General features: G+C 43.7%; 13 protein-coding genes and 1 long non-coding RNA gene across 21 annotated transcripts; 7 read left to right on the top strand and 7 right to left on the bottom strand.

Moving 5' to 3' along the window:
* Positions 1-21,379: 21,379 nt before the first annotated feature.
* LOC139534892 (purine nucleoside phosphorylase-like) lies at positions 21,380-33,615 on the top strand. Its single transcript, XM_071334424.1, has 6 exons — positions 21,380-21,668; positions 22,936-23,105; positions 23,470-23,573; positions 30,521-30,696; positions 32,398-32,588; positions 32,773-33,615. Exons 1-6 carry the CDS (start codon positions 21,646-21,648, stop codon positions 32,988-32,990), a joined length of 882 nt encoding a protein of 293 aa, XP_071190525.1. The 5' UTR covers positions 21,380-21,645; the 3' UTR covers positions 32,991-33,615.
* A 558-nt stretch (positions 33,616-34,173) lies between these two features.
* LOC139534893 (calpain-1 catalytic subunit-like) lies at positions 34,174-57,440 on the bottom strand. The gene is made up of 21 exons (XM_071334425.1): positions 56,774-57,440; positions 55,866-55,935; positions 54,394-54,512; positions 49,144-49,277; positions 48,686-48,854; positions 48,312-48,395; positions 48,003-48,088; positions 47,754-47,828; positions 47,429-47,589; positions 47,181-47,341; positions 44,900-44,911; positions 43,233-43,444; positions 43,070-43,109; positions 42,777-42,842; positions 42,624-42,681; positions 40,665-40,729; positions 40,452-40,520; positions 40,041-40,119; positions 38,295-38,411; positions 35,885-35,943; positions 34,174-35,366 (listed from the first exon to the last, which is right to left on the bottom strand). Exons 1-21 carry the CDS (start codon positions 57,023-57,025, stop codon positions 35,340-35,342), a joined length of 2,115 nt encoding a protein of 704 aa, XP_071190526.1. The 5' UTR covers positions 57,026-57,440; the 3' UTR covers positions 34,174-35,339.
* Positions 57,441-73,164: 15,724 nt separating this feature from the next.
* LOC139534891 (splicing factor 3B subunit 2-like) lies at positions 73,165-91,131 on the top strand. Its single transcript, XM_071334423.1, has 22 exons — positions 73,165-73,323; positions 74,587-74,633; positions 74,727-74,804; positions 75,062-75,289; positions 75,487-75,549; positions 75,825-75,948; positions 81,427-81,548; positions 81,826-81,934; positions 82,218-82,324; positions 82,611-82,811; positions 83,050-83,166; positions 83,449-83,529; positions 85,364-85,591; positions 86,605-86,754; positions 87,967-88,056; positions 88,270-88,377; positions 88,516-88,623; positions 88,814-88,956; positions 89,159-89,260; positions 89,385-89,484; positions 89,783-89,974; positions 90,600-91,131. The coding sequence occupies exons 1-22, from the start codon at positions 73,194-73,196 to the stop codon at positions 90,669-90,671; spliced, it is 2,700 nt and encodes an 899-aa protein (XP_071190524.1). The 5' UTR covers positions 73,165-73,193; the 3' UTR covers positions 90,672-91,131.
* Positions 91,132-95,116: 3,985 nt separating this feature from the next.
* LOC139534360 (uncharacterized) lies at positions 95,117-96,617 on the bottom strand. The gene is made up of 2 exons (XR_011666936.1): positions 96,506-96,617; positions 95,117-96,286 (listed from the first exon to the last, which is right to left on the bottom strand). It is a non-coding gene; the product is annotated as an uncharacterized lncRNA (long non-coding RNA).
* LOC139534359 (phosphofurin acidic cluster sorting protein 1-like) lies at positions 96,280-154,069 on the top strand. 2 transcript variants are annotated; one of them, XM_071333449.1, is made up of 24 exons: positions 96,280-96,667; positions 128,931-129,018; positions 129,392-129,481; positions 131,414-131,539; positions 132,270-132,414; positions 133,295-133,386; positions 133,844-133,921; positions 134,620-134,679; positions 138,875-139,035; positions 140,329-140,428; positions 141,176-141,259; positions 141,351-141,472; positions 141,805-141,952; positions 143,372-143,476; positions 145,008-145,114; positions 145,592-145,746; positions 145,944-146,054; positions 146,183-146,285; positions 146,433-146,475; positions 146,639-146,681; positions 146,815-146,956; positions 147,653-147,891; positions 148,296-148,415; positions 149,332-154,069. In XM_071333449.1, exons 1-24 carry the CDS (start codon positions 96,513-96,515, stop codon positions 149,448-149,450), a joined length of 2,736 nt encoding a protein of 911 aa, XP_071189550.1. In that variant the 5' UTR covers positions 96,280-96,512; the 3' UTR covers positions 149,451-154,069. The 2 variants fall into 2 exon arrangements, with proteins under 2 accessions (XP_071189550.1, XP_071189551.1); XM_071333450.1 differs by having other exon boundaries at positions 141,179-141,259.
* A 623-nt stretch (positions 154,070-154,692) lies between these two features.
* On the top strand, positions 154,693-168,546 carry LOC139534361 (kinesin light chain 2-like). 4 transcript variants are annotated; one of them, XM_071333451.1, is made up of 15 exons: positions 154,693-154,831; positions 159,508-159,756; positions 160,539-160,661; positions 160,973-161,156; positions 161,542-161,758; positions 161,981-162,170; positions 162,304-162,477; positions 162,766-162,865; positions 163,525-163,574; positions 165,461-165,528; positions 166,868-166,976; positions 167,217-167,363; positions 167,697-167,821; positions 168,019-168,076; positions 168,315-168,546. In XM_071333451.1, exons 2-15 carry the CDS (start codon positions 159,535-159,537, stop codon positions 168,396-168,398), a joined length of 1,851 nt encoding a protein of 616 aa, XP_071189552.1. In that variant the 5' UTR covers positions 154,693-154,831; positions 159,508-159,534; the 3' UTR covers positions 168,399-168,546. The 4 variants fall into 4 exon arrangements, with proteins under 4 accessions (XP_071189552.1, XP_071189557.1, XP_071189554.1 ...); XM_071333452.1 differs by lacking the exon at positions 154,693-154,831 and adding an exon at positions 155,012-155,162; XM_071333456.1 differs by lacking the exon at positions 167,217-167,363 and having other exon boundaries at positions 168,315-168,529.
* A 3,383-nt stretch (positions 168,547-171,929) lies between these two features.
* On the top strand, positions 171,930-186,320 carry LOC139534362 (serine/threonine-protein kinase D3-like). Its single transcript, XM_071333457.1, has 19 exons — positions 171,930-172,078; positions 172,401-172,612; positions 173,971-174,109; positions 174,587-174,718; positions 174,874-175,031; positions 175,987-176,191; positions 176,469-176,558; positions 177,031-177,184; positions 177,485-177,608; positions 177,707-177,784; positions 178,025-178,238; positions 178,602-178,630; positions 178,796-178,868; positions 179,009-179,115; positions 179,235-179,396; positions 179,749-179,847; positions 179,940-180,207; positions 181,598-181,683; positions 184,433-186,320. Exons 1-19 carry the CDS (start codon positions 172,021-172,023, stop codon positions 184,595-184,597), a joined length of 2,553 nt encoding a protein of 850 aa, XP_071189558.1. The 5' UTR covers positions 171,930-172,020; the 3' UTR covers positions 184,598-186,320.
* Positions 186,321-200,238: 13,918 nt separating this feature from the next.
* LOC139534363 (leukotriene B4 receptor 2-like) lies at positions 200,239-224,154 on the top strand. The gene is made up of 7 exons (XM_071333458.1): positions 200,239-200,534; positions 208,637-209,083; positions 212,268-212,537; positions 213,648-213,751; positions 213,954-214,050; positions 214,186-214,229; positions 221,093-224,154. The coding sequence occupies exons 2-7, from the start codon at positions 208,646-208,648 to the stop codon at positions 221,430-221,432; spliced, it is 1,293 nt and encodes a 430-aa protein (XP_071189559.1). The 5' UTR covers positions 200,239-200,534; positions 208,637-208,645; the 3' UTR covers positions 221,433-224,154.
* Positions 224,056-230,732, bottom strand: LOC139534364 (leukotriene B4 receptor 1-like). Of its 3 annotated transcripts, none has more exons than XM_071333459.1 (4): positions 230,674-230,732; positions 226,596-227,139; positions 226,027-226,236; positions 224,056-224,736 (listed from the first exon to the last, which is right to left on the bottom strand). In XM_071333459.1, the coding sequence occupies exons 2-4, from the start codon at positions 227,136-227,138 to the stop codon at positions 224,305-224,307; spliced, it is 1,185 nt and encodes a 394-aa protein (XP_071189560.1). In that variant the 5' UTR covers position 227,139; positions 230,674-230,732; the 3' UTR covers positions 224,056-224,304. The 3 variants fall into 3 exon arrangements, with proteins under 3 accessions (XP_071189560.1, XP_071189561.1, XP_071189562.1); XM_071333460.1 differs by lacking the exon at positions 230,674-230,732 and adding an exon at positions 228,058-228,146; XM_071333461.1 differs by lacking the exons at positions 226,027-226,236; positions 230,674-230,732 and adding an exon at positions 228,058-228,086.
* Positions 230,733-230,953: 221 nt separating this feature from the next.
* Positions 230,954-239,655, top strand: LOC139534365 (leukotriene B4 receptor 1-like). 2 transcript variants are annotated; one of them, XM_071333462.1, is made up of 5 exons: positions 230,954-231,166; positions 232,963-233,027; positions 236,867-237,432; positions 237,975-238,245; positions 238,438-239,655. In XM_071333462.1, the coding sequence occupies exons 3-5, from the start codon at positions 236,927-236,929 to the stop codon at positions 238,819-238,821; spliced, it is 1,161 nt and encodes a 386-aa protein (XP_071189563.1). In that variant the 5' UTR covers positions 230,954-231,166; positions 232,963-233,027; positions 236,867-236,926; the 3' UTR covers positions 238,822-239,655. The 2 variants fall into 2 exon arrangements, with proteins under 2 accessions (XP_071189563.1, XP_071189564.1); XM_071333463.1 differs by lacking the exon at positions 232,963-233,027.
* Positions 239,656-243,447: 3,792 nt separating this feature from the next.
* cbln11 (cerebellin 11) lies at positions 243,448-245,806 on the bottom strand. The gene is made up of 3 exons (XM_071333465.1): positions 245,423-245,806; positions 244,298-244,432; positions 243,448-244,005 (listed from the first exon to the last, which is right to left on the bottom strand). The coding sequence occupies exons 1-3, from the start codon at positions 245,643-245,645 to the stop codon at positions 243,719-243,721; spliced, it is 645 nt and encodes a 214-aa protein (XP_071189566.1). The 5' UTR covers positions 245,646-245,806; the 3' UTR covers positions 243,448-243,718.
* Positions 245,807-248,202: 2,396 nt separating this feature from the next.
* LOC139534367 (kelch-like protein 33) lies at positions 248,203-254,902 on the bottom strand. Its single transcript, XM_071333466.1, has 4 exons — positions 254,070-254,902; positions 252,659-253,598; positions 252,364-252,534; positions 248,203-252,228 (listed from the first exon to the last, which is right to left on the bottom strand). Exons 1-4 carry the CDS (start codon positions 254,782-254,784, stop codon positions 251,706-251,708), a joined length of 2,349 nt encoding a protein of 782 aa, XP_071189567.1. The 5' UTR covers positions 254,785-254,902; the 3' UTR covers positions 248,203-251,705.
* Positions 254,903-266,488: 11,586 nt separating this feature from the next.
* Positions 266,489-278,025, bottom strand: LOC139534368 (zinc finger protein 782-like). The gene is made up of 2 exons (XM_071333467.1): positions 277,762-278,025; positions 266,489-270,089 (listed from the first exon to the last, which is right to left on the bottom strand). The coding sequence occupies exons 1-2, from the start codon at positions 277,925-277,927 to the stop codon at positions 269,053-269,055; spliced, it is 1,203 nt and encodes a 400-aa protein (XP_071189568.1). The 5' UTR covers positions 277,928-278,025; the 3' UTR covers positions 266,489-269,052.
* Positions 278,026-282,459: 4,434 nt separating this feature from the next.
* LOC139534369 (zinc finger protein OZF-like) lies at positions 282,460-285,737 on the bottom strand. Its single transcript, XM_071333468.1, has one exon. It carries the CDS (start codon positions 285,013-285,015, stop codon positions 283,984-283,986), a length of 1,032 nt encoding a protein of 343 aa, XP_071189569.1. The 5' UTR covers positions 285,016-285,737; the 3' UTR covers positions 282,460-283,983.
* Between the last annotated feature and the right edge of the window lie 2,621 nt (positions 285,738-288,358).

The raw sequence follows: 288,358 nt of genomic DNA on the forward strand, positions 1-288,358 counted from the left end.
GGTTTCCCAAACTCGGTCCTGGCCCCCACTTACCCTAGCACTACACAGCTGACTCAAATAATCTAAGCTTGATGATGAGTTGGTTATTTGAACCCGCTGTGTAGTGCTACGGCAAAAACCCGAGCACTGCAGGAGCGAGTTTGGGAAACCCTGCTCAACTCTTACCCTACGAGGTCCGGAGCCTGCTGCTATTCTGTTCTACCTGATAATTATTTGCACACACCTGGTGTCCCAGGTCTAAATCAGTCTTTGATTAGAGGAGAACAATGAAAAAAAGCAGTGGGACTGGCTTCGAGGTCCAGAGTGGAATTTGAGGGCTCTAGACATCTAAGTTAAGGTAAGTATTTTTTTCCCCTGATGGTTAAGGCTGGCAATGGAAAGAAAACTGATCCTAGACACATTATGTGCTTAAGAACAGCTACCCAAAGCTGTCAATACTATCTAACATAGTTAATGGAACCCTTGAAGCTAAGGGATCATTTTAAGGGGTCAATCCTGAAAGTATGTCTCCCCTCCCTCTATGTGTGGTTGATCCTGTGTATGCCACAAAGTAGCTCTATTCTGCACTCCTTAATTGTCAATGAGAGGCAGCATGTCTTTAGAGCCTTCTGGGAATAGATCGTTTAATTTTCCTTTTCACGAGGTCTGCACATAACCTCAAACAATGGGTCCAATGACCGCGATCTTCACATCTACACATTGCCGCGTGATTCGTCTCTGACTCAAAGGCCTCTTATGCCCTCTGGTCTAGGAGAATACAGAGCCATTTGGGACGCAGACCTGGTCTCGTACGCTGTTAGAGAAAATGGTTCCCTCTAGAAAAACCACAATATGGTTCCAGGTAGAACCTTTCCACCCAACAAAGAACCATTTCAGAACTCTGTCTTCCATAGCCTGGTTTTCACGGCCGTTTAAAGGAGTGGACCAAGGCGCAGCGTTTTGAGCGTACATACTTATTTATTTACCGATGTCGCCAACAAAAACAATAAATATCACAACGCCACGTGACGCCAACGTAGCGCATCCAGGCAACTAACAAGGACAACTACCCACAAAACCAACTTGGGAAAATGGCAACCTAAATAGGCTCCCCAATCAGAGACAACGATAAACAGCTGTCTCTGATTGGGAACCCATCCAGGCCACCATCAACCTAATTACCCCTAGACAATACAAAATCCCCATAGATAACAAAAACCCTAGACAAGACAAAAACCCATAGACAATACAAAAACTTAACAAACCACCCTTGTCACACCCTGACCTAACCAAATAATAAAGAAACCAAATATAACTAAAGTCAGGGCGTGACACAGGTTGCCTGACAACATCACGAAAATGATGCATGTGCATCACAGGGAAGAAGGGCGTGTGTTGTTATGATTCTGAACTGTCAGATAGCTATCAACAATGACAAGCTGCCATATGGGGAATCGTAGGCAGCTTGTTATCGCTAGTTGTGTCTTGTCCTTGATACCATGTCTTGTTTTGACTTATACCACATCTATAATAATATGGCAAAAAATTCTAACTAACATCTGTAACAATGTTTTTGAGAGACAACAAGTGCTTATTGTGAAAATGTATTTGATTTCAATAAACATTTGGAGACTGAATATAGTTTACATGTTGTCAACAATTCCATGATTCTAAGCCAAGCCCGTCTGTTTTGCCCTGAAGATGTGCACTCATCTGTTTTGTTGCTAGATAACACACCCGTCTATGGAGAAGGATCTATATGAAAAAGGTACTGTGTAGAACCCTTGTACTTGTAGAATAACACTTTTAGAACCCTTTTTTTCGGAGTGTAGACTGTATAGTCGTTGTTGACTTTGTGCGCCCTGGTCTCCTAGACTTGAGGGGTAGCTATTCACCAATACAAAAGCCTATATGCATTAGGTACACAGCACTGTTTGTTACAATAGATTTCACAGAATCCAAAGGGTAGTTATTATGTAATTACTGCATAACCATGTTATTTTAAAGTAACAATACCTGGTAAATAGTAGACTTTGTGTGTGTGTGTGTGTGTGTGTGTGTGTGTGTGTGTGTGTGTGTGTGTGTGTGTGTGTGTGTGTGTGTGTGTGTGTGTGTGTGTGTGTGTGTGTGTGTGTGTGTGTGTGTGTGTGTGTGTGTGTGTGTGTGTGTGTGTGTGTGTGTGTGTGTGTGTGTGTGTGTACATGATTGTGCCTGTGCATGTTTGTATATGCACATTCAGTGCCTTCTGAAAGTATTCAAACCCCTTGACTTATTCCACATTGTGTTGTGTTACAGCCTGAATTCAGAAATTATTAAATAAATAAAAAATCTCACCCATCTACACGCTATACCCCATAATGACAAAGTAAAAACATGCGTTTTTTAACACCCCTGAGTCAATACATGTTAGAAGTATATTTGGCAGCAATTACAGCTGTGAGCCTTTCTGGGCACACCTGGATTGTACAATATTTGCACATTATTGATAAAAATAAAATAAAATTCTGCCAAGTTGGTTGTTGATCATTGCTTAGACAGCCATTTTCAAGTCTTTTCAAAGATTTTCAAGCCTTTTTTAAGTCAAAACTGTAACTAAGCCACTCAGGAACATTAAATGTCGTCTTCGTAAGCAACTCCATTGTATATTTGGCCTTGTGTTTTAGGTTATTGTCCTGCTGAAAGGTTAATTTGTCCCGCAGTGTCTGTTGGAAAGCAGACTGGGTAAGGTTTTCCTCTAGGATTCTGCCTGTGCTTAGCTTAATTCCGTTTCTTTTTATCCTAAAAAAACTCCCCAGTCCTTGCCGATGACAAGCATACCCATAGCATGATGCAGCCACCACCATGGTTGAAAATATGAAGAGTGGTACTCAGTGATGTGTTGTGTTGGATTTGCCCCAAACATGACACTTTGTATTCATTCTTTGCCACAATTTTTGCCGTTTTACTTGTCTTATTCCTTCTTTTCACTCTGTCATTTAGGTTTGTATTGTTCTTTATCCATCCTTAGTTTTCTGCTATCAAGCCATTAAACTCTAACTTTTGTAAAGTCACCATTGGCCTCATGGTGAAATCCCTGAGCGGTTTCCTTCCTCTCTGGCAACTGAGTAAGGAAGGACGCCTGTAACTTTGTAGTGCCTGGGTGTTTTGATTCACCATCCAAAGTGTAATTAATAACTTTACCCTGCTCAAAGGGATATTCAATGTCTGTGTCACACCCTGATCTGGTTCACCTGTCCTTGTGATTGTCTCCACCCCCTCCAGGTGTTGCTTACTATATCCCTGTGTTTCCTGTCTCTGTGCCATTTCGTCTTGTTTGCCAAGTCAACCAGCGTTTTTCCTTGCTCCTATTTTTCCCAGTCTCTGTTTGTTTCTAGTCCTGGTTTCGAAACTTGCCTGTCCTGACTCCGAACCCGCCTGCCTGACCACTCTGCCTGTTCTGACTACCAGCCTGCCTATCCCCTTGTACTGTTTTTGGACTCGGATCTGGTTTCTGACCCCTGCCTGGCCTGACCTCGAGACTGCCTATCGTCTGGTACTGTTTGGACTCTGACCTGGTTTATGAACTCTCGCCTGATCCCGACCTGCCTTTGCCTACTCCCTTTGTTATAATAAATATCGGAGCTCTACCATCTGCCTCCTGTGTCTGCATTTGGGTCTCACCTTGTGCCCTTCTAGTATGCTGCTTTTTTTACCCATCTACCAATAGGTGTACTTCTTTACGAGGTATGGATACCTCCCTGGTCTTTGTGGTTGAATCTGTGTTTGAAAGTCACTGCTCGACTGAGGTACCTTACAGATATTTGTATGTGTGGGGTACAGAGATGAGGCAGTCATTCAAAAATTCATGTTAAACACTATTAATGCACAAAGCGTGAGTCCATTTAACTTATTATGTGACTTGTTGAGTACATTTTTACTCTTGAACTAATTTAGGCTTGCCATAACAAAGGGGTTGAATACTTATTGACTCAGGACACTTCAGCTTTAAATTGTTTATTCATTTGTAAGCAATTTGAAAAATATAATTCAACTTTGACATTATGGGGTATTTCGTAGGCAAGTGACACGAAATCTCAATAAAATGTTAAATTCAGGCTGTAACACAAAAATGTCAAGGGGCGTGAATACTTTCTGAAGGCACTGTACATACTGTGCTTAGCCTATGTCTGTACAGGCCTGTGTGAGCTCCAGACAGAGCTCCAACAGCAGGTCAGTGCCAGATGACTTGCAGAAAGAAAGAACAGGATGCTGTGCTGTTATATAATGTAACAGGGGAATGAGCTGGAGTTTGATAACCGGGCTGGCTGGCAGGCTCACGGAGGGAGAAGGGGTGTCCTCCAGTCATAGTCCACTAAACACACACATGCACGCAAGATGCACGCAAGGACAAACATTCACGCACGAACATGCACACTTGCACACACACACACATGTAACGAAGTAAAACTGTTGATATTGTGAGCGTACCCTTGCTGGTCTGCCAGTACCAGTTGTGTCTCATTTGAAAGCCAAGAGCTCCAGTTTGAAGGAGCTATAGTTCCGGTCTTTCTTCCTTGTTGGATGCATGTTGTAGCTGGCGTAAGTAATTACTCGTTCTTGGCGATCTTGAACTTGTGCGTCTTGAACCAGCCCAACATCTTGAACCAGCCCCCAGTCCTTCAAGGTTGGCGTCCGTGTGCAGTCGGAATGGGAGCGAGAAGTCTGCTTAGGCCAGGAAAGGGGCACTCAACAAGGCTTTCTTCAAACGGTCAAAGGCCTGTTGGCATACTGGTGTCCAGGTGACTGGGACTTATTTAAATAGGCAAGTCAGTTAAGAACAAATTCTTATTTAAAATGACGGTCTACCCCTGCCAGACACTAACCCGGACGACGCTGGGCCAATTGTGCGCCACCCTATGGGACTCCCAATCACGGCCGGTTGTGATATAGCCTGGAATTGAACCAGGGTCTGTAATGACGCCTCTACCACTGAGATGCAGTGCCTTAGACCCCTGCGCCTCCCGGGAGGTTGCTATTGTTCTTTTCATGACAGACTGACCAGGTGAATCCAGCTGAATGCTATGATCCCTTATTGATTTCACCTGTTAAATCCACTCCAATCAGTGTAGATGAAGGGGAGGAGACAGGTTAAAGAAGTATTTTTAAACCTTGAGACAATTGAGACATGGAATGTGTATGTGTGCCATTCAGAGGGTGAATGGGCAAGACAACAGATTTAAGTGCCTTTGAACGTGGTATTGTAGTATGTGCCAGGAGCAGCGGTTTGTGTCAAGAACTGCAAAAGTTGTGTGTGTATCAAGAATGGTCCACCACCCAAAGGACTAGTAGCTGGCACAGCCACAAAGTCTGATTTTAAACCTAACCTTAACCACACTGCTAACCCGAATGCCTAACCCTAACCTTCATTTTTGTTTTCATTAACTCTTACAATATAGCACATTTTGACTTTGCAGCTGGCCTATCTAGCGGAAATCACTCAGTATTGCCTCAAGGACCAGACTCATCCTAAGAAAGCTCAACCTGCTTAAGAGGCATTAGAAGAAGAAAAATGTATATTACAAATTGAACATCTATTGCAGAATAAATCAATGTTAGAGTTTACATAGCTTGCCATGGTTATGTAGGCTTCATTGCTTTCTACTACAGATAATAATATGATTAGGCTATATCTTTACTTTTGTCATAACAAATAATTGAACTTGATTTTTTTTTTAAAATAGGACTTGGAAATATGGAAATATAGATTAGTCAAATTGTTTTACCTAAGAATAACCCCAAAATTAAGGACTAATTAGCCTACTCTGTTGTTCATGATTTGTTGTCATGGAGGACTGATCGGGCTCATTGCTTCGAGTTGAAAAATAAATGCAACTCTCGGAATTACATGAAAAATGAATTCCATATGCTGCATTTGCTATAGGCCCGTTGTTTACGTTTTTGTTGGTGACACTTTGATATCTCGATCATTTGCAGCTGTTAAGTCTTTCAAACGTGCGCGAGTTTGAGCATGTGTCCGTTAGGCCTATGGATTTTTTTTTTTTTTTTAATCAGCACGACTTTGACTGAACAATTAAAGCCCCGCTCGTTGTCTTATTAAATTAAACTCGGGGGAGTTTAGAAGGGAGGAACTCAAACTTTAGATGGGAGGAACGAAAGTGTGCATTTTTCACAAGCTGTCCAATGGGGCATATTCTGTTGCAAACCGTTTCTTAAACGGAAGCAAACGGAAAGAAACGGGAAGGGATCTACCTGAATTTGTTAAATAGAAACTCTGCTCTGTTTGCTTCTGGTTGGTTCTTAAACGGTTTTCGTAAGGAATACACCGTTGGTCACAAAAAACAATGATCGATGGGCTTCTAAACCCCTAGTTAGGTATTTATTTAATGGTTACGATAAAGCCTGACCTTTGACTCTTCAGCCTAGAAAACATGAAAGTGTTTCCGTTCTTATCTTCTCATTTCTCACATCTCTTTCCCTCTGTACGGCTGTATGTCTGTCTTATCTTGTCCAGTAGATCTTCAGGTTACATAAACCCCTCTCCCTCCCCTCTCTCTCTCTCTCTCTCTCTCTCTCTCTCTCTCAATTACATTCAATTCAAAGGGTTTATTGACATGGGAAACATATGTTTACATTGGCAAAGCAAGCGAAAAAGAAAATATACTAAAGTAAAATATACAATCAGAAGTTGACTGAACTCTCTCTCTCTCTCTCTCTCTCTCTCTCTCTCTCTCTCTCTCTCTCTCTCTCTCTCTCTCTCTCTCTCTCTCTCTCTCTCTCTCTCTCTCTCTCTCTCCCTCTAGAATGTTCACAATCCTATGCTATGTGCTGCTGTTTTACGGCAAGGTTCTGGTCCGTGTGACATAGTAACGGCTTGTCAATGTTCTGTGACGCCATCCTGTTGGATCAGCCAGACACACACAGGAAGGCCTCTGTTCGTATAAAGACCCATCTCACGTCCACACTGTACTTAACACTGTTCAGCCATGGCTATACAAGGCCCGGAAATAATTGTCCAAAGCACAGCACATACTTCATATGCAGACAGTGTGTTATGTATAACTACTTTCTTATAGGCCTGGCACAGGAATGCACAATTTATAGTCCAATATTTAGTGAGTGTCAGCAGCCCACACTATTTATTTGATCCATACTGTACGTAACACACAATATTGTTTCCTAGCAGCTTCCAAACTCATGTTTGAGACCCATGTCCCTAAGCTAAGATAATTCTGGACATTCTGCTCCATTTTGAGTAGACTGAAATGTGGTGGTGGCGGTAACCCAGAAGGATAGGAGAAAGGAGCCCATACCCCTGGCCTGGTTGGCTGGCTAAATACCAAGCACAACGGCTGTGTCTGAAATGCACCCTTTTTACAATATAGTGCACTACTTTTGACAGGCCCCATAAGACTCTGGTCAAAAGTAGTGCACTATAGTGAAAAGGGTTCCATTTCGGATACACCTAACCTCTCTTTCGATTGGCTCTCAGCCTCAGCCTTGTCTGAGTCAACATGGCCACAGCACAGCACACACTGATGGGTCAGCAGCTATTCCCACAGCCACTGGTAACATAACGTTACACCACCCTGTCTGTCCACCACACCGCTGCATGGCTGACTATCTGTTTCACACATCGACAACACATAAAATGACAAAACACTGACCACCGGTATCTCTGTCTAATCTATGGCCTACCTCTCTCCCTGACACACACATGCCTACATGGATGCTCACAATCCTGTCTTGGAGCAAAGGGCCTGAATACTTATGTAAATAAAACAATTCTAAAAACCTGTTTTCGCTTTGTCATTATAGGGTATTTAGTGTAAATTGATGAGGGGGGGGGGCAATTTAATCCATTTAAGAATAAGGCTGAACTTTAACAAAATGTGGAAAGACGGGGTCTGAATACAGACGGGGTCTGAATACTTTCCAAATGCACTGTACATCCAGGGGCAAAAACAAACACACCCCAACCTTGACCAATTTCCAGAAGGATGTGTATGGCCACCCTGATAAGAGCCATATACAGTACACTGCACGAGTAGAGCTCTGGCTCTGAACAGACAGAACAGATATTGTTACACCAGGTTAGCTACCAGGCCTATCATTAGTGTACTGTGGTAAGATTGAATTAGTACATCTAGTGGAACCATGGAACTTGGGATGTGGCATGTGACTTCATCAGATGATAGACCTGCTTGAGGAAATCTGGTACCATGTGAGATATAACAGTGTGGTGTATTCCAGGTCTAATACTGTTTCAGACACAGAAAACATAGTTTTTATATTCACATGGTGGGCATGCAATCAGGTTACAACCAGCATGTACAGAGACATACAGACAGACAGACAAACAGACAAGCAGTCTGACAGACAGACAGACGGAGAGACAGACAGATAGATAGACAGAGAGACAGAGACACAGACACACACACAACCACACGCACACAATGACAGTTGACCTGGGATGACATTGGTCGCTAACCCCATTAAACTAGATCACCCGTTCATCATACAATTCCTGTGACAGACAGACAGACAAGCAATTAGACAGACAGACATAAAGACAAGCAGACAGACAGACAGACGTCGACAGTTGACCCGGGATGACATTGGTCCCCATCATGAAGTGTGTGTCCTCAGCAGGCACATTTCTCCGCTGGATAACAGTATTATGTGGTCTTTAACCCTGTTAGACTACATCCCCCTTTCATAATTCATGCTGTGTGTCTGTCTACTAGTACTTTACCAGGCATTAGGCCTACATCTAAGGATGTACTTTGAGTAGCAAGGTAGGAAAAATATTAAGCAAAAAACACAATAACACACATGCAAACTGGATAATATCACATTACTATCATATTATTCACAAGGATCTGTCTCGTCTATGATGATTCACCTCCACCCGCCAATCCCCGCAACACACACACACTCCACCATCATTCCTGTTCTCAAGAACTCTAAGGCTTCATGCCACAATGACTACCGCCCTCTAGTACTCCCATCTGTAATCGTGAAGTGCACTGAGAAGCTGGTTATGGCACACATTAACTTCATCATCCCAGACGTCCTAGACCAAGACCCACTCCAATTAGCATACCGCCCCAACATATCCATAGACCACGCAATCTAAATTGCATTGCACACTGCCCTCGCCCACCTAGACAAGAGGAAAACCTACGGTACTCAGACCCCTTGACTTTTTGCAAATGTATAAAAAAACAAAAACAGAAATACCTTATTTACTTAAGTATTCAGACCCTACGGTGAAGCATGGTGGTGGCAACATCAGGCTGTGGGGATGTTTTTCAGTGGCAGGGACTGGGAGACTAGTCAGGATCGAGGGAAAGATGAACGGAGCAAAGTACACAGAGATCCTTTACGAAAAACTGCTCCAGAGCGCTCTGGACCTCAGACTGGGGCGAAGGTTCACCTTCCAACAGGACAACGACGCTAAGCACACAGCCAAGACAACGCAGGAGTGGCTTCGGGACAAGTCCCTGAATGTCCTTGAGTGGCCCAGCCAGAGCTTGGACTTGAGCCCGATCGAACATCTCGGAGAGACTTGAAAATAGCTGTGCTATCCAACCTGACAGAGCTTGAGTGGATCTGCAGAGAAGAATGGTAGAAACTCCCCAAATACAGGTGTGCCAAGCTTGTAGCGTCATATCCAAGGAGACTTGAGTCTGTAATCGCTGTCAAAGGTGCTTCAATAAAGTAATGAGTAAAGGTACTGAATACTTTTGTAAATGTGATATTTCAGTTTATATTTTTAATAAATTTGCAAACATTTCAAAAAAACTGTTTTTGCTTTGTCATTATGGGGTATTGTGTGTAGATTGATGAGGGGGGAAAAAACTATTTAATTAATTTTAGAATAAGGCTGTAACAAAATGTGGAAAAAGTCAAGGGGTCTGAATACTTTCCGAATGCACTGCATGTGAGAATGTTGTTCATTGACTACAGCTCTGCGTTCAACACCATTGTCACCTCAAAACTCGTCACCAAGCTTAGGACCTTGGGACTGAACACTTCTCTCTGCAACTGGATCCTGGACTTCCTGACAGACCGATCCCAGGTGGTGAGGGTAGGCAACATCACCTCCGCCACGCTGACCCTCAACATGTGGGCCCCACAGGGGTGTGTGCTTGGTCCCCTCCTTAACTCCCTGTTCACCCATGACTGCGTGACCACGCACGACTCCAACACCATCATCAAGTTTGCTGATGACACGATGGTGGTAGGCCTGATCACCAGCAAGGATGAGACAGCCTACAGGGAGGAGGTCAGTCACCCGGCAATGTGGGGCTGGAACAACAACCTCTCCCTCAACATCAGTAAGACCAAGGAGATGATTGTGGACTACAGGAAATGGGGGGGGGGGGGGGGGGGTCGAGCACGCCCCCATCCACATCGACGGGGTTGTAGTGGAGTGGGTCGAGAGCTTCAAGTTCCTCGGTGTCCAAATCATTAAGAACTTTAAATGGACCACACACACGCACAGTCGTGAAGAAGCCGTGACAGAGCCTTTCCCCTTCAGGAGGTTGAAAAGGATTGGCATGGGCCCTCAAATCCTTAGAATGTTCTAGAGCTGTACCATTGAGAGCATGTTGACAGGCTCCATCACTGATTGGTATGGCAATAGCACCGCCCTCGATCGCATGGCGCTACAGAGGGTGGTGGGGACAGCCCAGTACATCACTGCGGCCGTGCTTCCTGCAATCCAGGACCTCGATATCAGGCGTTGTGAAAGGAAGGCCCGGAAAACCGTTAAAGACTCCAACCACCCAAACCATAGACTGTTCTCTCTGCTTCTGCACGACAAGCAGTACTGAAACGTCAAGTCTGACACCAACAGGCTCCTGAACAGCTTCTATCCCCATGCCATAAGACTGCTAAATAGCTAACTAAATAGCTAACAAAATGGCTACAAGGACTATCTGAGTTTACCTTATTTTTTGTACCGTCTCTATGCACACTCACAGGGCCCTACACACTACACACACTGATACTCCAACACACATACAAACACTCACTCCATCACACACACATAATACCCACATACATTTATACTGAATCTACACAGACACACCCACTCACATACAAGCTGCCGCTACTCTGTTTATTGTATATCCTGATGCCTAGTCACCTTAACCCTATACATATCTACCTCTATCAATCCAGTATACCTGCACATTGTAAATATGGTTCTGGAACTGACATAATATGCTTGCTTACTTTATCATGTTCTTCTGATTTTTATATCTTGTGTGTTTTTGTTTTACCTTGCTATTTTTAGTATGACATTGTTATTGATTACTGCAAGAAAGGCATTTCACTGTACTTGTGCATGTGACATTAAAATTTGAAACACACACAACCGTCGTCAGCCGGTCAGATAGTCATAAATATATTGCTGACCTTTTATCCCGTCTGAGATCTGATGCAACAAGGGAACAGAAGAGGGGCAAGGTGACAGGTGCTTTAGAAGGCTCTAGAACATTTATATTGATCTTTATTTGGCTGTAAACACCGGCAAACGGGGAAAAGAACAAACAGGTCGGAATGTGACATCACTGAGCTCTCTTATTGGTCAAGTGAAAGGCGTACCAGCGGGTCCCGTGGAAAAGGGCCCTGTGTAGTTAGAATCTGTCTGTATGTATTTTAGGCCGGGTGACTCTTCCTCCCCTCAAAAAGCAATAACAGATATGGAAAAGCACCCAAACAGATCAGGGTAATCTCTGTCTGAGCAACATAATACAGTACTTCATGATGGGTGTCAAAGGCAAACAACCCCACAAGGCCAATGTACGTTAGAGCTTTACCTCACCACTCTGTTGTGTAGTGGCGTTTACTGTGTTCCAGACTAGTTGTGTCATGCCCTGACCTTAAGAGAGCCTTTTTATTTCTCTATTTGGTTAGGTCAGGGTGTGATTTCGGTGGGCATTCTAGTTTTCTATTTCTTTGTTGGCCGGGTATGGTTCCCAATCAGAGGCAGCTGTCCATCGTTCTCTGATTGGGAATCATACTTAGGCAGCCTGCTTTCCACCCTAGTTTGTGGGGTCTTGTTTTTGTCAGTGCCGGTGTAGCCTGCAGAACGTTACGTTCGTTTATCTTTTTGTTGTTTTTTGGTGTTCATCTAAAATAAAGAAAGATGTACACTTACCACCCTGCGCCTTGGTCTCCTTCTGTCAACGAGCGTAACAAGTTGCTTTAACTGGAACTGTACAACACTTCTCCCTGAGATTCTTGACACTAAGTTTTTAATGCTAAATCATAAAAAAGAGACCATATACATTTTGGGATTATGATCATGTTCTATAATGTTCTATAATGTCAAAGGCTATTTAGGCCTAGGTAAGCCTTGTTTAGCCTTGTTTAGTCAATCAATCAATCAATCAATCAAATGCATCAGCAGATGTCACAAAGAGCTATACAGAAACACAGCCTAAAACTCCAAACAGCAAGCAATGCAGATATAGAAGCACGGTGGCTAGGAAAAACTCCCTAGAAAGGCAGGAACCTAGGAAGAAACCTAGAGAACAACCAGGCTATGAGGGGTGGCCAGCCCTCCTCCGGCTGTGCCGGGTGGAGATTATAAGAGTCCATTAAGGTCAGATTGGTCTTCAAGATGTTCAAACATTCATAGATGACCAGCACGGTCAAACAATAATCACAATGGTTGTAAAGGGTGCAACAGGTCAGCACCTCGGGAGTAAATGTCAGTTGGCTTTTCATAGCCGAGCATTCAGAGGTCGAGACAGCAGGTGCGGTAGAGCGAGAGAAAAAGAGAGTTGGTCGAAGACAGCAGGTCCTAGACAAGGTAGCACGTCCGGTGAAACAGTTCAGGGTTCCATAGCCGCCAGGCAGAACAGTTGAAACAGGGAGCAGCAGCACAACCAGGTGGAATGGGGGCAGCCAGGAGTCATCAGGCCAGGTAGTCCTGAGGCATGATCCTAGGGCTCAGGTCCTCTGGGAGGGGAGGGAGAGAGAATTTACTTAAAGAAGCATACTTAAATTCACACAGGACACCAGATAAGACAGGAGAATTATACCAGATATAACAGACTCACCCTAGCCCCCGGCACATAGACTATTGCAGCATAGATACTGGAGGCTGAGACAGGGGTGGGTCGGGGGACACTGTGGCCCCGTCCGACGATACCCCCGGACAGGGCCAACCAAGCAGGATATAACCCCACCCACTTTGCCAAAGCACAGCCCCCACACCACTAGAGGGATATCAACAGACCACCAACTTACTACCCTGGGACAAGGCTGAGTATAGCCCATGAAGATCTCCTCCATTGCACAAGCCCGAGGGGGCGCAAAACCAGACAGGAAGAGCACGTCTGTGACTCAACCCACTCAAGTGGGGGCCACAGTGTCCCACCCACCCCTCCTAGTGACGGTATGGAAGAGCACCAGTAAGCCAGTGACTAAGCCTCCGTAATAGGGTCAGAGGCAGAGAATCCAAGTGGAGATAGGGGAGCCGGCATGGCAGAGACAGCAAGGGCGGTTTGTTGCTCCAGTGCCTTGCCGTTCACCTTCGCACCCCTGGGCCAGACTACACTCAATCATAGGACCTACTGAAGAGATGAGTCTTCAGTAAAGATTTAATGGTCGAGACCGAGTCTGCGTCTCTCACATGGATAGGCAGACCATTCCATAAAAATGGGGCTCTATAGGAGAAAGCCCTGCATCCAGCTGTTTGCTTACAAATTCTATGGAAAATAAGGAGGCCTGCATCTTGTGACCGTAGGTGTGTAGGTATGTACGGCAGGACCAAATCGGAGAGATAGGTAGGAGCAAGCCCATGAAATGATTTGTAGGTTAGCAGTAAAACCTTGTAATCAGCCCGAGCCTTAACAGGAAGCCAGTGTAGAGAGGCTAACATTGCAGTAATGTAATCACATTTTTGGGTTCTAGTCAAGATTCTAGCAGCCATCTTTAGCACTAACTGAATTTTTTTATTTTTTATTTTTTTTATTTTTTTTATTTACCTTTATTTAACTAGACAAGTCAGTTAAGAACAAATTCTTATTTACAATGACGGCCTACCAAAAGGCAAAAGGTCTCCTGCGGGGACGGGGTACTAGGATAAAAACTTTAATAAAAATACTACGTATATAAACAAAACACACATCATAACAAGAGAGACAACACAACACTACATAAAGAGAAACCTAAGACAACAACATAGCAAGGAAGCAACACATGACAACACAGCATGGAAGCAACACAACATAGCAACAACATGGTAGCAGCATAAAACATGGTACAAACATTATTGGGCACAGATAACAGCACAAAGGGCAAGAAGGTAGAGACAACAATACATCATGCAAAGCAGCCACAACTGTCAGTAATAGTGTCTATGATTGAGTCTTTGAATGAAGAGAAAAACTGTCCAGTTTGAGTGTTTGTTGCAGCTCATTCCAGTTTATTTAGTGCTTTATCTGGGTAGCTGGAGAGGAAAGCATAGCAGTTGTTTAATCTAGAAGTGACAAAAGCATGGATTAGCTTTTCTGCATCATTTTTGGACAAAAAGTTTCTGATTTGTGCAATGTTTCAAAGATGGAAAAAAACTTTCCTTTAAATATTCTTGATATGTTCGTCAGGGTCCAGAGTAACACCGAGGTCCCTCACAGTTTTATTTGAGACGACTGTATAACCATCAAGATTAATTGTCAGATCCAACAGCAGATATCTTTGTTTCTTGGGACCTAGAACTAGCATCTGTTGAAGTTGAAAAGTTAAAAAAATCTGGTATCTACTTCCTTCTGTCTGAAACACAGGCTTCCACAGAAGGCAATTTTGGGGCTTCACTATATTTCATCAAAATGTACAGCTGTGTGTTGTCTGCATATCAGCGAAAGTTGACATTGTGTTTCCCAATGACATCACCAAGAGGTAGAATATAGTGAAAACAATAGTGGTCCTAAAACGGAACCTTGAGGAATGCCGAAACGTACAATTGATTTGTCAGAGGACAAACCATCCACAGAGAAAAACTGATATCTTTCCGACAGATAAGATCTAAACCAGGCGAGAACTTGTCCGTGTAGATTTGGGTTTCTAATCTCTCCAAAAGAATGTGGTGATCGATGAAGTCAAAAGCACTAAGGTCTAGGAGCACGACGCATGCAAAGCCTTGGTCTGACGCCATTAAAAGGTAATTTACCACATTCACGAGTGCAGACTCAGTGCTATGATGGGGTCTAAAACCAGACTGAAGCATTTAGTATATGCGCAACAGGTATTTTTCTTTTTTAGGAATGGGATATTTGACATAGGCCAACAGTTTTTTACATTTTCAGGGTCAATGTTTGGTTTTCTCAAGAGAGGCTTTATTACTGCCACTTTTAGTGAGTTTGGTACACATCCGGTGGATAGGGAGCCATTTATTATGTTCAACATAGGAGGGCCAAGCAAAAGACATAGCTTTTTCGATAGTTTAGCTGGAATACGGTCCAGTATGCAGCTTGAGGGTTTAGAGGCCATTACTATTTTCATGAATGTGTCAAGAGATACAGGATTAAAAAACTTGAGTGTCTCCGTTGATCCTAGGTCCTGGCAGTTCTGTGCAGACTCAGGACAACTGAGCTTTGGAGAAATACGCAGGTTCAAGCAGGAGTCCGTAATTTGCTTCCTAATGATCATGATCTTTCATCAAAGAAGTTCATGAATTCATCACCTCTGAAGTGAAAGCCATCCTCTCTTGTTGAATGCTGCTTATTAGTTAGCTTTGCAACAGTATCAAAATACATTTTGGATTGTTCTTCTCCCATTTCCATTCCAATTTTCTGGAAGCTAGCTTCAGGGCTCGGTTATTTTCTGTATACCAGGGAGCACATTTCTTGTGACAAAGGTTTTTTGTTTTAGGGGTGCGACTGCATCTAGGGTATTATGAAAGGTTCGATTTAGATCCTCAGTTAATGGCTAACCAATTTTTGTACAACAACATCCTTGGGTAGATGGAGGGAGTCTGAAAGGGCATCTCGGAATCTTTGGGTTGTCCCGAGAATTTATAGCACAGCTATTGATGATCCTTGGTTGGGGTCTATGCAGATTATTTGTTGCGATTACAAACGTAACAAGATGGTGGTCCCGATAGTCCAGGATTATGAGGAAAAACATTTCGATCCATAATATTTATTCCACAGAACAAAACTAGATCCAGGGTATGACTGTGGTAATCAGTACAGTATGTCTGGAGACATAGGTCCGGACATCCACGAGACATCTTACTACATTTACACACACTGTACATAGATTTTTCTATTGTGTTATTGACTGTACGAAGAAAGGCGGGGGTGTATGTTTCATGATTAACTACTCATGGTGTGATTGTGATAACATACAGAAACTCAAGTCCTTTTGTTCACCCAATCTATAATGCCTCACAATCAAATGCCGACCGCACAAGAGAATTCTCTTCGATTATAGTCACACGATGGCCCTCAAAGAACAACACTGGACTTTATGCATACTGTAAACCACATATCCTGAGGCCGCATTTATTGATGCTGGGATTTTAACGAAGCAAATTTGAGGAAAACGCTACCAAAGTTCTACCAACACATTGACTGTAGTACTCGCGCTGAAAATACATTTGAACCAGTGCTACTCAACTTTTTCTAAATACCCACAAGGCCCTTCCCCACCCTTCCTTTGGCAAATTTGATCACGACTCCATTTTGCTACTCCCTTCCTATAGGCAGAAACTCAAATAGGAAGTACCCTTGCTAAGGTCTAATCAATGCTGGTCTAACCAATCGGAATCCATGCTTCAAGATTGTTTTGATCACGCAGACTGGGATATGTTCTGGGTAGCCTCTGAGAATAACATTGACGAATACAGTGACAGAGTTCATCAGGAAGTATATAGAAGATGTTGTACCCACTGTGACTATTAAAACCTACCCAAACCAGATACCATGGATAGATGGCAGCATTTGCGCAAAACTGAAAGCGCAAACCACTGCATTTAACCATGGCAAGGTGACTAGGAATATGGCCAAATACAAACAATGTAGTTATTCCCTCCGTAAGGCAATCAAACAGGCAAAATGTTAGTACAGAGACAAAGTGGAGTCACAATTCAACGGCTCAGACATGAGACGTATGTGGCATGGCCTACAGACAATCACGGACAACAAAGGGAAAACTAGCCATGTCGCGGACACCAATGTCTTGCTCCCAGACGAGTTAAACACCTTCTTCGCCCCCGACTCGCTACCAAGGACTGTGGGCTCTCCTTCTCCGTGGCTGACGTGAGTAAGACATTGAAGCGTGTTAACCCTCGCAAGGGGGGCATCCCTAGCCGCATCCTCAGAGCATGCGCAGACCAGCTGGCTGGAGTGTTTTCGGACATATTCAATCTCTCCCTATCCCAGGATGCTGTCCCCACTTGCTTCAAGATGTCCACCATTGTTCCTGTATCCAAGAAAGCAAAGGTAACTGAACTAAGTAACTATCGCCCCATAGCACTCACTTCTGTCATCATGAAGTGCTTTGAGAGGCTAAAAAAGTATCATATCCCTTCTACATTACCTGACATCCTAGAGCCACTTCAATTTGCTTACCGCCCCAATAGATCCACAGACGATGCCATCGCCATCACACTGCCCTATCCCATCTGGACAAGAGGAGTAACTTTGTAAGAAAACTGTTCATTGACTATAGCTCGGCACTCAACACCATAGTACCCTCCAAGCTCATCATTAAGCTTGGGGCCCTAGGTCTGAACCCTGCCCTGTGCAACTAGGTCCTGGACTTCCTGACGCACCGCCCCCAGGTGGTGAATGTAGGAAACAAGACCTCCACTTTGCTGATCCTCAACACAGGGGCCCCACAAGGGTATGTGCACAGCCCCCTCCTGTACTCCCTGTTCACCCATGACTGCTTGTCCACACACGCCTCCAACTCAATCATCAAGTTTACAGACTACACAACAGTAGTAGGCCTGATTACCAACAATGACAAGACAGCCTACATGGAGGAGGTGAGGACACTGGGAGAGTGGTGCCAGGAAAATATCCTCTCACTCAACATCAACAAAACAAAGAAGCTGATCGTGGACAGGAAACAGTAGAGGGAGCACGCCCCTTTCCACATTGACGCAACAGCGCCTCTTCATCCTAAGGAGGCTGAAGAAATGTGGCTTGCTCCTAAAACCCTCACAAACTTTTACAGATGCACAATTGAGAGCATCCTGTCGGGCTGTATCACCGCCTTGTACGGCAACTGCACCACCCGCAACCGCAGGCCTCTCCAGAGGGTGGTGCAGTCTGCCCAACGCATCACCGGGGGCAAACAACCTGCCCTCCAGGACACCTACAGCACCCGATGTCACAGGAAGGCCAAAAACAATCATTAAGGACATCAACCACCCGAAGCCACGGCCTGTTCACCCGGCAATCATCCAGAAGGCGCGGTCAGTAAAGGTGCATCAAAGCTGGGACCGAGAGACTGAAAAACAGCTTCTATCTCAAGGCCATCAGACTGTTAAATAGCCATCACTAGCCGGCTTCCACCCTGTTACACAACCCTGCACCTTAGAGGCTTCTGCCCTATATACATAGAGTTGGAATCACTGGACACTTTAATAATTGAACACTAGTCACTTTAATAAATGTTTAAATAATGTTTACATAATGCTTTACTCATCTCATATGTATATAATGTATTCTATTCTACTGTATTTTAGTCAATGCCACTCTGACATTATTCAAACGAATATTTATATATTTCCTAATTCCATTATTTTACTTTAGACTTAGTAGGTCATTGTCATCCTTCATGTTGACTATAGTGGAGCCAGGAACATGTAACAGTGTGTCATAAGTAAATAAAAAACAATAAGAATGTGTTATTTATAACTCACTAAATCACCTTCCCATCTATTGATAACGTGCAGCTTCTTATCAAAGGGGGTAAAGGGGTTATACAGTGCCTTCAGAAAGTATTCCGAAATTTTTGCAAATGTATAAAATAAGAAAAAACGGAAATATCACATTTACATAAATGTTCAGACCCTTAACTAAGTACTTTGTTGAAAGACCTTTGGCAGCGATTACAGCCTCGAGTCTTCTTGGGTATGGCGCTACAAGCTTGGCACACCTGTATTTGGGGAGTTACTCCCATTCTTCTCTGCAGATCCTCTCATGCTCTGTCAGGTTGGATGGGAGTGTCGCTGAACAGCTATTTTCAGGTCTCTCCAGAGATGTTTAATTCGGGTTCAAGTCCGGGCTCTGGCTGGACCACTCAAGGACATTCAGAGACTTGTCCCGAAGCCACTCCTGCATTGTCTTGGCTGTGTGCTTAGGGTTGTTGTCCCGTTGTCCTGTCGCCCCAGTCTGAGGTCCTGGATGCTCTGGAGCAGGTTTTCATCAAGGATCTCTCAACATCTCCACAGCATGATGCTGCCACTGCCATGCTTCATCGTAGGGATGGTGCCAGGTTTCCTCCAGACGTGACGCTTGGCATTCAAGAGTTCAATCTTGGTTTCATCAGACCAGAGAATCTTGTTTCTCATGGTCTGAGAGTCTTTAGGTGCCTTTTGGCAAACTCCAAGCAGGCTGTCATGTGCCTTTTACTGAGGAGTGGCTTCCGTCTGGTCACTCTACCATAAAGGCCTGATTGGTGGAGTGCTGCAGAGATTGTTGTCCTTCTGGCAGGTTCTCCCATATCCACAGAGGAACTCTAGATTTCTGTCAGTGTGACTATCGGGTTCTTGGTCACCTCCCTGACCAAGACCCTTCTCCTTCCGATTGCTCAGTGTGGCCAGTCGGACAGCTCTAGGAACAGTCTTGGTAGTTCCAAACTTCTTCCATTGAAGAATGATGGGGGCCACTGTGTTCTTGGGGACCTTTCAATGCTGCAGAAATGTTTTGGTACTCTTCCCCAGATCTGTGCCTCGATACAATCCTGTCTCGGAGCTCTACGAACAATTCCTTCGACCTCATGGCTTGGTTTTTGCTCTGACATGCACTATCAACTGTGTGACCTTTTATAGACAGGTGTGTGCCTTTCCAATTCATATAAAATCAATTGAATTTAACACAGGTGGACTCTAATCAAGTCGTAGAAACGTCTCAATGATGACCAATGGAAACAAGATGCATCTGAGCTCAATTTCGAGTCTCATAGCAAAGAGTCTGAATACTTATGTAAATAAGGTATTTCTGTTTTTTATTTTGTAAACATGTGCAAACATTTCTAAAAACCTGTTTTCGCTTTGTCATTGTGTGTAGATTGCTGAGGATTGCTGAGCATTTTTAAGAACGTAAACCATTTTAGAATAACAAAACGTAGAAAAAGTCAAGGCGCTGAGACAATTTTTTTTGTTAACCATTATTTAACTACGCCAGTCAGGTAAGAAGAAATTCTCATTAACAATGACAGCCTACCGGGGAACAGTGGGTTAACTGCCTTATTCAGGGGCAGAACGACATATTTTTACTTTGTCAGCTCAGGGGTTCGATCCAGCAACCTTTCGGTTACGGGCCCAACGCTCTAACCACTAGGCTACCTGCCACCTATAAGGAAGTTATATAATCTTACTATCAGGCACACTATCTCAAGTGTCAAGTGTCAAATAACTATGTTTATTGCTCTTACACTATGTTCAAGGTGGTAGCCTACACAAAAAATGGAGGAAAGAGGGATGTGATGTCCATCACACATGGACCATTTCACTCGTTTTAGAGCTTCTTTCTTATATTTGGAAGAACTGGTAGATCCAAAGATTTTAAAAGTACTGAGCTACTTTTCTCTGTCTTTGCTAATTTCTGCCAAAGTTCAGGTTGCAACATATAATATTTACATGGGTTTTGCACACGCCTCCATGTGTTTTCTTTGAGTCTGTCGGTGCCTATAACCCAAATAATGCAATAATCATTGGTGGGTTGTGATGAGAGAAGTATATCGAGTCACGCGTGATATTCAAAACAATAGCATCATTCATGTCCAGGCTGTTGAGTCACTTCCTTATGTGAATCCCCATCATCATATTATATCTTGTTAAAACATCAAATGCTGAAAAATAAGCAAGATACGTTTTTTTAACTTTTGCTTTTTCAAATGATCAACAGCAGACAATCAGTAGCCTAGGCCCTAGGCTACACCCTATTATTGTTAAATATTTATTTGAAGCTTCTTATGTGTTGACCATTCTGAAGAGGCGTCTCGGGATTTGCCCTAGAATAAACTCAAACTGATGTATGACTAATTTCCACCAGTCACAGCGCATTATTTCTGTCCAAAATCGCGTTGTTTAAGGAGGTGTGCTGTGCAGACCAATCCAAACCTGTGGATCTATTTGCGTCACTCAGGGGGAGGGATAACAGAGAGGGGCTCGGTCTATAATTACGCCGCTGACTGATCAATGATCAGCGACACGAGCGCCTAGGCATTTTAACAGTTAACTGAAAGACTACTAAACAGCTCAACGGTTTTCAACTGAAGATTTTGACCGTTTAAACGGTATAACATTATTATAAATAGGCCTATCACTTTAAGGTATTTATTTTAAGTCTACATTTTTAAGGTTTTCCTTGACGTTTTGCCGCCAGTCAAGTCTATCTGCCGCAGTTACATTAAGCCAATTGATAAATCGTTGCTTTTGAGAGGATTCAAGGCACATTACATTACTTCAGCATGTTTCCAGACTCAAGTACCGGGTGAGTAGCATAGACTATTAGCTAAATTTCATTAATTCCTTTCATGTTCTGGACGCGCTTCTCACATTGTTATGCAGGCAAGTGCGTAGCCTAATAGGGAATTGCATCTATCTATCATTGTATTTACTAACAGTACTCATCCGCAACTTGTATTCAATGTGGTGCTACTGTAGGCCTATCACACATGGTCAACTGTGCAAGTGGGGGACATAGTAGTGTGTGTAATTTTAGATAACACCAGAAATGGATTTGTGTGGATCGGACGATTCACATGCGATTGGGGCAGCAGATAAGAGTGTGATATTTTCATTGAGATTAAATGATAGTTTAAATCATATTATCGAATAAGAAAAAAAAAATCCTCCCGTTCAAAAAAACTCTATACGCTGAATAGCAGGACCTTGGCTGCCGAACAGGATTTTTTATTATACAAGACAGATGTGGGAATCTCAATAGTAAAGGGTTGCGCGCCTATTGGCTAACATCGTTTCTGAAAATAAATAAATAAATAAAAAGAAAACCTACTGTAGGCTCTAATAAATTGTTCAGAAAAGCATAATAGTCAATTCACTCAATTTACTCTTATATATTGTAGCATAATATTTGATTAAATAATGTGTGTATCTTAAACTTTTATTCACAGTTATTCTGTGAGCAGGTGTTTGACAATTTAGTAATGCAACTTCACTTGAGAGAGGCTACGTAGGCAATAGCCTCATATATGAGGTGGGCTCAGATTCATGGTTATGGTCAGGCTATATGATGTAGCCCAGAGTGTACAATAACACCATATGGACTTGTTTTCATAATACGATGGTTCTTAGAAATGGGTGTGTGTTTTAAGGTCAAAGTTGATACTCAGATACGATAACATAACAAACTGATATAGGCTTGAACAGTAGGGTGTTATAATAGGCTAAAACTATGGGCCGTGTGTGTGTGTTGACCTTTGTGAAAGGCAGAGGAGAAGAATGACTCCAGTGTGACTCTGATGGAATGTGTGTGTCTGTGTTTGTGTCCTTGGGAGATTCGACACTATGGAGGCTCACACTCATTAACACACAGACTTAAGATTATTGCTCAGAAACCGCTGTTTAATAAGGACACACACACTTCAACTTCCCATAGACACTCTGAAACACCCCGTGGCACATCAGCTATGTGTCGTGATCGCATTGACCATGACATCCATTTTGTTTTATTATAAAGTATTAGTATAAGTCAATTATATTCTAACGTGTGTCTCTCTTATTTCTGTGTGTTTCAGGTACAGCTACGAGGACTGCAAGGCCACAGCAGACTGGCTGTTGGCCCAGACCTCCGTTCGCCCCGTGGTTGGCATCGTGTGTGGTTCAGGAATGGGAGGACTGGCTGACATGCTGAAAGACCAAGTGGCCTTCAACTACAAGGACATCCCCAACTTCCCCCAGAGCACAGGTATGTAGTAGTAGTGTATATCTATCTGTCTACTTGTTTTCTTATTTGGTGAATCTGCATTGCAGATGTATAGGGCAAGGTATATAGGGTCTACATTGGCCATGTTACCTAACCAGGGAGAATTCTGGGCTCAGATTATAGCCTATGAAAAACAGCTGCACTCTTAGAAAAAAAAGGGTTCCAAAAGAGTTCTTTGGCTGTCTCCATAAGAGAACCCTTTTTGGTTCCAAATAGAACCCTTTTTGGTTCCAAAAGGGTTCTACATGGAAATCACTTTTTCTTCTAAGTGTGGTTCTATAAGATGTTTTCTGATTGGTTGCTGTGCGTCGTCAAGTGCATTCTAATTGGTTGTTGTGTGTTACAGTGCACGGCCATGCTGGACGCTTGGTGTTTGGGACGCTGAAGGGAAGGCCATGCGTGTGCATGCAGGGACGCTTCCACCTGTACGAGGGATACGCCATCCAGAAGGTATGTCTGTCTACCAACATACCATGTGGCTACTGTAGGATTCAGACATATGGTGCTCTTCTGCATTACTTTAAATGATAGGTAGAGAAGATGGATTCATTATTATGCCTTAATTACAGGGCAGTTTTCTTGTTAAGATGAGTCAGTCAAATACACTGGTAAAATATTAAATATACAGTACATAGAAGTAAAGAGAATAAAAACACATAGTATTAAATCAACTAGCCCAGGTATTCCCAAACTGGGGTACGCACAATGCTGTCGGGGGTACGTCAAATATATATATATACAGTATATATATTTTTTTCTTCACATTTTTAAACAGTACATTTATATTTTCCAACGGGGCTATAGATTTGGGTGAGTTTTTTTTCTTGCCTGAGTAGCCTCATTTCACTGCCAAAAATAAAATGAAACCATCTAGTGTTCAGCGAAATAACAACCCAATGTCAAATACAGGTTGCCTAGTCAAATAATTAACATCCAATCACACTAACCGTTACTCTCTCGCGGGAAACCTTCACTTTTGCGCAGACATTTAGAAATGAAACATGACCATTTGAAAAATAAGCCACAGGAGTTTTTGGAGTGAAAATAAAGATGACTTTTGAGTAATAGGACATGTATAAAAGCAACAGATACCATTAATAAGAAGGGGCTAGAAGCGTCTTATATGGTGAGCTACAGAGTGGCTAGGACAGGCAAGCCCCATACTATTGTGGAGGACTTAATTCTTCCTGCTGCCGTGGATATGGCTGGGACAATGCTGGGGGAAAAGGCCCAAAAAACTATACAGACAATGCCTTCATCAAACAACACTGTTTCACGACGCATCAGTGACATGGCAGGAGATGTTTTGAAACAATTACTGCTTCGCATACAAGCCAGTGAATTATATTCTTTACAGCTGGATGAGTCAACAGACGTGGCGGGCCTGGCACAGCTCCAGAAGCCGCGCTCCTAGTGGCCGGGGACTTTAATACAGGCAAACTTAAATCAGTTTTACCAAATTTTTACCAGCATGTCACTTGTGCAACCAGAGGGAAAAAAACTCTAGACCACCTTTACTCCACAAACAGAGATGCATACAAAGCTCTCCTCCGCCCTCCATTTGGCAAATCTGACCATAACTCTATTCTCCAGATTCCTGCTTACAAGCAAAAACTAAAGCAGGAAGTACCAGCAGTGACTCACTCAATACGGAAGTGGTCAGATGATGCGGATGCTACTCTACAGGACTGTTTTGCTAGCACAGACTGGAATATGTTCCGGGATTCATCCAATGGCATTGAGGAGTCATCGGCTTCATCAATTAGTGCATTGACGACATCGTCCCCACAGTGACCGTACGTACATATCCCAACCAGAAGCCATGGATTACAGGCAACATCCTCATCGAGCTAAAGGTTAGAGCTGATGCTTTCAAGGAGCAGGACACTAATCCGGACTCCTATAAGAAATCCCGCTATGCCCTCAGACGAACCATCAAACAAGCAAAGCATCAATACAGGTTTAAGATTGAATCCTACAACAGCGGCTCTGACACTCGTCGGATGTGGCAGGGCTTGAAAACTATTACGGACTAGAAAGGAAAACCCAGACGCGAGCTGTCCAGTGACGCGAGCCTACCAGACAAGCTAAATGCCTTTTATGCTCGCTTCGAGGCAAGCAACACTGAATCATGCACGAGAACACCAGCTGTTCTGGATGACTGTGTAATAACACTCTCGGTAGCCGATGTGAGCAAGAGCTTTAAACAGGTCAACATTCACAAAGCCACGGGGCCAGATGGATTACCAGTATGTGTACTCAAAGGCATGCGCGGACCAACTGGCAAGTGTCTTCACTGACATTTTCAACCTCTCCCTGACTGAGTCTGTAATACCTACAGGTTTCAAGCAGACCACCATAGTCCCTGTGCCAAATGAAGGGAAGGTAACCTGCCTAAATGATTACCGCCCCGTAGCACTCACGCCGGTAGCCATGAAGTACTTTGAAAGGCTGGTCATGGCTCACATCAACAGCATCCTCCCGGATACCCTAGACCCACTCCAATTTGCATACCGCCCCAACAGATCCACAGATGATGCAATCTCTATTGCACTCCACACTGCCCTTTCCCACCTGGACAAAAGGAACACCTACGTGAGAATTCTGTTAATTGACTACAGCTCAGCGTTCAACACCATAGTGCCCACGAAGCTCATCACTAAGCTTAGGACCCTGGGTTTTAACACCTCCCTCTGCAACTGGATCCTGGACTTCCTGACGGGCCGCCCCCAGGTGGTAAGGGTAGGCAACAATACGCCTGCCACGCTGATCCTCAACACTGGGGACCCTCAGGGGTGTGTACTTAGTCAAATCAAATCAAATTTTATTTGTCACATGCACCAAATACAACAGGTGTAGTAGACCTTACAGTGAAATGCTTACTTACAAGCACTTAACCAACAATGCAGTTTTAAGAAAATACCAACAAAAAAAGTTATATATAAGAATAACAAATAATTAAAGAGCAGCATTAAATAACAATAGCGGGGCTATATACCGGGGGGTACCGGTACAGTGTCAATGTGCTGGGGCACCGGTGTCGAGGTAATTGAGGTAATATGTACATGTAGGTAGAGTTATTAAAGTGACTATGCATAGAGAATAACAGAGAGTAGCAGCAGTGTTCCGGGGGGGGGGGGGCAATGCAAGTAGTCTGGGTAGCCATTTGATTAGCTGTTCAGGAGTCTTATGGCTTGGGGTTAGAAGCTATTTAGGAGCCTCTTGGACCTAGACTTGGCGCTCCAGTACCGCTTGCCGTGCGGTATCAGAAAGAACAGTCTATGACTAGGGTGGCTGGAGTCTTTGACAATTTTAGGACATTCCTATGACACCGCCTGGTGTCGTGAGTGAACTCCCTGTTCACCCACAACTGCGTGACCAAACACGACTCCAACATCATCATGAAGTTTTCTGACGACACAACAGTGGTAGGCCTGATCACCGACAACGATGAGACAGTCTATAGGGAGGAGGTCAGAGAACTGGCAGTGTGGTGCCAGGACAACAACCTCTCCCTCAACGTGCGCAAGACAAAGGAGCTGATTGTGGACTACAGGAAAAGGCGGGCTGAACAGGCCCCTATTAACGTCAACAGGGCTGTAGTGGAGTGGGTCGAGAGTTTCAAGTTCCTTAGTGTCCACATCACCAACGATCTATCATGGTCCAAACATACCAAGACATTCATGAAGAGGGCACGACAAAACCTTTTCCCCCTCAGGAGACTGAAAAGATTTGGCATGGGTCCCCAGATCCTCAAAAAGTTCTACAGCTGCACCATCGAGAGCATCCTGACCGGTTGCATCACCGCCTGGTATGGCAACTGCTCGGCATCTGACCGTAAGGCGCTACAGAGGGTAGTGGGTACGGCCCAGTACATCACTGGGGCCAAGCTTCCTGCAATCCAGGATCTATATAATAGGCGGTGTCAGAGGAAAGCCCATAAAATTGTCAGAGACTCCAGTCACCCAAGTCATAGACTGTTTTCTCTGCTACCGCACAGGAAGCGGTAAGTCTAGGACCAAAAAGGCTCCTTAACAGCTTCTACCCTCAAGCCATAAGACTGTAGAACAATTAATCAAATGGCCACCGGACTATTACATTTTGTACACTGCTGCTACTCGCTGTTTATTATCTATGCATTGTCACTTCACCCCTACCTACATGTACAAATTACCTCTAACCTGTACCCCCGCAAACTGACTCGGTACATGTACCTCCTGTATATAGCCTCATTATTGTGTTACTTTTTATCTTAATTTGGTAAATATTTTCTTAACTCTTCTTGAACTGCACTGGGCTTGTAAGTAAGCATTTCATGGTAAGGTCTACACTTGTTGTATTCGGCGCATGTGACAAATAAAGTTTGATTTGATATCCGTTATGTTTATGGGGGGTGAAACCGGGACAACATGGGTGGATATTTTTTAAGTACTGGACAGCTTTGTGACATCAAATGGACATTGGTAGTCAAAATGTGTTGGTATCTGTACTGATGGCGCAAAAGCCAATACAGGAAGACATAGTGGAGTGGTAACGCGCATGCAAGTAGTTGCTCCCGACGCTACTTGGGTACACTGCAGCATCGAGAGGCTCTTGCTGCCAAGGGAATGCCGGGACAGCTTGAAAGACGTTTTTGACACTACAGTGAAAATGGTTAACTTTGTTAAAGCAAGGCCCCTGAACTCTTGTGTATTTTCTGCATTATGCAAAGATATGGGCAGAGACCATGTAAAGCTTTTACAACATACTGACGTGCGCTGGTTATCAAGGGCCAAAGTATTGAAACGTTTTTTTTTTAATTGAGAGACGAGCTTAAAGTTTTCTTTACTGGCCATAATTTTCACTTGTGTGACCGCTTGCATGATGATGAGTTTCTCACACGACTGGCCTATCTGGGTGATGTTTTTTCTCGCCTGAATGATCAGAGTCTAGGATTACAGGGACTCTCCGCAACTATATTCAATGTGCGGGACAAAATTTAGGCTATGATTAAGAAGTTGGAGCTCTTTTCTGTCTGCATTGACAAGGACACCACATAGGTTTTTCCTTCATTGTATGATTTTTTGTGTGCAAATGAACTCAAGCTTACGGACAATGTCAAATGTGATATAGCAAAGCACCAGAGTGAGTTGGGTGTGCAATTATGCAGGTACTTTCCCGAAACGGATGACACAAACAACCCTGCCTCCAGTCCACTTACCGATATCTGAACAAGAGAGCCTCATCGAAATTGCAACAAGCGGTTCTGTGAAAATTGAATTGAATCAGAAGGCACTGCCAGATTTCTGGATAGGGCTGCACTCAGAGTTTCTTGCCTTGGCAAATCGCGCTGTTAAGACACTCATGCCCTTTGCAACCACGTACCTATGTGAGAGTCGATTCTCGCCCCTCACTAGCATGTAAAAACTAAATAAAGGCACAGACTGTGAGTGGAAAATGATTAAAGACTGAGACTCTCTCCAATCAACCCAACATTGCAGAGTTATCTGCATCCTTTCATGCACACCCTTCTCATTAACCTGTGGTAAATTATTCAACATTTTTGATTAACAAATGAGGTTTTATATGTAAGATTGCTAAATAAAGAGCAAAATTATTGTAGGTTATTATTTGTGCCCTGGTCCTATAAGAGCTCGTTGTCACAACCCGGCTCGTGGGAAGTGTCAAACTCATTCTTATATTTAATAAATGTATCTTATAGTGTGTGTGGCAGGCTTACAATGATGGCAAAAAACAACATTTGAGAGTGCGCTGACCCTGGTGCTAGAGGAGGTACACAGCTGAAGGTTGAATGTTTGAAGGGGTACGGGACTATAAAAACTTTGGGAACCACTGAACTAGCATATATTAGAATATCCACATTTTAGCTGTATATTGTAATGTGTAATACCAGTATATTTGTGATATGTTGACCATGTACAGAACCAGTCAAAAGTTTAGACACACCTACTCATTCATCGGTTTTTCTTTATTTTTAATATTTTCTACATTGTAGAATAATAGTGAAGACATCAAAACTATGAAATAACACATATGGAATCATGTAGTAACCAAAAAAGTGTTAAACAAATCAAAATATGTTATATTTGAGATTCTTCATAGTAGCCACCCTTTGCCTTGATGACAGCTTTGCACACTCTTGGCATTCTGTCAATCAGCTTCATGAGGTAGTCACCTGGAATGCATTTCAATTAAGAGGTGTGCCTTGTTAAAAGTACATTTGTGGAATTTCTTTATCTTATTACGTTTGAGCCAATCAGTTGTGTTGTGACAAAGTAGGGGTGGTGTACAGAAGATAGCCCTATTTGGTATAAGACCAAGTCTATTTTATGGCAAGAACAGCTCAAATAAACAAAGAGAAACGATAGTCCATCATTACTTTAAGACATGAAGGTCAGTCAATGTGAAAAATTTCAAGAATTTTGAAAGTTTCTTCAAGTGCAATCGTAAAAACCATCAAGCGCTATGATGAAACTGGCTCTCATGAGGGCTGCCACAGGAAAGGAAGACCCAGAGTTACCTCTGCTGCAGAGGATAAGTGCATTAGAGTTACCAGCCTCAGAAATTGCAGCCCAAATAAATGCTTCAGAGTTCAAGTAACAGACACATCTCAACATCAACTGTTCAGAGGAGACTGCGTGAATCAGGCCTTCATGGTCGAACTGGTACAAAGAAACCACTACTAAAGGACACCAATAGGAAGTAGAGACTTGCTTGGGCCAAGAAACACGAGCAATGGACATTAGACCGGTGGAAATCTGTCTTTGTGAGACGCAGAGTAGGTGAACGGATTATCTCCGCATGCGTAGTTCCCACCGTGAAGCATGGAGGAGGAGATGTGATGGTGTTGGGATGCTTTGCTGGTGACACTGTCAATGAGTTATTTAGAATTCATGGCACACTTAACCAGCATTGCTACAACAGCATTCTGCAGTGATACGCCATCCCATCTGGTATGCGCTTAGTGGGACTATCATTTGTTTTTCAACAGGACAATCACAGCCCTTACACATCCTGGAGGTGTGTTGTATTTGACCAAGAAGGAGAGTGATGGAGTGCTGCATCAGATGACCTGGCCTCCACAATCACCCGACCTCAACCCAATTGAGATGATTTGGGATGAGTTGAACCGCAGAGTGAAGAAAAAGCATCCAACAAGTGCTCAGCATATGTGGGAACTCCTTCAAGACTGTTGGAAAAAGCATTCCAGGTGAAGCTAGTTGAGAGAATGCCAAGAGTGTGCAAGGGTGGCTACTTTGAAGAGTCTAAAATATAAAATATATTTTGATTTGTTTAACACTTTTTTTTTTGGGTTACTACATGATTCCAAATAATGAAAAACCCTTGAATGAGTAGGTGTGTCCAAACTTTTGACTGGGAATGTATGCGTGTTCCAGATCACCCTGCCTATGCGTATCTTCAGCTTGCTGGGTGTAGAGACGGTCATCCTGACCAACGCTGCTGGCGGTCTCAACCAGGACTTCAAAGTGGGAGACATCATGATCATGAAAGACCACATCAACATGCCCGGCTTTGCTGGCAACAACCCACTTGCTGGAACAAACGACGACAGGTAGGCTTGGCAAGTGTGTCTGTGTGTGTGTGCGTGACAGAGAGAATTTTGTTGAACTTCTTTACACTGACAATAGTTATGTGTAGGGATGCACTGATATGACATTTTTGGCCGATACTGATATCCGATATTTTCCTTGCCAAAACACCCGATACCGATAACCGATATTTAACATTTTTAGTGGCCTTTTAAGCATTCTAGTACAGTTAAATAGTTGAAACACACACACATACACTAACCAAAAAGTTATTTTGTTGGCATTTACGTATGTCCCCATTACCAGTAAAACATAATCAAAACCTATTTCTTTCACTTACTTGCTGTGCTGTTTCGTTGTTCATTTGTTCTGTCGTTTCATTCTCAACCAGGATTTCATTGTACATGTCAAGCAGTGAAGTTTCAGCTCTGTCTGTCTGTGGCCTCTCTTCCTCGGTGCGCACTGTCGCTGTGTCCATTTCCATCTTGTCCAGCTGTGTCTGTAACATTTCACGTAAACCCTGTTTCTTGTCTACATCGAAGTAGCGGTCCTTGTACCTAGCATCGAGCAAGGTGGCGACACAGTAAAGAGGCTCAGAGAAAATGCCACCTAATCGCTTCATCACAGCCTCTAGTAGAGTACTTTTTCAAGTTTTAACCCCACGGTCTGTCTGCAGTTTTGTTGAGCAGGCGTTTCAATGCCATGACATCACGTCTGCTGCAGACGCAGTTGATGAGCTTATTTCTCGAGTCAGTTGTTCGAATGGAGCTAGGAGTGTGTTCATGTTTCAAACATGTTCTCAAATGCCATTGAAATGACAACAGAGGTATGAGAACCAGGACATTCTTGAGTATGCAATACTGCTTTGCTCAGTACGAAATCCTCGTTGACCCACTGTGCTGTCAGACTCAGCATGCTCATGGGTCTGACATCGCTCGTCCAAATGTCAGTCGTGAAGCTAATAGCAGTGACGCCCATAGCAAGTAGCTCATGGAGGTGCGTTTCAACAATACTGTGTAACTCCGGTAGGGCAACATCTGAAAAATAGTGGCTACTTGGTAGTGTGTACCGGGGCTCGAGGTGCTTGACCAGTCGGCGAAAGCCAACATCATCCACGACAGAGAACGGTTGACTGTCAAGGGCAATGAATTCCATTATCTTGGCGTTAATGGATTTAATCTTTGAGTTGTCTTGCTGAAATGTTCTTACTCTTTCAAATGACTGCTCGACTTGAACTTGTTTAGTTGTTGGTAGTGTGCACTTTGTTTTAATTCTGCTTTTTTTCTAAGTAGTTGCTGAACGTCTGGGGGATGATGCACTTTCAAATGAGTAATTAGGTTTGTGGTATTGAAAGATTTCACTTTCTCCCCTCCTCGGGAAATAATAGCAGCACAAACGTTGCATATGGCCTTTTTGTTATCTTCCTTTGAAACACCAAAAAAGATCCACACAGCAGACATTGTGGGCTAGGTTAGGAATGCTGTGTTGCACGTGTAGCGCTGTATTTTTCGTGGCGTCATTACGTCATCTACCTACGTTATATAGGTATGCACGTCAGCTTTGACATCGGTTTTGCACATCGGCGTTAAACTAGACATTCCAATGTTGGCATTTTTAGCTAATTTCGGCCCATTCCAATATGCTTACCGATATATTGTGCATGTCTAGTTTTGTGGCATTGAGGTGTAACCATCTCTCCCTTCCTCCCTCTCTCGCTTTCCTAGGTTCGGTGTGCGGTTCCCCTGTATGTCTGATGCGTACGACAGAGAGCTGCAGCAGCTGGCTGTGGATGTGGGACAGGAACTAGGCTACGGTGACTTCCTGCGTGAGGGCGTATACTGCGTCCTGGGCGGGCCCTCGTTCGAGACCATCGCGGAGTGTCGCATGCTGCACAAACTGGGAGCTGACGCTGTTGGTAAGTCTCATCTCCACCGTGCCTTCCCCTAGTTTTAACCACAAGACCGTCACAATCCTCCGTTCATTGCAGTTGACATATTGAACTCAAAATCTTCTCTTATATTGAGGAAACATAACTGATGCGGTTATAAAACGTATTTTCCCTATGTCTGAACTGGTCTAACATTCTTTCTCTCTCTCAGGCATGAGCACGGCTCACGAGGTGATCGCGGCGCGTCACTGTGGCATGCGTGTGTTCGCCCTATCCCTGATTACCAACAAGGCTGTGATGGACTACGACAGTGAGGAGAAGGCCAACCATGAGGAAGTCCTGGAGACCGGCCAGCACCGCGCCATCCAGCTGGAGAAACTGGTCTCTACCATGGTCACCCGCATGGAATACAACAACACCAACGCCTAAGTGAACGAATGGAACCAACCACCAAACTCATCGAAATAGAATTCCTACAATGGGAATCCCATTTAAGACAATGGGTGGACTGGCGGCCATTTTGAGTGTACCAATGAAGTGTAAGTGAAATTGCCTTGGTCTGAGGTGCAAAACAAATTCTAGGAATTCAATTTCTATGGTAAAACTGGCTCTGGATCAGTAGAAACCGACCGCCTTGAAGTTATGAAACCCAATGACCTGCTTTTGACACAACATTGCCTGATCTGAGAGCTGTGTGGAACAGTCACTTACTGGCTGACCTCTCACCCTCACAGTCCCTCTTTTTAAAACATTCTTCCCATTTTCAAGATGATGGTGTACATTCCTGTCATGAGCGACTACAGGCTGTCTCAATTTTTTTTATCATTATTATTATTGTCTATTATAAGTTGATAATGTTTACTTAATATTGAGCTACATGTGTAAATGTCTTGATTTAACTTAACAATGAGAAAGCTATGAATCTGCTGTACATGTCTTTTAACGTATGTATCCCGTCTATAATGTACATTAGCTGTTGACGTAAAGTATTATTTCTGCTCTTGTTTTTTTTTAATATGAATGTGCTTACTAAAGTTTATATTTATTCCTGTGATTGGAGGATTTATTGGTTAATGATACCAAAGATTGTCTGTTATAGTGACAAGATAGTCAAATGACCGCTCTAACAATGGAAATAAATGTCCTCAAAGATGGAAGGCAGGCGGGAGGAGGTGAGATCAGGTGGGACCATTCTAGCCAATAAGAGGGCATATACGCATGTGAACAACAGTAGTTTTTCTCAAAGTTGCCTTTTTCTCAAATGTACATCAGTACATTTGTAACAGCCGAAACATTATGAAACTTCTATTCGATCAAATACGCTTAATGTAAATCGACACACTCTCATGGACCTCCATACAAAAATCCCTACTTGGGTCTATTTATCTCACACAGACAAATTTTGGGAGGAGTAAATCCTCTCGCGTCGCCTTTTTCCCCTCTAATACTCACTTGTGTGAATTATAAGTTCCCGAAAAGTTTGAGGAAGAAACTTGAGTATTCTTCATGGGTTTATATATTTACAATGGGACACATTCCATGAGTCTGATATTGATCTTTAGAAAAGATGTTAGCTTTGCTCAAAACCCAAATGATGACATATCCACATGAATATAATTGTGTTCCCGGAAAAGTTTATTGAAGTTTTGTATAGATAGAAATGGAGAAGGTACATAATTCCATAATAAGAAAGAGCATAAGACAATTACAGAGTGTGCACTGTAAACAACAGTCGTGATTGCATAATGCATATAAGACATTTTATTATCGATCTACACAGAAAAAAATGGCAACTATAGAATTGAATGTCATGGCAATAAGAGTGTCATACTGTTTCTGGTTCCCTCAGTCTATTTGGCAAAATGTCTCCAACTGTACTTTACCTTCCTCCATCCATGAATACATCTGACATTACATGCGATCAGGTTGATGCCTGCTATTCCAATCAAAAATCAGTCATCGCTTATAACCTACATCACAAATACTAAAATAAAAAATAAAATAGCCACTGGGCACACACTGGTTGAATCAATGTTGTTTCAATGAAATTACGTTGAACCAACGTGGAATAGACGTTGAATTGACGTCTGTGCCCAGTGGGTAGTTTCATGTTCCCCTTGGAACAATAAAAAAAATAAAAAGCTGGGATATCCTCGAAGTGTCTTTGGCATCCATTAAAAATGAGGATATCAAGTTTTGAGTATGCGGCATTACAAGGATATTGTGGGGGGTTTCCCCACTGAAAAGTACTGACATATACGACTTCTAAAAAAAAATGTCATGCCGGTGATTCGATCCTCTAAGGATGATGAAGTACTTCCAAGTTACAACAACACTTTGCCTTCTTTCTCAGCAGAGAAAATCCTTTTGACCCAAACTCCATACCAACACCCCCATTGCCTATTCCTGAAACACAGGCCCCAAAATGGCTTCCAAAAGGAACGTTGAAAATATGACAAGGCAATTGTGAAAATTGGCACAAGATGTAAAACAAAAACTTTAGGAAGTTTCCTTCCTATCCAATAGGAGGCCGTATCAAAATTCCCTGCCGTCTTCCTCTATGTTGTGGCGCCATGTGAGTAGAGTTGTCTCCCTCTGTTTCTAAGGTAACAGGCAATGCTTTGGCACATGATCCCCATATTAAATGTTGTAAACATTACTCAAGTTTTTTTTTTAATCCATGGATCTCTGCAGTGCAGAGAGGAAGAGCCAGAGAAAGGCACTTCTGAAATTACATTAGTGTAGTCTGGTGCAATAACATCAGTGAGTCCATCATCTTTAGGCAAACATGGTCAGGGTGATCCACTGTAGACAGAGAGGAGGGGGAGAGGTAGAGAGAGATGCAGCGAGAGAGTACAGAGGGGGAGAGAGCACATAGTCACTTTAATAACTCTACCTACATGTACATATTACCTCAACTAACCGGTGCCCCCGCACATTGACTCTGTACCGGTACCCCCCTGTATATAGTCTCGCTATTGTTATTTTACTGCTGCTCTTTAATTATTTGTTACTTTTATTTCTTATTCTTATCTGTATATTTTTTTTTAAACTGCATTGTTGGTTAGGGGCTCGTAAGTAAGCATTTCACTGTAAGGTGCTACACCTGTTGTATTCGGCACATGTGACAAATAAAATTTGATATGATTTGATTTGACTTTTACGTCATCAGAACTTTGCTCATAATGAATAGTGACATAAGAATCACATAACAAGCAACCCCGTTCAACTGTGTAGGCTAGCTTTGACTGAGACAACACTCTTATACTCCGATCAACTGAACAACAACAACAAAACGTAACAGCTGAGAGACAGAAATGGACCTGGAAGAAGTTGAGTTCTATGACTCCATCAGAATCTGTGTCCATCGTCTTGAAGGTTTCTGTAGGTACAGAAGTGTTACGAAAGTCAGTTAAAAATGTAAAGCACCCATATGAATATGACATTCACTATTCTGAACATTTGGACTCAAGATCATACATCATTGGCCAATCTGAAACATCAGTGTAAAATATACCTTATACAGGACATCGTATGGATGATGGATAACGTCGATCTATACGCTGACTCGGTGAGTGAGTTTATAAGGAAGTGCATTGGAGATGTTGTACCCACTGTGACTATTACAACCTACCCTAACCAGAAACTGTGGATGGATGGAGGCATTCGCGCAAAATTGAAAGACCGAACCACCGCATTTAACCATGGAAAGAGGTCTGGGAATATGGCCGTATATAAACAGTGAAGTTATTCCCTCCGCAAGGCAATCAAACAAGTGAAATGCCGGTACAGGGACAAAGTGGAGTCGCAATTCAACGGCTCAGACACAAGACGTAGTCTCACGGACTACAAAAAGAAAACCAGCCACGTCACGGACACTGACGTCACGCTTCCAGACAAACTAAACACCTTCTTTGCCCGCTTTGAGGATAATACAGTGCCACCGTCGTGGCCTGATAACAAGGACTGCACCCCCCCCCCCCTCTCCTTCTCCGTGGCCGACATGATTAAAACATTTAAACGTGTTTACCCTCTCAAGACTACTGGCCCAGACGGCATCCCTAGCCGCGTCCTCAGAGCTTGCGCAGATCAGCTGGCTGGTGTATTTACGGACATATTCAATCGCTCCCTATCCCAGTCTGCTGTCCCCACATGCTTCAAGATGGCCACCATTGTTCCTGTACCCAAGAAGGGTACAGGAAGAACTAAATGACTAGTAGCACCCCGTAGCACTCACTTCTGTCATCATGAAGTGCTTTGAGAGACTGGTCAAGAATCATATCATCTCCACCATACCAGCCACCCTAGACTCACTTCAGTTTGCATACCGCCCTAATAGGTCCACAGACGATGAAATCGCCATCACACTGCACACTGCCCTATCCCATCTGGAGAAGAGGAATACCTATGTAAGAATGCTGTTCATTGACTACAGCTCACCATTCAACATCATAGTACCCTCCAAGCTCATCATCAAGCTGGAGGCCCTGGGTCTCAACCCCGCCCTGTGCAATTGGGTCCTGGACTTTCTGACGGGCTGCTCCCAGGTGGTGAAGGTAGGAAACAACATCTCTACTTCATTGACCCTCAACACTGGGGCCCCACCAGGGTGGGTGCCCAGCCCCGTCCTGTACTTCATGTTCACCCACGACTGCGTGGCCGGCCATACATGCCTCCAACTCAATCATCAAGTTTGCAGATGACACAACAGTAGTGGGCTTGATTACCAACAATGATGAGACAGCCTACAGGGAGGAAGTGTGGGCACTCGGAGTGTGGTGTAAGGAAAACAACCTCTCACTCAACGTCAACAAAACAAAGGAGATGATCGTGGACTTCAGGAAACAGCAGAGGGAGCACCCCCCTATCCATATCGACGGGACAGTAGTGGAATGGAGAAGGTGGAAAGTTTTAAGTTCCTCAGCGTACACATCACAGACAAACTGAAATGGTCCACCCACACAGACAGTGTGGTGAACCTCAGGAGGCTGAAGAAATTTGGCTTGGCACTCAAAACCCTGACAAACTTTAACAGATGCATAATCGAGAGCATCCTGTCGGGCTGTATCACAGCCTGGTTTGGCAACTGCACCGCCCTCAACCGCAAGGCTCTCCAGAGGGTGGTACGGTCTGCACAACGCATCTCCAGGGGCAAACTACCTGCCCTCCATGACACCTACAGCACCCGATGTCACAGGAAGGCCAAAAAGATCATCAAGGACAACAACCACCTGAGCCACTGCCTGTTCACCCCGCTTCCATCCAGAAGGCGAGGTCAGTACAGGTGTATCAGCTGGGACCGAGTGACTGAAAAACAGCTTCTATCTCAAGGCCATCAGACTGCTAAACAGCAATCACTATCACTGGCCACTTCAATAAATGGATAACTAGTCACTTTGAACAATGCCACTTTAAATAATGCCACTTTAATAATGTCTACATATCTTACATTACTCATATCATATGTATATACTGTATTTTATACCATCTATTGCACCTTGCCTATGCCGCTCGGCCATCGCTCATCCATATATTTATATGTAAATATTCTCATTCACCCCTTTAGATTTGTGTGTATTAGGTCGTTTTTGGGGAATTGTTAGATTACTTGTTAGATATTACTGCATTGCACTGTCAGAACTAGAAGCACAAGCATTTCGCTACACTCGCATTAACATCTGCTATCCATGTGTATGTGACCAATACAATGTGATCTGATTTGACTGCACTCACTGAACATGGTCTCCAGCCGAACCAGGCAGGTAACAAAGTTGTCAAAGTCAACTGTCAGGTCAGCCTCAGTGTAGCGCAGAATGATCAGCTGGAACAGGTGGTTCGTCAGCTTGAAACCTGATGACACAGACAGAAAAATGACAAAGGCAGGAACCATTTAAAATGGGTTTAAACCAGCCAGATATGCTTTCATAGAGAACAATGGGTCAACGTATGAATTTCTATTTTCAGTTATTGTCGGTGTCCTTACTGTGGCTAAATAAAAGTAGTGATGATGCACTACAAAAAAAACTGATTGAGGTTTAACTTCTCTAGGATAGGGGGCAGCATTTTCACGTTTGGATGAAAAGCATACCCAAATTCAACTGCCAGCTACTCATCCCCAGAAGATAAGAGATGCATATTATTAGTAGATTTGGATAGAAAACAGGGTTTGAATCATGTCTGTGAGTATAACAGAACTTATTTAGCAGGCGAAACCCCGACGACAAACCATTCAGAATTTTTTTTTTTTGAGGTCACTCTTTTCAATGGATTTTCATTGGGAATCCAGATTTCTAATTGACCTTCTTGCAGTTCCTACCGCTTCCACTGGACGTCAACAGTCTTGAGAAATTGGTTGAGGGTTTTTCCTTTGTGTAATGAAGAAGTAGCCCTGTTCAGAACGAGAGTCGAGTGAAGTGTACTTTTTATTTGAGGCGTGTAACCAGAAAGCATGCTACAGTTTGTTTTAATCCTGTATTGAACACAGATCATCCCGTCTTCAATTTTATCGATTATTTACGTAAAAAATACCTAAAGTTGTATTACAAAAGTAGTTTGAAATGTTTTGGCAAAGTTTACAGGTAACCTTTGAAATATTTTGTAGCCACGTTTGAGCAAGTTGGAACCGGTGTTTTTCTGGATCAAATGCGCCAAACAAATGGACATTTTGGATATATATCGACGGAATTAATCGAACAAAAGGACCATTTGTGATGTTTATGGGACATATTGGAGTGCCAACAACAGAAGCTCATCAAAGGTAAGGCATGAATTATATTTTTATTTCTGCGTTTTGTGTCGCGCCTGCAGGGTTGAAATATGCTTCTCTCTCTTTGTTTACAATGTTGCTATCCTCAGATAATAGCATTGTTTGCTTTCACCGAAAAGCCTATTTGAATTCTGACATGTTGGCTGGATTCACAACCAGTGTAGCTTTAATTTGGTATCTTTCATGTGTGATTTAATGAAAGTTTGATTTTTATAGTATTTTATTAGATTTTGGCGCGCTGCATTTTCTCTGGCTTTTGGCCAAGTGAGACAGTAGCGTCCCACCTAAACTCAGATTTTGGGATATAAATATGAACTTTAACGAACAAAACATACACGTATTGTGTAACATGAAGTCCTATGAGTGTCATCTGATGAAGATCATCAAAAGTTAGTGATTAATTTTAACTCTATTTCTGCTTTTTGTTACTCCTCTCTTTGGCTGGAAAAATGGCTGTGTTTTTCTGTGGCTATGTACTGACCTAACATAATCGCAAGGTGTGCTTTCGCCGTAAATCCTTTTTGAAATCAGACACCTTGGCTGGATTAACGAGAAGTTTATCTTTAAAATGGTGTATAATAATTGTATGTTTGAGGAATTTTAATTATGAGATTTCTGTTGTTTTGGATTTGGCGCCCTGCAATTTCACTGGCTGTTGGTTAGGTGGGATATCCCACATATCCCAGAGAAGTTAAGGGAAAGAGGTACTGTACCTGCCGCCTCCAGGGCCATCCTCATCTCATAGGAACTCATGGTGCCTGACTTGTCCAGGTCATACTGACGGAATACAGTCTGGTGGAGGGATGGAGACAGAGAGAGAGAGAGACAAGGAGAGAAAGAGAGACAGAGCGAGAGAGAGAGGGAGATGAGGCAGAGAGAGAGAGACGAGGAGAGAGAGACCGAGACGAGGAGAGAGAGACCGAGACAAGGAGAGACAGAGAGAGAGAGAGAGAGAGAGAGAGAGAGAGAGAGAGAGAGGCAAAGGCAGAGAGGGACAGAGATTGCGAGAGAAACGAGTGAAATGCTCTACCGAGACTGAACATGGAACTAATGACGAGAGCGAAGGCTCAGTTCAAGTGAATGAAGTAAGTGAATAGGAGAACAGGATTTTCAGCTCGGCTCACCAGGTATCGTTTAATCTTCTCCCACAGCACGTGGAACTCGGCCAGTCCCAGTTTACCACTACCATCAGTCTGAAGGACACGGTCAAGGAACCCTGTTCATACAGACAGTCACAGAGAAAGACAGACCAGACAGAGAGACCAGACAGACATCGAAAGACCAGAAAGATGGGACTAGTACTGTATAAAGAATTGATTGAAGTACACCAAGGATACATCCATCAGGTTGATCATAGTGCGACAAGCTTCTGGTCCAAATCCATCTGTCTTCAGATCTTTGTCTGTATGTGTATGTGTGTGTGTGTGTGTGTGTGTGTGAGAGTGTGAGACAGAGAGACAGAGAACAAGAGATTTATACGCATCTGTAAAATCCAAATCTGCCTGGAAGGACTGACAGTGTGGGTCTCAGGTCGAAGGATTGTGAAAGATCTCGAGTAGACTCACATATAGAGAGATACAGTGCATTCAGAACGTATTCAGACATTTTTATAAATGATTTGCAAATTAAAGAAATACCTTTCCTAGTTAAATAAAGGTTCAATAAAAAACCTAAGTATTCAGACCTTTTGCTATTAGACTCGAAATTGACATCAGGCGCATCCTGTTTCCATTGATCATCCTTGAGATGTTTCTACAACTTGATTGTTGTGCGCCTGTGGTAAATGTAATTGGTTGGGCATTATTTGGAAAGGCACACACCTGTCTATGTAAGGTCCCACAGTTGGGAGTGCATGTCAGAGCGAAAACCAAACCACGAGGTCGAAGGAATTGTCCATAGAGCTCCGAGACAGGATTGTGTCAAGGCACTGATCTGTGGAAGAGTACCAAAAAATGTGTGCAGCATTGAAGGTCCCCAAGAACACAGTGGCCTCCATCATTCTTAAATGGAAGAAGTTTGGAACCACCAAGACTGTTCCTAGAGCTTCCCTAGAGCTGGCCACCAGGCCAAACTGAGCAATCGGGGAAGAAGGACCTTGGTCAGGGAGGTGACCAAGAACCAAATGGTCACTCTGACAGAGCTCCAGAGTGCCTCTATGGAGATGTGTCACGTCCTGACCATAGTGCTTATGTGTTTTGCTTGTTTTAGTGTTGGTCAGGACGTGAGCTGGGTGGGCATTCTATGTTGTGTGTCTAGTTTGTCTGTTTCTGTGTTCGGCCTAATATGGTTCTCAATCAGAGGCAGCTGTCAATCGTTGTCCCTGATTGAGAATCATATATAGGTGGCTTGTTTTGTGTTGGGATTTTGTGGGTGGTTGTTTTATGTCTCTGTGTCTTGTCTGCACCAAAAAGGACTGTATCGGTAAACCACGTTTGTTATTTTGTAAGTGTTCACGTTTTCGTCTATCATTAAATATGTTGAACACGGAATACGCTGCGTCTTGGTCCGATCCCTGCTACACCTCCTCTTCAGACGAAGAGGAGGAAGGCTGCCGTTACAAGATGGGAGAACCTTGCAGGACAACCATCTCTTCAGCACTCCACCAATCAGGCCTTTATGGTAGAGTGGCCAGACAAAAACCACTCCTCAGTAAAAGGCACATGACAACCTACTTGCAGCTTGCCAAAAGGCACCTAAATACTGTCAGACCATGAAAAACACGATTCTCTGGTCTAATGAAACCAAGATTGAACTCTTTGGCATGAATGCCAAGCATCACATCTAGAGGAAACCTGGCACCATACCTACAGTAAAGCATGGTGGTGGCAGCATCATTCTGTGGGGATGTTTTTTAGCGGCAGGGACTGGGAGACTAGTCAGGATCGAGGGAAAGATGAACGGAGCAAAGTACAGAGAGATCCTTGATGAAAACCTGCTCCAGAGTGCTCAGGACCTTAGACTGGAGCGAAGGTTCACCTTCCAACAGGACAACAACCCTAAGCACACAGCCAAGACAACGCAGGAGTGGCTTCAGGACAAGTCTCTGAATGTCTGTAAATGTGATATTTCCGTTTTTTATTTATAATGAAAGGTGCAAAAATAAAAAATGTACTGTTTTGCTTTGTCATTATGGGGTATTTTGTGTAGATTCGTGAGGAGAAAAAAACGATTTAATCAATTTTAGAGTAAGGCTGTAACGTAACAAAATATGGGAAAAGTCAAGAAGTCTGAATACTTTTCCGAATGCGCTGTATAAAGCACAATACTATGTTCTAATTCTATTCCTAGGGACTCACGCTTGCTGATGATCCTGTTGAGTATGGTCTGCAGCTCTGTGGCACTGATCTCCATGTCCTGTGCACACAGAAACAGAACATGAGGAAATACTACATTTCCCATCAGCCCATTCGCCCTGCTGTCCTCTCACTTCCCCTCCCTAGTCTCCTCACCTCCCCAGCCAGCTGTCTGAACAGACTCTTGAAGCCAGCGTCAATCTGGCTCTCGTCCAGCTGAGACTGAAACAGAGATACAGAGGAACGTCAACTCTTCTTTCTTGTTGGTAGTACTGGTGTTGGCATGTTACAGTATGGGCTTGTTTATCAAACAGGGTTCTCCATGGTCTGCATCTGAAATGGAACACGACTCCCCACATAGTGCACTACTTTTGACCAGAGCCCTAGTCAAACGTAACACACTATATGGAGAATAGGATGCCATTTCAGCCCTTGTCTCTTCCCCTCACCTCTGCAGGAAGTTCAGCTGTGACGTCATCATCCAGCTCCCTAACACAGACAGAAAAGAACACTAGTATCAATGTCATTACATTAAATTCATTGCCTTTCTACCGTCCATAATCTCCATCCCCTCATATGTCCTGTTCACCACTCTGTTTCCCTATTACTCACTCTGAGTTAGCTGGTTTCTCAGAGAAGACCCTGAGGACAAAGTCTCCCTCCTTCTGGGGTTCGAAGGTGGAAGGGACGATGATGTACTCCCCGGCGGGCAGCTGGAAGCGAGAGCTCACCTCTCTCAGGTTGATGAAGAGCTCAGAGCGGGCGCTGGAACCGTGCGTCAGGAAGAAATCTCTCTTCAGGTGGATGCCTGATCTACCCACGTACTGAGAGGACAGAGAGAGCAAGGGGGAAAATGCTGTGAGGTGAACTCACTAACCCCTGATCTCTAACCTCTAACCCCTGATCTGCCCACATACTAAGGACAGAGGGCACGGGAAAGCAGTATGAGTGAGTTAGTTAAACTAGGTGAACCTAACCCATGTACTGATGGATGGCGAGAAGGGAAAGCTCTGTGTGTGAATTTGTTTAATGACCTCTAACCCTTGACCTCTAACCCCTGTCCCGCCCACATACTGAGAGGACAGAGACAAACGGAAAGCACCCCTGACCTCTAATCCCTGACTTTATGTCTATGCTACCATAGAAATTAGGAGAATGCTACCATGCATCTCCATATGAGACAATTGGCTGTGAGCCTAAGCACAAGCTACATTGACCTTTGAGACATGCAGGTCAATATAGGCCTTTTGGCTACATTACACTTCAGCTATGACACACTGTCCAACAGGTTCTTAATGCACTGTCCAACAGGTTTTAATGCACTGTCCAACAGGTTTTTAATGCACTGTCCAACAGGTTTTAATGCACTGTCCAACAGGTTTTTAATGCACTGTCCAACAGGTTTTTAATGCACTGTCCAACAGGTTTTTAATGCACTGTCCAACAGGTTCTTAATGCACTGTCTAACAAGTTCTTAATGCACTGTCCAACAGGTTTTTAATGCACTGTCCAACAGGTTTTTAATGCACTGTTCAACAGGTTCTTAATGCACTGTCTAACAGGTTCTTAATGCACTGTCCAACAGGTTTTTAATGCACTGTCCAACAGGTTCTTAATGCACTGTCCAACAGGTTTTTAATGCACTGTCTAACAGGTTCTTAATGCACTGTCCAACAGGTTTTTAATGCACTGTCTAACAGGTTCTTAATGCACTGTCCAACAGGTTCTTAATGCACTGTCCAACAGGTTTTTAATGCACTGTCTAACAGGTTCTTAATGCACTGTCCAACAGGTTTTTAATGCACTGTCTAACAGGTTCTTAATGCACTGTCCAACAGGTTCTTAATGCACTGTCCAACAGGTTTTTAATGCACTGTCCAACAGGTTCTTAATGCACTGTCCAACAGGTTTTTAATGCACTGTGCAACAGGTTTTTAATGCACTGTCCAACAGGTTTTTAATGCACTGTCCAACAGGTTCTTAATGCACTGTCCAACAGGTTTTTAATGCACTGTCCAACAGGTTTTTAATGCACTGTCCAACAGGTTCTTAATGCACTGTCCAACAGGTTCTTAATGCACTGTCCAACAGGTTTTTAATGCACTGTCCAACAGGTTCTTAATGCACTGTCCAACAGGTTCTTAATGCACTGTCCAACAGATTTTTAATGCACTAAATATCTCTCAAATACAGTTATGCTGTCCAACAAGTGTTTCAATTATTACACAGTTACCTCACAACACAATGTAAAATAATACTGGCCAGCAGAAAATACGTACCTCATTAGGAACCTGTAGAAAGACACAGAAAGACAAGAGTTAGATAGAAACATACAGTCAATTACTAGTTACTCAAAACACTGTCTTTGATGAACAATCGTACCGCCTTGCAAAATATGGGAAAAGAAGAAAACGTCTCTTGCCATAATCATAAAAGGGGCTGCATCAAATGTTTGATGTATTATAATAATTGATTACGCTTATGTTGTATTAATAGAATGGGAAGGGCTATAAGACCCCTCCCCCTCCACATTTAAAGGGTCCTAGACTACAGATTAACAATATATATATATTCATTATAAGGTTTTAATATTGTTCCACAGCCTTTTCTAGTCTCTGCCTCTTATAAAGAAACGGTCTGAGAGATGTGCGAATTATCGAAGTCATAGCAGGGGGTCTGTGAGAAAAGCGCCTGAAAGATAAACACAGAACCCTGCAGGGGAGTGAAAGAGATAAGAGACTAGTCAGACATGCCACTATAAATCAACTTGGGGGAGTGGACATTTACTGCTTAGCCTTTAGATAACACTGAAACTCTTGTTTGTATAGCTGTGGATGCATGGGCTTGGTCTCATGAGTAGAAGGTAATGACGTAGGCAGTGACATCACAGGGGGTTGACTACAAGCATGATAAAAGCAACTTGGACTTTTCCTATTTTGCAGAACTTAGGAGAGACATCAGTTGTATGTGTGATGTTTGATCTTTGACTTCTGTCTACAGCTGTATTTTGATTAAAATTGTTATGATTTATAAGTGCACATTTTGAGCGTTCCTGGTTTGTTAAGTAAAAAATGGAGCACAGAAAAACGGAACCAAACATTTGGCGAGCTTGCCAGGAGGGAGTGAGTACAACACTACTGGACGGAACCTGAACCCCCCTTCTCTGATCACCAAATTGCAAGGTAAGCAGACACCTGTTATATCGAAGTCCGTCATTTAAAAGAAGTGGGTGTTCAGCGTTTCGCTGGTATGTAAAAGCGCCGCCTCCCTCTTGTAATTATAAAGACAAAGGAACCTAAAATGTGCATGTATAAGTCAATGAATGTGTGGTAATTGCCTTATGTCAATGTGTGTTACATGTTATATGCATTAAGAACAGTAGCTCGCCTTCTTGCGTGTTGGGGGTGCTGGGGTAACTTCCGGAAGGGAACTCAAGAGTAGTAAGGGAGCAGAACCTGTATCTAGCGTGAAAGTTCTGAAACAGGCGATAACCTATGGGGCACCTAGAAGATAGAAATAAACTGTTGTCTGTCCTTATGCGTTTGTTTGGTGTGAGTGAAATGTGCAGTGGGTGGGGAGATAAACGAATCGAGAATTGGTTATTTGGTCTGAGAGCTGTTATAAGTGGATTTTTGATAAAGAGGAGGATGAGGAACAGTATATAGATAAAAGGCATTAAATTGGAATAGTATAAGAAAGGGATTTTTGGAAGTGAGGACGGCAGGAAGGAGTTCTGTCATTGTATAAGAAAAGGCGGGTATGATAAAGATAATACCTATAAGACGTATATTACCCTACACCCCGAGGAACTAGTTTTACCCTCAACATATTTTGTATTAGTTGAAATAGAACCTATAATTACTTGTAGAAGGATAGTTAAGGAGCTTTTTAAGTGGAATTGGTGGAGAGGAGGTTGTGTTTTATGGGCATATGAGAAGACAGTGGAGGAAATGGAGTTAAAACTGATACAACACCCACTGACATTATTACAAGTTAGATAATGGTAGGAAAGGCTAACATAGTACACCATTATCATTACATGGCTGACTGTCAAATAAAACCAAACTGATGCTCGCCATGTCTGCAAAGGCCTGTAAAGGGTTTTTTATTAGGTAATGGCCCAATGGTGGAATAAAAAGTTAGGAGTAGGACAGAAGTTACTTGAATAAAAGATTGAACGTATTTGTTAGTGACACTTTCCTACCATAGGACAGTATAGGAAATGTGCAACCCTTAGTATACCAATAAAAGTATTACAAGGAAGTTGAGTTCTGTAGAGATTTCCATAGAAAATTACTTTGTGACGCTACCGTCCAATAATATATTACTGTTACTCTACACCCTTAAGATATAATATTAGGAATTGAAGTCGAGCATGCGGTTGTCTATGTGAGGCCCGTGTGTGAAATATATTTGAGTTTAGTAGAACCATTTACTATAGCCTGGAGTATGTGAGAGTAGAATTAGGATTTCAGTATCACCCACTGTTGTTTAACACACACTGAAAGGAGATAGAGAAGAATTTATATAGGCATATTCATACATATTACACCGCAACACCTCGTAAATGGCGAATCCGATGGTCTCCATGTCCTTTCCCTCCTTGCGTTTCTTTCTCCGGTCCTTCTGCATCAGCGCCACCAGGAAGCTGCAATCTGATTGGCCGGCTGTGTCGGGGTGCTGCAAGGCGATCTTGAATTGTGGGTTGATCCAGAATGTGGCTAAGGATTGTGGGGGGGGGAAAGTTATCAGAAGACATTTTCTAATCAACTGTGTACCACTTCTTTATATCCTCCCTCCCTCCTTACCGGGGAAGTTCCTGCAGCCCCCGGCCGTGCTGCCCCTCCTCCACTCCCCCTGGTAGACGGCTGAGCTCCACTTCTTCTGCTGGTTGGCCTCCAGGGCGTCTGCTGTGAGGTTACAGATCTCCAGACGCGTAAACTCACGCAGGAAGTCGCTGAATGACATCCTGAGAGGAGGGATGGAGAGAGCGAGAGGTGGAAAGGGAGGGAGAAGGGGAGAGGAAGGGACAGTCTGTTGTGTATATGATGCAATAACTCAGACATACTCTCGAGTATCATACCCAGAGGCCATCAGGCTTGGTGACACAAATACACACTCCCGCACACTCACCAGAACTCTCCGTCCTCGCTGCGGTTCTGGAGTCGCCCTCTGACTGACCGGTCCACGCTCTCCCACTCTCTGGAGCTAAAATATTTGCAAATGAAAATACATTACCGACTGTATTCCATATCAAAAGGGATAGAAAACCACTCTCACTAGTTACACAGTATGATATGTAATATGACACCTGCAGTATCATTCTCACTAGTTATATGATAGGCAATATGAGAGGTGTATAACAGTGTTTCCTTCTCTTACTTGTCACTCCAGGCACCAGTCCACTCTATCTCTCCCCAGGGGTTGCGTATGCGGACCAGTTTGGTCATATTCCCCCTGTACACCACCTGATGGAAAGGGATACTGCATTACACACATGTATAGTAGCTGGGAAAATGGCCACCCTTCTGTCAATCCAAATTTGATTGCTGTACAGGTAAAGTTAGACACATTTGTATTCGTTTTAATGCTGTCTTTTGTGTCCGACTGTTCAGAACTCCACCAACACATGATGCAATTGGGGGAAGTGACCCCTTAGTGCCACTCAGACCAGAGCAGTCATTGGCTCACCTCGTCGACCCCGGTCACTGAGTAGGCGTGACCTTTCACCAGCTTCTTAAAGGTCACAGCCTCCATGTCCTGACTACCGGTGATCTGGGGACAGAAGACAAAGTCAGAGTAAGCGTTTCACTGTACTGTTTACACCTGCTGTATCCGGGTGCACGTGACAACCTTTGACTTGATTTGATTTGAGAGGCTACACACACAGGGACTCTTGACACACTGTTACGTGTTCCAGTCAGGGACATGATATGACAAAGTCTGTGAAAATGATGACGTCTGTGAAACATCCTGGTTCTTAGCACCGTGTTAAGCTTATTGAAATAGGCAGTGTTTCCTATGACAGAATCGAACAAATGACTGTAACAAATCTGAGTACTGACGTCTATGGAGCAGCCCAGCAGCGATCCTCTCTCCACGGCCCGGCTGATGATACTGTAGAGGTCAGAGGGCGCTTTCCTCAGCTCATACATCTCCGTTACCCCTCCTGTGAAGTCCTCAAAACCCTCGGACGTGCTGCCTCCCGACAGGGCCTCGTAACAGCCATGCAGCCTGCAACGAGGGTGGACAATTCTGTGTCAAAAGACTATTTAAAAACCTACATTTCTGTACAATGTACACACACAGGACATATGTATATAGACATAGAATTTTACGTAATTTGTATTTACATTTTGGTCATTTAGCAGACGCTCTTATTCAGAGCGACTTACAGATATCTTAACCCATACCGACATGTACAGAGTGAAATAAATGCAAAGCCCATGTATACATTTGAATCCTTCTAACCACCCTCTTCTCTCCTTTTTCTAAACTCCTTCCATCCCTCATCCCTCCTTACTTGGCGTAGGCTTTCTCCAGCAGGGCGCTCCAGAATTCTCCTCCCTCGGCAGAGTGGACAAAGAGTAGCTTCCCATCCTTCACCGGCAGCCTGTCATCAATCACCACCTGCACCCACTCCCCGTACTGCCAGAACTACAAAACACAGACAGTAGGGAGACTATCAGAACTACAAGGCACAGACAGTTGAACTACAAAACAGACAGCAGACCTACAACACACAGACAGTAGAAATACAACACACACATATTAGGGAGACTACCAGAACTACAACACACAGACAGTAGAACTACAACACACACAGTAGAACTACAACACACAGACAGTAGAAATACAACACACAGATAGTAGGGAGCTCAATATCACTACCGTTACCCACTCTCCACTGCAATCTGAATAGGGGTAGGATGAAGTGAGATGCAGCTAAGCACTGATTTAATGTCAGTTTTACACGTAGTGCCTTATTTTGCACAAGCACCAAGAACGAATACATTCAACATTGAAGACAAGCTCTGATTTCCCCTCTAGTGGTGAGGGTGAGCTGATCGCAGAACTGTGCCCAGGGGTAACTTCTAACCAGAGCGGACCGTTTAGTCACTTACATCCAATGACCACCAGGTGGCAGAAGTGGCATTAGAACAAGATCATCATAGGGCTCAACAGGGAAGAGGGAGGACCTAAGACTGAGGTAACAACCACAGGAATTTATGGCAAGATCTTGAGCAATCACGCTATCTTCCTTCCAATACACATGGGTTCCATGTAGCCGGCCTACACCACTGTGACGTTAGTATGCTTTTAGAGGGACAAATACAGGCTGTCCAATAATGTATGTACCATTCTCCTCAGCCGCACCTAGTTAACTGATGCAGACCTACGGCAAGGCAATATAGATCCACCACCACAAAATCACATCAGGGACACCAGAACATTACATAGAGTTTGAGGTATGTGGCTCTGGGATACATGAATGTAACAATACTGAAGTGTCAAAACCAGCAAACAGTGGCAGGGGGAGGGGATGTAGAGCAGAGAGCCACAGCTGAGCTGTTATTGTGTGTGTGTGTGTGTGTGGGGGGGGGGGTGAGAGAGACAGAGAGAGTTAAATGGTTAATTTTGCATGCTCCGCAGGGCTAAAGTGACTGCTGGGACTGTGCGGTCGACCGCAGAACAGGATCACATGATCGTCTGGGTTGACACAGAAGTGTCGCAACACCCCCTAACCCCACCAACACACACAGAGGGGGAACCAAACTATGAGCCGCTGTCTACCCTGTTAGCCTTTATGGGGCGAATCCTAACTTCCACTTTAAGTAGAATTTTCCCCTAGCGTTGGGGTCAATTTTGGTTCAATTCAATTCTCCTGTCCGTTGAACTAGTATGCAATTCAGTTCCCAAATTGGGAGAAATGGGAGAAAATGGGAGAAAAAGTGAACATTTGATGTAGGTGGAAGTTAAAATTCAACCCTATCATAACTATCTCTTACACTATCTATTTAGCAGAGGTCTCTTCCGTATAAATACCAATCAATTTGGGAACTGAATTGCATACTAGTTCAACGGACAGGAGAATTGAACCAAAATTGACCCCAACGCTATCACAACGATATCTGAGATAAACACACCCGTGCTGGCTACAAGGAAAGTAAACCAAATATCCACATCTGCGTAGCAAGCTCGGGGGAGTGTCGTCTGTCCTAGAGCCGCAGTACTTCAACTGTGCAGTTCCTTTCACCTTCTGATAGTAATATCCTATCAGCAACCTAAAGATTTCCAAACTGAAAATTACAGGCATACTGAAGTCTGTTTTACAATACAGGATATGCTGAGTCTCACAGCTCATCTCTGCGCCTAGCTAAGCTACATACCGCATTCCCCGAATCTGCGGCACAGCTCCCCCTTTGTCTGGCTAAACCAATTAGAACATCCAACGACATTTGCGGAGGATGAGTAACCCAGGCGTACGGGATCTGGCACAGGATCAGGAGATCTCAACAGAACACTCGCTGTATTATTGGGTTTAGACGGTGTGTGTGTGTTCTTAGTATCTTTGTGGGGACCAGAAGTCCTCACAAGGATAGTGGAACAAGGAACATTCGGACAAGTGAGGACATTTTGGGTCCCCACAGAGTAAAAGGCTATTCTAGGCTAAAGGGTTAGGTTTACGGTTAAATTTACAATCAGGGTTAGGGTTAGAATTAGCGTTAGGGGTTAGGTTTAGGAGGTGGTGTTAGGTTTAGGGAGGTTAGGGTTAGGGGTAGGTTAAGGGAAAATAGGATGTTGAATGGTCCCCACAAGGATAGTAAAACAAAGTGTGTGTGTGTGTGTGTGTGTGTGTGTGTGTGTGTGTGTGTGTGTGTGTGTGTGTGTGTGTGTGTGTGTGTGTGTGTGTGTGTGTGTGTGTGTGTGTGTGTGTGTATAGAGGGAGATCTCAACAGAACAATGTATTATTGGGTTTAGACCTTCAACTGTTAACTGTTAACACACAGGCCACACAATGGAGGAAGGGATATATGGTGAATTAGATCACATACACAAACAGTTGAAGTCGGAAGTTTACATACACCTTAGCCAAATATATTTAAACTCAGTTTTTCACAATTCCTGACATTTAATCCAAGTAAAGATTCCCTGTCTTAGGTCAGTTAGGATCACCACTTTATTTTAAGAATGTGAAATGTCAGAAAAATAGTAGAGAGAATGATTTATTTCAGCTATTATTTATTTTATCACATTCCCAGTGGGTCTACATAAACTCAATTAGTATTTGGTAGCATTGCCTTTAAATTGTTTAACTTGGGTCAAACATTTCGGGTAGCCTTCCACAATAAGTTGGGTGAATTTTGGCCCATTCCTCCTGACAGAGTTGGTGTAACTAAGTCAGGTTTGTAGGCCTCCTTGCTCGCACACGCCTTTTCAGTTCTGCAATTTTCACTAGGGTTGAAGTCAGGGCTATGTGATGGCCACTCCAATACCTTGACTTTGTTGTCCTTAAGCCATTTTGCCACAACTTTGGAAGTATGCTTGGGGTCATTGTCCATTTGGAAGACCCATTTGCAACCAAGCTTTAACTTCCTGACTGATGTCTTGAGATGTTGCTTCAATATATCCATGTAATTTTCCATCTTCATGATGCCAACATAATGCTGCCACCCCTGTGCTTCACGGTTGGGATGGTGTTCTTTAGCTTGCAAGCCTCCCCCTTTCTCCTCCAAACATAACGATGGTCATTATGGCCAAACAGTTCTATTTTTGTTTCATCAGACCAGAGGACATTTCTCCAAAAAGTACGATCTTTGTCCCCATGTGCAGTTGCAAACCGTAGTCTGGCTTTTTTTATGGCGGTTTTGAAGCAGTGGCTTCTTCCTTGCTGAGCGGCCTTTCAGATTATGTCGATATAGGACTCGTTTACCTGTGGATATAGATACTTTTGTACCCGTTTCCTCCAGCATCTTCACAAGGTCCTTTGCTGTTGTTCTGGGATTGATTTGCACTTTTCGCACCAAAGTACGTTCATCTCTAGGAGACAGAATGCGTCTCCTTCCTGAGCGGTATGACGGCTGCGTGGTCCTATGGTGTTTATACTTGCGTATTATTGTTTGTACAGATGAACAAGGTACCTTCAGGCATTTGGAAATTGCTCCCAAGGATGAACCAGACATGTAGAGGTCTACAATTATTTTTCTGAGGTCTTGGATGATTTATTTTGATTTTACCATGATGTCAAGCAAAGAGGCACTGAGTTTGAAGGTAGGCCTTGAAATACATCCACAGGTACACATCCAATTGACTCAAATTATGTCAATTAGCCTATCAGAAGCTTCTAAAGCCATGACATAATTTTCTGTCATTTTCCAAGCTGTTTAAAGACAGTCAACTTAGTGTATGTAAACATCTGACCCACTGGAATTGTGATACAGTGAATTATAAGTGAAATAATCTGTCTGTAAACAATTGTTGGAAAAATGACTTGTGTCATGCACAAAGTAGATGTCCTAACCGACTTGCCAAAACTGTAGTTTGTTAACAAGAAATGTGTGGAGTGGTTGAAAAACGAGTTTTAATGACACCAACCTGAGTGTATGTAAACTTCCAATTTCAACTGTATTTAAGGCATGAATGAGTTTATATGCCAGTAGGTTCATAGACACATAGCTATGTTATTTCCTCTCATGCCAGCAGGGAAACTGTTTAGGACATAAATAAGTAGGCTACGGCTGTAGAAATAAATGTGTCAATGAAAACATGTTGCAATACTTCTGCAATCAGTCAATCATCATTTTTAAATAGGGGTTTCCTGTAGTCACTTCCTTTTGGCAGAGGGCTGGGGTGTAAATTCCAGTTAGTGTGTTAGTAGTGTTACTTCTGTGTGGAATGCAAATGTAATAGTACTGTGTTTGCATTAATGAACGTGTTCATGATGGATGTGCTGTATTTAGCTTGGCTGCCTGCTGCTCAGTGTAGCAGCAGTAATGGTTACTCTGAATGACTGGGCAGTGGTCAGCACTAGGCTAGCAGGCTCCGTATTGGCCCCTGTCTCTGTGTGTGTCTCTCCGTCTCTGTCCTGGCACCCTGGCCCCCAGCTGAGTCGGACTCTATCAATGTGGGCGGCTGGCTGCCATCAAAGGGTTCAGTGAGAGGAAAGCTGAGTGAAAGTGAGTGCCGCTACAGTGGGCACTGGACACGGACACGCAAGCACCACCTGGTCGCCCATGCATGGAGACGTCCATTTAGAGGGCAACTGTGGTGTCGCTTTAAGGTCCTATACAGAGAATGATAGGTGTGTCTGTGTGTCAGAGGATTGGTTTTGTGTACAAAGCAAAGGTCATCGTGATAAGGCCTGGCAAGAAGCAGGAAGCGTGCCTTGGGAGTGAATTAAGATACATTTTCTGTTTTTATTAGCTCACATGAGATGGAAATGTGTCTTCTGCTTTCATCCACCCCCCCATCCATCCACCCCTCCCTCCCGATATACATACACACTAACACATATTAGGTTGGAGATGCTGGAGCAGAGGGCAGCCACAAATACTGCACCCAATGAGCAGTTTAGGGGGTGAAGTTCCTTGCTCGAGGGAACATCGGCAGTAAGTGGCACCTGAGATTGCCTCCGGTTGCCAGCTCACTCCCCGCCACAACTTTGAGTTCACTTCCAGAGTAGCTGAATATCTGTATTACTGTATATTAGTATATATTATCGTATAGATGGATAAACGGTCAAATCAGAAACAGGAAGTGAGTGTGTGATGACCTGGAAGTGGAAGATGCCAGCGTACTGGCCTCCGAAGTCCTGTCCATGAGGCACCACTCTGTGGAGGAGGTTGTCGTTCAGAGTCAACGAGGCTATGGCTGCCAGCAACCAGCAGTCACCTGAAACACACACACACACGCACACACAAGTACACAGACAGGCACACACACAACATATTACATCCGTCATAGGTAGACTATGTTAATGATAGCAATGCATTGTATCAGTCCCTTAAAAAAAGTCACCAAACATTCATTAGTCGGTAGTGTTTGTTTTGACCACCTGGAAATACTCTGGCCGTTAGTCATAGCATACAAGTAACGCCCAGAGTTTTTCCTGATCTAGTAACACGGTAAGAAAAAACTCCTGGCCCTGTTCATCATTCATCTCTTCAAAAGTTCCCAACTGTTCTTCCTTTGAATAATTTCTAGCCTCAAGGCTAGGTGAAGCTAACTGACTAAACTCTCCGCTCTGGTTAGACTTATTAATTACAGACAGATACTGCTGTCTGTTTCTCACTGCTGTGGGAACGGACCACTTCAGGCTTAAGTGGTGAAACCGTGTAATACTGGAATGCGCCTTATAAGGAAACCGTAACGAGAGAGAGGTGTCCGAGAATCTGTTAACACACACTTCATCCTGACCCTATGTAACCTCCAAGCAGTGTGTTCGAATTTGAACTGTCCGGACCTACAGTATGCTGATTAAATAGCTCGATCTACTGTAACTCTAACAGAAGAGGCCCTATAACACAATGCGCATGCAGGGTAGAGGCATAGGCTGAAAAGCCCACAGAAGACACCACGGTTGGGTTCGGGATGCTGGGGGAAAAAAAGAGAAGGAAGCAGTACCACAAATGTGACATCATCTATAAATAGGGGTGAATGCCTATTGTTATGCAAACGCAGACGAAGGCTGTATGCTACTGCTAAAAATACATTCAAACTTTAAAGACTACTCCAGTGAGTGCAGGATTTATGTACGCCTTTTAAGCCCGGCACCCAAATACTTTTTGCTACTACACACTTAAGAGTTGAGCACGCCACTTCCTCTTTCTGGGCTCGACGTGCCCCGTATTTAAGAGAGGGGTAGGCCGCTCTCTCCCAGCTCACGCAGCATTTGATTCACTACCAAGAGATGAGAAGACTTTCAAATCGACCATTCAGCTCAGAGTTAGTTTGCGATACAGTACCAGGCAACGTGTATACCTTTCCTATGTTTACTGTAGTGGTGGTATAGTACCAGTGCATCTCAGCCAGAGGGAGGTTGTTACTTTGCTTAAAGATGTGAGATAGCGGAGCAGAGTATAAATGATGCATCCCACACAGTGTTTTTAGAGGAAAACACAAGAGTACCAAGATTGCAATCAAATCAAATCTCTGCGCTCTCTCTCTCTCTCTCTCCTGACTAAGTGGTTGTTCCATTGGGCTCTCAGGCTCTCCACCAAACCTCCTTCTGAGACCTGGACTCACCTAAAGCTCCCTGGCAGATATCCGTGCGAGTGGCTCCATCCACTATGAACTGAGGTCGGGTACAGACCTCCTGTAGACAGAGAGAGAGAGGGGGAGAGAGAAAGAAAGAGAGAGATAGCGAGAGAAAGGGGGAGAGAGGAAGAAAGAGAGAGGTGAGATATGCCAGATTGGTGTTGTTGTTGCTCACAAACATGCACACACACCCACACACACACAGCAGTGACAGGAAGGCTGACCTTTCACTTTTCCTTTCACCACAGTGTTGACACTGCACTGCAGCACTGGTAAAGCCTGTCGTCCTTGTTGTCATGGCGAACGGCATCCCCGTCAATCACACAAGTGCCTCGTAGAATACATTCGAAAATGGCTGAGACATTCATGCAAAACTACCGAATACTGCATCTCCTCTCTCTGACTCCCAACCATCGCTCATCCACAGATAACTCAAGACACGAGCAGCGTGAGAGCTAGTTAGCTAAGCTATAAAAAGCTCTTTCCGCATTTTGAGCTGAGGAGCGGAGCAGCATGGTGTGTGTTCCCTCCAGGGATGTCGATATTACAGTTGTGAGGGGCGAGTTGCTGGAGGAGATGCATTATGAAAGGGAATGAGGAGAGACGGAGTGTGAAGAGCATTAGGATAGACAGGCACGCCAGCTAGGACACACACACACGGGATAAGACACACACACACAAACTATTGCCAAAGACAAATAATTATGTCAGAGTCATCTGAGAATAGTCTTATATAATACTTATAGGGGGCCTTTAAGGATCGGGTCTAAGATTCATCTCAGTAAGGCTCAGATATGGTCTAGGTTCAGTAGGTGAGTTTTTCCTGGTCAGGTAATATGGTCGGGAAAAACTACAAGAGGCTCAGTAAGTATAAGGAACAGGCAGTCCCATCTCACCGTAGGTCTCATCCAGCGTACTCCTTTGGTCTTGGAGGAGCGTGGTCCCAACTCATTGAACCCCAGAGAGGAGGAGGCGCAGGGGAACAGGCTGTCCTCAAACAGGCTGCGGCTCTGGAGGCACCGGGCCCTCAGCGACTCAAAGTCCTGGCCTAAGAACTTGACTGCGTTGTGGTTCTGGCCCAGACCCTCGTCCCGGTCCCACTGGCTGCGCAACTTGGCGGCCATCCCCGACGCATACACCTGCTCCATTCTCACCTGGCCGTAGTCGTATTTGGCTGTGGCAGAGGTCAAAGGTCAAAGCTAATCCAGGGAGCCAGTCAGGGAGGAGGTCAATGGCTGACGTTCAATTAGGAATCAGACATAGAACAGCAACAGCCAATGATGAGGTTAAAATTGTAGATGAGGTGGTGATAATAGGCTGTGACAGGCAGACGGCTTAATGGAGAGCAAGTGACAGTCCTAGTCATGTAAAAAGTGGCAGAGTGGGGATTGGAGGATGGGCTCAGAAGGAAAACGTCTTCTTCACAGCACCAGGCAGATCTCAGAGTCACGGCAACAATTCACTGATTGGCTGGCTGTACCTTTATCAGACAAGGCTCAGAAGCCAATAGAATGAGGTGAGACTCAGCGAGTTGGCTGTACCTTGTTGTCCCACCAAAAGCCCCTGGAGAAGAAAGAGAGAGAGAGAAGGAAATTAGTGAAATTCAAAACACAATTTTGTGTTTTGTAAATATCTGCTTAACTCCTGCAAGAATGTATACTTCATTCAAATACAGCCTGTACAGCTCTGTGCAGCACAGACAAAATAAACAAGATATGCATAGCATGAGAGAGTTAGCAAATAGCACTTTGCCCCCCTCCCCCCGACTCCTATAAATTGTCAACCCGCCATGCACGCTAGCTAGCAGAGGATTGCACTGGGATTACTCACAATAATAGTCGAACTGACTTCAGTTCAGTTCTCTAGTGAATAACATAGTTACTCACTGTGAACAAAGTTGAGTCATAAGTGCTTGTCTTGGGGAGTCCCAGCTAGCATATAACGTTCTGAGAACCATAGGTTTCTTAGGTGGGAATTACAGTACTTCAACATAACGTTTCCTACAGGTTTCCTTTAGGTTCTATTTGAAGTACTGTTCTCAAATTGTTCAGAAACTGTTTAGAAACAACGTTCCTCTGTGGGAATTTCAATACTTCAGCATAACGTTTCCTACAGGGTTCCTCATGGTTCTATTTAAAGTAATGTTCTCCAATTGTTCAGAGAACATTAAGAAACAACGTTTTTCTGTACGAATTTCACTACCTCATGATAACGTTTTGTACTTGTTTCCTCACAGTTCTATTCAAGTCATGTTCTCAGAACGTTCAAAAACAATGTTCTCCTGTGAGAATTTCAGGACTTCAGCATATTTTTTTCTGCAGGTTTCATCATGGTTCTATTTCAAGTCATGTTCTCAAAACATTCAGAGAACGTTCAGAAACAACGTTCTTCTTCTCGATCCTGTTAAGTGCGTTCAGGTGTGTTGTCTGCGCCCACTAACTGGCCACACCTGATCTTAATGAGTGCTTGTTAACTTTGAAATGGGGTTTGAATAGACTAATTAAATAGCTTTGTACGAGTAAAAAGAAACATCCCATGCTAGCTCCTCCTGGTGGCGCAGTGGACTAATTCCATGGATAAGGAACATTACAGGTTTCAATCTCTGCCAGAATAAAAAAAAAGCATGTGTTTGTATAATTAATGCCTAAGCAAATTCATTTCCGTGTGTCCTATCTGTGCTTGGAGTTCAAAACAGTTAACCCAAACTAAGCTACCAGTGTTATTAAAAGTCTTATTAAAACGTTCTCAGAACGGTATTTAATTACCTTCAAATAACCTAGAATTTCTGTTTTCAGAACGTTTATAAAACCTCCCAGGAAAGATTTCAAGGAACCATTGTAAAATGTTCTCATAACCTCCCTACAACCTAAAAAATGAACGCTCCCAGAACAGGCAAAATGTTCACTTCTGCTCTCTAAATGTTTAAAAAAAACATATGGCTTCATTCCCAGAACCAAATGTTCCAAGAAACTAAATGTGCTATCTGGGTTCTATTCTGCAAATGTAACACTCTCTGAATGTTTTGCATGGACTTTGTACGACAGAAGGTTGGTGGCACCTTAATTGGGGAGAACGGGCTCGTGGTAATGACCGGAGCGGAATCAGTGGAATGGTATCAAATAAATCAAACAAGGCCATTCCATATACCCTGTTCCAGCCATTATTATGCGCTGTCCTCCCCACAGCAGCCTCCACTGATTTGTACTGAAGAGACAGCTACTAATCATGAGCAGAGACTAAGGTAAAGTTGTAGCTGGTATGTGTGTGTGTGTGTGTGTGTGTGTGTGTGTGTGTGTGTGTGTGTGTGTGTGTGTGTGTGTGTGTGTGTGTATGTGTGACACAGTGTAAACAGCGCAGAATGGGAGGGAACACAGCCAAGAACATGCAAAAGACTCTCAGGCTCTCTGGTAACTACTGCACAGTCGGGGGAAAGGGAGATGTTGCCTGTTTGAGTTTGCTTTCATTGTTCCACAGTTCCATAGTTCTTTCTTTCCCGTTTCCTCACATCACAATCACTCTATTTTTTCTCTCTAACGCTTTCCCACCACAAACAAAAAATTGAGAGAGAGAAAGTTTGAGGCACACAATTGCTTCTAATCTATTTTAAACCTTTACATTCTGAAGTTAAGTTTACCTCACCTCTTTCGCTCTCTTTTTCAGCCTCTCACTTTCACTCACTCACACATGCTGACGCTTATTCACACTGAGCTCTCTTCTTGTTCTACCCCTCAACTCTCAGTAAAAACAAACCCTAAGCCTTGTCTGTTTCTCATTGGAGCAGAAAGAGAACCCGGTCAGGCACAGCTGCCACCCACTCCTCTTGCCACACCCATCGCTATTGCCTGTTGTTCCCTGACTCAAAGATTTTTCCCACTGGTCAGAGTTGACTTTCTAACTGACTCTCACCACTCCTTTAGAGTCTCAAGGATAATACCATGGGGAAAGATAATGGAATGAAGTTCTACCGTCTTAGATGGAAGAGAATAAAGTGGAAATTTAACAGATCTCTTTTAGTAGAAAAATACCATATTTTGGGACAGTTTCAGCACGTACCGAATACCTACTCTACCCCTATACATGCATGTCAGTTACCTACACATCGTCTGGGTAGAAACGTTCACATTTCTGTGACTGTGGTGGGTTGACAGACAGGGGAGAGTGCGTGTAGTCAGTAGTCTTCTCGTCAAGTAGGGTTTTCAACTCAAATGAATATTTGATGTTCCTCACGTGGAATATTTCTCTGTTTGCGAATAGCACTGCAAATAGTTTCACTGACGTGAAATGACAGATTAGAAGTCCAGACACATCATGATCAGCCCCACTGGTGTGCCCAATTCAAGACATATTGTTTCTTACTGATCTGTAGCCTATCACTATTGTATGATTACTGCTAATCAAATAGCCTAAAACTTAAAACAATTAAGTGACAATTTGTCACTATTGACATCTGTATCGCATGGGAGATAACCTTATCCCCAGGCTAACTGCTACTGCATATAGAGAGCAATAGTAGTGGCATCTTTTTGTAGACACTAATGTAGGCCAACTGACATGGCTCGTTGGCCAAAGCCTATGGGGAAATGAATGGCGTTTTTGGATAAACCCAGAGAATAAGGTCTGTGGTAAACACAGGTTATGAGATTTTATACATTTTATTCTATCAGATAATCTTCATCATAACCACATAAAGCACACAAAGGCTTCACAATTCATAAAGACTGGCTGAGTAGGTGGGGCGGGGTCGACTGCGGGTGGAGTTTTACAAATTCAACAGACATGTATTGCATTAACTTGCCTGATAATAGCTAATTTCCAATTCGATTAATTTCTCTAAATAGGAATTAATAGAATAGGAATTGAGTTCCATGCCTATTCAGGCTGGTTTTAGGCAGACAATCACATTCAACATATACCGTAGCCCATCTATCCTATTTTAACAGGACTGAAGACATGGACAGTGGGGTACATCGCAAATTCAGAACCGCTGTTGGGTACATCGCAAATTCAGAAATTCAGGACAGCAACATAATAAACTAAAGCACTGATCATTGGGAACAAGATCAGAAAGACTGCTAAGCCTTGATCCATGAATGAAATAAGGAAATAGGTAGCCTAGCCTACAAAACTAAAACAATCCATGTTCAAATCAAAAGGTCTGATTAACATGATATAAATAACGCAGCCACATCCCGAGACCCCGGTGCAGACACATTCAGTAATCAAAAGATGGTTTAAGTATTTCGTTTTAAAGCTCTGACGAAGGCCAAGCGACCAAGAAACACTTTTCAGAATCATTCAAAATACTTCACCAGAGAGCGTGACTTAGCCACAGATAATCGTGTGCTTCTTTTATCTGTGGATTGTTTGAAATCACAAGCTTGGAGGCTAATATGCCAAGCTACGAAGCCCGCAATTTGGTCTGCGCACGTGGCAATAGGCCTGGTTTGTTATTGAGATGCGGCTGGCAGTGAAAAGCAATGCATCTAAAAATATGTGTGAAGATAAAATGTCTAATCACACTCAAGACACATTGAGACAAGAAGAAGGGGAGGGGGGTGTGGCGAAGATGTTGGCACTTCTCTCTCCCGAATGTGCTCAGCTCTCCAGAATGCAACCAATTCTTGCGCATTCGTTGCTTTATTGTGTTAATAGTTTGCCTTTTTTATATATAGTACCTGTCAAAAGTTTGGACACACCTACTCATTCCAGGGTTTTTCTTTATTTTGACAATTTTCTACATTGTAGAATAATAGTGAAAACATCAAAACTATGTAGTAACACATATGGAATCATGTAGTAACCAAAAAAGTGGTAAACAAATAAAAATATATTTTATATTTGTGATTCTTCAAAGTAGCCACCCTTTGCCTTGATGACAGCTTTGCACACTCTTGGCATTCTCTCAACCAGCTTCATGGGGTAGTCACCTGGAATGCATTTCAATTAACAGGTGTGCCTTCTTAAAAGTTAATTTGTGGAATTTCTTTCCTTCTTACTGCATTTGAGCCAATCAGTTGTGTTGTGACAAGGTAGGGGTGGTATACAGAAGATATCCCTATTTCATACTGTGGCAAGAACATCTCAAATAAGCAAAGAGAAACAACAGTCCATCATTACTTTAAGACATGAAGGTCAGTCAATGTGGAAAACTTTGAAAGTTTCTTCAAGTGCAGTCGCAAAAACCATCAAGCACTATGATGAAACTGGCTCTCATGAGGACCGCCACAGGAATGGAAGACCCAGAGTTACCTCTAATGCAGAGGATAAGTTCATTAGAGTTGGGTGGCCTCACGAGTGGCGCAGTGGTCTAAGGCACTGCATCGCAGTGCTAGCTGTGCCACTAGAAATTCTGGGTTAGAGTCCAGGTTCTGTCGCACTGGCTGCGACCGGGAGACCCATGAAGTGGCACACAATTGACCCAGCATCGTCTGGGTTAGGGGAGGGTTTGGCCCCATCGCGCACTAGCGACTCCTGTGGCGGGTCAGGCGCAGTGCACACTGACACTGACACGGTCGCAAGGTGTACGGTGTTTCCTCCGACACATTGGTGCGGCTTGCTCCGTGTTAAGTGGGCATTGTGTCAAGAAGTAGTGCGGCTTAGTTGGGTCGACCTTCGCCTCTCCCGAGTCCGTACGGGAGTTGCAGCGATGAGACAAGACTGTAACTACTAGAGGTTGACCGATTATGATTATTCAACGCCGATACCGATTATTGGAGGACCAAAAAAAGCCGATACCGATTAATCTTACGATTTTTTTAATTTATTTGTAATAATGACAATTACAACAATACTGAATGAACACTTATTTTAACTTAATATAATACATCAATAAAATCAATTTAGCCTCAAATAAATAATGAAACATGTTCAATTTGGTTTAAATAATGCAAAACAAAGTGTTGGAGAAGAAAGTAAAAGTGCAATATGTGCAATGTAAGAAAGCTAACGTTTAAGTTCCTTGCTCAGAACATGAGAACATATGAAAGCTGGTGGTTCCTTTTAACATGAGTCTTCAATATTCCCAGGTAAGAAGTTTTAGGTTGTAGTTATTATAGGAATTATAGGACTATTTCTCTCTATACGATTTGTATTTCATATACCTTTGACTATTGGATGCTCTAATAGGCACTTTAGTACTGCCAGTGTAACAGTATAGCTTCCGTCCCTCTCCTCGCTCCTACCTGGGCTCGAACCAGGAACACATCGACAACAGCTACCCTCGAAGCAGTGTTACCCATGCAGAGCAAGGGGAACAACTACTCCAAGTCTCAGAGCGAGTGACGTTTGAAACGCTATTAGCGCGCACCCCACTAACTAGCTAGCTATTTCACATCGGTTACACCAGCCTAATCTCGGGAGTTGATAGGCTTGAAGTCATAAACAGCGCAATGCTAGAAGCATTGCGAAGAGCTGCTGGCAAACGCACGAAAGTGCTGTTTGAATGAATGCTTACAAGCCTGCTGCTGCCTACCATCGCTCAGTCAGACTGCTCTATCTAATCATAGACTTAATTATAACATAATAACACACAGAAATACGAGCCTTAGGTCATTAATATGGTCGAATCCGGAAACTATCATCTCAAAAACAAAACGTTCATTATTTCAGTGAAATACGGAACCGTTCCGTATTTTATCTAACGGGTGGCATCCATAAGTCTAAATATTCCTGTTACATTGCACAACCTTCAATGTTATGTCATAATTAGGTAAGATTCTGGCAAATTAGTTCGCAACGAGCCAGGCGGCCCAAACTGTTGCATATACCCTGACTCTGCGTGCAATGAACGCAAGAGAAGTGACACAATTTCACCTGGTTAATATTGCCTGCTAACCTGGATTTCTTTTAGCTAAATATACAGGTTTAAAAATATATACTTCTGTGTATTGATTTTAAGAAAGGCATTGATTTTTATGGTTAGGTACAGTCGTGCAACGATTGTGCTTTTTTCGCAAATGCGCTTTTGTTAAATCATCCCCTGTTTGGCGAAGTTGGCTGTCTTTGTTTGGAAGAAATAGTCTTCACACAGTTTGCAACGAGCCAGGCATCCCAAACTGCTGCATATACCCTGACTGTTGCAAGAGAAGTGACCGAATTTCCCTAGTTAAAAGAAATTCATATTAGCACTCAATATTAACTAAATATGCAGGTTTAAAAATATATACTTGTGTACTGATTTTAAGAAAGGCATTGATGTTTATGGTTAGGTACATGTTGGAGCAAAGACAGTCCTTTTTCGCGAATGCGCACCGCATTGATTATATGCAACGCAGGACACGCTAGATAAACTAGTAATATCATCAACCATGTGTAGTTAACTAGTGATTATGATTGATTGATTGATTGATTGTTTTTTATAAGATAAGTTTAATGCTAGCTATTAAATGCTATTCGCGTAACAGGCAGGCTCCTCGTGGAGTGCAATGTAAGACAGGTGGTTAGAGCGTTGGACTAGTTAACCGTAAGGTTGCAAGATTGAATCCCTGAGCTGACAAGGTAAAAATCTGTCGTTCTGCCCCTGAACAAGGCAGTTAACCCACCGTTCCTAGGCCATCATTGAAAATAAGAATGTGTTCTCAACTGACTTGCCTAGTAAAATAAAGGGGTAAAAACGACAGCTATGCACATTCTTGGCATTCTCTGAACTAGCTTCATGAGGAATGCTTTTCCAACAGTCTTGAGGTCCCACATATGCTGAGCCCTTGTTGGCTGCTTTTCCTTCACTCTGCTGTCCAACTCATCCCAAACTATCTCAATTGGGTTGAGGTCGGATGATTGTGGAGGCCAGGTCATCTGATGCAGCAAATTAACTTTTAACAAGGCACACCTATTAATTGAAATGCATTCCAGGTGACTACCTCATGAAGCTGGTTGAGAGAATGCCAAGAGTGTGCAAAGCTGTCATCAAGGCAAAGGGTGGCTACCTTGAATAATCTCAAATCTCAAATATATTTTGATTTGTTAAACACTTTTTTGGTTAATACATGATTCCATGTGTGTTATTTCATAGTTTTGATGTCTTCACTATTATTCTACAATGTAGAAAATAGTACAAATAAAGAAAAACCTTGGAATGAGTAGGTGTCCAAACTTTTGACTGGTACTGTATAAATATTTCTACACGTATTGTTTTTCTTATAATATTACATTTCAGGGAGCTGTCTTCTAAAGACAACCTACAATTCTGCTTAGTACTGTAAAATAATTGTATTTTACTGTAGGTTTTCCCTATAAATGTACAGCATTATACTGGCACCACAGTCACCAGCTTAATACTGTAATTTTGCTTTACAGCAGAGATGCTGTAATATAGTTTACAGTACTATTATCCTCACTGTAAAACATATTACAGCATCCTTGCTGTGGTGCCAGTATAAGGCTGTAAATGTACAGGGAAAGGTTTTACAGTGTAGGCTATAAACAGACATAAACAGGAAAAACTACATTCTGAAGGTCAGGAAAGTTTCCCCCAAAAAAACAGCTGTCAAAGGCATGCTCTCATCGAGGTGACACCGTGAACAGCTGGACAAGCAGAATTGAAGAACATATCCTCTCATCTCGCCGCCCATGGAAACATGGTTTCAAAACTACGTCCGCTTATGTTCTCAAACTCATTGCGAGCCAGATGCAGAACATTTAATTACAGTATTAAGCTGGTGACTGTGGTGCCAGTATAATGCTGTACATTTACAGGGAAATACCTACAGTGAAATACAATTATTTTACAGTACTAAGCAGCATTGTGGGTTGTCTTTAGAAGAAAGCTCCAATGTAATGACGTCGCCCTTCTTCATAGTAAACTAATAATTGCCCTAATCAGTAAAAAGAAGTTACACGTGTGACTTATTTTAAGAAAAGTTAAAGAAATGTCCTACCTTTTGGTGGTTGTTTATCGGTTCAATATGTTTTTCTCTCTGTTCTCTAGTCCGTTATGTTTAGCCCAGTTCCATCCACAGCCCAGCGTGAAGCGCATGGGTTTAACCAGTGGTTGGATTCGATTATGCTTAGCCGCTGGCCACCGGGAAAAGACCCGTCACGTCATCGGGCGAAAGCGGGGAGGGAGGAGCGCAATTCTGAAATCGAACAGTAATCTGTGGCGCTCGGCCATTTTGTCAACAAGGTAGCATGGTGCAGTCCAGACAGAACAATTTTCCATTAAAGAAATGTTTGAATTTTCTAACTAGTTTTCATTCATCACATTTTTATTGTGATTATACACTAATGGTTCTTCTGTTATTTTAATGTAATAGATGTATCATGGGATGACACAGAGACCTCTGGCTGTGAGCAAGACAGTGAGCCAGACCTGCCAGGAGATGTCATCGAGCCCCTCCCAACTGCATCAAGCACCAGATATGCTGTTCCAAAAGGACCCAATGGTAGGCCAGGCCTATACTTTAAACTACACATTTTAGTCAGCAGCTGTTAGTATCTAATCTTGTGGATACCTTAATTATACCTTTCCTATTAACTGCCACTCAAAATAATGCGTAGAGAGTTCATCGAGAATCTGATGACTCTCACAACAAGGGTAATCACAACAAGGGTAAGAAGAAATAGCAAATCATGACCCTCTCAAAGAGAAAAAGATGAATGCATGTGGCAATGCTAAGTACACAAGCCACCAAATCTAGAACAACGTTTTTGAGGGCGTAGCTGAGATGGTGCAACGTGAAATAATAAGAGAAGTAAAAGAAAATGACGTTTTTAGTGTAATTGTAGATGAAACCAAAGATTTTAAGAAAAAATAACAAATGTCTTTAGTTGTGAGGTACTGTTACAACAGGGCCATCCACAAAAGCTTTTTACACTTTCAGTCAGCTGAAAGCTTAGATGCAGCAGGTCTCACAAAAATGATAATTGATTGCCTTGAAAAACATGGTCTGGACTACAAATAATATTGTGGGGCAAGGCTATGATGGTGCATCCGTCCGTCATGAGCGGAAAGCATTTTGGTGTGTCTGCATGGATTAAAAACAGTGCAATATTAGCATTTTATGTGCACTGTAATGCACATTGTTTGAATTTGGTTCTTGTCGATGCTGTAAAATCAGTGCCTGAGGTAGTTAACTTTTTTGCTCTCCTGCAGAAGCTTTATAACTTTGTATCTGGCTCGTACGTTCATCTCAAGTGGCTTGCGGTTCAGAAAGAGCTGTATCCACAGCAGCAGCCCAGGGAACTACAGAGACTTACGGATGTAAGGTGGGCATGCAGATACATGGCATGCTGTAATCTGAGGGACAGGCTTCCAGCAGTTCTGAGAGTGCTACAGGATATCACACTTGAAAATAGTGGTGATAGATCAGTGGAGGCAAGGGGCCTTCTTTCTCAGATAGATTTACATTTCATAGGGCTTTTGGTTACCTTTTTGTAAAGTGCTTAGTGATGCCAAATGTCTTTCTGACATGCTCCAATCAAGCTCTCTTGACCTAGCAAGTGCTGTGGATCTAGTAGGTGCCTTGACAGACACATTACAGGACTACAGAAGTGAGGGTTACTTTGGAGAACTTTGGAACGAGGTTGAAGAGATTGCAGAGCACTGCAAAATAAGTGTACAAACAGTGTGTAAAAGACAGCCTAAAACAAGTTTAGGATTTCACGACTCATTGATGATGAGCACTGTAGGACAGAAAAATAGTGACCAAAGTGATGTTGAGAGCTTCCAAAGAGCTATCTTTTTTCAGGTGCTTGACAGTCTCACAGCTGAGATGCAAAGGCATTTTTCAAAGAAGAATTGTGAGATAATGCAAGGGGTCCAGTCTCTCAACCCTAAGAGTACAACATTCTTGAATTAGGAGCCTCTATTTGCCTTTGCTCAGACCTTTGAGTCAGATTTAGAGGACCTCAAACATGAGGTTCATCAAACCAAGCGGCCTCTTGATAGGAGAGAGAAAAGTGGAAGGGACAGACCGTCTACTCTCCCTGACTTTGTTGTGTATCTAGAACCTTATAAAGAGGTCTTCCATGACCTATTTTGACTTTGTAAGATTTTTGTTGTTACACCAGTCAGCAGGGCTTCTTGCGAGAGAAGCTTCTCAGATTTAAAACTGATTAAAACCCACCTTAGGACAACAATGGTTGATGACAGGTTAAGTCACCTCGGAGTTCTCAGTGTTGAGTCAAGACGGGCACGCTCCCTCAACATGGATGAGGTTGTGAAACATTTTGCCAGTTCTCACCAGAACCGCAGAATTGTGCTGTTTTAAATCTACCTAGGATAATTTGGCACTTAGGTGGTCCCTCTGGTCATGATTAAAACCTGCACTGGCTAGTACACTGACATTCTAAAATGATAAATCCAAAGGGTATCTGTCATGGCCGTTAAAGGAAGAAGAGGACCAAGGTGCAGCGTGGTAAGCGTACGTACTTTTAATAGTAGATGTCGCCGACAAAACAATACACAATACAGAAACAAACTGTGAAGCTTAAGGCTATGTGCCATCAAACAAAGTTAACTCCCCACAAAGACAGGTGGAAAAAAGGGCTACCTAAGTATGGTTCTCAATCAGAGACAACAATAGACAGCTGCCTCTGATTAAGAACCACACCCGGCCAAACACAAAGAAATAGAAAACATAGAAATAAAGAAACTAGAATGCCCACCCTAGTCACACCCTGGCCTAACCAAAATAGAGAATAAAAGCCTCTCTATGGCATGACACAACGCCCCCCCAAAGGTGCGTACTCCGGCCGCAAAACCTGACTCTAAAGGGGAAGGTCCGGGTGGCTTCCTTTACGGCGGCGGCTCTGGTGCGGGACGTAGACCCCCCTCCACCTCTGGCTCCCCCCACTTTGGTGGCGCCTCTGGTGCAGGGACCCTCGCCACCGAACCCGGACTGGGCACCCTCGTTGCGGGCCCCGGACTGGGCACCCTCGTTGCGGGCCCCGGACTGGAGGCCGTCACTGGTGGCTCCGGACTGGGGATCGTCGCTGGAAGCTCCGGACTGGAGGCCGTCGCTGGAGGCTCCGGACTCACACGTGTTTTGTTTGCTTGGGCCCAAAACACACCAGGGACAGCATCCAGGAACCCTGCAGTGTGTCAGCTGCGCCCTGCTGTCTTCCACGGGGACGCTTGCAGGAATGCTTGCCGTTTTTCCGGTGTGGAGGTCCCCCTCGAAATCGTTATCTCCACAATCTCTGGTTCTGGGGGTTCTTCCAGAGATGATGACATTGAAGGGGACGACAATGGGGATATGGAGGACTCTCTTTTCGAAAAGCCAACTTCACTGACACAAATTCAGGGCCCCCCTTCCCCCTCTGGGGAGGGTGAGTGTGGCGGTGACAATGAGGAGATGGAAGAGTTTTTCGACCTCTCCTTGGGACAATCATCCACTCTTCCAGCTTCCCTTTGCTCTGACTTTCCGGGGCTTGTTGAGGGAGCTGCCAGACGCCTCGGAACCCCCCTCCTCTCCTGACCCCCGGCCAGAGATCATGACATGATGGTGGGTGGGCCTTGGGCTCAACGGCGGAAAGTGGCGGAACCTATGGCTCCCGCCATACCTCGCTGGACAAGTATGCAAGGTGTATGGGTGTTTTCTGTTAAGAGAATGTTTTTGTTAAAAGCATGAATAGCACTAAGTAAGCAAAAGCACTATGTGTAATCCTGGGATTGAGTGTACTTATTGGTATAATTCTATAATGTCCTATAGTTATCTGTACTTAATCCTATAATGACCCGTAGTAATATTAAAGTCCAATAATAGCATGTAGCAATCTTAAAATTGCCTGTAGTAATCTACTTATTCTTTTTGGGAAATAATGAACTAGAGGGGGGGAGAAACCTTGCCTAGAGGAAAGAACTTAGATTTGGAAACAATGGTGGAGTAAAGCCGAGGGGATATGGTTATTAGCATAAAGTGGAGGGACTATAAAACTTGTATAAGCATGAAACTGTATAAAAGGAGTGGGCTGAGACTGAATCCGGCAGTTGCTCCATGGACCAACTCTGCTTGTTACTTTGTAATAAAGTCTATTTGAATTCCGAGGCTCCGGTATCTGAGAGATATTATTGAACCAATATTTACACAACAGGTGCTCATGGGACGAAGGGCAAGGGCACCGGCAAAATCATATTTGCCCTTTACCACAGTGGATGGATGGCAAGAACCCATCACTAGTGGTATCCCTCGGCTGGAGAAGACGCTGGCTGCCCACTTCGTTCCAGGTTGCAGCCAATGGAATGCAAAGGTGCCTTCTCTGCCCCCCTTCAAAGACCGCTTCACTGCGCAACTGGCAGACACGAGCTATACCCTCGGCTGGCAAGCTGTGGCAGCAGCTAACAACGTCACGTTGCTTACTGTGGCCCTGTCCCGAAAGTCAACCTGTCAGACATCCTTCTCCAAGGCCGAAGTCGAGGAGGTGTCACATCTGTCTGGCGACGTGCTCCACCTTAACCAGACATTGGCTGTGTGCTCGGTACGAGTTATGGCCATCTCTGTAGTTACACAGAGGCACCTTAGACTTTCTTAGACAGCCATCAAAGAAGCTGACATAACGCTCCTACTGAATGCTCCCATCTCTGATGACAGCGTTTTGGGAGTCACCGTCGTTGGAGGCTACGGAGAGCTTTTAGAAGATGGAGGAAGATATGTGACAGCTGTCTTAGCACCTTCCTCTAGCCAGAGCTGTAGCTGCCCACCGAGACTCGGCTCCCCACGCCTCCACCTCATCGCGGGCCCAACCTGGAGCGGTGGCACGTCGTCGTCATACCTGTGAAAACCTCTACTCCTACTCCGGCGCCACCAGCCGCCTCTACGGCCAAGCCCACAGTCAACTCATAGCTGGTTGCGGGCCCTACATGGCAGAATGCGCCTCAAAGTTCCTACAACAGGAGACGCCGAGACGCGGGAGAGTGTGTCAGGGACTCAGTGACCAACTGTTCTGTCGTTATGCCTCCTCTCTACACGCTCTCCCCCTCTGTTGAAGGGAGGAGAGACGTGTTTGTTTATTGGTTGTCAAATAAAGATTTTCGTATTCTTGACAAAGTCACAAAATAAGCTATCTTCCATAATCGTCAGACAACCTCCAAAGTAGCTCCCTCCTCTCTCTATTACGGTGGGTCCTTCGCGTCCTCGACCCCTCCCTTCCTGTACTATAAGTGCTGGAGCTGGTCGTACCACCTCTTTAAGGAATACCTAGGATAGGATAAAGTAATCCTTCTAACCCCCCCCCCCCCCTTAGAGTTAGATGCACTATTGTAAAGTGGTTGTTCCACTGGACATCATAAGGTGAATGCACCAACTTGTAAGTCGCTCTGGATAAGAGCGTCTGCTAAATGACTTAAATGTAAATGTAAATGTCGTCTTATGCGCACATACGTGCGGTCAGCAATGATTACCCTTTCAGGTATAGTAAAACAGCGTTCGCATTAAATTTCAGTAATTTAGCAGACGCTCTTATCCAGAGCAATTAGGGTTCAGTGCCTTGCTCAAGGGCACGTCGGGCTGAGTTTTCATCCAGTCGGCTCGGGGATTTGAACCAGTGATCTTTCTGTTACTGGCACAACGCTCTTAACCAGTATGCTACCTGCCTATACCACATACTTGCATATGCTCTCTTGTGTCATATGCTCTATGGCCCCTGCACTACAGGTTCGAACCATGCCAAGTAAGGGCATGGGGCCTACACACATTGTGTTTGCGGCAGGCTCAAACGCTGGGGTTACAAATGTAACCATCGCGGCAATGCCTCCGGTTCACACAGAGTGTAACATACTTTCCTCTCCCTTTCAAGGGGGGCCCCCTTGGGCGGACAGGGCCATAGAGGACTAAAGACGTTTTGGACTGAATGCTCTTCGACTTTGCACTCAGAGCATTATTGGGGATGGCATCGAAGCTGTTCTCTGCCCACCTGGTTAGACTGGAAGTTGAGGCGGGGTGGAAGTTGAGATCTCCTGCTCTTCTCTCGTTGACGGCACGCCACATTCCAGGCCACCTCAATGTGGGGGCAGACCTCATATCCCGTGGACGCCCTCTAGATGACGAGTGGCGCCTACACCCTGACATTGTCCTCCAGCTATGGGAACTTTTCGCACATTGCCCCTTCTGGTTCTCTCTTTGGGCCCAGGATAAACCGCCACTGGGATTGGATGCGTTTGCTCATCACTCATGACCGAGGGTTCTCCTGTACGCTTTCCCCCAATAATGGGGGGGCCTTGCGGTCGGAGGCCGAGCAGTTGCCATACCAGGAATTGATGCAACCCGTCAGGATGCTCTCGATGGTGCAGCTGTAAAACCTTTTGAGGATCTGAGGACCCAAATACTTGGGATTGCGAGGTTTTATTGCAGAACAGTTGCAGGGGGTGTTGAATGGTAGTGTTATGTCTTCTCAGACCGTTTGTCTGGAGTAGGATTAGATAGGGTAAATAGTGGAATGGGGTGATGTTGTTTTTGATTTTTTTTAGGGCTAATAGTTGGCAGGGTATTTTTCCTTTTCCCCAATTTTATAGTACCGTATCACAAATAATTTAATGTATGTAGGTAGGCTGTGAATGGCCTCACAATCCAGTAGAGTAGGTGGTGGTGTATGCACCTTAAAATTGGACGCGATCCGTCAACAATCCCAAAGAAGCCAAATTGAGCTCAGTACCGCATCGCCTTGCGCCTCTCAAATTTTGTACAAATGCGGAGGGCTCCATATAGCTCCGCATTGACATGATTGGTTGACGGTAGGTGAGGGCGGGAGGTCCTGTATAAACGCAAACTGACTTCTTTAACAACTTGCTTCACAACAGCTCTGCGCTGCTCAGCGAAGCACAAGAAGTATGAATGTCCTGACATCTGCAGAGGCAGTATCACCATAACACTTACAAAAAAAGATTGCAGTTTTGAAACTGCAGTAAAAGTCCAGTAACTGCAGTCGACTGTGGTATTTTGGACGCAGTAATTGCAGTTATACTCCATTGACTGAAATCTTTTTTTCGTAAGGGAAATGCTGCAAGGCCCATGCAGGTGACAGATTGACCATACAGCGCCTTGTATGGAGCTCAATTTGGCCTCTGCAGGCCTCTGGAGGCTCCACAATTGTGTCACACCATCCATACAGCGCCTCTGACCACATTTCTCGGATCAAGCATAAATTGCCTCTTACTTCACATTGGCATGTCAATTTGGCAATGAATCAGGATTGTGTTTTTCTTATTTAAATACTGCGACCTAGTGGTTGTAATTTGGAAACTCATGGATAATATTATTCCTCCTACAACAAACTACATTACCCAGAATTCTCCAACTGCTTTTTCCTGTTTCCCCATCGTTCTTTGCGAGATTTGTCAGGTTTTCGTGTCTGTTGGGTCCCATTGCTCAGTAGAATTTCAACATGGCTTCCGACGGACCGCCGGGGACTGAACCCATGCCTTCCGACTTGGGGAGCTCTGTAGCGGCCCTGAATACATGGAGCAATCCGGAGCTTCAAGCCAAGCTAGGCGAGCTAGGCGCACCCAACATGGGTATGATTAGAAGCCGATGAGAATTGAATTGAATGAATTGTGTAGCAGTAGCTAGCCGCTAACATGCTATCCATACATATGTACTTCCGCGGCAAAGTTAGCTAGCAGGCCCTCATGGAAGTAATGGAGAGTGCAAACTAACGTTATCATAACTCGCTCGCTATCTACACAAACAATACATATTAGCTACAAGTTCATGTTTAACACCTCTACGCATAGTATTTTGCTTAACGTTAGTGAGTCATCATGGTTGATAGCTAACAGCTAATCTTAACTTGCTGTTTTGGTTGGGTGTTTGTTTGATAAAAGGCGCTGCATGGTCAATCTGTTTGCATTGGCTGTACAGCATTTAAAGCCAATTTATGCTTGATCCAAGGCGCCTTAAGGATAGTGTGACGCAATAGCGAAGCCTCCAGAGGCATGCAGAGCTCAGTATTGCATTGCCCCTCTCAAAATTTGTAATGATGTGGATGGCTCAATATAGGTCCGGCATTGACATGATTTGTTGAGGGTAGGTGAGGGCGGGAGGTCCTGTATAAACATAAACTCACTTCCCTGACAACTTTCTTCACAACAGCTCTGCACTGCTCAGCGAAGTGCCTAGACGTATGAGTTCCCTGACTTCTGTAAAGGCTGTATCACTGTAAATGCTGCACGGCCAATGCAAATATCGGATTGACCATGCAGCAGCGCAGAGCTGTTGTGAAGGAAGTTGTCAATGTTTGTGTTTATACAATACCTACGGTCAACCAATCAGGTCAATTCAGAGCTATATTGAGCCCGCCGCATATTTACAAAATTTGGTCTCCTGAGGCTACGCATTTGCGTCTCATCATCCATTCGGCACCCCCGACCACAGCCGCGGGAAGAAGGGCTGCTAAGGTACAGCACCCCCTGAAAAAACGGAATAAAAAAAAATATAAAACGGGTAGAAATATATTCTTCCACAAAAGTATTACACTGGGCCTTTAATAGTCCTATATTATAGGACCGATATAGCCATCTGCAGCACTGGTGGAAATGTCCTCCCTCTAAGAATTTTTTTTGCAGCACCCCCAAACCTTCCAACCACATTTTCGGATCAAGGATAAATGATCTAATAGCAAGTCATGCATGCTCCGATGCTTTCCACAAAGTGGCTGATTTAACTACATAGCAATATAAATGAACCTTTCACTCCATCCATTTGTAATGAAATCGTTGTTGTTGTCCCAGCTGTATTGTTCATTGTTGGTTTACAGTTGTCTTTTCCTCCTTCCTTAGGCCCCAGAGAGGAGATGCTGGACAGGCTCAAGGGATACATGATGCAGGTCAGTGTGTGCGATTGAGGGGGAGAGTGTATTGCGTCTGATGCGTTTATCTGATCCATTTATCTTTGTGTGCATCTGTGTTTTTCCACTCAGACTGGAATGATGCTCAACAAGCCCAACCAAGGGGGTGATGACAAACCTATGACCCCGCAGGCCAACCGACCCTATAAGGTTTTTAGACAGTCCAATCTAATTCCTCTCATTCTTACATTTCATCACTGTGATTATTTAGCCATACACTCTGCAGCGTGTCATCAATCTGTCATGAACAGGACCAGGAGTTCTACCTTTACCATGTGACCTGACCAGTAAAAACTAAGGGGAGTTTTCCTGGTTAGGTCACATTGTGCCGGAAGAACTACTTACCCAAATCAAAAACAACCTTAGCAACAACCACCCTTCCCTCCTCCTCTACCTTTGTCCCCCAGATGCCAGGCATCCCCCCCATGCCCCCGATGCCCATGCCGCCCATGCCACCTGGTATGGGTATGCTCCAGGCGATGAGCATGATGGCGGGTGGACCCCCTCCACCAGGGATGCATATGGGAATGGAGCCTCCAGGCATGCCCCCCGGCCTCTCCCAGGAGGACCAGCTGAAGATGGTGCAGCAGAGGGCCGCCATGATGATGCAGCATGAGGAGAGGGCCAAGCAGCAGGTAAGACCAAACCACCGGAGAGGGTTTTCTCTAGGCCCCTGAGTTTTACCTGGCTAGGAAATACACTAGGCCCTAGTTGTAAGGTAGTCTGTCTTCTCTTGCGATGGGAAGGAAGCAGTGGCTGTAGAGGGGTTCTGGTATGATGTTCAGTTGGTGATGAATAGTTTTAAAAGTTGACATTTTGTGTGTGTGTTCAGGGGGATTCCCGTGCTATGGAAGAGCACATGAAGGAGCAGGAGCTTCTGGAGCAGCAGAAGAGGGTGAGGACTGGAGGCTGTTCATGTCTTTCTCCCATCTAAATGATTTTGTTGTAATTTATTAATAGTTTTGTTTCACAACCAATCACATAGTAATGGTACAGTCCCTTTACTTGCTTGAAATATGTCACATCTTCTAATTCTTGCTCTTCCCTACCGCTTTTCCCTTCATCCATCTCTCTTCTCCCTTCTCGCTCTTCTTTCCTTCCTTCCCTCCCTCCTCTCTTCCTTCCCTGTTCTCTTACTTCCCTCCTCCTCATATCTCCTCTCTCTGTCAGGCGGCAGTGATGATGGAGCATGAGAGGCAGCAAGAGCTCGCTAAGATGCAGCATGGAGGACCAGGGCCCAGGATGTCTGACCCGGGGCCACGGCCCCCTGGCATGATGCCCCCCATGATGAGAGGTCAGTAGTGCACACCGCTAGAGAACGACTGGTAATTGGTCGGGACGATATTAGCCCTTAGTTATCGGCTATCGGTCCTTGAGTATCGGCATAGCCGATTTTCCCCTTTATAGCACGTTAACACACTTGCCTCTCGTGTGAAACTCCTGCAATCCGGCTCCACTGCTAATTAGTTAGCCTGTCCTTGAGGAACCTCTGGGCTGCTTGCTAGCTACCCACTCTAGGCCTTTCATGCTGCATATACATTTTGCACACTTTAATAATGCCACACGGAATGTAGACATTTCTAAGGTGATAATTGATTAACTGTTAGGCAAGACAATGTCCATACAGGCTGCAGCACTTACAAAGCAACCAGGGGTTTCCTGTAGAAGAAAATAAATTGATTGCGATATAATGCTTTTTATTCATTGATGGTGTGCTCCAACTTCAAAGTCAAATATACTTCATAGGTTAATAAATCCTCAAGCTGCTTGGAAATTAAGTGTTTCTGTTTTTACCCACGCAAAAGACTCAAGGTCCTTCAGATAAGTGTACCCCGGCTGGGCAAAATTGGCGACGGTCGTGTTGATTATCTCTGTGTTCAGTGTGCCCACCGAGGGTATTCTCTCTCCAAAACAGTAAAGACTGCCTCAAGATCTCGCTTTTTTGAGGAGAAAGTAACGAGGCTGATGCACATCGCAAGCTGCTCCGAGGAGTTGGACAGTTTTGACTTCCCAACAGCAGCGGCTCACTTTGAGCACGTCAAGGTCCACCGCAAACACAAATAAATTAGAGGCAAATTGTGTTCGTCAGGCCCAGTCCTAACAGTTCTGCTGCCGCCCTAGGCAAGATCAACATATCCTGCCCTTGTGTCATGTATAGTATACAGATTTGGAATGGATTGAGAGAGGAGAGTAATTATGTGTAGGCTTATCATATGAAATTGGTGCATTTCATTTGAGCTTATTCAGTAGCTCTTGGAAACGAAACATCGTTGCCAAATATTCACATCGGAGAGTTGCAATCATTAGTCGGCCGACGGCATATAGTAGGAAACAGAGTTGTTTATCAATAAGCCACGTATATCACACATGACGAGTCACGACCCCACGATAGTTCAAATTATAACATAACATTTCTTAACATCCGGTAGAAGTGTAAAAAGAGATATCATTTTAGTTATGGTAACCGGTGCTTTCATAAATGCATGGCGCGGGCCTTGTTTTACAGGACCATTGTAAAATAAGCTTTCTCTCCATGAGCCAGCCTTAACGAATGTTGTTTATTTACATATCGGATTTGATTGTCCAATATCAGTTTGTTAATTTCTTCATTTTGTGGCCTCCTAGAGTGGCCTCTTTGGCATCGGGAGTGGGGCGGGCTAGCCCTGGTGTTCATAGACTGCCATGTTGTGTTATTTATTAGGCCTAATTAAAATGCTCAGGCCTGGATTGTATTTTAAAACAGCTGTGTTTTGTTATTTATTAATAACAAATATTCATACAAATAGTCTGTAGGACAGGTCGTTCGCAAGTTATATTATACACATTATTATATTTAGAAATTTTATTACAGTGTAGGCGGCTTGTTCTTCTAGGCGTAATGTTTTAAAAAAATGTATATATATTCATTTATGATTTACAGCAGGGAGGAAGACGCAATGGGCAATGTTTTGCTGTTCAATAAAACCTGTCATGTTGGTATAAGAACATCGTTCTACTTTGTTATATTACCTTTACAGGCACATTTATATTCTGTTAAGATGAATTACAATCATCTAAGTGTGATTTTGATCGCCGTGGGAGGACACCCTAATGCGTTACTGTTCAAAAAATTACAATCTTTCCGGTCACACTGTCCGGCGGCGAATTTTTACGAAAACCCTGAAAGCAACATACCAGTAGCTAGCTAGGTAAACAACATTCAGCACAGAGCTAACTTTTGCTAGCTAATCAAATCAAATTTTATTAGTCACATGCGCCGAATACAACAGGTGTAGTAGACCTTAGTGAAATGCTTACTTACAAGCCCCTAACCAACAGTGCAGTTTCAACAACAAAAATATGGCTAAGAATAAGAGATAAAAGTAACAAGTAATTAAAGAGCAGCATTAAAAAATAACAATATATAAAGGGGGGTGCCGGTGCAGAGTCAATGTGAGGGGGCACCGGTCAGTTGAGGTAGTATGTACATGTAGGTAGAGTTATTAAAGTGACTATGCATAGATGACAACAGAGAGTGGCAGTGGGGGGGGGATATTTTGGGTAGCCATTTGACTAGATGTTCGGGAATCTTATGGCTTGGGGGTAGAAGCCTCTTGGGCCTAGACTTGGTGCTCTGGTACCGCTTGCCGTGCGTTAGCAGAGAGAACAGTCTATGACTTGGATGGCTGGAGTCTTTGACCATTTCTAGGGCCTTCCTCTGACACCGCCTGGTATAGAGGTCCTGGATGGCAGGAAGCTTGGCCCCAGTGATGTACTGGGCCGTTCGCACTACCCTCTGTAGTGCCATGTGGTCGGAGGCCGAGCAGTTGCCATACCAGGCAGTGATGCAACCAGTCAGGATGCTCTCGATGGTGCAGCTGTAGAACCTTTTGAGGATCTGAGGACCCATGCCAAATCTTTTCAGTCTCCTGAGGGGGAATAGGTTTTGTCGTGCCCGCTTCACGACTGTCTTGGTGTGCTTGGACCATGTTAGTTTGTTGATGATGTGGACACCAAGGAACTTGAAGCTCTCCACCTGCTCCACTGCAGCCCCGTCGATGAGAGTGGGATGCTAGCTAACGTCAATTCACTACACTAACTTTATTTGTGATTGATAATATGCAAACCCTAACGCAAGGTATGCTAACTTTAAAGCTGTGTTTGTGCTGAGCGATTAACAAAAATGAAAGTTATTTTTCAGTTTAAAAAAACGAATTGCGTCGTCGGTTCAATTATTTGAATTCCATTTAGTTCGTTTTTTCTTCTTCTGTGAGCTCAATGTGCGCATTGCACAGTTTCTCTAGAGATAAATCATATCCAGCCTGAACTGTGTGATGTAGTTGAGAGTTGTAGTTTCCAATAGGACAATATTCTACATAGCCTATGCCATAAAATGTGGTAATTAACTACAATGATCATAATCCATTGCACATCTCTATTGAACAAAAATATAAACGCATCATTCAACAAGTTCAGTGATTTTACAGTTACAGTTCATATGAGAAAATCAGTCAATTGAAATAAATTAATTTGGCCCTAATCTATGGATTTCACCTGCCTGGGAATACAGATATGCATCACAGTGGGCCTCAGGATCTCGTCACGATATTTTTGTGCATTCAAATTGCCATCAATAAAATGCAATTGTGTTCGTTGTCCATAGTTTATGCCTGCCCATACCATAACCCCACCACCACCATAGGGCACTCTGTTCACAACATTAACATCAGAAAACCGCTCGCCCACACGACGCCATACAAGTGGTCTGCGGTTGTGAGGCCAGTTGCACGTACTGCGAAATTCTCTAAAACAACGTTGGTGGCGGCTTATGGTAGAGAAATTAACATTCAATTCTCTGGCAACATCTCTGGTAGACATTCCTGCAGTCAGCATGCCAATTGTACGCTCCCGCAACTTGAGACATCTGTGGCATTGTGTTTGTGTAACAAAACTGCACATTTTAGAGTGGCATTTAATGTCCCCAGCACAAGGTTATCATGCTGTTTAGTCATCTTCTTGATATATCTCACCTGTCAGATGGATGAATTATCTTGCCAAAGAAGAAATGCTCACTGACAGGGATTATTAATTGTTCAGCACTACCAAAAATGTTAATTCAGTCAGTTAGCTAAATGACTTGTCTTTCCCTTGCTGAGCCGACCTGCCCGAGCCGAACTGCCTGACTACATGCAGAATGTGACCGGAGTTGAGCATCGGAAATCCCGTTCACATCCTTTCCAAGGAGCCAGACAAGTAGCCTAAGAAGGAAAATGTATTATTTAGGCTATATTATTAGCCTATTTCAAGGCTATGGCCTACAAATTAATAAATTGTGAAGCATTTACGAGTGCGACACATTACGCTGGCAGGAACATTACGCGTTCAGCATTTAAACATTTAATTGTTTAATACAAGTTTGGCCTGAGTCTGTGGCTTCAGGACCTGTGATGGTGCCTGGAGAGTAGGCCAGTAGCGGAGAATACCCTCTCCGCGATTGCAGAGCCACGGGATGCTAAACACCCTTCGGTCCACTCTTGCCAGGCTGGGCAGGGATGATGCGTTTTTCTTTATGTAGGCGTAAAGGTTTTTAGGAAAAATAATCCTATCAAAAGAGAAAGCCTCTTGAAAGATGTATTATGTTAGGCCTATTGAGCCAAAATCAATGATAGCCTATTGTATAGATAATAGAACAAACATGAAGGAAACTTTTAAGAGATCAGATTTTTTGTTTATGAATACTTAAATACAATGGCACACTTAGCTAGCTACCCATCTCGTTCCTTTCTGTTAGCATGTGCATGTAATACATCATCATGCTTTCGGGGTCTTTTCAGATTCCACAATGATTCTTTCGTTTTGGACACTACATCACCGTACTCCCTCTTGCTCTTGGTCCTCATCTTTGTGAGTCACCTTGATTTTGCACCTGTGTTTTTTCAGTTTCTTTATGAAAATATTTAGCAAACTCCATGACCGTAGCTGAAAGCAAGGGGCTATAGCAGGACACAAGTAGACTACAAATGCATGTCCTGATCTCGTGAAATAAGTTGTACTGGAGCGGGCAAGAAGGCCGTTGCTCCAGCCTTTGGGAAACTCGCTCTCCGCTCCAGTCAAATTCGGCAAGCTCCTCTCTAGGTTCTGCTCACATACTTTGGTTACATGACAAAGGAGTGGTGTCATGTCTCTTTAAGAGACAACACATTTATTTTTTATTAAAAAGACAAAGGGCTACTTCTATAAAAAAAAAATGTGTTGATCAGTAGGCCTAACGTGGTCTCAAATGAAAGGGCAACAGATTGTCTTCTGTTGCCCCATAGACTATTGAAACAGGCCCAAAAGAGTCAATAAATCAATCCATGAAGACAGTCCTCTTAAATATGAATTCACCTGTATTGTGAGTAGGCCTATGCAATCTTGCTTCACCCAGTTTATCAAGAAATGTACCATTATGTTAAGTAGTTATATTGTTAAAAACAAAGTCAAATTGATTGTATGCTTGTATTACTGATTTGTTGAAGCCATATATGGCTTTCTATGGGAACATTTATTATTAAAATGTTCAAATGTAATTATATGTATGATCCCCATAAAATATTGGCAATTTTTCTCCATAGCGGCCCTTCAAAACCCATATCGGTCGTTTCCTACAGAAGATTATAACAAGCGTTTCTTATTGGACAGATAGTCCCTCCCTGTTTCTGTCCATTTTCTTCTGTTTCGTGCTTACATAACACGACGGCGGTACATCAACATTGTTGGTGTAAATCAAAATGTGGGTCTTGTTGTGTTGTAGGTATGAACCCACCCCCTCCTGGAATAAATACTGGTGGAATGAACCCACCCCCTCCTGGTATGTCCATGATGCATACCCAGAGACACAGAGTTCCCCCACCGCCAGGAGAGGACGCCAGAGAGGTACGACTCAACGTCAAACTAATAGACATTTTCCTTGTAAATATTGTTTGTCGTAGTCTACTTTGTGCTCTTAAACGTAAGGGACGAATACTTAACACCCATGTAAATTGAACGGGATGCTTGCAACTTAAGTTTTCATTTAGCGAGTTATCTCGGGTAAGAATTCAGCTGCTGTAGAAGTCTGCTCGGTGTAAGATTTAGAAGAAATTGATTTGCGATATGTTTAGGATCTGGAGACACCCGACCTAAGAAAATCTAGTGTGCGTGTGTTTAACAGGTGTGGCAGGGAGAGGAGGTGGGCATTGGCCCTAAGATCCCCCAGGCCCTGGAGAAGATTCTACAGCTAAAGGAGATCAGACAGGAGCAGCTAAGCACCGCCCCCGCAGGTCAGAACAGGGAACTACACACTGGAGTTGGATTATGCATAAATCCTTAAACAAATGGCAAAATCATGACTTAAACAAATAAAGTAAGCTAACTCTATTTAGAAAATATATTTCTCGAATGCTTCTTCATATCTTTCAGTAAGTTAGCATCAACCAAACCTCTAACTCTGATGGTATCTTTCTATTCTAAGTACTGCAGTCCTAGTTCTTGTTATCTGGCTTCAGAGCCTTGTAGGAGCTTGAACTGGTCAGTGAATGTTCTGTGTTTTCTATCCTGTTCCAGAAGAAGAAGAAGAGGAGGAGGAGAGCCAGGAGATGGAGATGCACAACTCCTCCGCCCCCGTCCTGTCTGAGACGGAAGAGGATGACGGTTCTCTCTCCAAGAAAGACGTGAGTATTGTTCTCATTCACAACTTCTCGCCTGCGGTCTGTGGGTGAATCTCAATTGTATTTTCTTGATTCCTCGCGTCCTCTCCTTGCCTCCTTTTCAGAAGGCAACAGAGGGGAAGAACCTTGGAGCTTCTCCAATGCGAATTCAGAAGGATGCGACTCGGCAGGGAATTTAACTCACAACCGTAGAATTTTAGGGCGGACACTCTAACCACAAGGCCACTGAGTTGGTGTGCGGATTAAGAAATGGTGCCATTTCCTGACATTTTCTCTCTTCCCTTCTCAGAAAAACCGCAAGCGCAGGAACCGCAAGAAGAAGAACAAGAAGAGGCGTGTGCAGGAAAAGAGGGAGCAGGCGGTGGAGAAGAAAGAGGAGGATGGAGGGAAGGAGACAGAGCAAGAGGTGGAGATCGAGTACGTCACTGAGGAACCGGAGATCTACGATCCTAACTTCATCTTCTTCAAGAGGATCTTTGAGGCCTTCAAGGTGAGAGCCTGCTCCTTTTTGATCATTTGTTTAATTAACAAATGATCAGTCAAAACATCCTACAGATTTGTCCACAATCTTCTTGACCTTATTATTTACCGTTTTGATGACCACTTATGAAATAAAATATATTGGTGTTCAATTTGGATATTGGTTTTCTGTTTGAGTGTTTAGTAAATTTCTTCACTTAACTGGCTTTGTCTCCGTCCCTCTCACTGTTTTTTTTCCCATCCCTCAGCTGACTGACGATGTGAAGAAAGAGAAAGAGAAGGAGCCGGAGAAAAAGGAGGCTCCTACCATGTTTAAGAAGAAGGGGTTCGAGGAGGAGACAAAAGACAGCGATGACAGTGATGATGTTAGTATTCATCTATCCTATGTTTTCTTCATTCCTTTGCTTGGATGAAGAAGACAAATTCTCGAGCAGGACTGTTCAGTGTCTCAATTATCTAGCCTACTGCCCTAAGTAGTGCACTTTCAGGGAGAAAGTTAGAGGATTGGGACATGGGGATAGTGTCTTCCTGTGCATTGTTGTCCATGTTGTCAATTACTCCTTCTTTGGGACTGTTGACCATGGAAGTCCTCTTTACTCCTCTTTCTCCATCTCTTGATCTCTCTCCATCTCTCTCTCTGTGTACAGGAGATCAGAACAGATGTTCCCAAGCTGTCTAAGAAGAAGCTGAGAAGGATGAACAGACTGACTGTGGCTGAACTCAAACAGGTAAACCACTTTCTTATTACATAGTCGTTATATAAGATCTAGCTGGTGTCATTAATGCTGTGTATCATTAATGTTATAAGTGCTGACTATATATATATATATATATATACACACACACACACACACACACACACACACACACACACACACACACACACACACACACACACACACACACACACACAGTCAAAAGTTTGGACACACCTACTCATTCAAGGGTTTTTCTTTATTTTTTACAGTTTTCTACATTGTAGAATAATAGTGAAGATATCAAAAACTATGAAATAACACATGGAATCATATAGTAACCAAAAAAGTGTTAAACAAATCAAAATATATTTTATATTTGAGATTCTTCAAAGTAGCCAGCCTTTGCCTTGATGACAGCTTTGCATACTCTTGGCATTCTCTCAACCAGCTTCATGAGGTAGTCACCTGGAATGCATTTTAATTAGCAGGTGTGCCTTGTTAAAAGTTAATTTGTGGATTTTCTTTCCTTCCATCTTAATGCATTTGTTCCAATCAGTTGTTGTGACAAGGTAGGGTTGGTATACAGAAGATAGCCCTATTTGGTAAAATACCAAGTCCATATTATGGCAAGAACAGTTCAAATAAGCAAAGAGAAACGACAGTCCATCATTACTTTAAGACATGAAGGTAATTCAATCCGGAAAATTTCAAGAACTTCCGTAGTCGCCTCTTCACTGTTAACGTTTGACTATTTAATGAAGCTGCCAGTTGAGGACTTGTGAGGCGTCTGTTTCTTAAACTGTTTCTTAAACTAGACACTCTAATGTACCTGTCCTGACAGGTGTGGCATATCAAGAAGCTGATTAAACAGCATGGTCATTACAAAGGTGCACCTTGTGCTGGGACAATAACAGCACTCTAAAATGTGCAGTTTTGTCACACAACACAATGCCACAGATATCACAAGATTTGAGGGAGCATTCAATTGGCATGCTGACTGCAGGAATGTCCACCAAAGCTGTTGTCAGATCATTTATTGTTCATTTCTCTTCCATAAGCCGCCTCCAACGTCGTTTTAGATCATATTGAAGTACGTCCAACCGGCCTCACAACCGCAGACCATTTCTTTGGCGGTCGGCAACCAGATTTTATTAAAATAATTTTTTTTAACCTTTATTTAACTAGGCTTGGGGATTCGAACTTGCAACCTTTCGGTTACTAGTCCAACGCCTAGTGGTTAGAGCGTTGGACTAGTAACCGAAAGGTTGCAAGATCGAATCCTCGAGCTGACAAGGTAAAAATCTATCGTTCTGCCCCTGAACAAGGCAGTTAACCCACTGTTCCTAGCCGTCATTGAAAATAAGAATTTGTTCTTAACTGACTTGCCTAGTTAAATAAAGGTTAAATAAAAAATGTAAAATAAAAGTTGGTTGCCGACCACCATATAAAGTCCGAAGAAGACTGAAGGATGAGAGATTACTAGAATCTTACTAGGTTTACCCTTTTCTCTGTGGATTGTTGGAGTAGAGGACCTTGTGCATTTCAGGTGAAATAACAACCCAATGTTTATATCCCAGGACAAATTAGCTACAACTGCAAGCAAGCTACTGCAAGCTAGCTAAATGGACATGAATGTTTAATGCGTTTCGACCTGTCCCCAAATGTATATAGTTGGTTCAGAGTTAGTTTTGATATTTCAACCTGCGTGTCCTGATCGTGTCTGGTGTGGATGGACAAAATCAACATGCGAGCGATGGCGCATGCACGTCCCAGGTCTAGTCAGCATGTGACCTCCCAACTTTATTACCTTTCTTTTCCGCTCCCTTCTCTCCTGTCATCCCCCTCCCTCTCTCCTCCTCTCCAGTTGGTGGCGCGTCCTGACGTGGTGGAGATGCACGATGTGACGGCCCAGGAGCCCAAGCTGCTGGTACACCTGAAGGCAACCAGGAACACGGTCCCCGTCCCCCGACACTGGTGCTTCAAGAGGAAGTACCTCCAGGGCAAGAGGGGTATAGAGAAGCCCCCGTTTGAGCTGCCAGAGTTCATCAAGAGGACGGGCATCCAGGAGATGAGAGAGGCTCTGCAGGAGAAGGTGGGTGACTGGTTGGGGTTGAGTGGGTACAGGGGGCCACAAGCTGGTGGCAATATAAGTGGATCCATTTTGGGATGTACTCATGTTTGAATGCTTTCCTCTGAGGTAAACATGGATCCATCATGACTAGATAGGTGTAAGAATGTGGTTGGGGCATTGCTTTTATCTGTGATTACTTAGTACGGAAGGACCATGTATTTCGGGGATCATCAACTAGATTTTTATTGAGCGGATGGTCGGGGCCGGAACATAATTACAAATTTGTTGACTGCAAGAAGCACAGATATATAAAATTTGATTAAAACATAATAATTTCAAACCTTGCTTGCATTTGTATATGATCACGTAAAAAAAAAAACTTTTTCTGCACATCTAGGCATACCTCTTGAGCTGTCTGTATCCTCCTGACTGGTGGTTATTTATTTTTTAAGAAACTAAATCTGAATCTCTGCCAAAATCGGGGTAAAAGATTGAAAGGAATGTGAGTCTTATTCAGTACATTTAGTAATTGCTTGCTTTTCTAAAGTCTACCAACCTTGCCAGCAGGCATGCCAGCTAAGATAATTAGACAAGCTAGCTACTATAACTTGATTGATAGCCTGAAATGGCTTCTTGGTAACTAATTGAGGTTGAGAGATTGGGAACCTGTCTGGGCTAGCTAATACCTACTTCATAAAATTGCTAGGTGGCTAGTAGTATTACAGAAAAACAACAACAGGACAAATCTGATGGGGCACGTGCCGCGTTTGATCACATACAGTATATCTCTCTACTATACTTTGGAACAGATTTCCAAAATGAAAATCACTTGGAGCTGATTTGCTAGTGTTTTTACAGTCCCCCCTAAAAAGTAAAATAAACTCGAGGGGCCAAATAAAATCACCTGCGTGCCAAATTCGGCCCGCGGGCCTCCATTTGGGGAACCCTGATGTATTTCTATTGTAGTAGGACACAATCTAATGTGCATCTGTTTTATCCTGTGTAAACTCTTTAACACTGTTCCCTGTTCACAGGAGGATGCCAAGACCATGAAGACCAAGATGAGGGAGAAGGTTCGTCCCAAGATGGGCAAGATCGACATTGACTACCAGAAGCTCCACGACGCCTTCTTCAAGTGGCAGATGAAGCCTAAACTCTCCATCCATGGAGACCTCTACTACGAGGTAGATATACTACACCAAAAGTATGTGGACACCTGCTTGTCGAACATCTCATTCCAAAATCATGGGCATTAATATGGAGTTGGTCCCCCTTTGCTGCTATAACAGCCTCCACTCTTTTGGGAAGGCTTTCTACTAGATGTTGGAACACTGCTGCGGGGACTTGCTTCCATTCGGCCACAAGCATTAGTGAGGTCGGGCACTGATGTTGGGCGATTAGGCCTGGCTCGCAGTCTGCGTACCAATTCATCCCAATGGTGTTTGTCTAGAATGTCATTGTATGCTCTCACGTAAAGATTTCACTTCACTGGAACTAAGGAGCCGAGCCCAAACAATGGAAAACAGCCTCAGACCATTATTCCTCCTCCACCAAACTTTACAGTGGGCACAGGTAGCATTCCCAAGTTTTATTCGTTTTACATGTATAGACAGGTTGGTTGTTTAGCAACAAAACCGATGCGTGCACAACTATGGGGCAAAACACACAGGGTTGGCCTAGATTGTTGACAACATGTAAACTATGTTCTATGTTTATTGAAAACATAAATACATTTGCACAAAGAGCACTTCTTGTCTCAAATACATCATTACAGTTGTTGGTTAGCTAGCTAGCACATTTTTCCCATATTAGCATTGGCATGAAATCAGTCAAAACACCTCAAAACAAGACATGGTATCAAGAACAAGATGAAATGAGCTTTTATTTATTTATTATTTATTTAACCTTTATTTAACTAGGTAAGTCAGTTATGAACAAATTCTTATTTACAATGACGGCCTAGCTGAAACGAGTCACTTACGATTCCCCCGCATGGCAGTTTCTTATCATTGTTGGTAGCCATCTGGCCTTCCAGAATCATAACAACTCACGGACTTCTGCACCATTGAAGCATGCGCACCGGGTTTTTTTTTGTGACGTTGTCAGCTAACCCATCTCTTTCGACTATCCGGATATCCCCCAAAAATGTCATGATATTATTTCAAATTCACTTCCCTGGCACATGAATGTTATAAGCTTACCACTCGATTTATCATTATCACATACATTTAGGGAATTTATCGCGATATGGCATATTGTCCATATGGCCCAGCTCTCCTATGTGGTTGATTTTGGGTTTCCTTCAACAGTTCCTTGTTCTTGAACGAAATCCTGGTCGCCAGTGGACTGCTCTGGTAGGTTTCCGTTTCTCCCACTGACCTCTCTCTCTCTTTCAGGGTAAAGAGTTTGAGACGAGGCTGAAGGAGAAGAAACCAGGGGATCTGTCAGATGAACTGCGTATCGCTCTGGGCATGCCAGTTGGACCGGTGAGTAGATCTTCATCCTCGTCACCACCGCTACTTCGTGTTATTGTTATCGCGCCACTAACTTTATTGTTGCTGGACAGCTTTATAGTGATGCTTTGTTTGATTTTAACTAAAATAATTGTATTGATGATCATCGTCTTTTTGAGAGCAGAATGACACTGATACACAATAGTCTTGTCACTAAAATTGCTTCACCATCCCCTCTCTGTGTAGAACTCACACAAGGTGCCCCCGCCCTGGCTGATCGCCATGCAGAGATACGGCCCCCCTCCCTCCTATCCCAACCTCAAGATCCCCGGACTCAACTCGCCCATTCCGGAGGTAAAGCCCGACTTTAACACAGACACACTCTTTAACAATTTACCGACTTGTTACAAAAGTATTAACACTGTATTGAAATGTTGCAGTATCGTGAAGCTCATTACAGACGATTGACTCCCGCTCTCTCCCTCCTCTCAGAGCTGTTCGTTTGGTTACCATGCTGGTGGTTGGGGGAAGCCTCCTGTAGATGAGACAGGCAAGCCTCTGTACGGTGATGTGTTCGGGACTAACGCGGGAGACTTCCAGGTAAGATGCTCCTCATACACGGATGGATACCCTACAATCCTGCCTCATACCCCTAATATCTACCATACACCAAACTTCCCTACACTCACTACCACATATGCCTATATCATACAACCAGTCTGCTTTTAATCTATTGGTGTATTGACTGGTGTGTGTGTGTGTGTGTGTGTCTCTCTCTCTCTCTGTGTAGGCTAAGGCTGAGGAGGAGGAGGTGGATCGTACGCCGTGGGGAGAGCTGGAGCCTTCAGATGAGGAGTCTTCAGAGGAAGAGGAGGAAGATGAGAGCGACGAGGAGAAACCAGACGAAACCGGCTTCTTCACACCGGCAGACAGGTAGACATTCACATGTTGTTTCCCGGATGTTTTCAACACAACGTGTTGACATTGACTTGAAATGAACCAGTCTCTTTTTATACTGTTGGATCAATTGGATCTTTGATCGCACGGAATGACATGTGCATTTGGTTGACTTGAATACCTTGATCAGTGTTCCAACTCCAACCCTGTGTGTGTTTTGTATATGCCTCTCCCCCAGTGGTCTGATCACACCAGGAGGCTTCTCGTCAGTGCCTGCTGGTATGGAGACTCCAGAGCTCATCGAGCTGAGGAAGAAGAAGATTGAGGAGGCCATGGACGGGTGAGTGTGTGGCGGCCATACTTAAGCTGTGTGTGTATTCTCTATTGTGTGCGTTGTGCTACCTAGGCTGTGAGTGTGTGGGTTTGTATCTTCTCGCAATTTATTTCTGCGGAATTATGTGTAGGAATGAGACTCCTCAGCTGTTCACGGTGCTCCCAGAGAGGAGAACGGGCTCTGGAGGGGCAGCCATGATGGCGTCCACACACATCTACGACGTATCGGGGGTAAGAACCACGTCTGCGTTCATGCAAGTTTTGATACATATACTGTACACTAATGCTTTGCGTAGTCAACACATCTACATCCATCCTCAGGATCATACACACACACACACACACTACGACTGCGCCCGAATCAGCACCCGATCTATAGTGAACTACTTTCGGCCAGGTCTCCAAACCATTTGGACGCAGTCGTACCACACACACACACACACACACACTAGGGAATTAGGGTGCCACTGCCATTTCAGATTGTCTTTTGTTTGAACCCCCCTCTCGCTCTCTCTTTATCCCCCTCCAGGCGATGGCTGGTCGTAAGGCGGGTGGAGGCCAGGAGTCCCAGGGGGTGGAGGTAGCCCTGGCCCCAGAGGAGTTGGAGCTGGACCCAATGGCCATGACACAGAAGTACGAAGAGCACGTCAGGAACCAGGAGGCCCAGGTGGAGAAGGAGGACTTCAGCGACATGGTGGCCGAGCACGCCGCCAAACAGAAGGTGAGAGGTGGCAGCCAACTGCAGGCTAGCGTACTGGAAATCTTATTCTCGGTTTTCGAAATGTATTAGACCACTAGAGCCTTGCTGAGGTTAAGAGTGTTTGTATTACCAGTTTTCAGTTCAAAGGGAAGCAAAAACAAACACTAGATGGGAAGACTAGAGGGCCATTTTTATGATCTTTACTAGTATGAGTGATTTCAACACCTAAATCCCTATTACAACTTTAGCTCCAGGAATCCAATGTTTTTCAAATCTACTTTCATAATAACTAATATCGCAAGGTCTCGCTTTTTAAAAATGTTATCTCTATGCTTGTGAATATGGCCATCCTCCTGTAATATCAGTGTTTGAAAGGGGCCGTGCACATGCACAGCTATCTCCCTCCCTCCTTCCGCTCTCCCTCTTATCAGCCCTGTAGAGATAATATGTGTGCGTGCGGGTCGGAACCCCTCCTGCCTCATAACGGCTGTTCTGTACTCATTAGCACAGAGACCTATGTCAACATGTTGTGCCGGGATAGGTGGTTAGCAGAAGGGGGGAAAGTAGTGTTTTCACTGTTGTATGACAATATTGACGACCTATTTTTTTTCTCGCACTCTCATTTCTCTTTCTCTCTCTCCCACAGCAAAAGAAGAGGAAGGCCCAGCCCCAAGACACACGAAGTGGTGCCAAGAAATACAAAGAGTTCAAGTTTTAGACCAACAAAATCACACAGGGAGGAAATGGTAAGGGAAGAGAGGACAGGAAGAATGAGACTAACAGGGCTCAGATTTTAAACCATGAGGAACCAGACTGTTTCACTACCACAAAACCATCAATTATCACTGTTTTATTTTCCTTTAAATTATGATGTAAATAATTGTCTGGCGGTGTTGGGGTCAATTCCATTTCAATTCCAGTCAATTCATAAAGTAAACCAAATTCCATTTCCCAATGTTCCTTATTGAGCTTTGGAGATAATTGGAATTAGATGTTCAGTGTAATTCCTGAATTGAAATGAAATTGACCCCAAGACTGGTGTCCGGTAGAACCAATGCCAGGTCTCCTCCTCCGTATGCAGCATTTGTAAGACCCATCAATTCTATCCTGTGTGACTGTTATTTGTTCATGTAACTGCTTTTCTGTTTTTGTAAATAAACGACTCAATGCCAATCCAATCTATGGGTCCATATGGTTAATATTTTCAGGGTTTACTGTTTTTTCCTGGCCATGTGACCTGTCACCTGATCAGGAAAAGTCCTGTCTCTAGTTAGTGATCGCCAATAACAAGTCAAGACACGGTGCGGAAAAACTCTGGGCCCTACAATGCTATAGTCCTTACTTTAGTGATCTACACCTTTCTGTCAACGTACCTATGGCTATATGAAGTCAAACCTTGCATGTAAAACCATGAGCTGGTCTCATGCTTCGCCGATATACCCCCTGACCAAGTCATAAGGCTCTCTAGAGCCATGGCGCTGACTGACGTACTAACAAGGTGTAGTTCTAAACTCGTCCACCAAGGGCTGACAGAGGACCCAGTGTGACAAAGACACCTGACGTCTGAGAAACTTACCCTCATACGAACCATCCTGATCTCGCGAGCTTGCATTCCGTTTCGCCTAACAGAATGTAAGCTCGCGAGATCAGGACGATGCTAGGAAACACTCACTGTGACCTAAATAACTGCAGTAACCGCATGCTGACTCGATCACTAGTACACACACAGTAACACAATGCCTGTGAGGCCCCTCTGCACCACACTGTCTGGCAGGCTTTCTGCAATACCATTCCAGGATTTGTCAGCCTAGCGTATCGCAGCCTAATACAACCTCTCAGCCACTTTGTATACTAGAATAACTATTCCATGTATTAGGCTTATTAGCCTGTTTAAAAAAAGAGGTGTCAGCTACATAACCATATGATATACACTAATTATCTCTCAAATATGGTTAAACTATTGTGTTAAACCCAGATGAGACAGACCAAATAAGTATTTTACTGTGTGTGATGAGGCTAACATCTTCATGAAAGGCAAAGTGGACTCGAGACATTGCCTATTGTTGTGGAGATGGCATGACATCATTTAACAGCATATGAATGATTTCCCGCCCACACTGGAGAAACCCTGCCATGAATCATCGTGTCGAAGACACCACGTAGTTGGATCACACACAGTGTGAGAGAGATTCAGAAACCGGTAAAGCCACTCACATTAATGAATGAATGTCATCCTAACTGCAAGTACTAGGCTTGGCCATTATACCATCATCAGGGATTCGCAAGGGCCCCTTCAATAGACATGTCCTTGTCTTCCATACTCAGTTCTCGTTGATAAGATCTATTCAGCCACTGATTCCTTGCCACTTGTTTCCTTACCACTAATTGGCAGGCGAGCCAAAAGTTGCATCGTCACTGGTAACAAGGTCATAAATTACATTGGATTTTTTTTTACCATAGCTGGTCTGAATAATATATCTTTGTCATCCTAATCTCTTCATGGATGTCATCACAAGCAGCAGTGGCGGGAAGGAGGAAGCAAGCAACACCTTATGCGGCTTGAGTCAAATAAAATGGCCTACCTGCACGCATATTATTCACGGGTGCAGGCATAGCCACGGGAAGTAGGGGTGCTGCAGCACCCACTGAAAAATCTGAATAAAAAAATATGTTTTGAACAAATATATTTTTTACACAAAAGTAGTGCACTGGGCCTTTACTTGTATTAGCGAAAATGTTCAGCGTCTCCACTTTGGCAAAAGAAAGGTAGTTGTATAATTAAGAACAGTGTCTAGCAGGATTCAATGGTTGGAATTGTAAGAGTTGTTGCCCTGTCCCTTTCTCTGAGATTCATTCTAATGGAATCCAAAAGAACAAAACCCTGTCCTCAAACATTTACATCAAAGGGTGCCAAGTTATGGGCAAAAACACAAAACATCCACATCAAATGTAATATTGTTCTTGATCAACTAACATGGAAAACAACCAATTTTTGTGCAGTATTAAATTGCCATCCTTACAAACCACTTAATGTAAATGTACATTACTGTATATAGGCTGGACATCTAGGTTTGTACCTGTAGACTTTCCATCACCATGAAGAAAAACAATGCACAATACAGTAAATGTGTACATTGAGACGGGGGACAAGTATAAAAATGTATGCACTCACTACTGTAAGTTGTTCTGGAAAAGAGTGTTTACTAAAATGGAAAATGAATTAATAGACCATTTCAGCTTCCACATAGAAATAGGTTGCATTTGCAATTTATTTCCCCCAGTCAGCAATAAAATCGCAGCACTCCCAAACTATTTCCCGCGGCTATGGGCGCAGGGTGTTTGTTTCAATAAACGGTTGCCTTCAGGAAGATGAAACATGCTATGTGAATACCGGTTATGACTAATGTATGACAAGTATGCATTGATTATCACTAGCCAAGTAACTCAACTCCTCCACGGAATTGAATGTAGACTACTTTTTTTTTAAATGAACCTCTGACTCCTTCGAGTCGCTATGCGTCGATAGGCCTACTTCAAACATGTACATTGTTAAACCAAACCGTGTACCTATGTTTGTCATCTGTTGTTTCATGCCTTTCTTTATTTGCTGAAATCCATACTTTTTAATAAAATAAAACCACTGACTGTTTCCACATTGTTGTTGCTCTAAAATGGCAACAAAGCACGAACGCGTAGGCTATGTGCCAATTTAATCTCAACAAGGAAACAGTCGGTGGTTGTATTTTATTCAGGCCATGTGACGTGTTGTGATTATCAAATGACAACATCTGAGTGATTCATATTCTAGCCAGACGGTAGCCAGACTATAAAATGCGCACCACTTCTCCTTTTGGCATAGGGCCTACATCTAACCGCAGTAGCCTATTCACGTGCCCATATCACATTGTTACCGCCCACGATAAGCCTAATTATCACTATCACCATGAAGAATCAGTAACTCGGTTATAGGCTGTGACTACCGAAAGTAGTAGACCAATTGTAAATGAAAGGGAAAGCAACCCGTAGTCAACATGTGCACAGTCAAACATTTCCCCAAGGTCGTGTGACGCAACGAAGGTGAGCTCATATGCTAAATCAAACGACTGACTGCAACCAGCTCTGCATCCTAATAAGCTATCTTTACTCAGGGTGAGAGATAAATGGTGGAAGACGGTGAGTCACACCGAACACAGACCGCCTACTGTCAGAGTCAAGTAGGCTAGTAACCGGACCTGGGCCGATTAATTCCCTGTAGTGTTACAGCAACAATAACACGGATGGAATTCCAAAACACCTGAGCCAGACGCCAGACGCCCCCATGTCCTGACTGATGGACTTAAACATCTCAAAATTAAATAATCACCTCTAATCATGTCCTGGAATGCATCACCAGTCACACCAAAGAACGTTTCTTTCTGAGGTGCAATTGAGGTGTAACGGATGTGAAATGGCTAGCTAGTTAGCGGGTACGCGCTAGTAGCGTTTCAATCAGTTACGTCACTTGCTCTGAAACGTATTAGTAGTGTTACCCCTTGCTCTGCAAGGGCCGCGGCTTTTGTGGAGCGATGGGTAACGACGCTTCGTGGGTGTCAGTTGTTGATGTGTGCAGAGGGTCCCTGGTTCGCGCCCGTGTCGGGGCGAGGGGACGTACTAAAGTTATACTGTTACATTGGTGCCGTGACCCGGATCACTGGTTGCTGCGGAAAAGGAGGAGGTTGAAAGGGGGGTGAGTGTAACGGATGTGAAATGGCTAGCTAGTTAGCGGGTACGCGCTAGTAGCGTTTCAATCAGTTACGTCACTTGCTCTGAAACGTATTAGTAGTGTTACCCCTTGCTCTGCAAGGGCCGCGGCTTTTGTGGAGCGATGGGTAACGACGCTTCGTGGGTGTCAGTTGTTGATGTGTGCAGAGGGTCCCTGGTTCGAGCCCGGGTATGGGCGAGGGGACGTACTAAAGTTATACTGTTACAGAGGCATGTGCTCGGATTGAGGTGCATTATGAGTAAAAATCGATTCACATTGATTGACTCATTGATTAATCAATTGAGTTTGTTTATCTCTAACAGCATAGCCTACCATTTATTTATATAGCTTTACCTGAAATAGTTTCTTAATTAACCAACTTTTAACCTTTAAAAAACCCAGAATGTTATTAAGGGGGCACATGTTGTCACACTGTTTTTATGATTTTCTCATCTCTCACTCTCTCTCTCCTCATGTAAAATAATTGAAGCATACATCTTCTTTAACCCTTCAACCATATTCTCAACAGGCTTGTAGAGCATGTTTTGACAATGTATTTAGAAGTGAATATGAAAAAAATCTTCACTTGAACTTGATTGGTCAACTAATACAAATAATGCCTATAATAGTAATAAAGAATGTCACTTTGTCATATATTTTAAAAATTTGACTATTTTTTGGGGGACTGCACTATACCCCACCTGAAAACACATGAATTTCAATGTAACTGGATATTAATGTTTGGACATACTAAATGACCATTTAGGTTAACATGTAACAGTCTTCAACAATGCTTACCTACCAATAAAGGCAATTGAAGCAGACCTAAAGTATTTTTAAAATAATATTGAAATGAGTCAAAATGCTATGCAAATTGCCATTCTAATATGGCATTGCTGGTATGAGCTTATTTTAATATCTCAACTACCTGGTAGAGCTCTGTTATTTCCAAATAAACATCAAGTTGAAAATAAACTATTGTAATTTCTTATTTGAGTTGTTAGTAATAGGTGCAAACATTTTTTCATATTTTTTTTAGAGACAGTTAAAGGGTTAACAAGAGGCACGTTGATCATGCATTGTGACCAAGATTTTCATTATATTGACAAGATAGTCGAGTGACTGCTGTAACAATGAAAATACATGTCCTCAAGGATGGAAGACAGGCGCCAGGAGGCGAGATCAGGTGTGACCATTTTAGCCAATGAGAGGGCAGATACGAGTGTGACCACAGGGCACAACGCTGATATAAAGTCGTTTTTTTCAAAGTTGCCGAAATGCCACGTGGCCCACTTATATCAGAGCATTTGTAACAACCCAACCAATACAAAACGTATATTCGGTCAAAGAAGCCTCACGTAGAACATTTGCAATTAATTTTGTTGTTGACCAAATTCGAGCCTCATTGACCTCCATACAAAATTTCCTCATTTCGTGGTCTTGTTTTCGTGGGCAGACTTTGGGGGGAGTAGAACCTCTCGCTTCGCCTCTTCTCTGATTGTGCGACTTGCCTTGGTGGAGAAATGTTCTGTTTCCTGCACCAGGCTAGAGACAAGTTGAGAGCGAGAAAGAAGGTTTGCTCGCTGTGCTCTCTGAAAGAAAGGAAATTGACGGTAAAGTTACAATTTAGTACGACCAAAATAATAGTTATTCATTTGTATAGAAGATACGGATTCACTTTTAATTGCACAGACGAACATTTTTACGTGTAGCCTAGACAGGCACACCGTAGGTTTTTGCAACGAAGAGGCAGAAGGGAAAGCAGAAAGGCTATTCTACCCCTTCGTTTGAAACCCTTTAAGCTAACCTACCTCCAGGATGTCGGAGCGAGGAGGGCTCCCGCGGACTGGAGGTGCCCCCTCCCCGCACTTGCAACCCTCCAAACCGGTCACGATCACCTCGAATCGCCCTGTCCATATGAACCTATACGCTACCTGGGAAGTGGACCGCTCTTCGCCAAGCTGTGTTCCGAGGTAAGCCTTCGAGTAAGGGAAGTAACGTTAGTTCTATCCGTTGGTTCTTGTCTGGTTTTTGTTCGTTTAAGACAAATAAGTACTGTTTGCAGACCATTTAAAGACGTCCACAATGGGTTTTACAGGTCATACTTTGGTTTTTACTACCAACACGATCTTAAATTCTGTAACATAACTGTGGCAGACATAAAATGTAGTGTTTGCATTGTTTTTAGGTGACTGGGTAAATGGCATAATAAGACATTCTCAACTTGCAGTAACCTTTTATTGTTGTCTATCTGGTCAACCCAGACACGTAGCCTATTGGCTAGTCTACCACATTCTAATACAGAATCAACTTCTGTATCGTTCTTGTACACGTACCCCTCACGATAGTATCCTGTGCCTATGTTTCCCGATAGAGCATTTGATCTCTCGGTCGGTCGTGGTATTTTGGGGGGAGACCCATCATAGCAAATGCACCACTGGCCATTCAGATTGTGGCATACAGAAACCAGTTGTTCGTTCCACGACCGAACAGACTGTCTGGGTGGATTTCCCCATAGCTCAAGGCTCCACCATTTGATTTTGATTTCCAATGTTGCCAGTTTTTTTTTTAGCAATGTTCTACGGTCATTAGCATATCAATTGATAGGTTAGATTTGCTGTAATAGAAGTTAACTGGAAGGGAGTGTATTAATCCAATGTAATGGAGCAGTAGGAAGAGTAGCCAGGAAATCTCACACCTGACACCCATCCATGGTCATTCTGAACAAAGGCTCTCAAGATCCCTCTTAGTGTGTGTGTGTGTGTGTGTGTGTCAGTGCCAGTGGTATTTATTGTTCTATTCCACTTTACCCCCCATTCTCTGTTGTATTATAATATACTGTGTGTTCATATGCTATATGATACTGTATGTGTTTATGCTATGTTTATTTACGGTGCATTCGGAAAGTATTCAGACCCCTTGACTTTTTCCACATTTTGTTTTACGTTACAGCCTTATTCTAAAATGGATTACATTTTTCCTCATCAATCTACACACAATACCCTGTGATGGCAAAGAGAAAACAGGCTTTGAGAAATTTTAGCAAATGTATTGAATATAAAAAAAAAACAGATACCTTCGAAATTGAGCTCAGGTGCATCCTTTTTCCATTGATCATCCTTGAGATGTTTCTAAAACTTGATTGGAGTCCACCTGTGGTAAATTCAATTGATTGGACATGATTTGGAAAGGCACACACCTGTCTACATAAGGTCCCACAGTTGACAGCGCATGTCAGAGCAAAAACCAAGCCATGAGGTCAAAGGAATTGTCCGTAGATCTCCGAGACAGGATTGTGTCGAGGCACAGATCTGGAAAGGGTACCAAAACATGTCTGCAGCGTTGAAGTTCCCCAGGAACACAGTGGCAACCATCATTCTTAAATGGAAGAAGTTTGGAACCACCAATACTCTTCCTAAAGCTGGCCGCCTGGCCAAACTGAGCAATCGGAGGAGAGGGGCCTTTGTCAGGGAGGTGACCAAGACCCCATGGTCACTCTGACAGCTCCAGAGTTCCTCTGTGGAGGTGGGAGAACCTTCCAGAAGCACAACCGTCTCTGCAGCAGTCTGGAAAATCAGGCTTTTATGATAGATTGGCCAGACTGAAGCCACTTCTCAGTAAAAGGCACATGACAGCTTGCTTGTAGTTTGCCAAAAGGCACCTAAAGGACTCAGATCACGAGAACCAAGATTGTACTCTTTGGCCTGAATGCCAAGTGTCAGGTCTGGAGGAAACCTGGCACCATCCCTACGGGGACGCATGGTGGTGGCAGCATCATGCTGTGGGGATGTTTTTCAGGGACTGGGAGACTAGTCAGGATCGGGCAAAGATGAACAGAGCAAAGTACAGAGAGCTCTTTGATGAAAACCTGCTCAGGACCTCAGACTGGGGTGACGGTTCACCTTCCAACAGCACAATGACCCTAAGCACACAGCCAAGTCAATGCGGAGGAGTGGCTTCGGGACAAATCTCAATGTCCTTGAGTGGCCCGAACTTGAACCCGATCGAACATCTCTGGAGAGACCTGAAAATAGCTGTTCAGCAATGCTCCCCATCCAACCTGACAGAGCTTGAGAGGATATGCAGAGAAGAATGAGAGAAACTCCCCAAATACAGGTGTGCCAAGCTTGTAGCGTAATACCCAAGAAGACTCGAGGCTGTAATCGCTGCCCAAGGTGCTTCAACAAAGTACTGAGTAGAGGGTCTGAATACTTATGTAAATGTGATATTTCCGGGGGAGTTTTTTTTGCCATTTTTTCTCCCCAATTTCGTGGTATCCAATTGCCTCATCACTGCAACTCCCGTACAGACTCGAGAGGCGAAGGTCGAAAGCCGTGCATCCTCCGAAACGCAACCCAAACAAGCCGCACTGCTTCTTGACACAATGCCCACTTAACCCGGAAACCAGCTGCACCAATGTGTCAGAGGAAACACTGTACACCTGGCCACTGTCAGCGTGCACTGCGCCCGGCCGGTCACAGGAGTCGCTAGTGCGCAATGGGACAAACCCTCCCCGAACCCGGACGACGCTGGGCCAATTGTGCGCCGCCCCATGGGTCTCCCGGTCACAGCAGGCTGCGACAGAGCCCGGACTCGAACCCAGAATCTCTAGTAGCACAGCCTTAGACCACTGCGCCACTCGGGAGGCCATTTTCTAAAATGTATACTAACCTGTATTTGCTTTGTCATTATGGGTTGTTGTGTGTAGATTGAGGGGGGGGGAAATATTGAATACATTTTTTAATAAGGCTGTAATGTAACAAAATGTGGAAAAAGTCAAGGCGTCAGAATACTTTCCAAATGAACTGTATACCTTCCCCCCCCATCCAAATGGTGATAGATACCTCAGCAGTATTTCAGTACTATATTAATGCAACATTCACCTGTAGAAGTATCATAGTAAACGGGTGTAGGGAAGCCGGAGGAGTGGTGCTCCCTAACTTTTTTCCAATTTGACTCGAGAATACACTGAGCTGTGATACTATTTCTGTCAAATGGGTTCTGATAACTGATATTTAATTACAACAATAATTCAATGACGAACCAAATAAATATTTATAGCAACCTAGAGGTAAATGGTGGTTTCTTCTCTCTGGCTGTCGCAAGACTGATGAAGCACTATTAGGCTACCTGTGTGCACTGCGGAGGCCTGTCCGAGTCCTGACCACTTTGGCCAATCAGAACGTTGAATTTGTCCTTGAGGATGTTCACGAAACTCCACGGAGCCCTCGTGCACAATGGAACCCAGAACGACATGTGACCACTTGGTTACGGCGACGCCGTTTTGCCCAGGACACCTAAACCATTCGTGGCCACCGTGATGGTTTATGTTAACTACAATTGATTTGATATTTTTTTTTAAATCTATGCACATAAATTCTATGAATTGATAGTTCACTTCTGTTTTCTTTTATCCTGTAATAGGGTATATCGTCACCGTGTGTTCAAGCTAATCACGAACAGTTCAATGATATTAAGCTATATGTATGTATATTCGGCTATAGCCTACAAAAACAGCTATACCACGTAGTGGTAACCTATTAGGTTACAGTCCTACTGCAAATGATTCTTGTTTGTTCCTGAATTGGCCGAATGGCAGAGCTATCCTTCAACTGTCCTTTATCACCACAAGTTGGTTCAACTTCTTTAATTAACATCATTGCGCGATCCCGGCGCTGTCATTTCGGCACTGTTCTCTTAAAATGTCCTGTCGCTTAAAATAACATTTCATCAAGATCTGTCGCCTATCATAGTAGTCATACTCATCACTTATTATTGTTCTTATTACAAATAGAAGATTATCCTTCTCACAATGGTGCTTGTTTAGAAAAAGTTATCAATGTCTTTTCCAGATCATATAATGATTAATTTGCATGTTACGTAACAGAACCGAATATAATAGCATAGTGGGGCTTTAACGTTACTGCTACACCAAAAACACCTCATTTCTAATGAGATTTTAGGATGGTTAGCTGAAGCCGAATTGTCAAAGATGGAAGCTTTGATTGAAACAAAACACAAGAAAGGCTAATAGTTTACCCCGATCTTCTCTAATACGCTCACAGAACAGTTCAAGAAGACCTAAACGCATATTCCCGCCAAAACTGATTGTGATCAATCAAATGATCGGCGTGGAGATGCAGCTGGGACTTTTCACCGGTAAAACATGAAGAATTTATCATTCACCATTAACGGTGGCCATGGCCTATTTTTGAAATGAGGTAGTCTATCCCTAACTTGGAGTTTGAGGGTATTAAAAATAGGTTCATGTCAAAATAAAAATTACTGTGTGAGCATAGGCAGATGTGGCATGTGGAGGATGCATTTTCTTATGCATAGTCTATAAGGATTGGCTTAATCTGTTGGCACACACTTTGCGGAAATTCGGACGTCATTTACAATTTTCTTTGTGCTCCTGTAACGGATGTGAAATGGCTAGCTAGTTAGCGGTGGTGCGCGCTAATAGCCTTTCAATCGGTGACGTCACTTGCTCTGAGACCTTGAAGTAGTGGTTCCCCTTGCTCTGCAAGGGCCGCGGCTTTTGTGGAGCGATGGGTAACGATGCTTCGTGGGTGACTGTTGTTGATGTGTGCAGAGGGTCCCTGGTTCGCGCCCGGGTCAGGGTGAGGGGACGGACTAAAGTTAAACAGTTACACTCCCTTACCGAAAGAAATAGTGCTACTACCACGCTTAGTAAATGAATGACATTATTATTATAATAATCATATCATAACCATACTATAGAATCACTGAATATAGATGCCACTGTATGAGATGGTGGGTAAAAGCATCATATGGGCTTTAGTCCTGTACTTCTGCTCCTTTTCAAAAAGCTTTAGAGCTTGACCTGTTTGGTACTAAAGCCTTTGAGTGTGTTTTGACACATGCTTTTTAGTATTTTTGTCAAGTGCTTTGTTTGGGGTAAGTAAGTAGATGATTTGTGCTCTAAAAATATCTCGTCTGTGTCCTGGACTCAGATCTCCGTTACTTTGACGTCCTGTCTCTGATTACTAAGAATAGAAATGTCTCAATTGTTTTTTTTGGGAGGGGGGTGTCACCTTGCTGGATCTGCACAGTTTCAGGGCTTTAGCAGAAGCCACGGTCCATCACCCCTTCTTCCATTTCACAGCAGAGAAACGGAGAACCAACCAGAATGCTGAGAAATCCAGCCTTCCTTCCTGGAGGCAATCACTGATCTGACACCACGTAGATTGTTAGACTGTGTTATAGAACCCAGAGTTTCACCTGTCCAATCGGGTCAGATGTGATCACTTGAAGGAAGGGAGGAGGTGAGGAGGGATTTATTTTCAAAGTATCCTGCCCAGCCCTCACCTGTGTCTCAAGACATTGTGATGGCTGCTGGGTATGATTCCAACAACCCCAGGGTGTCTTATTATTGTTATTGTTGCAGGAAGTCGACATGTGAACACCCACCCTGTAGAGGTTTGTAGCTGTAACCTCTTCTACTTCCCGTCTACCCAGAATGCTGTTGGTGTGTTGTTTACATAGTGAGAGTGCCTCTGTAAGGTCAGGTCTTATGGATACTTGACCTTCACTAACTATTCTGTGGGCGGGAAACTATCAGTATGCAGTAACCTACTTTCTCCAATTTACCATGTTTCTGCAGCGTCATCACCAACCATCTCGTTCTCACAGCTTATTTGCTTCATTGACTTATGTTTTAACAAAATATATTTTTTTAAATCCCAAGCTAAATAATCCCAGTGACACCAGCAGGCTTACCTGTCTTTGGGTCTGTTTATAAAGTGTCTTCAAAAGCTCTATAAAGTGCATTCGGGAAACTATTCAGACGCCTTGACTTTTTCGACATTTTGTTATGTTACAGCCTTATTCTAAAATTTATTAAATACGTTTTTTTAACTCATCAATCTACACATAATACCCCATAATGACAAACGCAAAAAAAATGTTTTCCCCTACATTTTTGAAAATGTAAATAAATTCCCCTGGAAATATCACATTTACATAAGTATTCAGACCCTTTACTTAGTATTTTTTTGAAGCACCTTTGGCAGCGATTACAGCCTCGAGTCTTCTTGGGTATGACGCTACAAAGCTTGGCACACCTGTATTTGGGGAGTTTCTCCCATTCTTCTCCGCAGATCCTCTTAAGCTCTGTCAGGGTGGATGGGGAGCGTCGCTGAACAGCTATTTTCAGGTCTCTCCAAAGATGTTTAACAGGGTTCTCGCCCGGGCTCTGGCTGGGCCGCTCAAGGACATTCAAATCAAATTTTATTTGTCACATGCCCTGTATACAACAGGTGTAGACCTTAAAGTGAAATGCTTACTTACAAGCCCTTAACCAACAATGCAGTTTTAAGAACATTCCTAAAAAGTAAGAGATAAGAATAACAAATAATTAAAGAGCAGCAGTAAATAACAATAGCGGGGCTATATACAGGGGGTACCGGTACAATGTGTCAATGTGCACGGGGCATTGGTGTCGAGGTAATTGAGGTAATCATTTACATGTAGGTAGAGTTATTAAAGTGGCTATGCATCGATAACAGAGTAGCAGCAGTGGTGGGGGGGGGGGGCAATGCAAATAGTCTGGGTAGCCATTTGATTTAGCTGTTCAGGGGTAGAAGCTGTTTAGAAGCCTCATGGACCTAGACTTTGCGCTCCGGTACTGCTTGCAGTGCGGTAGCAGAGAGAACAGTCTATGACTAGGGTGTCGGGAGTGTTTGACAATTTTAGGGCCTTCCTCTGACACCGCCTGGTATAGAGGTGCTGTACTGGGCCGTACACACTACCTCTGTAGTGCCTTGCGGTCGGAGGCCGAGCAGTTGCCATACCAGGCAGTGATGCAACCCGTCAGGATGCTCTCGATGGTGCAGCTGTAAAACCTTTTGAGGATCTGAGGACCCATGCCAAATCTTCTCAGTCTCCTGAGGTGGAATAGGTTTTGTCGTGCCCTTTTCACGACTGTCTTGGTGTGCTTAGACCATGTTAGTTTGTTGGTGATGTGGACACCAAGGAACTTGAAGCTCTCAACCTGCTCCACTACAGCCCCGTCAATGAGAATGGGGGCGTGCTCTGTCCTCCTTTTTCTATAGTCCACAATCATCTGCTTTGTCTTGATCACGTTGGGGGAGAGGTTGTTGTCCTTGCACCACACGGTCAGGTCTCTGACCTACTTGCTATAGGCTGTCTCCTCGTTGTTGGTGATCAGGCCTACCACTGTGTCGTCAGCAAACTTAATGATGGTTTTGGAGTCGTGCCTGGCCGTGCAGTCATGCATGAACAGGGAGTACAGGAGGGGACTGAGCACGCACCCCTGAGGGGCCCCCGTGTTGAGGATCAGCGTGGCAGATGTGTTGTTACCTACCCTTACCACCAGGGGGCGGCCCGTCAGGAAGTCCAGAATCCAGTTGCAGAGGCAGGTGTTTAGTCCCAGGGTCCTTAGCTTAGTGATGAGCTTTGAGGGCACTAGGGTGTTGAACGGTGAGCTGTCGTCAATGAATAGCATTCTCACATAGGTGTTCCTTTTGTCCAGGTGGGAAAGGGCAGCCTGGAGTGCAATAGAGATTGCGTCATCTTATGAGCTGTTGGTGCGGTATGCAAATTGGAGTGGGTCTAGGGTTTCTGGGGTAATGGTGTTGTGAGCCATGACCAGACTTTCAAAGCACTTCATGATTACATGCGTGAGTACTACGGGTCGGTAGTTATTTAGGCAGGTTACCTTAGTCCCTGTGCCAAAGAACACTATGGTGGTCTGCTTGAAACATGTTGGTATTACAGACTCAGACAGGGAGAGGTTGAAAATGTCAGTGAAGACACTTGCCAGTTGGTCAGCCCATGCTCGGAGTACTGAGAGTCCTTTCGGTGGCTTTTGGCAAACTTCAAGTGGGCTGTCGTGCCTTTTTTACTAAGGAGTGGCTTTACTGAATAGTGGAGTGCTGCAGAGATAGTTGTCCTTCTTGAAGGTTCTCCCATCTCCACAGAGGAACTCTGGAGCTCTTTCAGAGTGACCATCGGGTTCTTGGTCACCTCCCTGAAAATGCTGCAGACATTTTTTTGTACCATTACCCAGGTCTGTGCCTCAACACAATACTGTCTTGGAGCTCTACAACCAATTCCTTCGACCTCATGGTTTGGTTTTTGCTCTGACATGCACTGTCAACTGAGGGACCTTATATAGACAGGTGTGTGCCTTTCCAAATCCTGTCCAATCAATTGAATTTACCACAGGTGGACTGATCAATGGAAACAGGATGCTCTTGAGCTCAATTTCAAGTCTCTTAGCAAAGGGTCTGAATACTTATGTAAATCAGGTATTTCTGTTTTTTTAATATTTAATAATTCCGCAAACATTTCTAAACTGTTTTCACTTCGTAATTATGGGTTATTGTGTGTAGATTGAAGATGATAAAATAAATAAAAATAAATTGTAGAATACAGGAAGGGTCCTGAATACTTTCTGAATGCGATGTATAAGACTCATTATTATTATTATTTCCAATCTGCAATGCATATCACCTGATCACTACCTCCCATTAAATATAGCTGCTAATATAATTCTGCTGTATGTGGCATTTAAATAATTAAACATTCCCATTACTAAGCTCTTTAGTCAGTTGGAGTCAGTCTTGGGAGTCATGTGGAACATTGGTGTGTTAAATGGTTGACAGTATGGGCCCTGGACAAAAGTAGTGCACTATATAGGTCATAGAGGTCCATTTGGGAGACACCCTGAGAGTTGACAGAAGGGGAGGGTTGGAATTCCTGCTCCTGCTGACTGCGTTGTTGGAGCTTGAGGCTCTGGCAGGAACCAAACTCAAGTCCTGTGACTCTAGCCTAGAGGAATGGGATGGAACGTACGGTTGAATAAGTTCTAATGCTGAGCTATACTGAACTCTGTCCCTGGTTGTGGCTTGGGCCTTGGCCGGGGCCTTGAGTAGGTCTGGGTTGTCACTGTGTATGACAAGTGATACAGTAACCTCGTCCGAGCCAGAACGGCCCATGGGGCTGGAGCCTGAGTCAGCTTGATGTACACGTACTCCCACTGGACAGGACGTTAGTCTATCGCAGTGATATACACCTCCTTAATGTGAAATACTAGCTATGACTGAAGGAAGCCCACAGATTGTATGCTGTATGCTGCTCTCTTGTGCTTTTAATCAATCCGCACCACAATAGGGTGTCACACTGCTACACTCTACCACATAGTCAGTCCTTGCCTAACCTGCCCTCTATATACACACACACACACACACACACACAATCTCACGCTCATACTCACGCTCATACTCACACCCGATTTAAGAAGGACTGGCACGTGGATCGGGCCACTGCGCACTCTTCCTCTCAGTTGAATGGCTGAGAGGTCTGAAGTTTCCCTTCGCGCCCCACTGCCAGGAGAAGTGCTGGCAGACAGAGCGAGGCAGAGCAGGAGGGAGGGATGGAGGGACCCCATTCTCGACCCTTCTCGCGTGCCCACACTCTCTACGCTTCTTCTCGACGTGTGCACTTGTTCACTCCCCCCTCGTGGATGTAAAATGAACGGACTCCCTATCCCTGGCTGACACCAATTCAATGCGTTTCAGTACATCTATGAGGGGTAGTGAACAAGTGTACACACCTAGGATAGAGAATAGGACCGTATCTCTACTCTCTGTCTTCTGCCTCCTAGAGAACAGTAGTATTGCGATAGGAGACTGTCTGGGTGACTTTGTTGAACGTGGATCGTAATGCTGCTGAATCCTGAGATGTTGGGTTGTCAATATAGGGTGTTTTGTGGCAGATCACTTCTGTTCTTGTCCTCACCAGAGTCTTGTGTGTGTGTGTGTTCACACAGTTAATTGCCCCTGACATCAATCTCATAGCTGTGGAATCCTATCCTCGCATCTGGCAGAGGACCAACACTGGGATGTGTGTATTACAGTGTGTACGTGGAAAAGAGGATAGACATCCTTCTCTGGCTATGGCCACGGACACTGTGAAACACACTGAGTGTACAAAACATTAGGAACCATCCGCAAAACCCGGGACGACACTGGGCCAATTTGTGCGCCGCCTCACGGGGCTCCCGGTCGGCTGCGACACGGCCCGGGATCGAACCCGGATCTGTGGTGACGCCTCTAGCACTGCGACACAGTGCCTTAGACCGCTGCGCCGCTCGGGAGGCCCCTCCATTTGTATTGTTTTTGTTATGTTATGATGCTGATAGGGGTTGACCTCGACACAGTGGGATACTGACACACTAAGTAGTAGTGACACTCTGATGAAGAAGCACTGTGACACAGTCTGAGGGGACTGAGTTGTTACACTAACTCTCCGGCATGATATACAGCACACACACACACACACACACACACACACACACACACACACCACAGACACACCACAGACACACCACAGACACAGTGCAGCCCTAAACAGGATTAGATGTGTGCTTTGGACATTAATCTCTAATCGCTTTAATGAAGGGCCAGAATCTTTCTCTTTCTGTCTCGCTCTCCTCCCCTTATCTCTGCACCACACATGAAGTAACATGGTGTCTCCAGAACAAGGGGTTAGGTGTGAGGGAGCAAGGTGCTGGGTTGGATAACCGGGCGCTAACGCACGAGAGCGCCACTTAGCAAAGTTGTGATGTCCGATAAGTTTTATGACGTACAGTACTAGTCAAAAATTTGGACACGCCTACTCATTCAAGGGTTTTTCTTTTTTTTTTTATACAAATTTCTACATTGTAGAATAATAGTGAAGACATCAACTATGAAGTAACACATGGAATCATGTAGAAACCAATTTTCTTTCAACAAATCAAAATATATTTCATATTTGAGATTCTTCAAAGTAGCCACCCTTTGCCTTGATGACCGCTTTGCACACTCTTGGCATTCTCTCAACCAGCTTCACCTGGAAGGCTTTTCCAACAGTCCCACATATGCTGAGCACTTGTTGGCTGCTTTTTCTTCACTCTGCCAGTCCAACTCATCCCAAACCATCTCAATTGAGTTGTGGTTAGGTGATTGTGGAGGCCAGGTCATCTGATGCAGCACTCAATCACTCTCCTTCTTGGTCAAATAGCCCTTACACAGCCTGGAGGTGTGTTGGGTAATTTCCTGTTGAAAAACAAATGATAGTCCCACTAAGCGCAAACCAGATGGGATAGTAGATCACCCATTCACCTACTATGTGTCTCACAAAGACATGGCGATTGGAAGCAAAAATCTCAAATTTGGACTCCTCAGACCAAAGGACAGATTTCCACCGGTCTAATGTCCATTGCTCGTGTCATGTAAGTCTCTTCTTCTTATTAGTGTCCTTTAGTAGTGGTTTCTTTGCAGCAATTCGAGCATGAAGGCCTGATTCACGCAGTCTCCTCTGAACAGTTGATGTTGAGATGTGTCTGTTACTTGAACTCTGAAGCATTTATTTGGCCTGAAATTTCTGAGTCTGGTAACTCTAATGAACTTATCCTCTGCAGCAGAGGTAACTCTGGGTCTTCCTTTCCTGTGGCGGTACTCATGAGAGCCAGTTTCATCATAGCGCTTGATGGTTATTGCGACTGTTCTTGACTAAACTTTCAAGAAGACACACCTGTTAATTGAAATGCATTCCAGGTGACTACCTCATGAAGCTGGTTGCGAGAATGCCAAGCGTGTGCAAAGCTGTCAAAGGCAAAGGGTGGCTACTTTGAAGAATCTCAAATAGAAAATATATTTTGATTTGTTTTCACTTTTTTTGGTTACTACGTGATTTCCATGTGTTATTTCATAGTTTTTGATGTCCTGACTATTATTCTACAATGCAGAAAACAGTACAAATAAATAATCAACCTGGAATGACTGCTCAAACTTTTGACTGGTCCTGTGGTTAGCTTTTATGCTGCTGCTGAAAAATGTTGTAACTTTAATTTAGTGAGAGACATGCCCAACACTTACAGAGGGGCGTGCGTGCGTTTTAGAGGGGGAGAGACAATATTCTTCAATCGGCTATTTTATTTCACCTATCCGTGCGCGTGTCTGCATCTGTTCATGTCTACAGAGAGAGACTGCTCCTATTGACCTTGCTAGCGTCTGGCCATTCACGGAGTTGACATCTACGAGTGAAGGACCTGCAATGCAATACATATTTCGAAGGCACGTCATCCTGCCTTTTTAATATCAGTGGTTGGAGAGAGCTCGTGTGTTGCCGTTGTGTGTTCTTACTGCAGGCGTCGGCGCATGTCGCCAGGCGTCTGACTGCGCCCAACAGATTGAGCATATGCGAGGCAACAGAGGGCAGAGGAAAATATTGGGGGGGGGGGGGGGGTTGTAGAGAGTGTGGGAGGCCGATTATTGCTTTTTCTATGTCCCTGCAGAGAAAGTGGGAGGGAGGGAAGGTTCTTTCTCTCTGTCGACTAGTAGCTCAGAATGCAGCACCTATTTATTTTTTTGCCTGCTCTCTGTCGCACACCTGCTGCTGCCACCACAGCCCTCGTTGTTATTGCCACGGGCAGCATAACACCTCTCACCGCCACTACTGCACAAGGCAAAGTAGGCTATTCTGAAGCTGCTTTGTCTCGCTACGTGTTAAACCAGGTGACTACTGCACAAGGCAAAGTAGGCTATTCTGAAGCTGCTTTGTCTCGCTACGTGTTAAACCAGGTGACGTGTTAAACCAGGAGTGAAGCAGTGCAAGGCTACAGAGTATAGTCAAACAGTCGTGGAGAGAAATGGAATTCAATAACAAAGTATGTAAAAGGTGTTCAGGTTAAACAAGGCAACAGTAAACATGCACCCCCCCGCCTCCCACCTTTGGGCCAATTAGTGTCATCAATTCAAGCTCAGTTTGGAATTTCAGTTGATTGCGATAGCATCCCCCTTCAGCCAATCAGTGTCATTTTGTATAAGCCAGATCTCTACGGCATGACGCATCATTCACCCAAGTTTAGTCAGAATCGGGCCAGTTGTCTCTGAGATATCTCGTGTGACGTACGCACGTACTAACATGCGTACGTATGAACGGACAGATCCATAGTCCACTGTCCGATTTTCGTCGTGGGGGACAAAAAACGAACCCATTTCAGCTTGGCTAAGAAGTTTGAAGCGGCCATTTTTAAAGCGTTTCTCTGCCTCTTGTCAGAGGTGCCGTTTGGACAGAGCACCGCTTGACTATGGACACCGCCTTTTCACTTGATGTTTTCTCTTTGGAAGGATAAAAACGGAACCGGTCTGTATTAAATGTATTTGCATCGTTCTCACACTGTTGCTATGTAATTGATATTTTGAAAAGGGCAAGGAATAATCCACTCAAACCTATCTTTTGGTATTTCTTTTCAGTATTCCACTCTTCACTGTTGATCCAGTCCGACAGTGTTTTTAAGGTCTAGGAAGTTTCGGTTGTGTTGAGGTCGGGACATTTTAAAATGAGAATTTCCCACCGAGATTAGAATTGGATAAGAGCTCTGTCTTTCTCCAGAAGTGGAGCGTACAGCCACATGTACTGTACAGACTGTAACTTCCTCCCCCAGGAACCCCTCTCTCTCTCTCTCTCTCTCGACTACCGCAGTTTCTCTACTGACTGTCTGTGACGAGCACAGGAAGAGAAACGGAGGTTTGTCATGACCTTTGTTAGACTTGCTGTAGCGGAGGGAGAAACCCATAGAAACGAGCACCGTGGAGGACGTGCTTCTGCACTGCCTTCAGATGAACTATGAGCCAGAACACACACACACACTCAGTCATGCATTCATATTGTGGAAAGTGCACACGAATACATATTACTTATAACCCACATTGACCAATCTCCCCCCCCCCCCCCCCCCCCCCACACACACACGCACACACACTGATAGAAGCATCCAGGGACTTTAAAAGGAATGCGCTGGCAGTTTGATGTGATTGAGAGCTAGTTCATACACCCAGTCACAGACAGAGAGGAGGGAGAGTGGAGGGGTTGGAGAGATCAGCGGATCGGGAGAGGGTGGAGAGAGCAGGGGAAGTGGTGGAGAGAGCGGGGGAGCAGGGGAAGGGGTGGAGAGAGCAGGGCGGAGCGAGAGTGGAGCGAGCAGGGGGGAGGATGGAGAAAGCAGGGGGGGGGGGGGAGAGCAGGGGAGAAGGAGCGGGGGAGAGCAGGATGGAGATGCGGGGGAGATGGGTGTGAGGGAGATGGGGGGGGGGTAGGGGAGAGCATGGGGTAGAGAGAGCGGTGGAGATGGGGGGGATAGAGGGTGAGGGAGGGGGAGCGGGGAAAATGGGGGGAGAGAGAGACCTGGGGAGAGGGAGGGAATGAGAGAGCGGGGAGAGGAGTGAGACAGCATGGGAGAGAGTGAAGTTGAGAGGGGGGAGAGGAGAGTAAGCATGAGAGAGGGGAGGGGGAGAGAGCAGGGAAAATGGTGGGAGAGAGAGGGCGGGCGGGAGGGGGTAGAGAGCGGGCAAAATGGGGGAGAGAGATACCTGGGGAGAGGGAGAGAGTTGGGGGGGGGAGAGAGCAGGGAGAGGAGTGAGACAGCAGGGGAGAGAGAGAAGTTGAGAGGGGGGAGAGAGCATGGGAGAGGAGAGGGCATGAGAGAGGGGAGGGGGAGAGAGCGAGTGGGGGAGATGGGGGAGGAGAGCGGGGGAGATGGGGGGAGGGAGAGAGCGGGGGAAGGAGAGAGCAGGGGGAGATGGGGGGGAGGGAGAGAGCGTGGGAGATGGGTGCGAGAGAGAGTGGGGAAAATGGGGGGGATAGAGACCTGGGGGGAGAGAGTTGGGGAGATGGGGGGGGGAGAGAGAGACCTGGGGGGAGAGAGTTGGGGAGATATGGGGGAGATGGGGGGGGTAGAGGGTGGGGGAGGGAGAGAGCGTGGGAAGGAGAGAGCGGGGGAGATGGGGAGGAGGGAGAGAGCATGGGAGATGGGTGCGAGATAGAGAGCGGGAAAAATGGGGAGGAGAGCCTTGGAGGGAGAAAGTTGGGGAGATGGGGGGGGGGGAGATGAGAGAGTGGGGAGAGGAGAGAGAAGTTGGGAGAGGAGAGGTGGGAGGAGGGAGGGAGAGGGAGAGAGAACGCACAGGGGAACAGGGGAGAGGCTGGGGAGGAGGATTGATTGTGGGGAGGAGGATAGATTGACACGCGGAGGCAGTGATCCCCGGCTCATGTTGCGTTGGCGATAAGAATTAGGGAAATGGAGAAACATGAGCAGACAATGACACCCGACGAGACAATAGGAGGAGACATGAAGCCAGCCACACACAGTATGGACACTGCTGCTGGGCCTCGAGCTGCTGGGCCGTTACACAGAGACACACAAAATGGAGAAGCGAAATGCCACGGAGGAAGAGAGACTGGCAGATCGGACGTCTTCATTTGGCGCCTAACCTCCCTAGGCCGAGCGTACTATGATGTCTCTTTTTTGTAGAATAGGACAGAATAGATTGAAATATCCACGGCGAGAATACACCAAGCCCGTACACCAGCTGATTTAATGGGAGCAATAACCCATAATGCACTTGTCGTGCATAGCGCTCCAAGCACCCTGTAAAAAAAAAAAAAAAAATCTGAATAATGGTTCGAACGTCAGACAAGACGATTTAGGATGACACAGAGGAAGATACTTTCCCCAGAATGACATCGGAGACTTCATCATATTATATATTGAAGTGATGTCATTCTGCGTTTTGGGGATTACTCAATTTTTATTCAGGCTGTGGGTTAACCTTGTCAGGATCTGTGAACGGCGGTAGGCTCGTACAGACAGAGGGGGGGGCAAACAGAAAGCCAGGCCGACAGAACAGGAACATGCACTCACTCGGCATTAAGTTTTCAGAAGCTTCGGGATCATTTTAGGGGAACTGGGTGCGTTAGAGCAGATTAAAAAAGGACCTCAAAATCAGTCACTGCAGGCAGGCAGGCTCAGTAGAGGCTGACAGGTCAACAGACTTGAGCGACTATAGACCAGCAGAAGGACGCTCAGACGAGCAGTATAATGAGTGGACTCAGCAGTGTCTCTGTTAAAACTAATGAGAATCAGCTCTGATCGGATCAATACTGACTGACTGTGTTTAAAAGCTGCTGTTCTCTCTCCAGCTCTCACTCTTCATCTCGTTGTCTGTTTCCCATCTCTCTCTTTCTCCTCTTTGTGTCTGCCTCTCTCTCATCTCTCTTTCTTTCCATATCTTTGTCTGTCTTTCTGTGGTTATCTTTCTCTCTCCCTGTCTCCCTGTTTCTCTCTCACTGTATTTCTGCATCTCCCTCTCTGTCTCTCCTCCATCTCCCTCTGTCTCATTCTCCTTTCTCTCTATCCTTTCTCTCTCTCAAGCGCTCTATCTTTCTCTCCGCTTTCTCTCCCATCTCGTTCTCCCCTCTCCGTCTTTCCCACCTGTCTCTCCCACCTGTCTCTCTCGCGCTCCATCTATTCCTCCGTCTCTCACTGGCGAACAGGGGCTAACAGCAGAGTCGCAACCCAGTCTGGGTGCAGCCAAGCGTACTTGCATACTGATCAGCACCGCTGTCATTATCTGGTTTGCGTGTGTGGGGTGTCTCTGTGTTCATTTATCGGCTTGCAGCGATCCATACGAAGCAGAGAGGAAGCAGACACTATCTTTCCATACAGTACCAGTCAAAGGTTTGGGACACACCTACTCACTCCAGTGTTTTTCTTTCTTTTTGACAATTTTCTACATTGTAGAATTAGAGTGACGACATCACAACTATGAAAGAACACGCGTGGAATCATGTAGTAACCAAAAAAGTGTTAAACGAATCAAAATATAATGGATATTTGAGGTTCTTCCAAGTAGTAACCCTTTGCCATGATGACAGCTTTGCACACTCTTGGCATTCTCTCAACCAGCTTCATGAGCTAGTCACGTGGAATGAATTTCAATTAACAGGTGTACTTTGTTAACTGTATTTATGGATTTTCTTTCCTTATTGCATTTGAGCCAATCAGTTTGATGTGACAAGGTAGGGGTGGTATACAGAAGATAGCCCTATTTGGTCAAATACCATATTCCATATTATTGCAAGAACAGCTCAAATAAGCAAAGAGAAACGACAATCCATCATTACTTTAAGACATGGAGGTCAAGTGCAGTCGCAAAAACCATCAAGCGCTATGATGAAACTGGCTCTCATGAGGGCTGCCACAGGAAAGGAAGACCCAGAGTTACCTCTGCTGCAGAGGATAAGTGCATTAGAGTTACCAGCCTCAGAAATTGCAGCCCAAATAAATGCTTCAGAGTTCAAGTAACAGACACATCTCAACATCAACTGTTCAGAGGAGACTGCGTGAATCAGGCCTTCATGGTCGAATTGCTGCAAAGAAACCACTACTAAAGGACACCAATAAGAAGAAGAGACTTACATGACACGAGCAATGGACATTAGACCGGTGGAAATCTGTCCTTTGGTCTGGAGTTTAAACTTGAAATTTTTGCTTCCAAATTCTGTTTCTTTGTGAGACGCAGAGTAGGTGAATGGATGATGTCCCCGCATGTGTGGTTCCCACCGTGAAGCATGGGGGAGGAAGTGTGTTGGTGGGGGGGGTGCTTTGCTGGTGACACTATGTGAGTTATTTAGAATTCAAGGCACACTTAACCAGCATGGCTACCACAGCATTCTGCAGCGATACGCCATCCCATCTGGTTTGCGCTTAATTGGACTATCATTTGTTCATCAAAAGGAAAATTACCCAACACACCTCCAGGCTGTGTAAGGGCTATTTGACCAAGAAGGAGAGTGATGGAGTGCTACATCAGATGACCTGGCCTCCACAATCATTCAACCTCAACCCAATGAAATGGTTTGGGATGAGTTTTACCGCAAAGTGAAGGAAAAGCAGCCAACAAGTGCTCAGCATATGTGGGAAGTCCTTCAAGACTGTTGGAGAAGCATTCCAGGTGAAGCTGGTTGAGAGAATGCCAAGAGTGTGCAAAGCTGTCAAGGCAAAGTGTAGCTACTTACTTTGAAGAATATATCATTTGTTTAACACTTTTTTGGGTTACTACATGATTCCATGTGTGTTATTTCATAGTTTTGATGTCTTAACTATTATTTTACAAAGTAGAAAATAGTAAAAATAAAGAAAAACCCTTGAATGAGTAGTTGTGTCAAAACTTTCGACTGGTACTGTAAATCCTTCCATAGTTAAGTCTGTTGTGTCTGACACTGCAGGTGTTAGACAAACATGGATAAGATCCCAATCGCCAGGGCCTGCCCATCTCCACAGCCCACCTGCTGCTAGGCTAACCGCTAACGCTGCTAATGCTACATCAGCAACATTTACTATGAGACATTTTATAATACATTTTAGAGCATGTGTGTGTTATTGGTTGGTAAAGTCTGCTATGAAGTGTTGTGAATGCTTATAGTAGTAGTTGAGTAGAATCTATGCATGCTCATAGGTGTGTTACGAATGCTTACAAGCGCGTGTTATAATGTACGGATAGATCCCTAGTCCCTCTGTAGTCTGGCTGTTTGTGTGTCTGACTGCTGCTGTGAGACGCATGCTAATCTCTAAAACCCTGCCAGCAGGACGCTACACACACACACACACACACACACACACACACACACACACACACACACACACACACACACACACACACACACACACACACACTCCAGAGCTGGATGATAAATTGCCTGAATTGATACGATAAATAGAGCGATAAATTTAACATTAATGTGCTCCACCATAACTCATTTTTTTTAAATTATCCTTTAAACTACTCCTACTACTAGTTTGATGGTTGTTGCCATCATTTATCCCATTAACAAACGTATTTCCTTTCAAAGGTCAAATTATTCTAGTATAGGCTACTTGTCGTAATGAATGATATCAGAAAAAAGCCTGCGGTAGGTGATCAGTATGGTGGGTATCAATCATTTTTGGTTAATCTTTCCAGCTCTAACACACATACATACACACATTATGTTTTTCTATCCTTGTTGGGACCTACAATTAATTTCCATTCAAAATCCTATTTTCCCCTAAACCTAACCATAACCCTAAACCTAACTTCTAAACCTAACCAATTGCCACCCTAAACCTAACCACTAAGCTTAAAATATCCTTTGTCCTCATGGGGATGTGGGAAAAGTCCCCACGAGGGAGAATTTTTCTTATTTTACTGTCCTTTAAAATCAATTTGGGGATTTTAGGTCCCCACAAGGATAGCAGAACCAACCCCCCCCACACAGTGTGCACGTAACAAATACACACACACACATAATCCCAATTCCAGTCAGACCCACACACACACACACACACACACACACACACACACACACACACACACACACACACACACACACACACACACACACACACACACACACACACACAGCTTCTCTGTCCTAGTTACAACAGACAGTGTGAAGCGCTATTACTAATCCCCGATACCTACTCAGTCGAAAATAACAATCCATTGACGAGTGACTGCTGGATTCCCTCAACCCAGCGTTTCTGTTAGGAAAATTTGGCACGGGACATTTGACCGGCAGCAGCACTTCAATTTACCGGACATTTGAGAAATTCACCGAACCCAAATGCATTGGGTGCGTAACCTGATAAGGGCGCCCAACCACGGTGCTCAGAATGACAGAACTCAGATTATTAGATTATGGTAATTCATATGAACAGAACATGGAAGTCCAGGATGCAACGATGTGCGGTGTCCTAATTTTGATGCGCACTCTGAAGATGTTAGAGTAACTGTCCACATTTACTATTCCACCTCCAAAAAAGATGAGTAACGAACAGCAAAATCACTAACCTATCCCCTATAGTAGACCTATTCTATTGGTCAGCATGTCGAGAAAGAAATGGCCTCTTCCAAACAGATTCAGGACAGTTGTGGGATGATCGATCCCAAATTCATACAACCAGTAAACCTAAGCCACATGAAGCATGTAAAAACGTTGACCCAATGAGTCTGATGCAACACTATAGAACGTTTAGCTTAAAATGTTGATAAACTGTTATTTCTTCACATTATAAGCCCAACAATGCGCACAAAGTTCGTTCCACAATGCAACTAGTAGGAAAACACCATTGTCAAAAGTGCAACGCACATGCAAGCGACAGAGATGAAAATATCAGTTTTAATTTTTAAAGAGGAGAGGTCTGATATGCAACAATTACCATGGGTTGCTACTGGACAATGAAATAAAGTTTATATAAAATAATTGCCTCCACGGATATGGTCTGATTTTGGCTAGGCTACTGTCATGACGTTGGCCTGGGAGTAGGTTTATGACAGTCATAAATACCTCTTCCCCCCTTTTTCCTCTCTCTACCCTACTGATGTGAAATTTGGAAACCCCTTGGTTAACATAGAGATTCTGGTAACATCAGAAGGTGGGGGGAAATTAATTATATTCTGGTAATCCGACCAATTGAACATATGCGGTGGTACTTAATGAATATGATGTCAGTTCGTTTGTCATCTGAGACATTCTCATCAATGATAGATTGACATAAACTCTACAGTGGAAAGTCTAAAGTGGAAAGTCTACACATCAGAGTTATTGTTGTTCAATTTAAATGTTTGAATATGAAATTATTCGTGATGGGATGAAATGTGATTTTAGCTTCTAAAATGTGAGAATTGGGTTTTCATGTGTGAATTAGGCATGCCTCAGTGGGCCGCCCACGTGAAGAGACATAGGTTGTAAATTATGAAACACACCCCTTTTCTCCCTCCACTATTTAAGCCCTTGACGAAAAATGTAACCTTGTGTTCCAAGTACGTGAGGTCTGCAGCCTCTGCGTTAAAAAGGACTAACATGTCAACTACAGAACTAAGCCAACATTGGTTGCGAATGGTATGAACTTTGAACTCTTATTCACTACAGAAGTGATACCTCCTACACGTTGAGTTAGCAACAGCAGCTGCAAACGTAAATTATGAAAGAACAGACAGAGTATCCCGTGTACTACACAACGACGTTACTACAACATATCCAATTTACCACCAGAGACATTCTTCAAAGGACAAAGGACTCCATCTACCACCAACCTACCGAAGCGCAGCTCAGAGTAAATATTTATTGCATTTTCCTTTTCCAAATGGGCGGTAATTTAGAATGCATAAGATACTGTATTTACGATAGCATGGCTGGGACCTTTGTTCCTCAAGTCTTCCCGCTCTTTCACTCAAACCCAGCCCCCTTTTCTTTTGTGTACCAGCTGTCATATCTGTTCCGTCCGCTAGGGACGTTTTCCTTATGATGTAATTTGTAATCAAGGTATGATTCATTCTGTGTATATGTAATTCTGTGTGATTAGTTAGGCATTTAGGAAATAAATAATTAAACCCAATTTTGTATTGCTGATTCAACTTGTTAGCCAGGGTTCGTGAAGATAACCAAGAATTTACAACTTTCAGATGAGACTGAAATAAGGTGACGATTGATATTGACTGCTATTGATGTTAAATATTACTAGGTCTTTAAGAGTTTATTCGGAAGATAACAGCTCTATAAATATTATTTAGTGGTGCCCTGACTTTCTAGTTAATTACGTTTACATGATTAGCTCAATCAGGTAATAGTTATTACGGAGAAAGGATTTTATAGAATAGCATGTCATATCACTTAATCCGGCATAGCCAAAGACACAACACTACTTTGAAGCAAGGTTCGACATGCCTCATAATGTGTAGTAAAACTTTCAGGTTTCAAACAATTAAGTATATGTTTTCAAAATGCATACGGCCTCCAGCGCATTGCAAAGTGAACAAGATGGCGCCGGAGAACAAGGCTGACGTTTTACGTATTCCTAACCAATTTTTTTTGTGTTTTTTTTGCATTGTTTGTAACTTATTTTTTATAACTTTGTACATATTGTTGCTGCTACCGTCTCTTATGACCGAAAATAACTTCTGGGTATCAGAACTGCAATTACTCACCGGGGACTGGCAGAATCCTTTTTTACCTTTAACGAGTCCGGCGAGCCCGACGTGAATGATATACTGCTTTCCTGGGAACAGGCCCAGATCCCCGTCATTTGCTTAAAGAGAAGGTGGAGAAAAAGGGGCCAGAGGGCGGGCTGCCTTCTGAGAATTCGTAGGCGATCGAATAAACCCCCACTTCCTTCCGTTCTGCTAGCAAACGTGCAGTCTTTGGAAAATATAATTGATGACCTACACGGAAGATTAAACTACCAACGGGACATTCAAAACTGTGATATCTTATGCTTCACGGAGTCGTGGCTGAGCGACAACATTATCAACATACAGCTGGATGGCTGTACGCTGTATCGAGAGGAGAGAACAGCGGCGTCTGGTAAGACAATGGGCGACTGACTGTAATTTTGTCAATAACAGCTGGTTCACGATATCTAAGGAAGTCTTGAGGTTTTGCTCACCTGTGGTAGAGTATCTCATGATAAGCTGTAGACCACACTATCGACCTAGAGTTTTCATCTATTATTCGTAGCTGTCTACATACCACCACAGACTGATGCTGGCACTAAGACCGCACTGAATGAGCTTTCTATGACTAGGGTGGCTGGAGTCTTTGACAATTTTTAGGGCCTTCCTCTGACACAGGCTGGTATAGAGGTCCTGGATGGCAGGAAGCTTGGCCTCAGTGATGTACTGGGCCTTTCGCAATACTCTCTGTAGTGCCTTGCGGTCGGAGGCCGAGCAGTTGCCATACCAGGCAGTGATGCAACCAGTCAGAATGCTCTTGATGGTGCAGCTGTAAAACCTTTTGAGGATCTGAGGACCCATGCCAAATCTTCTCAGTCTCCTGAGGGGGAATAGGTTTTGTCGTGCCCGCTTCACGACTGTCATGGTGTGCTTGGACCATGTTAGTTTGTTGATGATGTGGACACCAAGGAACTTGAAGCTCACAACCTGCTCCACTGCAGCCCTGTCGATGAGAATGGGGGCATGCTCAGTCCTTTGTCTTGATCACGTTGAGGAAGAGGTTGTTGTCCTTGCACCACACGGTCAGGTCTCTGACCTCCTCCCTATAGGCTGTCTGGTCGTTGTGTCATCTGTTGTGTCATCGGCAAACTTAATGATGGTGTTGGAGTCGCGCCTGGCCGTGCAGTCATGAGTGAACAGGGAGTACAGGAGGGGACTGAGCACGCACCCCTGAGGGGCCCCCGTGTTGAGGATCAGCGTGGGGGATGTGTTGTTACCTACCCTTACCGCCTGGGGGCGGCCCGTCAGGAAGTCCAGGATCCAGTTGCAGAGGAAGGTGTTACACCGCTGCTACTCTGTTGTTATCATCTATGCATAGTCACTTCAATAACTCAACCTACATGTGCATATTACCTCAACTAACCGGTGCCCCCGCACATTGACTCTGTACCGGTACCCCCCTTTATATAGTCTCACTATTGTTATTTTACTGCTGCTCTTTAATTACTTGTTACTTTTAATTCTTATAGTTTTAGATGTATTTTTTAAATATATATTTTTTTAACTCCATTGTTGGTTAGGGGCTCGTAAAGTAAGCATTTCACTGTAAGGTGCTTACACCTGTTGTGTTCGGCGCATGTGACAAATAAAATTTGATTTGAAGTGGTGTGTGTGAAGCCTGCCTTCCGTTGATGAAGCATGCCTTCCGTTGATGAAGCATGCCTTCCGTTAGCTATGTTTGAGATGCTGTTGCAGCAGCTCACGTGCTGTCTGACAGATTTTACGCTCAATGGCTCTGTATCTGTATGCTGTACGCATGATAAATAAGATACATAACGAATATACTGTACACTCTCGCAAAATTACAAAGCATTATTTTCGCAATGGGATTTGTTCTTCTTCTCCTGGACAATTGGCCGGTGCCAATTTTATTTATCGGCTTTAAAAAATAAATGGGCCAAAGGCCGTCTATTCCCGGCCAACGGAAACTCCATCTCAACCGTAACATAACCAGTGATGACAGTTTCTCTCTGTTCGACTGTACGTCTAGCGAAGATGGTCCCGGTTTCTGTTTGACCACAACACAACCAATCACGACCAACCGGGTCTAAACGGAATTGCGACACAACCAGTGATGACGTCTTTGTCTAAACTGAGTTCATCTGCCTTTCATTTGACGAATCCCAGAATACATGAGAATTCAGTTGGACATGTACTGTACTTGTACTAAATATACAATCTGTTGTGCCCTTACAGGAAAACACGTGTAACATTGTGGTTATGCCGAGGTTTTTACTGTTGTCTTAACAACAACAACATAGACGTTCATCTCCACAGTGTCTCCCTTGATAGTCGTTGGTCACTCTACACTCCAACGGTTCTATTTTAAGACTGTCAGTTTCCCTTTGAAATGGCTCAGAACCAGGGCTATATAAATACTTTTTTTTTAATGTCCTCTTTCCGCCCTCCCCCTCTTTCTCATCCTTTCTCTTATCTCCCTCCCTCCCACCCTCCCCCATGCCGATTGAAGGAGCCTTACTGTAAGATGTGTGTCGATGTGTGTGAAGGATTGAAGGGTGGTGGGGGGAACTGATAGCTTAAATCCTCACATGGTGCCCTTTTGATATTTGAACCCCCAACCCCCAAAGAGGCATTTGGGTAAGCTCTACCCCTTTGGGGGGCCACACCAAAGGAACCAGGCGACGGTACACCAGCACACGACCACGAGTCAGAGATGAGAGGTCAGAGATTGGTGCGTCCGAGGTAGAGGTCGACCGATCATGATTTTTCAACGCCGATACTGATTTATTAGAGGACCAAAAAAAGCCAATGTTGATTAATCGGACGATATATATATATATATATATATATACAGTGGGGAGAACAAGTATTTGATACACTGCCGATTTTGCAGGTTTTCCTACTTACAAAGCATGTAGAGGTCTGTAATTTTTATCAAAAATCCAGAAAATCACATTGTATGATTTTTATGTAATTAATTTGCATTTTATTGCATGACATAAGTATTTGATCACCTACCAACCAGTAAGAATTCCAGCTCTCACAGACCTGTTAGTCTTTCTTTAAGAAGCCCTCCTGTTCTCCACTCATTACATGTATTAACTGCACCTGTTTGAACTCGTTACCTGTATAAAAGACACCTGTCCACACACTCAATCAAACAGACTCCAACCTCTCCACAATGGCCAAGAACAGAGAGCTGTGTAAGGACATCAGGGATAGAATTGTAGACCTGCACAAGGCTGGGATGGGCTACAGGACAATAGGCAAGCAGCTTGGTGAGAAGGCAACAACTGTTGGCGCAATTATTCGAAAATGGAAGAAGTTCAAGATGACGGGTCAATCACCCTCGGTCTGGGGCTCCATGCAAGATCTCACCTCGTGGGGCATCAATGATCATGAGGAAGGTGAGGGATCAGCCCAGAACTACACGGCAGGACCTGGTCAATGACCTGGAGAGAGCTGGGACCACAGTCTCAAAGAAAACGATTAGTAACACACTACGCCGTCATGGATTAAAATCCTGCAGCGCACGCAAGGTCCCCCTGCTCAAGCCAGCGCATGTCCAGGCCCGTCTGAAGTTTGCCAATGACATCTGGATGATCCAGAGGAGGAATGGGAGAAGGTCATGTGGTCTGATGAGACAGAAATTGAGCTTTTTGGTCTAAACTCCACTCGCCGTGTTTGGAGGAAGAAGAAGGATGAGTACAACCCCAAGAACACCATCCCAACCATGAAGCATGGAGGTGGAAACATCATTCTTTGGGGATGCTTTTCTGCAAAGGGGACAGGACGACTGCACCGTATTGAGGGGAGGATGGATGGGGCCATGTATCGCGAGATCTTGGCCAACAACCTCCTTCCCTCAGTAAGAGCATTGAAGATGGGTCGTGGCTGGGTCTTCCAGCATGACAACGACCCGAAACACACAGCCAGGGCAACTAAGGAGTGGCTCCGTAAGAAGCATCTCAAGGTCCTGGAGTGGCCTAGCCAGTCTCCAGACCTGAACCCAAAAGAATTTTTGGAGGGAGCTGAAAGTCCGTATTGCCCAGCGACAGCCCCGAAACTTGAAGGATCTGGAGAAGGTCTGTATGGAGGAGTGGGCCAAAATCCCTGCTGCAGTGTGTGCAAACCTGGTCAAGAACTCCAGGAAACGTATGATGTCTGTAATTGCAAACAAAGGTTTCTGTACCAAATATTAAGTTGTGCTTTCCTGATGTATCAAATACTTATGTCATGCAATAAAATGCAAATTAATTACTTAAAAATCATACAATGTGATTTTCTGGATTTTTGTTTTAGATTCCGTCTCTCACAGTTGAAGTGTACCTATGATAAAAATTACAGACCTCTACATGCTTTGTAAGTAGGAAAACCTGCAAAATCGGCAGTGTATCAAATACTTGTTCTCCCCACTGTGTATATATATATATATATATATATATATATATATATATATATATATATATATATATATTTATATTTGTAATAATGACAATTACAACAATACTGGATGAACACTTTTATTTTACCTTTTAATATAATACATAAATAAAATCTATTTATTCTCAAATAATGAAACATGTTCAATTTGGTTGAACTAATAAAAAACACAGTGTTGGAGAAGAAAGTAAAAGTGCAATATGTGCCATGTAAAAAAGCTAACATTTAAGTTCCTTGCTCAGAACATGAGAACATATGAAAGCTGGTGGTTCCTTTTAACATGAGTCTTCAATATTCCCAGGTAAGAAGTTTTAGGTTGTAGTTATTATAGGAATTATAGGACTATTTCTCACTATATAATTTGTATTTCATATATCCTTTGACTATTGGATGTTGTTATAGGCACTATTGTATTGCCAGCCTAATCTTGGGAGTTGATAGGCTTGAAGTCATAACCAGCGCTGTGCTTCAAGCATTGCGAAGAGCTGCCGGCAAACGCAGGAAAGTGCTGTTTGAAAGAATGCTTACGGGCCTGCTGGTGCCTACCATTGCTCAGTCAGACTGCTTAGACTTAGACTTAATTATAATTTAATAAACACACAGAAATACGAGCCTTGGGTCATTAATATGGTCAACTATCATTTTGGGAAAAAACTAATTCCTTCAGTGAAATACAGAACCGTTCCGTATTTTATCGAACGGGTGACAACCCTAAGTCTAAATTTTGCTGTTACATTGCACAACCTTCCGTGTTATGTCATAATTATGTAAAATTCTGGCAAATTAATTACGGTCTTTATAGGAAGAAATGGTCTTCACACAGTTCGCAACAAGCCAGGCGGCCCAAACTGCTGCATGTACCCTGACTCTGCTTGCACTGAACGCAAGAGAAGTGACACAATTTCCCTAGTTAATATTGCCTGCTAACATGAATTTCTTTTAACTAAATATGCAGGTTTAAAAAAATATATACTTGTGTATTGATTTTAAGAAAGGCTTTGATGTTTATGGTTAGGTACGTTGGTGCAGCGATTGTGCTTTTTTCGCGAATGTGCTTTTTTCGCGAATGTGCTTTTGTTAAATCATCACCCGTTTGGCGAAGTAGGCTGTGATTCGATGATATATTAACAGGCACCGCATTGATTATATGCAAAGCAGGACAACCTAGTTAACCTAGTAATATCATCAACCATGTGTAGTTAACTAGTGATTATGTTAAGATTGATTGTTTTTTAATAAGATATGTTTTAATGCTAGCTAGCAACTTAACTTGGCTCCTTTCTGCACTCGAATAACAGGTGGTCAGCCTGCCACGCAGTCTCCTCGTGGATTGCAATGTAATCGGCATCCAAAAATGCCGATTACCGATTTGTTATGAGAATTTGAAATCGGCCATGCCGATTTAATCGGTCGACCTCTAGTCTGAGGGTAGTAGTTGAGTTTGAAGCCTGAGTGTAACAATACATCCATACTATATAAAGGGAATAGTTTACCATTTTGGATTGAGAGTATTAAGTGAGTCAATAACTCATAGGTGACAAATAACTAGACGCTGTATAGAAGGCTGGCTTGCCGCCATACAGACAGACAGACACGCAGTGATGTTTGTTACGAATCTGCTGGTTGGAAGCAGTGTGTGTGTTTGTGCAGTTGATTATTATTTTCGGTCCTTGGTATAGAATAGCTGTGTGTGTGAGTGCCTGGTAGTAATGAGGTGTGTGTGTGTGTGAGAGAGAGAGAGAGAGAGAGATGATAAGCTGGGGAAGAGAGAGAGGGAATGTCAAAGAAGAGCTAGAGGGGAGAGGGAATGTGTTAAAGGAGTGGGGGACTCTATCTCTTACTGACACTGACTCTCCCTGCCTTACTACTGATCACCGAACCACTACCTAGGAGGAGAAACGGGGAGGGAGGGGGGAGGTTTCCTGAAGGTCAGCTAGAAGGATTGAGAAAATGCACAAGAGGGAAGTTGAAAGGTGGGGAGGTGCGTAATCATGTGTCTTGGACGCAGCTTGCTTGTATGACACAGCAAGGTTACAAGTCCCATGATGGTCTCTGTTACCAAGGGAACCGTATTGCAACTGCCTCTTAAAGCTGCAGTCAGCGATTTTAAATCCCCTCCAACAACCTGGTGCGTAAACATCAAAGTTTTGTCCCATATTCATTCCTTTCTCTACTGGAAGCCATGGTGGGGAATGTGTGCAAAGGCTTTGTATCGTAGTTGGCAAGCCCCATTTCACTGCTGGCACTAGATCATATTGACACGCGCTTCGAACGTCAAAATAGGTGCTTTATGCTGTTGCAGACAGATGCCGAAGACATAAGAATAAATGTCAGTGAGAGGAGCGATTGGATTAGCATACATTTAGCTGTTGGGTGTTTTGGAACAGTAGGATCTACTATAGTATGTGTCACCATTTTTAATATGGTATTTGTCAAGGCGCCATGGTATTTTTTTCCTGTGGTATTTCAACAGGCAGGGGGCTAAATGTTTGCCGTGTGACTAACACTCCTGACACACTCACACAGATTGGTACCATTTTATGACAGACAGGGATTCTTTGTGTTTTTACAAGTCTTGTCTGACCCTTGTGTGGAGAGAGTGCGAGAGAGAGCATGAAAAAGAGAGAGGAAGGTAGAGAGACACAGAGAGAGACAGACCATTGTAAATACAACCCATATGTTTACTTATTTTCCTTTTTGTAATTTATTTGCCCATCGTTACAGCACTGTATATAGACATAATATGACATTTGAAGTGTCTTTATTCTTTTGGAACTTCTGTGAGTGTAATGTTGACTGTTCATTTTTATAGTTTATTTCACTTTTTGTTTGTTATCTACGTCCTTTGCTCTGGCAATATTAACATATGTTTCCCTTGCCAATAAAGCCCTTGAATTGAATTGTGAGAGACCGAGAGGGGGGGAGAGAGAGAGACAGAGTTTATAGCTGGGGGTTTATGATAGCAGTGAGTGATGTCTCTGTAAGGTCGAGGCCTCATAAAGAGACAGGCAGTCAATGAGAGAGGTAGACTTTATCTCAGCCTAGCACAGAGCAGGAGGGCGCTGTGGTAGTAAAGGTTACTGGGCCTGTATTCACAAAGTAACTCCGAGTAGGAGTGCTGATCTAGGATCAGTTTATCCTTTTAAAATCATAAATTAATAAGATGATCCGGACAGAGAGAACCTGATCCGAGATCAGCATTCCTACTGTACTCGGAGACACTTTGTGAATACGGTCAGGCACTGGACAGTCCGGTAGACTTGCTCTCCATTCAAGAGACTTTATTATGAATTTGGCTTACGAATGTTTATTTGTTTCGGACGGTCTGTTGTTTCGGACGGTTTCTTTAATAAAAGTTGAATAAGTACTTTAACACACGGAGCATCAACATTCAGCACAACGAACGTCTGGTGTTAAGGTCCGGATCATGTTTTTTTACTCAGACATTTCTCTCTTCTGGAATATCCGTGCTAAATCTAAACTTCCTGTCCATATCAGCATTACTACCTCACTAATGGAAGGCCCCAGCCCTTCTGTAACCAGTTCCCAAATCCACCCAAGACCGTTTATGACCAGTCTCATATACCGGGGTATTTCGATATACCAGCGGTATGATTTTCAATACGCCACTGCTTATAACTATACAGTAAGTTGAGTATAACTATAAGAAATCTTAGATGTGTCATTCTATGCAGCTCAGGGCTCCAGCTATGCATTTGGTTTGTAACTTGTTAGCTCAGTGGCTAGATGTCAAGATCAAACTTCTTGGTTACTGCAGAGATATTCAATCCCCTCCTGGATCAAGATCCCTCTTTCCCAAGGGGCTAGTTCTACCCCTTACCCCCAAGGGGCTAGTTCTACCCCTTACCCCCAAGGGGCTAGTTTTACCCCTTACCCCCAAGGGGGGGCTAGTTTTACCCCTTACCCCCAAGGGGGGGCTAGTTTTACCCCTTACCCCCAAGGGGGGGCTAGTTTTACCCCTTACCCCCAAGGGGGGGCTAGTTTTACCCCTTACCCCCAAGGGGGGAGGCTAGTTTTACCCCTTACCCCCAAGGGGGGAGGCTAGTTTTACCCCTTACCCCCAAGGGGGGGGCTAGTTTTACCCCTTACCCCCAAGGGGGGGCTAGTTTTACCCCTTTACCCCCAAGGGGGGGCTAGTTTTACCCCTTACCCCCAAGGGGGGGGGGGGGTAGTTTTACCCCTTACCCCCAAGGGGGGGGCTAGTTTTACCCCTTTACCCCCAAGGGGGGGCTAGTTTTACCCCTTTACCCCCAAGGGGGGGCTAGTTTTACCCTTTACCCCCAAGGGGCTAGTTTTACCCCCAAGGTGCTAGTTTTACCCCTTTCCCCCAAGGGGCTAGTTTTACCCCCAAGGTGCTAGTTTTACCCCTTTCCCCCAGGGGGCTAGTTTTACCCCCAAGGTGCTAGTTCTACCCCTTTCCCCCAAGGGGCTAGTTTTACCCCCAAGGTGCTAGTTCTACCCCTTTCCCCCAAGGGGCTAGTTTTACCCCCAAGGTGCTAGTTCTACCCCTTACCCCCAAGGGGCTAGATTTACCCCTTTACCCCTTACCAAGGGGCTAGGTTATTTTTAATGAGTGCATTTCACAAGTGGCTTAAAAATATATATATTTAACCTTTATTTAACTAGGTAAGTCAGTTAAGAACTAATTCTTATTTACAATGACGGCCTACCGGAGAATAGTGGGTTAACTGCCTTGTTCAGCGGCAGAACGACAGGTTTTTACCTTGTCAGCTCGGGGATTCGATCCAGCAACCTTTCGGTTACTGGCCCAACGCCCTATCCACTAGGCTACCCGCCGCCCCAGTTTGTGTTAACTAACTTCACTAAAACCAATGCAAAGGTTTTGCCTGCAAACTTTGGTTTTGAACCGGGACGTTGTAGCAAGTCTGCTTGGTGATAATTTTTTTATTTTAATTTGTACGTTTTTTTTAGGAGAATTGATTGAAGAGGACAAGAACAGTTTTTCCCCCCGTTATCAAACTTGCCAAAAGAGTCCATCATTGAAACCTAGTCACTGTCGCCTAGGGTCTGGGTTTACAAGACTAGGCAAGTTGAAGCTAGTATTACCACATTATCCAATCCTGATTATATCTGGCTTAATGTGACTAGAGGTTACGGGTTAGGGCCTGAGGGTTGGTTTGGAATGGAGCCGATGTTGGTGTCTGTCCTGTCCACTAACTAGTTCTTTATGGCAGTCATTACCCTGCTGTGTCCAGGCCACATTAGCAGAGCAGCGATTAGCCCTGCTGTCTGTCTGTCTTTATCTCTCTCTATCTCTCTCTATTATCTCTCTTTTTCTCCCCTGCCCCACTCCCATCCCCTCTCCCTCCCTACATCTCTCTGCCCAGGCCTATTTTAGTTTTAAGTTGTGTCTGAGGCCCCAGACGTGAATAATTCAACACACTGACCTTCTGGTTGGACTGTTCTGTTGGTGGGAGGAGGTGGGGTGGGGGAACAGAGGGGAGCGGGGCAGGGGTGGGTCGAGGGGTGGGTGAGGTCTAGTCTCCATTTTCAGTCTTTAGCGTAATATTCTGGAAGCAGTGGGTGCGGTTGTGTCTGAGCTGTGCTGTAGTTTCTGGGGGATTTTTGTAAGCATCCCACAATGCTTGTGTCTGAGGTGGATTCAATTTAAAGGACTATTGATTTACCTTTTGTGGGTTTTTTTTGTTCAGCTGTGATCGACTGTAACAGCAATTGGAAATGCGAAGGAAAGATCCCGTCCTTCTCTAGTCAGCGGGAAAAATAAATAAAAATCGACTAGTCAGCTACAATGTGTCATTACCATAATGGTTAATTGAACGTACAGGTTATGTAATGTGGTTTTCTGTACGGTACCTTCCTTGTAGCAACCGTGTCTTCTCGAATAACCTAGAATGTTGTTTGCAGTGCATTTTTCTCAGTCTCTCTCTCTCTCTCGCTCTCTCTCTCTCCTGTCTTATTCCAGGCTGTTCAACCTGACCCTGAAAAAGCTGATCATGCTGAAGGAGCTGGACAAAGACCTGACGTCTGTGGTCATCGCTGTCAAACTACAGGTGCCACCTGACCCGAGATCACTATCGTGCACTGTTTTCATTGAATTCTACCCATCTCTCTCCCCGCCCACCTCTTCTCTTCTTCTGTTCAATGCCCAGCATTCCTCAATTCCATCTCTCCCTCCTCTACTCGCCATCACTCGTCTCTTGTTCTTCTTATACTCTGTCCTTCCCCTCTCACTCCCCTGTTCTCTCCCTTTCCCATCCTTTTCCCCTCTCATCCATCCACCCCGTCTGTCTCTGTTGATAAAGGCTGATTTGTTTGGACTCTGTGGTACGTCAATGATCATCTTTAACCAGATCTACTCTACTCTACTCTTCCCTCCCTCCCTCCCTCCCTCCCTCCCTCCCTCCCTCCCTCCCTCCCCCTCAGGGTTCTAAGCGTATCCTGAGGTCCAATGAGATCTTGTTGTCTTCAGCGGGACTGACAGAGACAGACCTTCAGCTCACCTTCTCTCTACAGGTACAATACTACTACTACTAGTAGTACTATTACAGATACAGTAGGGCTGGCCCTGCACACTACTACTGTTACACATACTGTACAGTAGGGCTGGCCCTGCACACTACTACTGTTACACATACTGTACAGTAGGGCTGGCCCTGCACACTACTACTGTTACACATACTGTACAGTAGGGCTGGCCCTGCACACTACTACTGTTACACATACTGTACAGTAGGGCTGGCCCTGCACACTACTACTGTTACACATACTGTACAGTAGGGCTGGCCCTGCACACTACTACTGTTACACATACTGTACAGTAGGGCTGGCCCTGCACACTACTACTGTTACACATACTGTACAGTAGGGCTGGCCCTGCACACTACTACTGTTACACATACTGTACAGTAGGGCTGGCCCTGCACACTACTACTGTTACACATACTGTACAGTAGGGCTGGCCCTGCACACTACTACTGTTACACATACTGTACAGTAGGGCTGGCCCTGCACACTACTACTGTTACACATACTGTACAGTAGGGCTGGCCCTGCACACTACTACTGTTACACATACTGTACAGTAGGGCTGGCCCTGCACACTACTACTGTTACACATACTGTACAGTAGGGCTGGCCCTGCACACTACTACTGTTACACATACTGTACAGTAGGGCTGGCCCTGCACACTACTACTGTTACACATACTGTACAGTAGGGCTGGCCCTGCACACTACTACTGTTACACATACTGTACAGTAGGGCTGGCCCTGCACACTACTACTGTTACACATACTGTACAGTAGGGCTGGCCCTGCACACTACTACTGTTACACATACTGTACAGTAGGGCTGGCCCTGCACACTACTACTGTTACACATACTGTACAGTAGGGCTGGCCCTGCACACTACTACTGTTACACATACTGTACAGTAGGGCTGGCCCTGCACACTACTACTGTTACACATACTGTACAGTAGGGCTGGCCCTGCACACTACTACTGTTACACATACTGTACAGTAGGGCTGGCCCTGCACACTACTACTGTTACACATACTGTACAGTAGGGCTGGCCCTGCACACTACTACTGTTACACATACTGTACAGTAGGGCTGGCCTAGCAACTGAGGCTATTTACATGTGAGTGGTGACCCCATTCCTAACTACAGCCTGGACTTTTTTTCCCCTGACCAGGTCAAATGTTCAAGTGTCCTGGACCTATTCAGTAAGGGATAAACACCGATGTTCTGTACATTGCCCTGAAGAAGGCACGGTGATGCCGAAACGTGGGTGTATTTAAAAAAAATAATAATTACCCGACGTATTACTGGGAGGTTGTACATATGGAGAGTGCGACTCTTTGTTTTTCTAGCTTCCAGTTTATTCTCCGTTAGTCAGCACCTCCACACTAAATCATTTTCTCTGGGCGTGCGCCGGCTCATGTTTTTTTACTGTACGTTAACAGTGCCTCGGCTCTTGACGGAGTTCATTTTTTCCCCCGAGGCGTTATATTATTATCTGTCCCGGAGACATCCGACTGTCCCGTTTTTATCTGAATCAGAAACGAGTAGTCAGCAACACTGTGGTATAGTAACACAAACACACGAAAACAGTCGCATTTATCGAGGTCAGTTGTTTCTGTACACGGGTAACGGGGTTATTGCAGACTGCAGAACTGGGGGAGATTTCATATCTTCAAGTCGGTTGAACTTTCCGTTGAAAGTTGCCGGGCAGCGCTCCGTCAGTGTAGGTTAGTCTGATTTTGGGGGGGGGGGGGGGGGTTACGAGATGTGACCCGTCACGTCCTGGAGTCGGAGACCGGTCGCAGAACAGGAACGTTAACGCAACACTCTGATTTGATATCTCGTGTAATTATACAGTCTGACGATGGGATGGTCATGGTTCTCTCTGTGTGTGTGTGTGTGTGTGTGTACCCTCACAGTACCCCCACTTCCTGAAGAGAGACGCCAACAAGCTTCAGATCATGCTGCAGCGTCGCAAACGCTATAAGAACCGAACCATCCTGGGCTACAAGACCCTGGCTCTGGGTCACATCAACATGGCTGAGGTACGGCACCCACCTCCATTTTTTAAAAACCTTTTTATTCAACCTTAACCTCTATTCGACATTTTTAATCAATTCCTATTTCATCTCGAATCATCCTTGATTTAACGTATGTTTGATCAATTTTCACCACGCCTTTACAAGTTGTACAGAAAGGAAAATAGGTTCCTGGCCTGAGGGCCATTCTGGCTCAGACAAGGCTACTTGCTTCACGTAGATCTATCTTTACAGTAGCTAACAGTTGGTTTTTAAAGTCTATTTTTGCCTTTTAGCTAACCTCTATTCAACCTTCATTCAACCAGCGACACCTTTTATCAAGCCATTGGTAAACCTCGGTGTAACCACCGCACTCTGTCACAACACTCCGTGTCATTCTGACACGCTCTAACCCAAAGCTCTGGCGGTGTTTTTTGAAGTTTCATAAAAGAACTGCGCTGTAGCTGCTGCATTGTGTGTGTGACTGCTGTGTAATAGGATGTGTAGACTTCATTAACACAGCCAGAGTGTGACCAGACTGCAGAGAGAAGGGGGGGGGGGGGGGAGAGCTGATGCTGTTCTGAACACCAGCCTTTGTACAGAATATGTGGTAATCCCTTTCTGTTTCCCTCTGTGTTCTATTTTCTCTGTCCCTCTCTGTCTCTCTCTCTGTGTGTGTGTGCTCTCTTCTATCCCTTTGTCTTCACGCTCATCTTTCCCCCTGTTTCCACCCCCCCCTCCCATATCCCATGTCCAGGTGATGCAGCATCCCAGTGAGGGGGCCCAGGTGTTGGGGCTCCACAGCCAGTTGAAGGAGGCCTCCGTGCTCGTGGCGGAGGTCAGGGTCTACTCCCTCTCCAGCCAGCCCATTGACCACGAGGGACCCAAGGCCAAGATGTCTGGTAAGGGATCTATGAGTCCCTGTGTTTTGCTCTCTCTGCTCTCTCTCTCTGCTCTCTCTCTCTGCTCTCTCTCTCTCTGCTCTCTCTCTCTCTGCTCTCTCTCTCTCTCTCTGCTCTCTCTCTCTCTGCTCTCTCTCTCTGCTCTCTCTCTCTCTGCTCTCTCTCTCTCTGCTCTCTCTCTCTCTCTGTCTCTCTCTCTCTCTCTCTCTCTCTCTCTCTCTCTCTGCTCTCTCTCTCTCTCTCTCTCTCTCTCTCTCTCTGCTCTCTCTCTCTCTCTGCTCTCTCTCTCTCTCTGCTCTCTCTCTCTGCTCTCTCTCTCTCTCTCTCTGTTCTCTCTCTGCTCTCTCTCTCTGCTGTCTCGCTGCTCTCTTTCTCTCTCTCTGCTCTCTCTCTGCTCTCTCTCTCTGCTCTCTCTCTGCTGCTCTCTCTCTCTCTGCTCTCTCTCTCTCTGCTCTCTCTGCTGCTCTCTCTCTCTGCTCTCTGCTCTCTCTGCTCTCTGCTCTCTCTGCTCTCTCTCTGCTCTCTGCTCTCTCTCTCTCTGCTCTCTGCTCTCTCTCTCTCTGCTCTCGCTCTCTCTGCTCCATCGCTCTCTCTGCTCCATCTCTCTCTCTGCTCTCTCTCTCTGCTCTCTCTCTCTGCTCTCTCTCTCTGCTCCATCGCTCTCTCTCTCTCTGCTCCATCTCGCTCTCTCTCTCTCTGCTCCATCTCGCTCTCTCTCTCTCTCTCTCTGCTCCATCTCGCTCTCTCTCTCTCTCTGCTCCATCGCGCTCTCTCTCTCTCTGCTCCATCGCTCTACTCCCTCTTAGACTTTTCCTCCTCCCTTCCTAACCATTAATGCTTCCTCTCTCTCCTTCCCTCTCTCCTTCCCGTCTCTCTCCAGATCGTTCTCCAGACATTGATAACTATTCTGAGGAAGAGGAGGAGAGCTTCTCATCAGAACAGGAGGGCAGTGACGACCCGATCCACGGCCAGGTGTGTGTGTGTGTGTGTGTGTGTGTGTGTGTGTGTGTGTGTGTGTGTGTGTGTGCGCGCGTCTTTTGTCCTGTTTTGTTTGTGAAGCAGAGATACCTGGAGCCCAGGGGATGTGAAGAGGAAGGAGGGAGGTGATAGAGTGAGAAACAGAAGGAGACGAGAGAAAGCAGCAAACAGACAGAATGAAAAGATAAGGAGGGGGGGGGGGGGCATGGCTCAGGGAGGACAGATGAATAGAGTGATTGGAGGTATGGAAGGGGCGAGGAGTGAAGGAGAGGACTAGTGAAAGGATGGAGGGAAGGAGGTCACGGTTGGTAGGGTATAAATAACCTGCTGTGAGTGTGTGTCTCATGCTCTGAATAACTCTCCAATTATCCCCCTCCCCCCTCTCTCTGTGTCATCCCTCGTTCTCCCCTCCACCTCTCTCTCTCTCTCTCTCTCTCTCTCTCTCTGTCAGTATCTGTATGATGAAGAGGATGAGGTGAGGAAGAAGAAGCCCAGACGGAAGCTCACCTCCAATGCTTCCATCACTAGAGTGAGAAACCCTTCTATCCCTCTCTCCCTCTTTCGCTCCATTCTCCTGCTCTCAAACCTCCTCTCTACACCTCCCTCTATCCCCCTCTCTTTCCACCCATCCCTCTCTCCACCCCTCTCTTCAGTCAACCTCTCCCTCTGTTGTTCTCCCTCCTCTGTCCTTGATTCTGCTATCACTCTGTTCCTCCCGTTCTTCTTCAATGTGTGTAATTACATTTCCCAGGAGGTAAACATACAATTCTGAAAATATATACACACACACACACACACACACACACACACACACACACACACACACACACATGCGTGCAGAATGAGGCCATGGCTGCACTAGTCACTATATGATAGAATACACTGTAAAACACCTGAGCATCATTTTTTCTTGGACTGCAGCAGCATCTTAAATGATCTGTTCTCTGGTCAGTTGATATTCATATTCATTCAAGTCTTTGTAGATGGGTCATATTCAAAAGGCACCGGACGGAAGGACACGGGGGAGGGGACAGCCGAAGCTCGTTCTATAAGAAACGCTTGTTTTCATTTCCTTTTGGGAAAAAAACCCTTTTTGCTACGGTCTTGCGCTAATGAATTCGACCCAGGTCTATAGAGACATGTGTTGCTGCTTGACAGCTGTCCACGAACTCAATGTTTCTCAGAACACTTAACCCCGAGGGAAAATAATAGTTGTCTCTCTTACAGCAACCAAACATCAAGCAGAAGTTTGTGGCCCTGCTGAAAAGGTTCAAGGTTTCTGATGAGGTAGGCATCTCTCTATCGCCCCTTCTCTCTGTCTTTCTCTCCCTCATTTCAATTTCAGGGGCTGGGAAACATATGTTTACATTGCCAAAAGCAAGTGAGATGGATAATAAACCCAAGGGAAATAAACAATCAAAAATGTACAGTCAACATTACACTCACAAAAGTTCCAAAAGAATAAAGACCTTTCAAATGTCATATTATGTCTATATACAGTGTTTTAACGATGGGGAAATAGTTGAAGTACAAAAGGGAAAATAAATATGGGTTGTATTTACGGTGGTGTTCTTCACTGGTTGGCCTTTTCTTGTAGCAACAGGTCACAAATCTTGCTGCTGTGATGGCACACTGGTATTTCACCCAATAAAAATGGGAGTTTATCAAAATTGGGTTTGTTTTCGAATTCTTTGGGTCATACATTTGGCAGGAGGTTAGGAAGTGCTGCTCAGTTTCCACCTCATGTTGTGGGAAGTGTGCACGTAGCCTGTCTTTTCTTGAGAGCCAGGTCTGTCTACAGCAGAATTTCTCAATAGCGAGGCTATGCTCACTGAGTTTGTACATAGTCAAAGCTTTCCTGTGTACTGTGCCAATGTGTCCTCTCTGGACAAATAGCATTCTAGCCCTACTGTAATTCTTTCCAATTTGTCAAATAATTCTCAATTTTTTCATGATTTGGTTGCTGCTAATTGTGTTGCTGTCCTGGGACTTTGTGGGGTCTGTTTGTGAACAGAGCCCCAGGACCAGCTTGCTTAGGGGACTCATCTCCAGGTTCATCTCTTTGTAGGTGATGGCTTTGTTATGAAAGGTTTGGGAATCACTTCCTTTTAGGTGGTTGTAGAATTTAACGGCTGTTTTCTGTATTTTGATAATTAGCGAATATCGGCCTAATTCTGCTATGCGTGTATTATTTTGTGTTTTTTTTTTACGTTGCACACAGAGGATATTTTTGAAGAGTTATATGCAGAGTCTCAATTTGGTGTTTCCCGTTTTGTCAATTCTTGGTTAGTGAGCGGACTCCAGACTTCACAACCATAAGGAGCAATGGGTTCTATAACTGATTCAGGTATTTTTTGCCAGATCCTAATGGTATGTCAAATTGTATGTTTTTTTTGATGGCATAGAAGTTAGGGTTAGGCCCTTCTTGCCTTGTCTCTCAGATCGTTTACAGCTTTGTGGAAGTTACCTGTGGTGCTGATGTTTAGGTCGAGGTATGTATCGTTTTTTGTGTGCTCAAGTGTCTAGATGGAATTTGTATTTGTGGTTCAGGCAACTGGACCTTTTTTGGAACACCATTATTTTTGTCTGGGCCCTGAGATTTACTGTCAGGGCCCAGGTCTGACAGAATCTGTGCAGAAGATCTAGGTGCTGCTGTAGGCCCTCCTTGGTTGGGGACAGAAGCACCAGATCATCAGCAAACAGTAGACATTTGATTTCAGATTCTAGTAGGGTGAGGCCGAGGGCTGCAGACAGTTCTAGTGCCCTTGCCAATTCGTTGATATATATGGTGAAGAGGGTGGGGCTTAAGCTGCATCCCTGTCTCACCCCACGGCCCAGAGGAAAGAAAAGTGTGTGTTTTTTGCCAATTTTAACAGCACACTTGTTGTTTGTGTACATGGATTTTATCATGTTGGATGTTTTTCCCCCAATACTACTTTCCATCAATTTGAATAGCAGACCCTCATGCCAAATTGAGTCAAAAGCTTTTTTGAAATCATCAAAGCATGAGAAGACTTTGCCATTGTTTTGGTTGATTTGTTTGTCAATTAGGGTGTGCAGGGTGAATACGTGGTCTGTCGTACGGTAATTTGGTAAAAAGCCAATTTGACAATTGTACATTTCCTTAGTGAAAACAATGTAATGAGCGAGTCTGCTGTTAATGATAATGCAGAGGATTTTCCCAAGGTTGCTGTTGCCCACGGTAGATATTGTGGTCAAATTGGTCTCCACTTTTGTGGATTGGGGTAATCAGTCCTTGGTTCCAAATATTGGGAAAGATGGCAGGGCTGAGCATGATTTTTAAGAATAGCCAATTGGAATTTGTGGTTTGTATATTATCATTTAATTTAGGATACCTTCAACACCAGGCCTTTTTGGGTTGGAGGGTTTTTGTCCTCTAGTTCATTCAATAAAATTGGATAATCCAGTGGGTTCTGGTAGTCTTTTTAATAGTTGATTCTAAGATTTGTATTTGATCATGTATAATTTTTTGCTGTTCTTTGGTATCGGGCCAAAAAGACTGGAGTATTGGTTTATCCATACATCTAAGTTTTGGATAGATAACTCTGTGTGTTCCAATTTTCCCAGAAGTATACTATATACTGTTTAGATTTTCTACTGTCAAGTTTACACCTTCACTATTACAGTGAAGGTTTTGTCCAGGAAGTTGTCTAAAAGGGATCGAATTTGTTGTTGCCTAATTGTTTTTTGGTAGGTTTCCACGCTACTTTCCTTCCATCTATAGCATTTCTTAATATTATTCAGTTCCTTTGGCTTTGATGCCTCATGATTGAGTATTGCTATGTTCAAGTAGACTGTGATTTGGTGTGATCTGATAAGGGTGTCAGTCTGATAAGGGTGTCAGTGGGCTGACTGAACGCTCTGAGAGACTCTGGGTTGAGGTCAGTGATAAAGTAGGCTACAGTACTACTGCCAAGAGATGAGCTATAGGTGTACCTACCGTAGGAGTCCCCTCGAAGCCTACCATTGACTATGTACATACCCAGCGTGCAGGAGTTGTCCTGTTTTTGTTGGTTGCTGTCGTAGTTGTGCCTAGGGTGGTATATGCTGTCACCTCCAGGTATGTTCCCCTGTGTACTGACGGTGTCAGGTTCTTTTCTTGTCTAGTTCTGGCATTTTGGTTGCCACAGACTAGTATTTTATTTTATTTGACCTTTATTTAACTAGGGAAGTCAGTTAAGAACAAATTGTTATTTACAATGACGGCCTACCTTGGCCAAAACCTAACTCGGACGACGCCGGGCCAATTGTGCGCCGGCCTGTGGGAATCCCAATGACGACCAGTTGTGATACAGCCTGGAATCAAAGCAGGGTCTGTAGTGACGCCTCTAGCAATGAGATGCAGTGCCTTAGACCGCTGTGCCACTCTGGAGCCCATGTACTTGGGCCTGGAAATTGTGGATCTCCGCCTCTAGGATGGAGAAGCTGTCATCGTTAAGGTATGGTAGCACACAGGAGGATGTTTTTCTCTGTTGAGATAATTTCCTCTTGAAGTTCTAGCCTAATGTAAAATGTTCCTGTTTTGATTCATTTAGTGAAGTCTGCTCTACCAAATTAGCATACCTCCTAATTCCCTTCGCTGTTTCACACCTGGTAGTTTGGTGGATGGGACTACCAGCTCTCTGTAACCTAGAGGGCAACCATTGGGTCCATCTCCTCTATACCATGTTTCTTGTAGGATGACAATGTCTGTGTTTCTGATTTCTTTAGTGAAGTCCAGGTTCCTGCTCTTTAGGCCAAAGGCAAATTTCCTCAGGCCTTGGATATTCAAGGATGAGATAGTGAAGCCTTTGTGTTCCATAAAGTGTCCAATGTTAGTTGTGTGGTTTGGCCTCAGACCAGTAAGTGTGAGCAGAGCCTGCTGATCATCTGGTACATGCCATTGGCTTGAGCGAGTGTAAGACTGGGGGTTGGGCCTGTTCGCCTGCTCACGGCCTGGGCGTATGTGTGACTTTCATGTTGAGGCCCTCTTTGCGGGTGTGGGGGGCATGGGGTGGGCAGGAGGGGCATAGGTCGGATCTGAGGGGGACCATATGGGGTGTGGGCATGGTGTGTGTGTGTGTGTGTGTGTGTGTGTCTCTCTGATCGACTGAGATACAAAAACGTTCTTCACTCAAACTCCGACTTTTTACTTTCTCTGTCTTACACCTACACCTTCCCCCTCTCCGTTTCACTTCTCCGAACACCCGGTTTTGTGCAAGTTGCAGACATTAGAATTGCAATTGAAGGTGTTGCTCTACCCAATGTGACGGGTGTTGCTCTACGCACAAGTATGTGTGAGAGAGAGACAAAGAGATAGATGTGGTAATACAACTGGAGCTCTTTTTTTTCTTTCTTCTTTTTCCTTTTCCACGTCTGTGCGTTACAAGACTATGCCTCTGTCTGTGATGTTGGTATGAGTGAGCTATGCTTCTGTACCTGTGTAATATGTTGATCTGTCTGTCTGTGTGTGTGTGTGTAGGTGGGTTTTGGTCTGGAGCACGTCTCTAGTGAACAGATCCAGGAAGTGGAGGAGGATTTAGATGAGCTCTATGACAGCCTGGAGATGTACAATCCCTCTGACAGCGGACCTGAGATGGAAGAGACGGACAGCATCCTCAGCACACCCAAACCTAAACTGAGGTAGCTGCTATGGTGACACACGTGTGTATATACACACACACACGCACAACCAGAACCCACAGCACACCTAAGCCTTACGTACACACTCTCTTGACGTACAGTGCATTCGGTAAGTATTCAGACCCCTTGACTTTTTCCACATTTTGTTAGACTTATTCTAAAATGGATTTAAAAAAACAAATCCTCAGTGACTTAAAAAAAAATGTATTATTTATTTAAATTCATTTTTTACCCATCAATTTCGCGGTATCCAATTGGTAGTTAGTCTTGTCTCATTGCTGCAACTCCAGACTCGGGAGAGGTGAAGGTCGAGAGCCATGCGTCCTCCGAAACACGACCCAACCAAGCCGCACTGCTTCCCGCTTAACCCAGAAGCCAGCCACACCAATGTGTCGGAGGAAACACCGTACACCTGGCGACCGTGTCAGCGTGCATGCGCCCGGCCCGCCACAGGAGTCGCTAGAGTGCGATGGGACAAGAACATCCCTGCCGGCCAAACTCTCCCCTAACCCGGACGACGCTGGGCCAATTGTGCGCCACCCCATTGGTCTCCCGGTCGCGGCCAACTTCGACAGAGCCTGGACTCGAAACAGGATCTCTAGTGGCACAGCATGCAACTGCGATGCAGTGCCTTAGACCACTGCGCCACTCGGGAGGCCCTCCCAATCCTCCGCAATCTACACACAATACCCCATAATGACAAAGCAAAAACATTTTTTTGCAGATGTATTCAACATTTTTAAACAGAAATACCTTATTTACATAAGTATTCAGACCCTTTGCTACGAGACTCAAAATTGAGCTCAGGTGCATCCTATTTCCATTGATCATCCTTGAGCTGTTTCTACAACTTGATTGGAGTCCACCTGTGGTAAATTCCATTGATTGGACAGGATTTGGAAAGGCACACACCTGTCTACATAAGGTCCCACAGTTGACAGTGCATGTCAGAGCAAAAACCAAGCCATGAGGTCGAAGGAATTGTCCGTAGAGCTCCGAGACAGGATCGTGTCGAGGCACAGATCTGGTAAGGGTACCAAAACATGTCTGCAGGATTGAATACTTTCTGAATGCACTGAATATACACAAAGTGGATTTTTTTATTTCACGATGTTATGAACATCGCTAGCAGCAACAGAATAAAACAAATGTTTAACACATACAGCAGAAAAGAGATGAATATCTTCTTTCTAATGATGAACATTATTTCTCAACTCCAAATACTGATCATCACTATGAACACACCATTCCATGTATGTTACAGTCGGTGCTAACTTGTGTGTGTCCATCCAGGCCGTTCTTTGAGGGAATGTCCCAGTCCAGCTCTCAGACGGAAATCACCAGCCTGAACAGCAGAGGAGGGAGCCTGGGACGAGACGCCTGCTTCAGCCCTGTGAGTAATGGAGGGAGAGAGGGAGGGCGGGAGTAGAGAGGGGACTGAGCGAAGGAAGGGGAGAGGGAGATAAATAATGCATTAAAGGATGGAGGGGGGGGTGTAAGGGATCAAATCAATTTTTATTGGTCACATACACCTGGTTAGCAGATGTTATTGCGAGTGTAGCGAAAAATGCTTGTGCTTCTAGTCCCGACAGTGCAGCAATATCAACAAGTAATCTAACAATTCCACAACTACCTAATACACACACATCTAGGTAAAGGGATGGAATATGAATATGCACATAAAAATATATGGATTAGCAATGACCGAGCGGCATTGGCAAGATGCAACAGATGGTGTAAAATACAATATATACAAATGGGATGAGTAATGCAAGATAAGTAAACATCATTATTAAAGTGGCATTAGTAAAGTGACTCGTGATCCGTTTGTTAAAGTGGCCGACGATTTCAAGTCGGTATGTAGGCAGACGCCTCTCTGTGTTAGAGATGGCTGTTTTAACAGTCTGATGGCCTTGAGATAGAAACCCTTTTTCGGTCTCTAAGGCCCCGGAGGAATCTTGTGAGAAGGGACTTAAGCAGAACGGAGACAAACCGGGAGGAATGTTCGAGAGAGAAAAAAAGAGGGCGAAGGTGAAGGATTGAGATTCACGACGCAGCGGTCATCCCGCGATCATCAGGTCTGGTAATACGTGGCTAGGTGAGATGTGTGGTGGTGACTGTGTTTCCCGCGTGTCTCCAGCAGGGGGAGCAGCGGCCTGTGGAGATGAAACACTCACGCAGTCGCAACCTGGAGGCGGAGACCCTCTCTGAGACGGACACGCTGGTGAGACGCTCGAACGGGCTCTGTGTGCTGTATAAAGAGGTAGCGATCCGTTTTGAGCTTAAGCTAATCTGTGTGTGTGTTCTGTGTGCAGGAGTTGACGGATCAGGAGATGTTTCCGGAGGGCCCCTGTATTACGGTGTCGGGGGCTGAGAAACCCCGTACGCCCCTGAAGAGCAGCAAGAGTGGAGGAGGACAGACCATGCCCTCCCCCAGGTAACTACACACACACACACACACACACACACACACACACACACACACACAGACTCTTGCCATAGTCACTCCAACAAAATGACACATGCCTGATACCAAACCAACCTCCCAGGTGCCTTTGCAGATGTGCATATTTTCCTCTGAAAGGTAGAATTGTTCCAATCCTTCAACCCTAGAGGAAAGGGTTTGGGGTCAGTTTGGCGTTTTAACACAAACACGTAATACCCTCCACACTGGTTGCACTGGGGATTGGTCTCTTTAAAAGGTGTGTGTGTGTGTGTGTGTGTGTGTGTGTGTGTGTGTGTGTGTGTGTGTGTGTGTGTGTTTCACAGGCTGGACGGCAGGGGTCCCACCCCCAAACAGAAGAGACAGAGCAGTACTCCTATGAAAGAGAGACAGCTGTCTAAACCAATCAGTGAAGGGGGGAGGACCAACAGCTCCGACAGCGAGAGATCCCCTGAACTGGGACACAGCTCACAGGTTTTGTACACAGACACACACACACACACACACACACACACACACACACACACACACACATTCTTAAAACTACTGTGAGCGCCAAAAGTATTGGGACAGTGATACATTTTGTTGTTGTTTTGGCTCTATACTCCAGCACTTTGGATGATTTTGAAATGATACAATGACTATGAGGTTACAGTACAGACTGACAGCTTTAATTTGAGGGTATTTTCATCCATGGTGAACCGTTTAGAAATTACCGCACTTTTTGTACATAGTCCCCCATTTTTTGGGGACAAATTCACTTATGTGTATTAAAGGAGTAAAAAGTTTAGTATTTGTTCCCATATTCATAGCACGCAATGACTACATCAAGCTTGTGACTCTACAAATTTGTTTGATGCATTTGCAGTTTGTTTTGGTTGTGTTTCAGATTATTTTGTGCCCAATAGAAATGAATGGTAAATAATGTATTGTATCATTTTCCAGTCACTTTTATTGTAAATAAGAATAGAATATGTTTCTAAACACTTCTACGTTCATGTGGATACTACCATGATTACGAATAGTCCTGAATGAGTCGTGAATAATGACGAGTGAGATAGTTACAGAGGCATAATTATCATAACCCCAAGACACGCTAACCGTTACACACACACACACACACACACACACACACACACACACTATTTCTTATAGCAGGGGGTCCTATAGTTCCAGTTGTCACATCTCATCCATCCATGGATGGGAGACCAGATGCTGCTGGAAGTGGTGTTGGAGGGCCAGTAGGAAGCAACCCTTCCTCTGGTCAACAAAAATAAATATATATAAATATCCCTGTGTAGGGTGCCGTCTTTTGGATGGGACGTTAAACGGGTGTCCTGGCTCTCTGTGGTCACTAAAGATCCCATGGCACTTATTGTAAGAGTAGGGGTGTTAACCCCGGTATCCTGGTTAAATTCCCAAGCTGTCCCTCATACCATCATGACCACCTAATCATCCCAAGTTTACAATTGGCTTATTCATCCCCCTCCTCTCCCCTGTAACTATTACCCAGGTCGTTGCTGTAAATGAGAATGTGTTCTCAGTCAACTTACCTGGTAAAAAAGCAAAAGATATTGTCTCCCTCCATCTTGATCTCTCCGTTCCTCTCCTCCCCCTACTCCCTTCTTCTCGTCTAAATAAAGAACATGAATGTACCCATGATGAAGAGACTAAGAATGAATGATGTATGTGTTGTTGAGTCATCTAAAAAGAAACTGCTCCACTTTGTGTGTGTGTGTGTGTGTGTGTGTGTGTGTGTGTGTGTGTGTGTGTGTGTGTGTGTGTGTGTGTGTGTGTGTGTGTGTGTGTGTGTGTGTGTGTGTGTGTGTGTGTGTGTGTGTGTGTGTGTGTGTGTGTGTGTGTGTGTGTGTGTGTGTGTGTGTGTGTGTGTAGGTCCTGAGGAAGGCGGTGTATGACCAGCTGAACCAGATCCTTCTGTCTGACGCGGCTCTGCCTGAGAGTCTCATCCTGGTCAATGGCACCGACTGGCAGGGCCAGGTAACAACCGTGTGTGTGGTGTTAATAACCCATCCGTAACAGCCTGACTATATGTGAAAAGTCAGAGGCCAGCGTCCGACCCTAACCAGCTAATATAGAAAATGCGCCGTAGGCTACAGTCCGAGATGACGGAACAGCGGAGGCTGCTGAGGGGAGGACGGCTCATAATAATGGCTGGAATGGAGCGAATGGAATGGCATCGAACGCATTGGAAAAACCATGTGTTTGATGTAATTTGATGCTCTTCCGCTCCAGCCATTCACACAAGCCCGTACTCCACTATTAACCTCCTGTGTGGCGGAGGGATTTTTCGAGCAGATTCTTTCTTGTCGTTTCTGACATTTTGGTTGGCCATTTTTTTTCCCGTCAACTTGTCTATAGTTAGAAAACATGCTCTTCTGTCATGATATGTTGCCCTAGAAGACTAAATAAACCTTTTGATGACCAGAATAGTGTCATAAATCGATAGAATTTAATGCTTCAATCTATCGTAGTTGACATCGGTTAAAGCTTTCTCTGTGACCTCTCGCGAGCAAGGACGTTTAGGGACCGGGGAGAAAATGCAGTAACTCAAAACTGGAAAGATTTTCCGTGCAGTTTGACCGGTTGTATGGAAATAGAAAACTGTGAAAACGACCCAACATGTTTCTGATAAGATTTCAGTTCGGGCTTGGATGCATATTTTATGTGGTTGAAATACTATCAGCGTTTATGATGCTGGTTAAGATAACGCCTCTACATACGGTATCTAACTGCGCATTCGCATTGTCTCAATATGCTGAAAGAAAGGATTTGTATTTCTCCACTCCTGTTCCTCAGTCAAAATTTAGACTACATTCGGTATATAATTTTACTGCAAGAAATGCTTAAGTCTGCGGGAGTTAATATTAAGGCTCTGTGAGAGGACCTACAGTCAGTGTCCTCATTTCGGTTTGCATCTAACCCATCTGAACAGTGGGCTGCAGTTCCCTTGACGTGCCCATAGGCCTATCTAAAGTCCCCGTCTTGTGACTGTCAAATTTGTATAGCGCCTCACGATCGTCACACATAACGTCACTTTGCTGTCATCCTCTTTTACCACTTCACCAACTCTTTCCCAAACATGACTTTGCCTGCCCTCCCTTCTCTTTATTTTCAACTCTCCATTTTCGCAGCTTTTCTCTTATTGAATTCAACGTCGACATTGTCCTTTTTGCCTCTGTGGATCGACGGGTACTTTTTTTGCCCGTTCCCAAAAGCATTTGGCGATTGACGTGTAGGCTATTTGGTGGGTACAGTTAGGCCCTTAGTCACTAATACCAGATAACCTAAAATAATGATAGAAAAACAAATGTAGCCTATAGATATAAATTGCACAAGAATTATGGATTTTTAAAATGTTATTCTTTTCTCTTTATTCAACCTGCCCTTGACCCTAAACTCATCACGGCGCTTCCCCGCGCATCACTGGTGTGTGCACACGTGTGTATTGTGTCAGAACAAACCTGTATGTTGCTGCAGTTCTTTAAGTGTGTGTGTGTGTGTGTTCCAGTACGTGGGAGAGCAGCTGCAGGTACAGAGGCACCCGGTGGTGTGTACGTGTTCAGGAGCTGAGATCCAGGCGGTGCTGTCTGCTGTCCTCACACGCATCCAGAAGTTGTAAGTCTAACACTTTATATGTGCGCGCTCGCGAACACACACACACACACACACACAGTTGTGAGTCTGTTGGTCTAACACATTATCTATGCTCTATTAATCTCACTGTCTATGAAATATTTAGACCGCAAAACTTTGAGTTGATTCGGGGAACTGCCTCCTCTCTCATTTCCTCTCCTCTCTCATTTCCTCTTTTTTTCTTTTTTTTAATTAACTATTTCAATTGTCATGGTGTATCCTTGTAGGTCACAATGTCACAAGGATAGTCTAATTTACATTTATAGCAAAGCTTTTTCATTGTCAAAGTAGGCCTATAAAAAAATTAACACGCTCACTCAAGTGGTCGAGTGCTAGCTTCCGTTCGAATATCTGGATATTCGATTAACCGTGCTCATCGCTACTTGGTGGGTGTCATAGCTGGGTTATGTGATTATCTTTAACCCCCCCCCCCCCCCCCCTCTCTACTTTCCTCTCTAGTTGTAACTGTAACTCGTCCATGCCCAGGCCGGTCAAGGTGGCAGTGGTGGGTAGTCAGAGCTACCTTGGTGCCATCCTGCAGTTCTTTGTCACACAGTTGGCAAGCAAGACCTCTGATTGGCTCAACCACCTGAGGTTCCTGGTGGTGCCCCTGGGTGAGACAAACAACATGGGCGCCTTCTGTCCGTATCCATGGTGACAGGCGTAGTGATGGGTTGATGATGGAAAATAGATGTTGTCAGGCTGATCACGTACACTAAAAGATCATCTCTCCGTCTCTCTCTCTCTCTCTGTCTCTGTCTTTCTCTCTCTCTCTCTCTCTCTCTCTCTCTCTCGCTCTATGGTCTTATAGGCTCTCATCCTGTTGCTAAGCACCTGGGTGCCATAGACAACCGTTACAGCTCTGCGTTCTTAGACGGGGCGTGGAGAGACATGTTCAGCCGCTCTGAACCCCCACAGACAGGTACACACACACACACACACACACACACACACACACACACACACACACACTGGATCTGGATACATAAAGTTAGCACTCAGAGCCTGACCTCTAATCTTTGATCTGTGTTCCTGTCCCCGGTGCTGCAGACCTGTTGGACGTGGCCGGTAGGATCTCCCAGTACATCAGTGGAGCCACCGTCACACACCAGCTGCCCATCGCTGAGGCCATGCTTACCTGCAAACACAGGACGTGAGTGGACGTGTGTGCGCGCGCACACACACACACACACAAACTGTCAGGGTGTAACACATACCTTAACCGGAGCAATAACTACAAGATGGTATTTCATTCAAAACCCATGTAACTGGTCATAACTCATTATTTGTCTCTGTTCAGGCACGATGAAGATTCCTACCAGAAGTTCATTCCTTTTATTGGGGTACGTATATAATAAACCAGGTCTCTCTGTAGACTCTTCCATAGATCTACAATTGAAAATGGACATCTAGTTTGGATAGTAACTCCTCAGCTGATTTAGGGTGTTTAGAATATGAGCTATTTGTCCTGACGTTGTAGTAACAGGATGTTGTCATGTGTTTCAGTTGGTGAAGGTTGGTCTGATTGAGCCAGACACTTCCACAACAGGTAGGTGGTTTAAAAACCAATGAAGAAGTACACTCTTACTGCTAAATTTCCATCTTCCAGGCCTATTTACTTGATAATATTACAAACAATGACATTAATCTCACCTCCATCCCTTGCCCCTGCGGTCGCCTAGGAGACACAGAAGAGGGCGTGGCAGTGAGCTTGGCTGTTCCCTCTACGTCCCCTCCCTCCCACGGCTCTCCCACCGGGCTGATCAAAGAGGCTGCCACTCCCCCCTCCTCTCCTTCTATGAGCAGTGTTCTCTCAGTACAGGGGTAAGTCTGCACCCACCCCTTAGCTTGGGGTATAGTCTTTTGTGCTGTTATTTCTTATTATAAGGCGCTGGGCAATTCCAGTTCTCAGGAGCTGCTACGTTTCCTCCTCTCTTTCTGAGTGATCATTAGTGGATCAATTAAGTGCCAGAGAGTGTCTGCATACCTTTTCATGTCTAAATCAGTCCCTGAAAGGAACGAGAGCCACGAAACAGTAGACACACCGTGGCCCCCCTTGACCTGACAGAGTTGCCTACCGCTGTCTGAGTGAAAGAAAGGAAAGGGGAGAAAAGAGAGGGAGGAATATTACCAGCACACTGCTTCTCCTCAGGTCAGCCATCTCAGGTTCATTATGTCCCCTTCATGTCTGCCCTGGTGAAACTCTAGAGCAGTGATCCTCTCTGACCGTCTAAAAACAACCACAGATGCATCTGCAGCTTCTAGCGTTATAGCCCATCATTGTTTTGGGGTTTGGTGCTGTAACAGACTCTCTTGTCCTCCCTATAGCCAAACTCAGGGTCAGGGTTGATGCACCGTATGAAATGTATGCCCATGAATCCATAACCCTCTCTGTCCCTGAATACCTCCTCCCTACACCTCACAAGCTTTTTACACTTTTAGCAAAGAATCTCCCGTAACTTTTCCTTTCCTTGTATTGTATCCTAACCCGTCCTCGTGACCCTCCTCTTCCTGTCCCAGGAGCCCCAGTATGTCCCAAGGTGTGGACGCCATTGGGTTGCAGGTGGACTACTGGCTGGCGTCGCTGGCGGAGAAGCGCCGAGAGGGCGAGCGGCGTGACACAGGCTGTAAGAACACCCTGAAGAGTGCCTTCAGGTCCCTGCAGGTCAGCAGGCTACCAGGAGGGGGCAGCAGTGAGACACAGGCCCAGGTCAACACCATGGCCATGACTGTGGTCACCAAGGAGAAGAACAAGAAGGGTAAAGAGTTTTAGAATACCACTTTTCTATGGCACAATCAAAGTAATTCAGCGTTTAAAAAAAAAAAACACACAGTTTTTAGTGCATAATGATCAGTGGAATAGATGGAATAGGTTGCAAGATCGAATAGCCAAGCTGACAAGGTAAAAATCTGTCGTTCCGCCCCTGAACAAGGCAGTTAACCCACTGTTCCTTGGCCGTCATTGAAAATAAGAATTTGTTCTTAACTGACTTGCCTAGTTAAATAAAGGTTAAATAACATTTTTTAAATCCTTCTAGTTGGGGGTGTTCTTCAGTCATTCTTCCTACAGTATGTGACTGTTATAGGTTTCCTGGTTGTATAGTTATAGAAATCCTATTGCATTTATAATGAAGGTTGACTTTCTCTCTCTCTGTGTCTGTAGTTCCCACCATATTCCTGGGTAAGAAGCCGAAGGAGAAAGATGTCGACTCTAAGAGCCAGGTCATTGAGGGTATCAGCAGACTCATCTGTTCTGCCAAGCAGCATCAAACCATCCTGAAAGGTACAGGAACATGAGACGAGGAGGGAGGGAGGGCGGGGTGAGAGAGATGACCAGTGAAATTGGAGAGAAGGCTCTGAGAAGGAGGGAGAGAGAGAGAGGTGAAATTATAGTGCTTCTCTAGATGCAAAATCTTTAGAAAGAGTCGACCCATCAGGGAAGAGAAGGCAGGGGAAGGGGAAATGATTTATTGGGGATGTTGGAGGAAAGAGAAAATGAAGGAAGGGTTGTGTTAACGGACCTCTAAGTGTCTCTAAGACTCCGAAATAGCACCCTATTCCTAACACTGGGCCAATAGGGCTCTGGTCAAAAATGGTGCACTACTGTATATAGGGAATAGTGAGCCATTCGAGACACAGCCTAAAGGCGCCTGCATACTAGGTTCAAACGTCTGTGCCCCTTAAAAGACCTTTGCTTGGAAAAACTAGATAAAAACTGCATTTTTACTGTTTCTCCCTCTTGAGACGCCGTATCAACATTGTAGCCCGTATGCACTTCCTCAAAGTAGTCAGAATTATTCAGAGAGCAATCAAGAAATCTGCAATTCATTTGGACATTTTTGCAGAGGGAAGTCTCTGCCTCGCAATTTTACATCTAACTAAGATGTTTGGTGCAGTATTTCTCAAGTGAGAAAATATGCATGAGAACTCGTCGTCTCTCGTTGAATGACAACACACACTTCATTGAAGAACCCTGTCCATTAGTTCCCACTCCTACTAGGAGTGGTACTGTTGACCAATCACCGACGAAAGGGGCGTAGACTTATGCTACCGAACTATAAGAAAGAATGTAATATCCGCAAATGTTCTCAAATGCGCAAACTGTTTCCACAGGGAAGCGTGCGACATCCTTAAGTGTTCCCTGTCTGAACAACAGTCATACTTAACCAGTATCTATGTGTCTCCTGTGTGTGTCTCAGTGTCCATAGACGGAGTGGAGTGGAATGACGTCAAGTTCTTCCAGCTGGCTGCACAGTGGCCCACCCATGTCAAGTATCTCCCTGTTGGACTGTTTGGTTACAACAAACCTCCCTCCTAGGGTCCACCCTTTACCCCTCGCCCCGCCCAATCCTGTCCCACCTAGACCCCGCCTCTCGGAAACGCCGTGGCCACTAATATTTGTCAATTACGATGAAGGGTTGAGGGGCCGAATGTATTTGCTATGTTTGTCTTATTTATCTATAGCAGGGAGGGAGAGATGGGTTGGATATGGGGTGCAACGCTACTAGTCACTTTAATGAATCGAAATGGCCCTCGCTCTGTCTAGCGTGTGTGTATGAGGGGCCCACAGCACAAGATAACGGACTGCCGTTCAACTAATCCTAACGATGAGATGCACCCGCATGAATAACTCCCATTACGAGCCCTGACCCCTGACATCTGACCCTTTAACCCTGACCAGGTAGTCACCACTCTTATCACCTTGAACCTGCCCCGGTGTCACCAAAGGCCAACCTGCATGCTGTACACTACACCACCACGTGCCAGTTATAACAAGAGTATCATATTATGACATGTTATAACAGTAATGCCATGGTTATTATGGGGTATGGAGGGGAACTTTGGATCCAAACATACTGTACATGTGCATGAAATGGAATGAACAACAGACAACACCTACAGTAGCAATGCTTTTTCTGCTCCCTAATGACATAAATGCTTTTTTTCCTCACCAATGATGTACAGTAAGTTGACATGTTATGCATATGAAGAGCAGAACATATAAGAAAAGGCTCTAGTGTTTTTTGTAACGACATTTGAACTCTCTGTGTACAGCGAGGGCGCCAACTTACGAGCTCACTGTTTGCCCCAACTTTACTGAGAAGAGGCAATATTTCTGCTGTCTGTAAGGCTTGTCCCTTTATCAATCTGTTGTTGTTGTTGTCAGCGTTGCTCTCTTGATGCACACGCCAATGTATAGTCCTCCTCCTGCTTGTGGACGTACAGTATATCACCTGTGTGGGGCTGTTGCATTCTGGGATTTGTAGGCTGGGGCTCGTGCTGAGGTTAAATTGGGGGACAGGAGCTGTGACCGTCATCTTTTGCGATGCACTTCCAATAACTCCTCCCCCAGCGCTATAGTAGCTAGGTATCCTACTCCAAAGCACAATGTCGCACGCTACTAGGGACTTTTTATCCCTGTCTTTACCTGTCATGGGTTGCAAAATTCCAGCAACTTTCCCAAAATTACCAAGTTTTCCAAAAATCCTAGTTGGAAGGTTTCTGGGAATTGGGAGGGAATAAGTAGGAAGTCCGGAATCTCCCGACCTGGATTTCTGGAAAACATGCATTTTCCAGCCCTGCCTGTGATAGACAGGCAGCGTTCACTCCACTGAAATGGTTGGTGTGTTTTGTCTAGGGTGTTGTGAGGTGTCCAGTGACAGGTGTGTTATTATGTAATGTGGTAAAACGAAAAACAATATTGAAATATCTATGAAACCAGTTTTATAAGTAACCCACGCGACACAGTATGATTGTTTTGTGTGTGGCCACGTGTTTGTGTCCCAGATGTGGTCAATATCGCTTTATGAGTTCTGTAGGCTGCGGTGTCAGCGGCCAGACGTTTGCCTTGTAGACTGACACAAAGATAGGTGACACCAAATGACCTTTTAAGAGCTACCAACAGCTCTGGTGCTTTTAAGAAAAACTGAAGACAAATCATTTGTATCCAAAGAATTTGACTTAAATCATTGATTTTCAATTTAGTAGCAAAGTCTATGGTCTATAATGTACCTGCAAAGTACCTTCAAATTAGTACATTTTGAATGAAATGGCAATGTGTTGTAAGCAAAACACTAGTCCTCTTGCGGTCTAAAATGAAAGCTAGCGAGTGTTGAGTAGCTTAGCCTTGTGTCACCTACAAAGTAACCTTCCCCATCTGTGCGGAGTGAAGAATTGTGACAAATATCAAGTATTACAATGCCAATGTCTTGATTTTTGCTGTTATTAATTATGATTTTTGGGGTAACTTAGAGGTAGGTTTTTCAGCTTAGGTGTAACAGTTTTAAAAGTTGTGACGTGATCACCTTGTGTAACTCAAATCTGGCCCTGTTCTCTTTTGGGGGGGGGGGGGGCTTGTACAAAGGAAGGTTTTTGCACCAAGGGCTTCAAACTGATTGAGCGCATAAGTACACAGCTATGCATGTTCCACAAATAAGTCTGAATGATAGAATGTACGGATCTCAAACAACAAGGATGTACTTCCAAAAATCATTAGAGATATCATCTGAACTTAATTTGAATGTGCAGATAATATTCATTGTTAGTTTCTATTATCTCTTCTCAGTCTTGTCGACAAAAGCTTTATTGTTGAGTAAACATACATTTTGGAAGTTTTAACACCATTTTATCAGTCCAGAATAGGGTCGCAAAGGGAGGGTATATTACTGGAAACTTTCTAAGTTTGCCAGTAAACTACCACCATTTTTGGAACATTCAAGGATTTTATGTAATTTATCACATCTAGTGGTAAATCATCAAATAAGATGATTTAAAAAAAATTAAAATGGGATGTCAAAGCTGTAAAACATTCCTAAATATTAATAATCAACTTAGTGAATACCATTGGTGATTAATATGAGGGTTTCAGCATGAAATATCAACCATAACATTTTTTTACACACTTATTTATTTTACTATGTCAATATGCCTTTGTTGTAAATGTGATGGCAGTTGTGAAAAAAGTCAATAGTTGGAAGAGTTGCAGAGTTAATTAAGAATAATGCCATTGTTGATTACATTTACATTTACATTTAAGTCATTTAGCAGACGCTCTTATCCAGAGCGACTTACAAATTGATTAGATGCCTTTTTAAATTATTTTGGCTATTTTCTCTTGTTCAGAGGGTCTATCCACTAGAAACTAATGGACATTATGGACAGATATGACAAATTAATACTATATATGAATTTTAAAAATGTAAATTTATTCAACTTTACATTTCCAAAGTTACCAGCGATTGCTATAGATTCCGGTAACTTTTGTAAATTACTGGTAGCTTTACCCTAGTCCATAACCAGCTGTTAGTTCACTAGAATTTCTTTATTTTTATTATAGAACACAAACATAATAATCTCTCTCAACTCCATAGTCAGTTGACCTTGTAACCTCTGTGAGCTTGAATACTTTGTGCAACTTCCCTGTGAGTATCAAAGAGAGATACGGCAAAAGGCAGTGGTACTCTTGAAAGCAGACCGTTTAAACCCTGCTTCTCATAGCAAGTGTCACTGCCCACCAGTCGAGGGGGTAGACCCAGACCAATGCCTTCATGTGGACTTGGACTCTTAATGCATATTTTAACTGAGACTGTATCCTACTGTATGAATGTTATGTACAACATGGTGTCTCTATGGGAGGGACGTTTTTGCTTGAGGATAGTGACCTCTACCTGTAGCTACGCTACTCCCTAACCACAGATCTAGGATCAGATTACAATTACCCCCCCCTAGTTCTAACCATAACCATCAGGGGGATTAAAAGATATCTGACCCTGTGTCAGTGGTTAGAGGAGATTTATACCATCTCTGAGCAGAACAAAGAGGTCCAATTTCTCTATGCCTTGCAGCGTGTTATTAGCATAATAAGGAGTGTAAGATATGATTCTATTTGAACTCCTGTCTCTTCATAGGGGGATCATAAGCATTCACTGAATGGGACAAAGAAATCACTGCCAAGATGTCAAATGTTACATGGATATAACACCAAGCTGAAGCGGGGGTGATGTAGATATGTGTTCAATGTTTTTGGTGATAAAAACTTTGTTCCAAAGTAATAATTTTAATGTTGGAAACATTATTTTTCCACTATACATTCCAATGTTTACTCCTCTCTCTCCTCTCCCCCTGTTTCCAGTTCAGTCCCTTCTTTCACCTGTCGTACCATTAACGTGTTTGTTTTTCCTACCTTCTCTAGGCCTATTTGTCCTGTGTGGCTGTCTCTCAAACTTGTACCTGATATATGCGTACCTCTGTCTCTACCTGTATTGACCTGTAGTTACTGTGATGGTCTTTATGTTCACGACTAACGTATAGGGACAGCAGTTTTTGCTGACCATGTGACCCGACCAGGAACAACTCTGGGCCTTAGTTATAGAGTACAGGGCCCAGACTGTTTCCTGAAACGGGTCATATGGTCCTGAAACACTTCTGTCCTGGAGGGGAAGAACAATATGATCTATTAACATGAATAAATCAATTTAGCGATCAATACTGTCCTTCCTCTGCTATCATCACAATGTGTTTCAGAACAAATGGAGTGAGAGATCGAGAACAAACCGTAAGATATCTAGAGTCTCTGCCAGGATTCCACACGCTTTGCTTCTAATAAAGCCCATTTGAAAGGATCCCTGCTTGTAACATAGCACCCTATCACAGAAGAGAATCTGTTTTTGCATAACACTGCTTGGACTACACTTATGCTTGGTAGTAGTTTGAGGGGAGGATTCTGGCGCTTGAGCGTTTGGAGAGTAATTTTGCACATGCTATTGTTTCTTCAGCAGCTTTTTTTGCCTTTTGTCTATAAACAGTAATAATGCTTGTACATATCACAACAGTACTTCTGTATTGTATCTTAGTCCTTGTTTTTTTATTTGAAATGTTTTGTAGTACTTTTTCATGATTATGTTGTCAATTAAACTGATGTGGGATGGGAAAGTGGAACTGTCGATTTGTTTTTCTTTATTTTGTAAATTCTCCTGAGTTGTGTGTGTGCGCTCTGGTGCTTTTTCAGTTATTAATTTGAATGGAATCTAGGAATTAATGTAGCCTATTAAAGTTAAAATTAAGTTTTATTTAGGCTTCTCTAGACTAGTTATTATAATACACAGGTCTACATTAGAATGACAAAAAAAAAGTTATTGTAAATGCTATGGTGATTTGCCACAGGAAATATCCACAAGCCTACAAATACATGTTAATTGTGCATCATCCTTGATTTTGATCTCCCATGTAACAAACAGGTGAAGTCGTATCGCCCGGTCTGGGCTGTGGATTGGAGGAGAATTCGAACAGCAGCCATTTTCGGGTCGCGACTGTCATTCTTCGAACACGCTTCTCAGACTGAGAACGCAGCGGTCCCGCACTCTCTCCAAAACAACTTCCGAGGAAGGATCGGACGATGTCGACTCACTTTGCAAACAGCGTTCCTGTATTTTGATCCCAACTCCCGTTAAAACCAACCGTCGCAAGACAAGAGAACATTTCGACTAGGCTAATTCGTGCCAGGATCGAATTCATTAGCCAATCAGCAATGCTAACATAATTGGTAACAATGTATTGCTTGGAATTCGCAAGCTTTTAGACGGCAGCGACAATCGGATTTAAGCAAAGTGGTGTTTCGTGGGCTATTTTTATAGCTAGTTCAGGAGACTGAATAACGCGTCACCCGGATCTTACCCGTGGGGCAACAGCAGGGGAGAACAGGTAAATAACGTTGTTTATCGTGATGTAACGTTACAGGCTATTACTTTCCTCACACCGACCTAAAACATTTTTTGCCGTTTATGGTTTTAGAGATTCATGGTGATATAGCCCACCGTAGGCATAGTTAAGTTTGTATTTTTTTTGTGTGTATAAGTGTAGGGTTATATTATCCCCAGCCTTGATGTTATCGTTGATGTGTACGAGCGTAGCTAACCCACTGACAACAAGTGATGCAAGCAGAGCATCACAACAGTAGGTCGTGCCTTGTTTGAGCTCGAGGTAGCCAGGAGCAGCGCACTTGTCTTGGGAAAATAGAACCGTTTCGATGAAGGTAACGTATGGCCGACACACGGTCTTTTGAGTTTTTAAATTTATTTTTAATTTACGTGTATGAGTTATATTGGAATATATTTTTGAGTCCAACAAAGAGAGAAACTAGTAAATCATAGGCTACGCCGACGTATCACTGTCTCTCCCCATGCTCGTGAAATGTATCACTACCAACGTTCTACCGATGTTGCCAATGGAGCTCGTCTTGGTTCTTTACATTGTTTTGATGAGCCATCGCTTATTGTAAGTGCTGAGCAAAGTGTTATTCTTAGTCATCGTGAAACAGTATAGAGACAGACTTACACCCCACGACCGCATCCGTGCAGAAAGACCTTGCAGCAGCATATTTCTCGCTGGGCCTCGCTCAAACCTGCCTATGTTTACAATAATGTTGGAGTGCTTTGTAGGACATGATCCTACGTGTGAGTGTGGCAGTTATACATACTATAGTATATACGATATATCTTATAATACAATAAGTCTCTCAGACTAAATGTATTTTATTTATGTGTAACGCTCTCTATCCGTCACCTTCATTGATTCTCCCCCATTTCTTGTCATCCTGTGAGGGGGGCGAATCCTGGAGTGTGTAGGCCCATATTTTACTACTTAACACTAATTGACAGTTTAATGGATCGATGATAACACCTGCACATTGCCAAACGTCACGTACAGCTTGTGAGAGGCTTGTTAGCTGTGCCTGTGGCAAAAGGATAAGAGATTACGGGATCGCTCATATTGGTGCATTGCGGTCAATGGATGGGGTGGGCGGAGTGGTGGTGTTGATGGGGACCTCCTGGCGGCGGCGAGAACAGAACAGGTGCTCGGCCAAAGTGGAGAAGTTGCAGAGTACTGCATTTCTGATCACTCCACCTGCAACGATCAGTTTGTTTACATTAATAATTAAATGATTCTATTTAGTCAGTTCTGTCCTCTCGGGAGATAGAAAAACGGATTAAGCTAGCGCCACTCAAACTATGTATAGAATAGGTTTGGAACCGAAACGCTTACAGTTCCTTACTTCATTTTCTCAAGATCAAAATATTAGTCCAATTGGAGTAGAGGCATAGGGTAAAGAGAAATGAACTGTGCCTTGGTTGGTTTTTGGTAACAGACTGAACAGTTGTGTGAACAAGATATCTTGATTGGGCATCATTTATTTGGAGGGATTTTCGTCCTTTTACGCTCAGCCTTGCATATATGTCATACTTGTAATAATCTCATCAGACATATTCTTGCTGTGTCTTGTAGTTTTCATCTCTATATGCTGTATACAGTGCCTGCGGAAAGTATTCAGACCCCTTGACTTTTTCCACATTTTGTTAGGTTAAAGCTTTATTTTCAAATGGATAAAATCTCCCCCACTATCAATCTACACACAATACCCAATAATGACAAAGCAAAAACAGATTTTTAGAATTCAGACCCTTTACGCAGTACTTTGTTGAAGCACCTTTGGCAGGGATTACATCCCCGAGTCTTCTTGGGTATGACGCTAGAAGCTATGCACAACTATATTTGGGGAGTTTCTCCCATTCTTTTCTGCAAATCCTCTCAAGCTCTGTCAGGTTGGATGGGTAGTGTTGCTGCACAGCTATGTTCAGGTCTCTCCAGAGATGTTCGATGAGGTTCATGTCCATCCTCTGGCTGGGCCACTCAAGGACATTCAGAGACTTGTTCCAAAGCCACCCCTGTGTTGTCTTGGCTGTGCGCTTAGGGTCGTTGTCCTGTTGGAAGGTGAATCTTCGCCCCACTGTCAGGTCCTGAGCTCTCTGGAGCTGGATTTCATGAAGGACATCTCTGTACTTTGCTCCGTTCATCTTTGCCTCGATCCTGACCAGTCTACCAGTCCCTGATGCTGACAAACATTGCAACAGCATGATGCTGCCACAACCATGGTTCAACGTAGGGATGGTGCCAGGTTTCCTCCAGATTTGTTTCTCATGGTCTGGGAGTATTTTTTTAGGTGCCTTTTGGCAAACTCCAAGCGGGCTGTCATGTTCCTTTTACTGTGGAGTGGCTTCCGTCTGGCCACTCTACCTTAAAGGCCTGATTGGTGGAGTGCTGCAGAGTTAGTTGGGAGAACCTTCCAAAAGGACCTCCCATCTCCACAGAGGAATTCTGATGGTCACTCAAGAGCTCTGTCAGAGTGACCATCAGGTTCTTGGTTACCTCCCTGACCAAGGCCCTTCTCCGATTGCTCAGTTTGGCCGGGCGGCCAGCTCTAGGAAGAGTCTTGGTGGTTCCAAACGTCTTCCGTTTAAGAATGACGGAGGCCACTGTGTTCTTGGGGACCTTCAATGCTTTTTCGGTACTCTTCCCCAGATCTGTGCCTTGACACAATCCTGTCTCGGCGCTATACGGACAATTCCTTCGACCTCATGGCTTGGTCTTTGCTCTGACATGCACTGTCAACTGTGGGACCTTATATAGACAGGTGTGTGCCTTTCCAAATCATGTCCAATCAATTGAATTTACCACAGGTGGACTCCGAACAAGTTGTAGAAACATCTCAAAGATGATCAATGGAAACAGGCTGCACCAGTCAAAAGTTTAGACACCTACTCATTCAAGGGTGTTTTATTTATTTGTACTATTTTCTACATTGTAGAATAATAGTGAAGACATCAAAACTATGAAATAAATAACACATTGATTTGTAGTAACCAAAAAAGTGTTAAACAAATCAAAATATATTTGAGATTCTTCAAAGTAGCCACCCTTTGCCAAGAGTGTGCAAAGCTGTCATCAAGGCATTCTCTCAACCAGCTTCATGAGGTAGTCATCTGGAATGCATTTCAATTAACAGGTGTGCCTTTTTAAAAGTACATTTGTGAAATGTCTTTCCTTAATACGTTTGAGCCAATCTGTAGGGTTGGTATACAGAAGATAGCCCTATTTGGTAAAAGACCAAGTCCATATTATGGCAAGAAGAGCTCAAATAAGCAAAGAGAAACAACAGTTCACCATTACTTTAAGACATGAAGGTCAGTCAATCTGGAAAATTTCAAGAACTTTGAAAGTAAAAACCATCAAGATCTATAATGAAACTGGCTCTCATGAGGACTGCCACAGGAAAGGAAGACCCAGAGTTAACTCTGCTGCAGAGGATACGTTCATTAGAGTTACCAGCCTCAGAAATTGCAGTCCAAATAAATGGTTCAGAGTTCAAGTAACAGACACATCTCAACATCAATTGTTCAGAGGAGACTGCGTGAATCAGGCCTTCATGGTCGAATTGGTGAAGAAACCACGACTAAAGGACACCAATAAGAAGAAGAGACTTGCTTGGGCCAAGCAACACGAGCAATGGACATTAGACTGGCGGAAATCTGTCCTTTGGTCTGATGAGTCCAAATTTTTGATTTTTGGTTCCAACCGCCGTGTCTTTGTGAGACGCAGAGTAGGTGAGCGGATTATCTCTGCATGTGTGGTTCCCACCATGAAGCATGGAGGAGGAGGAGGTGTGATGATGTGGGGGTGCTTTGTTGGTGACACTTTAGAATTCAAGGCACACTTAACCAGCATGGCTACCACAGCATTTTGCAGCAATACACCATCCCATCTGGTATGTGCTTAGTGGGACTCTCATTTGTTTTACAACAGGACAATGACCCAACACACCTCCAGGCTGTGTAAGGGCTATTTGACCAAGAAGAAGAGTGATGGAGTCCTACATCAGATGACCTGGCCTCCACAATCACCCAACGTCAACCCAATTGAGATGGTTTAGGATGAGTTGGACCGCAGAGTGAAGGAAAAGCAGCCAACAAGTGCTCAGAATATGTGTGAACTCCAGCAAGACTGTTGGAAAAGCATTCCAGGTGTAGCTAGTTGAGAGAATTCCAAGCGTGTGCAAAGCTGTCAAAGGCAAAGGGTGGCTACTTTGAAGAATCTCAAATATAAAATATATTTGGATTTGTTTAACACTTTTTGGTTACTGCATGATTCCATATGTGTTATTTCATAGCTTTGATATCTTCACTATTCTTTTACAATGTAGAAAATAGTGTAAATAAAGAAAAAAACATTGAATGAGTAGGTGTGTTCAAACTTTGACTGGTACTGTATGTGAATGGGTTTTTTCTGTTTAATAAATTAGCAAACATTTCTAAACCTTTTTTCGCTTTGTCATTATGGGGTATTGCGTGTAAATGGCTTAGGAAGTTTTTTGATGTAATACATTTTAGAATAAGGCTGTAATGTAACAAAATGTGGAAAAAGTCAATGGGTCTGAATACACGGTTCTTCCTCAGACTAGCATCAATTCCAAGCTCTCTGTACAAGATTAGGACTATGGTAACATGAGACCAGTCCCTATCTAACCCCTCTCTCCCTTCCTACAGTGTGTGTGAACCCGGGTTATCTCCACCATGGTGTACCCACGCAGTGAGGAGGCCCTGGAGCGCCTGACCCAGGATGAGATAGTGCTCAACACCAAGGCTGTGATGCAGGGCCTGGAGACCCTCCGCGGGGAGCATGCCCAGCTCCTCACCTCCCTGCTGGACTGCACACAGCCACCTGCTGCCCAGGAGAAGTCAGGCCTGCTGCGTAAGAGCCTTGAGGCCATCGAACTGGGCCTGGGAGAGGCACAGGTAGGAACGAGATGAGGGTTGTGGCGTGAAGAGGGTGAGGACTAGCGAGGCAGAAGAGAAATGGAAGAAGAGAGGGAGGGCACAGGGGAGTGAAAGAGACGGGGAGTGAAAGAGACAGGGAGTGGGTGAGCGGAAGAGGCTCAGTCTTGAGACGTAAGGGATGATAATGAAATGATGGGAGAGTGGAGGTGAATGGAGAGGGGGAGGATGCTGGTGCTCGATGTGGGTTATTGCTAGTTCATCATACGCTGTGACTAAGACTTGAAGGAGAGGATGAATTTAGATTTATACCTCATAGAGCGTGAGGAGGGTTATTCATCAAGAGGATATGAGAGTTGCTCCTGTAGGAAGGTAGCGGTGGGAATCTGGGTTGCGTACAGATGGTCTGATATAACATGAACGGCATAAAAGAAGGTCCCTGAAGACAACTCCCCACCCTCTTTTGAATAGACCAGACTATAATAGAATGATTGTCCTCCATGAAGGAAATTCTTTGCACTGGTTTTGGAACAGGTTACAACAGTCACGCACACAGTACAAATCCCAGGTAAACATTCTGCAATGCTCCTCACTTCTTCCTAGCCTGGTAGTCCACGCTAACGTACAATGTCATCTGGCCCCCAAGCTAGCCGCTTCCCCTTTTTTTTATTTTTTGTTTCATTCCTGCAGCGTTCCTTGTTTATTTGAACCCCCTCATCCCTCTCTCGTTTCCCTCTCTTGCCGTGTTGTCATTGAAAATAAGAGCTGGTTCTAACCCCCCCCCCCCCCCCCCTCTTGTCCAGGTGATCATTGCCCTGTCGGGCCACCTGAGTGCGGTTGAGTCTGAGAAGCAGAAGCTGAGAGCCCAGGTCAGACGACTGTGTCAGGAGAACCAGTGGTTACGAGACGAACTGGCAGGAACACAGGTAGACACACTACAGCCAAATCCACCTTACGTGTATATACAGCACAGAACACGGCATCATTCACTCCAATGTTAAAATCTTTTGTTTTCAGACCTCGGTGGTTAAATGTTCTGAGGATGTTGGATGAGTCCATATCACCCACGTACACAAACGACTGTGTGGGGTGTGGACTCATCTCAACGTTACGTTTGAGGGCGGTCAACATTTTAGGGATTTTGGAGTATACGATCACTTTAAGCGTTTCCAATGCATGACGTTTCCAAAGTGTCCCCTCCCTCCTTCCCACTCACCTCTCCCCCCCCCCCCCCCAGAGCAAGCTGCAGTGTAGTGAGCAGAGTGTTGCCCAGCTGGAGGAGGAGAAGAAACACCTGGAGTTCATGAACAAGATCAAGAAGTTTGACGACGACGTGTCTCCGTCTGAGGAGAAGGCTGCGGGCGAGACGTCCAAAGACAGCCTCGACGACCTGTTCCCCAACGACGACGACCAGGGACAAGGTAGGACGATTGATTGGCCGAGGAGAATCCCGTTTGAGGGGACCCGGTAAACGTGGGGTTAGATGGTAATGTTGAAGACGATGGGTGGTTAGATATGGTTGGGGTTACAGAAGGGTTAGCCTTGTGATAGTTGATTTGTCATTTTGGTTACTGACACTGCCACCTCTAAAAAAAAAATGATGTGAAATAAATGACATATCGTCATCTCGGATATTCCTTTCTGAAATAAGCGTTGTATCTTAACATGCTACAGTTGTACCTCAGCGCAAACTAGCCATTCTGTACCAAGAATGAAAGCCCTTTTTTTGATTTGGAACCCCTCGTTCTGTCCGAACAAAGTATCAAGAGTGAGTCACTTTTAACCCCCTCCGCTTCTCCCCTCCAGCCCAGCCCAGCGGCGAGGCTGCGGCCCAGCAGGGTGGCTACGAGATCCCGGCCCGCCTGAGGACCCTCCACAACCTGGTGATCCAGTACGCCTCCCAGGGGAGGTACGAGGTGGCCGTGCCCCTCTGCAAACAGGCCCTGGAGGACCTGGAGAAGACCTCCGGACACGACCACCCCGACGTGGCCACCATGCTCAACATCCTGGCCCTCGTCTACAGGTGAGAGGGGAAGGAAGGGAGAAATGAGAGTGCGGGAGATGGATGGAGTGCTGGACGGGTGGATAGGGGTCAAGGGACGGCTGGATGTACTCATCGAAGAAGAGGATTGGGTGCGGAGAGGATGTGTGGATAGCCGGGTAGAAGAATGAATTGAGACTTACTGCTTGTGCAAATATGGTGCTTGTGCAAATCTTCTTACCTGGAATTATATTTGTGTTCCAGGGACCAGAACAAGTACAAAGAGGCAGCCCACCTGCTGAACGATGCCCTGGCCATCAGAGAGAAGACTCTGGGGAAGGACCACCCTGCGGTGGCTGCCACTCTCAACAACCTGGCCGTGCTCTACGGGAAGAGGGGCAAGTACAAGGAGGCTGAGCCCCTCTGTAAGAGAGCCCTGGAGATCAGAGAGAAGGTACACAGAATAACACTCATGATTTTAATTGCATTTGTGACTCAACATGTGTAGTGCCCAGAGAGAACTCTCATCTCCTTTCATTGTAGCTAAAGTAAGTCTTCATGTGTGTCTCTCTGCCTGTGGTGTTCAGGTCCTGGGGAAGTACCACCCTGACGTGGCCAAGCAGCTGAACAACCTGGCCCTGCTGTGTCAGAACCAGGGAAAGTACGAGGAGGTGGAGTATTACTACAGACGAGCCCTGGAGATCTACCAGTCCAAACTAGGAGCTGATGACCCCAACGTAGCCAAGACCAAGAATAACCTGGTGAGGGGGAGGGGGGAGGAAGAGGGAGGGGGGAAGCAGGGAGGAAGAGAGAGGTGAAGCGGGAGGGAGAGAGAATATTCTGGAATACCTCAGATGATCATTTAGCTGAATTTCCAGTATAGGGCAGTACAAATGAATGCAGTCTAATCTTAAAGAATTAACCGTTTTGGGGAAACTTAAAACGTGATATTTTAATCCACAGTTTTGTTATAGATGTACATGCTTTTATGTGTTGATGTGAAATGTTTGTCATTTAAACCTGTGTACGTTTCATCTTTTCTCTTTTAGGCTACATGCTACCTCAAACAGGGGAAGTTCAAGGATGCTGAGTCTCTGTACAAAGAGATCCTGACCCGAGCCCACGAGAAGGACTTTGGCTCAGTCAACAGTGAGTCTGCTACAATCACATTGGCGGACTAGGCCTGCGTCCCAAAATGGCACCCTATTCCGTATAGTGCACTTCTATTGACCAGAGCCCTTTGGGAATAGTGTGCCATTTGGGACACTGCCTGGTTCTACATTTACCACCACATGATGAAGTCTTCATTCTGGCCACGACTGCCCAGTAAACCCTGTGGTCATTGGCTGGCCGTGCGCGGCCGTGTCCTGACCGGTCAGTTCAGGGGATCGGGGCTAATCTGTCGTGCGTGGAGCGGCTTAATTCACCACTGTGTCCAGATCACTGCCCTTAAGCAAATCAAACACTTACATACTCAGAACAGCACAGTAGAGGGCTTTGGCGTTGGTTAGCTAGCATGGCACAGACCAGCATAACCCACTTTCTACCCCCCCCCCTACACAAGTTAAGTGTGTTGATTTTATGGTTTAATTAGTGAAATGAGCACACACTGACATGGAGAGGTTAAATCCTATGAGTAATATGCCATAAATCAATCCATTTGATTTAAAATTCAAATCCCTTCTTTTTCCAGTGAGGGGAACACCTACATTCCTACACGTTTTGGTCCATGCAACAAGATATATGAATGTACAAATAAAACAGTGACACTGATAAACCCCCCCCTATATCTTCTGTTCTCTTTTCAGATGACAACAAACCTATCTGGATGCATGCGGAGGAGAGAGAGGAGAGCAAGGTAGTTTACAGTATGAACCTGTTGTATGGTGAACTGAACCACGGTCCGGTTACTTGATGACACTGTCCGGCTATTAACTCTGATGGATAGGTAGACCTAATAGGACTGAGAGGGAGAACGTTCATGTAATAACGGAGGCTTTATAATAAGGTCGTAATTTGTCTCTACTGCTGCTAATAGTCCAGCGGCTAAGCCTAACGTTTTATGGCAACTGTGGACTTTGTGATAAAGGCACCAAATTACACAAACGGCTAGGATAAGTCCTTAGTGTTTTTAGCTATAGTGCCATCGCAGTTTTTTTTTTTTTTTGTCGTCACAAAGGCATTTGGTTAAAATGGGGTTACCTGTCTCCTTGCTGGACATAATGCATTACTATGGGATTTTACCTTGAGAGACGTGTGCAGTGCAGGTTTGGTGTCACATTTCTTGAAATTGACAGAGTATGTTAAATCATTGTGTCATTGTAAGCAGCAGACTTCAGGGAAAACGTCACCTTTTTTTTTTTTTTTTTTTTTAAATACCCGCAGTCAACTTTTGTAACGCGTTAAGAGATGAAGCACGTTCTTCATTTCACCCTTCACATTTTTTAACATTATGAAGCTTCTAGTTCCCCAGAACAGTTGAGCCAGTCATGTGTTTGTTTGTAAATAGCACAACAGGTGAAAGCTGGAGCAGGTGAGTCCATCTTGGTGGAGAAGTGCAACCGAAGCGCAATGCGTCTGGCGCTCAGTAGAAATGACAATAAACAAGCATTTTAGATCTGCGTTTACGAAATGCAGCATGAGATTACTTACGCCTGTTATCTTTTTTTTTCCTGCGTGAAAAATGAGGAATTCTGCGTTAACGAGCAAGTTAAACTTAGGGGTCGCGTTATCTAAGTAAGTTGCTGAATTAAAGTGACTGGGCATTAAAGTGACTGGGCATATTGTGTAAGCTTTCTGCCGTGTTTGAGAAGTCAAAGCCCTTTGGATGAGTTATCTGTACAACTGCTGCTGCTGTGTATTGATTTCCCTTGCATTTTTCTCTCTGTTCTTGCCCTGACTGCTCCTCCCCCATCTTTTCCAAGCAGAGCAGGCCCTTTGCCCTAGTGGCTCCATTCGCTTGTAAATGTCCAAACTCACCAAAATGACGTTCAGTAGCTCCTACCTATATATGTTTAACTATGCGCTGGAATGCCTGTCTTTTCGATTCTTTATTTTCGTTTGCGCACATGAGCATATTTAGCTAGCAGCCTCCATGGAAATTCGCTATTGTGCTAATTTTGTTAGCATCCTGGTAACAAACGCCAAATTGTCTGTCTTTGCGTTTTGGCACCCCCTTGTGGACTAAACCAGTAATACCGTAAATCCCAGAATGAGAAAAGGACGGTATGAAAGTCTGGAAACCGCCCAACCGTAGTTAGGTCCCTTGATACCAATTGAGCAATGATTGAATGCCTCAGCGTATCTGAACATTGTTGCTTCCTGACACCTTGTAGAATCCACACCCCAAAGAATTCAGGCTGTTCTGGAGGCAAAAGGGGGTCCAACCCAGTACTAAAGTGGTCAATGTGTATATGTGGCACGTTTGAGCCATTTTTTTGTGTTCTCCAAACTCCCTCAAACATGCTAAGCCATCATTGGGCTGCACGTACCTATTATTTTTGAGATATGGCCATGTGACACCTGTCCAATATGGCCCCACAGAGCTGGTGGCCATATTGGAAATATTAAAGATCTGCAATGGCACTATAGCTAAAAACACCTCTAAGGACTTGCCCTAGTGGTGTTTGAAATTTGGTGGTTTTATTAAAAAGTCCTCAATTCTTTCCCTTAGTCGCTGGACTATAACTGCCTGCCTCTGCATCCCTCTCTCTCTGTCTCTCTCTCTCTCTGTCGCTTGCTCAGGCGAAGAGGAAGGATGCTGTGCCCTATGGAGAATATGGGAGCTGGTACAAGGCCTGTAAAGTTGACAGGTAAGAGTTAGTATTCCAAATCCATTTTAATGTGAGAAATACAACTCAGTGTTCTAAATCATATTAATGTTGTGCTTTAATGATATATGGAAGTCCAGAAAGGACATATGAATAACATTTAGAAATCCCCCATGTCTCGATCACAACTTATCTCATGATCACTACGTAATAAAAGTTGCTTTTTCAAGATTACGAGATAACCAAAAGTACCGTGCTTCATTCATTCATTCATTTGTTCACATACACAATAACCACTTCCTCAAGGAGCCCAGTGGCTGCATTGATCGCAATGCACTTGTGGGGGATTTAAGCCCTGAACAATGCCTGACAGGCAGCCTATTCTCCCAGGCAGCGTGCTGCCCCAAGACCACAGCCAATCTCATGCAAGGAGCAACGCAGCTAACTTGGCTAGTCTTGTTAGCTTGCATAATTGATATGTGTATAATTATAAGGGACATATTTACATTTACAATGGGGAGCTCCATTCCTGACAGGCTGATCAGATTAAATTTCAGCTTTAGAGGCTGATAAAACAGGATGCTGCCTTTTTTATTCTGTTTTATAGGTAAGGCTCCTTGTAGACAGCCAACAATGCAGCATCCTGAGACAGCTATTGAATCTGATCAGCCTGCCAGGAATAGAGCACACCCACTCTTGATCATATACATATTGCACTGACTGTTAATATGCCTGTCAGAAATGTACATATGTAAATACTATCCAGGAAACATGAAGTGTCCATTACAATTATACACATGTCAGTTATGCAAGCTAACAACCAGCATAGATAACAAGCTAGCTATCTAGCTAACAAGACTAGCTAGCTAACTCGATCACTCACCCGCAAGACTAGCCAAGTTAGCTGCATTGTTGCTTGCATGCGTTTGGCCGTGGTCTTGGGGGGTGGCACACAGCCTTGGAAGCAAAGCTGCCTGTCAGGCATCGTTCAGGGCTTAAATGCCCCACGAGCTCTTAGCTCAAGGTAAGGGACATTTAGCTTCCTAACATTCTTATAAACTGATAATGAGCTCCAAACACAAATGAAAGCTTGATGTTAGCATGAAATGTACCATCCCTTGTAACAATCAATGAAATGTATGTGCTGATCGACCATGGGCTCTGCTGTCTCAGCCCATACTGTCAATCTGTCATCAATACATCCACTCCTATTTAGAGTTTCTTTCGGGATCTCGATGTAACAACTTTTGTAATGTCGTGATCATGAGATAAATAAGTTGTGATCTCGACATAACGAGGGAATATTTTTTTTATTCAAACAGTATGTCCTCTCTGGACTTCCGTAATGACATGATATTGGCGTGTACTTAATTCCTGTTAGCCCAACGGTCAATACCACCCTGAAGAGCTTGGGGGCGCTGTACCGCAGACAGGGTAAACTAGAGGCAGCTGAGACACTGGAGGAGTGTGCTACCAAGACACGCAAGCAGGTAACTGCACGATCACTGACGCAAGCAGGTACTCTACAATCAGTCAAAAAGCAATTACTACACAATCATTAATAAAGCAGGTACAAGCACTCGGATACACTGGCAGTGCAATTACCCTCGGTTGTGGCCTAGAGCCTTAAAGCTCTGAATGCACTCTGTTTTAACCCAGCGGACATTTAGAATGAATCGTCTGTTTCCCACTCTATCGCTCCCCTCTTTCGTCCCCTCCTCCTCTCGCAGGGTATAGATGCCATTAACCAGAGTAAGGTGGTGGAGCTCCTGAAGGATGGGGCCCCTGGAGGGGGGGAGCGACGTCAGAACCGGGAGGGTTTTAGTGGTCCCCAGCGGGGGGACTGTGAGGGAGATGATGGAGCAGAGTGGAATGGGGTACGAAACCTCTGTCTTTGGGGGGGGTTGGGCTTTTATGGGGATGCATATACAGTTTAATGTATGATGAAAAGGCGTACAATCACATGTCATTTACTCCCAAAGTATCGGGGAATTAGCTAATTATATCAATTATAAAACAGTATAAACAAGCTGACATCGTTACTAAACCTGGATGCATTCAGCAAAACATAACAAAAAAAATGCAAATAGCAAAACATTGATAGAAGACATGATAAAAGGTTTTGAGAAATAATCAAATACCTCAAATGACTTTTGATTTAATGTTTTGAGGCCCATCCTTGACGGGGTGTGTTTGTCTTGTTTTCTCAGGAGGGTAATGGTTCATTGCGTCGGAGCGGCTCCTTCGGGAAGATCCGCGACGCCCTGCGCAGGAGCAGTGAGATGCTGGTGAAGAAACTACAGGGCAGTGGCCCCCAGGAGCCCTGCAACCCAGGGTGAGAGAGCGACTGTGTCCCTAGCCCGTCACTGCTCATACCGTGCATGAAATAGTGTTTCCCTCAGGGTTTTTTCTTTGGTGGGGAGCCGACAATGCACCGTGGTTCATAAAACTGATAATAACAATCAAGCAAAATCCAAGCAATGACATTTTTATTTTTATTGAAGCCTTAAAGATTGTCTGCGTGATCCTTAGGATGACGAGAGCGAGCTCTCTCAACTTCCTCAACAAGAGTGCAGAAGACCCCTCACAGGTACCAGCGGCACACGGTTAACCCCCCTCACTATCACATATAGTTATTAATTAACCTGTTAGTTATGAGCCAAGGACTGCTGACACAGGCAGAGCACAAACAAGTCCTGAGTTATACATTGAGATTAAAGGATTAGACTTGGACAGTTTCAGATTTAGTCTACATGATTCTAGTGTCTTTTTGTTTCTTCCCGTTATCACTCTTGGAATATCCCTCCTGACTCCCTCCCTCTCTCCAGGATGCCAACACGGGCCTTTCGGAATGCAGAGGACTGAGCGCCAGCAACGTGGACTTGTCAAGACGCAGCTCCCTGATTGGTTAAACAGACAGGAGGCGGGACCAGGAGGAGGAAGGGCCAATGAGAAGAAACTGTTGGCCGTCCGATGTGATCAAAACACACTTCAGGTCCAACACTCGCATTCAAGACATTTTCTGAAGAAAAATTATCGAGAAAAACACGACTTGACATGGCTTTTTTGTGACAAATCTCTGTGTCGACCTGCTTCACTGTATACTTCGCTGGCATCAAACAGTACAGAAAAATAATATTTAACACGGCATGCTGCATACTAGAACATGGAATGTCTGCACTAATTATGGTGACTGAGGCATAGCATCATAACAGAATAGCGAGTCATTATTATTGCAACATGACAAATGTCTATCCTAACTGCCTGGTACTTCTGGTGCGGACACTCGACCTTAGAAATCAGAATAGAACTAGTTTACCTGTCTTCGAGAAGCATCACACTCATTGATTACTAGTGGCATGAATACTGCAAACGCTAACAACCTGTTCAATAGATATCACAGTGCTAGAGCGATATAAATCATATATGTTTTTAAGACGAGTTGCAAGAGGTATGAACTACAGCTGTTAGAAGATCCAGCAAGGGCAAAGACTGTACACAATATTTTTGGGATGATGAAAATAATCGGAGTATGTCTGTATTTAAACATCAAATGGGAGAAAAACAGCACTGACCAGTTCAAGCTCACTATTTTGCCTTCTGAATTTTTGTTATGTATATACTGGTTTAAGTTATTTCATATTTCTTTCTTTGTATATAGCACAGACAGTTTTTGTTTACACTTGTTAGAGCATACGAGGACCTTTGTTGGGGAGACAGATGCTGGAAGAATGTCTAATTGATCAGTTCAGCAATTGCCCAAATTCAACAGACCTGGACTCCCAGGTCAGTTAACTCAAAAACATGCCCATCCGTGACAATGATTAGGTTGTGCGTTCCCAAGATGCCGTTCTGCGCACCAGTGTTGTACAGCGTTGTTATTTGTCTCTTTGTGGCCCGCCTGTTAGCTTGCACGATTCTTGCCATTCTCCTTTCTCGTCAACGAGCTGTTTTCGCCCACAGGACTGCCGCTGACTGACGATCATTCCACGCTCAGTCGCTTAGGTCACTCGTTTTGCCCATTCTAACTTTCATTCGAACAGTAACTGAATGTCTCGATGCCTGTCTGCTTTTTATAGCAAGCCACGGCCACGTGACTCACTGTCTGTAGGAGCGATTCATTTTCGTGAACACGGTGGTGTACCTAATAAACTGGCCGGTGAGTGTCGAAAAGACAAACGGGGGAATATAGACTAAAGAGGAGATCAAACGGGGGAATATAACTTCTAGTGAAATGTATTACTTAGTCTCATTTGACTTTCCCCCGAAATCTATAGCCTGATCTGTCCAGATTTGTTTGCGCTCTAGCCAACTACGCTATCGTTTGTTGCCTTGCCAGACAATTCTGAACTTGATAAATAAGGCTGTTTACATAGGCAGCCCGATTCTGATATTTTTTCCCACTAATTGGTCTTTTGACCAATCACATCAGCTCTTTTCACATCAGCTTTTTTTCAGAGCTGATCTGATTGGTCAAAAGAACAATTAGTAAAAAAAAACATATAGAGCTGCCTGTGGACGCAGCTCAATTGGCGGAAGCACAAACAGGTGGCGGAAGCACAAACCGATTTGAGACCAGGTTCATATTCATTGGGCACTAAACTGAAGAAAATGGACTGAAACATAAGACATCCTGGACTTTTCCAATAAGAAATGCTCGTTTTCTGTTGCTCTAAAAAGTTTTGCTACGATGTGCGCTAATGAATATGAGGCTAACTTAGTTCTGCTCAGTCCTGGGGGGAAATACTGGAAATGCTGACATTGGACAAACAGTGCATCTCAGTCAGTGTAGCCCTTAGGCACGGCCCGGTACAATCTTCAGACACACTATAAATGGAATGCATGGACACAGCCACCACAGCACATTACTCCAATCAAATTAGATTTCCACGTAGTTGTACTGCTCTCTGGTTAGTTTAGCGAGGTACCGTATCTGTTTCTTTAAGAGGTTAGCGTCGGGCGAACGGTATGTAACTATCAATGCTTCTAGTTCTTGTAACTTCTCTCTCTTTCCTTGGTTGGCGTTTACTGAATACGTGAGCATGATCTGTCCATCTCTTTTTATATAAAACAATGATTCCTTATCCCTACTGTTGATTGGAATGATTCAGATCGGTTCACAGAAAATGGCTCTAGGATGATCTAACCAATGACAGTCCTCTCACCAAACGTTGTCATCGTTAGGTCTATTTTTGTCTGTGATTGGCTCCAACCTCAGGTGAATATGTGCAGGCTATTGTTGTTGAACACTGAATGGTTGATTGAAATGTTGGGTTTTACTTTTATCATGGGAGATGGGAGGGAGGAACAGGAAGGGGGGGGGGGGTAGAGAGTGCACTGTGTTGCGTTGGCTCTTTAATTGTTTTGTTTGTAAGACTCATACCAAGAGACTTGGCCACAGAATGTATATTACTGTACGTCTTTGAGAATGAGGGTGGTCTTAACGATTAGCATCTTCTGAATGTGTTGCTAGTGCTTTGTCATGGGTGGAATAGGGATGGGAACGGGATATATATTTTTACTTGGTGGGGAGAAAGGACGGAACGAAGGCTAAAGTGTGTGACAAATACAGACTAGCAGGGCTGAGGAGGAAAAGAAGACTGATGAAGAATGATGAGAGGAAAAAGATTTGAATCTCTGTTCGGCGACAAGTGAGAATTGGTGACTGAAAAGAAATGGCACGTTGGAGAGAAGTATTGGGGGAAAGTGCTTTGCATCATTGCAGCAAATAATGTACAGAATTGCCAATGTATGACCTCTGTCACACGCACTCAAACTTACTCTCAACGCGTACATGCGCATTATCTCACACATACACACACACATACATCCCCATGCTGTCTAAATATGTAGAAGTTAGTGGACTGTAGTCTGTAGATCTCTAAAGAGGCTGCATTTATACACCGAGGAATGTTTAAAAGGAAAACACACATACCTAAATGCAGTATATTTCTCTTCCAAATATATATATACATACCACATGTAGAAGTAAACACCCCTCGCCGAGTCAGTGTGTTACTATGGGATCTGTAGAATGTAGCCTTGGGGGGGGGTTGTTATGTGATGCACTCTACTTCAGTATAGCGGATCTCATTGTTAAGGGGCCCACAACCTTGTATATTTTATTAAAGGTTCAATAAAGAAAACCTCCACTTTTCAAACTGATCCTGATCTGTTTGTGTGATGTCATTTCTTTTGACACAATGAAACGGCTTGGTTTGAAATGCACATCTCGCCTGCTGGAACATAAGAGATCAAGTTGTACACCACGTAAGCCAACAAACCAGTGTGACATTTATTGGATAAACGATAATGGTGGACCAGGCTTCTGGTAAGTATCAAGTTGACGTGTGTGTGTTCACATTCTGGGCTGAGGGTGTTACTCAGTGGCTTCCTGTCACTGTTATAAGCCTACAGCCTCACATGAGGAAATCAAATCCACCAGTGTGCTTCTGAAGAAAAGGTTGAGAACAGAAGCCACTGTTCAGTTGTCACGGTGTCTTTTGAACGAGGACGGGAGATCGGGCTGCTAAGATGGAGCCTTCTGAGCCCGGGAGGTGTAAACTAGACTGTATGGACTCTGAAATATCAAGTAAGGGGGTTTCCCCTCACCGAAAGTACTGTGCCGTGTCTCGGTAGCCATGTTTGTCTGATTTGAACTTAGTACAGAAAATCTAGTATGTCAATATGCTCTGTTATTTTGTTCACTTCTTGACAAGCTCCGTGCCTGTGAAGTACATTCAGTTGCTGTGTATGTAGGAAATGTGCTATATGAATACATGTTATTTGTGGTGTACCAATGCATCCATGATCCATCAGTACTTCTGTTCCTGACGTCTTTTAATTCTCTCCTATAAGTGCACAGCCTTATTTCTGTCATACCTCTCTAGCGCTATCTCTATCTGCACCTATAGGTTCTCTCTCCAGGATGTCAGTGATCCGGTCCAGCCCAGATACCCCTGATCGACCTTCCCACCCCGTGGCCCCCGGGCCCCTCCAGGCACCTCTCGGCCCTGCCTTGGTCCAGTTCCAGCTAGGCCTCTTCAGGGAGGTGGTGTGGGTGCCTAGAGGGCAGCTCAGCTTTCGCCACGCCAAGAGACTGGCGGCAGAGATCATAGAACGCAAGGTAAACATCACCAGCCCCCCCCCCCAGTCTAGAATGGTTTAGCCAATTCCTTTAACTATTGGTGTGATGCAACACAGTAGCTAAAATGTATTTCTCTGCCTCTCTCTGTCTCTCCCTCTCTTTCTCTCTGTGTGTGTGTGTGTGTGTGTGTGTGTGTCTGTCTCTCTGTGTGTCTGTCTCTACCACACCTCAGTGAGCGATAGCCCTGTTACTATGTTAGCCAGTGGGGCTGCTGTGTGGTTTAGCTGTGTCTGCAGCTTACTTTCCAACCACAGCCTCTCCTCCTGCATCTCTCTCTCTCTCTCTCACACACACACACACACACACACACACACACACACACACACACACACACACACACACACACCTGCTCAAGCTATGGTAAGGGTACAGGTTAGGGGTTTGGGAAAATAGGATTTTGTGGGGACTGAATTGTGTGTAAGTGCATTCACAAGGTTAGTTATACAAGTGTGTGTGTGCGTGCGCATATGTGCAATGTACTGTATGTACGTGTCTGTGTAGGTGTCTTTGACCATGGTACTTGCCTACGGAGCAGAAAGAGGAACTGTCCCTCCCTACCTTCAGGCTATGCTCAAACCCTACACCCCAACCCGAGCACTCTGTTCTCTCACCTCTGGTCTCTCAGCTCCCACTCAGCTCAATCCAAGCTCTTCTCTGTCCTGGCACCCCAATAGTTGAACCTGCTTCCCCTTGAAGTTTGGACAGCAGAGTCCCTGCCCATCTTCCCGAAAACATCTGAACCCCTACCTCTTCAAAGAGCATCTTAAATAATCCCACAGGACCTCTCACCCCCCCACCCCAAAACAATAATAATTGTGAGCTAACACTTGCACTTGACTTTATCCATCCTTATTAGCTCTGACTGCTGATAGCTACTTTGTTGAGGGAAAAATTTATTTATTATGACTGTGATATGTGGTTGTCCCACCTAGCAATCTTAAAATGAATGCACTTACTGTAAATTGCTCTGGACAGAAGCGTCTGCTAAGTGACTTGAATGTAAATGTTTGTGTGTGAACCTGTATGTGGTCTGTGTGAATAATCTGGAAATCCCCCCCCCAGAGGTCATTGCACTTTGCCTGTTTTTGGTAGCAAACATACAAACTAACAGTCAGAAAGCCTGGAAATGAACCCACACTCAAACTTGTTTCCATCGCATTTGAATATCTAACGACAATGACGCTTGACATCCCTCACATTGTTCCATGACCAGTCTCTCTCCTCACTAAACGCCCACTGTCTGCCTGTCTGTCTGCATGCTTCTGATGATGCATATCCAGACGATAAACCAGCCCAGAACCAGACTGATTGATTGATCATGTCTCTGGGTATTTTAGGCTCCAGACTGCAGTGTGGTCGGCGTGGGGGAGAAGGTCCTCCTGTTTAGACACCAGCCTGGCTCAGAACACCTCCTCCACAGACTCACAGACCAGGATCCACTGCAGGACGGTGACCTCATAGAGGTCATCCTCTCAGGTCAGGCTGGGAGATGTGTCCCAACTAGCATCCTATTCCGTTTTATAGTGCGCTACTTTTGACCGCGTGGTGAATCCTACTTACTGACGAGTTTAACGCCTCGATCAGACCGACAGCGTCGTCGGATTTTTGTACGCCAGGAGTACATTCATTTCCAAAGGAACGCTGCGTTTGCCTTGCAGCATTGCGTCGCAGGGGCCAATTGCGGTGTGTTTCTGTGTTGTGGTGCATACGACTTCTCCAACGTATGCATCAAATTGCAAGCGTAGACTTGACCGAACTAGTAGCAGAAAGGTGAATGTTGAACTTTTATTGCACACGCATCCACACACATTTTGGATCATGAAAAGAGTTGGAACTGCAGCATTTATGACACAGCACCGACGCAATGACGCTGTCGGGTCTGATCGAGGCGTTAGCGTCCTAGGTTAATGAGTCTATAGTGACGGACGATCTGCTCGTTCTGATCTCACTCAGGATCCGCTACTGTGACGGAGATGAAGATCCGCCCACACTCGCTGGCTGTCCAATCGTATCGCACCCCCACCTTCTGTCACCACTGTGGTGAGATGCTGTGGGGACTGATACGTCAAGGGTTGAAATGTGAAGGTAAGGAATTGGAGACAGCGGTACTTTTCTGTATATCCTATCTTTAATCACAGCGAGCAACTCCAGTATTTATTTAATGTTGAATTGTATTGAATTCTTAGTGGTATATGTCTCAATTATGTCTCATCTCTCTCTCTCTCTGTCTCTCTCCGTAGGTTGTGGGTTAGACTTCCATAAGCGTTGTGCGCTGAAGTTGCCTAGTGACTGTAGCCGCGCACGGCGTCGTGTGTGTGGCCCCAGCCTGTCCCTGTTCCCCCCTGGCAGGCCCCGGACGCACTCCCTCTCCACACCTGCAGGAGGCAGTCTAGAGGAGGTCAGAATGCTTAGAGATCCAGTGAGCATCAAAAGAAAAAAAAGAGACAGTGACAAATGTTTTGTTGTTTTGGCTCTGTACTCCTGCACTTTGGATTTGAAAGGATACAATTGACTATGAGGTTAAAGTGCAGACTGTCAGCTTCAAATTGAGGGAATTTTCATCCATATCGGGTGAACCGTTTAGAAATGACAGCAGTTTTTGTACGTGGTCCCCTCATTTTTGGGGACCAAAAGTATTGTGTATTAAAGTAGTCAATAGTGTAATATTTGGTCCCATATTCCTAGCATGCAATGATTACATCAAGCTTGTCTCTAGAAACATGTTGGATGCGTTTGCTGTTTGTTTTGAATGTGTTTCATATTATTTCGTGCCCAATAAATATGAACGGTACATTCATTTATATTTGTAAATAAGAATAGAATATCTTTCTAAACACTTCTACATTCATGTGGATGCTACCATGATTACGGATAGTCCTGAATGAATTGTGAATAATGACGAGTGAGAAAGTTACAGACGCACAAATATCATACCCCCAAGACATGCTAACCTCCACCATTACAATAACAGGGGAGGTTAGCGTTTTGGAGTGGGTATGATATTTATGCCTCTAACTTTCTCACTCATCATTATTCACGATTCATTCAGGGTTATCCGTAATCCTAGTAGCATCCACGTTAATGTAGAAGTGTTTAGAAACATACACTGCAGTGGCTGATGTCATAGACCTGCATGCGTTCTATTCTAATTCTATGTCAGCAACACTCATCAGGTATTCACATGGATACACCTATAACTATGTTACAGGGCAATATTGGGTGCTTCGTAACAGCAACAGCAGGACCTGAAAATCTCTCTCTTTATCTCTTTTTCTTCCTTTCTTTTCCCTCTCTTTTTTCTTCTTCTCCCTCACCCCTTCCTTCCTCTCTGCTCTCTTCCCCTCCACGTCTAGATCAGTATGTCCAAGCCCAGGTCCAGACCCCCGTCATGGACAGATCACCCGGTGTGGCTGGGGGTGGACCAGGGAAAGGACGGTGAGACAGGCAGGGCCAGGGTGCCCCACACCTTCCACATCCACAGCTACACCAAGCCTACCGTGTGCCAGCACTGCCGCCACCTCCTCAAAGGCCTCTTCCGCCAGGGCCTACAATGCTCCGGTGAGATGGGTCGGGGGGGGGGGGGTCATAGTTCAGATAGGGTGTGTGGTTATGGGAGCAGCTGATAGATTTCAGGTTTTATTTTGGGGGGGAGGGATGCTTTCTCTAGTCGTACGTTTCTGGAGCGGGTATGTCGATCGCTTGGTCCGATTTCACGTTTTGTGTTATTTCTGTGTCAGTCGTCTTGGTGTACTGAAGTTCACCTCTCTCTCTTTCTCACACTCCCTCTCTCTATCCCTCTCTCTCGCTTTCTCTCGTTCTCTCTTTCTCTCTCCAGACTGTAAGCTGAACTGCCATCGTCGCTGTGAGAGCTCCCTGGTCCCCGCTGACTGTCCTGGAGAGAGGAGGAACACCAATGAGGAAGGAGGTGAGAGACAAAGTCTCAGAGCAAGACAGGCCACTGAACTTGTTAACCGATGGAGTCCATGTCGAACGTGCTTCAAGGAAAAGTTAAAAACTCTATTTTTGATGTAAATGTCCGGACACTTGTTTAGCGATTCTTTCCGTTGCCGTTTCTAAAAGGACATATTTGAGTGTTTTTGGAGCCTTTGCTCAGGTTTTTCTGTGCCCCTACAACTGCAGAACAAGCATAAGGAAGTATATTACTGGTGGGGTAGGTTTCTCAAAACCAATTGAAAGAAATTACAAAAAAAGTGTCTGGACACTTCTATGACATTTACATCAAAAATAAAGATTTGGTTGAAAAAAAAGTGAAATTGTCCTTAAAATGATACATTCCATGTACATGCTTTGACAAGAGAGTAGAACTGCCACACTTCTCATTGACACAAACAGTGCCTTAGTAGCTTAATATTGATGTAGGAAGTGTTGTGACTCAGACTCAGTGTCCAGTCTCGGCTACAAGAACGACACAGAGGATGATGAGCAGGATATGAGCTTGAGTATAACATCACTAGAAGACGATGACGACGAGCCGTCTACTGAGGTTCCATTTGCCGAGAACAAGGAAGTGGGACATCAGCCACCAATCATGTAAGAGATTTTTTTTTTAAATGGCTATGATAGGATGGTAAAGTTCAGTATGTTTCCATTTTGAGTTTTGATAATAATAATTAATTTGAGTATGTAGTACATGAGTGTCTGTCATTGAAGTTGTAAAAAAGTTCTCTCTCTCTTCTTTCCCTCCCACTCTCTCTCATCTCTCTCTTTCTCCTTCCTTACTTCTCTCTCTCTCTCTATATATTATTCCTCTTATTGGTCCCGCCCTCCCTCCCTCCCTCTCTCTCTCTCTCTCTCTCTCTCTCTCTCGCTCTCGCTCGCTCGCTCTCTCAGTCCATGTTTCAGTAATTATATTCCTCTAATGCGGGTAGTCCAGTCAGTCCGTCACACTAAAAGACAGGCCAGTGGAGTACTGAGAGAGGGTTGGCTACTGCATCACACCAACACTGACACACTGGTGAGAACACATACACAGGCAGGCATGCAGGTATGCACACACACACACACAGAGAGAGAGAAAACATTCACACCATACTTTCTCATTGTTTCTGTCAGAGGAAACGTCATTACTGGATATTGGACTGGAAGAATATCACTCTGTACCAGAACGAGATCAACACCAAGTACTACAAGGTTGGTTCAATGGGGAAGAAAGATCCATCTATCATTCTAGCATTTACCATCCAAGGCCAGTCACAGTCACCTCAACACTACAGTACTGACCTCTTGTGGCCAAATAGAACATCAACAAAATGTGTTTTTCTTCCTCCCTCCCTTCTCCCTTGTCTCTCACTCTTTCCCTCCCTTTTCTTCCCTTCTCCACACCCTCTCCGGTCTCCCTTCCTCTATCTTCATTCCTCCCTCCCTCTCTAGGAGATTCCTCTATCTGAGGTGCTGCAGGTACGAGGCCCCGCCCAGCTGTCTGTCCCCTTGTTGCCCGACAACAGTGCCCACTCCTTCGAAGTGGTGACGGGCACACTGGTGTACTGTGTGTTGGCGGGCCGGGACGGACAGGCCTGGGAGACCGCCGTACGCCAGGCTCTGATGCCCGTGCTGAACAGCGGGCAGGTGGACAAACAGGGACAAGGTGAGTCGGAGAAGTAGCATGTTTGGACTGGGGTACTAGAGTATTGTTCAGAGATCGACCAATGACTGGCATCAGAGCCGAGTATTTAGAGACTTTGGTCACTGCGGGTTCTGTCTGAACGTTCTGTGGGTGACCCGAACCCCAGCTCACCTCCACGGTGTCCTGTGTCAGTTGGCCAAACTCCCTAAGGGCTCTGAGGGCCCTGCCACCGGATGGTCTCTCACATTGTTTTTCATAAAGGCTTTAAAGTAAAGTTGGCATCATCCTCATGCGTGTTAGACTTAGTTCCAGGGTCATGTGCTATAACAATGGTGACATTGATAATTGGTGCTTTTAATAAAGAGAGAACTCTTTCTGTTATAGACCATGAACCCCAGAGTGGAAAAAGCCCGGTAAGTGTGTGGGTTGGGTGGCTGACGGATCTATATGTACGAGCTCTCGAGTCTCGTTGTCTGAAATGGATAGACGAGTAACTAACACTGTGTCTGTGTGTGTTGCGCGCATTTTGTGTTTATGTTGGCGTGGGCCTTTTTTATGTTTGTGTGTGTGTCATTCAGGACGTCAGTTCGGTGTATCAGATCTTCACTGATGAGGTGCTGGGTTCAGGACAGTTTGGAGTGGTGTATGGAGGTGGGTTTGACGTTTACACTGGGAGAAATACTTTCTCTACCGTTTCCTGTTAGGCTCAATGAGCTTCTTCTCTTCCGATTTATATATAGGGTATTATCATTGTGTTACTTGGCTAGCTGAGAGTCTACTCTCGTCCCCAGGCACCCACAGACAGTCTGGTCGGCCAGTGGCCGTCAAGGTCATCGACAAAACCCGTTTCCCTACCAAACAGGAGAGACAGTTGAGGAACGAGCAGGCAATTCTACAGGTGACGGTTCTGGATTTCTTTGTTTATGTTGCGTTTGTGTTACAGGGGAGGTAGAGTGTTTGAAATGAACATCCCGTTGTCATATTAGTTTCCCCCTTTCAATGTGTGCCTGTGTTCAGAATCTGTCCCACCTCGGTATAGTTCTACTGGAGGGCATGTTTGAGACCATGGAGCACGTATTCATCGTCATGGAGAAGCTCCATGGAGATATGCTGGAGATGATTCTGTCCAATGAGAAGGGCCGACTGCCAGAGCGCACCACACGTTTCTTGGTTACACAGGTACTGGTCACATAGCGGTAGGACACGGACTATTTCTTCAACAGTCTGCGGTGTTCAAATAGTGCCTCCAGAGGGGGAAAGTAGTGCCTTTTTAAAAATAAGTTTGATGCATACGTCAATATGTAAAATTCAGTTGATTTTGAATTCTTTGTTGACTCATAGACGTGTGTGTGTGTGTGTGTGTGTGTGTGTGTGTGTGTGTGTGTGTGTGTGTGTGTGTGTGTGTGTGTGTGTGTGTGTGTGTGTGTGTGTGTGTGTGTGTGTGTGTGTGTGTGTGTGTGTGTGTGTGTGTGTGTGTGTGTGTGTGTGTGTGTGTGTGTGTGTGTGTGTGTGTGTGTGTGTGTGTGGGTAGATTCTAGAGGCCCTGCGCTACCTGCACTTCAAACACATCGCTCACTGTGACCTGAAACCTGAGAATGTACTGCTGGCCTCCCCAGACTCTTTCCCTCAGGTCAGTGCGTGTGCATCAATTTGTCTGTGAAGACGGTCTACTTTGTAAAATAATCCTTCCATCAGACTTTACAGCGACTCCTCTCCCCTCAGGTAAAGCTGTGCGACTTTGGTTTTGCCCGCATCATCGGCGAGAAGTCGTTCCGCCGGTCGGTGGTGGGCACGCCGGCCTACCTGGCACCCGAGGTCATCAGTAGCCATGGTTACAACCGCTCGCTGGACATGTGGGCGGTGGGTGTGGTCCTGTACGTCAGCCTGAGCGGAACGTTCCCCTTCAACGAGGACGAGGACATCAGACAACAGATCACCAACGCTGCCTTCATGTACCCCCGCCTGCCCTGGTCTAACATCTCACTAGAGGGTACGTTTTTCCCCCCTGGTAGGACCAATGCAAGCAAAAGAGTCCCATAATGACCATCAGTGATCCACCACCATATTTTACAGCTGGTATGAGGTTATTTTCTGCTCATCCATATTTCTTTCAATGGTGAACCCACCACTGGTTTGCGTGGCCATAGAGCTCTACGGTTGTCTCATCTGACCAAAGCACCTGGTTCCAATCCAAGTGCCAATGCTGTTTTTAGCAAACTCCAGTCGTTTACATTTGTTGTTGCGCTTAAAAGGCTTTTTTTCCCCTAGCAACTCTTCCAAAGAGCCTATTGGAATGGAGGTGGTGTCTAATTATAGTTTTGGAATCTTGGTGAATCTTGATAACCAAGTTCTGTTATTCTCCAACTGTGGCCCTTGGACTTTTCTTTGCCTCAAGAACCATCTTCCTCACTATGCGTGGGGAAAAGACACACATGCGTCCTTTACCAGGCAAGTTTACCACTGTTCCAGTGGTAAGTGGTATACTTTATTTCCCTTTTTAGCTGTTTGTACCTGATTTATGAAGGTCAACAACCCTTTCTCTTTTCATTTGTAAGTCCTTTGCCTTTCTCCATGGTGGTGGATGACAAATGGATTTTACATGTGTGTTACCTCATTTTTTTTTATACCCCAGTGAAACAGGAAGCCATGGAAGAACACAATACGGTTCATTAAGTTTAGATGAACTTAAAGTTGGACGTTAATGCAGATTACATTTTTGATAAGATTCTTAAGAAGTGCCAGTCATTTTGAGACCTGTCTTTTTGAGTTATAACAATTATTACTTGTTAAAGAAAATCTATTTTTTTCTGGGCAATTGTATTAGTAAAACATAATATAATTTTCAAATTGTTCTGAGCGTACAATATAGCTCAGTATTTTTTTTATTATTTTTTGTTTATCTTTATCAAGGATGCCAATCATTTTTGAAGTGACTATGTATCAATTTGACTTCATGACTCCTCAACCCCACTTCTCGGATGGGTATGGTGGCTCGCCCAGGAAGGTTGTTTCACAAAAGTGTCTCCCTCAAAAATATCAAGTACGTCTGTACCCCCACCTGCCTTGGGCTTACATCTCACTGGCGGGTAGATTTTTACCCCTGCCTGCTCTGGGCTAACATATCACTGGAGGGTAGGTCTTTACCCCCGCCTGCCCTGGGCTAACATATCACTGGAGGGTAGGTCTTTACCCCCGCCTGCCCTGGGCTAACATCAGGGGTTTCAAAAGTAACATTCCCCCTAGTGTTTTGTCTAAGGTGGGGTGCAGAAACCAATGAATCAGCATTCAAACATCATTTTATTTCCCTAGCCCTGGGCTAACGTTTTATTTGTGTGGAGGTAGAATCAGTCTCTCATGACGTTCTCTCTCTCTCTCTCTAGCGGTGAGTCTTATCAACAACCTGCTCCAGGTTGCAGTAAGATGTAGGTTCAGTGTGGGAAAAGCACTGGGGCACTCCTGGCTACAGGTAAAAGACCTCCACTTCTCCTAACAGAAACACTTTAAGGCTCAGACACACCAATGATATTGACTGTGAGATGTACTTAGCACCTCTTGTTGGCAGTTAACTTTTTGTTGTTCACATATCACAGATACACCACCGATGCAATAGTCAAAATACTCCAGACCACAAGGTGGCAGTAGCTTGTTTGGCTTGTCCCTGCTGTAGATAGCTAATGTTAGCCAACTAGCAAGATTCTCTAATAATGTTGCTAGCTAGTTATAATTTGTAGTAAGCCCTTGTTGATATGAGCCAGATGGCCACAACTAGATAACTAGCAACATTATAATTAAATCCCAATGGATTCGTTTTTTTTTTAGTGAAGCAGCTGCCTCTAAGTCAGTGGAGAAGCTACATACAGTTGAAGTCGGAAGTTTACCTACACAGCCAAAAACATTTAAACTCAGTTTTTCATAATTCCTGACATTTAATCCTAGTAAATGTACCCTGTCTTAGGTCAATAAGGATCACCACTTTATTTTAAGAATGTTAAATGTCAGAATAATAGTAGAGAGAATGATTTATTTCAGCTTTTATTTCTTTCATCACATTCCCAGTGGGTCATAAGTTTACATACACTCAATTAGTATTTGGTAGCATTGCCTTTAAATTGTTTTACTTGGGTCAAACGTTTTGGGTAGCCTTCCACAAGCTTCCCACAATAAGTTGGGTGAATTTTGGCCCATTCCTCCTGACAGAGCTGGTGTAACTGAGTCAGGTTTGTAGGTATCCTTGCTCGCACACGCTTTTTCAGTTCTGCCCACTAATTTTCTATGGGATTGAGGTCAGGGCTTTGTGATGGCCACTCCAATAGCTTGACTTTGTTGTCCTTAAACCATTTTGCTACAACTTTGGAAGTATGCTTGGGGTCATTGTCCATTTGGAAGACCCATTTGCGTCCAAGCTTCAACTTCCTGACTGATGTCTTGAGATGTTGCTTCAATATATCCACATAATTTTCCTTCCTCATGAGGCCATCTATTTTGTGAAGTGCACCACTCTCTCCTGCAGCAAAGCACCCCCACAACATGATGCCGAGGCATGCAAGCCTCCCCCTTTTTCCTCCAAACATAATGATGGTCATTATGGCCAAACAGTTATATTTTTGTTTCATCAGACCAGAGGACATTTCTCCAAAACCTACAATCTTTGTGCCCATGTGCAGTTGCAAACCGTAGTCTGGCTTTTTTTATGGCGGTTTTGGAGCAGTGGCGTCTTCCTTGCTGAGCGGCCTTTCAGGTTATGTCGATATAGGACTTGTTTTACTGTGGATATAGAGCCTTTTGTACCTGTTTCCTCCAGCATCTTCACAAGGTCCTTTGCTGTTGTTCTGGGATTGATTTGCACTTTTCGCACCAAAGTACGTTCATCTCTAGTAGACAGAACGCCTACCTGAGCGGTATCACGGCTGCGTGGTCCCATGGTGTTTATACTTGCGTACTATTGCTTGTATAGATGAACGTGGTACCTTCAGGTGTTTGGAAATTGCTCCCAAGGATGAACCAGACTTTTTTCTGAGTTCTTGGCGAATTATGAATTATAAGTGAAATAATCTGTCTGTTAACAATTGTTGGAAAAATTACTTGTGTCATGCACAAAGTAGATGTCCTAACCGACTTTCCAAAACTATAGTTTGTTAACAGGAAATGTGTGGAGTGGTTGAAAAACGAGTTTTAATGACTCCAACCTAAGTCTATGTAAACTTCCGACTTCAACTGTATGTTGTGCTACTGGAAATAATGACGATGCTAACTGTTAAGCTAACGTTAGCTAGAATGCGAACTGGCGCTGGCAGAGTGGGATAGTGGAGAGTGAATTAAATGATTTATTATTCATCTTTCTAGATAGCTAGCTTAGTAGGGCATTTAGTGTTTTGTGCATTGTGCTGCACTTCGATTCATATAAAGTGTTTGTGACTGCATTGGTCAGTTAGCAAGCTAACGTTAATGCGCTAGTGCACATTATCAAGCCTAACAAAAAAAACGTATTCAAGCACAACACTCCTTAGCTAGATGTACAACAAATAATGTAATGCTTTATTGTCTTAGTTAGAACAATTCTGATGAAAAGGGAGAGGATTACACTGGTTGCCCTTTGGCTCTTTTTATTTTTTGATTTTCTTGTCACCTGTTGTCTCCCTGCCACGTGGAGGTTCGTGCTCTCTGATTGGCTTAAAGTCAAGTTGTCGGACAGGTTAGTAGAAATGACAGGTTTGTCGGCACCAGTATGCAGCAGGTAGCCCACGTCTTGTTCTAGCAAGAGAAGGAACGGCCTCTCACAGTGCTAAGCATAGCCGCGGGAAGTAGGGGTGCTGCAACACCCCCTGATAAATCACAATTTTTTAAATATCTTGTTGTGTCTGACATCTTAGACAAACTGAAAACATCTCCGAGCAGTTCGTAAGGCGATAGGTATAGCCTATAACAAGTGAGAACGATCGTCAGTTTGTAACCCATTATGAATGGCCAGTCATTGACAAGCCGTCTCTACATTTCACACTTCTATCTCTGTCTCTTTGTCCTTTTCTACTCTCCCTCTTCCCGCTCAACACCAACCCTAGCCATAACCAAACCCGTCTAACTCTTAATCACAATCTTAACCCTCACCTTAACTCGAGCATTTCGAGCATTTCGAGCATTTCGCTACACTCGCAAAAACATCTGCTAACCATGCGTATGTGACCAATAAAAAATATGATTTGATTTGAACTCCCCAGGACTTCCAGTTGTGGTGTGACCTGAGGGAGTTTGAGAAGAGGATGGGCTGCAGGTACCTGACCCACGAGGGGGACGAGGACCGCTGGAGATGCCACGCACTGGAGAGGGGCCTGGTCTTCCCTTCTCACCTCACCTGGACCCCCGGGCACGATGACAGCCTGTGACCCTAGGCCCAAATGTCAAAGGTGAAGGGTCGGACAAGATGGCGTCTGGACTACTGGTGTGTTTCAGTGGTCATCAGCATACACAACTGTCTGGACGCTGTTAGTGGAAGGTGGAGTGGTGAGTCTGTTCTTATAGCAGTCTCGTATAAAAAGATCACCAGAAGAGATTACGACTCCGGATTCGGACGCAGTGACAATTCCTGGACTCTATGGTGCCCTAGTGATGCCAGCTGTTGTAGTGGTTATTATTTAATGCATGATCATATTAGGACTAATGTTTCAGGCCCTCTGTGCCCCAGAGTAGTAGTTTACCAGGATCACAAGGCAGGTTCTCTGTCCTTCTACAAAATGCATCCTTCTATGACCCTCCTCCACAGAGTCCAGACAAATTCACTCAGCCCCTCTATCCTGCGTTTGGGCGGTATTGGTACGATACTGAGATGTGTAAGCGGTGATAGAGGTGATGGTCTACATACACTATATATACAGAAGTATGTGGACACCCCTTCAAATTAGTGGATTCGGCTATTTCAGCCACACCCATTGCTGACAGGTGTATAAAATCGAGCACACAGCCATGCAATCTCCATAGACAAACATTGGCAGTAGAATGGCCTTACTGAAGAGCTCAGTGACTTTCAACATGGCACTGTCATAGGATGCCACCTTTCCAACAAGTCAGGTCATCAAATTTCTGCTCTTCTAGAGCTACCCCAGTCAACTGTCAGTGCTGTTATTGTGAAGAAGAAACGTCTAGGAGCAACAACGGCTCAGCCGTCGAAGTGGTAGGCCACACAAGCTCACGGAACAGGACCGCCGAGTGTTGAAGCGCGTAACTGTCCTCAGTTGCAACACTCACTACCGTGTTCCAAACTGCCTCTGGAAGCAACGTCAGCTCCCAGAGGCCTAAGATCACCAAGCGCAATGCCAAGCGTCGGCTGGAGTGGTGTAAAGCTCGATGCGATTGGACTCTGGGGCAGTGGAAAGGCGTTCTCTGGAGTGATGAATCACTCTTCACCATCTGGGTTCGGCGGATATTAGGAGAACGCTACCTGTCCCAATGCATAGTGCCAACAGTGACGTTTGGTGGAGGAGGAATAATGGTCTGAGGCTGTTTTTCATGGTTCAGACTAGGCCCCTTAGTTCCAGTGAAGGGAAATCTTAACGCTACAGCATACAATGACATTCTAGATGATTCTGTCCTTCCAACTTTGTGGCAACAGTTTGGGGAAGGCTCTTTCCTGTTTTAGCATGACAATGCCCCCGTGCACACAGCGAGGTCCATACAAAAATGATTTGTCAAGATCGGTGTGGAAGACTGGCCTGCACAGAGCCCTGACCTCAACCGTATCGAACAACTTTGGGATGAATTGGAACGCCGACTGCAAGGCAGGCCTAATCTAATCGCCCAACATCAGTGCCTGACCTCAGTAATGCTCTTGTGGCTTGATGGGAGCCCTGCAGCAATTTTCCAACATTTAGTGGAAAGCCTTCCCAGAAGAGTGGAGTCTGTTATAGCAGCAAAGGGGGGGACCAACTCCATATTAATGCCCATGGTTTTGGAATGAGACGTTCGACAAGCAGGTGTCCACATACTTTTGGTCATGTAGTGTATGTGATCCTTTAACATTTTCCTGTGCATTTATTTTTCACAGTGATTGGATCATAAAACTGTCCACTTGAAGGCGCTGTTTGCCAAACAATAAACAGCATTGCTAAACTACTCAGTAACTTGCTTAATTTTCCTAGAAAATCTTTAGATAATGATGTATAGTGTTTAAGATCCACTATCTAGAGTGTAGAATAGATTAAAGTAATGCTACTGTTTAGGGGGTTTATAAAGGTTTTAAAAAGGTTTACATCTGTTCTCTCGCTCTCTCTCTCTCCCTCCTTCCCTATAACCCGCCCCTTAGGCAGATCCCATACTCTCTCTGTCTGTCTGTCTGTCTTTGTCTGTCTCTCTTTCTTTTTCTTTTTTCTTTTTTTTCCCCCCTCCAAATTATATCTCTTCCTCCTTCCCTCTAACTCCACCCCTCCCACACTCTCCTCTGAGGAAACGAAACTGATCGGAGTCTATGACCTTTTCTCATTTGGGCATAGAAATAATACACACAGAATAGATCTACGGCTTCTTGGACTTGCTTTCAATGAGCATGACAGATCTATAACACACATTTCTTTGTGAATTTGGTTGGGTCGGAGGAAGGGAGAGAAGTTGGAGAGAGAAAAAGCGGGACAAATAAAGTAACAGGGTTGACCGTAACAGGGTTGACCGTAACAGGGTTGACCGTAACAGGGTTGACCGTAACAGGGTTGACCGTAACAAGGTTGACGACTTCATCTTAAATCAGCCATAAATCCCCTTGTAACAGGGGGGATGGAAGGTTGTTCTGTGCAACAGGGAATGGCAATTGAATGTAAGCTTCACAAAAAATATATATATAAAACAAAATGTTGAAATATTTCTGGCCTGTCTATCTATGGGTAACAAGATTGACCTTTTCTACTCGAAGCGCTCAGATTTCCACCACTAAACACCAGAAAATGTCTCACTTGGTTTTACACTGTGATTTGACTATTCAATGTCTCTTTAAAATCTATATATTTTTTAAAAGGAATAGTTTCACCATATTAAAATGAGAGTTTAGTTCACATAACAGGGTTGACCTTAAAACCAGGGACAGGTTTAACTAATAACATGAAATGCATAATTATCTTCATAAATTACTTTGTCAAAGCAACAAAATAACTTTACAATGATGGTGAAAATTATGGGGTTAAGTAGCTTAAAATCTTCCTGGAAGTCACAGAGGATGCACAGGGGGACATACAGTGGGGAGAACAAGTATTTGATACACTGCCGATTTTGCAGGTTTTCCTACTTACAAAGCATGTAGAGGTCTGTAATTTTTATCATAGGTACACTTCAACTATGAGAGACGGAATCTAAAACAAAAATCCAGAAAATCACATTGTATGATTTTTAAGTAATTCATTTGCATTTTATTGCATGACATAAGTATTTGATACATCAGAAAAGCAGAACTTAATATTTGGTACAGAAACCTTTGTTTGCAATTACAGAGATCATACGTTTCCTGTAGTTCTTGACTAGGTTTGCACACACTGCAGCAGGGATTTTGGCCCACTCCTCCCTACAGATCTTCTCCAGATCCTTCAGGTTTCGGGGCTGTCGCTGGGCAATACGGACTTTCAGCTCCCTCCAAAGATTTTCTATTGGGTTCAGGTCTGGAGACTGGCTAGGCCACTCCAGGACCTTGAGATGCTTCTTACGGAGCCACTCCTTAGTTGCCATGGCTGTGTGCTTCGTGTCGTTGTCATGCTGGAAGACCCAGCCACGACCCATCTTCAATGCTCTTACTGAGGGAAGGAGGTTGTTGGCCAAGATCTCGCGATACATGGCCCCATCCATCCTCCTCTCAATACGGTGCAGTCGTCCTGTCCCCTTTGCAGAAAAGCATCCCCAAAGAATGATGTTTCCACCTCCATGCTTCACGGTTGGGATGGTGTTCTTGGGGTTGTACTCATACTTCTTCTTCCTCCAAACACGGCGAGTGGAGTTAGACCAAAAAGCTCTATTTTTGTCTCATCAGACCACATGACCTTCTCCCATTCCTCCTCTGGATCATCCAGATGGTCATTGGCAAACTTCAGACGGGCCTGGACATGCACTGGCTTAAGCAGGGGGACCTTGCGTGCGCTGCAGGATTTTAATCCATGACGGCGTAGTGTGTTACTAATGGTTTTCTTTGAGACTGTGGTCCCAGCTCTCTTCAGGTCATTGACCAGGTCCTGCCGTGTAGTTCTGGGCTGATCCCTCACCTTCCTCATGATCATTGATGCCCCACGAGGTGAAATCTTGCATGGAGCCCCAGACCGAGGGTGATTGACCGTCATCTTGAACTTCTTCCATTGTCTAATAATTGCGCCAACAGTTGTTTCCTTCTCACCAAGCTGCTTGCCTATTGTCCTGTAGCCCATCCCAGCCTTGTGCAGGTCTACAATTTTATCCCTGATGTCCTTACACAGCTCTCTGGTCTTGGCCATTGTGGAGAGGTTGGAATCTGTTTGATTGAGTGTGTGGACAGGTGTCTTTTATACAGGTAACGAGTTCAAACAGGTGCAGTTAATACAGGTAATGAGTGGAGAACAGGAGGGCTTCTTAAAGAAAAACTAACAGGTCTGTGAGAGCCGGAATTCTTACTGGTTGGTAGGTGATCAAATACTTATGTCATGCAATAAAATGCAAATTAATTATTTAAAAATCATACAATGTGATTTTCTGGATTTTTGTTTTAGATTCCGTCTCTCACAGTTGAAGTGTACCTATGATAAAAATGACAGACCTCTACATGCTTTGTAAGTAGGAAAACCTGCAAAATCGGCAGTGTATCAAATACTTGTTCTCCCCACTGTATATGTGGAATTTTGGCACTTGAGCATGTCTTTATTAATATTAAAGGGTACTTCATTTAATATAACATGCTTTTAAAATGCAATATTTGTGTGAAATTTCGACTTCTAATATCGAAAGGCACTCATTTTGTGGAACGACCCAGTTACTGCATTGAGGGCTGCTGGGATCCGGATGAACAGAAGGCTGTCTACATCAACCCTCAGTGTAGACAGACATTCACTCCGAGGCCTGCTCTGAGGAAAAATAATATGTTGGCTGAGGTGGTGCAGAAACTGAAGAAGACAGGACTCCAGGCTGCTCTTCCACCTGCTCGTGTCATGCTGGACCTGGAGATGTAACCTGTGATTTCTGCACTGGGACCAGAAAGCAGAAAGCTCTCATGTCCTGTCTGGTGTCTGTCTGCGAGACTTGCCACCAACCTCACTATGAAATTCCTGGATTTAAGAAAGCATGAGCTGGTGAACGCCTCCACATATCTGCTCTAGCCATGACAAACTGCTGGAGGTTTACATGCATACTGATGAACAATGTATCTTTTATCTGTGTGTTATTTTAATTTTAACAGGGATTTCCAGTGTCTTTTTGCAATGGAGTCCTGCATCTGACAATTACACAGCAATGCTATGGATGAACATAAAGGCCATGATGCAGTGTCAGCTGCAGCATAGAGGACTGAGGTTCAACAAGTCAAGCTAAAAGTTAAAGACATGCGTCGGCACTTTGGCGACTACTAAGTATTTTTTTTAAACCTCCCGCTTTGGGTGGGATGTTTCAATGTGCATAATCTATGAGCATAACTACTGTTTTACCTCAATTAGCCACGAAATCCCTAGTTTGATAGCGACTGTTTTTCTGGAAGATTTGCTGCGCCACTTCAAATCAATTTGTATTTGTCACATGCGCCGAATACAACAGCTGTAGACCTTACTGTGACAATACAGAGGCTATGTACAGGGGGTACCGGTACCGAGTCAATGTGCGGGGGTACAGCTTAGTCAAGCTAATTTGTACATAGGTAGGGGTAAAATGACTATGCATAGATAATAAACAGCGAGTAGTAGCAGTGTAAAAACAAGGGGGGATCAATGTAAATAATCCAGGTGGCCATTTGATTAATTGTCCAGCAGTCTTATGGCTTGGGGTTAGAAGCTGTTAAGGAGCCTTTTGGACCTAGACTTGGCGCTCCGGTACCGCTTGCCGTGCGGTAGCAGAGAGAACAGTCCATGACTTCGGTGACTGGAGTCTTTGACAATTTTTGGGGCTTTCTTCTGACACTGCCTAGTATATGTCCTGAATGGCAGGAAGCTTGGCCAAAGTGATGTACTGGGTGGTACGCACTACCCTCTGTAGTGCCTTACGGTCAGATGCCGAGCAGTTGCCATACCAAGCGGTGATGCAACCGGTCAGGATGCTCTCGATGGTGCAGCTGTAGAATTTTTTGGGGACCCATGCCAAATCTTTTCAGTCTCCTGAGGGGAAAAAGGTGTTTTCGTGCACTTTTTACGATATCTTGGTGTGTTTTGTCCAACATAGTTTGTTGGTGATGTGGAAATCAAGGAACTTGAAACTCTCGACCCGCTCTACTACAGCCCCATTGATGTGAATGTGGGCGTGTTCGGCCCTCCTTTTCCTGTAGTCCGCGATCATCTCCTTTGTCTTGCACACGTTGAGGGAGAGGTAGTTGTCCTGGCACCACACTGCCAGGTCTCTGACCTCCGCCCATTTTCAAATCAAATCAAATACATTTTTATTGATCACATGCAGATGTTAATGCGAGTGTAGCGAAGTTCTTGTGCTTCTAGTTCCGACAGTGCAGTAATATCTAACAAGTAATCTTAACAAATTCACAACGACTATCTTATACACACAAATGTAAAGGGATGAATAAGAATATGTACATATACATATATGGATGAGCGATGCAATAGATGGCAAGATGCAATAAATGGCATAGAATACAGTATATACATATGAGATGAGTAATGTAAGATATGTAGACATTATTAAAGTGAGTAGTGATACCTGTATTAAAGTGGCCAGAGATTTGAGTCTGTATGTTGGCAGCAGCCACTCAATGTTAGTGATGGCTATTTTAACAGTCTGATGGCCTTGAGATAGAAGCTGTTTTTTAGTCTCTCTGTCCCAGTTTTGATGCACCTGTACTGCCCTAGCCTTCTGGGTAATAGCAGGGTGAACAGGCAGTGGCTCGGGTGATGTCCATGATGATCTTTTTGGCCTTCCTGTGACATCGGGTGCTGTAGGTGTCCTGGAGGGCAGGTAGTTTACCCCCAGTGATGCGTTGGGCAGACCGCACCACCCTCTGGAGAGCCCTGCGGTTGCGGGCGGTGCAGTTGCTGTACCAGGCGGTGATACAGCCAGACAGGATGCTCTCAATTGTGCATCTGTAAAAGTTTGTGAGGGTTTTAGGGACTAAGCCATATTTCTTCAGCCTCCTGAGGTTGTGAGTAATGTTGTGAGAAATGTTAGTAAGTCTGTGTTGGCGGAGAGAGAAACTAGAATGCCCCCTTAAATAAAAAGAGTAGGTGGGTTGGAAATAATTCTAAAAGGGGAAATATGGCTAAATATTTAGTTATGTACTTTTAAAAAGTCATACGTTTATACATGTTCAATACGGTATGGTGATAAAGAAATCCCTCTCTCTGTAAATGTGATTGTGTCTGTAGTGAAAACAGTGGATGTTTTACTGCCTCCAGAACCCAAGACCAGAGAAGAGTTTTAACAATGTGAGTCTCTTTATCACAGAGATACATTCAATTATTTTATCTAATTATGTGCTCTTTATCCTGAAGCAACTAAGTCTGTATCTACTGACAATCCTCACAAACTCTAAGATAGAAACATATAGCAATAGTAAATATAGTCAAAGACTAGTGAGACGCTTATCTTATTTTCATATTTCTATCATCAACTTAACTTATTGTTCCATCTCCCCTCATTGTTCTCCGCTCTGCTCTTCTCCTAGACTCCTGCCAGCTCACTCTGGACCCAAACACAGCACACAATGAATGCATCCAGAAAGGTGACATATACATCCTGAGCCCATCCATATCCTAACCATCCAGAAAGGTTCACTACGTGGCCTCGGGTGCTGTGTAGAGAGGGTCTGTCTGGACGCTGTTATTGGAAGGTGGAGTGGTCAGGGAAGTTTAATTTAGCAGTCTCATATAAAGACATCAGTAGAACAGTAGGCGATGTAGATTCTAGATTAGGAGACCATGTCAAGTTCTGGAGTTTAGAGTACTCTAGTGAGAGCTATTGGTGTAGTTATCGTTCCAGACACAAAAATTGTGAAGTTTGAAGTATCAGGCCCTCAGTCCTCTCCAGAGTAAGAGTGTACCTGGATCACAAAGGCAGGTAATCTGTACTTCTACAGCATCTTTTCCAATACAATGACCCTCCTCCACCGTGTACAGACCGCATTCACTCAGTCCCTCTATTCTGGGTTTACACTTCTTGTTACTGCTGACTGAGCGGTGTAAACTGTGGTAGAAGTCCATACTAGAGTAATGCCTCATCAACTTCTGGCAGTCGAGAACACTGCAAAACGTTAGGCACAAATACTCTCACCAGATAACTCATATCCTAGAATTACACTATCAGGGAGAACCTCCAACTCGAAGCACAACACCACAGCCAGGCTCTCCTCCCTCCACCTGCCTCGATTTATGTTTAGCTGTCTGGCTCCACACATGCCAGGAACCTTCTTACTGATTGCACTTCCTGATTTGGATACAATTTTAATCTATGCTCATTAACAAATCCTACCGGCCATGACTGAGGGCAAACGAGAGTTATCATGTGGGTGTGGTTTGGTGTGGGTGTTTCTTGGGTGTGTCTTTTCCATTCAGTCAAAACAGTAGCGAGTACAGCGAGGTAAGCTAAGCTAACTTTGCTACGGAGAGAACGACGTTTTGAAGTTGAGGACTTCTCCCCTCCTGACTGACTCACCCATCTCAAGATGGTCAGCTAATTCAGTTCTATGTGTAGGCTAAAGGCTGTTCTGACCTTGTGTATAGCCAAGCTGACAGCAGCTAGATAGGATAGCCAGCTGCAGCTAGCACCAAGCTATGCTATCTACCTGATATGTCTCTGTCGAAACAGTCATGGCAAGATAGCAAGAGCTAGTCTCTGGAATGTGTTTCATAAGACACTCCTTCTACAACACCTTGCTACGAAAGAAGTTTGCAACTTAGTTTCAACGGTTCATCACATCATGTAAATACATGTTGCTGTGGAAACGATAACAACTACTGCGAGTTGAATGCCCATGCGCTGTCTTCAGTCAGCTCAGCTGTCCTACAACACAATATTCTGTAACTGGCTAGTTTTCTCTCGTCTTCTCTCTCCTTATGTCCGCTGTTAGATATTTCCCGGGAGACAAATCCCAGAACTAATATCCCTACAGGTGTAGGCTACATGAGGAGACTGCACAAATGTCGCCCTTTAGTGCAGATACAGTGCGTTCGGAAAGTATTCAGACCCCTTGACTTTTTCCACATTTTGTTACGTTACAGCCTGATTTTAAGATGGATGAAATAAAAAATGGTCCTCATCAATCTACACACAATACCCCATAATGACAAAGTGACAAATAAAAACAGAAATACCTTATTTACATAGGTATTCAGACCCTTTGCTATGAGACTCGAAATTGAGCTCAGGTGCATCCTGTTTCCATTGATCATCCTTGAGATGTTTATAAAACTAGATTGGAGTCCACCTGTGATAAATTGATTGGACATGATTTGGCAAGGGACACACCTGTCTATATAAGGTCCCACCATTGACAGTGCTTGTCAGAGCAAAAACCAAGACATGAAGTCGAATAAATTGTCCCTAGAGCTCCGAGATGACAGGATTGTGTCAAGGCACAGACCTGGGGAAGGGTACCAACAAATGTCTGCAGCATTGAAGGTCACCAAGAACACAGTGGCCTCCATCATTCTTAAGTGGAAGAAGTTTGGAACAACCAAGACTCTTTATGGTAGAGTGGCCAGATGGAAGCCACTTCTCAGTAAAAGGCACGACAGCCCGCTTGGAGTTTTCCAAAAGGCACCTAAAGGACTCAGACCATGAGAAACAAGATTCTCTGGCCTGATGAAACCAAGATTGAACAATTTGGCCTGAATGCCAAGCGTCAAGTCTGGAGGAAACCTGGCACCATCCCTACGGTGGAGCATGGTGGTGGCAGCAGCATGCTGTGGGGATGTTTTTCAGCGGCAGGGATTGGGAGACTAGACAGGATCGAAGGAAAGATTAACGGAGCAAAGTACAGAGAGATCCTTGATTTAAAAAAAACTTCTCCAGAGCACTCAGGACCTCAGACTGGGGCGAAGGTTCACCTTCCAACAGGACAACGACCCTAAGCACACAGCCAACACAACGCAGGAGTGGCTTCGGGACAAGTCTCTGAATGTCCTTTTGTGGCCCAGCCAGAGCCCGGACTTGAACCCAGTCAAACATCTCTGGAGATACCTGATAGTAGCTGTGCAGCGACGCTCCCCATCCAACCTGACAGAGCTTGAAAGAATCTTCTGAGAAGAATGGGAGAAACTCCCCAAATACAGGCTAAGCTTATAGCATCATACCCAAGAAGACTCGAGGCTGTTATCGTTGACGAAGGTGCTTCAACAAAGTACAGAGTAAAAGGTCTGAATACTTATGTAAATGTGATATTTCAGTTTTTTTTATAATACATTTCTAAAAACCTGTTTTTGCTGTGTCATTATGGGGTATTGTGTGTATATTGATGAGGGGGGAAAACTATTTAGTACATTTTAGAATGAGGCTGTAATGTAACAAAATGTGGAAAAAGTCAAGGGGTCAGAATTTTTTTTTGTACATCGACAAAAAATGCATGCATGTGTTTGTGTTACAAAGACAAAACATGTTCTGCTGTAATTAATATATTGATATGCTTATAAGGACAGTGTGCCTACACTTTACCTAACAAATGAAAAAGGTTGTGTGGAGAGTACAACTTCAGCTGTCTAACCAAAAATGTATTTACAGTTGAAGTGGGAAGTTTATATACACCTTAGCCAAATGCATTTAAACTCAGTTTTTCACAATTCCTGACATTTAATCCTAGTAAAAATTCCCTGTCTTAGGTCAGTTAGGTTCACCACCTTATTTTAAGATTATGAAATGTCAGAATAATAGGAGAGAGAATTATGTATTTCAGCTTTCATCGCATTCCCAGTGGGTCAGAAGTTTACATACACTCAATTAGTATTTGGTAGCATTGCCTTAAACAATTTAAACTTGGGTCAAATGTTTCAGGTAGCCTTCCACAAGCTTCCCACAATAGGTTGGGTGAATTTTAGCCTATTCCTCCTGACAGAGCTGGTGTAACTGAGTCAGGTTTGTAGGCCTCCTTGCTCGCACACGCTTTTACTGTTCTGCCCCAAAATGTTCTAAAGGATTGAGGTCAGGGCTTTGTGATGGCCACTCCAATAGCTTGACTTTGTTGTCCTTAAACCATTTTGCCACAACTTTGGAAGTTTGCTTGGGGTCATTGTCCATTTGGAAGACCCTTTTGCAACCAAGCTTTAACTTCCTGACTGATGTCTTGAGATGTTGCTTCAATATATCCATGTAATCTTTCCCCTCATGATGCCATCTATTTTGTGAATTGCTCCAGTCCCTCCTGCAGCAAAGCACCCCCACAACATGATGCTGCCACCCCCGTGCTTCACGGTTGGGATGATGTTCTTCGGCTTGCAAGCCTCCCCCTTTTTCCTCCAAATATAAAGATGGTCATTATGGCCAAACAGTTCTATTTTTGTTTCATCAGACCAGAGGACATTTCTCCAAAAAGTACGATCTTTGTCCCCATGTGCAGTGGCAAACCGCAGTCTGGCTTTTTATGGCGGTTTTGGAGCAGTGGCTTCTTCCTTGCTGAGCGGCCTTTCAGGTTATGTTGATTTAGGACTCATTTTACTGTGGATATAGATACTTTTGTACCTGTTTCCTCCAGCATCTTCACAAGGTCCTTTGCTGTTGTTCTGGGATTGATTTGCACTTTTTGCACCAAAGTACGTTCATCTCTAGGAGACAGAACGCCTCTCCTAGCTGAGCGGTATGACAGCTGCGTGGTCACATGGTGTTTATACTTGCGTACTATTGTTTATACAGATGAACGTGGTACCTTCAGGCGTTTGGAAATTGCTCCCAAGGATGAACCAGACTTGTGAAGGTCTACAATTGTTTTTATTTGGTCTTGGCTGATTTCCTTTGATTTTCCCATGATGTCAAGCAAAGAGGCGCTGAGTTTGAAGGTAGGCCTTGAAATACATCCACAGGTACACCTCCAATTGACTCAAATGATGTCAATTAGCCTATCAGAAGCTTCTAAAGCCATGACATAATTTTCTGGAATTTTCCAAGCTGTTTAACTTCTTATGGCTGCAGGGGCAGTATTGAGTAGCTTGGATGAAAGGTGTCCAGAGTAAACGGCCTGCTCCCCAGTTGCTAATATATGCATATTATTATTAGTATTGGATAGAACATACTCTGAAGTTTCTAAAACTGTTTGAATGATGTCTGTGAGTATAATGGAACTCAAATGGCAGGCAAAAACCTGAGAAGAAATCCAAACAGGAAGTGAGAAATCTGAGGTTGGTCGATTTTCAACCCAGCCCCTATTGCATACACAGTGGGATATGGATCTGTTTGCACTTTCTACGGCTTCCACTAGATGTCAACAGTCTGTAGAACCTTGAATGAAGCTTCTACTGTGATGTGGAGCCGGATGGGAGCTGTTTGAGTCAGTGGTCTGGCGGAGAGCCAGGTCCTGGTCAGGCGCATTTCACATGATAGCGACCTGCGTTCCATTGTTCTCTACAGACAAAGGAATTCTCCGGTTGGAACGTTATTGAATATTTATGATAAAAACATCCTAAAGATTGATTCTATACTTAGTTTGACAAGTTTCTTTGACCTGTAATATAACTTTTTGAAGTTTTCGTCCGACGTTCGGCTGGACCTGCACGAGCGTTTGGATTTGTGTACTAAACGCGCTAACAAAAGTAGCTACTTGGACATAAATAATGGACATTATCCAACAAAACAAACAGTTATTGTGGAACTAGGATTCCTGGGAGTACATTCTGATGATCATCAAAGGTAAGGGAATATTTATAATGTTATTTCTGATTTCTGTTGACTCCAACATGGTGGATTTTTTTTCCTTCTGAGCACCGTCTCAGATTATTGCATGGTTTGCTTTTTCCATAAAGTTTTTTTGAAATCTGACACAGCGGTTGCATTAAGAACAAGTGTATCTTTAATTCTATGTAAAACATGTATCTTTCATCAAAGTTTATGATGAGTATTTATGTTATTTGACGTGGCTCTCTGCAATTTCTCCGGATATTTTGGAGGCATTTTTTGGAGGTTTTTGGATATAAATATTAACTTTATCGAGCAAAACATATATGTATTGTGTAACATGACGTCCTATGAGTGTCATCTGATGAAGATCATCAAAGGTTAGTGATTCATTTTATCTCTATTTCTGCTTTTTGTGACTTCTGTCTTTGGCTGGAAAAATGGCTGTGTTTTTCTGTGATTTTGCGGTGACCTAACATAATCGTTTGTGGTGCTTTCGCTGTAAAGCCTATTTGAAATCGGACACTTTGGTAGGATTAACAACAAGATTACCTTTTAAATGGTATAAGATACATGTATGTTTGAGGAATTTTAATTATGAGATTTCTGTTTGAATTTGGCGCCCTGCACTTTCACTGGCTGTTGTCATATCATCCCGTTAACGGGATTGCAGCCATAATTTAAAGGCACAGTCAACTTTCTGTATGTAAACTTCTGACCCACTGGAATTGTGATACAGTGAATTATAAGTGAAATAATCTGTCTGTAAACAATTTTTGGAAAAATTGCTTGTTTTATGCACAAAGTATATGTCCTAACCGACTTGCCAAAACTATAGTTTGTAAACAAGAAATGTGTGGAGTGGTTGAAAAATGAGTTTTAATGACTCCAACCTAAGTGTATGTAAACATCCGACTTCAACTGTATATTTGTCTATTTGCCCAAATCTAAGGATTCGGCTAATCACACACTGACATGCACAGCTCTCTGGGTGAGGTTCTGTCTTCAAGTGTCCATTGGCTGATGAAGTCATATCTATGTAATGTATTGCAGGTTATGAACAGGTACAGTCCGGTGGCAGGAGGGTGGAGTTCATGTGTGAGATGCAGGAGGATGGCACTCTTGTCATACGCCTCTGTAGTCCTCAATTATAAACATAGCTCGAGAAATAACGAATCGCGTTTGGAAGCTAATTCTATGCTTTACAGATTGACTGGCTCCAGATTGGATTCAGACCAGTTACGCCTTTACACTATGCAAGCCACTGTGACATGTTTTGCTATGGCCCTGGGTTGGTTTGGGTTTGTTGTACACTTTTGTAGTCAGACATGAGTTAGGTAGTACCACCATAGCTGCGTACAATATTTTCTTGTGCCCTAGACATGGGTTCCACCTCGGAGGCTAATGTGGCTTTCGTCTAAATTACTCTCATGTATAGTGGAATGGAAATATGATGACATTGCTAAAGTAGGCAAATTCATATTTCTAATTTACTTTATTCAAACTGTTAGATTCTGGGTGAAACTTGGAACATTGGAACATTGTTATGTGCAGAAGCAGAGTATATACAGGAGTGAAAGAGACTAGTGTTTACAACAGAAGTTGATGCTTATCTGTCGGTGACAGATGGCATTGGAATGTACAATGCTCTAACCACTAGCCCCGTGTTGAGTGGACGGGAGGAAGTCACAGGATTGCTATTGGGGAAGCGGATGGACATCTGTGAATTAGGCGAAGGAGGGGTTGAGGTCAGGTCAGATCCCCTGAAGGGAGAAATTATGGTTTTATTACCCTCTTCCTGTCGAACCATAAGATGTAATGATTGTAGAGAAGGCGAAGTGCCTAAAGTGGAGTATATATACTTGTGGTGGAAACATGTTTTTGTCTGAATACAGCTGTAACGACCCTTTGGGAAGAATTAAACTTGGTTAAGCTTCTCTAGTGTCCGTGAGTTGTTTACTCTGAAAATTAGAAACCAAGCACAAAGCTCAATTCCTCTAGGAGACAGATTTACATTTACATTTAAGTCATTTAGCAGACGCTCTTATCCAGAGCGACTTACAAATTGGTGCATTCACCTTATGATATCCAGTGGAACAACCACTTTACAATAGTGATGTACAGATGTACACCCTATCATAATGAATCCACTTCTCGCAACCTTGACTGGCTGCACCTGTCCTAGATTACTTTACACCCACCCTGATTCCTCAAACCAATCAGACAAAACTCCATGATTTGACTTTTTCATTCATTTGTACTCCAATCAGCAAAGAATCCTCGTGGACACGTCGTGGATTTCCATTTCCCGACTCCTGTTCCATTCTTCAAACACTGCCTCTTCCTCACTCCCTCCAAAGGTCCTCAGTTCTGTACGCTGGTCAATCAGGAGATGTAGGCCTATTTTAAGGAGTCGCATGTTTGTGTTTTGTGTTTTTTCCTCCTTGTCATAACTCGACCTAACTCCTTGTTACTAAATTTGACTGTTGCCGTCAAAAAAACTCATTGTAGTACTTTAGATACGAAAATATGGTGTATAATGAGAAAGATGTCAAAATGGCTTCTTTGCCCCATGGACCAGACTCAATCTTTTCAACTCAATTAAGTAGCTAACCTCTCAGCGGGGCTCACTTGAAGTGTCAGGTTTTAGACCCTAGATTTGCATAGGGAGTGATGTGTCACATTTTCTGGCCAATCCAGGCAAAGGAGCGATTTCCTGTTTCTGTGAAACTCTAATCCTAAATTCTGCCCTATGATTCAATCTTTGGAGATTTAGATAAGGTTTTAAAAAAAGTTTAAATCTCTTGTTGTGCCTTTCTTACTCTCTCAATTGATTGCTATCAATTGTTATTGATTATACGTACAACTCAATGTGATTGGCTCTTACATTATTTATTTACTTCTAGAATGTTTGTCACTCATATTATTTCTCTCTCTCTTTCTCTCTCTTTCTCTCTCTCTCAGGATTCGATGATAGATTGTGAAACATGTGGGCATGCCATGTGACTAATTCACCTGTTTTTACTGTGTGTGCGTCAATGTGTGCATGTGTGTGTCTCACTCTTTTTACGGCGAGGAGGGGTCATTACACATTACATTATACAAATATACACCCCCTTCCTTTAACTCTGCTATAGCATGCTACAGCCAGCATGACAGCTCAGGGAAAACACACAGTTTGAGAGAGAGAGCGCGCGAGAGAGAAAGTAAGGGATAAGGAGGTGAGAACACGTGGAGAGAAAGACGAGTATCGAGAAAAGTAGGAAGAAGATAAACATCAAGACTGTAAGAAATGAAATAAAGGAAGTCTTGTCCATCCATGCCTCTAGTCCATCTCTTTCTCTTCCCCAGGATTAGGACTTTTTGGTGAGTATGTTTTCCCTCTCTTTCTTCCCCCCACCTCACTCCTGACTCTGGTCCTGTCAGTCAATGGGAATAGGCAGTCAAGTAAAGTCAACGCTAACGAGCTATTACCGTACCCTCATATAACAAAAGAGAGAGATATACACATCAGAAATAGGAATGCAAATACATTGGTAGTCCTGGGGCCTTATATATCCTATCAAGCAGTTCAGAATAGGAGTTGTGATTTAGGATACGCTTTACCTTTTACACTGAGTGTACAAAACATTAAGAACACCTGCTCTTTACGTGACAGACTGACCAGGTGAATCCAGGTGAAAGCCATGATACTTTATTGATGTCACTTGTTAATTCCACTTCAATCAGTGTAGATGAAGGGGAGGAAATCGCTTAAAGAAGAATTTTTAAGCCTTGAGACAATTGAGACATGAATTGTGTGTGTTTGCCATTCAGAGGGTGAATAAGCAAGACAAAATATTATTACAACATGGGCCAGCATCCCTGCGGAACACTTTTGACACCTTGTAGAGTCCATGCCCCGACGAATTGAGGCTGCTCTGAGGGCAAAAGTGGGTGCAACTCAATATTAGGAAGGTGCTCCTAATGTTTTGTACACTCGGTGTAAGTAAATCTTAGTTCAAATGTTCTTGTCCTATCAAGTAATAACTTAATTGATAAGCTGCAAACAGCAAGTCGATACACGTCGGACATATTTACACTATTGCTCAGTAAAAGAACACACCTTATGATCTAGCACACACACACACACACACCAAGCAAACCTTGAACTTTCACAGTACTTTTTCTTGTAATTCTGCTTAATTACCTAATTGTTTGCTATAATAAAAGCAAAATTAATAGTTGATAAAAAAGCAAGTTTGACAAATTTAGTAAGCGTTCTCAGTGTGCGTCTAATAAAGGCACCCTACCTCTACGTGTTCCCTATTCTAAAGTGTGACCATATTTTTACTTGCAGAATTTTTTTCCAGAAATGACCTCGTTGGACAGAAAGGGGCACACCTCCCCTCATAAATGCAATTCAGCCATGATGTAAACAACTAAACTTCCATTTATAATTACATATATATGAATGTTGACTGTACAAGATAAGATTATGAATCGCAAAAGGGCAATCCTCCCCACACTCCTGAGCGAAAGCATAAAATGTCTCCCTGATTTGTGTAGATTGACGACATAAGTGGATTAATATCTGTCATATAGCCACCATTCAAGTCTGACGTAAACAATTCATGTAAACAATTAGTTTCAGGCAAACATTACATGGTTTTGCTCAATTCACATTATACCGTTATATGCCATACAGCCGACATTCATATATAGAAGTATAAATCAAGTCTTTGTTGCTAATTGTTTAGATCAAATTTGGACTTGAATGCTGTATGGCATATGGTTGGGGGTGTGCCCCTTTCTGTCCAATTAGGTCATTTCTGAAGATTGTTTTTGTTGCAATTCTTCTGCAAGTAAAATTATGGTCACACTTTAGAATAGGGAACACATATTGACGGAGTATGCCCTTATTAGTCCCACATTGAGAACGCTTACTAAGAGTCTGTTTCTTGTCTAACTTGCTTTTTATCAACTATTAATACATCCTTATTATAGTTAATAATTTGGTCATTAAGGATTGTCCAGTATTCCATGATTTATAATGTTTGAATAGGAAAACATTTACATTTACATTTAAGTCATTTAGCAGACGCTCTTATCCAGAGCGACTTACAAATTGGAAAGTTCATACATATTCATCCTGGTCCCCCCATGGGGAATGAACCCACAACCCTGGCGTTGCAAGCGCCATGCTCTACCAACTGAGCCACACGGGACCAACACTTAATTAAGGCCTAATATATTGCTAATAAGACATTATAAAGGCCTTATAAACTACTTATACACTTCAAATTAGTGGTTAATGTGTGTATCTTAAATTAAAGTGTTACCCACGGTTCTAATCTAGACAGTTGCAAGGAAAAAACACACGATATATTAGATTGCGATTGTCATGTTTTCTATGCAACCCCTTGGAGTGATTGTTGTGTTCGTTTCGACTCATCTTAGACGTCCTACGTGAGCCACCGTACCTGGGATAAACAGTGTTGTTATGCTAGCTCAAGAACTTGAGGATGTTAGAGTTGTAGCTTATATAAACCTGAGGCTGTTTATAAAGAACAAAGTTCTTACAACACTGATGTTATATTAGACCTACATTCTCAGGCTATAGCCTTCTCTGGACCAAACACTAAGATATAAGATTCATCCATCATGGCACTTTATTCCCATAGCACTTCATCCAAAGTAGTGCACTACATAGGGAATAGGGTGCCATTTCAAAAGCAGACGTACTGATTTGAAACAGGCCTCGGAGGGAGGTAGAATGATTTCTCAAACAAACACTGTAGCTACAATGTACTGTTTGCGTCACCGCTCAAGTCTGGTCTAGCTGGTTAGGAATCAGTGTAGTGGAGAAGCCTGTTACAATTCCTCAACATTCCTACACATGTAGAAACTCCTCCCATTGCTTCAGCAAAAGCCTCTGACAAATAAGGGCACATACTTTTGGAAGTAAGATTTACATACCTTTCGGAGGGATTTTTGTCTGATGCTTTGAAATGTAATGAGGTGCATAAAAGACTTGGGCGTCAAAATGAAAGTTATTACTTCAAGAATTTGAAGTCCGGTAATGTAGAGTAGTAAGCATGTGTACGCACGCATGGACACGCACAGGCTCACACGCACCCACCCACACACACATGCACGCACACACACACACACTGTAAGGGAGAACTGTACATTTTATGGTCATTTGGTGTATTATCAACAGTAAAATACTCAAACGTTTTACTGCAGCATACTAACAAGAATGCTGCATTGTGGGAAAATGTTGTGGACGTGGCAAACAATTGCTGTATGTTGAATGGTACTATAATACACCCCACAGAATAAGGTATTGTACCGTATCTTTGGAGCACCAAATACTTTTTGACCACTAGTGGGTGCATAGTATTATTGTTTCTGGTGCATGAATATATTTCGAGGAATGCCTTGTAAGAGGCTATATTGGTTGCACCAATGAATGAGAATACTGTACCACTCCTATGTGGTTATAGTGCCCCATAAGTTTGTATAGGGGACAGATTTGAGTGGCAGCAAGTCTTAAAACTTCTTATGGCTGAAGTCCCGGAAACGGGACCGATATGACAACAGCCAGTCGAAGTGCAGGGCGCCAAATTCAAAAAACAGAAATCTCATAATTAAAATTCCTCAGACATTCATGTGTCTTATATCATTTTAAAGGTAATCTTGTTGTTAATCCCACCAAAGTGTCTGATTTCAAATAGGCTTTTCAGCGAAAGCACTACAAACGATTATGTTAGGTCACCACAAAACCACAATAAGCATAGCCATTTTTTCCAGCTAAATATAGCTTCACAAAAACCAGAATAGAGATCAAATTAATCACTAACCTTCGATTATTTTCATCAGATGACACTCATAGGACTTCATGTTACACAATACATGCATGTTTTGTTTGATTAAATTCATATTTATATAAAAAAAATCTGAGTTTACATTGAGGCGACTAGATTCACTAATTGCAAAAACATCAAGTGACTTTGCATAGCCCATCGTTTCAACAGAAATACTTATCATAAATATAGATGATAATACAAGTTATACACATTGAATTATAGATATACCTCTTCTTAATGCAACCGCTATGTCAGATTTTAAAAAAACTTTATGGAAAAAGAAATGCACGCTATAATCTGAGACGACGCTCAAAAGTAGCATACCACAGCTGCAAAGATGGCGTCATCATAAACACAAAAATACATGATAAATGTTCCATTACCTTTGATGATCTACATCAGAAAGCACACCAGGAATCCCAGGTCCACAATAAATGTTTGTTTTGTTCGAAAAAATCCGTTATTTATGTCCAATTGTTAGCGCGTTTGGTAAACATGTCCAAACGCTAATTCTGGTCAGCTTTATATCAGACAAAAACTTCAAAATGTGATATTACCGGTCGAAAAAACATTTCAAACTAAGTACTGAATCAATCATTAGGATGTTTTTAACATATAGCTTCAATAAAGTTCCAACCGGAGTATTCGTTCTTGTCTGCGTGAGCAATGGAACGTAGGTGACTTCCATGGGAAAAAAAAGCATGATCAGAAAATGGCTGCTTGATGGACACCTGACTGATTCTGCTATCATTCTCTCCCACAACATCATAGAAGTCTCATTGGAATTCGTATTGATGGTTGACATCTAGTGGAACCCCTAGGCAGTGCAACATCATTCATAACTCAAGTGGATTTCTTAAGGGACTCTGGTGAATACATACAAGCTCAGATTTCCTGTTTTGATTTCAACTCAGGATTTTGCCTGCCAATATGAGTTCTATTAATCTCACAGACATAATTCAAACAGTTTTAGAAACTTTAGAGTGTTTTCCATCCAATACTAATAATAATATGCAAATATTAGGAACTATGACTGAGGAGCAGGCCGTTTGATATGGGCACCTTTCATCCAAGCTACTCAATACTGCCCCTTCAGCCATAAGAAGTTTTAAGCCCTATTCACACAGAACTAGTATTGCTAGAGAATGTTGGTTATTTAATTATTACCCCAGAATGTCCGTTATGCCCGCACTGACACTGCAGATGAATATTACCACTAATACAGGACTATTAAAGGCCCAGTGCACTACTTTTGTGAGACATACATTTTTTACAATATTTAAAAAATATATATCATATTTTTTTAAATTCAGGTTTTTCAGGGGGTGCTGCAGCACCCTCAGAACCCCTACTTCCCGTGGCTGTCTCCTCCCATGTAAAAATGACTGCCATGGCAGATTCGGATGGGATTAAAATTACAGATGTGGTTCTTTGGTAAAACTAATCCCATCCGAATAGGGCTTTAAACCTTAAATTGTTGAGCATTGTACCTCCCGAGTGGCTCAGTGGTTTAAGGCACTGCATCGCTGTGCTAGCTGTGCCTCAAAAGATTACGGGTTCGACTCCAGGCTATGTCGCAGTCGGCCACGTCTGAGAAACCCATGGGGCGGCGCACAATTGGCCCAGCATCGTCCGGGTTAGGGGAGGGTTTGACCTGCAGGAATATCCTTGTCCCATCGCGCACTAGCGACTCCTGTGGCGGGCCAGGTGCAGTGCAAGCTGAAACAGTCGCCAGGTGTACGGTGTTTCCTCCGACACATTGGTGCGGCTGGCTTCCGGGTTAAGTGGGCATTGTGTCAAGGAGCAGTGCAGCTTGGTTGGGTTGTGTTTCGGAGGACACACGGCTCTCGACCTTCGCCTCTCCCGAGTCCGTACTGGAGTTACAGCGATGAGACAAGACTGTAACTACCGATTGGACACCATGAAATTGGGGAGAAAAAGGGGTAAAATTATTTAAAAAATGTAATGGTTGAGCATTTTGCCATGTCCTTTTGGTCTGTTTTGCCATGTAGTCGCTGCCAGTTTGGAAGCCTTTGTTAAGGCCTCTTGAAGTGCAAGTGATATAAAACACCAAATATATATGTACACACTGTAATATGTAAACACTTTACCTAACAGCCAACCTGCTTGCACCAATCCCTTGTAATTACAGTAAAATACTGTGAAATACAAACCCCTCCCATGAATTTCATGCATACATCCATTCCGATTGAGATGGTTTGGTATGAGTTGGACCACAGAGTGAAGGAAAATCAGCCAACAAGTGCTCAGAATGTGTGTTATTTCATAGTTGTGATGTCTTCACTGTTATTCTACAATGTAAAAATAAAGAAAAACCCTTGAATGAGTAGTTGTGTCCAAACTTTTGACTGGTACTGTATATATACACTACCGGTCAAAAGTTTTAGAACACCTACTCATTCAAGGGTTTTTCTTTATTTTTACATTGTAGAATAATAGTGAAGACATCACAACTATGAAATAACACACATGGAATCATGTATTAACCAAAAAAGTGTTAATCGAATCAAAATATATTTTGTATTTGAGATTCTTCAAATAGCAACTCGTTGTCTTGATGACAGCTTTGCACACACTTAAGGTATTTCAAGTTTTCAATTTGTATACATTTGCAAACAAATCTAAAAACCAGTTTTTGCTTTGTCATTATGGGGTATTGTTTGTCAATTTGATGAGGAAAAACATGAACTTAATCAATTTTAGAATAAGGCTGTTACGTAATAAAATGTGGAAAAGTCAAGGGGTTTGAATACTTTCCGAATGCACTGTACTGTAATATAAAATACTGAATTGTACTTGCCTCCGAGCTGTCTGTAAACTACTGTCAAATTCACAGTAACCCCTTTACAGTGCACACCAGCCAGTTGCTCCACAACAAGGGAATGTATTCGCCATAAGTGAATCACTCAAAGCTATCTGTTAATCCCAAATCAATTCCACATTATTCCCATGGTGTTTGATCTTCTATATTTGTTCTCTTTGTCAGGTCATGTGTTTCACTGAATTCTCATTGGCTGCTCTGTTTACACTTCTCTCCTCTGCCTGGCTTTGTTCAACCCTGGTGTTATACAACTGATGTGCAATGCATTCAACATGTCAGTTGTGATACAAAGATCATTGCTCCATTGTTCCGTGCCAGAGACTGATAGGTGTGATACAAATACATTTGACTGCATACAAATATTTATACAACAGTTGTGTGGGGAACTAGGCTGGTCGACACACAACAGCCTCGCTGTCCATTAGGTGTGTTGGCTATGTTTAATAGTGAGTGAGAAAAAAACCCAGTCAATTGCTGCCTGCACTCCATTGGCCTAAGCCAGTGGTTCCCAACCAGGGGTATTAGGACTCATGGGGTTGCTTGGCCTATCCACAGGGGGTACTTCAGCGCTACTCCGGGCAGAGCAAAATTCATTTGGTGTTACAGTAACTTAAAAACTTTGGGAACCACTGGACCTAAACTATACATGTTTGACTTGCAATTAGAACCGCCACAATGTTCGTATGGATTGTAGCACAGCACACTGTCCAATGCAAATAAGCGTGTGCGAGCGTGGCAAAATAAATGTACAGTACACATACATGTTATTCAATCATTGCACCCACACTGCTCGCCGGGCGTCAGCGAGCGGTCTATGTGGCCAGGTGCTAAAATAGAAATTGGTTCTATTTGTGACGCTCAACGCGCTGCAAGTCCGGCCTCTCCCGTTACCTCATTGGTTTTTTAGAAACATATACCCATGCCATCTCCTCATTGGTTTTTAGGAGCATATACCCACTTGGGTGATTGAAAGATGAACTTAGGTCCACATTCCAGTAGGTTGTAACAATGCTGTAAAGTTGGTTGCCAATCGTGAATATTAAGTCCAAAATAAGAAGAATAAGCCTGAGGAATGAGGAGAAATGATGAGAAAGGAAATCGGTTTACCGTTTTATTTGTGGATTAATTGTCCGAGTAGAGGACCTTGTGCATTTCAGGTAAAATAACAACCCAATGTTTATATTCCAGGACAAATTAGCTAGCAACAGCAAGCTAGCTAGCTAAATTGCCATAAATGTTTAATGCTTTTCAACCTGTCCCCAAATTAATATAATTGGTTCAGTGTTTGTTTTGATATTTCAACCTGCGTGTCCTGATCACTTCTGGTCTGGGTGATCAAAATCAACGTGCGCGTGGTGGCGGACGCAAGTGTGCGTCTGGTTTGGTCAACATGTGAGCTTCAAATCTTATCAGACCTGGGTTCAAATGCTATTTGAAGTCTTTCAAGTACTTTGAGTGTTTGTTCTAGCCTGCCTGGAGTGCCAGGTGGGTGGGATTTGACTATTCTATTGAATTCCTGAACCAGGCAAGCTCAATCAAGCACAGATAAAGTATTTGAAATAATTTTAAATAGTAGTTGAACCCAAGTCTGTATCCTATCATCACATATTAGTCATTTAGCAGACACTCTTCAGAGCAATTAGGGTTCATTGCCTTTGTTAAGGGCACATTGACAGATTTTTCACCTAGTCAGCTCAGCTATTCAGCATTGCTGCTTATACAAGTTAATAGAACATGCCACACTTTTTTGAAATCAATAACCTTGTCCCTTGCAGGTCATCACAATGGCCCACAACCAAAGCACTCCCCTTCGCCTCCCGTCCAACTTCTCCCTCCCCCAAATCATCCCTCCATCCCTAACAAACCCCTCCTCATCCCTCCATCCGTTCTCCTCCTCTACATCCTCCTCCCTGTTCCTGTCCACCTCCATCCACATCCTGAACACCACCAACACGTCTGTTTTTGGGGAAAACCAAAGCATTGTGGGTAATACCACCTCCACGACAGTAGGGGCTCTCATCCTGTGTCTGGTCTTGCTGCTGGGCCTCCCCGGCAACCTCTTCATCATCTGGAGTATCCTGGCGCGTGCCCGCCGCCGCTCCGTCACCACCCTCCTCATCCTCAATCTAGCGGTGGCCGACGGCTCGCTCATGGCGCTCACGCCCTTCTTCGTGATCTACCTGGTCAAGAAGACCTGGGTTTTCGGCAACATCATGTGCAAGGTGGGGGCTCTTTTTCTTGTTGATTGTTGATATAATGGCTCCATTCCAGGCTGACTACATTGCAGTCAAATCAAATCAAATCAAATCAAATTTTATTAGTCACATACACATGGTTAGCAGATGTTAATGCGAGTGTAGCGAAATGCTTGTGCTTCTAGTTCCGACAATGCAGTAATAACCAACAAGTAATCTAACCTAACAATTCCACAACTACTACCTTACACACACACACAAGTGTAAAGGGATAAAGAATATGTACATAAAGATATATGAATGAGTGGTGGTACAGAACGGCATGGCAGATGCAGTAGATGGTATAGAGTACGGTATATACATATGAGATGAGTACTGTAGGGTATGTAAACATAAAGTGGCATAGTTTAAAGTGGCTAGTGGTACATGTATTACATAAAGATGGCAAGATGCAGTGGATGATATAGAGTACAGTATATACATATGAGATGGGTAATGTAGGGTATGTAAACATTATATTAAGTGGCATTGTTTAAAGTGGCTAGTGGTACATTTTTACATAATTTCCATCAATTCCCATTTTTAAAGTGGCTGGAGTTGAGTCAGTATGTTGGCAGCGGCCGCTAAATGTTAGTGGTGGCTGTTTAACAGTCTGATGGCCTTGAGATAGAAGCTGTTTTTCAGTCTCTCGGTCCCTGCTTTGATGCACCTGTACTGACCTCGCCTTCTGGATGATAGCGGGGTGAACAGGCAGTGGCTTGGGTGGTTGTTGTCCTTGATGATCTTTATGGCCTTCCTGTGACATCGGGTGGTGTAGGTGTCCTGGAGGGCAGGTAGTTTGCCCCTGGTGATGCGTTCTGCAGACCTCACTACCCTCTGGAGAGCCTTACGGTTGTGGGCGGAGCAGTTGCCGTACCAGGCGGTGATACAGCCCGACAGGATGCTCTCGATTGTGCATCTGTAGAAGTTTGTGAGTGCTTTTGGTGACAAGCCGAATTTCTTCAGCCTCCTGAGGTTGAAGAGGCGCTGCTGCGCCTTCTTCACAACGCTGTCTGTGTGGGTGGACCAATTCAGTTTGTCCGTGATGTGTACACCGAGGAACTTAAAACTTTCCACCTTCTCCACTACTGACCCGTCGATGTGGATAGGGGGGTGCTCCCTCTGCTGTTTCCTGAAGTCCACAATCATCTCCTTTGTTTTGTTGACGTTGAGTGTGAGGTTATTTTCCTGACACCACACTCCGAGGGCCCTCACCTCCTCCCTGTAGGCCGTCTCGTCGTTGTTGGTAATCAAGCCTACCACTGTAGTGTCATCCGCAAACTTGATGATTGAGTTGGAGGCGTGCATGGCCACGCAGTCGTGGGTGAACAGGGAGTACAGGAGAGGGCTCAGAACGCACCCTTGTGGGGCCCCAGTGTTGAGGATCAGCGGGGTGGAGATGTTGTTACCTACCCTCACCACCTGGGGGCGGCCCGTCAGGAAGTCCAGGACCCAGTTGCACAGGGCGGGGTCGAGACCCAGGGTCTCGAGCTTGATGACGAGTTTGGAGGGTACTATGCTGTTAAATGCTGAGCTGTAATCGATGAACAGCATTCTCACATGGGTATTCCTCTTGTCCAGATGGGTTAGGGCAGTGTGCAGTGTGGTTGCGATTGCGTCGTCTGTGGACCTATTGGGTCGGTAAGCAAATTGGAGTGGGTCTAGGGTGTCCGGTAGGGTGGAGGTGATATGGTCCTTGACTAGTCTCTCAAAGCACTTCATGATGACGGAAGTGAGTGCTACGGGGCGGTAGTCGTTTAGCTCAGTTACCTTAGCTTTCTTGGGAACAGGAACAATGGTGGCCCTCTTGAAGCATGTGGGAACAGCAGACTGGGATAAGGATTGATTGAATATGTCCGTAAACACACCAGCCAGCTGGTCTGCGCATGCTCTGAGGACGCGGCTGGGAATGCCGTCTGGGCCTGCAGCCTTGCGAGGGTTAACACGTTTAAATGTTTTACTCACCTCGGCTGCAGTGAAGGAGAGCCCGCAGGTTTTGGTAGGGGGCCGTGTTTGGTAGGGGGCAGTTGAAGCTCGCATCCGCTACAAGACCATGGTGCTTGCCTACGGAGCTGTGAGGGGAACGGCACCTCCGTACCTTCAGGCTCTGATCAGGCCCTACACCCAAACAAGGGCACTGCGTTCATCCACCTCTGGCCTGCTCGCCTCCCTACCTCTGAGGAAGTACAGTTCCCGCTCAGCCCAGTCAAAACTGTTCGCTGCTCTGGCACCCCAATGGTGGAACAAACTCCCTCACGACGCCAGGTCAGCGGAGTCAATCACCACCTTCCGGAGACACCTGAAACCCCACCTCTTTAAGGAATACCTAGGATAGGATAAAGTAATCCTTCTAACCCCCCCCCCCCCTTAAAAGAGTTAGATGCACTATTGTAAAGTGGTTGTTCCACTGGATATCATAAGGTGAATGCACCAATTTGTAAGTCGCTCTGGATAAGAGCGTCTGCTAAATGACTTAAATGTAAAATGTAAATGTGTCAGTGGCACTGTATTGTCCTCAAAGCGGGCAAAAAAGTTGTTTAGCCTGTCTGGGAGCAAGACATCCTGGTCCGCGACGGGGCTGGTTTTCTTTTTGTAATCCGTGATTGACTGTAGACCCTGCCACATACCTCTTGTGTCTGAGCTGTTGAATTGCGACTCGATTTTGTCTCTGTACTGGGACTTAGCCTGTTTGATTGCCTTGCGGAGAGAATAGCTACACTGTTTGTATTCGGTCATGCTTCCGGTCACCTTGCCCTGGTTAAAAGCAGTGGTTCGCGCTTTCAGTTTCACGCGAATGCTGCCGTCAATCCACGGTTTCTGGTTTGGGAATGTTTTTATCGTTGCTGTGGGTACGACAGTCAGTGCTAGATATCACAAAGCCTGCACAGGTATTAAGCATATAAACGCTAAACTCATATGATATACCAATCTGATGCCCGACTGTGCAGTCGAAGACGTGGCAAGCAACCATTGCTTGATGCAATGCAATGACTGCAATGTCGTCGGTCTGGAACGTGACCAATGTCAATAGACCAGTGACATTTTATGCCAAAAGACGGACATATTTCAAAACACGTTTGATACTTAACATGCAGTGAGTACTTTACTTTTTCATTGAATCCTTATCCTTTTGAAATGCTAAGAATGTGCTCTCTCTTTTCGTCTCCATCAGATACTCTTTTACTTGTGCCTGGCCAACATGTACGCCTCCATCCAACTGATCATGCTGATGAGCCTGCACAGGCTGGTGGCCGTGGTGTGGCCTAAGCGCGTCGCTGCACTTGCTGGACGGAAGGCGGTACTGCGCGGGGTGCTGGTACTGTGGACCATGGTGCTGGTCGCGTCCATCCCTGCGTTGCTGTTCAGGGACGAGCGGGAGACCGTGCACCCCAACGGGAAGAGACGCGTAGTGTGCGAGTCGTTGCACAAGCAGCAGAGTCATGTGAGTGACGCTATTTACTGACTGACTGGCTTAATCCTCTTCATTCCTGGTGGTTCTAGCTTGGTATGGCTCCCTGGGTGAACCCCCCCCCCCCAAAAAAAAACACCATTCTGCAATAACTGTCATTTTTATTCAGACATTTGGAACAACACAAATAAATAATCATAACATTTTAAACTATATAAAATATATACAAAAATAACACTCATAACGATCGGAAAGAAGTAACAAAGACAAATAGAAACAAATTGTAGTATATAAATACAAATAGAAAAGAGAATCAAATTATTACACTATTACCCTATTGCTAACAAAAACACACAAATAAAACTAAATTGCACCAATCCTATATCTCACGAATACACAAATAGAATAACACACTTATAAAGAAGAGAACCTGATTATTACACTATTGCACTTCAAACAAGAAACACACAAACTAAATTGCACAACTAATTGCAATTACTAATTACATTAATACTGTACGAAGTAAGAGTTGCGCTATTTGATACATTCACCCGCTCCCCCTACCTCGAGCTTCCAGTGGGGAGACCTGAGGTCAACCTACCCCGCCCCCCCCCCCCCCTCCCCGTCTCCTACTTCTGAGTGGGAGACCTTCCCAGGCAGTAGCCTGCCTAGCTCACAAACTAGAATCACATCATTGACGTGACGTGCAAATGAGAGATAGAAAACCGATCGCACAAATGTAACCATTCGGTGTATATATATATATATATATATATATATAGATATATATTACATTTTTTGTGTGGGTGTTCCTGCCGCCGGCAAGATGCCGCCCTGGCCGGCTGCACATGTCACCTATGCCTAAATCCGCCACTGACCATAGGGCTTGCATGTTAGTGATGGGAGAAGGAGAAGAGCATTTCATCAACAATTAAAGACTTGTATGTCAGTTGAGAGAAGAAGAAAGTACTTACTTTTCATGACGGCTTTCTATCACCGTAGCACTGTCTATCACTGTAGTCAGATCATCCATAAAAACATTGTTAGGTATGGAGTATAAACGTTACATTGCTTTTGTGTATATTGCGTCACTGACCCTAAACAATCAAGCTGTCGATGAAGGTGATCTCTATGCTGATACAGGTGGTGCTCCAGTACACGTTGGAAACAGTGCTGGGATTTGTAGTTCCTTACGGGGTGATTATAGGCAGCTACATCTGCATCCTGCGGAGGATCAGGCAGACAAGGTTCACTGTTTTACTATTGTTTTACTATCTTAATTTATTGATCTTGATCTTAATTACAATTTTCTCGATCTTCATTTCATATTTGTCTAGAATGTATTGTTTTTCCTCATCTTTCTCACTTTATTTTATGTTTGTTTGTTAAGCACTTTGAAATGCCTTTTTGTAAGACGGTGCTGTATAAAATAACATTTGATTTGACCAGGTTCAGGAGGAGGATCCGCAGTGAGAATCTCATCCTGGCCATCGTGGTAACCTTCGGTGTCTTCTGGTTGCCCTACCATGTCATCAACATTGTGCAGGTATTGTGTGTTTGTGTGTGAGTTTTATAACCAGGGCCTCACACTCCCTATTGGGGCTAAAACAATAGGTGCTGCTGTAACATGACTGTGTGTTATGATGAAATATGTTCTCATAGATGAAATATGTCCTTACAGGTTGCTGCAGCACTTTCTCCAAATGATTCAGCTCTAAAAGCAAGGTAGGCTTACTAAATGACTGTGTCATAACATCCTCATCCCCTTTTGTGTTTGTAGTGTCATAATAACCTTTCATTAATTTTATTATTATCAAATCCCAAACTCAATTTTCATTAAAAGATAGAACAGCCCTGTTTTCCCTCCCTCCCTCCCTCCCTCCCTCCCTCCCTCCCTCCCTCCCTGGTATTAATGGTATTATCAACAGTTTTTTAAAATCTGAATAATTTAACTGCAGCGTACTGTAAATGATGGAGCATTGTAGGCTATTGCTGTTTTCAAATCAAATCACATTTTATTGGTCACATGCACATATTTAGCAGATGTTATTGTGGGTGTGCAAAATACTTGTGTTCCTAGCTCCAGCAGAGCAGTAGTATCTAACAATTCACAACAATACACCAATCTAAAAGTAAAATAATGGAATTAAGAAATATATAAATATTAGGACGAGCAATGGCATTGACTAAAAAACTGTAGAATAGAATACAGTTAATACATATGAGATGAGTAAAGCAGTATGTAAACATTATTCAAGTGACTAGTGTTCCATTATTAAAGTGGCCAGTGATTCCATGTCTATGTATATACCGCAGCAGCCTCTACGGTGCAGGGTTGAATAGCCAGGTGGTAGCCAGCTAGTGATGGCTATTTAACAGTCTGATGCCCTTCAGTTAGAAGCTGTGTTTCAGTCTCTCGGTCCCAGCTTTGATGCACCTGTACTGACCTCGCCTTCTGGATGATAGCGGGGTCGACAGGCCGTGGCTCTGGTGGTTGATGTCTTTGATTATTTTGGCCTTCTTGTGACACCGGGTGCTGTAGGTGTCCTGGAGGGCAGGCAGTGTGCCCCTGGTGATGCTTTGGGCAGACCCCACCACCCTCTGGAGAGCCGTGTAGTTGCGGGAGGTGCAGTTGTGTACCAGGCAGTGATAAAGCCCGACAGGATGCTCTCAATTGTGCATCTGTAAAAGTGTCTGAGGGTCTTGGGTGTAAGTCAAATTTCTTCAGCCTCCTGAGGTTGAAGAGGCGCTGTTGCACCTTCTTCACCACACTATCTGTGTGGGTGGACCATTTCAGATTGTCAGTGATGTGTACACCGAGGAACTTGAAACCTTCTGGATCGTGCTCCCTCTGCTGTTTCCTTTGATGATTGATTTGGAGGCTTACTTGGCCACGCAGTCATGGATGAACAAGGGAGTACTGGAGGGGGCTGAGCACGCACCATTGTGGGGCCCCTGTGTCGAGGGTCAGCGAAGTGGAGGTGTTGTTTCCTACCTTCAACACCTGGGGGCGGCCTGTCAGGAAGTCCAGGACCCAGTTGCACAGAGTGGGGTTCAGACCCAGGGCCCCGAGTTTAATGATGAGCTTGGAGGGTACTATGATGTTGAAGGCTGAGCCTTAGTCAATGAACAGCATTCTGACATAGGTATTCCTTTTGTTCAGATGGGATAGGGTAGTGTGCAGTGTGATGGTGATTGCATCGTCTGTGGTTCTATTGGGGCGGTAAGCAAATTGAAGTGGGTCTAGGTTCTCAGGTAAGGTAGAGGTGATATGATCCTAAACTAGTCTCTCAAAACACTTCATGACGACAGGAGTTCTACGGGGCGGTAGTCATTTAGTTCAGTTACATTTGCTTTCTTGGGTACAGGAACAATGGTGGACATCTTGAAGCCTGGGATAAGGAAAGGTTGAATATGTCTGTTAACAATCCAGCCAGCTGGTCTGTGCATGCTCTGAGGACGTGGCTAGAGATGCCGTCTGGGCTGGCAGCCTTGCGAGGGTAAACACGCTTAAAATGTCTTACTCACGTCGGCCACGGAGAATGAGAGAGCACAGTCCTTAGGAGTGGGCTGCGACGGTAGCACTGTGTTATCCTCAAAGGGGGCGAAGAAGGTGTTTAGCTTGTCTGAGATTTCACCCTAATCTATTGCAGCTGATTCTAATAATTAGCTGGTTGATACACTGAATTAGGTTAGTACTCCAACGACTGGGGTTGGAGTGTGAACCTACAGGAGGGTAGCTCTCCAGGAACCGGGTTGGAGAGCCCTGCTGTAGACCCTGCCACATACGTCTCGTGTCTGAGCCGTTGAATTGCGACTCCACTTTGCGACTCCACTTTGTCTCTGTACTGATGTTTTGCCTGTTTGATTGCTTTATGGAGGGAATAACTACACTGTTTGTATTCGACCATATTCCCAGTCACCTTGCCATGGTTAAAAGCGGTGGTTCACACTTTCAGTTTTACGTGAATGCTGCCATCTATCCACGGTTTCTGGTTTGGGTAGGTTTTAATAGTCACCATGGGAACAACATCTCCTATACACTTCCTGATGAACTCAGTCACATTGTCCGTGTAAACATCAATGTTATTCTCAGAGGCTACCCGGAATGTATCCCAGTCTGCGTAATCAAAACAATCTTGAAGCATGGATTCCGATTGGTCAGACCAGCGTTGAATAGACCTTAGCACGGGTACTTCCTATTTGAGTTTCTGGAGGAGCAAAATGGAGTCGTGATTTGATTTGCCGAAGGGAGGGCCTTGTAGGCATCTTGAAAAGGTGAGTAGCAGTGGTCTAGTGTTTTCCCTAAGCGAGTACTACAGTCAATGTGTTGATAGAACTTTGGTAGCGTTTTCTGCAAATTTGCTTTGTTAAAATCCCCAGCTACAATAAATGCAGCCTCAGGATATGTGGTTTGCAGTTTGCATAAAGTCCAGGGTAGTTCCTTTAGGGCAGTCGTGGTATCGGCTTGAGGGGGAACATACACGGCTGTGACTATAACCGAAGAGAATTCTCTTGGGAGTTAATGTGGTCGGCATTTGATTGTGAGGCATTATAGGTTGGGTGAACAAAAGGACTTGAGTTTCTGTATGTTATCGCAATCACACCATGAGTAGTTAATCATGAAACATACACCCCCGCCTTTCTTCTTCCTGGAGAGTTCTTTATTCTTGTGTGCGCGATGAACTAAGAACCCAGCTAGCTATATGGACGGGGACAGTATATCCCGACAGAGCCATGATTCCGTGAAACAGAGTATATTACAGTCCCTGATGTCTCTCTGTTAGGAGGTCCTCGCCTTAAGCTCGTCTACTTCATTGTCCAGGTTTTTCCTTTCAATTAAGACGTAGGCAACCAGGTGAGCAGAGTTCTTTACTAATTAGTGACCTTAATTCATCAATCAAGTACCAGGGAGGAGTGAAAACCCGCAGACACTTGGCCCTTTGTGGAATGAGTTTGACACATGTGCCTTAAATGGTTGAGCATTTTGACATGTCCTTTTGGTCTGTTTTACCCTGTAGTCACTGCAAGTTTGCAAGCCTTTGTTAAAACTTCTTATGGCTGAAGTCCCGGTAACGGGACCGATATGACAACAGCCAGTCGAAGTGCAGGGCGCCAAATTCAAAAAACAGAAATCTCATAATTAAAATTCCTCAGACATTCATGTGTCTTATATCATTTTAAAGGTAATCTTGTTGTTAATCCCACCAAAGTGTCTGATTTCAAATAGGCTTTTCAGCGAAAGCACTACAAACGATTATGTTAGGTCACCACAAAACCACAATAAGCATAGCCATTTTTTCCAGCTAAATATAGCTTCACAAAAACCAGAATAGAGATAAAATTAATCACTAACCTTCGATTATTTTCATCAGATGACACTCATAGGACTTCATGTTACACAATACATGCATGTTTTGTTTGATTAAATTCATATTTATATAAAAAAATCTGAGTTTACATTGAGGCGACTAGATTCACTAGTTACAAAAACATCAAGTGACTTTGCATAGCCCATCGTTTCAACAGAAATACTCATCATAAATATAGATGATAATACAAGTTATACACATTGAATTATAGATATACCTCTCCTTAATGCAACCGCTATGTCAGATTTCAAAAGGAAATTACGGAAAAAGAAATGCACGCTATAATCTGAGATGGCGCTCAAAAGTAGCATACCACAGCTGCAAAGATGGCGTCACCATAAACACAAAAATACATGATAAATATTCCATTACCTTTGATGATCTACATCAGAAAGCACACCAGGAATCCCAGGTCCACAATAAATGTTTGTTTTGTTTGAAAAAATCTGTTATTTATGTCCAATTGTTAGCGCGTTTGGTAAGCATGTCCAAACGCTAATTCTGGTCAGCTTTATATCGGACAAAAACTCCAAAATGTGATATTACCGGTCGAAGAAACATTTCAAACTAAGTACTGAATCAATCATTAGGATGTTTTTAACATATAGCTTCAATAAAGTTCCAACCAGAGTATTCGTTCTTGTCTGCGTGAGCAATGGAACATAGGTGACTTCCATGATAAAAAGCATGATCAGAAAATGGCTGCTTGATGGACACCTGACTGATTCTGCTATCATTCTCTCCCACAACATCATAGAAGTCTCATTGGAATTTGTATTGATGGTTGACATCTAGTGGAACCCCTAGGCAGTGCAACATCATTCATAACTCAAGTGGATTTCTTAAGGGACTCTGGTGAATACATACAGGCTCAGATTTCTGACTTCCTGTTTTGATTTCAACTCAGGATTTTGCCTGCCAATATGAGTTCTCACAGACATATTTCAAACAGTTTTAGAAACTTTAGAGTGTTTTCTATCCAATACTAATAATAATATGCAAATATTAGGAACTATGACTGAGGAGCAGGCCATTTGATATGGGCACCTTTCATCCAAGCTACTCAATACTGCCCCTTCAGCCATAAGAAGTTAATTAAGGCCTCTAGAAGTGCAAGTGATATAAAACACCAGATATTCATTAATATGCTGTAATGTGTAAACACTTTACCTAGTAGCCAACCTGCTTGCACCAATCCCTTGTAATTTCAGTAAAATACTGTGAAATACATACAGTTGAAGTCGGAAGTTTACATACACTTAGGTTGGAGTCATTAAAACCCGTTTTTCAACCACTCCACAAATTTCTTGTTAACAAACTATAGTTTTGGCAAGTCGGTTAGGACATCTACCTTGTGCAAGACACAAGTAATTTTTCCAACAATTGTTTACAGACAGATTATTTCACTTATAATTCACTGTATCACATTTTCAGTGGGCCAGAAAATGACATACAGTAAGTTGACTGTGCTTTTAAACAGCTTGGAAAATTCCAGAAAATGATACCATGGCTTTAGAAGCTTCTGATGGGCTAATTGACATCATTTGTGTCAATTGGAGGCATACCTGTGAATGTATTTCAAGGCCTACCTTCAAACTCAGTGCCTCTTTGCTTGACATCATGGGAAAATCAGAAGAAATACGCCAAGACCGCCACCAAAAAAATTGTAGACCTCCACAAGTCTGGTTCAACCTTTGGAGCAATTTCCAAACGTCTGAAGGTACCACTTTCATCTGCACAAACAATAGTCCGCAAGTATAAACACCATGGGACCACGCAGCCGTCATACCGCTCAGGAAGGAGAGGTGTTCTGTCTCCTAGAGATGAACGTACTTTGGTGCAAAAAGTGCAAATCAATCCCAGAACAACAGCAAAGTACCTTATGAAGATGCTGGATGAAACAGGTACAAAAGTATCTATATCCACAGTAAAACGAGTCCTATATCGACATAACCTGAAAGGCCGCTCAGCAAGAAAGAAGCCACTGCTCCAAACCCGCTATAAAGAACACTACAGTTTGCAACTGCACATGGGGACAAAGATCGTACTTTTTGGAGAAATGTCCTCTGGTCTGATGAAACAAAAATAGAACTGTTTGGCCATAATGACCATCGTTATGTTTGGAGGAAAAAGGGGGAGGCTTGCAAGCCGAAGAACACCATCCCAACCGTGAAGCACGGGGGTAGCAGCATCATGTTGTGGGGGTGCTTTGCTGCAGGTGGGACTGGTGCACTTCACAAATTATATGGCGTCATGAGGATGAAAAAATGATGTGGCTATATTGAAGCAACATCTCAAGACATCAGTCAGCAAGTTAAAGCTTGGTCGCAAATGAGTCTTCCAACTGGACAATGACCCCAAGCACACTTCCAAAGTTGTTGCAAAATGGCTTAAGGACAACAAAGTCAAGGTATTGGAGTGGCCATCACAAAGCCCTGACCTCAATCCCATAGAAAATTAGTGGGCAGAACTGAAAAGGCGTGTGCGAGCAAGGAGACCTACAAACCTGACTCAGTTACACCAGCTCTGTCAGGAGGAATGGGCCAAAATTCACCCAACTTATTGTGGGAAGCTTGTGGAAGGCTACCCGAAACGTTTGACCCAAGTTAAACAATTTAAAGGCAATGCTACCAAATACTAATATACTGTTCTCTTTGCTAATGCAAGGCTAGCGGTACCGATGCACCAACAGGACCCTTAACAGCTTCTACTCCCAAGCCATAAGACTGCTAAATAGTTAGTCTATGTAGCTATTTGTTTAACTATTTAACTATCTGCTTTGACCCTTTTTGCACTAACCTTTTTGACTCATCACGTACGCTGCTGCTACTGTTTGCTATCTGTCACTTTGATCCTAGTTATATGTACATACAGTATTGACCTCAATTACCATGTACCCCTTCACATTGACTCGATATTGGTACATTATGTATATAGCCAAGTTACCGTTACTCATTATTTCTCTATTTTCTTTCTCTCTGCATTGTTGGAAAGGGCCCGTAAGTAATCATTTCACTGTTAGTCTACACCTGTTGTTTACGAAGCATGTGACTGATCAAATTTGTTTTTTAAAAAACAACCTAATTTTGCTTGCCAACGAGTTGGCTGTAAGTTACTGTCAAATTCATTGCAACCCGTTTACAGTCCTCCGTATCTCTCCCCCCCCCCCCCCCCTCTGTATCTCCGTCCCTCCATTCCTCTCACTCCCTCCCCAAGGCTTGACTCTATTTGGCAGACCAGCCGTGCGGTCACCTCAGCCCTGGCCTTCATCAGCAGCTGTGCCAACCCTGTCCTCTACACTTTTGTTGGCAAGTCCTACATCAGGCGGGACGGGTTTGCCTTCATGGCCCGCTTGTTCGAGGGCACGGCGCAGGACTCTGGGACAAGGAAGAGCCGACAGAACAGCCAGAATAGCCGAGAGAGAGACGGGGATGCAAAGGAGGTCGGACTGAAGGAAAAGGAGGGAGACCTAGAGTCGACAACCAGCTCCAATGTCATGAGTCCCGTCTGTGTGAAATCTGTTAAGAATGGCAAGCCGGGCCCGATTCCGACTTAGGAAATGATGCCTTTCTTTTGCACACCTCTCCTACACATTTCTCAGTAGTTGGTATTCACACTTACCTTATGAAGGTGAGTAACGGGCTTTGCAGGAGTGGTTCCCTTACGCGCGCTGAAGAAATGTCATTCACCTGCTGAAAACCCTCTCACTTACTGGCCAACAGATTTTCTCGTGGAGTTTTCATTCAATAGTGTTTTCTGTACATTTATTTAGCCATCCCTTTAAATACGGCGTACCTTTTAGTTTGAATTTTGTTAACAGACTCAATACAATATATCAAGAGAATCGGTTCAGAATATTAGGGATCAATTAAAGAAAGCCATCTAAATATATATATGCATACTCATCTCAGTTTCAGCACCAAGTGGTAGATTTTAAAATACTCTGATCTTTTAGATTAGTTAGGGTTAGGAAATTATTTCTGAATCATAGAAAACTGTTTGGAGGAAGAAAATGGGTTTGATTCATTCAGAAAATTGCCACGTTCAGATCTTTAACTCATGGTAATTTTGGATGATTAGTGAACAAAGAATTATAATAGGGAGAATAGTGTGACGACACATCCAAGTATTGCACCATGCGTTGTGTTCAAACTGTTACGTTTGGTCTGTGCTCCTCTCCATAACGATTGAATTAGCTATGTCTTTAAAAAAATATATATAATAACTGTTACTAATGATCCTCACCAACAACCACATGCCCGCGATGGCGTTTACAGAGGAAGCAAATGAAGGTTAACGAAATAATGTAATTAAATGGAACGATAATGTAGACTATACCAACTGAAGGGAACTAACAGTAAATTGGCAGTTGAATATGTGCTGTTATTAGGCCTACTGACGATTGATGCTGATAGTGGCTAATATTTAACATGATAGAAATAGGAAACAGAGAAGGTCGGGGTAGCCTATGATCAAGACATTCGAGAGTGCCCATCCCAGCAAGGTAAGACCGTACAATTTAAATTCTGCCTAATGGCACAGCATTTCATCAACGTCACTGTGGGAAAGTTAATATGCTTCAGTTTTCTACCATTTGACTGGTTTCACATATGCCTCCAGCAATTATAAGATAAAATATATCTAAAACAAGTGTCATTTATCCATTATCCAAAGGGATTACTCATTTACCTAGCTCTTCCCAATAGCTCTTATCAAGTTGTAAATTAGACAAAAATTAAGTAGATGCTTTTCACACTTTTTTCCTTATTCATGGTTTCCTCACGCTAAAGGTGTTGGAATTATTACCTTAATTTATTCGGTCTCCACCCCAAATTAATAGCAGGTGAATAGCATGCTATTCTCATGCTTAAGTTCAAGGTCAGAATACGCATAGAGAGAAAAGTGCATAAAAAAGCAATTCCATTTACACACGCTTAATTATGGGCCCGATTCAGACTTAGGAATTTATGCCTTTCCTATGCATGCCTTTCCTATGCATGCTTTTCCTATGCATGCCTTTCCTATGCACTTTTCAGTGTTTGGCATTCAGACTTACTTAGTTGTGTAAAGGGCTCTGCAGGTGTGGCTACCTTTCGCACTCTGAATAAATTGCATTCAACTGCTGAAAACCCTCCCATAAGCTGGGCAACAGATTTTCTCTTGGAGTTTTCATTCAATGGGGTTTTACTATAGCTCTGGTCTCCAATTTTCATCTTTGCAAATTATGAGTGCACACAATTAGAATTCTGAATAACTGCATGTCTGTTTATATCCTATTTCACTGTGCAATACAGTACATGTCATGCTGATATGACTTTCAGTTTGCTTACATATGTCTGGTTTCACATAAGGAAATCATAAGGGGAAATGATCTAAAACAATTACTATGTGTATTTACAATCCCCTTCTCAAACCGGATTACTCATTTCCCTAGCTCTTATCAATAGATATGATCAAGTTGTAAATTACAGCGCATGGAGAAATGGTGTTATTTCTATTGGAACAAATTAAGTAGATGCTTTTTCCACTTTGAACCGGTAGGTTCGCTAGACCTTATTCATGGTTTCCTCGTGTAAAGGTGGTGGAGTTATTAGGGAATTAAGTCAAGGTCAGAATAGGAGGTATCTGTAGACACTCCTCTGCCTCACCTTCATTTATTCGGTCTCCACCTCGAACGAATAGTGGATGAATAGCATACTATTCTCGTGCTTAAGGTTAGAATACGCGTAGAGAGGAAAACGCATTTTAAAAAAGGAATAAAGTTCCATTTACACACGCTTAACTCTTGTCGGAAACTGGGCCATATTGACTGGAAGATGAATGAGTTGGATGCTATTGCTGAAGCTGTTTTGGAGGGAATGTAGTTTCCTGTAGTTCGCATGGTTGGCCACTAGATGTGCAAGTCATGTTTCCTAATGGTTCATGACTGACTTACCGACTGACTGAACCATATCTCTGTTTTTAGAGGTGGTGATTCAAGCTCAGTGGGTGGTGGAGTGAATTTAGTCAATTGTCTTTACAGTATGCTTTGTCTGTCTGACTGTCTCACCTTCTCTGCTTTTGTGTGTGTGTGTGTGTGTGTGTGTGTGTGCACATGTGTTTTACTGCTGTAAGTACAGTACAATACCAAATTGTTACAGAGTAAAAAGAGCACTGTATAATGTAAAGTGTTACCAATATTTGTATAATTGTTTACCACATTTATTTGATCAAAAGCATTAAGACATGTTGTGTTTGTGTGCCAGTGCAAGAAAATTAAAAACACTTTTCTCAGAGAAGATATGGCTGCCGTTGATTGATTAGGAAACTCTTAGAGGTGAGATCGACATTCACAACAAGACAGCTATCAGAAGAGTCATGACCGGCTGGCAAGCAATAGCATGCAGGACCTTCACAATCAGTCCAGTCATTTCTTTGCCTTCAGGAAATTAGTTTCCCTCCTCCTCCTTTTTCCCCCCTGGAACTATTGTCATCTCTTTTTCTTGTTCTGCCTCCTCATCCTCCTTCTCCACCTCTCTTTTCCCTGGAACCATTGTCATCTCTTCTACCTCTCCCTCTGGTTTCCCACCTCCCCAGTCCTCCTTCTCTTTCTCTCTACCGCTACCATCATGCTTTGCTCTCATGTTGGAGGCCATCCTGTCCATGTTGGAGGCCATCCCCTCAAGCAGCTGTGCCATGCCCCCCACACACCTGGAGGATGAGCCATAGATTGTGAGGGAGGAGCCAGAGCAGGAGCCGGCCATGGCATAGAGCAGAGGGTTGACAGCACTGCTGAGGTAAGCTACAGCTATGACCACTGTCCTAGCTCTCAGACAGAACAACAGCAAATCCGTGGAAGACCCGGAGAGAACGGCCCCCACCTGAAACAAGGAATCATAAGTTTCATTATGAACTTGAACTATGTCTACAAACAGTAAATTTGTGTTTTAATGCCATTTTTATCCCCAATTTCGATCATGTCTCATCGCTGCAACTCCCCAACGGGCTCAGGAGGCAAAGGTCGAGTCATGATTCCTCTGAAACATGACCCGCCAAACCGTGCTTCTTAACACCTGCACGCTTAAACCGGAAGCCAGCCGCACCAATGTGTCAGAGAAAACACTGTTCACCTGACTACTGAGGTCAGCCTGCATGCACCTGCCCCCCCACAAGGAGTCGCTAGAGCGCAATGAGCGAAGTAAAGCCCCCCCAGCCAAACCCTCCCCTAACCCTGACGACGCTGGGCCAATTGTGCGCCGTCCTATGGGACTCCCGATCACGGCCGGTTGTGATACAGCCCGGGATCGAACTTGGGTCTGTAGTGACGCCTTAGACCGCTGTGCCACTCGGGAGGCCTCCAATGGTGACTTTAAAATAGTTACAGAGTTTAATGGCTGTGATACGATAAAACTGAGGATGGATCAACAGCATTGTAGTTACTCAACAATTCTAACCTGATTGGCAAAATGAAAAGGAGTCTGTACAAAATATTCCAAAACATATGCTGTTTGCAACAAGGCACTAAAGTAATACAGTGAAAAACGTGGCAAAGCAATTAGCTTTTTGTCCTGAATAATACGACACATTACTGAGTACCACTCTTTGCATCATGTTATGGATATGCTTGTAATCGTTAATTAAGGACCGGGGAGTTTTCAGTGTAAAAAAAAAAAATTTGCTGCCAAAGGTGCTTGTGCAAAGTATTGACTCCGGTGTGAATACTTATGTAGATATTTCTGTGTTTCATTTTCAATACATTTGCTAAACATTTCTGAAAGCATTTTTTCACTTTGTCATAATGGGTTATTGTGCGTCGATGGGTTATTATTATACTTTTTTAAATCCATTTTGAATTCAGGCTGTAAAACAACTAAACGTGGAATAAGTCAAGGGGTATGGATACTTTTTGAAGGCACTGTATGTACGTACTGTATATACAGGGCCTTCAAAAAGTATCCATACCCCTTGACTTATTCCATGTTTAGTTGTTATACCGCCTGAATTCAAAATGTGTTAAATAAAAAATGTTCCTCATCAATCTACACACAATACCCATAACGACAAAGCGAAAACGGTTTTTAATGTTTAATTTTGCTCATTTATTACAAGTTAAAAAAACAGATACTTTATTTACATAAGTATTCAAGACCCTTTGTAATATATATGCCCACTTGCAGGATGTTGACCAGGTGGTACGGAGCCCACAAGAGGGCGAAAGTCACGACTATCAGTGCGATGAGGCGGTTGGTCTTCCTGTAGGAGCGGTGGTGCCAGTGGACACGGCTGGACGCTAAGGTATGAGCGATGCGTAAGTAGCAGAACGTCATGATGCTGAAGGGGACCAGGAACGCAGTAACTGTTTCTAGGGAATAGTGGAACACCTGGTAGAGAGGATAGGACCAGAAACGATTTGATTTCATTATTAAAATGTCTTCAGGATGCCAAGCCCACATGGGGTTACGTTTTAGTAAGAGTGTAATTACATATTTTATCTACTTAAATTGCAGTTCTGGTCTGTTACAAATAAATGTATCAAAAACAATGTTGACAGATTGATCAATTGTTTTAGCTATATCCACATCTATTTAGAATAAATATACATATAGAATTTAAAAAATCTACAATATGTTTTATGGAAAACGGATGAAACAATATGAAATAATGTGGTGTACAATACTAATATACTGTACAACACCAAAATAACAAGATGTATGAAGGAATATTCTGTCAGTAAAGTTACCTGGTGGGCGGGCCCGGGGTGATGCGTGGTACACTCCCCCTTTCGGACCTGTCGGTACACAAGCTGAGGAGTGGGCAGCACCATAGCCAGCGCCCACACCACACCCATGATAGGAAAGAGCCTTGACTTCGTCCGGACGCGCTGGGACCAGAAGGGGTGTAGCACGCCAAGGAGTCGGTCGACGCCCATCAAGGTAATCAATAGGATGCTGAGGTACATGTTGACGCCACAGACGTAATGCAGGAGCTTACACATTATCTCTCCAAACTCCCAGATTCTGACCTTGAAGAGCTGGTGAATGAAGAAGGGTGCAGAGAGCAGCACGAGTGCGTCAGCGGCCGATAGCTGGAGGATCAAGAGGGACGCGATGGAACGGCGACTCAGGCGGAATAGTATGGTCCAAACCACTAGGAGATTTCCGGGAAGACCAATGGCCATAGCAACCAGGAGAAAGGAGATTCCAACAGAATAAGGGATGGATGGGTTGGGAGCAGATGAGTTGGTAGAGAAGTAGGTGGTGGTATTCCCTGCTGTGGATTCCATCCTGAGAGTCGGAATTGAGAAAGAGCGACAGAATTGAGAAAGAGAGACAGAGAGCGAGACAGACAGAGAGAGACGTAAAACAAGTGGTGAGGAAATAGATGATTTTCTCATCGAGAAAGAGGAAGTTGCTTGATTCGTTGTTTAGCAACCCTGTGTCAGATTATTGTGAAATGTATTTGTCAGCAGTACATTTTGTAGTGAATTTCAATCACAGATAAAGACAGTAGGTTACTTAAGACAGACAGGAAAGGAGGTTGGTCGGGGAGGATGGGTGGGGATATAACATGAAAGTCTAGCAACCCGAAGGTTACGGGATTGTATCTCAACATTAGACAACTATTACATTTGAGCTAATTAGCAACTTTGTAACTACTTTGCAAACCCTTCCACTAACCCTAACCTTAACCCTTTAACCTAACCTTAACCATTTAACTACTTAGCTATCATGTTATCTGACGCTAACCTTAACCCCCAAAACCTAACACTGACTTTAATCCCTAACCCTAACCTTAACCCCTAGCCTAGCTAACGTTAGCAGCCTAGCTAACGTTAGCAGCCTAGCTAACGTTAGCAGCCTAGCTAACAAATTGGAATTTGTGTAATGTACTCATGCGTTGTGAAAATAGTGTAATACACATGAAATGTGTTGTGATGAAAATCATGTAACACACATGGAATAGTGCACTTTTTCATGTACCTGTCATGAATTTCGAATAAGTCATTTGTGTCTATTTCACAATAAGCTGTGATAGTGTGTTTGCATACACTTTATGCAAAATAGCATCAAAATTCATCAACATGCATAAAGAAACATATCAGCGACACACAATCCATGCTGTTCAATTCCTTAAAACTTAAAAGTCAATTTTAAAAGATTTACAAGGTATAATTCATAAAAATGCTGCAAATAATGAAATACCTCTTATCTCTTCAGCGTCTCATTCGTGTGTAATATTTATTGGGCATATTTGGCCTCATGTTGTAACCTGTCATATTGTAACCTGTTCCACAGGTTCACACACACACTAACAGCTAACAGGCCACAGACATGCATGGAAGTATCTGATGAGTCAAACAGCAACCAGATAATGTCTATATATAGACATTATACACAACATAAATATACACAATACTCTGTAGTCTCTCTCTCTCCTTCTCGCTCTGACTCTCTCTTGTGCCTCTCTTTTCTCTCTCTCTCTCTCTCTCTCTCTCTCTCTCTCTCTCTCTCTCTCTCTCTCTCTCTCTCTCTCTCTCTCTCTCTCTCTCTCTCGCATGCTGTCACAGATACATGGTGATCAGAGAAAAAGGGGAAGGTGTTGGGCAAAACAGTGTCTTGATCTTAAATGATCAGCTGCCTCAAGTGGTGTGCTATGGAGGATATGACGTCATTTGAGAAATAGAGTTCTCATATATTGGCTACATTTACAAATTCACACAGCATCAACATACTGTAAATATTTAACTCTACTTCAGTTGTAGTTCAACCAAATAGACAGCACATAGACTTCAATCATCAACTGTTCGTATATAATCTGTTGCCGGATCACAACCCAACATGCTATTTCCTCCCTAAAACTTGAATGTGTGTGTGGTGTGTAATTAATCAGCTCATGGGGGAAAAGGAGAGGACTGTCAGAAATATTACATGATGGAGAGAGATGATTTTTTTTTTATTTTTTGGGCACAATTTAGCTATTTGTCATACATACAGTTGAAGTCGGAAATGTACATACACAGCCAAATACATTTCAACTCATTTTTTCACAATTCCTGACATTTAATCCGAGTAAAAATTCCCTGTCTTAGGTCAGTTAGGATCACCACTTTATTTTAAGAATGTGAAATGTCAGAATAATAGTAGAGAGAATGATTTATTTCAGCTTTTATTTCTTTCATCACATTCCCAGTGGGTCAGAAGTTTACATACACTCAATTCGTTTTTGGTAGCATTGCCTTTAAATTGTGTAACTTGGGTCAAACGTTTCGGGTAGCCTTCCACAAGCTTCCCACAATAAGTTGGGTGAATTTTGTCCCATTCCTCCTGACAGAGCTGGTGTAACTGAGTCAGGTTTGTAGGTCTCCTTGCTCGCACACGCTTTTTCAGTTCTGCCCACTAATTTTATATGGGATTGAGGTCAGGGCTTTGTGATGGCCACTCCAATACCTTGACTTTGTTGTCCTTAAGCCATTTTGCAACAACTTTGGAAGTGTGCTTGGGGTCATTGTCCAGTTGGAAGACCCATTTGCGACCAAGCTTTAACTTCCTGACTGATGTCTTGAGATGTTGCTTCAATATATCCACATCATTTTCCATCCTCATGATGCCATCTATTTTGTGAAGTGCACCAGTCCCTCCTGCAGCAAAGCACCCCCACAACATGATGCTGCCACCCCCGTGCTTCACGGTTGGGATTGTGTTCTTTGGCTCGCAAGCCCCCCTTTTTTCCTCCTAACATAACGATAGTCATTATGGCCAAACAGTTCTATTTTTGTTTCATCAGACCAGAGGACATTTTCCAAAAAGTACAATCTTTGTCCCCATGTGCAGTTGCAAACCGTAGTCTGGCTTTTTTATGGCAGTTTTTGAGCAGTGGCTTCTTCCTTGCTGAGCGGCCTTTCAGGTTATGTCGATATAGGACTTGTTTTACTGTGGATATAGATACTTTTGTACCTGTTTCCTCGGGCGTCTTCACAAGGTCCTTTGCTGTTGTTCTGGGATTGATTTGCACTTTTCGCACCAAAGTACGTTCATCTCTAGTAGACAGAACGCCTACCTGAGCGGTATGACGGCTGCGTGGTCCCATGGTGTTTATACTTGCGTACTATTGTTTGTACAGATGAATGTGGTACCTTCAGGCGTTTGGAAGTTGCTTCCAAGGATGAACCAGACTTGTGGAGGTCTACAATTTTCTATGAGGTCTTGGGTGATTTCTTTTGATTTTCCCATGATGTTAAGCAAAGAGGCACTGCGTTTGAAGGTAGGCCTTGAAATGCATCCACAGGTACACCTCCAATTAACTCAAATTATGTCAACTAACCTATCAGAAGCTTCTAAAGCCATGACATTTTCTGGATTTTTCCAAGCTGTTTAAAGGCACAGTCAACTTAGTGTATGTAAACCTCTGGCCCACTGGAATTGTGATACAGTGAATTATAAGTGAAATAATCTGTCTGTAAAACAATTGTTGGAAAAATTACTTGTCATGTACAAATTAGATGTCCTAAGCGACTTGCCAAAACTATAGTTTGTTAACAAGAACTTTGTGGGGTGGTTGAAAAACGAGTTTTAATGACTCCAACCTAAGTGTATGTAAACTTCTGACTTCAACTGTAGCAAAATTCCAATGCCAACAAAGTAAAACATCTCATTGCATAGCAGTATCAAAGCAGGTCCCCCTCTCCCACCACACAGGGAACCCCACATTCTTCTAAATTCCCACCAACTTGAAATATCCCACCGACATCAATTCAACGTCTATTTCATGTTGGTTCAATGTAATTTAATTGAAATTATATGGAACAAATGTTGATTCACCCATTGTGTGCCCGGTGGGATGGTGACAGGGAAATGAAGAGAGCAAGCAGGTCAGCAAGGCAGACAACAGACAACAATGACGGATGGATATTTAACAGTATGACGTATATATGACACGTTACGTTATTGCATATGCTTAATGCAATAGGATGTGTCAACATAAATGACCAGGTTGGAACAGAAGGATATCATCGCATTTGAACATGGCCAAATGGGGTGATCGCAGACTTCCTTCCTTATTTTTGGCGATATCATATCCCCAGTGCTTCCCCTCTCTTGCGTTCAAGAACATGATGCAATAATGGCAGAAGGAGTACAAGAGTGAGGAGAGAAGGAAGACTGAGACGTGGAGGCAAATGGACGGACGGGCAGTCAGATAGACGGACAGATAAAACATTTACAAAATAGCCAACAAATGCACTTCCTGTGGATTTGCTCTGAGAAGATCAATGGTAAAACGAAGATAACTCCACAAGTGAACCAGCTCATAAAGGTCAGCGTTGTGAAGTGTAAAGCCAATATAATTTTTTTATATTTGTTGATACAAACATTGTGTATAGTGTCCAGAATGAAACGTTTCGGAGGGGAGGTGTGTTTTATTTTCCCTTGTTTGTGACGATGTGATGTCCATGTGCGTGTATGGCTGTATGTGATGATGTGTTGAAGATAAGTACATGATCTTTGCATGCCTATCAATGCTGAATGGAAATACAGCCACAGGGACCTAGCTGTAAACAAGTCCCTCTGGCCTTTGTCCAGTGCTTATTTGGAACCAGATCTTGCCGGAACAGGATCCGGAACTGTTTCATTCCGGAACCTATTTGCCAGGATCCTTAACTCTGATGGCATGAAAAATCATTTCCACCAGGGGTGCAACTTTCATGGGGGACAAGTGACAGTTTTATCATTGGAATGTGATATAAAACAAGGCAACGGTGTGCTTTAGGACCATGCGGATGCCTCCGAGCGGCCGGGTAGGCTGTTTGGAGTGTTTATCCGACTGGATTTAAGACCACGTGGACACCACAGAGTGGGCTGCCAGGCTGTGTGAAGGCAAAGCTTCTGGAAGGCTGGCTGGACCAGCACAGGAGCGTTGGGTATAGTTCAGTGTACGCGTTGCGCTCTTTCACCGAGTTGTAAAAGGAACAGAAACTGGCTACTCTTTAGTTGACTGATATGCCTTACGCTGGCAAGGTAACTGCTTATTAACTCGACCGAAAAAATTAAACTAGTGTTTATTCGCAGTGCTGAGCTAATATTGTAACTGACATGTAACGTTAGTTAATGTTTCATCCCCTCTCGACTGAGGTGAATGAATAAGCTACACTTCCTACGTTTTGCATAGTACTATAGGTTAATGCCTACCTTTTTAGGAGGACGATTTGCAGGCAGAGACAAATTAATGGGTGATCCATACTTATTGAAAATGAAAAGGCACAATGCTCGCTCACCATAGTAGACTAACCTATGTGCCTGTTGTGTCTTTTCAATCATATTTAAATTTGTTGATTGCACTTCTACTCACGTTGGTTGAGTGCCCTCCACTTCTTTTCATTATCAATATTTATTTGCAGACACTGTAGTAAACTACAGTCTCATCGTATTTAAGTTCATTTCATATTCAAGTTAACTGACACGTGATTCTCCACCCATGTAGGCAGCCTACTATTTCAACGAGACTACACATACTAGGCGTACTTGAACTCTCATGCCCAACTAGGAGAGGTAGGCTACTGAAGGTGAAGCACCGGATTCTGAATGTATGAATAATGCAAAAAATGTGTTTTTAGGCTAACTCGTACAGTAGGTAGGCTAACGTATACAAAGCAGAAAGAGGACCGTTTCAAAATAATCTGTGGGACAACAAAAATATTTTAATCACCAAAGTAGTTGTCTTACCGCCCGCTCCCGCCTGCAGCATGAAAAATCGGGACCTGCAGGCATGCCACGGAAATGCAGCCCTCTAGTGCAGTCAGTACACAACGCTATGCTCATCATGTCTTAAAGGGATCAGATGGTGACAGGGGTCCCAGTAGTGTCAGACAGCCAGGGAAGACCAGTCTACGGAGCTCAGGGGAATTTTGCAGTATATTCAGTGAATGATGCAAAGTTCCATCTTGAATTGATGGGTAGACCTACAGTAGCTACAGGACAGCAGATTACGTTTAAAGCTACAGTCTGGGATCTGAGAATAATGGTCATTTCAATTATTGAACCATTGTTTCTATTCTTGGGTAATACAATGTATAAATGTACACCAAGGTAATTCTTTGTCATGCCTCATTTCAGGAGGATCAGATGGTGACAGGAGTCTCAGCAGCCAGGCAGCTAGGGAAGACCAGTCTGTGACAGAGGTGAGGAGATACAACACTTTCTTCTCTCTGTCCAGTAAACACTGGACAAGCCAGATGCCATTTTAAGCCAGTCTGACAAACTTCCAAAGTTGATTTCCAAACTGTATCGAGGGTTGATAGAGGCTTTTCCCGATGACACAACACAAAAATGCGAGGAAGACCTGGGAGACGCTTCTGGTAATGATGAGAGAATACAGATCTGTTAGAATGCCCGGTCATGTTCATATAATCTCACGCATAAATTACTGCAGTTTAAGACCATCCATAGAATGTACTATATGCCAGTGAAACTGACTGTCATGCACTCAGAAATTGTATTATTCTGCTGGAGGTGTAAAACACAAAAAGGGGACATATTTGCATATGTTATGGTCTTGTGAAGGCTGGCTGAAATCTGTCAACGAGTATGTTCTTTAATCTCAGCAAGTCTACAGATTCTCCCTGTTTTTGTTTGCTTTGTTTGCTAATGTTAATACTGGAGACTGTTGTCTGAAGACACTGTGTAGCCAAGCATTTATAGCGGCTAAGAAATGCATTGCCATTAATTGGAAGGTTGGTTATCCTTCCACAATGTATGGAACAAATGTCAAGTTATGTACAGTATCACTAGATTTGTTTTAAGATTAAGGTATACTGTGCAACTTTCATAAGGTTTGGATGCCTTATATGGAATACTGTACGACAAAAGGAGTCTGTATTGAAAACATGTCCACGTCAGAGGAGATTTAGGCAATCCCTAGCTGCTGGGCTGCTCAGTCCTGGCCTTGGGGGTCTGCTCTACTGTTGTCACTCGCCCCTTGGCCTAACACACCTCTGAAAACAATAATGAATGTTTCACTAAGATCCTAAAGCTGATTGGGGTGTGTTGGGTTGGGGCGCTGCAGGGTGGTGGACCCTTAGGGGCAGGATGGGGTGACCCAGCTATTGTGTACAAGTGAAAAGAGCTCTACAGTACTATTAGGCCTATGATATGAATTATATGGAGGGTACACTGTTTCTGTGTCTTAATGTGTAGGTGTATGTGTGTTTTCATTCTGCTTTTATTTTCCAAACCTTTCCCTTGAGATATAAAAAAAAGATGAGAAGAAAGTTGTGTTGGGGAGAGAACTGAGTTATTGACTAGACTGGTGGTGTTGTGCGTGTAGGCGGCTCGGGTTGGCTGGGCGGTCTGGCTGAAATTTGTTATAGAGGATGTCTTAAAGAAAATCAAAAGTTGTCTTTGTACTTTATTTGTAAGAGTTGTTCATTTGTTAGGCTATTGGTTAAAGGTGCAACACAATACTGATTATTGAATTATCATGGATCTAGTTCAGTCAATCACTTACCTAGCTTGATGACTGTGGGAATTTTTGCTTACTTTTTGTTCTACATAGAGATGGCTAGAAGGGCCATGGGTCGTATTAGATTGTGTAGAAATGCAGGAAATGTGCTTTAGATGCCCCAAAAAATGGGAGGGCCCCCAAACCCCTGCCAAGTTATGTCCCCCTCTGAAAATAGCACTGCTAGGTGATTTAAAAAGTCATAGTGAATTGATCAATAATATAATAATACTCTGAGCAAAAAACGTTTTTATTTTATTTACAATATGTTGAGTCTATGAGAATAGAAAGGTTCAGAACTTTTGTGAAACATCACAGTGCAGTTTAAAAAATATATGGCAAATAGAAATTGTAAAACTGGATGGTGTTCACAGATAGATGGGAAGGGTTGAGTGGAGCTGAAGGATGGGACTAAAAACAAACAAAAGATAACTATTGTAAAATATACTGTGTCCGTAAAATGTATATAGTATGTATAGGCTGGAAGTAGAAGCCTAAGTGTTGTTGTCCATTAGTTTACTCCAGGTAGGGGAGGGATGGTAGGGTTAGAGAAAAATAATAAAGGAAAATATATAAAAGTTTGGACAGTTACTGTTACTGTATATATTTACCCAAAAAATATATGGGGGATTGGAAATGATGCGGACAATTACATTGATGGAAGCCACAATCTATCTGCAATATTAAAGCTGATCTTCCCACTAAAAAAAGGTATATATATTTTTAGCATTATTATGTACCCCCCCACTTATAAAACAAAAGTTGCAGCCCTGATTTCCACTGTTTGCAATGCAAAAATTTGGCTAATTCAAGTTGACTCCTTCCGTCTGAGAGGTGGGGTACTCGGCTGAGAGTCAGACTCGGCCGACGTCATGTGGCCCGAGGCTGGGCCGCCTTCGGCAGTATTACTTATGGCTAGGATGCGGGGATTGAGCTCGGGCCGATTCCGGTGTGAGGTATCTGGCCCAAATGTATTACTTGGGGCTCGGGATGATTGGGGCTACTCTCTGGCAGATGATTACACGGGCTGCTTTATATAATTAACATTTCATAATTTATTTTTCTATATTTTGTCATTGTTTCTGTGAGAAAAAAAAATAGAATTAACATTTAAATAAAATTCTTTAAGAGTCCTGTGTAGTATTTTGATACTTTGTGCAGGGCAATTGATAAGCATTACAGATGCTGGGTCGAGACCCGTGCCGGCCGTGCCCGGGAGACCCATGAGGCGACACACATTTGGCCCAGCGTCGTCCGAGTTAGGGGAGGGTTTGGCCGGCCGGCCGGGATGTCTTTGTCCCATCGCGCTGTAGCGACTCCTATGGCGGGCCAGGCGCATGCACGCTGACACGGTCACCAGGTGTATGGTGTTTCCTCCTACACAAGAAGTTTTGTATGTAGAAAATGTATAATGGTAATATTTAAAATGACTAAATCGGGTATACATTTATTTAAATTTGCATCGGGCCGCTTCTGGGGGAAGTCGGCTGAATTCCGGTAGACGGAAACGGCCCAAGTACATCGGGCCGTTTCCGTCTACCGGAATTCAGCCGACTTTGCCGTCATCTTACCAGAATCTGGATTCTGGGCAGTCATTCATTTTGATTCCGGGCAGAGTCTGACACCTGATTCCTGGGCTGATACAATCAATTGGGCCGATACCTCATTGCTAGCTAGGGTAATCACCAGGCATGCCTACAGTCGGGATTGCATGGCAAATCTGTCAGTCATGCAGCCAAAACAGTTTACAGTTGGGAATGCACGGAAAATCTGTCAGTCATGCAGCCGAAACAGGCCTTTACTGATATTTCAGATACAATCGCGGCAAAAATACAGGTTGGAAAGCAAATGGATTCTGTTGAAAAGAGAAGACTATTCTGTCTGTAGGCTACCAAGTTTTCAACTTCCAAATAGACCTATTGAGCAAACAGCATTGTTTACCAAGTAAAACAAGAGATACGTTTTACCACGAGCACATCGCCAGTGAGTGAGTGAAACTGGAAAGCTTTTCTAGGACTGTAATTTCCTCCTGGTATTGTACAATATGTGTGTCCACACACCTAGGTCTAGGCTATTGATGTATTGAAGACAAGTTTGTTTTTATTGATCTCAGATTCTTAGTTTGTTAGTGTCAAAGTAGCCTGTCATTTTGATTTAAAATTATGTAGAATTGCATGAAATGCGTTTATAAAGGCCACATTTTTCACAAACCCTAGGCTACAAAATGTTTTCCCCATGTGTACAACTTCTGCAAACGCCTTTACTGAACTATGCCAGTACGCAAAAGCAGAGCTTCTGTTTGCTCTTTGTGGTCTAGGCTGGGTAACCATAAAGCACTTTGTGACAACTGTATGTTGATGAAAAAGTGTTTTATGGATACATTTGATTGATACTCTCTTTGGGAATTGTGTAATATCCATTGTTGTCCTCTCATTCTGTGTCTTTCTCTCTTCTATTCATAGAGCTATATTTCATACCATGTGTTCTAATTCTTATTTCTCTGGTCATTCTATTCAACAGTAGTGAGGACTGCTAATCCCGAAGATCTACAAACCACAGATTCTTCAATTCCCTCCCAAAATGGCGTCAGACCTCTCCATCTCCGCTGGCCCCCCAAGCTCCCCTCCACCTCTCCTCTCGCCTCCTCTCCTTTCTCACCTATCAAACCAGATCGGCATCTCCATCCTGGTCCTAGCATTCGTCTTCGGTTTCCCCGGTAACCTGTTTGTTGTGTGGTCGGTGCTGTGCCGTGTGAGGCATCGTTCAGTTACCTGCCTGCTCGTCTTAAACCTCGCCGTGGCCGACGCGTTGGTGTTGCTAAGCTCCCCGCTTTTCCTGCGCTTCCTGGCAGGCGGGCGAGGCTGGGAGTTCGGGGCGGTGGCCTGTAAATTGGTACACTACCTGTGCTGTGTCAACATGAACGTGTCCATCTACCTGATCATGCTGATGAGCTTGGATCGCTGGCTGGCAGTCGCAAGGCCCTTCCTGGCCCAGAGGATGAGGACAAAGAAAACCCTGATGGCCGTTCTACTGGGGATCTGGGTGCTGGCTTTCGTCTTTGCACTGCCCATGGCCTTCTATCGCAGGTGGGGCTGTTTGTATGGGTTGTGTGTATGGGTTGTGTGTATGGGAGAGGCATGAGAGAGAGGAAATATTAAAATACACTTACACGAACAAAAAGGCTTATCATTCTTCAATACTGATCTGAAGATTTTTGTTTGCATTACAGGCTGTTTATTTCTGTAGTTCCCGAGCTCTTAAACACTTCTCTAATAACCTGCGAAGTATGGCTGCAATAAAGACAACCTGGAACACTCCCATTGTCTCAATCAAACAAACTCTCTCTCTCTCTTTTGTCCTTATGCATTCCTCAAGTCACACACTGTGGTCCTGGGGAACATCCATGAGACCCATCATGTCTCCTTCATGTTGTAAAATGTCTCTATCTCTCCCTCTATCTCTCCCTCTATCTCTCCCTCTATCTCTCCCTCTATCTCTCTCTCTATCTCTCTCTCTCTCTCTCTCTCTCTCTCTCTCTCTCTCTCTCTCTCTCTCTCTCTCTCTCTCTCTCTCTCTCTCTCTCTCTCTCTCTCTCTCTCTATCTCTATCTATATATATATATACCTAGTAACCTGAAGCTGCACTTGAACAGCTCTGTGACCGTCTGCATGTCGTACCACTGGAAAAGTGTGGGTCACCAGGTGTTCCAGTACCTGTTTGAGACCGTCCTGGGCTTCTTCCTCCCCTTCACTTTCATCATCGTCTGCTACACCTCTGTCATCTGTGGACTACGCAGGGCCATGTTCCAGCACAAGGGACGGGGAAACCGTCTCATCCTCCTCATCATCGGCACCTTCGCTCTCTTCTGGCTGCCCTACCACGTGGTCAACATCTTACAGGTATGAGAGTTTGCCAATGTATTTCAAGGTACTGCACATTATGAAGCAGTTCATTTGTTGTGTGTCATACAGGTATAATAACAGGTATAAGCCCTATCTGTCTCTCTTGTATCTACCTCTCAACTCTTTGCCTCTCTCTCTCTCTCTCTCTCTCTCTCTCTCTCTCTCTCTCTCTCTCTCTCTCTCTCTCAGGTGATTGGTCTACTTGGTGGTAACGACACTCTGTTTAAAGCAGCCGCGGTGGCCCGTCCCAACGCCACAGCGCTCGCTTTCCTGAGCAGCAGCGTGAACCCTGTACTGTACGTATTCGCTGGCAGCTCCCACATCCGCCAGGCCGGCCTCAGCTTCATGGCCAAGCTCTTCGAGGGCACCAACATTGAGGGAGGGACCTCTGCCTCCTTTACCCGCAGCACAAAGTCCAGCCGGAGTGGTTCCTCAGCCCCACTCAAGCTGGGGCGGTCGGGGAAGGGGAAGGAGGGGGATGGGAATAGTGTGACGGAGCTGCAGGAAGTTGAGGTCAAGGTTAAGTCCAAGCCGGAGCTCAAGACTTTGACATCCAATGATCCGTTGGAGTAGTGTTACTTTTTGTGGCCTACTGTACTAGTCATAGGTTAACCGTATTTAATGTATTTCACAGATCTTTGATACAATTTGTGCTTTATAGCTCGCGTTTGTGGTTGCCTCCATGCAATTTCTGGATAAAAATATTATAAAATACCCTTAATGTTTTAACCTGTTGACAAATTGAGTCAGTATAGCGATTTCTTCAAGGAAGAAGGGAAGGAATTGTTCGAGACACTTACACGCAAGGTAGAGGGGAGAGTGTGGTAATTTGAGCCAAAGGGGTAAGTTGAGCCACCCTTGTTTCTCGGAAACCATACACAAAATTAATAATTTGACCCAATATTTTATGGTGTACGTGAAGGAAGAAACCACATGGGAAAAGCAAGTTAGGTCCAAAAAACGGATTTTCACCAAGTCAAATGAATTTATTGTGTTAGAGTTTATATGATGCTTGTATCTAAACCAAAGTAGATCATTTTCAGATTGTTCTATACATCAGTTTTGGTCTCGATAAGCTTCAACATGAGGTCCTAAACCTAGCATGAAAGTGCATCCTTGTAGTTGTGTGGGCTAATATAGTCAATGTTTGTTTTGGGGTAAGTTGAGCCAATGGCTAGTTGAGCAAATTGAAGTGTTTTCTTCTCATGCGTAATGCAAGGCATTATCACTGGGATATGAGGTAACAACAGGGCCTTGCCTATGTTAAACGTGTTTTAAAAAAGTACAGAAGTGTTTGTTAGGCATTTAGCCTGTGTTAAAATATGCTTAAATTATTTAAAGAGAAAAAAGTGATTGTAATTCTGTTGATACGTGTTTGGGAAATAAAGACAGACATGGTTTTAAAAAGGTAGTGGTAATATTTATTCAGTACAGAATTTTTTAGGCAGCTTTACTTACCACTTTCCTGCGGCTCAACTTACACCATACATACCCAGTTTTTAAAATATTTTTTATACAAGCTATGTTTTCTAAAACTGTAATATTTACATGGATTATGATTATTTACAAGGATATACAACATCCTGAAGAATATAGTGGTGCTGAACTTTGCTAGAAAGAATACTATATTTACCTTGACGGAGTGAAACTGAATGTAAACAATGGCTCAACTTATCCCAATGACTTGAGTTGTGTTTGGAAACTCGAATTTGCACGATGATCTCATTATTATAATCATAGTTAATTATTACAAAATATCTGGGCAGGCGAAGCAGTGTGGAACAGTTGCCAGCTATTGATGCACCATTATTCAAATGCTTTCAACACACAGATTCTAAAACGTCACGTACAGTGACTAACTTCAACAAACATAGCATACTGTAACAAACAAAAACAGAATGCATTAGATAACTTTGTACTTTAGGTGTCAATAGTAAGGGAGAGTGGGGTAAGTTGAGCAAGTCTTTACATTCAGCATCACTACATCAAGGGAAATACTATATTATTCCTAACAAAGATATCTACATATATTTCAGGATGTTTTGTATCCTTGGAAATAACCAGAATTCATGTAAACATAACATTTTTGAAAACATAGCCTTTCCAAAAAAAAAGGTTGTCTCTTGGCACAACTTACACTGGGTACGGGGTAAGTTGAGCATAGGGACAGGGTAAGTTGAGATGCCTTGGGGATAGTGGGTGATGGTGCTGGTAGGTCAAAGTTTAGAGAAGCAGTCAAATCAAATCTTATTGGTCACATACACATGGTTAGCAGATGTTAATGCGAGTGTAGCGAAATAGTTGTGCTTCTAGTTCCAACAGTGCAGTAATATCTAACAAGTAATCTAACAATTCCCAACAACTACCTAATACACACATCTAACAAGTAATCTAACAATTCCCCAACAACTACCTAATACACACAAATCTAAAGGGGTGAATGAGAATATGTACATATAAGTATATGGATGAGCGATGACCGAGCGGCATAGGCAAGGGGCAGTAGGTGGTATAAAATACAGTATATACATGTGATATGAGTAATGTAAGATATGTAAACATTATTAAAGTACCACTATTTAAAGTGGCATTGTTTAAAGTGACTAGTGATCCATTTATTAAAGTGTCTAGTGATTGGGTCTCAATACAGTATATACATGTGATATGAGTAATGTAAGATATGTAGACATTATTATTAAAGTGGCATTATTTAGAGTGGCATTGTTTAAAGTGACTAGCGATCCATTTATTAAAGTGTCCAGTGATTGGGTCTCAATGTAGGCAGCAGCCTCTCTGAGTTAGTGATTGCTGTTTAGCAGTCTGATGGCCTTGAGATAGAAGCTGTTTCTCAATCTCTCGGTCCCAGCTTTGATGCACCTGTACTGACCTCGCCTTCTGGATGATAGCTGTGTGAACAGGCAGTGGCTCGAGTGGTTGTTGTCCTTGATGATCTTTTTGGCCTTCCTGTGACATTGGGTGCTGTAGGTGTCATGGATGGCATGCAGCCTAACACGATGCTCTCGATTGTGCATCTGTAAAAGTTTGTCAGGGTTTTGGGTGATAAGCCAAATTTCTTCAGCCTCCTAAGGTTGAATAGGCGCTGTGGCGCCTTTTTCACCACACTGTTTGTGTGGGTGGACCATTTCAGTTTGTCTGTGATGTGTACGCCCAGGAACTTAAAACGTTCCACCTTCTCCACTGCTGTCCCTAAAATGTGTATAGGGGGGTGCTCCCTCTGCTGTTTCCTGAAGTCAACGATCATCTCCTTTGTTTTGTTGACATTGAGTGAGAGGTTGTTTTCATGACACTACACTCTGAGTGCCCTCACCTCTTCCCTGTAGGCTGTCTCGTCGTTGTTGGTGATCAAGCCCACTACTGCAGTGTCGTTGGCAAACTTGATGATTGAGTTGGAGGTGTGTATGGCCATGCAGTCGTGGGTGAACAGGGAGTACAGGAGGGGGCTGAGCACACACCCTGGTGGGGCCCCAGTGTTGAGGGTCAGCGAAGTGGAGATGTTGTTTCCTACCTTCACCACCTGGGGGCGGTCCGTCAGAAAGTCCAGAACCAGGTTGCACAGGGAGGGGTTGAGACACAGGGCCTCCAGCCTGATAATGAGCTTGGAGGGTACTATGGTGTTGAATGCTGAGCTGTAGTCAATGAACAGCATTCTTACATAGGTATTATTTTTGTACAGATGGCATAGGGCAGTGTGCAGTGCAATGGCGATTGCATCATCTGTGGACCTGTTGGAGTGGTTTGCAAAATGAAGTGGGTCTGGGTGGCTGGTAAGGTGGCGGTGATATGATCCCTGACTAACCTCTCAAAGCACGGGTCGGTAGTCATTTAGTTCAGTTATCTTTGCCTTCTTGGGTACAGGAACAATGGTAGCCATCTTGAAGCATATGGGGACAACAGACTGGCGATGGAAGAACTAAGATATTTTCAGCTTCCAGGAATTGTGTACAGATCCTTGCGTCATGGGGCCGTGCATTATCATTATGAAAAATGAGGTGATGGCGGCGGATGAATTGCACGACAGTGGGCCTCAGGATCTCGTCATGGTACCTCTGTGCATTCAAATTGCCATTGATAAAATGCAATTGTGTTTGTTGTCCGTAGCTTATGCCTGCCCATACCACAACTTCACCGCACCGCCACCATGGGGCACTCTGTTCACAACGTTGACAAGAGCAAACCTCTCGCCCACACAATGCCATACACGCTGTCTATGGTGTCAATTCCGAATTCAAAAATCTAACTGACACGAGATGGTGCGCATGCAAGATGAAACATCATTGCATGAAATGCTGAGACTCAGATTTTTCACTTAGAAATGTACAGTTGAAGTCGGAAGTTTACATACACTTTAGCCAAATACATTTAAACTCAGTTTTTCACAATTCCTTAATCCTACTAAAACTTCCCGGTCTTAGGTCAGTTAGGATCACCACTTTATTTTAAGAATGTGAAACGTCAGAATAATAGTAGAGAGAATGATTTATTTCAGCTTTTATTTCATTCATCACATTCCCAGTGGGTCAGAAGTTTACATACGCTCAATTAATATTTGGTAGCATTGCCTTTAAATTGTTTAACTTGGGTCAAACGTGTCGGGTAGCCTTCCACAAGCTTCCCACAATAAGTTATGTGTATTTTGGCCCATTCCTCCTGACAGAGCTGGTGTAACTGAGTCAGGTTTGTAGGGTTCCTTGCTCACACACGCTTTTTCAGTTCTGCCCACACATATTCTATGGGATTGAGGTCAGGGCTTTGTGATGGCCACTCCAATACCTTGACTTTGTTATCCTTAAGCCATTTTGCCACAACTCTGGAAGTATGCATTGTCCATTTGGAAGACCCATTTGCGACCAAGCTTTAACTTCCTGACTGATGTCTTGAGATGTTGCTTCAATATATCCAATATATCCACATAATTTTCCAGCCTCATGATGCCATCTATTTTGTGAAGTGCATCTGTCCCTCCTGCAGCAAAGCACCCCCACAACATGATGCTGCCACCCCCGTGCTTCACGGTTGGGATGGTGTTCTTCGGCTTACTGTAAGTTGCTCTGGATAAAAGTGTCTACTGAAAAGGAATGAAAAGACCATTTCAGTTTTCCCATAGAAATCAATAGTCCATTTCAGTTTTCACACAGAAATAAGTTGCAATAAGTATTTCAAGAAACTGAAAAACAGATATCAAGCAAGTATTTTTAATATTCCACAAGTGTTATCAGATAATCTGTTTTGTACAGATACTTAGACTCAAGTTACAAATGCTGTTAAACACTCAAATGCATGTAGTTGAAAAATGATAACATTCACAAAAGTAGTGCACTGGGCCTTTACTAGTCCTGAATTAGCAGACCGATTATAAACATCTTCAAAACAGGATATATATATATTTTTTTTTCCTGCATCAGGGTTTTATCTCATGACAAGAGGAAAATGTGACACTGTGCTGTCTGCTTCACATAGGAAAGAGCAGGAAGCCACTGAATGAGCAGTAGTCATATCGCCCATCGATGAAGACCCATGTGTTGATCCAGAGACGCATGTTGACCACTTCTCCCTTCTCCAACTGCAGTGTGACTCCATTGGACGCATGGTCATTCTGTTCCCCACTGGATTGGTATTCGTACACAGACATCATCCTTTGGCCATCCTTGAATATGCTCAGACCCATGTCATGGCCTGCAAAACCATTTCCAGAAAATCTGAAGTAGTAGACCCCTCTCACTGGAGCTGTGAAGACACCTGAGGCATAGAAGGAGTCGATAAATAGTGGTGGCATTTAGCCATTGCTACTAGAGGCTTAAATCAGGTGGACCAGTCGTACGCACAAAGGAACGCTAATGGGTGCAGGCTTTTGTTCTAGCCAAGCAGTAACACACCTGATTCAACTAATCAAACGTATTTATTGAAAATAGTTGATTAGTTGAATGAGATGTGTCATGACTGGCTGGGAAAAGAGCCTACACCTCACTGGCACTTTTCGACCATCCCTGCTATAAATAATGATGTAGATACAGTATGTTCAGTGCGAGACCTGTGATTGGGTTGTATGCACTGCCAATGTTGGTCAGGACTTTTCCGAAAATGAGGTTAGTCTCTGCGTCGATGGGCCCATGGTGTTTACTTTCAGACGACAGCAAGGCTGCAGAGAAGGCTACCTTGGGTTGCTCTGTCAGCAAAGATAGTAACAACAACAACAACATCAATCAACAACAACACAGCAATGAGAACATCATCATCCCTAACAACGGGCAAGTTCGTTTTGCATGGCCTGGTGCCCCAGGTGGGTGGAGATTTCACTTTAGGACTAATGGAATGGTCTAAAATGAGCAAACTCCGCCCACCCGATGCAAAACAAACTCGCGCATTGGTAGAAAAAAGGAGTAAGGGGAGGAGCAAGAAGAGGACTTTCTTATTTGTGAGCATTATTGACCTGTAAAGCATTGGGTAACACTTTATATACACTTATATACATTTATATACGTTGACCTGTAAAGTATTGGGTAACACTTTATATGCATTTTCATGATAATAAACTAATCCTGAGGACCTGAGCCCTAGGATCATGTCTCCGGACTACATGGCCTGATGACTCCTGGCTGTCCTCAGTCCACTTGGTCGTGCTGCTGCTCCAGTTTCAACTGTTCTGCCTGCGGCTAGGGAACCCTGACCTTTTCACCGGACGTGCTACCTTGTCCCGGACTTGCTGTTTTCAACTCTCTCGCTCTCTCTACCGCACCCGCTGTCTCGACCTCTGAATGCTCGGCTATGAAAAGCCAACTGACATTTACTCCAGAGGTACTGACCTGTTCCACCCTCTACAACCACTGATTATTATTTGACCCTGTTGGTCATCTATGAACATTTGAACATCTTGAAGAACAATCTGACCTTAAATGGCCATGTATAATCTTATAATCTCCACCCGGCACAGCCAGAAGAGGACTGGCCACTCCTCAGAGCCTCTAGGTTTCTTCCTAAATTCCTGCCTTTCTAGGGATTTTAGGCTGGATTTCTGTATTGCACTTTGATGACATCTGCTGATGTAAAAAGGGCTTTAGAAATACATTGGATTGATTTGATTGAGTACATGTTTATAAATGCTTTAGAAATGTCTGCTTATAGATGCTCATTAATTGATATTTACAATTTACTGTACCTTCTCTCTCTTTATTCAGCTTATCCACCATAGCTCTCTGCTCTTTCAGGTCTGCCTCTGCTGTATGGAGCTTAGTACTCAGCTCTCCCACCAAAGACCTAAGCTCCTTCAGTTCAGTGTAGACGTTCACCACAGAACCCAAGACCTCCTCTTCTTGAGCCAGACACATGTAGCCCAGCAAGACCAGCCAGACAGTAGCCGTCCTCTTCATCATCATTTTCATTATCCTCTCGGGAGAGACAGAGGGGAGTAGCTCTCAGCGTTTCCTTAGTAATCTTATTCGCTATGATCTAAGAGGGAAAAACCAACCCTTGCTCAGTACTCCTACTCTGAGAAGCTTTGTAAATACTGAGTGAATAGGGCTACAGTTGATCATTAACGCCAGACACATGGATATTGGTGCTCATTGGCTGGCTGGCTTGAACTTGCTCTTTTGCTCTCACTGTCTCTCTCTCTCCTATTGGACTTTCATTTGTTACCAAATTCAGGCTTTTCCAAATTCTGTTCATGATTTCATCACTGTAAGAACAAGTTGAAGAACTAATAAATGCCTACAATGCTGTAATATCAATTAAATTCCAAGTAAATTCTCCACTTCCTGCTTGATTTCCAATCTAATTTGGAATTATAAATTAATTTGGACCCCAACCTCTTTCTCACCCTCTAAAGTTCCCTTTCTCATTGTCTTAAGTGGTTGGGCAGGCGGAGCAGACAGGCTCGTATGTCCGTGTTGTGTCCGGGCATCTTGTCCAAATTCTCCCAATCATAACAGTTAAGATTTTCTGGGCTAACAATGTAAGAAATAATACATAAAAAACTAAATACCGCAAAGTTTCCTAAGGACTAGAAGCGAGGCGTCCGTCTCTGTCGGCACCATCTGGCAGGGAATATAGTACTGAGAGAGGTGAGCTTGGACAATCTAATCTATCAATAAGAGATGAAAAAATATTTTTTAAATAAAACATTTACAAAAGCCCCTGTTGAGGGTACTCCTAGAGCGAGGTTTTCCTTAAGAGGGCCACAGCTGAGGTAACTAGCAGGACTGAGTTGAGTTGATAAGAGTGTTCTTAAGTGAGGTATCCTTGGACATAATTGTTAATTAGCCAGTTGCGGGCAACCAAAAGTCCAGATCCGTGGTACTGGGTTGATTATAGTAGGACTGGTGAGGTTAATGTGTAGAACGAGGGACTAGAGCGCAGGTGATGCCTTGCGAGGGCCTCTGGCTTGGTGGAGTTCAATTATAAGGGAAGACCCCCATGAAATGGACAAAAATGAATGGCTATTTATTGGCATTGGGCGAAACATTTACACAATCGCAAATACCACTCAATTGTGGGGCAATTGGTCCAAAACATATTGCAAGTGGAACATGGCAAATGTCGGGTGTCCCAAAGGGGGCAAGCGCACTCCACCGCAGGATTCTATATGGGAAATGGTCAGAAAGTCAGGTCTCAAGGGTGAAATCAATTTTATTTTATTTTATTTTAAAACCTTGTAAAAAGTGCGTTTTGGACCAAAAAAATTACATTTAAAAAGAAATTATACATATGTAGGAACTGTATGTACATAGATTGAATGCTAGTTTGTCCATAAGGCCTATGTTTTGTCCATTTGCCATATATGATCATAGCAAGTCGGTTACTGGCCCAATGCTCTAACCACTAGGCTACCTGCCGCCCCCAAGTGACATATATAAGTATTGAAAGTACTAAATCAGGATTTTATGTCCATTTGCCATATATGCCCAATAGGAAGTCGGCTTCCGAACCCAAAAGTAAGTGAACCATGTCCAAATGGCATAGGAAATGTTCAAATGGCATACATAAGTATTGAAAGTACTAAATCAGGATGTTATGTCCATTTGCCATATATGATCATAGGAAGTTGGCTTCCAAACCCAAAAGTCAGTGAACCATGTGCAAATAGCATATATAATGTTGAGATGGCCTATATACTGACCAAATTAGATACAGTGGGGAGAACAAGTATTTGATACACTGCCGATTTTGCAAGTTTTCCTACTTACAAAGCATGTAGAGGTCTGTCATTTTTATCATAGGTACACTTCAACTGTGAGAGACGGAATCTAAAACAAAAATCCTATTGTATGATTGTGTGTACCTTTCCAAATCATGTCCAATCAATTTAATTTACCACAGGTGGACTCCAATGAAGGTGTAGAAACGTCTCAAAGATGATAAATGGAAACAGGATGCACCTGAGCTCAATTTCGAGTCTCATTGCAAAAGGTCTGAATACTTACGTAAATAAAGTATTTCAGTTTTTTAAATGGTTTTTGTACATTTGCAATGGGTTGAGGCATACAGGGTAAAACCTGGGTGGTCAGTAACATGCCACCACCCTATGTTCCTGCACTTGGCCATCACCTGTACAGTGCATACACATCCGGCTACAAGATCACTAGTGCTATTCCTTTGTAGAACTCTAGTTAGCCAACTAATAATGTGCATTTACATTAACAGTGTGATCAAAGATCATGATAACTAATCCTGTACCCTTTCGTCTGTGTTGTGGGATGGTAGCTATATCATTCTGAAGAGGTTTATTGTGTGTATAAAGTGCTCATATCCTCTATGGGATCAGTGTCCCAATACCGGAACGGTTGTTGCTAACGTGCGCTAATGTGACTAGAATGACGTTGTAAGTAACAGCAAACTTTCCACGACATGTCTTATACGTGCAGAAATCTTAAATTCAGTGTCCAATTTACAGTAGCTATTACAGTGAAAAAATACCATGCTATTGTTTGAGGAGAGTGCAGAACAACAAAGTTTTATTACGGCACTTGGTTTCATACATTCACCTCTGAAGGTAAATAATGTGCTTACATTCAGTAATCTTGCTCTGATTTGTCATACTGAGGGTCCCAGAGATAAAATGTAGCATAGTTTTGTTTTATAAAATCCATTACATTCAAATGTAGGAACTGGGCTCTAAAGTTTGAACCCCTGCTGTTTCTGGCCCTACACCCACCCGCTTGGCCATCTAGATGTGTGAAGGTTAGTGACTTTTCTGTATGGAAGAATTATATTATGGCCTTTCTCTTGCATTTCAAAGAAAAGGATACGATCCTTAAGAGGGCTCATAACAGTCACACAATTTGTCTCAGTAATTTGTCCTTGCATGATCGATGACTACTGATATGAAATGCAATCGACACTACCTACAGTATTACTAAAGATTTTTATGACTAACCCAAGATAAGACCACAGCCTGTCGTTTCCAATGGGAACAAAAATTAAATGGGGTTTATACGATTTTTTCTCTAATGAGGTTTGGCGGGTCAGATTGGGTGAGTTTGAGTGGTAAAGGCTCAAGCAACCAACTGTGGATGAAATTCGAGGAGTGAAGTCAGGGGAGGGGTGCAACTGCGACAGCCATAAGTTGCTACACTAATGTAGTTTTCCAGCAGTAAGGCTCAGATCAACATGGCAGTGTTGCCATTGTTCTTAAAGTTTTCTTTCTATGTCTCCAAGCCCCATATCACACACTCACAAACTGAAATAATATGTATGTACATTGTACAATCAATTACTGGGAGAGAGAGCCTCAGATATCACATTTATTTGTATATATCAGGCCCAATCCCAAATGGACTCCCAATGCACGTGGTGATCTGAGAGGATTTGACTGGTATAAGCAACATGATGAAAATTCCACATAGCCTATCAGAGGGCAAGGTGGAGCTATTACAATATTGCTTACACCTGTCAAATCCTCTCCAATCTTCACAAGTGTGTAGGGTTTAGGGGTTCATTTGGGATTGGGCCCCACTGTATACACGAAACTCAGACAAGTTGTTTCCTATTTTGGTCATGTCTTTGATCACGTTAGCATGGGTCAAACAAAAAAAACTGAATGATTTGTTGACAATAGAATCTCCCACAATGCAGGCCATGGCTGCAGGATGAAGATGGTGAAGAGCAACTGCAGAAACTTGCAGTCGACTGCAGTTTTAATCCCAATAATGCGAGACACCTTTGAAAGTGATGACCGACGATGGTCACCAACTTGACAAAAGTGATCTGCTCGAACACATGATCATTTAAAGGTAGACTCAGAAAGATGAGGTTGCCACTAGCAACCATGCAGACACTGGGCACGTTCGAGCTGATCCATCTTTTCTAATCGGTGACCATCGTTGATCACCGCCTTTCAAAGTGTGCTGCCTTATGGGGATCAAAATTGTCCAACTTGCGCCTACATGCCGACTGCATGAACTTTACAAAAACTATGTGATCAAAGGTCATGCTGTTTTCTTATGAAGTCGCCTTCATGTTGCTGCGGTTGCTTCTCACCAACTGCACCATGCAGCCAACGCCTGGCTAGTGGGAGGCACTATTTGTCAACCAATCATTAGTGGGTTTTTGGTTGACCTACGCGAACGTGACCATAGACGTGACTGAAACAGGAACCAACTTTGCCAAAATTCTAAAGCTACAGGCAGAACCGGTGATACAAATAAAAGTCATTTGAGACCGCTCTCTTCAGTTTCTGAGTGTGTAATATGGGGGTTTAGAAAAGTTTATTCGGACATTTATAAAGAAACACTTTTATTAACAATAGCAGCTATGTTGACACTGCCATGTTGATCTGAGCCTTGCTGTTTGAAAACCACTACAGTGTTCGACTTCCGGCTGTTGCATATGCACCTCCCCCAACTTCACTCGTCGACTTTCGTCTAGTCTGCTTCCTTAGCCTTACTTTTCGAACACACCCAATGAGATGAGCGTGATAGAAGACTTTGCTCTCACACAGAGTATATGTGCACGTGTACGCTTCATGCTGCTACAACGTGTTAGCTACGGTACCAAAACAGTTTAAGTTTAGCCTCGCGCTTTAACACTCCGGATTTTTGCATCTATGTCATCTCGCTGAGTCTACATTTAACCTAAATGAAACTATGCCCTGACCCATCACCTTATGCATTACTGCCCCACAGTGGCAAGAAGTGGCATCCCCAAAAAACACTAAAACTACACAACACATAAATGGCTCCTAGCCTCCCACGCATAGGCTACTTTCTGTCCCTAACACTGAAACTAAATAATATAAAAATGTTTTTATTTTAACTTAAACTAAATATATATATATTAAAACTAATGGAAATAAAAACACAAAACTATAATAACCTTGGTTCACACCCCCAATTCGTGAATATGTATTAGGAGCCTAGGTCACACTTGGAGGTGGAACCTAAATGAGCATTTTCACTCTAGGATAGGAATTATGTCGAAATAGGGGCGGTATTTCCCTCTGGTGGGGGCCTTTAAGCAAGTTAGCTAAAATCTTGTTGGTTGAAGAATTGTTCCAACCAAAAAGCACATGAATGTAACCCACAAATGTTGGCTTAGGTTGTTTTTTTTGCCAAACTAACAATGTCTTACTGTATTTGAATTATTTGATTTGATTTCAACTAACTTATGTTTAAATTTTTGAAACAAAGTCGTATTTCCGACATCATAACTAGGAAATAGCAACTGTATACTACATTTGAATTTCCCGACAGCTAGTTCAGTTAGCTGTAAGCCAGTAGAGAACATACACTGTATTTGTAATTATATTCATTTGATGAAAATATAAACTTAATCTATGTAAATATAGCTTGGTGTTAGCTAGATGGGTATTATACTTACAAGTGGTGTTAGGACCAAAATATTTTTCCAATCATTCTGATTTGAACAAATGAACAAATGTTCATTCTGTTCCGACCAGCAAAAGAAAGCTATGAACTGGTTCAAACCCCCCAAAGAGTACCGGTTTATATCATTATTTTCTGTTCCTTTTTCAACCAGTGAAATCAACAATTTTAGCTCATTAAATTACTTCAGCAATCAGTGCAGATAGAGCAGGCCAGTTAGTTTTTTACATGCGTGATGGACAGACAAGTGTAGCCTATGGTGCAAGTTGTGACTGAAAGTTGGATGGGTGGAGCGAGAGCAAGAGATGGTTGAGGAGGAGGCTTGAAGTGCTAGAAATCTTATGACATACATTAGCTGAATTAGGTCCACAGAATAATACCTAGGAGGAGCGGCTTCTACGAAGGAACTTTGAATGTCTTTTGAGCTAGCAAGCTAGCTAACAAGCTTCTGTGTGCACAGCGGCACAAGAATTCAAAACATGCTTTACTGCGTATTTTTGTGAGACTTGAAAAAAGTGCCCGGAACATAAAATAACGTTATCATCCGGCCCCGTGCTTTTAAAATAACAGTTATGTTCCAGAAAAGTAGTAGAAAAGTCTTATGGGATTTATAGTGATGTGTCATTGTCTTAAGTGGTTGGGCAGGTGCAGCAAACAGGCTCGTATGTCAGTGTTGGGTCCTGGCATCTCACCCATATTCTCCCAAAATTGGATGGTGGGATCATAACGATGAACCAGTCTGGTCTCCCTGTAGTCCTCTTGGCAGTATCCTCCCAGCACATAGAGAATCCCCTCCAGAACCACAGAGGCTGCTCCAACATGTGGGACGGCCAGGGGTGTGAGAGCACTCCAAAGGTCACTAACCGAGTCATAGACCTCACAGGCCAGCTGGTCGATAGACGTCATGTTTTCATCAACAGTGACTCCTCCTGCCACGTAAAGACGGCCGTTTAAAGTCTCCATGCAGTGACGGGCTCGAGGTTGGCTCATCTCGGCCAGGTAGGTGGTTCCTCTCTCAGGGTGGTACAGAAACATGGATACCAGACACTGGTGCCTGCAGTCCAACCCCCCTGAAATAAAAATCTTTCCATCCAACATTGTGGCAGCATGGCAGCTCAAAGTCATATCCAAGGGTCGGGCAAAGCTAACAGGGAAGGCCAAAGTTGGTAATGATAGCAACAAAGAAACAACGTTTTACTTAAATTTCCAATGGAACCATTAACTACTGCAAGCAATTCTGTGTTACCATTCCCTTTTGAGTTACCACAAAAAAACCTACCTCCAGGAATCTGTGTTTGGACAGTAGCACTCCACACTATCCAGGTTAGTTTCTGGATCAATGTCCCCTCCAATGGCATATATCATCCTGTCCAGCACAACCATGGAAAAGTTGCACCTTGTCTTATGCAAGTCAGCCAATCTCTCCCAGAGGTTCTGAAGTGGATCATATCTGAAAGACAATAAAGAATGAGAGATGAAGGAAGAAAATCATGTAAAAACATAAATATATAAAACATGTCATACCTAAAGGACTCATTGGTTAGTAGATACAAACCCAAAGCGTCTTATCTCACCTGTAGTTCGAGTTGAAAATGTCAAGCATGCCTTCATAACTCTGTCCCCCAACCACGTACAACTTCCCTGTGAGTACCGCCACCTCGTGACTTAGCCTTGGTGGCTTTGGCATCTCTCCAAGCAACCTCCATTCCACATTCTTTACAATACCTGTGTAGTTCCTCAGAGAGTTTCCGAACCACAGTTCTCGGCTGGGAGATCGCCGGCTAAAGTCGGCAGAGATCTGATCTCCACCCACCAAGACTAGACTGTCCTTCGGCAAGTAGACCCTGCACAGGGTCCGAGGTGCAACGTGATGGGAGTGAAAGTCCTCCAGTATAGTCAGGTAGAGACCTTCCGTGTTGCATTCAGACCACAGTTTTGTGGTTTTAACTTCATTGAACTCCTTGATGTTCATGAGGGGAAAGTGGACTTTCTTCATCAGCTCTTTGGTGAGTTTAAGCCTTTTGCTGGGACATGCCTCAATCCAAGCCACCACAGCCTTGAAGACGACAAGCTCAGAGGGCACAAAGAGGGAATCGCTTTTCAGATATCTTCTAAGCTTCTTGGCTGGCAGGTCTTGAAATTTAGGGGTGGCTGCCACGTTTTGGAAGTGTCTCAGGACAAAACTGTTTGCCACTTCGAGGAGTTCCGGCATCCCATAAGCCTCAGCGAAGGAGGCCACGTCCAGGCAGGAGTGAGCATCGATTTCCTGTTCCAGGAAGTTGAGGCACAGCGAGAGGGCGGGCTGGAACTGGAGCTGGAGGGCAGTGCAGGTAATCTCAAAGACACGCCGCCAGCTGAGGGGGAGGGACCCACTGTAGGAGCAGCCAATCATGGCCTCCAGCTCAGCAGCCTCCAGGAAGGGAAGGGCCACACAGGGCTGTTGGGATTCCTTCATCCCGCTGGTGAACATTCCCCGGAAGAAGTCACTACTGGCAGCCAGGAGCACTCTGTGGACTTGGAGGAGACAGGAGAGAGAAGAGGAAATTGATTATTGATGTTATCATCCTTATTATAATCAGGTAGCTCATAAATAGACTACTTCCCCATCTGGTTAATCGTGACTCTTATGAATTCAGATGTAAGACAGAAAGTCAGAATATTTGAAGTTAACATAATTTTATTTTGTTGATCCCGGACGAGTCCCCAACAATTATTACAAAAATATAAACACAATTTATATTTCATTTATATATTTTCTCAGTATAACATCAGGTTGTTATATATTAATATATTAGTAATATTAATATATTATATATCATCCTATTATTATTTAAATCATATTATTATATGCTAAAAATCTATATTATTACCATCAAAAGCATGCATGGGTTATTTAGCTTGATCTCGGACGTTCCCACCTAAAAATATATTAATTGTCTTCTCTATCATTGTAGTCATGATGTATTTTGACACCAGTTTACTAACCATGGAATGATGTCCCACCAACCTCCAGCTCCACATCACAGCCCACTCCCTCTCCCCACAGCTGTCTGATTGACTGAAGAGTGAGCTTCATCTGTTCTTCAGCAGATACCTTCTTTTCTTCAGCCCTCTTCTCTACTCCCTTCTTCATCTTCCCCAACTCTTTACTGCAGAGTTCTAGAACTCTGGGGACCCCTAGTGTTTCAGCTGCAGTCTGTATCTGGGCCAGTGTGTGTCTGTTCAGAGCTGATATGGCACCAGTGTAGGCAAACTCAGTCACCCCTGCCAGCCCTACACACCTCACCTCAGAACCCAGACTGATGAATATCTCTGTCTGTGTGTTCATGTCGAAATCTCTCCTCTCCCTCATCTTCTCCATCTCTTCATCCCACTTGGGCAGCCTCTGGTGTGTTAGGGAGTGATGTACCAGGGAGCTGACAGCAGCCAGGACAAGGGAGTGTGCGTGGAGACGCTGTCCATTCTCAGTGCTCAGAGTCAGGTCAGTGAGGAGAGACGAGTCCCTGAGCTGCTCCAGGGCTTTGAACGTTTCTCTGGCATATGAGTCTCTGCTGTATACCCTTGTTGTATCCACATCATCTATCACCCCTTTCTGCTCTCCATCTACTGCCCACTCTTCTTTCACTTCTTTCACTTCATTATCCTCTTTTTCAGCTAGCCCTCTCTCTAGATCTGTCTTACTGTACTGACACCCCTGCATGCCCTTTTCCCTCTCGATCTGTCTCTATATTGTGCTCTTCCCCTGTCAATTTCTTATCTTGTCTCCATAAAGTATCCAAGCCCCGTTGGAAGCTTGATCCAGCTAAAGCCATCGCTTATGTCAACAAATGTCCAACAGTCTCCCTACCTACAGCTTACCAATAAATCTAGGAAAAAATACAACCCCCCCCCCAGTAAAATCTGTTGTCACACAAAAAAAAAGCCTAAAGTCACTTACTTACTTGACACAGGTTTTTGTGGAGAAATACAACAGAAAAGTATAGTCGTATCAGTGTTCAAGCATCTGCAGTGGCTCTTAGCTGTAGAACGTGTGTGATCTTTATAATGCAGTCTTCTCTTCCACCCTCCATACAGGGTCAGTTATCTCTGTCGTCTCCTCTTCCCCTTCCCTTTACTTGTGTGTACTGACCCCTATTTGACACAACCCTTTATAAATCCCCAAACAAGCAGCTATATATATACTCATAGTCATACAGATCAGATTGCACAGTGAACTATTGTCTCGGTTTCTGGTCCAGCTTCTCATTCCTCAAAGTCTTTCCACAGTACGAACTAAACAATAACAGATGATAAAGGGTTTGGGTTTCAGAGTGGCAATGTCCACAATTTTACCATGCGATAGATAGATTGTTGTGTTGGTGATGGAGAGATGTCTTACAGTAGAATACACAAGACTGCATCTTGCCATTCTCCCATTTTCTCCCCACACACTTTTCTCCTCCATTATTTCCTGTTTTCTCAATACATTTATCACCGTTTTTAATAATTTCCCTGCAGTTTTTACTATGTATTACATTTGAAGCATAGAAAGATCAAAACCCCAGAACTGTAAAAAGGGGATTGTTTTAGGCTTAGAGCCTGACTGAGCTCCTCTCTCCTAGACATCCCAAGGCCTTGGCTGCCACCTCCCAATGTATTCTGGGGCATGTGACTAGGGGATCAGTAGGGGTATGGCGTGCTTCGAGGGTCAGCGGGATTGTGTTGCTCCTCCACAGCCAAACACTGGGGAATCTGGGTCAAGGAGGTAGGAAAAAGGAGTGTGAAGGGCAAGGAATCGGACATTTACACCCTTCAGTCTATTGATTCTATAATTTTTTTTTAATAAAAAAAGTTGACCCTTATTTTAACCCTGGCCCTTTACATTACAGCCTGGTCATTACTGTCAGTTACTCCTTGATAATACTCACTCGAATTAGGACATTACCACCATATATACGTGGTTCATGTTGCTTTGCTCTTTTGAATGCTCTTGGTGTGGTTTTGGGGATAACATTTTCATGACCTTGTGTAACAGGTTGAAGTTTGTAGCCGCTACGTCACTTTGTTTAACGAGGTGAGGCACTCAGATACCTATTAAATGCAACGAAACATGAACAAAACACAGGTTCTTCACATCAAAGGTGAAGCGTGGACATGATGAGACATTATCATTTTTATTTTCTGTTGCAGCAATGAGGTCAATGTCACCATAAATAATCAACAATCGATAATCGGAGCGGTCTGCACATATCAAACACGATCTTCAGCGCTGTCCCTTGAACAACAAGCTATCCAATAGTTAGATTCAATATCGGCTTTCAATAACAATTACAAAAGTGCATAGTTGAGGAAGGCCTGCTCAGGAAGACCGAGAGTGGATCTGGAGGGAGATGGGCACTCAGTCCGCAAGCACACTTACACATTTCCACTGGATTTGGATGAAGCCACACTGTCCCATCCTTGCTCTCATCCTTCCAGAGCACACCAACCTAAAGGCTACACGGATAAAAAAGGGATCTGCCGAACACAGGGAATAACTGGGCATTTATACACAAAACCCCATCACTGGGCATTTATACACAAAACCCCATCACTGGGCATTTATACACAAAACCCCACACTCACAGGCAACACCTGGAACTAATCACAATTACATGACACATGTCACACTTATCTTGATGTCATGATCTTGGTTACACTTTACCTTAATAAGGTGCCATCTATAAAGCGTTCCAATACTGTGCTTATTTCCTTTATTAAATACTGTGCTGTGATAAAGACATTTTCAGATGAAACGGTCTGTCTCAGCGATACCAGTGCAAGTTGCAAAGAAAGTCTCCATGCATGTCTCCTTGCATGTTTTAGGTACTGTATGTATTGACTTTGCAGCAATGCGCATATGTAAAAGATATCGAAGAATTCAACAAGATTCTTATGTATTCTACATGGAACTTGTAAGTAAAATATATGGCAGACAATTAGTGTAGATTCTTGTAATATCTGATTTACATGGGTGGTTAAATATTCAGACATAACAGAAATGTTGCATGTATTGTGTAAAAAACATACAAGAGACATGTAAGCTGAGCTTTCTAAGGTCTCATACATGCGACATAAGAATGTCAGCACTTGCATCCCACTGTCTGACATCATTGACACATGCAATGTGACACTTATTGAAAAAATAAGCAAAGTCCTCCACGAGGAGGAGCAGCTGGAGGAGGAAGGGGGAAAGAAGAAAGAGGTGGAGAAGAGTAGGAGGGGAAGGGGAGGAGAGGAGGACAAGAGAAGCGAAGAAGGAGAGGAGGAGGACAGGAGGAGGACTGATCGCAGCAGTGAATCTATTTAGTTATTAAGCGGAGATCTCTCAACAATCGTTCTCACAATAACATTGATAGTAGTCAGCGGCAAATATCAAAGCCGAGCTTGGTTAAAGTCTTGGATGGGATACCAAAGGCATAGCTGTATATAAATCAGCTGTTCAGTAGGTGCCTCATAGCCTTAACCATGGAAACTTATACCTGAAAATGTATATACAAATATTGTATTTTTTGGGGTTCAGCAGTGAAGCTGTTTGTTGGCATTCATTATTATTATTATTATTATTACGGTTCTGACAATTTGGCAAACAATTCAAATAATAAGGCCAAGGAAAATAAAAAGTTGCATAAGAGTAAGATACGCCATGATGGATATTCTGCCATTTAGAATTTTGTGAAAACCACTCAAAACTCTACTCCTCAAATGCTACTGCACAAAACAATATGTGGCATCTACTGTATGGACAAAGGTCTCTCAATGCAATATTTTCCAAACTAGTCCCTATAACAACATGGCCACTATTAATCAATAAGCATTAATGGGAGTGGTCTGGCATATAAATGCATATAAATCAGTCACGGATATTCGTATTGTAACAAAACTTGGTACATATGTTGCAAACATGACGTTGTTGGACAGGAAAAAACATTAATTCAAGCTCATTGGCTCATAGCGGCCATACTGTTTGAGCTAGAGTGCTGGAAAAAATTGCGTTAGAAGACATGGGGACATTCTATATACCACATCCTTTGCTGATTGGTCGAGCGGTTATAGGGAAGAAGAGGTTAAAGTAGTCAACATCATTGAAAATGGTCCAAAATACAGTACCAGTCAAAAGTTTGGACGCACCTACTCATTCAAGGGTTTTTCTTTATTTTTGCTATTTTCTACATTGTAGAATAATAGTGAAGACATCAAAACTATGAACTATCACACATGGAATCATGTAGTAACCAAAAGAGTGTTAAACAAATCAACATATATTTTATATTTGAGATTCTTGAAAGTAGCCACCCTTATCCTTGATGACAGCTTTGCAAACTCTTGGCATTCTCTCATGATTTTTAAACGACTACCTCATCTCTGTACCCCATCTGTAAAGTCCCTAAGTCGAGCAGTGAATTTCAAACACAGATTCAACCACAAAGACCAGGGATGTTGTCCAATGTCTTACAAAGAAGGGCACTTATTGGTAAATGAGTCAAAATTAAAATAGCAGACATTGAAAATCTCTTTGTGCATGGTGAAGTTAACTACACCTTCGATGTTGTATCAATACACCAAGTCACTACAAAGATACAGGTGTCCTTCCTAACTCAGTTGCCAGAGAGGAAGGAAAACGCTCAGGGATTTCACCATGAGGCCAATGATGACTTTACAACAGTTACAGAGTTTAATGGCTGTGATAGGAGAAAACTGATGGATCAACAACATTGTAGTTACTCCACAATACTGACCTAAATGACAGAGTGAAAAGAAGGAAGCCTATACAGAATTCAAATATTCCAGGCCTCCAAGGTGGCGCAGTGGTCTAAGGCACTGCATCGCAGCGCTAGCTGTGCCACCAGAGACTCTGGGTTTGCGCCCAGGCTCTGTCGCAGTCGGCCGCGACCGGGAGGTCCGTGGGGCGACGCACAATTGGCCTAGCGTCGTTAGGGAGGGTTTGGCCGGTAGGGATATCCTTGTCTCATCGCGCACCAGCGACTCCTGTGGTGGGCCGGGCGCAGTGCACGCTAACCAAGGTCGCCAGGTGCACGGTGTTTCCTCCGACACATTGGTGCGGCTGGCTTCCGGGTTGGATGCGCGCTGTGTTAAAAAGCAGTGCGGCTTGGTTGGGTTGTGTTTCGGAGGACGCATGGCTTTCACCCTTCGTCTCTCCCGAGCCCGTACGGGAGTTGTAGCGATGAGACAAGATAGTAACTACTAACAATTGGATACCATGAAATTGGGGAAAAAAAGGGAGTAAAATAAATAAATAAAAAAAGCATACAAATATTCCAAAACATGCATCCTGTTTGCAATAAGGCACTAAGGTAAAATGTGGCAACGAAATTAACTTTGTCCTGAATACAAAGCTTTATGTTTGGGGGAAATCCAACACAACATATCACTGAGTACTTCATATTTTCAATCATGGTGGTGGCTGCATTATGTTATGGATATGCTTGTCATCGGCAATGACCAGGGAGTTTTTTTTAGGATAAATAAAAATGGAATAGAGCGAACAACAGGCAAAATCCTAGAGGATACCTGGTTCAGTCTTCTTTCCAACAGACACTGGGAGACACATTTACCTTTCAGCACAACAATAACCTAAAACAAAATGCCAAATATACAGTGGAGTTGCTTACCAAGATGACATTGAATGTTCCTGAGTGGCCGAGTTACAGTTTTGACTTAAACCTGCTTGAAAATCTATGGCAAGACCTGAAAAGGGCTGTCTATGTCATGTTTTTCTTTGTGTTGGTTGGGGCGTGATAGTGACTAGGGTGGGTCATCTAGGTGTTTGTATGTCTATGTTGGCCTGATATGGTTCCCAATCAGAGACAGCTGTTTATCGTTGTCTCTGATTGGGGATCATATTTAGGTAGCCATTTTCCCCATTGTTAGTTGTGGGATCTTGCCTACAGTAAGTTGCCTTTGTGCACTCCAGTAGCTTCACGTTTGTTTGTTCTTTATTGTTTTGTGAGTTTCTCTTTATTAAAATTATGTGGAACTCTATGCATGCTGTGCCTTGGTCTCATCATTACGACGTGACAGTCTAGCAATGATCAACAATCAACAATCAACTTGACAGAGCTTGAAGAATTAAAAAAATTATAATATGCAAATATTGTTCATTCCAGGTGTACAAAGATTTTGGAGAGGTACCCAGAAAGAATCACAGCTATAATCGCTGCCAGAAGGTGATTCTAACATGTATTGACCCAGGGGTGGGAATACTTATGTAAATTAGATACTGTATTTCATTTTCAATAAATTACCAAAAATTTCGAGAAACATTTTCACTTCGTCATTATGGAGTATTGGGTGTAGATAGGTGAGAAAAAATATCAATTTTGAAATCAGGCTATAACACAACATTTGGAATAAGCTAAGGGGTATGAATACTTTCTGAAGGCACTGTGAGGCATATAAGTTAACACATACAAATACATCACTGACATACAAAATTGTACCAGATCCATATTATATTATTTGTACAAAAATCTAATAAGCAATCTTCTTCTGCCATAGAAGATTCTTATTTGATTTTCATTATTCTTTTCCATATATGTAAAATGTTGCATCCTTAACCTGTAAAAGGGGAATGTTCTTGGTGTCAAGTTTAGCAATGAAGCAGATGCTAAACTACAGGACTGTTTTGCTGGCACAGACTGGAATATGTTCTGGGATTCTTCCGATGGCATTGAGGAGTACACCACATCAGTCACAGGCTTTATCAATAAGTGCATAGAGAACATCGTACCCGCAGTGACTGTACGTACATACCCCAACCAGAAGCCATGGATTACAGGCAACATTCGTACTGACCTAAAGGCCAGAGCTGCCGCTTTTAAGGAGCGGGACTCTAACCCAGAAGCTTAAAAATAAATCCTGCTATGTCCTCCGATGAACCATCAAAGAGGCAAAGCGTCAATACAGGACTAAGGTCGAATAGTACTACACCAGCTCCGACGCTCGTCGGATGTGGCAGGGCTTGCAAACTATTACAGACTACAAAGGGAAGCACAGCCGAAAGCTGCCCAGTGACACAAGCCTAACAGGCGAGCTAAATAACTTCTATACTCGCTTCGAGGCAAGTAACAATGAAACATGCATGAGAGCATCAGCTGTTCCGGACAACTGTGTGATCACGCTCTCCGCAGCTGATGTGAGTAAGACCTTTAAACAGGTCAACATTCACAAGGCCAGACGGATTACCAGGATGTGTACTGCGAGCATGCACTGACCAACTGGCAAGTGTTTTCACTGACATTTTCAACCTCTCCCTGTCTGTCTGTAATACCAACATGTTTCAAGCAGACAACCATAGTCCCTGTGCCCAAGAACACTAAGGTAACCTGCCTAGATAACTACCGACCCGTAGCACTCACGTCTGTAGCCATGAAATGCTTTGAAAGGCTGGTCATGGCTCACATCAACACCATTATCCCAGAAACCCTAGACCCACTCCAATTTGCATACCACACCAACAGATCCACAGATGATGCAATCTCTATTACACTCCACACTGCCCTTTCCCACCTGTACAAAAGGAACACCTATGTGAGAATGCTATTAATTGACTACAGCTCAGCATTCAACAGCATAGTGCCCTCAAAGCTCATCACTAAGCTATGGACCCTGGGACTAAACACCTCCCTCTACAACTGGATCCTGGACTTCCTGACGGGCCGCACCAAGGTGGTAAGTGTCGGGAACAACACATCCACCACGCTGATCCTCAACACGTGGGCGCCTCAAGGCTGCGTGCTCAGTCCCCTCCTATACTCACTGTTCACCCACGACTGCATGGCCGATTGTGGACTACAGGAAAAGGTGAAGGTGGAAAAGGTGGACCGAGCACTCCCCCATTCTCATCGATGGGGCTGTAGTGGAGCCGGTTGAGAGCTTCAAGTTCCTTGGTGTCCACATCAACAACAAACTAGAATGGTCCAAACACACCAGGACAGTCGTGAAGAGGGCACGACAAAGCCTATTCCCCCTCAGGAAACTAAAAAGATTTGGCATGGGTCCTGAGATCCTCAAAAGGTTCTACAGCTGCAACATCGAGAGCATCCTGACTGGTTGCATCACTGCCTGGTACGGCAATTGCTCGGCCTCCGACTGCAAGGCACTACAGAGGGTTGTGTGTACGGTCCAGTACATCACTGGGGCTAAGCTGCCTGCCATCCAGAACCTCTACACCAGGCGTTGTCAGGCCCTAAAAATTGTCAAAGACACCAGCCACCCCAGTCATGGACTGTTCTCTCTACTACCGCACAGCAAGCGGTACCGGAGTGCCAAGTCTAGGACAAAAATGCTTCTCAACAGTTTTTACCCCATAGCCATAAGACTCCTGAACAGGTAATCAAATGGCTACCCGGACTATTTCCCCCCTCCAACCCCTCTTTTACGCTGCTGCTACTCTCTGTTTATCATATATGCATAGTCACTTTAACTATACATTCATGTACATACTACCTCAATTGGGCCGACCAACCAGTGCTCTTGTACATTGGCTAACCGGGCTATCTGCATTGTGTCCCATTGAAACAAAGATAAACATACATTGCTGGAAAAAATGGCAGGGAAAGACATTTAAGCATAAGCAGTTGTCAAAGTGATATACAGACACCTAGCATAAAACCCAGAAGAGCAAGCAATGCAGATGTAGAAGCACAGTGGCTTGGAAAAGCTCCCTAGAAAGGCAGGAACATAGGAAGAAACCTAGAGTGGAACCAGACTCTGAAGTCTCTATTCTGGCTGAGATTATAAGAGTACATGGCCATTAAGGCCAGAACGTTCTTCAAGATGTTCAAACGTTCATAGATGACCAACAGGGTCAAATAATAATCACAGTGGTTATAGAGGTGGCAACAGCTCTGCACCTCAAGAGTTAATATCAGATGGCTTTTCATAGCAGGTACGGTAGTGAGAGAAAGAGAGAGAGGGAGGAAGAGAGAGGGTCGAAACAGCAGGTCCGGTACAAGGTAGCACGTCCAGTGAACAGGTCAGGGTTCCATAGCTGCAGACAGAACAGCAGAAACTGGATTAGCAGCACGACCAGATGGACTGGGGATGGGGACATCCAGGAGTCCTCAGGCCAGGTACTCCTGAGGCATGGTCCTCAGATCACACAGGACACCAGATAAGACAGGATAATTACACCAGATAGGACAGACTGAGCATAGCCCCCCGGCACATAGACTATTGCAGCATAGATACCGGAGACTGAGACGGGGGGTCCCCCCCAGAAAGGCCAACCAGGCAGGACATAACCCCTACCACTTTGACAAAGCACAGCCCGCACACCACCAAAGGGATATCAACAGACCACTAACGTACTATTCTGAGACAAGGCCGAGAATAGCCCATGAGATCTCCCCCACCGCACGAACCCGAAGGGGCGTAAAACCGGACAGAAAGATCAAGTCAGTGGCTCTAAAAAAAAGCTTGGCACAACGTGATGCACCCCTCCTAGGGACGGCATTGGAGAGCATGAGCACTCCAGTGACTCAGTAATAGGGTCAGAGGCAGAGAATCCCAGTGGAGAAAGGGGAACCGGGCAGGCAGAGACAGCATTGGTGGTTCGTCACTCCAGTGCCTTGCCATTCACCTTCGCACCCCTGGGCCAGACTACACTCAATCATAGGACCTACTGAAGAGATGAGTCAAGTCATGGATGAATTGGAAACATTTTCTAGAAAACAATTGGTCATAAACCCACATACTCTCATACAGTGGATAACAGCAGTGAATTTCACACATGCTGTACAAGCAGGGGGTGAAAATATACTTCACAGCTTATTGAGAAATCGACACGAATTAGCCTACTTATTCAAAATTCATGACAGGCACACAAGAAGTATAACACAATTTCACACAACTACGCATTTCATGTGTATTGTAGGATTTTCATTCTTCATAACGCATTCGTGTACATTACGGTACATTTGTTGTGGCTAACGTTAGCTAGTCTAGCTAGGTGGCTGACGTTAGCTAGGTTAGGGGTTAGGGTTAGATTTAGGGGTTAAGGTGAGGGTTAGGTAACATGCTAGCAAAGTAGTTAAAGGTTTAAAAAGTATGAATTTCAGCAAACAAAGGCCAGACTTTACACAGGACAAACATAGGTACATGATAAGGATTTAAAATTGTACATTTTTACAAGCATCGACTGAAATCGACTTGATGTCGTCAGAGATCCAGTCCACCCACAATCGTTGCCACTCAACTCCCTTGACCAGTGTGTTGTGAGCAACATTAGCATGAGCAACAATAGTGGAATTGGCGGTTCGCCTTCGAAATAAGTCCCCTATTGAAACTGCTGCAAACGGAAAAAAAAATAGTGGAATCATATAACAATTGGACTAGATAATGCTAAACAAGGTTGGAATGTTGTTATATAAATTCAGCAAGACAATAATGAGTTAATTTGACACAAAGTAAAAATCTGTTGAAATCACACTGTGGATGTATAGACTTCAGAATTGCAATGGAAGCATACTTATATTGCAATGTACAGCCTTACCTATGGATCATATCTCCATTAAAAGGGGTATCAGCCTACTCAGTAACACCAACAATGCACAACTGTAAATAGTTTTCAGAAATATTAGCGTCATAGCTCTTATTGTGGGACTTTACCTCACGATTCAGTCTATTGTGCATATTGGACATTCATATTGCAATCTACTGCCTTACCTATGGATCTTAAGTCAATGAAATGGGGTATCAGCCTACTCGGTGACACCCGCATATTACAATTCTAAAGAGTTTACACAAATATTAGCGATGTGGCAGGACTCTGAATCCACTACGAAATGAGCAACATTAAGCTCACCAGTCAACCTATGTCTATTGAACATTCATATTTCTATGTACAGCCTTACCTATGGATATTGGGTCCATGAAAGGGGGTACTCGGTCTACTCAGTGACACCCACAGATTACAATTCTAAAGAGTTTTCATGTTAAATACTATTATTGCACACGGAGTCAGTCCATGCAACTTCTGTGACTTGTTAAGCAAATGTTTACTTCTGACCAATTATCTGAAAGATGCCTAAGTCGATCAGTGAATTGCCATAACAAATGAGTACTTATTGACATTTCAGCTTTTAATATTTTATACATTTGCAAACATTTCTAAAAACATAATTCCACTTTGACATTATGGGGTATTGTGTGTAGGTCAGACAAAAAAATATATAATTGTAATCCATTTTAAATTCAGGCTGTAACACAACAAAATGTGGAAAAAGTCAAAGGGTGTGAATACTTTCTGAAGGCACTGTAAGTATGCCCCCAATGCAATTCTGAAGTCTATACATCCACAGTGCGATTTCAACAGATTACATTTTTTTTGTTAATTAACTAAATTGTCTTTTGTTCAATTTATGTAACATTCCAACCTTGTCCAATTGTGGCATGATTCCACTATTTTCATCCATTTCAAATCGGGGACTTTAATTTTGAAGATGAACCGTTGATTTCACTTGTGTTGTTCACGACACACACGTTCTCCATTGTATGTGTAGAGTTGAGATTTCTCAGCAAACTAGCGTATATTATGTCGATATTCTTTTTTGTGACATTTAAATGTTATTTAAAAAACTGCTCTGTAAAATGGATGAAATAGTGATCACTGTTAGCCTAAACAGTTTATTAATAGAGTAGAACTATAGCTAGCGATCAGTAGATCTACATACACACCTATTCCACAGTTCTCTCTCTGGCGTAGTCCGCAGCAGTCTCTATAGCCCCTCCGTTCCGCCAGCAAGAATCAAGACCATGACCTCAGCGATTTTCCTCCAAAATAAAAGTCCCGCAATGGTGAAAAATACAAATGGTCGAAATGTATAACATTTAGGGAAGAAATGTAAGCAGTTATTTTTTTCTTCATTTTGTTGAATAATGATAAATTAATCTCCTTTAAAGCACAAATAATATAGCATTGACATTGTTAGGACTAACAACATTAAAAGTAATGATTTTTATTGTAGATAATTATCATGGTAATATAACAAAACATTTAATGCTACTATTAATAATAGTAATAACAATATTATAATAATCAACTTTGGAAAACACTTAAATCCTATTGTTAATTAGCCCATCCGCATTGTACGAAGTTCACTAAGTTTTTAATATTGGACATACTGCTCCGTAGCACACAATTTCCTGTACACTGTGTTGCAGTAAAAGGGGGGCCCATTCTACTCAGGAGCACCGCTAGTTTCCAAATCCACAGTGTACAACCCAAGGAGCATCACTGCTCATTCTGCGGCCCTTAGCTTAAACGAAGTAGGTTTTTCATAATGGACATACATATTGCATCGTACACAATTTCCTGTACATTGTGTCATTCTACTCAGGAGAACATCAGCTTTCCACATCCACAGAGTTTATATTTTATTTTCTATTAAAAGACATGCACACGAAACAACCAATTATAAGCCATTATCAATGATCTGCTAACAGAAGTCAAATAAGAAAAAAATATGATAAACAATGTTAATCCTACCAACAATGGCCTCTAGTCATGTCGAGGGCCTCCTTCGCAACAGGTCAAAATAGGTAAGTAGAATGTGTGAGTATACTTATGAGCTTACTGTACATTTGCATACAAAACACATCGTTATTAGCTAGCATAACGAAAACAGAGGATGCATTTCTACATTTCAAATGGGGCTAGCAAACAGCTAGGCTAAACACAATACATCTCTGACAACGGCTAACAGCTAAGACCGTTAGGACATGCATGGAAGGGATGTCATCAATAGACCTACCTAGTAGTAAGCCATCGGGTTACATCTGAGCCGCTCCAACATTCGTATCTATTAGGGCTATAGTGTACTGTTTTCTAAAAGCTCACACATTTCACTGTAGCTTAACCAATAAGCTTAAGGTCAACCTATTAGGTCTATGACAGCGTCGCTTAACTTGCTACTTCATGTTTTATTATAGAATATCTGTAGACCTACTTGAAGCCCAATTACTGCCTGCCATTAGGCTACAATGGTTTGTTGAGCAATTACAAAAAAACACTGTTATCAAAGCCTATTTTTAGGTCACCTTGATATTTTCTAAATGGCGAACGAGTGAACGACTTTGGCTTTACTCGTTCTTGTTCAGTTACACAAACTGAAGAAATGCAGAATTGACATAATCAAACATAGCATACAAAATAGCACGAGAAAACACTTAAGACTACATGACACATGGAAAACGTATAATACAAACACTTAAATACATACTAAGCTACAGAACAGTTCTTCTCTTGATGGGAAAACTGTACTGTGTAAAAAATAAAGTGATAAAAAAAAAAAATTATACTTCAAATAGGCATAAATCATTTAACAGCTACAGTGAGCTCTTTAGCCTATATTCTGGAATCATTTTCAGCACGGGAGAGCTCCTGTAGTGACAGTTAAGTGTCACTTCGTAAAAGAGTGCACTGCATGGCATTTTGGGAAACGGGTGTGACATCTGTCGTTACGCCTAAGTTCCAACGCTAAGTTCCAACGCTGGGAAACCGGGCCCTGATCAATACTGAAAAGCCGGTGTAGTCTGGCTGAAGTTTTGTAACTACTTATTCACTATACAAACAAGCACTAGAAGCTCTGACTATTGAAAAGCTTTTGTAGTGAATCTATAGTACTTTGACTACTTATTTACTAATCAACAAGTTGTAAAAAATCTACCTGATTACTACAGGAAACACTAGTGTTTTTCTATTGCACCCTACTTGTGTATCTTGAATAGTGCATCAACTACACAACTCCTACAAGTCTCTACATAGTCACTACTGCACAAATATGTTTTGTGTAGTAATTAAGTAGTACTTTTTTCACAACGGTCAACCACCACCACTCTGGTCAAGGCCCAGTCCATCACTGGGACCGTGGTCCCACCCATACGGGGCGTTTTCCCCAAGCAGTGCCCGAGAAAGGCCCGTAATATTATCAAGGACCGCACACATCCCAGCCACTGACTGTTCACTCCCTTAATGTCGGGCAGACGGTATCAGAGCGTTGTGTCTCGGACCGCCAGGCTCAGAGACAGTTTCGACCCACAACGCCTGAACTGGCACTGACCACCTGCACACCAACAGCTCCTTTGCACCGACTCTCCACACCTTGGCACACATGCACTCACACACGTACACCATGACTGCTGCTACTAAACATCTACTTATTATTGCTTAACTATTGCACAATTCAACACTTTGCTCTCCACATTCCCCTCCCCTAACACGCGTGTAAATACTCTACTGTAAATTTGTTTGAGTGGCCTCCTTGTATTTATATTCATTTTATTCTATTGTTATTCAACTGAGCCTTTATTTGCATTATTGTCATACTTGTGTTCTATTGTTGTTGCATTGTCAAGAGGTGAACCTGCAAGTAAGCATTTTATTGTACACCATGTAGATCCTGTGCACTTAAAATTCAAAAAAGGCACTCGCACATCTGCGCCATCTTTGTTGCAGGTGCATGGTGACAGTTGAATAAGATGAGAAAAAAAGAAGAAACCCGCACACTGCTCTTGCTAGTACCACTGCTCTTTATTAAGCTTTACGTACCGGCCTCAAAGCTCTAACGAAGGCCTTGAGGCCGATACGTACGTAAAGCTTAATAAAAAGGGAAATGATACTAGCAAGAGCAGTGTGCGTGGTTTCTTCTTTTTTTCTTATCCTGTGCACATGACAAAAACTTGAACTTTTATTCCCATCTGACAGAAGACGTTATGTCTTCATTTTCTTTCTTTCCGCTTTTGTCCTGACTTCTTTCTTTTGTGGACGTTATTCACGTGTTTCAGCAGATGAGCCTTACGAATGAATGTTCTACCACAAACTGAGCAACAGTGTGCTTATCACGCGTGTGAGTCAATATATGCCTCCTTAGGTCACCCTTCAGTCTCGAAGGGTGATGGTTTCTCTCCTGTGTGAGTCGGTATATGATCAGTTCGTATGCTTGCGACTGAAACATTTCCCACAGTCACCACAGCTAAATATTTTCTCTCCTGTGTGAGTCAACATATGCTTCCCTAGGTCACCCTTCTGCCTGAATCTTTTCCCACAGTCGCCACAGCTAAACGGTTTCTCTCCTGTATGAGTCCGTATATGCCTCCCTAGGGCTCCCCTTTGACTGAAGGTTTTCCCACAGACACCACAGCTAAATGGTTTCTCTCCTGTGTGAGTCCGTATATGTTCGGTTAGGTACTCTTTGCGATTGAAACTTTTCCCACAGTCACTACAGCTGAATGGTTTCTCCCCTTTGTGAGTCTTCATGTGCCTGGACAGATCTCCTTTGTATTTGAAGGTCTCACCACAAACAAGGCAGGGTTTCCCACCCTGACAGAGTCGAACATGGGCCTTCAGTTTACAGGTGGAGTTGTAGTGTTTTTTGCATAAGCGGCATTCACTGGGTCTCTTCTTGGGGTGAGTCAAATGTCTCTGCAGGTCAGCTTTCAGAGCAAATGTTTCACCACAGTCATTGCAGCAGTGAATAAGTATAGATGTGGTGCTGGGTTTAGAGCGGTGTTCCCCCGATGGTGCGTTGGCATCCAGTCCTACTGGGTGGCTGCTTACGGCTGAGCTGTGGCCAGAGGCATTGTTTTGATTACTTGGACGGTCACAAGGAATGTCGAGACCCTTTAGGTTGGTAACAGTGCCACAAGGTTTGAGATCCACTGGTGTGGAGTCAAGCTCTCTGTTCTCCACAGTCTGGGTCAGGGGAAGAGTTAAGGACTGAAGTGAGACCTCCTGATCACATTCACTTTTCACACAGGAAGGAGTGAATTTGAACTCTATGATATCAGGCTCCAGCCCTTGAAGCTGTTCTTCCTCCTGACTGGTCCAGAGTTCCTCCTGTTCCTCTTTAATCTGTGTGGGCTTTGGGTCCTCCTGCCCCAGACTGTGGCTCCACTCCTGCTCACAGTGCTGCTGTTCAGGGGGAACTGCCTCTTCAGAGACAGCAAGAGAGAGCTGCAGGGAGCCTGGAGGGAAGGAGAGGAAGAGCAGAATGAATTAGAACACTTGAATCATACAGGTGAATTATAGATCTCTATGATCTATACAGCCTTTAGACGTGCCTAAAGGTAGATAGCGGACTATTTGCTCTCAGTCGCACAAGCCCTGGGCCTATAGCCAGTTCACATGCCTACTATGAAACACACCATGTCTAATGACGTAAACTACGACACTTCCTGAGCTAATGGAAACAGGTAAGGGAACACAAACTTTGCTTCAATCTTTTGTAAAGTTATTTTATGATAATTAAGTTGCGCATTCAAAGTTCCCAAAACTGTATCGCAATCAAGGATAAATTGTTCTTAGATAGACCGTTTAATCCCCGACGTTCCTAATCCCCGACGTTCCTATGCTGTCCCATGGTCAACGTCGTCACATATATATTTGTATTGATGAAAACCTACACATCCCTCGTAAATGTTGAATAACATTTCATTTGAACTTACTCTACCCACTGTCTCCGTCTCGGGCTGCTGGTATGAACCGCTAACTCCAAAACCAGCATATTCTGACAGCATTCTGTTGTAGCCGTTACTACACAGTAGCAGGACTTGATGTGCCAGCTTGTACACAACCGGAAGCCCGTCTGGTATCATGTGGTATGAGACTGCAATCCACTACCATTGAGGTCAAAAGGCTAGGGCAGGGGACTAACAGATCAACGTCAAAACCAGAAATGGCAGACAGCTGGGCTTGGGGCTAGCAACCCCATCCAATAAAAATGCTATGGTAGAAACGTCGACAACAGATAAAAACAGCTGCATTGGACCTTTAAGACCTGTATGTTTAGGCTTTATTTGAAAAGTTTAAGTAGGAAATTGCATGAATTTTGGACAGTGCTTGTTTTTCCACTCACAGCTGTCCCCCAGTGTTAGTTATAAAGAGGAGATGGTAATGAAGCAATACAGACCAAATTAAAGTGTTGAGTTTTTGCATGTTCTAGGGTTGGGCGGTATCCAGATTTTCATACCATCCTTCTCTCATCCCAGAATTTACGGTATTACCGTTGTACACAAGTGGGCACCAAAAAAACGCACAAGATACCATTTGGCGTCTATTACCAGAACACTAACAAAATGTGTGAATTTCAAATTGAGGCTGCTTGCAAAATATGCTAACGAGCGCAAACGAAAATAAACTAATTGCAAAGACAATCCAGCTCATAAAGTTATACATATATAGATAGGAGCTACCAAATGTCATTTTTAGTGAGTTTGGATATTTACAAGCAAATGTGAACAAGAGACATTGTGCAAATAAACAAAGTTTCAAAAACATGCTTGTCTTAAGGATGAAAAGTACTGGCTCTGGAGCAGCATGTGTACACGCTGTATCTGTGTGGAGTCTGGAGTCGCTAGGGCAAAGGGCCTGCCTGCTCGGAAAAGATGGGAGAGGAGCAGATGGGCCGAGAACGGAGGAGAAAGAAATGCAAGAAAATCATGTTGCAGTGGCAGCAGTACAGATAACTCATCCAAAGGGCTTTGACGGCAGAAAGCTAACACAATAAGATGCCATCACCTTATTAATTCAGCCACTTACATAGATAACTAGCAAGTTAAACTTAGGGGCCACGTTAACACAGAGCAAAACATAAGGAAATGGATGATACAGAAATCAGATGGCCATGCATCGTTTATGCAAAAAAGACCTTGCTTTTTCATTGTAAGCTCATTTACTTGTCTGGCTGCCAGCCAAATAGTGTTGCACTTCCGCTGAAGAAAGTATCGCCAAGACCAGGTTAGTTTAACCCATAAGAGTCTAAGTCCTGCCTACGCTAGGGGAGGGGGGTTTCTACTAAGATATATGAATTGTTTTAAGAAGGTCATACCAAGGACCATTTAGCTATTTGATTTGGAATATCCCCCCCAAAAATCTTGAGTGGCGGTAGTTGTAGATCTTCTTGGCGTCATCAAGGCCAGAAGAACCTTTTAATAAAATAAGTGTTACATTAGCCTTCATGTTCCTGTAAAATGCTATCAAATGTGTACTGTAACAACTGTGTAGCCCCCATCCTGCCAGATCACTTATGTGAGGCATATAATTACGTCTATATTGGTATAATTTTCACATCATATGTATAGTTATATGTACACTATATATACACAAAAGTATGTGGACACCCCTTCAAATTAGTGGATTCGGCTATTTCAGCCACACCAGTTGCTGACACACCAGTTGCTGTGTATAAAATCGAGCATGCATTCTCCATAGACAAACATTGACAGTAGAATGGCCTTACTGAAGATCTCAGTGACTTAACGTGGCACCATCATAGGATGCCACCTTTCCAACAAGTTAGTTCATAAAATTTCTGCCCTGCTAAAGCTGCCCCGGAAAAATGTTAGCGCTTTTATTGTGAAGTGGCAACGTCTAGGAGCAACAATGGCTCAGCCGCAAAGTGATAGGCCACACAAGCTCACAGAACCGGACCGCCGAGTGCTGAAGCGCCTACCGAGTTCCAAACTGCCTCTGGAAGCAACATCAGCACAAGAACTGTTTGTCCGGAGCTTCATAAAATGGGTTTCTATGGCCAAGCAGCCACACACAAGCCTAAGATCACCATGCGCAATGCCAAGCGTCGGCGTGGCGTAAAGTTCACCGCCATTGGACTCTGGAGCAGTGTAAACGCGGTCTCTGGAGTGATTAATCACACTCCACCATCTGGCAGTCTGACGGACAAATCTGGGTATGGCGGATGCCAGGAGTATGCTACCTGCCCCAATACATAGTTCCAACTGTAAAGTTTGGTGGATGAGGAATAACGGTCTGGGCTAGGCCCTTTAGTTCCAGTGAAGGGAAATCTTAACGCTCCAGCATACAATGACATTCTAGACAATTCTGTGCTTCCAACTTTGTGGCAACAGTTTGGGGAAGGCCCTTTCCTGTTTCAGCATGACAATTCTCCTATGCACAAAGCGAGGTCCATACAGAAATGGTTTGTCGAGATCGGTGTGGAAGAACTTGACTGGCCTGCACAGAGCCCTGACCTCACTAATGCTCTTGTGGCTGAATCGAAGCAAGTATCCGCAGCAATGTCCCGACATCTAGTGGAAAGCCTTCCCAGAATAGTGAAGGCTGTTATAGCAGCAAATGGGGGACCAACTCCATATTAATGCCAATGATTTTGGAATGAGATGTTCAACAAGCAGGTGTCCACATTCCTTTGGTAATGCAGTGTATATATAGCTGCGTTTTCCATTAGCTAAGCCGTAAGTAAGGTTGACTATGGAGCCATCACATACTGCGTTACAAGCCGTAGCTAGTGTGGTCCATACCTATAGTTGAGAACCCAAGGGCTGGGTATATTCCATTCCGATGACTAGCTTACTATTGACATTTTCCACAGGAAACACTAACCCTGTCTTGTTTCTGGTGGAAAAAGGCATTCACGTGCTATCGAACACTAATGATGTTTTCAAACAGTAAGACCAAGATCAACATGGCAGTGTTGCCATTGATTTATCAAAGTTGTTCTTTATAATGTCTAAATAAAACATGTCTAGTGCAACCTCCATATCAAATCAAATTGTATTTGTCACATGCGCCGAATACAACAGGTGTAGTAGACGTTATAGTGAAATGCTTACTTAACTGCATTGTTGGTTTAGGGCTTGTAAGAAAATACTTTTTTTTTTGTAAGACATAAGAATAACAAATAATTAAAGAGCAGCAGTAAATAACAATAGCGGGGCTATAAACGGGGTACCGGTACAGAGTCAACGTGTCAATGTGCGGGGGCTCTGGTGACGAGGTAATTATGTACATGTAGGTAGTTATTAAGGTGGCTATGCATAGATAATAGCAGAGAGTAGCAGCAGCGTGGGGGGGAGGGGCAACGCAAATAGTAATACACTCACTAAATGCAGGTGAAGGCTGCAAGATGAAGTTGGTGGAGAGCAACAGCAAGAACTTGCAGTCAACACTTCATGACCTTCGATCACAATTTTTGAAAAAGTTCATGCAGTCGACTTGTAGGAGCAAATCGAACAATTTACATCCCCATAACGCGACAAATTTTGAGAAGACTTGACAAAAGTGTTCTGCTCAAACTCACCCATTCACTTTCAATGGAAGGAAAGCGAGAGAAACGAGTGGGTGGGGAACGTTGAGCGATCCGATCATGGGCGAGTGAGCTGAACAGGGCGGGACAAAAGTTTGGGAAAGCTGAACGTTATGCAAATCCTGCCCGATATTGCGGTGCAAGTGACCAATCGAAGCTCACCATAGCCTCCAACCCCAAATGGATTGGCTGACAATGGCTGTTGATAGGTAGCACTACCTAGTTTGCTTGCTAGCTTGTTAACGTTAGCACGTTAGCACATGAGGTCAACACTAGTGTGGCTAGGCGAGTGCTGATTGTATAGTGAATCTTACGCAAACGCAGCGCAACGGAGTACGTGAAGGTGGTTTTAAATCACAAAATGTCTGGGGAGTACATGAATATGGTATTAAATCACAAAATGTCTGGCCCCTTGCAGTACGTAGTCCTGCCTACGTTGCTTGCATAGTCCTCCTACAGAGTTTTCTTTCACTCAATATTGAAATGGACCGCGCAACTCCTTGTGCAGATGCGGGGGCAGTGTTGAGTAGTATGAAGCTCTGTATTTTAGACCAAACTCACTTTGGTTGAAAATGGAACCAGGAAAATTGATTTTGTTCCTCTTTTTGCACAAAGAAAATAAGTCTAAATATATCGATTGGACCGTTGTCACTAATCAACTTCAAAATCAACTACAACATTGCTCTGTCTTGGTTTAGCTTAGCATTAAATAAGCAGCCTATTTTGCATTGACAACCAAATATAATCTCAGCGACTGTTCAGGGGAAATGAAAATGTTAGTGCTATTCGGGATCCTTGGGACATATATCTACCCTAAACCCTAACCCTTAGGGGAGAGTGGGGTAAGTTAGGCAAAAAAAAAATACATTCAGCATTATCTACATACACTACCGTTCAAAAGTTTAGGGTCACTTAGAAATGTCCTTGTTTTTGAAAGAAAAGCACATGTTTGGTCAATTAAAAATAACATCAAATTGATCAGAAATACAGTGTAGACATTGTTAATGTTGTAAATTACTATTGTTGCTGGAAACAGCAGATTTTTTTATCTACATAGGCGTACAGACGCCCATTATCAGCAACCATCACTCCCGTGTTCCAATGGCACGTTGTGTTAGCTAATCCAAGTTTATCATTTTAAAAGGCTAATTGATCATTTGAAAACCCCTTTGAAATTACGTTAGCACAGCTGAAAACTGTTGTCATGATTAAAGAAGCAATAAAACTGGCCTTCTTTAGACTAGTTGAGTATCTGGAGCATCAGCATTTGTGGGTTCGAATACAGGCTCAAAATGGCCAGAAACAAAGGACTTTCTTCGGAAACTCGTCATTCTATTCTTGAGAAGTGAAGGCTATTTCATGCGAGAAATTGCCAAGAAACTTTAGATCTTGTACAAGGCTGTGTACTACTCCATTCACAGAACAGCGCAAACTGGCTCTAACCAGAATAGAAAGAGGAGTGGGAGGCCCCGGTGAACAACTGAGCAAGAGGACAAGTACATTAGAGTGTCTAGTTTGAAAAACAGAGTCCTCAACTGGCAGCTTCATTAAATAGTACCCGTTAAACACCAGTCTCAATGTCAACTTCTAGGCACAGTTCCTCTGTCCAGTGTCTTTTGGCAATCTTAATATTTTCTTTTTATTGGCCAGTCTGAGTTATGGCTTTTTCTTTGCACCTCTACCTAGAAGGCCAGCATCCCAAAGTCGCCTCTTCACTGTTGACGTTGAGACTGGTGTTGAGTGTGAAAAACCCAACAGAGCTGCAGTTCCTGACACACTCAAACCAGTGTGCCTGGCACCTACTACTATACCCCTTTCAAAGGCACTTGAATCTTTTGTCTTGGCCATTCACCCTCTGAATGGCACACATACACAATCCATGTCTCAATTGTCTCAAGGCTTAATAATCTTTTTTTTTAACCCGTCTCCTCCCTCCTCAGCTACACTGATTGAAGTGGATTTAACAAGTGACATCAATAAGAGATCATAGCTTTCACCTGGATTAACCTGGTCAGTCGGTCATGGAAAGAGCAGGCGTTCCTAATGTTCAGTACACTCAGTGTATATCAACAGGACAGTATAATTACAGAAACTTTTCAAAGCACTGGTATTGAGTTCAGATTTCTATCACCTGAAGCATGTGCACAAGATAAAAAATACATGCACGAGACGCATGCATTCTTGCCGAGCTCGTACACGTGTTTACATGGTTCTGTGCATGCTTCAGGTGATAGAAATCTGAAGTACTACCAGAGCTTTGAAAAGTTTATGTAATTATACTTTCCCGTGGATATGTCTCACATTCCTACCATCATCGCTCGGACGACCGGTAAAGTACATTAAAATATAATTTAATCAACATTCCGGCTTGTAGAGGTTGTGAGAGAAACTTTCCTGATTCAAACCCTCATTTCAAACGCTCATTCGGGTTTCCAGGCAAGGGCATAGCTAGCTATACTACACTAAACAAAAATATAAACGCAACATGTAAAGTGTTGGTTTCATGAGCTGAAATAAAAAAAATCTCAGAAATGATCCATACGCACATATTTCTCTCAAATTTTGTGCACAAATTTGTTTACATCCCTGTTAGTGAGCATTTCTCCTTTGCCAAGATAATCCAGCCACCTGATAGGTGTGGCATATCAAGAAGCCAGTGGAGGCTGCTGAGGGGAGGACGGCTCATATCTGGAACAGAGTCAATGGAATGGCATCTAACACATGGAAACCATGTGTTTGATGTATTTGTTACCATTCCACTAACTCCGCTCCAGCCTTTACTGCAAGCCCGTTCTCCCCAATTAAGGTGCCACCAACCTGTGCAAGAAGCTGATTAAACAGCATGATCATTATACAGGTGCACCTTGTGCTGGGGACAATAAAAGGCCACTTTAAAATGTGCAGTTTTGCCATACAACACAATGCCACAGAGGTCTCAAGTTTTGAGTAAGTGTGCAATTGGCTTGCTGACTGCAAGAATGTCCACCAGAGCTGTTGCCTGATAATTTAATGTTCATTTCTCTACCATAAGTTGCCTGCAAAATCGTTTTTACGAATATGACAGTACGTTCAAACGACCTCACAACAGCAGACCACTTGTAGCCACACCAGCCCAGGACCTCCACATCCGGCTTCTTCGCCTGCAATATCGTCTGAGGGAGGGTGCTGAGAAGTATTTCTGTCAATAATAAAGCACTTTTGTGGGGAAAAACACATTCTGTTTAGCTGGGCCTGGCTCCTGAGTGCGTGGGCCTGGCTGCCAAGTGGGTGGGCCTATGCCCTCCAAGGCCCACCCATGGCCGTACCCCTGCCCAGTCATGTGAAATCCATAGATTTGAGCCCAATGAATTTATTTCAATTGACTTATTTCCTTAAATAATCTGTAAATCAGTAAAATCTTTGAAATGGTTGCATGTTGGATTTATATTTTTTTTCAGTTTAGCTATTTCAATAAGCTTTTCGTGAAAGACACACATAAACTGTTCTTTAAAATGGATTAAATAGTGCTCACTTTTAGCCTAAACATGTTAATAATTGAATAGGATTGTATCTAGTTAGCAGTAGATGTACATACGAACCTATTCCACATAGTTTTATCTCCGGTGTGATTCGCAGCATTCTCCGTAGCCGATCATTCTCCTCCTGGTACTCCACTACCGCTTTCTCAACTGCACCGAAAATCTCCACAGCAGCCTCCGTTAAGCGCTCATTTAAAAACACACGAAACGACTGTAGTTTAGACATGTTCAGTCGAATGAGAGTTCGGGAGCCTATTTAGTTCGGTCTGTGGGTCTTTCTTTACTACACAAAAAACGCAAATTTTCTTCTATGGTGTTATGGCTTCTTCTTCGATGGGGTTTAACGGCGAATGGCATCCAATGTTAATGGCGCATTACCGCCACCAGCTGGACAGGATATTGAATAACAAACAACAACAAAAACATTGCGGGAAAGGGGGAAAACCACATAATAGAAAATTAAACACGTCAACTAACAAAATCCATACCACTTCTTTAATCACAGTCCACTAAAAAAATACATCCCTACACAGGCACAGGGATTTCTTGCACTGTCTCGGGTGTGAAATCACAAAGACCCAAACTTTCAACTGCATTTCACAATGATTCCAATTTTCTTAGACTTGTTCTCCGCTTGTGCTGTACAGTTTGTGACCATTACAATAAATAATACAAATACCACCTTTTTAACATGTAGCATTGGTCGTGGTGGCTCTACTACCCTTGTTTCTTCCCCAACACTTTTTCCTTACAATCTTCTCACCGCCTTCAGATAGGAGACACGCTGGACACTCCTTACCCTCGCCACCTCATTCTCCTTCACCCTAACAGGGCACTCCAGGAATTCAGGTGCATGTTCACCTCCACAGTTGCAGCATTTCACTTTATCTGGCATACAATACTCTTCCCTTCTGCACACACTTGACACATTATCAAATATTTTATATTCATGACACTGAAGGGGCTTGTGCACAAAAGCTCTTACATGGTACCTCATGAATCCTAACTTTATATGTTAATTTATTTTCTCCATCCACCATACAGGTCAGTCGACATGCTAGTCTGGCTTCTTCATCTTCTGCTGGTTTTATGGCAGACTACAATCCAAATGGTTTATTACTGCCACCAACTGGACAGGGTTGAAAAAAACCAATGTAAAAATAAAACCAATACGTGATAGGAAAAACTAACTAAATCCACCCAACATAAGACAATAAATAAAAACATTGACAAAAACAAAGCCCCAAGCCTCCCACTTCTTCCTTCCTTTCAATCTCCATATCTCCCTTCTCAAGCTCTATAACCTGAGAGGGTGGTATGGTTTGAGACAATAATCTATGCAACTCCTCCGCCGAGAAGACTTTCAGTCCCAGGAACCGTTCTGCTGCATCCACAATGATATCTGTTTTCCTGGAGGTCCTCTCCCCCTTGGCAGTGCCATTAATCATCATAGCTATAAAGGCCACAAAGTCCACCTTCTTAACCTTTAACATATCTGGGTCCTGCTGTTAAATGAAAACCCCTGCAGCCTTCGGTGAATGCCTATCCACCACCATGGACTATTCAGGAGCACCAATCAAACCCTTTTAACAGCTGCTGCATATGAAATACTCTGGACAGCCCTGACTTTGGCCACCTCATTCTCTTTCACCATTGTTGGGCATTCCAAACACAATTGCAACATGTCACATTTTCATCACATTTAAAACACATGATAAGATCTTTTCCACAACTTGTCTTCTTGTCTTCTTCATCTTGTCTTCTCCCTTCTGCAAACACTTGAAACATGTCAAAAAGCTTTACAATGATAACACTGCATTGGTCTTGGAACAAATACTTTGACTCTGTAGTCTACACTTTAGTAGGGCGAGACTCCATATTAAAAAAACTAAATAACAGACTTCACTTTTTCTTCATTCACCACACGATTCATCCGACGCGCATCAATCACTCCAATCCCTGCAACATCGACTTCCCACGAAACGCCAGATATTACCCCCATTGAGGGGTGCCCTGTTCCAAAGAGACACACAGGACACATCAAACTTCTCAAATCTGATGAGACGCATCACACCCTCCTTCTGGTACGGCAACTGCACCACCTGCAACCGCAGGGCTCTCCAGAGCGTGGTGCGGTCTGCCCAACACATTATCGATAGCACACTAACTGCCCTCCAGTACAGCTACAGCACCCGATGTCACAGGAAGGCCAAATGATCATCAAGGACATCAACCACCCGAGCCACTGCCTGTTCCCCCCGTTATCATCCAGAAGGCAAGGTCAGTACAGGTGCATCAAAGCTGGGACCGAAAGACTGAAAAACAGCTTCTATCTCAAGGCCATCAGACTGTTAAATAGCCATCACTAGCGGTTACCACCCGGTTACTCAACCCTGCACATTAGAGGCTGCTGCCCCATGTACATAGACATGGAACCACTGGTAACTTTAATAATGGACCACTAGTCACTTTAATAATGTTTACATACTACTCTTCTCACATCAACACCATTATCCTAGAAACCCTAGACCTACTACAATTTGCATACCGCCCTAACAGATCCACAGATGATCCACAGACGAAGATGCAAAAACAGACGTACCCCCATCGCGACGTCCCCCAAAGGCTAACTTGCTAGCCCCGGTCTACTAACTGCTAGCTTGCCTGCCCCGGTCTGCTAACTGCTAGCCCCTGCTAACTGCTTGCTTGCTAACCCGGTCTGCTAACTGCTAGCTTGCCAGCCCCAGTCTGCTAACTGCTAGCTTGTTTAGCCCCGGCCTACTAACTGTTAGCTTGTTAGCATCAGCCTGCTAACTGTCTGAATCGCCGTGTCCCCAGTCAGCCCAACCACTCATTGGACCCATATGTTCACTTGGCTACGCATGCCTCTCTCTAATATCAATATGCCTCGTCCATTACTGTCCTGGTTAGTGATTACTGTCTTATTTCACTGTAGAGCCTCTAGCTCTGCTCAATATGCCTTAACCAACCATGTTACTCCACCTCCTACATATGCGATGACATCACCCGGTTTAAACATCTCTAGAGACTATATCTCTCTCAACATTACTCAATGCCTAGGTTTACCTCCAATGTACTCACATCCTACCTTACCTTTGTCTGTACACTATGCCTTGAATCTATGCTATCGTGCCCAGAAACCTGCTCCTTTTACTCTCTTTTCCGAACGTGCTAGACGGCCAGTTCGTATAGCATTTAGCCGTACCCTTATCCTACTTCTCCTCTGTTCCTCTGGTGATGTAGAGGTTAATCCAGGTCCTGCAGTGCCTAGCCCCACTCCCACTCCCCAGGTGCACTCATTTGTTGACTTCTGTAACCGTAAAAGCCTTGGTTTCATGCATGTTAACATTAGACGCCTACTCCCTAAGTTTGTTTTACTCACTGCTTTAACACACTCTGCCAACCCAGATGTCTTAGGTGTGTCTGAATCCTGGCTTAGGAAAACCACCAAAAACCCTGAAATCTCCATCGCTAACTTTAACATTTTCCGCCAAGATAGAACTGCCAAAGGGGGCGGTGTTGCAATCTACTGCAAAGATAGCCTGCAGAGTTCTGTATTACTATCCAAGTCTGTACCCAAACGATTGGAGCTTCTACTTCTAAAAATTCACCTTTCCAGAAACAAGTCTCTCACTGTTGCCGCTTGCTATAGACCTCCCTCTGCCCCCAGCTGTGCCCTCGATGCCATATGTGAATTGATTTCCCCCCATCTATCTTCTGAGCTCGTGCTACTAGGTGACCTAAACGGGGACATGCTTAACACCCCGGCCATCCTACAATCTAAGCTTGATGCCCTCAATCTCACTCAAATTATCAATGAACCTACCAGGTAGAACTCCAAATCCGTAAACACATTGTTTTGATTATCTGGAATGTCACAGGGATTATAGAGACTCTTTAGGTGGGTCACAGTGCCAAAAGGTTGGAAAACCACTAGCTTAGTCACTCTCTGTTTTCCACAGTCTGTGTTTGGGAAAGAGTCAAGGACCAAAGTGGGTCTTCCTGATCACATTCACTTTTCACAAAGGGAGGAGTGAAGATGGAATCTTTGGAATTTGTGGCCTGCTGGAGGTCATTTTGCAGGGCTCTGGCAGTGCTACTCCTTGCACAAAGGCGGAGGTAGCGGTCCTGCTGCTGGGTTGTTGCCCTCCTACGGCCTCCTCCACGTCTCCTGATGTACTGGCCTGTCTCCTGGTAGCGCCTCCATGCTCTGGACACTACGCTGACAGACACAGCAAACCTTCTTGCCACAGCTCGCATTGATGTGCCATCCTGGATGAGCTGCACTACCTGAGCCACTTGTGTGGGTTGTAGACTCCGTCTCATGCTACCACTAGAGTGAAAGCACCGCCAGCATTCAAAAGTGACCAAAACATCAGCCAGGAAGCATAGGAACTGAGAAGTGGTCTGTGGTCACCACCTGCAGAACCACTCCTTGGTTTGGGGGTGTCTTTGGGGGTGTCTTGCTAATTGCCTATAATTTCCACATTTTGTCTATTCCATTTGCACAACAGCATGTGAAATTTATTGTCAATCAGTGTTGCTTCCTAAGAGTACAGTTTGATTTCACAGAAGTGTGATTGACTTGGAGTTACATTGTGTTGTTTAAGTGTTCCCTTTATTTTTTTGAGCAGTGTACATTTTGCAAAAAAGTTTCCAAATGGCCCGCCCAGCTAAGGAAAGTCACCCAGTGGGGAAAATCCTATGTTTTCCAAAATATTTTTCAGATTCTCACTCTCAAAATCACCCATTTTTTTATTATAGAAAAAAATACAAAAATGTGGTCTAAGTCCACAACAATGCTTAAACCACATCAATCTGATAGGGTGGGCCTGTCAGGGCCTGGCTCCCCAGTGGGTAGGCCTCTGTCCACCCAGGCCCATCCATGTCTATGCCCCTGATGCAAACAACTCATCACAAATACCCTACTAATCAACACTTCGGACTAAACTTTATCAATACCTGGTTTGCATACCAATTGTTACCTTAGTTAGCATTTACTGGTAGATACCATAAATTGAAACATATTTCCTACCCTACCAGCTAACATCATTCTTCTGTGAGCTGCTCAATGCCAAAACCAGTTGAGAGCTGAACACTCTTGCTGCCTGCAGATGATATTCCGCTGTGTGCAGCACGCATGTGAATATATTTCACTTGCTTTGCGATTGTTTAGGCTACTTTGTGCATGATTTCTTTATTGTACTACATTCATGATAAATCGTATACTTCCACTCCACAACTTTAATACGCATCAGTAGGGATTAAGAAGTAAGTATATCTATACGCAATGCCCACTGAAAAAAGTGGGTCTACGGCTTATTCCTGCGTTTACCCTCCACTACACCACTGGCCCTTTGTGTTTTATTAAAAGTGCACTCTCCTACATGAGTGCGCTAGGTTGCTGTCCTTTCATAATCGCGAACATGTCACACACTGAAGGCCTATAGGTTCGCCACTGCGCAAACATGTCTATAATAGATAATAAGGATGTTAAGATACTGTATTAACATTTCAAGAAAGGAGTGTATATATTTGGCCTGATTAATTAGTTTTATGCGCTGACTGAATGGAAGCTGATAATTCTGAGTTGTTTTACTCCACTGTCTCGTATCTGACACAGAAACATATGTGATCTTGAGACCGGACTACTGTACTCAGGTGTTCAAAAACGCATGACTCCATTGTTTGTAAACAATGTAATTGCAAACAAACACTATATAGCCTCAAAAGATGGTTAAAAATATCATTCTGATCTCATGAGTGGCCAGTCCTTCCATCCATAGATCTGTCTGAATTTGAGTGTTTTTACATTTCTTTCTCCCTCAGCTGTTTACCGAAAAAGTGGCGGGGTGTCCACTTTGTTGTTGTTTGTACTGCAAAGGGGTATACTAGCCACCGTGCTTCTACATCTGCATTGCTTGCTGTTTGGGGTTTTAGGCTGGGTTTCTGTACAGCACTTTGACATCTGCTGAAAAAACAGCTTTATACATATATTTGATTTGATTAGTATACCCCTCAGATCTGCAAGATTCCCATTATATAGTGTATTACTGTTTGATCATTACCGCATCGTTCAAATCATATCAAATTTTATTTACACAGGCTTTACAGAAGTAAATGAATCACACATCTATTTATCTGTAACGCAGAACATGAATGATCCAGAGTTGCTTTGCTTTCCTAGGAGTGTTATACACATCCTGTTTTGTTTCTATTCCCATCTTCTGACAGACGTCTTTGTCCTAATTATCTTCCCTTTCAGTTTTCATCCTGTTTTCTTTCTTTGTGGACTTTGTGCACATGCTTCAGCAGATAAGCCTTATGAGTGAATCTTAAACCACAGACTGCACAGCCATGTTGTTTCACTCCTTTGTGAGTGAGTGTATGAGTGGTTAGGTTCCCCTTGAGACGGAAGCTTTTCCCACAGTCACCACAGCTAAATGGTTTCTCTCCTGTGTGAGTCAGTATATGCCTCCTTAGGTCCCCCTTCTGACTGAAGCTTTTCCCACAGTCACCACAGCTAAACGGTTTCTCTCCTGTGTGAGTCAGTATATGCCTCCTTAGGTCCCCCTTCTGATTGAAGCTTTTACTGCAAAAATTACAGCTAAATGGTTTCTCTCCTGTGTGAGTCAGTATATGTCTTCTTAGGTCCCCCTTCTGAATAAAGCACTTCCCACAGTCACCACAGGTAAATGGCATGTCTCCTGTGTGAATACTCATGTGCATGGACAGATTTCCTTTTTGTTTGAATGTCTTGCCATAAAAGGGGAAGTTGCAGGGTTTCCCCATTGGTGGGGTCGGAGCCAATGGTGGGCTGGGATCCAATGGTGGGCTGCTGTCAAGTCCTACTGGGTTGCTGCTTATGGCTGAGCTGTGGATGGAGGCATTGTTTTGATTATCTGGAGGGTCACAGGAAATTTCGAAACCCTTTAGGTGGGTCACAGTGGCAAAAGGTTCAGGATCCACTCGTTTAGAGTCAATATCTACGTGCTCCACAATCTGGGTTTTAGGAAGAGTCAAGGACCAAAGTGGGTCCTCCTGATCACATTCCCTTTTCACACAGGAAGGAGTGAATTTGAACTCTATGATATCAGGCTCCAGCCCTTGAATCTGCTCTTCCTCTATAATCTGTGTGGGCTTTGGGTCCTCCTGCCCCAGACTGGGATCCCACTCCAGCTCACAGTGCTGCTGCTCAGGGGGATCCTCCTCTTCAGAGACAGCAAGAGAGAGAGGCAGGGAGCCTGGAGGGAAGGAGAGGAAGAGCAGAATGAAATAGAACACTTGAATCATACAGGTGAATTATAGATCTCTATGATCTATACAGCCATTAGATGTGCCTGAGGGCAGATAGCTAGGGCCAGCTTCAAGACCAAGATTGCATCTTAGTCTAGCAGTATAACACTAGCCCAGCATGCAACTTATTTACCGACCTGTATCTGTGCATGTTTGACGACGCTCAAACGGTACTTCCATTGTCAGCGAACGGTTCTGATAAGGAATGCGTCGTTTGCGTCGCCGAGTGGTATGAATAAGGAATTGATTATAAAGGATTTCCTTTAGTAAATTACTTTAAAAATATATATTTATCATGAGTGTCTATTTACATTGTCAGGTTGAAATATTGTCTGTTTTACCTATGAGGGGATTCGATAATCTGGCCCAGGTTACACCGATGGGAGGAGTGGGTGAAAAATTGCATTCGTTTTGGAACCGGGCTGCCTCCAGAGCCAGGTGCCCCGTTCAAAGTAGTGAAGTGCAGTTCGCAAACGATTCCTTATTTCTGAACGACTCTTTTTACCCACTCGAGAGTCATGATTCGTTTTTCTGAGTAACTCGTTCATTTTAGTCGTTTGTTTGACCTGCTGGGCAATGGACTCTACAGCAGGATTAATACGCGCTCCTCTAGTGACGTGCTTACAACAACAACTGTATGGAATATATGCGCACTGGCAAAATAGATCGTGCTGCAGGCAGCGTAGAGAATAAAAAAGACATGTTTAGAACTGATAATTGTTCGCATGGTGCAATAATTAATGCAATTAATGTTATGATGGACACAGCTTTATTGAACCAGAACATACACAGCCTTTCCTCAACCAACTTGGACGCGAGAGTGAATAGTCTGGGGTGCTGCAGTCCACAAAAGATATTGTGCTTATTACCCTCGCAGCAGTCAAGCAATGCATTCCGCCAAGAGCTGTTCACAATCTAGTCCGGTTGCGGCCACAACTAGACCTATCGTATTGTTATTTTGGTGTTGACATATTCCATTGGTCAGCGCAACATGTAATCTCACAGTCTATTTGTTGGTCATTCTACAACTGATTTATCAATCACATCATGGCTTTTATTCACATATGTATAAAAGCCTAATGTATAAAAGCCTCATTCTGTTTTACTTCTGTCAAACCTTGAAAAAGGCCAAAAGCCAAAACGCGTTGGTTCTACTTTTAGCAATAAAGACGCTTTTTCAAATGTAATTCCATTGTCCTTCAAGTGTTGCCGAATATCCTCTCTACCTACGTTTCCTACTTAATTCATGCACTTTGGTTGGAAAGTGAGGTAGCGGCAGTGATCCCTTCCCTTTGCATCACAGAGTGGTGCCCAGAAAATAATTAAATCCAATTATTAGACGTGAACATCCCACCTCCAATTCAAAACCAAACATGGATGTCAATGTTTGCGCAGGATGTGAAAACACGCTTCGTTCTACATCCTGTCTGCAGAAGCATGGTGCCCGTATTGCCAGGCTGATTAGCTAGGACATTTAGGTGTGAAACAGACAGGTGTGCTCACAAAGGAAAAACAACATGGAATCCATGTTTGGTTTTGACAGATGGGGGTCTACCTCTGCCCGAGCACCTGCCCCTTTTCCCTCCTACTCGCCGAGAGCCCTTTTGGGTGGTGGTATAAAATATATTTTTTGGTACAGTTTTTGTCATTGTTGTTCTGATCCCACTGCCCCCAAGTCATTGTGACGTCAAGTTCGCCACCCCTACCCCGTCTGTTGGTCTGCCCTGTATGAAGCTGGGTTGTGCCTTTTTCCCCCAGTCTGCTCTGTATGGTGATTGCGTGCGTCCGGTACCCAAACACACATGGCTTGAAATACGGTCACCGGTCGAGTGTGTGTACCAAGCTTAGCTACATAGTTTAGCTACCAGAAGTGAAATGACAACAATGAACAGGAAACCGTCATATTTTTGTATAAAATATCTAATAATGAAAGACAAGGATTGCTGTTTTGAATTTGGTCAAGTTAGTGTGGGAAAGGTGGAAAAACAATTGTTATCATCAATAATGATAGGCCACCAGGTACAGGCAACCTTGATGGGAAACTATTGAGAATGGTAGCAGACTGTATTGCCACGCCTATTTGCTATATCTTTAACCAAAGCCTAAATGAGTGTGTGTCCACTGGCGTGCAAGGAAGCTAAAGTAATTCCCAGGGGTGAAAGTAAGCTGGAACGGTCCGGTACGGAGTACTTTCAAAATAAATAGTGGGGGTACGCCGTACCCATAAAACATGAGCCTTATCACAATAATTAAACAGATTTCAAGAAAACTGTAAGCTATTACACTATTATCATATTAGCATACCACGCGTTCCCAACTGTAGTGTATGTCAGTGAACAGCATGCAGCCAAAACAGGTCTTTCACAATATTTAAAAAACAATGGCAGGAAAACACAGGTTGGAAAGCAAATGGCTCCTGCTGAAAATAGAAGACTAATCTGTCTGTAGGCTACAATGCAAAACAAGAGAGAGATGTACTCAAGCCAAAAGCCTATCGGCCATCGCTGGTGAGTGAGCTGCGCATCATTGGGTGAGTCGGTGAACCTGGCAGTGGCGTGTATTCATAGATGCCAAGGGATGCCAGTCTTCCCCAAAAGAATTACTAACAAAAAATGTATTTCATCTCTGTGTTTCATCATTTTCCTTGAATTCGCAAGAGGATGAACGTAACTCACCGGAGAAAGCATCCGTGTGAGGGAAACAGCACCCCTCTGTCTCTGTCTCATCTATCTGATGCTGTCTGGTCAAAAAGAGTATGACATCGTCGCCGCCCGTAGCGTTGAATGCAAGGGAAGCCAGCGAGCATTTAGCTCCCCTTGATAAAAAAAGTATTAAATAATAGCGAATCAGCGTTGAGCTAAACCGAGTGAGCGCAACTGTGAATGGTCCTGGTGCACCAAAAAAAAGTGGATTGGCTTCACACCAATCACATCACATCGAGAGAAGAACTTAATTGACAGAAAACTTGAAATGTTGTGTTGTTGTCCTCCTGTGGCTAACTAGCTAAAATTGCCCTATTCCTAAATGAGCCATGGATGGAGATAGGGATTTGGACTTGTGGTTATAATAAATTTTTAGTACTGGACAATGATTATAACAGCGATTGATCCAACCATAAATTCATACTTTGTGCCCCTGGCCTGAGAGGATGGAAGTTCAACATGTAGTTAGATGTAGTAGTCTAATGTTAACTAGCTGGCTCATCATTGCCCATGAAAGGAAGTTAGGCTAGCGAGCAAACATTTTAGCCAGGTAGCCTAGGACAACAAGAACTAAAAGAGTGTACTGTATGACAGTCATAGACCGTTTCGTCAACATGAGAGAGGAGGATGGCATTGGC

Source organism: Salvelinus alpinus, chromosome 11, assembly GCF_045679555.1.
Source record: "Salvelinus alpinus chromosome 11, SLU_Salpinus.1, whole genome shotgun sequence".
NCBI classification, from domain to species: Eukaryota; Metazoa; Chordata; class Actinopteri; order Salmoniformes; family Salmonidae; genus Salvelinus; species Salvelinus alpinus.

Bases quoted from the DNA above. Each gene is read 5' to 3' on its own strand.
- LOC139534892 (XM_071334424.1), top strand. From the start codon at position 21,646: ATGTTTCCAGACTCAAGTACCGG. The intron at 23,574-30,520 runs GTATGTCTGTCT...TGCGTGTTCCAG, and splicing joins AGGGATACGCCATCCAGAAG to ATCACCCTGCCTATGCGTAT. The intron at 30,697-32,397 runs GTAGGCTTGGCA...TCGCTTTCCTAG, and splicing joins GCTGGAACAAACGACGACAG to GTTCGGTGTGCGGTTCCCCT.
- LOC139534893 (XM_071334425.1), bottom strand. From the start codon at position 57,025: ATGGAGCAGGTGTATGCGTCGGGGATGGCCGCCAAGTTGCGCAGCCAG. The intron at 40,521-40,664 runs GTATCCTTGGTG...CGTGTCCTTCAG, and splicing joins CTATGATCAACCTGATGGAT to ACTGATGGTAGTGGTAAACT. The intron at 38,412-40,040 runs GTACAGTACCTC...CTGTGTCATCAG, and splicing joins GATGGCCCTGGAGGCGGCAG to GTTTCAAGCTGACGAACCAC.
- LOC139534891 (XM_071334423.1), top strand. From the start codon at position 73,194: ATGGCTTCCGACGGACCGCCGGGGACTGAACCCATGCCTTCCGACTTG. The intron at 88,624-88,813 runs GTAAGATGCTCC...CTCTCTGTGTAG, and splicing joins CTAACGCGGGAGACTTCCAG to GCTAAGGCTGAGGAGGAGGA. The intron at 88,957-89,158 runs GTAGACATTCAC...CCTCTCCCCCAG, and splicing joins TTCTTCACACCGGCAGACAG to TGGTCTGATCACACCAGGAG.
- LOC139534359 (XM_071333449.1), top strand. From the start codon at position 96,513: ATGTCGGAGCGAGGAGGGCTCCCGCGGACTGGAGGTGCCCCCTCCCCG. The intron at 133,387-133,843 runs GTGTGTGTGTGT...TCTCTCTGTCAG, and splicing joins ACGACCCGATCCACGGCCAG to TATCTGTATGATGAAGAGGA. The intron at 146,055-146,182 runs GTACACACACAC...CCGGTGCTGCAG, and splicing joins CTCTGAACCCCCACAGACAG to ACCTGTTGGACGTGGCCGGT.
- LOC139534361 (XM_071333451.1), top strand. From the start codon at position 159,535: ATGGTGTACCCACGCAGTGAGGAGGCCCTGGAGCGCCTGACCCAGGAT. The intron at 161,157-161,541 runs GTAGGACGATTG...TCTCCCCTCCAG, and splicing joins CGACGACGACCAGGGACAAG to CCCAGCCCAGCGGCGAGGCT. The intron at 167,364-167,696 runs GTACGAAACCTC...TTGTTTTCTCAG, and splicing joins ATGGAGCAGAGTGGAATGGG to GAGGGTAATGGTTCATTGCG.
- LOC139534362 (XM_071333457.1), top strand. From the start codon at position 172,021: ATGGAGCCTTCTGAGCCCGGGAGGTGTAAACTAGACTGTATGGACTCT. The intron at 177,185-177,484 runs GTAAGAGATTTT...TCGCTCTCTCAG, and splicing joins GGACATCAGCCACCAATCAT to TCCATGTTTCAGTAATTATA. The intron at 180,208-181,597 runs GTACGTTTTTCC...CTCTCTCTCTAG, and splicing joins GTCTAACATCTCACTAGAGG to CGGTGAGTCTTATCAACAAC.
- LOC139534363 (XM_071333458.1), top strand. From the start codon at position 208,646: ATGGCCCACAACCAAAGCACTCCCCTTCGCCTCCCGTCCAACTTCTCC. The intron at 213,752-213,953 runs GTTCACTGTTTT...TGATTTGACCAG, and splicing joins CGGAGGATCAGGCAGACAAG to GTTCAGGAGGAGGATCCGCA. The intron at 214,051-214,185 runs GTATTGTGTGTT...ATGTCCTTACAG, and splicing joins ATGTCATCAACATTGTGCAG to GTTGCTGCAGCACTTTCTCC.
- LOC139534364 (XM_071333459.1), bottom strand. From the start codon at position 227,138: ATGGAATCCACAGCAGGGAATACCACCACCTACTTCTCTACCAACTCA. The intron at 226,237-226,595 runs GTAACTTTACTG...CCTCTCTACCAG, and splicing joins ACCCCGGGCCCGCCCACCAG to GTGTTCCACTATTCCCTAGA. The intron at 224,737-226,026 runs GTGGGCATATAT...TCCTTGTTTCAG, and splicing joins ACCTGGTCAACATCCTGCAA to GTGGGGGCCGTTCTCTCCGG.
- LOC139534365 (XM_071333462.1), top strand. From the start codon at position 236,927: ATGGCGTCAGACCTCTCCATCTCCGCTGGCCCCCCAAGCTCCCCTCCA. The intron at 237,433-237,974 runs GTGGGGCTGTTT...ATATATACCTAG, and splicing joins CCCATGGCCTTCTATCGCAG to TAACCTGAAGCTGCACTTGA. The intron at 238,246-238,437 runs GTATGAGAGTTT...TCTCTCTCTCAG, and splicing joins ACGTGGTCAACATCTTACAG to GTGATTGGTCTACTTGGTGG.
- cbln11 (XM_071333465.1), bottom strand. From the start codon at position 245,645: ATGAAAATGATGATGAAGAGGACGGCTACTGTCTGGCTGGTCTTGCTG. The intron at 244,433-245,422 runs GTACAGTAAATT...CTTTGCTGACAG, and splicing joins GCTGAATAAAGAGAGAGAAG to AGCAACCCAAGGTAGCCTTC. The intron at 244,006-244,297 runs GTCTCGCACTGA...TCTATGCCTCAG, and splicing joins TGCATACAACCCAATCACAG to GTGTCTTCACAGCTCCAGTG.
- LOC139534367 (XM_071333466.1), bottom strand. From the start codon at position 254,784: ATGCAGGGGTGTCAGTACAGTAAGACAGATCTAGAGAGAGGGCTAGCT. The intron at 253,599-254,069 runs GTTAGTAAACTG...GTCTCCTCCAAG, and splicing joins TGGTGGGACATCATTCCATG to TCCACAGAGTGCTCCTGGCT. The intron at 252,535-252,658 runs GTGAGATAAGAC...ATTGTCTTTCAG, and splicing joins ATTTTCAACTCGAACTACAG to ATATGATCCACTTCAGAACC.
- LOC139534368 (XM_071333467.1), bottom strand. From the start codon at position 277,927: ATGTCTAAACTACAGTCGTTTCGTGTGTTTTTAAATGAGCGCTTAACG. The intron at 270,090-277,761 runs GTTCGTATGTAC...CCTTCCCTCCAG, and splicing joins GATAAAACTATGTGGAATAG to GCTCCCTGCAGCTCTCTCTT.
- LOC139534369 (XM_071333468.1), bottom strand. From the start codon at position 285,015: ATGATTCAAGTGTTCTATTTCATTCTGCTCTTCCTCTCCTTCCCTCCA.